This window comes from Rattus norvegicus, chromosome 8 (assembly GCF_036323735.1).
Source record: "Rattus norvegicus strain BN/NHsdMcwi chromosome 8, GRCr8, whole genome shotgun sequence".
NCBI classification, from domain to species: Eukaryota; Metazoa; Chordata; class Mammalia; order Rodentia; family Muridae; genus Rattus; species Rattus norvegicus.
The window spans coordinates 36,622,141-36,910,498 of NC_086026.1; the positions used below are offsets into that span (position 1 = coordinate 36,622,141).

General features: G+C 42.1%; 1 protein-coding gene across 4 annotated transcripts in view; it reads right to left on the reverse strand.

The window, feature by feature from the left end:
- Positions 1 to 2,941, reverse strand: part of Ntm (neurotrimin) — a 990,153-nt gene extending 987,212 nt beyond the window's left edge. The window contains exon 1 of one of the 4 annotated variants that reach the window (XM_039082005.2): positions 2,387 to 2,941. In XM_039082005.2, coding sequence (XP_038937933.1) covers positions 2,387 to 2,468 — 82 coding nt within the window. In that variant the 5' untranslated portion in view covers positions 2,469 to 2,941. The remainder of the gene's footprint in view (positions 1 to 2,386) is intronic. The other 3 variants (XM_039082007.2, XM_017595865.3, XM_039082006.2) reach the window with 3 other exon arrangements.
- Between the last annotated feature and the right edge of the window lie 285,417 nt (positions 2,942 to 288,358).

Below are 288,358 nucleotides of genomic sequence, written 5' to 3' on the forward strand. Positions count from 1 at the left end.
AAGACCTGGGCTGCCTCAGTAATTCTGTAAGTTTGATAAGAGATAGCTGGCAGCCTCTGCTTCCTTCCCCGAAAGGAAAACAGACATCACCTTTGCCGTGTCCCACTGGCATGTGGTATGGGGTCTCTAGGGGTCACACTGTCTTAAAATTGAGCAGCCTTGGAAAGCTATTTAGAAGTCCCTGGATGCAGCCAGCGCAAATAAAGCTATCATTCTCCTTGGGAAATTTGGAATTTGGTAGAAGGGGACCAGATCTGAGATACGCCTCTCCCCACCCTCCTCCTACAAGATGTGAACAAGACTAAAAAAAAAAAAAAAATTCATTCTTCACCTGGGGAAATAGGTTGCTTTCTACTTCTCTATTTGGGGCTATTTGAAGTCTGAGCAAATATTATGCTTCTCTGCATTTATTTCTAATGAAAAGTTATGCTAATTTATATGTAAATTCTGTTTGGCCCTGGGGCTCCTGGCATGTAGCCAATGGGGCCGCTGATGGTGGGATGTGTCAGTTGTCTCCAGGTTGGTGTTATAAGCAGGACAGAGGCTCTCAAGACAGGTGACAGTTACCAAAGGCATGGGTCTTCCTCTCCTATTCTCTGACACCTCACCCAATACCTTGCCTAGCTAGTTGTCATTTCTGCTGTCAGAAGGCAAGGAAGTGTTTCCCTGAGGAGGCCTGGTCTTGAACTCAATTTCCCTATGGCCAGTGTTAGGACTGCAGACTCAGTTTGTGAAATCCTAGGTGCCCGGAATAAGCAGAGTGCACGCATACACACACACACACGCGCACACACACACTCAGACACTGATCCTGCCCCATATTACGTAAGAGGAGTCAAGCGAGGATGCCTCTAGACTCCTTTTACTTCTGCATTCCAGTGCCCAGGGCTCAGGACGGAGGGCTCAAAGGTTAAGTGTGACAGTCTCATGGATATTCCTGCAGGATCTTCCACTCTAGACCTTCATATCACGGGCTAATTCTTCCTTTCTTCCTTCCTTTCCTTCGTAAGCCACAGTTAAGATGCACACCATTTGCATTTGATTCTTTTTTTCCAGCCTGGTCCCTCCGTCCACCTCATGTAGATCTGCAGAGGACAGGGTCTATCACTCAGAAAGGGGTCAGAGGGACTAGAGCTTAGGATTCTTGGCAGGATCATGAGAACTCTGTAAGGCACTGGAAGCAGAGGAGGAGGCAGCCCTGGGACTCCCATCCCTTTTCACTCTGCCAGAGAGAACTTTTCTCTGGGGATGCAACTGCATAGGATGGAGAGCCTTGCCTCCCCCCTCCCTGCGTCAGTCTCCAAGCCTCTTGGAGAGCCTTGCAGGACCGAGCCTGTCAAAGTTTCCTGGCCTGTCTCAGTCTCTGAGTTCCAACATCTTTAAGAGTGATGGGGAAACCTAGAACACTCGTCCCCCTCCCCCAACGATGGAGGGGGAGGCAAGCCTGGTTAGCCGCTAACTTCATGTCTAGGATGGAGTCGCAATGGGAGGACTGACACAAGGGGTAGGGACCACACAGTGCAGCAAATGGACTCGAGGTGGAAGCAGATTTTTCAATGCACCTGAAATGAGCAGAGCAAACACTGAAGAAAACCTGGTCAGAGAGCAAGCCAGCCTCAGCAACTGCAGCCTGGCTTCGCCGCCGCCAATAAGTAGACCGAAAATTAGCATTCGCCTCTTAGTGCCTCTGTCCTTTCAACTTAGAAAGGCTTTCCTGAATTCCAGAGCCCACCGCAGCCGGCTGCCGCTCGCACAGCCCTTTATCTGCTCGAAACGCCCACCCCTACCCAGCCCCGCCACAAACACACCCCCAAACAGATTCAAAACTAACAGTTGTTCAGGCTTCTGCGAAAGGATTTATTCTCCGAAGCCAGACCGCTGGCCAGCACCTTCCAGGAGGTACCCGATTGTTTCCATCCTGCCTTTCCACCCGCTTTGCTCCTTTTGGAAGCTTTGCAAGTTCACTGGCCAATATTTAAAGTTTCCTCCCGTAATTTCTTCCCCAGTCGCATAAGCAGCACATTCGCAACCCCGCTGCCCTCCCCATCTGCGCCGATCCCCTGCGTACATGTGTGCTGGGCTGTGTAAGTGTGAAAGATGTGCATGAAGCTAGGGAGCCACTGCACAGCCACGGACCCAAGGGGAGCAGCAGAGACACGTTTTTACTTATGCACATACAGTCCCCCATTCCGGTAGCAGCCAGAATCAAATCAATATTCTCTCAGCCTGGTCGGGAGAATGAAGTCCCAGCCATGCTGGTTAAAACGGTCGTTCGCGCTTCCACCTGCAAACCGCGCAGCAGAGCAGACCCCGGGAGCCTGCAAACGCTTGCAGCACAGGGTACCATTCCCGAGGCTGCTGTAGGCAAATGAAAAGCCAGTCTTACCTTGGAAGAGGCACAGAGCAGCCAGCCCCGTGAAGATTGCCCACGAGATAGAATTGTGCATTTTTGCCTGGATGGTTTTCATATTTTTCTTCTTTTTCTTCTTTTTTGTCAGGATCGGTTTTTTTTCTCCCTCTTTCTTTCCTTTTTCCTCCTGATAGATTGTGTTGCTCTCAAGCTAGTCCGAGGAGATTTAAATCCACTGTTTTGCTGAAGGACACAACAAGGAAGCCGAGGGCGAGAGAGAGTCTGACTTCTCCGTAATTATCTCCACTCATACTCTGGCACTGAGGCACATTGTACAATCTGGCCCTGGACAGCCCTCCTACAAGCTGCAATCATTGGTTCTAATCCAAGGATTGACAGAGCTACAACACGCGCGCGCGGGCACACACACACACACACACACACACACACACACACACACACACACACTCAGGAATCATTTGCTGGGCAAATCAAGCTGATTAAAGAGACAGGAGCCTGGAGAGATGGAATGATAAATGCCACTTTTGCCCCTTGTATATTACTTTCATTTTTTAAACTGACAGTCAGCAGAGCCCGGAGCATCCAAAAATCCTCTTCCTCTGGTGTTCCCCGGGCCCCCTGAACTTAGACACACTTTGCAGTGGAAAAAAAAATCCCATAGCCAACATGGCTCGCAGGAAATTTTAAAGGGGCGTTTTCATGCTCTGTGAAACTTGCAAGAATGAGTCAAATTCTATTTGTTGGTTCTTATTTTCCCTGAGCGGGAAGTATCATTCAGTGACAGATCTTTCCTCTCCTTCTCTTCAACCTTTCTGGGTAGTCACTTTGAAAATAATAAATAACTTTCTGTTTTCCTCTCCTGTCATTCTTCCTTCAGAGAGCCTGGATCCCTCCCATTTTTCATTCGCCTTATTTCTTTAAAGTCACCTGTGTTAGACGATCCCAAGCCAAGGGATAAAGTATCTAGAATTTGGAAAGACAGCCCACTGTTAGATTATAGAAAACTGTCTGAGCATGAGCAAGATTCCTGCTACACGGGCTCAATCTACCGTCCCTCAAAAGCCTACTGTCAGTTTCTGTATTTTAACCTTCAGCGAGACAGATTTAAGTTAGATACACTGAAGGACTGTCAGACTGCTGCTTTGTGTGTTGTTATTAAACGTCCTCAGACTGTTGGAAACATTTATCTCCTTGTTGATGCTTAAGAAAGGAAATCAAACAGATAGATAGATAGATAGATAGATAGATAGATAGATAGATAGATAGATAGATAGCTTTTTCAGAGTCCTAATTCTAAGGATTAGGAAGCTCAATTTTGGCTACACCATATGGAAACAGGTTCTATATTCTGAACAAAAGAAAACCCGAGCCCCTTGCTGATGCTCACCAATTCATTTCAGCACATATTTTAGATTTTTCCTCCAGACTGTCACTGCCAATTATACTTTCTGGTGATTCCAATAGAATTGTTAACATATATTCTAGATCTGCTGTAGACTAGAGCACTTACTGCCTGTTCATATTTATGGGCACAAAGGTGAAATTAAAATGGTACCAAGACTTTGGGCCCATCCTAGAGGCTCATTCTTCTTGCTTATTAGGTTTCTATGTGAGCTTCCTCTGGCAGTGGGCAGTCTAAGACCCTGAGCTCTGGGTCCCAAAGCATCTTTCTTGCTCCACACAGATCCAGGCCAGAAGAAGATCCCTTTAGCTCTCCAAGCCTTGGCCTTTGGCCTGTAAAATCAGAGAGTTGGAGATCACAGCCAGTGCCTCTTGCTACTATATTTAAAGGTGTTTTGTCTCTCTTCTTCTGCTATTAAATTCTAATTCACATGTCCATCCAAATGCCCTTGTGTTATGAGTTTTTCAGGACAAGAATCTTATCTTGGGTTCTTTTGTACAAGGCTCTGCATGGTGACATGTGTAATTAAATGCACCAGGGCAGCTGGGACAGCAGGTGACAGCAGTGCAGAATGGTCAGCAAGAGGATTCCTTTTTCCTCTTCCTACTTCTTTCCAGGATGATGACAAAGACTCAGAGTCACCGAGAGTGTTCAGTGAGTGGAAAGGAAGAGACATCAACATGTGTGGGTTTCCTCGGTCGAACTGCACAAAGCCACATACTTAAGTGATTTTTACTATTCTCCCACACATTCAACAACAGTAAGAAAGTAACCATCATTATTCACTGAGCCTCTGTGAGGTGCCAGGTAAAACATGCAGCTTTTCTTGCATTTTCTCATTAAAGCTTTGCAGCCTACAGAGCAGTGATCCATCATTATTCCTCCGCCCATTTTATGGATGAGGATGTTGAGGCCCAGAAAACACTTCCCTACAGCCTACACTCTTCTTAAGAAATAGAGCCTGGGTTTGAATTTAGTTCTTTGTGTCTTAAATCAATCACAAAACTGAAATTCTACACTGGGAGTTCTGTGAGGGAGTCAAATGGATAACAGAGATTTCTTATATTTAAAAGCTTTTCCTATTTTAAAGGCAGTGAAGTTCTAATTAACACATGCAAAATAACAGGCATATTAGGATAGAAAATGTACAAAACACCACATATTGCTTTAAGTTTTAATAGACTTGCCTGTGGTTGCCTCTCGCGATTCTGTCACCCAGCACCTGGTGAGTGACTTTTCTATGATTGCTTTCTAAAGTTCTTGGGAGAGCTGGGGAGTCATGATACGCCTTGAGGGGGACATAGAAAGAGTGGATCAATAGCACAGGGAAGAATCCTCTAGGCGGACGATGTCATAAATTAGAACTTAGAGTTAGCGGCACAAAGGACATGTCTGAGATCTTCCCTCGCACTCTGCTGTGACGTAATGAATTTCTTTTTTTAAATTGAAATAAAATCAGACCTAGGCCTGTGCCTGAGCCTAGGCAATACTTTCCTCAGAGCAGACATCAGTGTAACCTTCAGTGGTGAAGGGCGGGCAAGCTGAACACACACTAGTTATCTTCCAAGTAGCTTCGTTATTCTTAATTTATAAAAGAATTTCATATGTGAGTACTGTATTGACATCACTTCTATCCCACCTTCTCCCACTTTTAAATTCTTGAGTGTCCTGTGCCCATCCCACTCCCTCTCATATATATCATGGACACACACACGCATACACACATGCACAGACACACACCTGCTGTGTACCTTTGGTGTCGCTCACCTGTACATATGTTTAGTGCTGGCCACTTGAGACTGGATATCCTATTAGGGAGTTCATCCCTAGGGAAGATCAAATTTTCCTCTCTTAGCCACTCCTCAATATCTGAGGTTGCTCATCTAGGGAGGGGCCCTGTAAGATTGGAGGCAGTATGAAACCTGGTGTTGTCACTACTCTGGTGTCATTTAGGTGGCCATGTTGCTAAGATTTTATAGGTGCAGCCCCATGTCATATACAGAAAACACTGTGTCAGAGCAGACATCCCCAACCTCTGACTCTTATTCCTTCTGTCCCCTTTCGATGATGTTCCCTAAGATGTGGGTGTAAGGATCCTATTGTAGATTCGGGGATGCACACTCCATAGGCTTTGTTCTCTGCATTTTAACCTGTTGTGGATTTCCGGGATGCCTTCCGTCTGCTGCCAAAGGATTCTTTGATGAGGGAGTGAGAGTGACTCTTATCTATGGCTATCCGGACAGATATTTTGAATGCAGGTGGGATTTACTGCTGTTTGGGAAAGTGGCGATTGTCAGAGCACAGAGCCTAGGGTTGTGTCTCTCGAGGTTCACAACCCAGATCAGCCCCACCCCTCCAGGGGCTATGGGACTCCTTTGGTGATATCCCAACTCCACATCTGTCATCTACAACAAGAGTAATTACCCCTCCGTCCAGCCATAGCACATATCACAGCCACCAAGTCATTTTCATTTATTTTGCTATTTTAACCAAATTGAGACTGATGTGGTGGGGCACCTACAGTGGAAGGAGCAATCAGGACCTGGGAATGGCGTCTCTCTGGGATAGTAGCTTCAGAACAGGGCTGCCCTTTCAGTGAGTCGAAACATATTCCTAAGGGATTCTGGATCCAGCTGGGATGGAATCCCTTGCTGTCAAAGCCCAGTATCCAAAATGTGCTCCCTCTCTCTGAACTCAAATTTATCACATCCAGTAAATTTTTTTCCAACAGCTTTCACATTTGGTGAAAGCACACGGTTAACCTCTCTGAGAGAAGGTACTTTCTCCTTTTCTTTGTTGTGAAGGGCGGCCCCAGTCGCCGGCAGACAGACCTATGAGGTAGCTCAGTTTGGTGTTACCATTGGCAGATGGGATCCTGCTTTACTTCAGGGAGGATCGCATCTGACCAGCTTCAGGTTTTACTGAGAGGAGTCACGTGGATGGAATCTGTTTTCTGCGCCCCCAACCCCTCTCCCCACCCTCCGTTTGTGTCTCAGATCTATTGGGATGTATGGCCTCAAATAGCCAGCCACCTGACCCTGTCATCTTGGGGTGGCCTGTGTCTCTGTTAGGGATTTCGGTGAATCGAGACTCTGACTGATGAACCTCTGATTGAGGGATGTTGTGATTGGAAGGGAGTCTTGGAAGTCTCTGCTCCTTACTTCACAATCAGGGAGTCGAGAACATCTATCTCATCAGGACTGCGGGGTGCACAATGATCCTTGGGAGTCACCACATTCTTACCATGTATCATTTGTGCTCCAGGCCATGAGTCAGTGCCTCTACAGAGGAGGGTGTGTAGCCTGAAGCCGAAAATCAGCGCCAGGAAAAGGCACCTTAAATTTTAGGCAGAAAGATGATCAGTTCCACCTGCACTCCTTTGAGGTTTAGAGAACTTGAACATGGGGAAGATTTTTCGCTCTTCGCAGATACAGAAGGAAGGGGCGTCGGAAACCAGGAAGGGGAAACAGATGAGGTCTTTAACTTCCAAGGAGAGGGCAGCCGGCACTGTGCTCCTTAAACCTTTCATCGTCAGGTAGCTTAAGATTCCGCCCAGTGTGGGATGAACTTCTACAAATAGGGATTGATTCTCTGCAAACTGCCCCCACGCACACCTGTCACCTTAGGCCACGGCAGACAATAAGTCCAGGAAGGTCACTGTGAGACCCGGCTGCCCTGCTGTCCAAATTGCAGCTGAACCCTGAGCTCGGTCTCTAGCCCAGGAGAAAGGTGAACAATGGCCCACAAGTGGTGGGCCAGCTCCAAGGACCAGATTGGGAAGCCATACAGAGGAGGAGGAGAGGAAGGTATGCGGTCTGAGCGAGGGAGGCAGGAAGGAGTGTGCAGGCGGTGTTTTTATTTCTCTCAGCCATAATGGAAAGAGCGGCAGGAGCTTAAATCTAAAGAGCCGCGCAGAAATAATGTTGAGGACTTAACAAAAGCTGCTGCTTGGCTCTGCTGTCCACCTGCTGTGGCCTGCCTCTACCGAGGCTCTGTGCAGTGGGTGATCTTACATTCTCAGACGCATGCCTGAGCCCTGCTGCAGGGAGCAGGGGCCATCCTGCCCTCTGCACACCTGGAGGAGCCTGGTGCAGCTCTGACTGGTGACTGCACTTCAGGGAAACCAGGGAAGGCTATGACAGAAAGCAGGAAGTCTCTGGCTTTTTCCAAGGACTATCTGTGGAAAGTGACAGGGCACGGCCATCTTGTCAGGCCGCCACATGCAATCACTAAAGTAAACAGAATGGGTCTAGGGACAGATAGTGCCTGAGAGATATTATTTCCGTTTTGAGAATTGCATAGCAGCAGATCACCTGATACTCTGATAATACTTTTACACTAGTATTAAAATAAAACCATAACTCATAGCCTGGAGATTTCAGTCCTACAAAAGGAGACTCTCTCTCTCTCTCTCTCTCTCTCTCTCTCTCTCTCTCTCTCTCTCTCTGTGTGTGTGTGTGTGTGTGTGTGTGTGTGTGTGTGTGTGTGTGTGTGTGTGCGTGCATGCGCACACACACATGCAGGTACACCTGTGATGGTGGGGATGCCAGGAGACACCATGGTTTGGTTTTTTGTTTGTTTGTTTGTTTGTTTGTTTGTTTGTTTGCCATCCATTTTGTTTTTGAGATAGGTCAATCGTTTGTCAGGAAATTTCCAAGTAGGTACTTAGTTAGTCAGTGACTCTGCTTCCACAGCGCTGGGATGGCTGGTAAGTGACACCATGCCCAGTTTGTCTGTCTGTTTGGCTTCTATGAATCAAACTCAGGTCCCTTTGTTTGAAGGAAATTACTTTACCAACTGGGCTTTCACTCCAGTACCAAAGAGAGAGTTTCCCAATAAATTTTAGGCATGGTTATCTGGTCATGAATCCTGTGTATTGTCATCAACTACTCAAAGGAAGCAATGTGCTTCAATGGTGTAATAGAAAGATATAAGATTTCAAGTCAGAAGAGCCTGGATTGATCCAACCCTGTGTGAATCCAATCCTTGGCTACTCAGGGGTTGATATCCTGCCTCCTTCCAGATCATTCTTCAAGGGAGACCCAACCTCTGCCTTAGTGCCTCCAAGTGGTGGTAGGTTCATTCTTCAAAATGAAAGCTGCGAATGTGCTAGCACTTACATTGGCTCCTTGTCTTTAAAATCAACTTGTATGAAGACACAAATCAGTGTGCGATAAGGAAACGATCAGAAGAACTTCACATCCAGGCGTCCTGTTAGGGTGCTTTTGCCACATGGTCTCTCAGCCCTGCAGAAGGCTAAGAGATGACAGATTTTGGATGCTCAGTACAATGAGCTGAACATAGGAGCTCCTTATGGTCTCACAGGAGCTGCCACACTCTTACCATATAAGTAGGCACCAAAGTCATTTCTTCCTGAGTGTTTTCTAGGATTATGGGGGCAGGTAGAGATTTTAGCCTGAGGATACTTTCCCTGATGTGGAGGATACCTTTCTGGCCCTTGGGGAACCTTTTTCCTGAAAAATAAAACCAGCAAAAGGACAGTTGAAGAGAAGGGTAAAGATGCCATTGAAAGTAGACAAGGGAAACTCAGCATCAGATATCCCCTTGCGTAGGGTTCCTACTTTCCATTGCTCAAGACAGCTCAAGCTGGCTCCTGTTCCTCATAGTTGAAAAGGTTTACACGAAAGGACCCATGCAGAGAGCGAGTATGAATTTCCTGCTCCTTCCCCCACCCCTTCCCAAATGGCTTTCTATGCTATTCCAAGTGTCTAGGATTTATGTGGAACTTGTAAAAGAAAGAAGGCCTTGGGCAGATATGCCGTTGTATGAAATACTTTCTTTAAAGTCAAATCACAAACCAAGTAGCCCATGTTGTTATCAACTTGGAATTGAAATAAGATCACAGGTGGAAGCATGATGAACCATGATGAGCCTTTAGCTTCTCTAAAGGCTAGACAGGTGGGGTGATTTATCTTCTACATCATCGCCAACCATCATTTATTAAAAACGTTATGGAAGGAACACTGGACTCTGCACATTCCAGACAATGCTCCGTCATTGAACTATAACTCCAACCTAGTCACTTTTTAATGAGTGTCTTTTATGTGCAAATTCTGTGCATACCCCTTACCTGTTCTTGGTAGGTGAATACTGTCATTTCAGTTTACTAAGATCCATGATTGCACATGGAATAATTGGTCAGGACTTCATAACACGTAGGAGTTTCATCTTGTTCCCACATTTGGGTATATATCAAATGAAACTAGACTCAGAGAGAGAGGATTAGAGTAGCTCAGTAAGGCAGGACTTTGGTCTAACCAAACATTGCATTATAGAATGTGGTCCCTTATTCTGAAAGAGGACCAGCAATTGGCGATAGCAAGGAAATGGAAATGAATGCTTTGCTGGGTGAGAGTAAGCATCACTCAGCCCTGTGTCTGGGTCTTGGTGGTCAAGCATCTGAATGTGTGAGTAGGCTGGATCTGGAGTAGATAAGTAGATAATCCTGAATGTCAGAAGAGCAGCACTGATTGGAAAAGCATAATTGCTCTTGATTCTGAGAAGGGGAAAAAAGAACTAACAACTTGTATTTTGGAAGGGATGTGTGTGTGTGTGTGTGTGTGTGTGTGTGTGCGCGCGTGCATTGTAAAGAGTCTAGTATTCTATCACTGAACAATAGCTCCAGATTTATCTTAAAATTTTGTGATGAGGTCCCTCACTTTGACTCTATAATCCCCCTGCCTCAGCTTTTTGAGTAGCTAGAATTACATGTGTGCACCCAAACTGGTGCTGCACTTTGAAAACGCACACACACACACACACACACACACACACACACACACACACACACACACTGGCTTGCACAGAGATTAAGCACTGTCCAGAGAACTCTTTCCTGGTCTTCTTGATTTGGACAGTTACAACAATTCATCTCACTTCTTGTCCAATGTTTTTTCTTACATTTCAGAATGTCTGGTCACCCTGGTTGGAAGTATGTCTATTACAAAGAAACTCATTCTGGTTTATTCATCTAAATTTGTATTTTTCCTACTAAAAAATTAAGTTTTAAAAAATGTAACTACAACCTGGAAATGTAGGACACTTTCCACTACTGTCTACAGTGAATGGCCCAGGGTACTATGGTTTCTGCTCCTTTAGAACCACAGCTTTAGTCAGAGGAAGAGACAGTAGTGAGATCAGAGGGGCCCTGAGACTGCCGAATGGGTATAATGCATGGAGTCTAGAAAAGGAAGTTGGGAGACAGGAGCAGAAACATGACAAGGATTGCTAACATGACTAATGACCTTCCTACTACATTCTGATGACTGGCTTTCCAGCAAAGACAGGTGGTCTTGCGGTTGGTGGGAATTGAATGAGGCTCTTCTAATATATGCCTTGCCTAAGTATTGGCCTCCGTGGGACATAAGGATGAAGTCCCTTATGGGGGGTATCAATGGAGTCAGTGCCTCTTCATCATAGACATTTGACTGATACTAACCCACAATAAGATATAGAAGAGACACATAAGGGTTTAAAATCAAATCATTCTGTCATACTGAAGAATAATGGTAATTCCTACTAAGGGAATGTATATATTTTTAATTTTAGAGTGAATTAAGTGCCTATAAAAGGTGTTGAGTTGGCAGCCTAGAGAGCTGGTGCTTTTGATTTATGCCCAGTGGGGAAAGAGAGAGGCAGTTGTCTGGCACATTTCTGAGAGCTTGGAACCATCCACCCATGTCCTCTCCACTCTGTCTCTCAGAGATTTGCTGTCCATCTTCTCCTTCCTGGTTCTTCCCACCAGTCTGCAATGGCTTCAGGTAAAGATGCTAGCAGGGTCAAATATAGGCAGTCCAACAAGAGAACACTCTGATCCAGGGACAGCCCTATATCCTGGGACCATCACTTACAGACCGAGCTGACACAGAAGGCCATGCACATCTTCTGCTGGGAGCTCCATTTTGGAAGCACATTTGCATGCTTTATTTCATAATCTTCTCAAAAAATATTTGTTCAGCAACACTTGCTCTTGTCACTTTTGTTTTAGGCAGGGAGACTTAGGCCCGGAAAATGATAGAATGTTGGATCTGGAGTTATCTTTAAAAAGTGACAGGGCTAAAAATAGTACACAGATTTCTTTACTTTCAGTGAAGATGGCAGTCTTCAGTCTCGAAGGATGAGGCAGCAGTGGGTGTGGACTCGGGTGACCTAACACCCTGGCTTTAATCCCACAGCAGTTTGGCCCTCGCTACCTACCATAGGGTGAGAACAAAATCACACACCCTTAATGCAGTGATAATGATAAAAAACATTAATAAAAATAACATCTTCAGGAGAGAAAACCCTTATCAGGATAGATTAGAAGCCTAGAGGCAAAGTAGCTAGTGTAGCCGTGAAGGTGAAGCAGAGCTGGCCTCCCTGCTCTAGGTCCCCCACTTACACACAGGCTTTATTTACAGGATGCTTAAGCTGTCTGAGCCTTAGATGCCCCATTAGCAGATGAGGGGAGGAGAAACAGCCCCACAGGATTATACACCGTGCCTGGATAAAGCTGTCGGCTCTCAGCTGACTCTGGGTGTACATTAGGTCACATACTAAGGGAACACTGTTTTTTTTCCCCATCCTGTAGAGAAATATGATAATTGGGGAAGAGTTCTTTTCACTTTTTTGAAAGAAAGTGAAACACTGATATTTTTATTACAACTTCGACTTTTACTGGCTCTAAGTTGGATTTCTTTTCTTGTTCACTGTTCTGCTTTGTGTTTGAGAGCTGGCTGTTGATTTCCCAGCCGATGAAGCAGCCTTCACTAGAGCCCTATTGAGGCTAGTCCACAAAAGCTTTCTAGAACTGGTATGTATGGACAAGATTCCAGAATACGTTAAAATGGACTACTCAGTGATGGATTGCACGAGGTGTGTTGTCCTCACGGCCTATCTGTTCAGAAGGTTTGTTGGAGGAACAAGAGGCTCTTCCACGGTCCCCAATGCACAGTTTCAGAATGCTGCTAATGGACCATGCACACTCAGGCAGAGTTCAGGCGGTCCACAGCAATCCAGAAGTTCTGTCATGCAGTCAGTTCCAAAGGATGCCATGGGGCAAGTGTCTTTAAGGAGTATGTCTGTGCTTGCTGTTATTACTAATGAAATGTTTGTAGAAATGTCACTGCACAAGAAAAGCACTTACATGGGGCAAGGAGGTGTGCTTCTCAAAGATCACACACACACACACACACACACTCACACACACACACACACACAGAGAGAGAGAGAGAGAGAGAGAGAGAGAGAGAGAGAGAGAGAGAGAGAGAGAGAGCACTCTCCGGTCTCTTCCAAATGTGCATTTCACATAGCAACTTGATTCAGAGTTACTTGTGGAAGTATTGAAAACACAACCAACACTTTCCCATACATGTTTATTATTGCAGTATGTCTTAGTCACATGCGCTCCATCATGCAAATGGGGCAAGAAGAAGTAGAAAAGTGAAGGAGTCCTGGCATGAGCCAGCAATGAGGGGACTCATGCTGCCATCTCTAATCCCAAGTGATGCCTTTCCTTAGAAGAGTACTTATCATCTACAAAAGAACTGATGCTTTTGTTTCCTTTAAAAAGAGAACTATCTTAAGTCTCTCTGTTATGTAAAAGACTTATGGATGTCTCTTAATACAGGGATGCAAATCCCCATGTATTTACTGAGCTCTAGCTGCGTTCACTGGTTTATGTTTTGGGCTAAGTTCTGTGTCAATGTGGACTTAGCCGTGAAGCATCCCTAAGACCTTGCCTCTCCTCTTCTTGGATTAGTTCTCCAGCACTCATCCAGTTCCTACACTGAGACCGATATATTGAATGCTATTGATACAACTATTAGTAATTCTTTCTCCTCACATTACTCATGCTTCAAGTGGGACACTGACTAACATTTATAATCATGATGGCTGTGTAAAAATCCCTGGGGTTAAGACAAATCTCACTCCCTTCCAACTCCACCAACCCGCTCTCTCCCTCCCTCCTTTCCTTCCTCCCTCCCTCCCTCCCTTCCTTTCTTTCTTTACCCCTTTTATTTTCCTCCTTCTTTTCTTCTTTCCTTTCTTCCACCATATCTCCTTCCTTCTTTCATACTTCTTTTTCTTCCCTTTGTAGTGACTTCTCATGTTACCCCCTATCTCAGGGGTAGAGAAACTGGTCAAGGTGTGTGTGTGCGGAGAATGAAATAAGAGTTTTAGCCAAAAGACTGAAAATTCCCAACTTGAGCAACGGTGGGGAGGAGGCAGATATCTGGGTACCTCAAATCAAAGTGCCATACCATTGTATCGATGGCTTCTGTCAGACACTGAAAAGCAACAGTGCAGTTTTACTGAACATAGTTATGATGGCATCTGCCAAGAAGTTAGGGAAGCATCTTCTACGTGCTAAGCTTTACACGATAAAATTGAGAAGAAAGTCACCAGTACCAGGCAGAGTTAAACATAAATAATATTGATGGATGGAATTGTACAGGCAAATAAATTTGCTTTTAAGCAGATCAGGTGTCTCTGCTATGGGGAGACCAGGCATTTTGATGGGGGGACAATAGTGGAAGGTGAATCCAGAAGTAAAACTCAAGCAAGGATGTTGTGTCCATATGGAAAAGAAACACTTCAGAGTAAAAAGGAAGTGGTTAAGAGTAAGACAACAATGATGTAACTTTAAACATAAAATAACTTTGTCTCCATATTTTCTCCTATGAATATTTTTGTTCCCCTTTCTAAGGATTGAAGCATCTGCACCTTGGTGGTCCTTCTCCTTGAGTTTCATGTGGTCTGTGGATTGTATCTCGGGTAATCTGAGGTTTTGGTCTAATATCCACTTATCAGTGAATACATTTCATGTGCGGTTTTTGTTTTTGTTTTTGTTTTTTTGTGATTGGGTTACCTCACTCAGGATATTTTCTAGTTCTATCCATTTGCCTATGAATATCATGAACTCATGGGTTTTGATAGCTGAGTAGTACTGCGTTGTGTAAATGTGTCCATTCCTCTGTTGAAGGGCATCTGGGTTCTTTCCAGATTCTGGCTATTATAAATAAGGCCGCTATGAACATAGAGGAGCATGTGTCTTTGTTATATGTTGGGGCATCTTTTGGGTATATGCCCAAGAGTGGTATAGCTGTGTCCTCAGGTAGTACAATGTTCAATTTTCTGAGGAACCTCCAGACTGATTTCCAGAGTGGCTGTACCAGGTTGCAATCTTACCAACAATGGAAGAGTGTTCCTTTTTTTCCACATCCACACCAGTATCTGTTATCTTAGGCATTCTGACTGGTGTGAGGTGGAATCTCGGGGTTATTTTGATTTGCATTTCCCTGATGACTAAGGATGTTGAACATTTCTCTAGGTGCTTATCAGCCATTCGATGTTCCTCAGTTGAGAATTCTTTGTTTAGCTTTGTACTCCATTTTTAATAGGATTATTTGATTCTCTGGAGTCTAACTTCTTGACTTCTTTGTAAATTTTGGATATTAGCCCTCTAACAGTTGTAGGATTGGTAAAAATCTTTTCCCAATTTGTTGGTTGCCATTTTGTCCTAATGGCAGTATCCTTTGCCTTACAGAAGCTTGGCAATTTTATGAAGTCTCATTTGTCAATTCTTGATCTTTTCTTCTATTAGTTTGATTGTATCTGGGTTTATGTGGAGGTCCTTGATCCACTTGAACTTGAGCTTTGTACAGGGTGATAAGAATGGATTGCTTTGTGTTGTTCTACATGCTGACCTCCAGTGGAACCAGTATTATTTGTTGAAAATGCTAACTTTTTTCCGCTGGATGTTTTTTGCTCCTTTGTCAAAGACCAAGTGACCATAGGTGTGTGGGTTCATTTCTGGGTCTTCAATTCTGTTCCATTGACCTATTTGCCTGTCTCTGCACCAATATCATACATTTTTAATCACTATTACTCTGTAATACAGCTTGAGGTCAAGGATTACTATTGCCCCTGAAGTTCTTTAATTGTTGAGGATAGTTTTCTCTATCCTGGTATTTTTGTTATTCCAAATGAATTTCTAACTCTATGAAGAATTGAGTTGGGATTCTTATGAGGATTGCATTGAATCTATAGACTATTTTTGGCAAGATGGCCATTTTTACAGTATTAATCCTTCCAATCCATGAGCATGGGAGATCTTTCAATCTTCTGAGATTTCTTTCTTCAGAGACTTGACATTCTTGTCAGGTCTTTCACTTGCTTGGTTAGAGTCACAACAAGGTATTTTATATTATTTGTGACTATTGTGAAGAGTGCCCTTTCCCTAATTTCTTTCTCAGTCCATTTATCTTTTGAGTAGAGGAAGGCTATTGATTTGTCTGAGTTAATTTTATATCCAGCTGCTTACCTGAAGTCGTCAGGTTTAGGAATTCTCTGGTGGAACTTTTGGGGTCAATTAAGTATACTACCATATCATAAGCAAATAGGGATATTTTAACTTCTTCCTTTCCAATTTGTATCCCTTTGACCCCCTTTTGCTGCCTGATTGCTCTGGCTAGGATTTAAAGTACTATATTGAATAGGTCTGGAGAGAGTAGGCAACCTTGTCTAGTCCCTGATTTTAGTGGGATTGCTTCAAATTTCTTTCCATTTAATTTGATGTTGGCTACTTGTTTGATGTATACTGCTTTTACTATGTTTAGGTATGGGCCTTGCATTCCTGATATTTCCAAGACTTTTAACATGAAGCATTGTTGAATTTTGTCAAAGGCTTTCTCATCATCTAATGAGATGATCATGGTTTTTTTCCTTGAGTTATATAATGGATTATATTGATGGATTTCCATATATTGAACCATCCCTGCATACCTGGGATAAAGCCTACTTGATCATGATGGAGGGATAGTTTTGATGTATGCTTGGATTCGGTTTGCACAAATTTTATTGAGTATTTTTGTATGGATATTCATAAGGGAAATTGGTCTGGTGTTCTCTTTCTTTGTTGGGTCTTTGTGTGGTTTAGTAGAAGTGTAATTGTGGATTCATAGAAGAAATTTGATAATTTTCTTCTGTTTCTATTTTGTGGAATAGTTTGGACAGTATTGCTATTAGGTCTTCTATGAAGGTCTGATAGAATTCTATAGTAAATCTATCTGGTTCTAGGATTTGTTTGGTTGGGAGACTTTTAATAACTGCTTCTATTTCATTAGGAGTTATGGGACTGGGACTGTTTAGATTGTTTTTCTGATCCTGAATTAACTTTGGTACCTGTTAGCTGTCTAGAAAATTGTTCATTTCATCCAGATTTTCCAGTTTTGTTGAGTATAGGTTTTTGTAGTAGGCTCTGATGATTTTTTGAATTTCCTCAGTTTCTGTTGTTATGTCTCCCTTTTCATTTCTGATTTTGTTAATTTGGATACTCTCTCTGTGCTCTCCGGTTAGTCTAGCTAAGGGTTTATCTATCTTTTTGATTTTCTCAAAGAACCAGCTCCTGGTTTTGTTGATTCTTTATATAGTCCTTTTTTATCCTACTTGGTTAATTTCAGCCCGGATTTTGATTATTTCCTTATTATGTGCTCTTCTTGGGTAATTTGCTTCTTTTCGTTCTAGAGCTTTCAGGTGTGCTGTCAAGCTGCTAGTGTATGCTCTCTCCAGTTGCGTATTGGAGGCACTCAGAGCTACATGTTTTCCTCTTAGCACTGCTTTCATTGTGTCCCGTAAGTGTCGGTATGTTGTACCTCCATTTTTATTAAATTCTAAGAAGTCTTTACTTTCTTTCTTTATTTCTTCCTTGACCAAGTTATCATTGAGTAGAGCATTGTTCAGCCTCCTTGTGTATGTGGGCTTCCTGTTGTTTTGTTATCAAAGACCAGCCTTACTCCATGGTGATCAGATAAGATACATGGGATTATTTCAATCTTCTTGTAACCATTGAGGCCTGTTTTGTGGCCAATTATATGGTCAATTTTGGAGAAGGTACCATGAGGTGCTGAGAAGAAGGTATATTCTTTTGTTTTAGGATGAAATGTTCTTTAGATACCTGTTAAATCCATTTGGTTCGTGACTTCTGTTAGTTTCTCTGTGTCTCTGTTTAGTTTCTGTTTCCATGATCTGTCCATTGATGAGAGTGGGGTGTTAAAGTCTCCCACTATTATTGTGAGGTGCAATGTGTGCTTTGAGCTTTAGTAAGGTTTCTTTTATCAATGTTCATGCCCTTGCATTTGGAGCATACATGTTCCAAATTGAGAGTTCATATTGGTAGATTTTTCCTTTGATGAATATAAAGTGTCCTTCCTTATTTTTTTGATAACTTTTGGTTGAAAGTTGATTTTCTTCAATATTAGAATGATCCCACCCATATACATACAGCCACCAAACCCAGACAGTGATGCCAAGAAGTGTATGCTGACAGGAGCCTGATATAGCTGTCTCCTGAGAGGCAGACGCTGGCAGCCAACCATTGAACTGAGAATGGGGTTCCCATTGGAGGAGTTAGAGAAAGGATTGAAGGAGCTGGAGAGGTTTGCAACCACATAAGAAGAACAATGCCAACCAACCACTATCCAAAGAGTACAAATGGACAGACCCAGGGCTCCAGCTGCATATGTAGCAGAGCATGGCCTTGTTGGGAACCAATGGGAGAAGTCCTTGGTCCTATCAAGGATCAACGCCCCATTGTAGAGGAATGTCAGGGCAGGGAGTTGGGAAGGGGTGGGTGGATGTGTGGGGAGACCCCCTCGTAGAAGAAGGGGTAGGGGGGATGGGATGGGGGTTTATGGACCAGAAACTGGGAATGGGGATAACATTTGAATGTAAATAAAAAATCCAATAAAAATATAATAACACAACCAAGAAAAATACATAAAGGTTTATTAACAAAAGCACTGCAAAAATTATAAACTAGATACAGTATTTTGATATAGAGATTGACAGAAATACGGGTTGAAAAACAAATATTCAACTTTTCAAAGCAAGGAAATTGTTACAATTAACCATCTTCAGATTAAAGTCTCAATAGTCCTTAACAATAATAAAATGTGGACTCATTCCCAATTAATGTGTAATTCTCTGTTAAATTAATGCAAAAGGCTGGGGCAGGAACTCAAGTGTTGCAAAGGACAATGCTCAGCCTCTCATAAAGTAGAAACAATGATACACTTCTGTAATCTCAACACTCAGGAATGTTAGAAGTTCCAGGTCATCATCAGTTATATAGAAAATGAGGTCAAGGTCAGCCTAGCATAGAGTCCTATCTAAGAGAGAGAGAGAGAGAGAGAGAGAGAGAGAGAGAGAGAGAGAGAGAGAGAGAATGAATAACAAATGATAAGAGAAATTACCACCACCTGGATAGAAGAAAAAACTTCCAACTCAAATGAATTCAAATGAAATGTATAATATATGTAAAAGAGTAAGAATATTATGCAGTTAATCCAATGGAATGTAGCCAAAGACTGTTACAATTACAATGGTATTATTAGACAACAGGAAGTATTAGAAATAAATTCAGTAGGCATAGACAAGTACTACAAACATTTGACAAATAATAACAAAATATATTTTCTTAAACAAAAGAACCAGTGGTTGTTTAGCCCTGAGAAGACAATACAGGATAGGCAGATAGTGGCATCAGTTGGTGGTTGAGCAAAATCAGGACCAGTAACATTCTGTCATTACTTATCTCTCAAGATACTCCACTGGCCACCTGACTAGGTATTGCATTCATATTTCCTGAAGAAAGAAGAATATGAAAGGATGAAGCACCTCCATCTATCCCATTTTACCTGGAATACTTACCAGCGAATGTTTTCACAGAGAAAGCTTGGTCTTTCTCATTAGCCGGGTGCTCAGCAAACAGCCTACACTGACTATAAGGGGAACATGAAAGGGTTAGTAATAAACAACCATAAGGTGGGGGAGGAAAATCTAAAACGAATAGCACCCAAACCAGCAAACTTGACCAATAATAGTAAATCTTATTTGAGTTGACAAATGAACTAAATAAAACCAAGCTAACATGATAAAGGAACTATCATACAATATTTGATGTAAGAAAACATACACTCAATTTTAAATGTTGACAGAATGCTAGCTTTAAGTTTAAACAAGTACTCCTAAAGATCTAGATTAAACAGAAGATTTTTAAAAGAAATATGAACTTGACAATATTGACTCTATAGACAGAAGCAGAACAGAATAACCATTGAATACACTTCACAATGCACCTGTCACTATATTGAAAAGACACAAGGATTCCCAAGATATGTAACATCTTGTGTGACCAAATTATTCTTTAAAATCTCCTGGAAGCCCAGAATAGGCATTTTAAAAAAACCAGATTTGGGTTTATTTCAATTTGGTAGATTAAAAAGGAAATAGCATGTCTGAACTTGGAGATCACGTTATCTGAGAACATGTTATCCATAGAATGGATAAATGGATTTGTCTTAAAAAAACATATACAGGAAGGGAAATCTCTAGAAAGCCAGTACATATGTGTATGGACACCTAAGCACATTCTCTTCCCCTGGTCAGAAGTACTGTGCAATGGGCTTTACGTGTCTATAGGAATTAATTTTATAATGAAAATGGAATTTTAAGCCAGTGGGTAAAGCTAATTGACTAGTAAGTAAATTTTGCCAGAAAAAAGTGGTAACTCTATCCAAATGTGGGAATGAAGGGAGGGAGAGGTAGGGAGAGAGGTAGGGAAGGACAGAGGAAGAAAGGGAGAAAGGGAGGGAGAGAGGAAAAGAGGGAGGGAGAGAGAGAGAGGGAAAGAGAGGGAGGGAGAAAAGAGTGCAGGAGGGAAGTAGGGTGCTTTTCTTGATATTATATAAGAAATTAATTCAAAATAGATTGAACAATTCGTGAGAAAGTGTAAAGTTTTAAAGTGATGACAATATCAGAGACTGTATCTCTAATTTATATATTAGGAGGCTTTCCTGAGTAAGATACAAAACCTAGAATTTATAAAGAAAAAGATTGACAGGTTTGCTGTACAAAAATTATAAATGTCTGCATGACAAAAGACTCCATAAACAAAGTTAAAAGACAAGTGAAAGAAACATCCGCTGGTGCTGTGAGTAATATTTTGATGTAACGGCTGATTTTCCCCTCAGTCTTTTTTTGTACCCACCCCTTGTCCCCACCACCTCTTTGGCAGCGGCAAGGGTATTCTATGTTCATTGCCTCAGAGGATAGATGACACAGCATAATGCAGAGAACAAAGGATTCAGTTCTCAGGTTTGGAATTTCAAAAGCCTAGGATGTAGCACAGAAAGAGAGAGAGAGAGAAAAAAAACCATTGGGAAATTGTGTTTGTAGCAGTCTCAATCTTAAGATTTGATTGTCTTGATTCCCAGTCAAGATTCTATTGACTTGGGGAAAAGCAGAGGAGAGAGAACTAAAAGCTGAGAAGCTGGGGTGAGGGGTGGGATGATGGAGGGTGGGGTGGTTTCTGCACTAGAACAGCTTTCTTACCAAAGGTTGAGCTTGGTTTTACAGGGGAGAGAGGGAGGTAGAGAGAAAAGGTTGGGAAAGGGGGACTGTATATGTATGTACATACGTATAGTATGTGTGTGTGTGGTATGTAATGTGTATGTGTGTGGTATATCTAAGGTGTGTGTAGAGGTATGTGTGTGTGTGTATGTGTGTTTGTGTGTATAAGGGGTATGTGTGTTTGATTGTGTATAGTGGTGTGTGTGCATGTGCATGTGTGTGTGCGTGTGTGTGTATTTGTGTGTGTGTGTGTGTGTGTGTGTGTGTGTTGTGTAAGGATGTAATGTATGTCAGTGAAAGGAGACTGGGAAACAAAGAACCTACTATTATTCTTTCTTAAGCAGATCTGGGAAGGAGCAAGACCCCAAATTCTCATGGTCCACCTACAGCCAGTATGTGGGAGAGTGGATAAATGAAAATGCTCGTGGTTGTCTTCTCCTGACTTAGTGTCCTTTCACTGACTGGGCCTTACAGCTGTCAAACAACCCAGGTATCCTAGAATACCCAGTAAGAATGCCAAGGCAACAAGTACACTCGCCTTGAAAAAACCAAGACAAGATTTGCTTTCAACGTGAGGATCACACCAGAGATATCTGGAAGTGCTCGTGTGAAGAGAAGGTGAGGGAAAAACTAGCCGCACCGTACACAGGGCCCCAGCCCAAGGAAGTAGGTGACGACTGTTGAGTCTGAAACTCACTTTCAACCTAGAGGGAAGATCAGAGAATAATGAGGAACTTTTAGTGTCTGATTTAATAATCATGACACATAGCCTCCTACGATCAGGAAGCTAGAGACAACAGTTTCCTGTGGGCTGATTTTCTGAGAATCCAACCCTGAGATGAAGTGCAGGACCCAGGATACTAATTAGAATGTCAACACTTGAGGCACAGGGGGAGGAGGGTGGGGTGGCCACACAAGTAGAAAAGCTGTACAGCTGGTCGACCATGTCTACATTGATTCCATAGTAAGTTCCAGGGTTCAGAGTTTTCTCCTGAATAGGACTGAAATAGCCACATCAGGAGACTTCTTAGCCACAGAATCTAGTCAGATAGGAGATAGACATCTTTGACTTGGGAGTTCTTGACAATGAAAGTCGTTTCTGACAAAGAATGGGCCATGCACCTCCATGCCAACCAATACCTTAATATAAAAATGGGCAAAACCCAAATGGCATTCATCATAGAAAGAAAAACTAAACCAACAAATATATAAGCACATCAGAAGATTGGCAAGCTTGCAAAAGTATTGAATATTCAATAAAATGGAAATTTTTATTGTTATGGACTGATAATGTCTGTAAAGTACCGATAATGGTAAACATGGTAAAAAGACTGAAAGAAGAACCAACGTGTGAAATGCATATTTCCTTGCAGTCAGCAATTCTATTTTTAGGCCCTCTACTCTGACAGAACATGCAGGGGTACCAGGAACTATCTTCAAGTACATTTGTTACAGCCTTGTGTATACTCATGAGAATGAGGGCTCATATTGAGATGTCACCAAGAAGGGATAACCTGAAGTATACCTTTGTTCTTCAATTCTACCCAACATTACACAGTTGTTGAAAAGAATAAGGTGTGGCTATGTGTGTCAGGGTGAAAGGCATGTTTGCTAACACAGGACTTACGAGTCATATTATTATTTGAACAAGTTTCAAAGGACAGGAAATGCAATCTCCCCAATGCTATAGGCATGCGCGTACATATTCATTGAGGGTGAATTGATGGATGAGTAGTGGTGAACTGGGACCTTCATATTTTGCTGTGTGTATTTATTTATTCTTCTGACAACATGGTCTGAGACATTTGTATAAAACTGAGAAGCTTACAAAAAAAACTTTATTTTAAAAAACCTTTACGTTATTAAAAACAAGTGAGTCTTTTGTGTTGTTTAATGTGCACAATACCTGCTCCCAACCCCTGACTCATCAGGATGTCCATCCCAGAACTGTGAGGAGTATACAAAAGAGGGATTCATCCTGGCAGTCACTGACTTCTGGGGAAGGCAGGGCAGGTAAAAAGCAGGGATGTCTGGTGCCAGCAGGGAAGGCAGAAATCTGAGGAGCTGTTTGATTGCTCCAGAAAGACTTGGACTTGTTGGGCTTGAGAAGAAAAGGCAAACCTAGGAACAATAGCAGGCAAGCAGGACAGCTAGAAATCATATGTATTCTTTCCCCTTCGGGTTCTGTCCTAGGTTAAAAATTCTTTATCAGTTTGTCTGCAACTCTCCCTTCTATCTTAAATGTAAGCCACTGAGGACAACATGCTGTATTCTCAGCACATAATCAACATACTGAATGTGAGAGAAGGGTGTCCCTCCCACCATTGCCTTTGTTGGCCAAACTCTCCAGTGGGCAAGGTGCCTCAGGATGACTTCATAGGATAACAAGGGACCCTCCCCTGGAAATAAGTGCTCTAAGGCCACAGAGCCCAGTCAAAGAAACTGCCATGCTTAATGGTCTTGTGGATCTGCTGCACTGAATTCCTGTTGAGAAGTAGTTTTATGAAAGAGATGTATCTGTAAGGTGAGGATGGTGTCTCTCTGATGTCTGCTCCAGGCAAGCTTCAGAAAGGAGATTAGTTGAAGAGGCAGCAGGTGTTGGGGGATGCTGGCATGTGTTCTGTGTGTAACAGATGCTTATGGGCACTCTTTGAGCCCTGAATTGGGAATGATATGAATAGGAGAGAAAGAGAGGAAATAGACAAAGAGAGATTTTGCTGAGTTCTTACAAAACTAGGCAAGCAAAGGCAACAGAAGAACAAGGGACAGGACACACGGGGAGAGCCAGGCAGAGGAGACCCACAGCATACTTTCTGACAGACATGAGCAAATGTAGACAGGCACAGGTAAAGCGAGAGAGAGAGAGAGAGAGAGAGAGAGAGAGAGAGAGAGAGAGAGAGGAGAGGGGGAGGGAGGGAAAGAGAGAGAGAGGAGAGAGAGAGAGGAGAGAGAGGGAGGTAGGGAGGGAGAGAGGGAGGTATGGATGGAGGGATGGAGGGAGGGAGGGAGGGGAAGAGAGAGAGAGAGAGAGAGAGAGAGAGAGAGAGAGAGAGAGAGAGAGATCTCAGCCTGACAAGTGAACCTAATATGACACACATGACTGAAAGCAAAGAGGGAGCTCCAGAGATGAGTGGGCCGCTGGAGAAATGCCCAGGCTAGCTCTGTACATAAAACAAGTTGGGTGAATCTTATCTAAACCTAGATGCTGGATGGATGGCACCTTGGGCCTTATTTAGAGTTGCTGAGTAAGACCTTTCTCATGCCCGAGGAACTTTCTGACTATCTTCCTGGCTGCTGGGAGAAAACACCTTGTGTTTCCAATCCTGTGCAATTTAGCCAAGTCATCACTGCTCTAATCAGTGAAGCCCTGCGAGCTAGGGCAAACACAGCGATTTACAAGTACACAGTCCAAAATATGGTCAGGGCCTCCCATAGACAGGGTGTCTATGGAAAATGCTTTCTTCAAGCCCCTCCTTAGAAATCAGAGCCCTCTGAAAGAGAGGGGCATTTGGAAGTTGTGCTCCCTCTGCTAAAACATCTCTGGAGAGAGGACTGCTTTAAAATTGATCAGAGCTTGGTGTGTTTGTAGGTTCTGTTCCCTCAAGTACCCTGGCCTCATTGTAAGTCAGCATACCTGAATGGAACACTTCACATCGGCCTCTTCCTCTGTGCTTTCGCTGGAATTCTCACCAGCCCTAGCAGACACATCGGAATAAAGTCACAAGCCTCCCTAGAGTCAAGTAGATCCTTATTATTTCCTATGTAGTCTTGTGCTCCAAATCTACGGAAACCTCGCAGGAGTGCTTTGGTATTTCTGAGCTGGATTCCTCAGCTGGAACATGGAAAGAACTGACTGTATTCCATTTTATTTTAGTAAGATTAGAAAGGAAGAATACACGAGGAAGTTCAGTGTCTGACAAGCTGCAGGGATGGGCTTCACCTTATTCTTTCTGCAAAGGAATGTTGGGCAAGGCCTACTAAGCTGAAGTTGTGAACTATCATGTGGAAAGACTTGTGTCGGAGAGTAATGATCTGTGTTTTAGATCAACCAGCTGTTACAGCCTGAACATCTACTATACATCATCAGTTCCATAGTGACTGCCAGGCACCCGTTTACATAGACAAGTAGCACTATCACAGGATGTAGCTAATTTGAATTAAAGAATTGCAGTAAATTAAATTAAATTTGCAGTAAACAATATAATATATATATATTTATACTGTAAATATAGGAGATGCTGCCAGACAACACACCCTAGATGTCCACTTGTGTGACTACACCTGACAGGATACATTCCTGTCATTACCCATCGTGGAGGTGTTTTCTTTAACCCTTCAATTGTGCATGTTCCACGGATGAGGGATCCAGTTAAATGAAATGGCTCCATCAAGACTTCTCATAAATTCTTCATAAGTACATACAAGGAAATGCCTCCAGTCTTCACTTCTTCACTCCGAGGAGTTCTTCATCATTCCATGAGCATGCATGCTCTCAACTCTGTTGAAGCATGCATGGGTAATTGGAGTGCATTCATCACTGCCAAAACGAGTTGGCTAGCAGAGGACCAGGGGCTGCTCCATAAAGAGCACTGGTTAGAGACAGAGACTTCTAGTTCTTGTAAGAGACCAAACTCTAGAGAGTCTTGGAAACTCTCCATTGTTCATTGACAAGCTGAGAAACCTTTTCAGCAAAGACATTCTGCCTCCACAGCATGTAATTCAGCCTAGTCTCCAAGCAAGTCCTGCTTAAGATGGAGAGCTTGTGAGATCCCCTGCTACTGTAGCTATTAATATTTAACCATAGGGGTCCCTCCCAGTCCTCAGCTCACTAAGGGAAGCCAGCCAAGGATAAGCTTCATTGCAGGCCAGGTAACTTCCTCCTAACAAAGGTATTGCCTGTGGGCTGATAGACATGGAAGAGAAGCCTTCCTCTTCTCCCTCATCTAGTTCAGAGCCTGAGGCATGGCACTTTGCTGGAGAGACTGACCTGAGGGAAAAAAGAGACAGACCCCTTCCAAAGAGCTTCGCTGTGACACAAGCCAAAAACTGAACCACAAGTGGTTTGCTCACGAGTGCCTGCTGATGGTGCTAATAACACAGTCAGGGCAGAGGCACCAGTGAGTCAGCCATGATGGACTGGGCCAGGATCCAATTCCAGGGGGAGCGGTCAGCTCAATTTAAGTTCTGATAAATGTAACAATCAGATAAGATTTTGATTGAACTCAATCATGGCAATGTGCCATTTTATTAACAACTCCATTATCCACAGAACACACACAGGTATTCTATGACTTCATTACTTCCCCCAGGCCCTGGAGCTGCTAGCCCAGAGAAAAAACACAGCACAGGACACTACTGGGCATAACAGGGTGCTTTCAAGAGTTCCGTTTACATTTTGAGGGCTCAGCCTTTCTGGTGTTTACTAACCTGCTTCCTGGCTGGGTATGACTGGGCTGTAGAGCCAGGAGCTCTTCTGGATCAATCTTTGGGTCCCATTAAAATCATCCACTCTCTCTGAAATCCTGAGCATTGCTTAAAGGTGGACTCTCCAAAGTGAGCTAGTGTCTCAGCATCTATTAGGATCCACATATGTCTCACAATGACCAGTTCGCCCTATTCTGGGCACTGATGGTAAAGGAGATGTTTGAAGGGGTTTCATTCAGCCAATGTATTTATTTCTTAAATACCAGCTATGAAGCCTGTCCTTGCCCCGAGTCCTCTCCTAGCCAGACACCTCCTTTGCTTGAAATAAGCATCCATTCCTTCTTCCCAGGTGGCTTCCTGCCACACACATAATGTCTTCTCAACTCATACTCGGCCCAAGTAATTTGTATCTGTCCTTCACACAGGGACTCCAGGCCACTGTGTCCAAGAAAGTTGCCCTACAGGAGGTGCTGGCTGTGTTCCCCCTATGTTTCTGCAGATCCTGGGCTTCTTTCCATGACAGCACTTACTGGTCTTTATTGCAATCGTCCATTTACTAGTCTACCTTCTTAAATTAACTATGCACAGTTGGAAATCTGGGTTCATGTCCTATTTATCCTTGGATACTAAATAGCTAACACAGCATCGGTGTGTGATTAGTGGGTAATAGTACTGAGGGAGTGCAGGAAGTGTGTGTGTGTGTGTGTGTGTGTGTGTACGTGCATTATACAAGTGTATGTGTATGCATTGTTTATGTGTGTTTATATGTGTGAGTGTTTACATGTGTGTATGTGTATGTGCATTATACATGTGTATATATGCATTGTTTATGTTTATGTTTATTGTGTGTGTGTGTACTTGTTTCTGTGTGTGTTTATGTGTGTTTGTGTGTGACTCTGTGTGTCTGGATATGTTGCTGCTGCTGCTGTGGTGGGATAAGGAAGTGAGTTTCCTTGGCAATAACGGAAGCATCCTAAAGAAATAAGTTTTTAAATGAAACCTGAAAATAACTATCGCTCACAGTGCTCTCCTACCAATAAAAACAAGGCAATTCTGGATAAAGTGGAATGATGTTGGACTGGAGACCTCCCACTTTTTCAACTACAACTTCCCTGATGATCTTCTTCCAGGAGGTTGAGCTCTTGGGCCCCCTTTAATTCAATTACATGCACCAGGTTACCTCTACCTCGGCTTTGGTGGGGAGAAGCTAGCTAGCTGTGCCACATTTTCTGTCATCCAGGTGCCTACAATGTGGGTGCCTTTCCTGCTTTCCCACACAGTCTTCATCCATCAGAGCAATCCTGTTTACCTTTCTTTTCTTTTCCTGTCCTTTCTCCCCTTCTAGCAATAGAAACACCCATGGTAGGAGAACGAGAGCTGCTGCTGTCTTGGATTCAGGGCCAGAAGCCGCATGCAATAGATGGTGACCTTGTTCCACTGTCACTGCCCTCCTGACATTCCCAATTAGTTCTCTCTCTCTCTCTCTCTCTCTCTCTCTCTCTCTCTCTCCCTCCCTCCCTCCTCCCTCCCTCCCTCTGCCTCTCCCTCCCCCCTCCTCCTCCCACTCCCCTGCCCTCCCCCTCCCCCTCCCCCTTCCTCTCTGCCTAATACTTATGAATCTAGATGTGAGCTCTCAGCTTTTCCTGACCACCAACACCATGCTTTTTTTCTACCATCACGGTCTCTAGCCCTCTCAAACCATAAGCCTCAAATGAGATGCTTTCTTTTGTAAGTTGCTTTCACAGTCATTGGTCTCAACGGAGCAGGATTTATAGTGTGTGTGTGTGTGTGTGTGTGTGTGTGTGTGTGTGTGTGTGTTTGTGTGTGTGTGTGTATGCATGTACATTTGTATATGGGGTTTATTCGAGTGGCTATGGTCCAGAGAGTACAAAAATGGCGGTCTCCTGATGAAAAGTTGAAGAATCCAATAATTGTTCAGACCAAGAAGCTGGATGTCTCAGTTGGTCTTCACTCTATGTTGTAATCCCAAAGAGGTAGGCACTAAAACTAGTGAAGGAATGACTCAGCATCGGGATATTTGAACTTGACAGTGAGAATGAGGACAAGCAGGCAAAAAAGCAAAAGCTTCCTTTTTCTGTGTCTTTTTCCCAGGCGGCTATAAGAAAGTGTGGCCCAGATATAGGATGTAGATTCCCACCTCAAGTGATCTAATCAAGAAAAAAAAAATCCCTCACAGCTGTGCCCAGCAACATGTTCGTTCACATTGTTAATTCCAGATGTCATCGAGTTGACAACCAGGGATAGCCATCATATTTGCCTAGGCCACAGCAACAGAAAAGTAACGAAGACAGAAACCAATAAGAAAATAATCAAGGACTACTGCAGCCACTAATGGGCACTTAGTTAGCGGAGAGTAGACCTCCGTAGGAGACCCTCAGGATGCATGGTCTCATTTGTTCTCATACTAGCACTGGAAGGCACACACTCTATTTCACCTATCAGATAAATGAAACTGAGAGATGGTGTAATTACTCCAGGCCATAAACCCAACACACAGGCGAATCTGGATTTGAACTGTGGTCACTCTTCCAAACATAAATCATAACATCCTTCTTAATACTTATTTCTTCAGACACAGAGAATTGAATGATGGGGTCAAATAGGCCTGTCTATTCTCCCAATCCCTAGCCATGAGAAGCATCTCCACTCATGACCTCTTCCCAGCATGTCCCCTAACACCTATGTGTTTTTCCAATAACCACTACTTCTGGCTACATAAATCAAGACTTATTACTCAACTAGTTAAAATTTGCAAAGGCACACCATTACCCCCTGCAGTTATTCTTAGCAGAGCTAACAGTCAATTGGAAGGGAATATTGAAATTTCTGTAGTATTGAAGAAATTCCCCCAAAGTCTAATATCTCTTATTTCTCTGTACTGTCTCACACCTACATTCTAGGTGTGAACCTATAGCCCAAAGGGAAAGGGAGCAGACAAATAACAAAACAGAATACCAATATTTATTGAACATTTACTCTGTACAGGCAACATGCAGTGCGGTATGCCATCTAATTTATTTTCTTAAATATAGTAGTTCCATTTGCATATCTTACCTCCTTCAATCCTCATAAATGTTCCATGAGAAAGATGTTATTATTATCCCCATTTTCAAAATGAGAAATTGGAAACCCAGAGAGAATAATTCACCCGCACACTAGTAAGATTAAAAGTCCAAATTCAAACTCAGTCTAGATTTCAAATGCAGACATCCTTCCTGAACAATCCCATAAGACCTGTGCCCATCTGGGAATAACCCACATCTCCTGTCTAGTCGCCTTGTTCAGCTCTTCTCATGGAAAACAGGCCTAGCCTGCTTCTTCTCATTAGGATGAGATATGCCCTGGGTCTAGAATTCTCAGTTTTATTATTTTAAGGTTTGCTTCCTCCTCTTTCTCACTATACAAATTCTTTTTTAAAATATTCATTTCTCTAGCCAGGCAGAATTCCATGGTCTAACTCTTCAACCATATTTCTGCCAAGTTCCCAAAATATTCTTGCTCCATTTATTTTCAGTATCTTTACCTGAAAAGAAACCTTACCCCTAGATACCTCCAGCACTGTCTCTCTGTCACTACAGGAGCTGCTCTCAACCGTAAACAAGATCACAAACTCATAAACAGTTTGATGGTCAACAACTTCCCAACTTTTAACATTCTATGACAATGTGTCTATTACTGATGAATATTTGTTTCCACTTTTATTGGGCAATTTCCCCTCCTGTTTCATTGGAGAAAAAATACAAATCCTCACCTATTCATCATTCACCTACCATTCATCTATCCACCCACCCACCGACCCACCTACCTATCTATCCACCCACCCACCCACCCACCCACCCACCCATCCATCCATCTACCCATCTGTCCACCCACCCACCCATCCACCTATCCACCCATCCACCCATCCATCCATCCATCCACCCATCCACCCATTCACCTATCCACCCCCCACCTACCCATCAATCCATTCATCCACCCACCCACCCATCCACCTATCCAACCACCCACTTACCCATCCATCCACCAATCCATCCATCCATACATCCATACATACATACATACATCCACTGAATAATTATTCATAGCCACCTCAGTGAGCAGCAAACTCAGCAGACAAAATCCCCTGCCCTTGTGAAGCTTATATTCTAGTGAAAGGAGATCAAAAGTAACTAAACAAGCAAACCACTGTAGACACACTATTCTGATCTGGACGATTCTGAAAGGCAAATTAGTATCTGGAATGGAATGGAGATGCTCCAGGGACAGGAAACATATTGCTAGATGTTCCAACAAAGCATCAACATGCAAACTCCAGAAGCTCCTCCTTTGCTTCCTCCAAGCTTCTCCTTTGTCTAAGAACGCGTTTGAGTCACTCATCCAGGGCTAAGTCCACCTTGTCCCATTGAGATTTTTAGTCTCCCTATCCTTTCATTCCCCAAAGCTTTGGGCTGCATTTCCTCCTTGCTCAGAAGAAAAACAACTGTTCTCCATTGTGTCTCATCTTTGTCCTCTCTCCAATTCTTTATTACACCTTTCGTTTTCATTATTTACACCTTTTCTATTGCCATTTAAGTGGATCATTAAAAATAAAACCACAAAACAAAATTCCATTCTCACCCTGTGTGTTAACTCTTCATCCTTCTGTGACTAAGTCCCTGAGACTTACACAGCAGACTTACACTATCACACTGTTCTGGACGCAATCAATGTGTATGTAAGGCTATATTCCTATGGGGACTGGTCTCTCCTTGCTCTCTGTATTGATTTTTTGTTGTTTGTTCGTTTATTTGTTTCTTTGTTTGTTTGTTTTAATGTAGTATAATTATTCCAGGCTTCTCATGATCATCTCTCAGTGTGTCTGTTTCTCCAAACTTCTCTTTTCATTAAAAAAAACAAAACAAAACAAAAAACCTCAAACTTTCTTCAGTTTTAAAATGTTGCTTATTTTAATGTGTTTGGGTCCTCCTGTGTCTGCATGTGCATCTGTGTACCGCATGTGTGCCTGGTGTCTGCAGAGGTTGCGATACGGTTTCAGATACCCTGTGGCTGGAGTTGGATGCTTGTGAGCTGTCTCGAGTGTTCTTAAACTTAATCCCAGGTCCTCTGGAAGAGAACCAGGGCCATCCTGGTTATTTCTCCAGCTCTGGAACCCCATGTTCAAAACTGTTTTCTGCTCTTTCTGTAAACTTCCATACAAATCTGTTCTCAAGGTTGTAATTACAAGTTCTATCCAAAAAAAAAAAAAAAAAAAGCAAAAAAACAACAAAACAAAACAAAAAAAAAGACAACAAAAAACCTCCCAAAGCTCTTATCTCTAGGCAAATTATTTTTTGAGCTTTTAATGTGTCTGAATCTTAGAGATGTCATCATTTAGATGCCTTAGGAGCATCTACTCAAACTCACCTACTCTCCCACTGTCACTCTCAAATCCAATCCTCATATGTGTCCTTAGTTGAGCGAAAGCATTCCAGGTCTTTATTACCTCAACTTCTTCCAACTTCTCTATACTCGGGACTCTATTCAGACCATTTTCCAAATACTTTGTGTCATTTCTTAAAACTTTATTTTTTAACATTTCAAAGATTCTCTAACCATATTCCCCACTTATTTCCGTTATACCTGTTGGTATCAGGAATGGCTTTCGCCTCCAGCAGTGACCTGGTCACGTGCAGGCAACAGGGACCCGCACATCTGTTGCTATAGCAATGACCATACATTCTAGGCATACATTTGGTTCAGCTCCCACCTTAACCTGGGAGCAGTTAAGTCACAGTTTAAATAAAAGGCAGACCCTTTCTGCCCCCTTCCTCCTCTTTTTCTCTCTTCTCTCTCTCTTCCCCCTCTTGTCTCCATCATCCTCAATAAACCACTTTTACTTGGGACCATATTGGCCTGGTATACTCTGTCCAGATAGGAACCATGATTCTATCACAACAATACCAACTTTATTATACTTAACAAAAAAACTCAGTGTCAGTGACTTAGGGCTAGAGAGATGATTCTGAGGTTAAAAGTGAATCTGTTCTTGTAAAGACCTGGGTTTAGGCCTCAACACACACATGGTGGCTCACAACCATCTTTAACTCCAGTTCCAAAGAATCCAATGCTCTCTTCTGGCCTCTGTGGACACAAAGCATACATTCATGGTACACATACATAGGTATAAGCAAAAACTTACACACAAGCAAAATTAAGCAAATCATTTAAGAATTCAATAATGTCAAGTCCAACTGTATATAAGTTTATTAAGTTGTATAGAGCTTGAAACTTTTAAATTTTGGTGTGTGATAGTTTTATTTCTCTCTGAGCTTTTTATGGTAACTAAATAAAAAGTCACCCACGTATCTACGGTGGTTTGAATGAGGATGGACTGGATGGGCTCACAGGTTTTACATACTTCATGCCCAATTGGTGGAATTTGGGGGGAAAGGATTTGGAGGATGTCGCCTTATTATGTCACTGTTTTGGAATTTCAAGTGTGTGTCAATCGCAGTTAGCTCTCTCTGCCTCGTGCTTGTGGATCAAGACATAAGCTCTCAGCTACTGCTCCCAAACCATGCATGCCTACTGCCATGCTCTCTCTCATGACACCCATGAACTCTAACCTTCTGCAACTGTGAATTCCAAATTAAATGCTTTCTTTTATCAGTTGTCTTGGTCATGGTTCTCTGTCCAGCAATTGGAAGGCAATTCAGACATTATAGCAAAACAATTAAAAATAGCATGTTGTTCACATTGTCTGTTTGTATGTAAGTGGTATATATCAATCTCTACTTCAGATGTGGGTCAGATTCAGGTCTGTTCTTATATTCTCTCATACAGTAACCAAGCTTAACCAGAAGCCCTCATCAGGAATAACATTTTTATTGGTAAATGGCTTACAAGCCATCAAACATGAAGTTCCTACAGGACAAGTGGTAAGAACTCTCACATTCAAGTGGCTAGATCAAGTGTTGATGACTCACATCAGTAAGGCAGAGAAGCACACAGGAAGGCAAGGCATCACTGGGCATGTGTGATCCTACAAAGGGAGCTGACGGCTGTGCAGTCTACCTCAGCCTTCCACAGCACTGCACTCTACCATGGGGTCTTAGACTTGAATGCTTTGTTATTTTTGTCTCTTTGACAAAGATGCAAGCTCTTTTAGAACCAAGAAAGGACTGTTTTACACATGATGTGGAATATGATAGATGCTCAATAAACGAGAGAAGCGAATTTATCTGAGAAATGAATATATATAAGAAAATATATAAGAGAAATATATAAAAGAATTTATAAAATAAGAAAAATATATTTATAAGAGAAGTGAATATATATATTCCATATACTTCTATATATAGTCTCTCTATATATTCACTTCTCTTGGTCATAGTCTCAATTATTCACTTTCACTTTCATTCTCCTAAAACAACAGTGTATTTTAGCTTTGGAGGCACTGTACTTTTGGATTGTTTGTTTATTTGTTCTAGTTTGCTTGTTGTTGTCGTCACAAAACACTGACCAAACCAATGTAGGGAAGGAAGAGGGCTTATTTCATTTTACAGGTTACAGTCCATTAGTCTAGAGAAACCAGAGCAGAAATCTCGGGGCAAGAAATAAAGCAGCACCACTTACTGCCTCAAGTCCAGACTCACATTCGGTCACCTTCCTTATGCAACACAGACCCACCTGCTCACTGTGGGTTGGGCCCTCCGATCATTTAGCATTCAAGAATATGCCCACAAAGAGAGGCCCACAGGCCAACCTACGGGGAGGTAATTCTTCCATTGAGGCTCTTCTTTCCAGGTATGTCAAGTTGACAATCAAGATTTGCCATCGAATCAGGTGAATTTTATTCTCTGGACGAGAACCTACATGACAAACAGATTATCATTTCCTTTCTAGTACCTGGTACAATATCTAGAAGAGAAAAATTCGATATTTGGCTGACTAATTGAATCAACTAATTTCCCCCATGGAAATCAGCACACTTTATTAATTACCTACTGGGTCCATTCTACCACTCTCATTCAGAATAGGAAGCCAAAGACCAGTGACACCAAAGAGAGAGGACATGCATGCCTGTGGCTCTGACTTGAAGAGCATCACTTGCTTCCAGCAGCAGGCTCAGGACCACTGCGCTAATCTCTGTGCCTTCCCATCTACTCCACCTGCACCCCTCACCTCAATTTCAGCAGCATGCCTATGATCTAATTTTCCCATCCAGTTTATTGCTTTGAACTGCTCAGCTCACCAAGTACATTTGTGTTTATTGTGCGATTAGTGCTGAGTATTCTGAACAAGGTAATGACAGGCAGCAAAGGCCAAGAGCTGATGCCCTAGCTCTATGCATCACTTCATACCTCAGGAGAACGAGGCCTTCCTCTACTCTGAAGCCTGGCTGCATTACAGATTCAAGCTTTCAAGCTGGAAACAGCAGTCTCTCAAGGAGTCTGGCAGAACGCAGCCTGGAGACCGTTCCAGAGTCAAGCCTGGTAATGAGCAACAGAACCGAAGGAGAATTCAGAGTCATGGGCAATATGATATGATCTTCCAGGCTTTGAGGTGCAGGGAGAGACATGTTCTTTTCTGAGTGTGCTGGTCTTGAGTTCAAGTAAAAATGGGACTTCAGAAAATCCTGAGAAAGGAAGCAAAATGGTAGACAATGCAAGCTTATGAGTTCCCATCATTGGTCCAGTTAAGACAACTTCTACTAAGGTGATAAGATAGAACTGTGTCCAGAGATTTCACAGAATTGAGCCACACTTCTGTCTTGTCTCTTCAATTTAGCTGCTGTGGTAGTTTGAATGGGAACTGTCACCCCATAGTCTTGAGAATTTATATACTTGGCCCCCAAATGCTGGCCATGATGGAGGAGGTTTAAGTAGTTCTGCCGTTCTGGAGGAAGTATGTTATTGGGGGCAGGATTTGAAAGCTTAGAGATTCATTAAAGATGTCAGTTCCATCCTCTTCCTTTCTGCTTCATGCTTAATTGCAAGATGTGAGAAAGCTCCCAGCTTTCTGTTCCAGGTACCATGCCGGCCAGTGGCTGCCACACTTCTCTGTCATCATGGACTCATATCCCTCTGGACCCATATGTCCAAATAAGCTCTTTACTCCATAGATTGTTTTGATCATGGTGTTTCATCACAACAGCAGAACAGTAACTAATGAGCCAGCCTTTGCTTCCCCTCGATAACAAGTGCATCCTTCTCTCCCATGCTCACTAGTCTACTTTCTTCTCTATACCCATGCTCTAAATACAGTTTCCAGCATCCCCCTCCCTAGCTCTTCCAGCCATTGCACCTATTGCTATCCTGTAGAATTTGCTCCTGGTGACAGAATAACTCATAAGCACAGTTTCACGCATCCATTCATTCAGCTGTTAATTGATTTCATTAATAGTTGAGACATATATTGCCACGAGGCACGGGGCATGCATCTTTGAATACAATACACTGTCTGTGCTTTTGTGAAACTCGCAATCTAGTTGTGGAGAGAAGCCTTAAACAATCAGACAAACAAATATATAAAGGCAGGTTGTGGTGCACATTAAGAATGCTTTTTCCCTCTTCTACAATAAGATTCTTTTAATGTGAATGCTTCCAAAGAGTTATAGATGTATTTCAGAGGCTCCACGGGTTTCTTCAAGTTGTATATAAAATATTCTATGTGTATAGAGAGGTATGTGCTCTTTACTCTGAAAAGTATCCACAGCTTTCATCAAATCTCAAAGAGGACTGTGAGCTCCTAAAGTTAAGAAGAGACACCTCAGAGCCACAGACATGATTGGCTTCTTTGTAGCAAGGCCACCTCCCAGAAATGATTAGATATGTTTCTGTTTATGGATAGCATTGAGCCAATGTTGTAACCTAGAGCTAGAGTTACCAACTTTCTCTTGCATCATCTCATGAACAATGAGAGTAACTAGCATGGCTGGCTAGATGTCAATATGGTTGTCACTAGGGGAAAGATAGCTAATGTTTGCATTTTTTTCATTAAAATTATTGACAGTATCACACACACACACATGATCATTCATATATATATATATAAATATATATATACCATTATTTCCATATATACTTTATCTCTATAAATATCCCCTAACATACCACCCTCACAACTTCATATCTGTTCAAAACATTCATTTGATAATGCACTATGTCTGACTAAGGTTGCCCTAATGTCGAACATTAGCATGGATTTGGAACCATCCACTGAAACATGGGAAACCTCCCGGTGGCTGCATTCTCAAAACCAAATAACTGTCCTTCCCCCAGTAGCTATGAATAACCAATAATTTCTCAGTAAGGGGTGAGGCTTGTAGAACACCTAATCTATCTATGCTAAACTTTTGGAAGCCTTGACCTTGCTCAGGCCCTGTGCAGGCCTTGTGCTGATAACTAGGGCTGCTTTGAGTTCATGAGTGTAATGGTCGTGTCAATCACAGAAGATAGCATTTCACAGGACCCCATCCCCCAGCACCTAAGTCTTGCTGCCTTAATCCTTTGATGTTTGAGCCTTGGTGACAGGAGTGGTAGATAACTAGATAACAATGTCTCGTTCATAGCCAGGCACTCTGCTTCTTATTCTCAGCAACTCTGCATTGATGTCTGCTCACCAGTCCCATTCTTTTTTATGCATTTTCCTGATTTCTGAGTTGTTTGCAATAAATGTATTTTTCTCATAATTAAGAAAAGTCACATATGAAAGCTATTTTTATTTGGTAGAAAATTATACATTTATCACTATATAATAATGGCTGGCTAAAACTTGAAGACATTTTACACACACGTGCGTGTAATATACTGGCAGTGCGGTTATATTCTATGCTGCTACTACTAAAGTTGGTCTTCATGAGGAGGTAGACTGAATGGCAAGTTTGAACATTTATGGCTCTATTGCCTTTGACATTGGCTTTCTTCAAGTCATCACCAATTCAACAGTTAGGGAGCCATTCAAGAACAGCAGTATAAGAGAGCTTCTCCTCGCTTATGAGTCACATTACTCAAGGATAGCCCTCCCAAACCCCGTGTTATTCAACTGAGGGTGCATTCTATGATTTATACCACAAGTTGGTTCTGCATATGTATCTAACCCCTGCCTCAGTTCTCATCCCTAAATGGGACATCATTATCAACCTCTTCTCCACTAGGGCTCAGGCAACATTGAGAAAGAAGAGATGGAAAGAATATAAAAGCTGAAAAATGAGGAGTGTTCTGACATGTTGCCTTCTGCATTTGACATCACTATCACACAGTCCAGACTAAGAGTCAGTGGTAAGGCGTAAGTCCAGGTTCTTCAAGTGTCTCCTAAATGATCTGCCCCTTAAATTACTCAACTGCAAAGAAAGCATCTTATACTTTCCATCTCACACAATTAACGAGAGCCACACCCACTGTTTTAGTTAAGTTTACTGTTGGTTTGATGAAACACCATGACCAAAAAAGCAACGTGGGAGAAAAGGATTTATTTGGCTTATACTTCTGTATCACTGTTTATCACCAAAGAAAGGCAGGACAGGAAGTCAAAGAGAGCCAGGAACTATTGCAGAGGCCATGGAAGATTGCTAGTTACTGGTTTGTTTACCCTGGCTTGCTCAGTCTGCTTTCTCATAGAACCCAAGACCAATAGCTAAGGGATGACATTACCCACAATGGGCTGGGCCCCCCTCCATCTATCACTAAATAAGAAAACACCTTATAGTCAAATCTTATGGAGGCATCTTCTCAGTTGAGGTTCTCCTTTGAGATGACTGTAATTTGTACTATGACATAAGACCAACCTGTACAACCACATAAAGTTCAAGTCAAAGAGACACTATTTTGCACACGCTATCATAACATCTTTGATCAAAGTATATCACTGAAATGCATAAACTCCATAGCTATAAATAAGGACATATGTTTAGATATTTCCCATGAGCTGTCTCCCCATGTATTGTTTTATAACTGAAGGTACAATGGGAAAAGGACAGCATATGATTACTAGGTCAGGAGCTGCGTTTCCCACACACATGTGCAACCCCTCACCCAGCCCATCTATCTCATGTGAAGACTTTTATCCCAAGAACAGACCCACCTGTCACATCACATTGTACAGAATGTGAGAAAAATGATGAAGAATGCATGAGCATGTGGCAGGTCACCTAGGGTACAGGGATCAGCAAGGGCAGCAAGGGGGCCTAAGGATCGGCAGCTCGTTTGTCTGCAGCCTTCGGTCTGTGAGCTCCCCTGCATGGCAAAGCCAAGGGTGATTATTGCTGTTATTTATAGAGCAATTTTCCCCCTCATTTAGACGTAGAGTCTAGTAAGACACCAAGGCACTCATAAATAATACCTAACAGGTCTGTCTAGACAATCTTTCTCAATTTTTTTTCCTGCACCTTGAATTCAACCTGGACAGAGATCTTGGAGATAAGAGAGAAACAATTCTCTCTGCAAGAACAAACTAAGAGGACAAAGGGACCTGAGAAATCAGAGTCCCATGCCAGCACACAGAGTGAGAGTCTGGTGATGTTGGGGAATGGAAGAGAGTCCTTTTCTCTTTGAGTGTGTTGTGACTCTGTTCATCAAGAAGGTGGTTAGCCATGGGGAGCCTGGCATGGCTGAAGCCTGTCAGGTTCCAATCCCACTGTGCCTCTGCTTAGCAGTAGGCTGGGTACTTAACCTCTCTGGTCAATGATTTAGTCCCCAATTAAATGTGAGGTTTAGGCTAGATCAGCATTTCCTAACTTGTGTTTCTCAGAACATTAGGTTCTACGGGATAGTAATAAGCATTAGCATGAAGGAAAATTAAAAAAAAACATGATTCTTTGGTCAGTTAAGTTTGGGGAATGCCGGGTTAAATGCAGTTGAGAGGGTTTCTTTATTATAAGAATTCTCAAGGCTTTTAATGTCTTACTATGCGTTCTAAATCCCTCGCAAGTGATCATAACTCAGGGAAACTTCCCAAATTTGTGTGACTGTAGATGTTTAGTATTTTATTTCTGTTTGTTTTGTTTTGTTAAGCTTCAACAGAGAGCTGATACTTTGGGGAAATATACTAAAAAAAATTCTTTTGAGGACCCTGCCTTTATTATGGAATTTTTCCAGAGAACCATGAAGTGGGCATTGTGCAATTTTATGCATAGGAATAAACAAGAGGAATCAGCCTCATATGGAATGACAGCTAGAAATGTCAAACCACCTATTTATTTTCCTGTTTAATCTTCTCAGCAAGCTGGCAAGGTGAGTGCTATCATACTAATCTTACAAGGGAAGATCCTGCCGTTCTGAGATATTAAGGGAACTTCTTAATAGAATGCAGCCGGAAAGCTGTAGGTCCTCTTGCCAGAGGTGGGAATATGTGTATGCAAATTTTAATACAGTGACATTTAAACAAAAACTCTAGGAGGTGAAGGAAAGGGCCATGCATGTATCTGGCAAAGAGTTCTAAGGAGAGTGAGGACAGCCAGTGCACAAGACCTGAAGGCAGAATGTGTCTGCATTGTTGGGCATCAGAAGGCTGACAACTGTGCTGGACTGGAGAGAACAGTAATAAGAAGTTAGACGTACAGCCAGGGAGGTGAAGGCTCATCACATACATTGTAGCAATTCTGGGACCTCTGCCTTTAACCCTAAGGAAAAGGAAGAGTGGCACCATCTGGTGACCTAATCTATTCGTTTGTGATTAGATGCTAGAAAAGTCTGGCAATCAGTTATGCTGCTTACACATCATTTCTAGCTCTCCTGGGACGTGCTTGGGCTGTCTTCTTGAGGTTAGGCAAGGCCATACCATAGAGATTTTAGTTTAAAAGCCCTGGCTCTTGTAACCCCAATGGAAGAAGCTCAGCCATGTCTTCTCCATAAACCATTAGAGACAAGTAATGGTGAAAATCAAAGAACAGATATTTAATCAATATCCACATCAGAAAGAGAAAAAGATCAAAGGATGCAGTGAGTCTGAATTCCTTTCTGGGCTGGGAGAGGAGAATGAGGCTGAGGTTCAGGATGCCATGGAGCAGGAGGGAAAAGGTATGATAAGTAGACAGTCTACCTCAAGACGTAGTCTGGTTGACTATAATATAAATTCTGGCTCATGAGTTAAGATGAGGAAGTTCTCTTTGTCTGAGATTCATGGAAAGGTTGGTCCTGCTGCAGGATGTAGCCTCGGCATTGTGGAAAATTGCCTTTCTCTGCATGGGAGTGGGTTGCTGGTCCCCAAAGGTACTGCTTTTTCAGGAATGTTTTAGGAGAAGGATGGGAGGCCTTTCAGTGCTTTGAGAACATCTGAAACAGGAAACTGCAAAAGCTGGCAGTAAGATGCCTCAGTTGCTCTTATCTTTGGTGCCTTTGGCCTTGAAGAGAAGGAGATGGGTTAGGTAGCATCACTTCCCTCCCTTCTTGAGTGATTGGCATGTCCACATGGAGTAGTAAACTCAGTGTACAGGGGTCAAATACTTAAGGAGGGCAGAGACACCAGGCTTTTGTTCTGCTTTCTGTTATCTCATGGGCCTGACTAAGAAGCCCTACTTCAGAGCAAAAGCAATTTTCAATGTCTGTTATAGTCATGTGACTGCCTTCAACAATGAAACTTGTATGGGCGGGATTCGATCCACCCAACACGCTCTTTGGACAATCATCCCTACCATGTGACAATGGGATAGCTCTGTCAGTCTGCCTCTGGTGGAAACCACAGTGACTCTGCTAACCTGTGTGGAATGTAGTAGTGAGCTAGTAATCCTGGTTGAGACACTGAGAGATTGTGGCTACTTAGTGCTGCAGAATCCTGAAACCGGTTCTTACTGAGACAGAAAGCAGGCAAAGGCAGAATTAGTAAAGCTTGCTTCGGTAATCCAAGTGAAAAATGTTGGCCTGAGGGAGGCTAAGGGAAGTGCAGATGGTGGGATAGTTGGACTGTGAATTTATTTTGAAAGCAGAACCAAAAGAACTCCCTGTTGTCTTAGTGAAGAGAAGTCTTCGAAGAGAGAGGAGAGGAAATAGAGGACAGGGGAGAGGGGGAAGAGGAGAGGGGAGAAAGGAGAGCAGAGAAAGGAGTGGGAAGAAGGGAGACAAGAGAGGAGAGAAGGGAGAGGGGACAGATATCTCAGCACCTGCTTCAGCCTGAACAAGGAGGAAGATGTAGGATTGTAACAGTTGGTGTGGAGAATGTTGGGTAAAGAGATTCAGGGGAAGGAACTTTTGTAGTGATTTCTTTTTTAGTGTTCCGATTTCTATTTTATTCTGTTTGAAAAAATTACAGTTTCTGGTTATCTGCTGAAATATTTGAGTTTAGCTTTTATCTCCTTGAACATAGCATAGGAAGTCACAAGAGGTTCTAAGTGACAGGGTCTAATTTGTGAGCCCTTCACAAAGCTCAGGCCGAGTGATAGTGTTATATGTTGTTTGCTGCTGGGTTTTTTGCCCCCAGGAGTGGCACAGATTAAAGTGCCTTGGGAAGATATCAGCAGCATTTTATGTGCCTCCCCTTGAAAGCTCGGGTCCCAAACAAACCACTTGGAACTCATTGATTTTTAAACTCCTCTTTATTGTTTTCTCCCTTGATTGAGTCTTTTGACTCCAAAGTGCAGATTGATTCCAAGTCCTCTAATTTTTTGCCTGCTTGATGGTTCTCACCCATCATGCTTGAGTCCTTTCTACAGACTATCCGTAGTAGCCTTCTGGGTACACTAAAAGTGTACCGACTGGAGAAGATGTCTGACCTTATATTGAATGCTTTTACCCTTAGGTGATTTATTCTGGGAAATTCCAGGCTTCAGGTCTGTAGCCTTTTATGAGGTACAGGTTTCAACCTGGAAGACAAACTGTATTCCAAGATTCCCAGGTTCTGGGAGATCTACATATTAAGAAAAACAAAACAAAACAGCATTCTAAAGAATGTTTTCAAAGACAAGGTCCCAGGTAGCCTAGGCTGCCCTCCAACTATCTCGGTAGCCAAAAGCAACCTTGAAATTCTGATCTTCCTCCCCTCACTTCTCCGGTGCTTTATTTACAGCCATAAGCAACCACATCTACTTTTATACATTGCTATGGCTAAAATCCAGCACTCCAAAAGAGCTGTATCACTGACCACCAAAATAAGAAAAATCAAAAGTGTTGGTGGCACTAGACATCTCCTTTTTGTGTCTCTGGCAACAAGATATGCACAACCTGTTATTGTCTCTTTAAATAAGGCAAATACTCAGTGGCACTCTTAGGTTCCCCAACCAGGACAGGTGACTTGTTTATATCACCTTTGCCGTTCTCAGAGTTCAACAGTATAGAATCCTCCATATGAATCGTCTCAGTCCTTACAACTATGTAAGGTCAATATTTTATAGATTGGGAGCCCATCGTTCCTAGAGCTGAATTAATTGCTCATTTTATTTGAGTGCATTTAAAGGTACTTAAGTGTTTCTATTTGGATTCTCTGAGGGACAGGATTCTGATTTCTCTCTTTCCAAATAGTGTGCTATCTATCTACACTTTGCTCAGCGATACTCATCCCAGGAGGCATTTGACATTGTCTTGTTGATCTGTGGCTCTTGACATGCCCATATACTTACTATTATAGCTCCTAAACACATTTAATTATGATTTGGTTTTCTCACATGTAAAACAAATATAGAAAAATAATATACAATATTTTATTAGTGCTTCAAAAAATAAGATAGTAGGCATAGGTCAAGGCATGAGAACCTTCATTGCCATGTTTAGACCATTTTGTTCCATAACTCACAGATTTCCAATAGTACATTATAGAACCCTGAGGTTATGCTAGTCTGACCTTCCTCCATGAACTGTCAAGAGGCAAAGAAGCAAGAGTTTTCAGTGAAGACTTCCCAGCCTACTATGATAAAGGATGAGGGGAACCAAGAAGGTTTTACATGGAAACGAAGCTATCAAGGTTCTTTAGTTTTTTTTCTTTCTGTTGTTGAGATAAAACACTCTGACCAAGAACAAATTAAGAAAGGGAGGTGTTTCTTTCTGTTTATGGGCCACACTTTATCATTGAAGGAAGTCAGAGTAGGACTTGAGGCAGAAATCTTGGAGGAAAACTGCTCACTACCTCCCACCTAGCTCAGGACCATTTGCCTAGAGAATGGTGCCGCCCACCATGGACTGGTGTCTCCTGCATCACATAGCAGTTAAGATAATCCCCTGGAGTTGTGCCAGTTTGATCTACATGATTCTACAGTTATGACTTACCTCTGAGCTAATTACATGCTGTGTGGAGTTGAAAAAGATACGAGTTCAGAACTTACATATTGTTCTGTATAGAGGACAGATGTGAGAGGACCAGGCACATGCCAGACAGGAATGCAAGTAGAAGACAAATGTTTTATGAGTACGAGAAGAGATCTGTGAACCAAAACCGAACAGCAATAAAAACAAAATATCTTGTCATTGATTGGTTATGAAGGAGAAGGAAGAATTAGGACTTCAACATTTTTGTTTTGAGTAATGATTACACTGAATAAAGGAATAAATCCAGTTAAAAAGGATAGTAACCTGTAGAGAAATGGTAACGAATAAGAGAAATGTGATCAGCTAGTGGGACATCAAAGTCTTAACATAGATGCAGATCAAAAGTTAAAGGCACTATTAAGCAGTCACAACAAAGAAACATTAGGTTCTCGGAGCTCAGGAACATTAGTCGGGGAGATTATCATCTTATGAATTCTTTTAGAAAGCTGAGTAGGTTACTGGGTATGTGGGACCCTTCTTGTCATTCCAAATGAAATCATTAGAAACTTGGGATATGGCTAACTTGAAGTCAACCATAGAAGGTGATAGGATCTCTCTCTACTGCCTTCCTCAATCAGACCTGTTGCCCATGTCTGCCTTGTCTGTATTGGCATCCCAGCCTCTTGCCATTTGGCAGCAGGTACAAGTAACATCGGGGTGGGGGGGGATTAGTTCTGTAACCTGCACACAGGTCTGGGAAAAATCAAATGCAGAAGGGTCCAGCAGTAGGACAGGGCTGATGGTGAGATCTCTCTCTCTCTCTCTCTCTCTCTCTCTCTCTCTCTCTCTCTCTCTCATTGTTTTCATTTGCAAAAGATACAGTTTCTCCTTCCGCCTCTTCCAGCTGTATTCCCAGACCATTGAAGAAAGCTGTTTAAATTTATACTGTTGAATTTCTGTAGGATACCGAAATATTTTTGAAGTTAATGGAGGAGCTCTGAATAGTCTGTTTCAAATAATTACAGGAAAAAAATACATTTAAATAATTAGTAGTTGCTACTAGAACATTCAGCAAAATGAAATGACATCTTTGCATGCCTATTAAACAGCACTTTATTTTCAGTTTAGGGTGTTTTGGATGAAATTAGATGGCAAACATAGTGCATCATTGAGTGATTAAAAGAACTGGTGTCATTTAGAGCTATACTAGGACCATCAGCTTTTTCTCCCCCCCCCAAAAAAAAGAAAATAAAAAAATAAATAAAAAGAAAAGTACTATGCTTTTCAGTTAGGCAAGATTTTAATAGAAATGGGACCAACTGTGGCCCTTGAGACGTCAGCTTAAGTGGTTTATGGGTAATCCCCCGCATGCAAGGGAAGGCGTTAAACTGAATCTGATTATTCTATATTTTCTAATTCTGGGATTCTCGTTCTACTTTGCTTGGAGAATACATAAAACCTCCCACTCTGACATCTCCTCTCTCAAAGCAGAATTTTTTGGCCCCAAACAGAAAATGAGCCTAACCTAATGAGTAAGACCAAATATATTATTCCTTGCTTTGTTCAATGTCTCTACTTGCTATTGAAACAAAACAAAACAAAACTTCAATTATAAAACTATCGACCAGGAGTCTAATTTTAGCATTTAAATTCAATAAAGATGGTAGTGAGAATACTCACCTAACCAACTCTTCTCCTCCTCCTGCTTCTCCCTTTTCATAATTCTCTCTTTGTCACCATTGTGATCCTTGAGACCCACTCACCCCCTCTAGCCTATCCCTCTCTTACTCCTTTCTCAAAACAAGCAGGGACAACTGAGGAATAACTGTGTCCCCTCAGCACCAAAGTATACTGCACTATAATATTTTGTTCCTTTTATCACATGCTGTTTTGGAGGAATATTTTTAGCAAGAAAGACAGAAAATCCATACATTCTGCTCTTTGTGGATGAATTGTCCTAACACCAAGAAATTTGACAGAATAACTAAGTGATCTCTTACAAACAACAACAACAACAACAAAAGAGCTATTTGAAGTTCCAAGATTCCACCCCATGTATCTAGGAAGCTAGTGTGAAAGAGGAGACCTATGACTACATCCGCTAAGGAAGCCAACAAGGAGACAGGGCGTACCTTACTCCAGCACTTGACTTGGACCCACATGCTTCCTTTTTGGAGTGTCCAATGGGCTCACTCTCATCCTGCTGGGCATCTCTTCCAGTTCTACACAGTGCTTCATCGGGTTACAAAACTCGCTCGTATCCTTAAGCATTCTTCTCCTGGAGTACTAGTTGCTTCCAACTTTGACCCCTGGCTGTGCCTGCTGTTTCTCCAGGAAAATGGAAAAGTTGTTATCAAGTGGGACAGGTTTTAAAGATCTGGATTAACTGCTAAAAAAAGGCCGGCTAGACTCATCATCTATGTTAATAGCTCTTGTTCATGTAGATCACCTCCAGAGAGTAGTGGACTGCATATCTCGGAAGAACAGCACTGAAGTCAGGTGTTTAAGAAGACAGTTAAGGGAAGAAGGGAAAGAAGGAAGGAAGGGAGGGAGGAAGGAGGCAGGGAGGGAGGAAAGGAAGGAAGGAAGGAAGGAAGGAAGGAAGGAAAGAATGAGATACAGACTGCCAGCAGCAGCAGGAAATTGGATTCCTGCAGACATGCTGTCTGTCCTTGCCTGGGCACTGGTGTCAGAGCTGCCAGCTTGCTCCTGACACATGGGGGCAGCAATGAGCAATGCAAAGAGCGGAGGCTGCTGCCTACCCCACTGTGAGGCCTTCTTCACAAAGCTGTCCATCTCCACCAGTTAATGGGGCTCCTTCTTTCCTTTGTGTTCCTTATCCCCCTTTCTTCTCAGGCCACCATGCTCTTCACTCTCCAGTTTTTCTCCTGTATGTACTGTTTCAGTTTACTGTTCTCCCCTCCCCCGCTTCAATAATCCCAACCAATCACATGTCTCTTTTTCAGTATGTCCAGTACTACAGTATCAGAATTTCTATACTGTCTGTTTTCTGTCATCTCTAGGGTGACCTGTCCAGTCAACCCATTCCACTGCTCTTGCTTCTCTGGGTCAATCTGATGGAGAGCCAGGGTCTGCCTTGCTGAGTATGATGGAAATAAGGAAGGCCTTGCATAGCTGACTCTGATGGGGACCAGGGCCTCCCTTGCTGAGTCTGATGGGGGCCACTAGGGTCTGCATTGCTGCTGCGTCTGATAGGGGAGCCAGTACCTATTTTGATGGTTGGCCTGGATCCCTAGAATGAGCCGCTGCTCTGCACTTCTTTGTGCAATGTCCTCCTGGTGTCTGCTTTAGATTGGTGGCTGCAGACCCTGAGGACCCTCTCAGCTAGTGCAGTGCCCTTAGGGAGTTCTAATTTGCCCTTGTTGGGTTCCAGAGGAGATCTGAGACCATGGAACAAACCCCAACCCAAACCTTGTAGTGGTCACTGTTAGGGAACATCCCTGGAATTAGTGTTTCCTGTCAAAACTGAGTGTCATACTTACCTCTTGTCTGCCTCCTGCTTCTGCTCTCAGTCCTGTACTTTATATAGACCTAGAAATGCCAAGAAAGTGTAAACCATCGCCTCCCTTCCCTCCCACTGTCCACCAGGGCTATGCCGAACTGTTTGTTCTTCCCCAACCCATCAGTCAGCCCAGGCTGTGTGAAAAGACTCAGCATGCCTCTGTCTGCAGCAGTCAGTGCAGAAAGCAGAGGCAGGAGTTAGTTTTATAGGCCAGCAAATATACTGAAAGCCCTCAGGGGGAGGCCACAGCCTCAGCTCCTAAACCAGGTCGGTGCTCAAGGCCTGTGCTCTGTATTTACAGTGTCGGTTTGGAACCAATTTAAACAATTTCAATCAACAGAACTTATATGATAAATTGCATGTTACTCATCCTTATAAAAGAGAGACTAGGTTTGGATTGCATTTGAACATTGAGTGGGAGGTGGACTTCCAAAGAGCCCCAGAGTTTTCTCTTATAGATACTGAAACGAAAAAAAAGGCAGGAAAAGGTTGGCCCATAAGCCCACACCACCTGCACCTTTGGAATAGGACTGAAATTGGTATTTCCATTTGGACACATTGTCTTCTGGGGCTTGGAATGATTCTGTGAATTTAAGCCTTATCAGCAGGCTGCACTTGAGAGAGTTAAGAAACTTTGCCAGGTTTAACCAGAACAAATAGTATCTATTATACTATGTGGTTTTGTGATTAAAAGAAAGTGCTCACTAATATTTATTATATAGTTAGTTAACACATGCCTAGTAGTAAACATGTGACCGTCGTGCATGTGCATGAAATGATTCCGATCACATAGTAGGGACTTAGTGATTGTTGGGTATCACTGTTAATAACAGCTATCTTCACAAACATAAAGCACAGAGCACATGTCAAATGCTCATCTAAATACATGTACCACATTTGATTTTCCTCACAGCTCTGTGAAGTTGGTCTGTTATTCTCCCCCTCCCTCCCATATCCCAGAAGAAAAGAAGATGCAGAGAAAGAAAGCTTTGCCTCAGTCTAAGAACAGCTGAGTGATGGAGCAGGAACCTGAGCCTCTGGGTTTCCTGCAAAGGACACTCTCCATTAAATATTTACTAAGCTCCTTTTAAACACCAGGCACTATTCCAGGGAAGGTGTTGCAGTCCCAATGTGTCTTGTGTCCTGGAGAGAGGCACGAACAACACACTGGCCAACTCAATAATATCTCTATCGTTTTAGAAAGCGATCGGTGTGGAGGAGACACACAAAGGGAGCTGAGGAGAGGGATAAGATGGTACAACATGAGGGAAACACTGAGGTTTGGATCAGGAAAGCCTTTCTGAGAAAGGGATGAGTCAAGAACTGAGAAGCAGAGGAAGCTTGCCAGCCCATATGGGGGAAGATCATTCCAGGCAGAGGGAGCACGTGCACAGACCCTAAGGCTTGGATTGTCAGAATCAATTATGCTAATTGGTCCCATACTCTCTCCTCATCCCAAATTTCTAAGCTTAGCAAATATAGCCCAACACCATGAATAACAGCAAAGATCGAGAAGTAGATTTTGTAATGTCTCTAAATTTCAAATCCACGCGCAACAGATGAGGCCACTCCTGTAGTGACACTCCATGAGAGTGTCTGGATGACACATTTAGGGTGCATCATTGCCCCCTTCCTGAAGAACCTCACTCACATCTTTTGTTTTTGGATAGAGAATGCCAGAGCGGGGCTAAAGCCAAAGATAACCTTATTTAAAACCACTTTGATCCAGGATTGTAACTATTTAGTGCTTATCGATTTTTCTTTCCTGTTTTTAGGAAGGTGGGAGCATCTTAATTAAACATTTTTTGAGTGGAGCTAGTTCCCAGGGAGGATGGCCTAAGAGTCCCTGAGAACTGAATCCTGTATTTCTTTTCAATGGAAGATTCTAAAAGTCAAGCAAGTAGGCTGGCTTCTTTCCCAACTCTCAGTCAGCTAGGCTGTGCCACGGAAGTAGAGGATATTTCTGACCTCTTTTTTTGCCTTGGCCTACATATTAGACAGATTCTCTCTCTCTCTCTCTCTCTCTCTCTCTCTCTCTCTCTCTCTCTCTCTCTCTCTCTCTCTGACACACACACATCACACACACACACACACACATACACACACACACACACACACACACACACGAAAAAGGAAGGAAGGAAAGAAGGGGGAGAGGAATGCCTTATTTTGGCTTACATTTCCAGACATTCAGCCCATGACTAGATTGACTCATCATGCCAGTACTTTGAGCCTGGGGCAAGGGAAAACATTGTAGCAGCAAGGCCATGTGGAGGAAGCGACTGTTCACCTTGGTGGCCAGGAAGTCAAAAGACAGAGAAGAGCCAGGATGATGTGTTTTCTCTCAGGACTAGGTGTATCTCCAGCTGTCCTACTTTTTCTAGTGAGGCTCCATCAACACGGGTTTGCTGCTTCTCACAATAACACTTCCCACTGAGGACCAAACCTTCAAAGCATGAGCCTGTTGGGATATTTCATAATTAAACAGTATCAGCCTCCTGCCTGATGGGTTATCATGACGATAAGTGAAGAAACAGTAGTCTTATATAAGAACCCAGAATAGTCTTTCTGACCCTGTGGGTGCATGGCTCCATCACCGTGATCCACTGGGTGACCACTCTGGTTCACGTCCATCTGCTTGACTCACTGTAACTGGTGGGTGATCCAAGTTGGCTCTAATTTCAATTCTTGCAGTGACGTGGGAACCAGTGCGAGGCATGGCTGGCTATGCCATGGCAGATGTCCTTCGCAGCACACCAAAGGAACTGAGGAGGTGGCCTGCTTGAGGACTTTTCTTAGGTCTCTGGATCTGGGTGATGTCTCCCATGTGCATTGACTACATTTCTCTTCAGTATTTTGCTTTCATCTTTAATTTAGTGTTTGTTGTATTCTGTGTGAATTGCCTTGATTCTCACTTGATTTTGTTGTTAAAATTAAAAATAGCATTTAGACTATACTCTTACCTCATCCCATACATTCTTTCCAAGATCTTCCAAATTGTATATTGCATTTTTATATTCCAGATTTCAAGTATGGCAACATTATATGCTTTACCCCAAATAAAGTTGAATACCTGAAAGAATAGCTAAGATTAAGGTTGATATTCTTAAGCTTGATCTTGTCCAACCTTTCTGTTCATCTACCTCATATTTGAAAAAGAATATATGTACATCCGAAAAGGAATACAGTCCTCAACTTTGGATGACACAACTTAAGAAGAGTCTGACACGATAAGCATCATGAAAGCTTGCCTTCCCAATCAGCCCATGTTTCACTTTCAGTACAGCATTCAGTAAGCGGGATGAGACCGTCAACATTTTATGGTAACTGTAGGCTAATGCAAAAGTTCTGAGCACATTTAAGGTAGGCCAGGCTGAACTATTATGCTTGGCAGGTTAAACATAGTAAGCACATTTCCTGCTTAAAGTATTTTTTATTTATGATGAGTTTATCAAGATGTAACCAAATTCACACATACACACACACACACACACAGACACACACATTCACATGCACACACAAACACACAGAAGGGGGGAGGAGAGAGAGAGAGAGAGAGAGAGAGAGAGAGAGAGAGAGAGAGAGAGAGTCCAAAATTTATATATACCATCAGGGAAAGGAAATAAATTTTTCCATATGGGATCCTAAAACAAAAGACAGATTGGTAGGAGAGGAGCATGCAAATGCATTCAGTGTAAGTTTTATGTACATGAGAGTCTTCAAGAACTGAGACCCAAAGAGACAGAGAAACCTGTGTATGTTTATGGGGAAGTGTAGTTAAACACAGAGGGGCGGTGTTCTAATGTCAATGAACTGGGCGGGAACTGAGCCAGACCCACTTGTTCCATGCTGTCTTCTAAAATAAAGATATTCCTTTCCTCAAAGAAAAGGAAGACACTGCCATGAGGGACATAAAACCTGCTCCCTGACAAAAGGCAAAAGGAACAGCAAGGTAAGGAAGGCATCTATCTAACTTCTGCCATCTTTCCAATGCCAAGGTGCTTTATTTTAAACTTTGAGTCCTTCATCCCATCTAGCACATGCACAAATATACACAGACATATGCAGCACATGAACATGCAGAGGTGTGAGCTCACACGCAAGTATGCACATTCATATACGAGCATGCAAATATACACACACAAGCTCAAACGCATGCATGCACTCACGCATGCACATGCACTCTCACAGTGTGTGAGCTGGGGATTTAATAAGGGAAGCACCCTTTCCAAACAAAGCAGAGATACAAATCTGGAAGCTTATAAATGTATCTGGCTAGGATGGAGGGGCCAATGCCACCAGGAGAACTTGGGAGCTTGCTTCCTGTCCAGAGGCCATGATGATTATGTCCTTAGAGTTAAATTCCCACGAAAAGGTTGGGAATTTCTAGCACTCCAGTCCACTCGGATAAAAGAGCTGGACACAAGAGTTTAGAGCAGGAGAGAACTGGCTCCCCATCAGAAGCAATCAAAGCCAGGAAACCCACATTGGAGGTGAAACAAGAATACAGAGAGGAAGCTGAGTAAAGCACAGAGCAGTTGTCAGTGAAGACAGTCAGAGTTCAGAACAAAAGGGAGGGGAGAGCTGACAGAGACTGACAGAAGGCCTTAGAGAAAGTAAATAGTGTTAGGCCTAAGAAGGAGTTCAAATGTGCAAGACCTCGGACTTCAGCGAACAGAATGCTTTCCCGGTGCTTCATGGGAGTTCCACTTTTCCAGGCTGATCTGTGCCTGCACCGAAGGCTTGGTCATAGGCTCCGCTGACTGCAGGTCATCTAGGCAACACGTCTTCCTTCCATTTCCAGACTAAGAGGGTCTTGACTTATGAAGAGAGCATGGGCTGAGACTGATCTTGATGGAATGATGGGGTGGGATGAATCCTTCTCACTCCTCTGTAATGAGAAAAGTCTGGCCCTGCTCTGCTCGTCTGAGGAATCTCTTTAACAGTTTACACACAGGCCTAAGCTCTGCTGAGAATGTTCTCCAGTGTCCCTTGGTGCCAGCTATGGTTTCAGCATTACAGGATGAGTCCCAAGACATCGACCAACATTCCTCTGCAAAGATCAACTTTTAGACGGTTTACCCTGACCCAGGCAAAATCAACATCATTGCATTAATACTGGCCTCCCTCAGTAGGCTACAATGGTTCTGGCCTAACATTCTTCTACCTCTTACTAACCATCAATGGATTATTTCCTCACTGCCTACCCAGCTCCTGCTACCTGTTTCCCCTCAATACCAGTATTAATAATCTCCTCCTGAGGATTTCTGGAGAGTTTATCGCATGGAGATGCTCCTATATGTCTAAGGGGCTGTTGCTACCCTATCTTGACCAGCTCACTCATGAGTAGGAATTGTTACTTTAAATAAATTCTCTCTCTCCCTCTCTCCCTCTCTCCCTCCCTCTCTCCCTTCCTTCCTCCCTCCCTCCTTCCCAGTTTCTAACCCAAAAGAGGGGCAACTTAAGGGCTACTTTTCTAGCAACACATCAGACTAGCTGTTAATTTTCTCCTCCATATCTCTGGGTCCAATGTGTGGTACTTATGAAAGAGACCGTCACTTTAATACCTTCTAAGATGCTTTTGGGGTTTAGTTTTGGGGTGTGCATTCAATACAAAACAAGTCAGTTGGGGATTTAGCTCAGTGGTAGAGCGCTTGCCTAACAAGCACAAGGCCCTGGGTTCGGTCCCCAGCTCTGAAAAAAACAAAACAAAACAAAAACAAACAAACAAACAAAAAAACAAAAAACAAAAAACAAGTCAACACGTATAACACGTATCTTTACTGTGAGATTCCTGATAATGAGGAAAAAAGCCGTGGCCCTGGTAGGGAACACCTTGAGATCTAGACCTGATCTGCCAGATTTCTTTAACTCCTTCATAAGGAAAGAAAGAATTGGTTTAGATTGTTTATCACTGGATCCAGCATGGAAAGTAGAGATAAAAAAGAGGGGAGAGAGAAAGAGACAGAGAGAGAGAGAGAGAGAGAGAGAGAGAGAGAGAGAGAGAGAGAAGAGAAGAGAAGAGAGAGAGAAGAGAAGAGAAGAGAGAGGTGAATAAGAAGAACCAATCCTGATAGTGAACACATCTCTCTTTCTAAGCACTGGAACCTTAGGGTCTGTCCTGGTTTGTTTGTCTCAAATTCAGCATTTTAACTAAGACTGTTTCATACACCTAGGCGTCGAGGCTTCCTGGCTGGGCAGTTCTAAGCAATAAATTATGTGATACATTTTAAACACTTGGCACATTGTCTAGTCTACAGTGAAAACTTGCAAATGATGGTAGCAATTTTATCCTTGTCACTCATCGTCTTAGGAAGCTCTCCAGCACAAGCGCTCAAGTTCGTGCATCTAGGAAACCAGTTTCCCAGCTTCCAAATCTAGTTTGACCACTCGGTCTCTCTCTGACCTTGTGGAAGGTGCTTCTTGTTGGTTCCTGTTAAAAGGTATGTCTAGTTCCAAGAGTTCGGTATTTACCAAAGACTTTACTATAAAATCTATTTGTAACAAGCCCTCCCCCCCCAGCTACTAGAACCAGAACCTCTTTAACTGAAGGCTTTTTGTCTCACATTGAACACGAAGCACATAGTAGGACTGCATTGAGCACCTACTCAATAAAAGAAAGAATGCTGTCTTGCAGAGTGTGCTGAGGCAGCTTGGAGCAAGCTTGCTTTCTCAAATACATCCTTCGTAAGGACAAGTGACAAGCTGAACGCTAGGGACACTGGAGAAACTGTATAAATATCCTTTGCCTGATTTCTGGGTCACATCTGAAGAGTAAAACAGATGTAGCATGGGATTTCTGAGTCATTCTCCCTTTGCCTTCTTAAAGTCTCTCTAGCAGTTCCTTGGGGCAAACAGGGAAAGCCATGTGGCAGTGACAATGTCTTGTTCCCCAGAGCACTGGCCTTCCAGTGCTAAGTGAAACCGTTTCTAGACATGTCTTCAGCAGGTGCTTTGTGGAATTCTCTAGGAGCCTTTGAGGATGACAGCCATGGGGGACCCCTAGGATGATCGAATACTACAGGGCAGTTCTGAAATCATCCTCCTTGTCTGCTGGGGACTGCAATAATGGCGGAGGCTCGGCTCAGAGCAGCTGCAGTACCCAAAGCAGGAGGCAAAACCATTCTATCCACAGTGTCTGGATGCCATCGGTGTAGCAGCCATCTCCAGCTGATTTCATCTAATGTGATAACACTCATGATAATAAATATTGTTAAAAATAAAAGTCACTCTGGGGATTGCAACTCACTGGGACAGGTGTTCTCGATGAGACGAGTGCAGTAATTGGGTGACTTATTCATTATTGGAAATGCCGTTTAAAATCTATTGCATTTAAAAAAAACAATACTTCAGCTGCTCTCTGGCCTTCTGAAGTCATTAGCGGGTGTTCTTTATCTGTTTGTTTTCCTCACAGAAGTGAGCTTTTTAATGTCACATAAGAACTAACTTGACTCTGTGCCAACGTCTCCAAGTGAATGATGAAGCCTTCTGAGGCTCACACATCACTCCGCAAGACAGTTTCTCCTTGTAGAGCTCATTGTCTCCTCAGTCAGGAGACAGGGTGACAGGGAGGGACAGAAGCCCTGACAAGAGCTGCTTGATAACAAAGCCCATGGAGTCATGGGTAATACATGGTTTCCTCCAGTTCATACCATCAGGATACCATCAGGCCATTTAAACATTTTGAGGGAGGCCAATGTGTCCAGCCCTCCCCACAAACCAATAATAACCTATTTCAGACTCCATTGCATGCTTAAATTACCCCATTCATTTTTTTAGAATGTTGGGAAAGGGTAACATGATGATGGTAGTGCCATACTGAAAATGAGAATAAGTGTGTCCCGGGAACTGCCACTGTCATCTAGTGACATGGGGCTTACTTTGTACTCGATCTTCTGTTGTAAATTATTAACTCTTTATTCTTTGAGCCAACTTTAATGGTTATCAATACCTTCCTGGCTGCCTTGACTATAACTTTGTTCTTTCTTAAATATACAAACTTTGTATTGAACAGTGAGTTCTGGGTTGCCACACAAGGATTCATTTGATGCCCACAGATGTAAGTCTTTGTTTATGGTTAAACAAAAATACAAAACCACAGGGAAGTGCTATTTAGGTTGGTTTTGAAACATACATTCTAATTGCTTTTTCTACTACTGGTTCTAGATTATTCATGGATTATCTGTGATTATAAAAAGATTGCATTTATTTATTTATATATTTATTTATATATTTATTTATACCTGAGTATGTGTGCACGCATGCATGCACATGAATGCTCACACTTGCACATGCAGTCATGTATGCTTCATGGTGCACCTGTGGAGGTCAGGGGACAAATTTCAGGAGTCTCTCTTTCCACTGTAGGGGTCCCAGGGAGTGAAAGGAAGACATCAGGCTTTATAGCAAGTTCTCTCACTCAGTCAGTTATCTGGTCACCCCAAGTTACCCAGAATGTGAGTTTCTTCTTCATTTTTTGTTCCATTACTGAAGATTGATCCTGTGGCTGTGAACATGTTAGAGAAATGTTTTTCTATGGACTTACAGCCTTAGCTCATAATTTCTTTTGCATTTTGAGACAAAATCTCTGGAAATTGCCCAGCCTAGGCCTGAATTCACTCTAAAACCCAGCTTGACCTTGAATTTATGATCCTCCCGCCCCAGCCTCCTGATTGCCTGAGATTATACACCTAGGTTACTGGGTTAGATGCCATGATTTGAGTTTATAAGGCTGTGTTTGTTCCTGGTCCTGAAAGGAATCCTGCCTGGGATATAGCATGGGTGAAACAGATGGATTTGAGCCTTTGCAGTGAGCTAGACTTGCCCATCTCCTGCAGGGAGAGCCTACTGTCTTCTAGATGACCTTCTACTGACTTAGTTTCTTCCCAATAGTTCCTGAGCCACAAAGCAAAATCTGCATATGAGAAGAGGCCTTGTAGCTGGTTTGGTTTTCTTTTGACCCTTTATAAAGCTGTCTGAGTAAGCCTTGGGCCAAAGCTCCATTTTTTCAAGTTTTCAGGATAAATCTTTATGATTGATTCTTTTCTGAAAATACTCTTAGTTAAGGGTGTGTTGCGGAGCAACAATAATATCCCTCTATTACCATGGAGAGTCTGTGGAACCATCCACACCATCAATGATAACCAGGAAATGCTAAACATATACCAAAGAGTATCTACATCCCACTGTACCCTTGAGACCAGGCAAGATGGTGGTGACTGATTAAAGTATGAAGAGGGTAGAGTCTGTCTCTTGGACTTAACAGTGGTGGCTTTACATCTCTAAATATGACACAATAGGCCAACCTCAATGACCAGACACGTGTGACTTTCAGTCCAGATCTGGGTAGGGGAGTCTTGAGACCTGGTTTGCTTTCTTCTCACACACTCAAATGTATCTTCCTCTTAGTACTTGTTCAGCTCCAAAACGCTCAAGTTAAATTTTTCAAGGCAGACTCTGTTTCTCCTTTGCTCATTTTCTGAAATTTATGAGGACTGTAATTCAGGAGTGTTTTTTTGGTTTTGCTTTGCTTCATTTTTTTTTTTTTTGGTATGGTTGCTAGAGTATGACAGGCTAGAGCTATTAAGGCACGGACCATGTGTTATCCATACTCCACCCTTAGCCTAGTGTGATGGCTACAGACTTGTTAATGTTTGAAGGCAGTGGGTGTGGAGGTACTGCCCCTGTTTGTTCTCCTTGAGGCTGAAACCAAAATTTAAAACTAAAAAGTCTTAAAATACTTGATCTCTAAGGATAAGTATTTTGCTCCCTGAATGTATTCTGGAGTCTGCGAACATTAAGTGGAAATGACATTGTTTCTGATCTTATGGCGGAAGATAGTATCAGTGCCTGAAAGATGGAGATTTAAGCCCTTTATGCTGTTCTCTGGCGACATCTCTGCCCTTTCTTGTCCCCCCTCACCCACACTGGAAGATGGGGAGGGAGGCTGGAATCACAGGGCCTTCTCTCATGTTTCTTGAGCTTCTTTAAGTTACCTAGAGCAGGTTATGTAGACACGGTAGAGTCTCACCACAGAGAGGCTTCCAGGGCTAGGAGTTCCTGACTGGCTGCTGAATAGTGTCTCAAATACACCAAAGAGGGAAATTAAATGCATTAATCTCGGGGAGAGCCACAATTGAGGCATTCAGGGCTGCACAGAAGTTTCCAACAATCGGCCTCATTTGCTTCAATAACAAATAAAAAAAAAAAGTGGAGGGGAGCTTGGGTGGGGATGGGTGGCTGCTTCCTGCTTCAGATAGTAATCAAAACGAAACTCTGCATTGAGAATGTGCAGTTCATTTCATTCTGCACTTGAAAGCAAACACATTTGGCTCTTTCTCCCGTAATAAGGCAAATCCTTTCTCTCTTTCCATTTAAGAATATAAAGATGATTCCAGTGACACGGAGACCCTGAAAGCTCAATTTCGGCTTCCTCTCAGCATAAAAAAGGCAAATTTATTCTGGTTGAGATAGTTTTGTTCTGGGTACATGTTGTTTGTTCTCTTAGACCTGCAGCAGCCTTATCCAGCTATATGAGTCTGATAATGTTTTTATTTCCATTTTTTTCATTTTTATTTTTATTTTGCAGTTGTTACAGTTTAGTTGCAGGCTCAGAGAATCTCCTACCCTCCCAGGTCATGCTCGAAGACTGAGCAGACATTTTGGAGGAATTGAGAGAAAGTTCAGCCCAAACACTCCTGATTGGGGGGGTCATTTGTTGGAGTTTACCTGGTGTGTTGAAATCCAGGAAAGAACTCCAAATTAGCAGTTAGAAGAGGTGGCCTCAAACCTCAGGCAAATTTGACAGAGTTGGTTAATACAAATAACAGCAGGCGGTGAACACATCCCACAGGCCTTTGTCTTTCTCTACAAGCCTTATCCACAAGAGCTGCAAGACAATCAGATGAGTTGGTACTCTGTCAAATTCTACTGCGCATTTGATGAAAGTCTGGTGGAGGCCCCAGCAGACTGTCTTAGGACATACCACCCATATGCAGAGGAGCCAAGGCTTGGACTCAGGCCAACTGATTTGGAAGCTTACATTCTGCATAGCTATTCTGTGCTAGCTCTGGGCCTGGATTATCCTCATAGGTACTTGGTTTTCTTCTTGATAATATCTAATAAAGACTTTCACCCAGGAGGATGGTAGAATCCTTTTTGGAAAATACAAAGATATTGAAAATTATAAAAATATTCAAAATTCAAGGCATTGTTCTCATTATTATTATAGGAATAACCAACCCAGATATTGGCAAACATTCTATGCAGGCGAATGTTTTAAAACGTCTTTTGAAGTTACATTTAGCTGTTTACCTTGTGGAATGAGGGGCATGTCTGTTCACAAGGCATGGGTGGAGGTCAAAGGATAACTATTGGAGCCTATTCTCTCTTTCTGTCGTGTGATAAAAGGAATCTAACTCAGGTTACCAGGGTTGGCGGTAAGTCCATCTGCAGAGTCATCTCAAACAGCTTTTAAACTGCTGTCTCATGACTATGGACAGAACACAGTCCTGTCCTTATATGAGAATACCTTTCCTAAGAGTGATTTGCATGAGATACAATGAGCATATATGAAAAGACATATACTTAATCCTTTTCATGAAATTAGGACATTGAGATATGAGGAAGGGCACACAATAAGGGATGGGTGGAAAATTTCTCTCCAGAACCAGAGGTCAATTTCTTCTCTACCTCAGTGAACACATGAAGGAAACTAACTAAATTGCGTTTGTACAACTTTCTTTAGGTCTATGTATCAGAAATAAACAAGACAGCTGACCCAGCAAAGACCTTTGAGTTACCACTCAAGGGTATCAACTCCCTCAAATGTGCCCTCAATATTCAATGTTACTATATATGCCCATTGGATTATCTTATAATCACCTGTGGCTCAAACCATCCAAGAGTGCCTAATTACAGGTCCAAGGCTCAGTGTTATGGCGCTTAGCTAGCATGTCTGAGGCTCTGTGTTCGTAAGAGAAGCCCTCAACCCATAACCAATGGTTCCTGGGTCCTGTGGTGAGGTGGGTGATGATGCTGTCTGTATTGTCCTGGAATCTTCAAATAGGCCTAGACCAGTTGCACCACTTATAAACTCTTGATAAGTCTGCCTTGATAAGTCTGGGTCCCTTCTTGGTTGTCTCAGGTTCCTGTTCTTGTCCTCCTGTGGGTCACTTCTGACACTCACTATCTGAGCTTCCATTCTCATTTCAGATCTGCCCTAGGAAGATCAGCTTCAGATAGCCTCCCATGATTGTGACGCAATGCCCAAGAAAATCAACGTAAAAGGAGGAACTATTTGGACTTACATTTTCAGAGGTTTCAGTCCATAGTTCCTTGTCTCTGTCATTTTGGGCTTAAAGTGTTGGTCGTCACATGATGGAAGATGTTTGTCATATACGAGCTATGAAACAGAGTGAGAAAGAGAGGTGGGAGGGGGAGGAAGGGAGGGGGGAGGGGGAGAGAGAGAGAGAGAGAAAGAGAGAGAGAGAGAGAGAGAGAGAGAGAGAGAGAGAGAACAAAATGTTCTTGCCCAGGGCACATCACCTAACTCTTCAATCTAGGGACTACCTCCTATGGTTTTCAACACTTCACCATAGCCCATTAAGCTCTGAATCCATCAGTGGATTAATTCATTCATGAGGTCAAAGACCCCACGATCCAATTACTTTCCAGAGGCTCTACATTTAAACACTGTTGCATCAGAGATGAAATCTTCGGCACACGAGCCTTGAATCACATTTAAGATTTAAACCACAGCAGACATAGTAAGGAAGAAGCCTGTTTCTACAGTTGTGATTAAGTAGAAGAAAGAAACATGATGATTTATTATCTAAACCAATAGTATAAATGCCTGCAGCAGCCTCAAGACCTTCGCTTCCTACTGTGGGTAGCTGGAAATTACAAGTGTCTCTAGCATCCCAGTTTTGGAGAACTCAGCTTGTCTGACCATGGTGTACTTCCTCTATTGAACGCTTCGGTCCCATGCAACCCTGACCACATACTGATGAGACTTATTCTATCAGGTGATATCTGGAGGTAATAAGAGAGATATGGGCTCCTTCCAATTTTGGAAAACAAATTCTCAATACTATGATTTTTCGAAGCACCAAGATGATATTTCAACACTTGTATCCTAATGTTATGCAGCTGGCTAATAAGGATTATTAATATTAGTAGTCATGTAGCTGTTCTTTTTTATCTCATCCTTGTTTTATGGAAATGATCTTTTCCCAAAAGAAAAAGGGGCGGGGGCTACGTGGAGTGGATTGTGGATCAGAAACGTGAAATTCTTCCAAGGCTTTCTTTCTCACTAATCCTAGTGCTCTGAAGAGGAGCTGCAGTACTTGGATTTTAATTCAGTTCATTAATAAATGAATTATGCAATTAGTTGATATACAATTAACTGGATTCACAACGCATGTAGAGCTAACTGGGTCAGCCTGCATTTGTATGACTCTAATGTGCCCAAATGAATATGCCATCAAAGGACATGCAGTGGAATGGTGAATCACATTTGTCAGAGGCAGAGAATTATGCCTGCCAGCTGCTGAAAGTTCTGTAGATGAAGCTTTGGTCGGAGTTGGCAGGAGAAACAAAAGCAACACAATGGAAGACCCCGAGTGGCACTGTCGCCATTATAGCAACATTGTTCTCCCCAGATGAGCTTGGACAGAGATCAATAAATCCACAATCCTCCCGGGTAGAAAGGATGAGCAATTGGATTTGGATTGGGATCTATCAATCAATCACTAAGCAAAAGTGGTTCTGGCGGCACAAAATGAAAATCTCTTAGTGTAACATAGCCCTTCCCTGGACCTGCAGTTTTGACTGACCCAGATACAAAGTCAATCAAGATACTCAATCCTGTGATATCCGATTCCAACTGGAAAATGTAAGCCAATAAAATATTCAGCTGCGGTTTGTGAGTGTGACCAATCAATCCATGTCCAGGAATTTGTCTTATAGTTAAGGCTTTGATGATCAAGTTAAGGCTATTCTCAGAAGCTTACCGATTGTCTATGACCAAGCTGGAGAGAGAGAGAGAGAGAGAGAGAGAGAGAGAGAGAGAGAGAGAGAGAGAGAGAGACAGAGACAGAGACAGAGAGACAGAGAGAGAGACAGAGGGAGAGAGAGAGAGAGAGAGAGAGAGAGAGAGAGAGAGAGAGAGAGGTTTGTTGCCTGAGAGAAATGGAAATTTGTAAATTACTTAATTTTGTTTTAGGATTATTCAAATTATTTTACAGATTCCTGAGACTTTCTGAGTTTATACTACAATAATCGATGCAAATGATTCACAGGTGTGTGTCTGCAAAGTTCTCTGTATTCTGCATTAATAGAAAAAAAAATCATTGTAATGAAGTCAGATGTTGTGGGCTCTTCTTATTTAGGTAGTTCTGTGACATAGCTCATTGTTGATAGATACAAACTGATAACAACGTTCTTAACATTGTCACTAGATATGGGACCAAGTCTTGGATTGGGTTTCATTGACTTGCTGTCTAAATTGTCCTTCTCTGATTTGTTTCCATTTTGATACAGCAAAAAGGTCATTTTGAACTTAGGTTGTAAGTAAAACTATTCTTGGCACATTGTAATCTGTAAGATCAATTGCTTAGAAAGAGTGTATCACTGAATTTAATCTTTCTCAGATTTACTCCCCTTAACTATAAATAAGACATATTTTGGGTGTTCACTGTATGAATTGACAAATATATGCCATATAGCACAAACTCAGTCAAGATAGAGTAATTCCCTTCACTCTGAACGACTTGGTGCAGCGGTGTATCAACCACATAACAATGGTTAAGAATGAGAGTGGCTATGAGTTCCTACTGCTAAAGATAACACGTATATGATTGGACATAGAGAAATCAAGTTGTTGCCTAACTAGACAACGACCTGCCATTGACTAGCATTCATGGTATTGGACAGTATTTAACATGCTATTGGAGGAGAACGGTAACTATTACTATCTCCCAACGACAATTCTTGTGACTTATAAGAGAACCTGCTTAAAAGTGGTACAAACATTACAGGGATTACCGAGCATTTTATGATTAGATTTAAGGTTCATTCCATGAAATGGAACCCATACCTCAGAGTGGTAAAGTGGCTAAGAACCCAAGAATAGATAGGTCATGGGTTTTCCTACAGGAAAAACCTGCACTATTATTTTGCTAAAGGAACATAGCAACAAAGCTACTCCTAATGACATACCACTACATACACAGACTAGTGCCTTGTTCAGCCTTCATCAGAGAAGCCTCCTCCTGGACAATGTGCAGACTTTGGAACACTTAACCATAAACAGGATATCTTCATCAAAGCTGTTCCCTGAAGACTCAGGGATCCATGGACAAGACAAGGCAGAAAGCTTGTAAGAACCAGAGATGGTGGATGACTCCAAGGAAGCAGTATCTTCCAGACTCTAAAGAACCAGTTCACACAGGAATTCATAGGTGCTGTAGCAGTATATCGAAGCCTTCTACAGGTTTAAGCTGGACACGGTCCTAATACTAGAAGGGGGAAATAGACTGAGGCTCCTACCACTAACCAAGAAGCTATTTGTAATGGATATATGCTGGCAGAGGAAAAACCATTTTCCTCTGAGTGGAGTTCCACTGAGTCTATTAACTACACCTCAGGGCAGGCCTCATGCCCATGAGTAATTGACCAAATGAACTAATAAAGAAAATGCACTCAATAGTGGTTTATAGGCTTTTTTGTTGTGTCTTATTTTTGTGTCATTGGGTTTTTTTTTTTTTTTATCTTAGCAATCTTTGGCTTGTTTATTTTGATTCTTACTTTTCTGAATTTTCCTGTGGAGTATTTTTGCTGCTTTGCCATTGCCTTTATTTCAGAGAGAGGAAAGGGGGAGAGAGAGAGAGAGAGAGAGAACATATGATGTATGTGTTGGTATCAGGAACCAGCTTTTGCCTCCAAACCCATCGATGACGTCACCCATGAGAGACAGGTACCTATGCATCTGTTGCCATGGCAATCATCATACACTCCCAGTGTCCATTTGGTTTACTTCCCACCTTTACCTACGGCAGTTACATCACAGTAGACCTTTCCTGACCTTCACCCCTTCTTCTTCTCCTCTCTCTTTTCCACCCTTTGTCTCCTTTGTCCCCTTCCCCCACAATAAACCTCTCTCATGTGGAGTTGCTTTGGCCTGGTCTGGTCTATATGGATGCAAGCCGCGATTCTATCACAACAGTGTGAGTATGGAGGTGAGGAGGAGAGAATCTTGGAGGAATTGGGTAGAGAGGAAAATATGTGCTATGAAATTTTTCAATTAAAAAAAAATAAGGAGGTATTATAACACTACTCACAAAAGTCTAGCTATGAAACTGGAGAATGTGCTTATCAACAGATGAGTGGATAAAGAAAGAGTAGTGTAGACAGAGCCATAAAAAACAAAACCCTGGTGTTTTCAGGGAAATGGATTTAAACAGAGAGGTCATCAGATTAAGCAGAATAAGCTAGACTTGAAAAGACAAGTGTCATACACTGTGTAAGGGAGACTATAGCCTAAGACAAAAACTGGAAGGGAAGATAGAGATTAAGGAAGAAGAATAATAGAAGTATATACAGTGTAAGAGAGTATGAAAGATTAATAAAATCAAAATACATTAGATACAAGTGTGAAAATGGTACCACACTATTTTATACAAATAGTATTCACTAATTGTTCTTTAATGAGAAAGAGGTGGCGGTAAAATCTTCATTGGGGTGGTATTTACCTAGGAATACATTTCTCAAAATGTATAGAACACTTCACTTGAGTTCTAAAAATAGGGACATTTTACTTTATGTAAATCATATTCCAACACAATTGATCTGAAAAGGAACAATAAAGACGTTTGGGGGATAAAGGAAATCTTAAGCTCTCTTCAAAAGAGCATGTCATGAGTACTAGAGGGAAGAAGAAGAAAGAAGTGAGTGAAGTTTTGAACACAGGATGGGGAATGCATGAAGAGGTCATTGGCCTTCTCTTGATGGTTGACAGACAGTGTTGATAAGCCATAATGATAGGAAGAGACCATTTCCTACCATGAGCACTGAAAAGCTGTTCTAGCTCTTTGTGGGGTGGTCCCTCCTGGTCCAACGGCATCAGAAATCTTTAGAGAAGATGAACTCTGATAGACACCAAAGCTTCCTGGTCCAGAGTATTATGCTGCAGCCATCTCAGGGAGATACTGAGATGAGTGGCTATCAGACTCCTCCTGCATTGCAACCTCCAGGACTGCTGAGAATTTGCTTAGAAACAAAAATGCTCATACACAAACACAGCTAGAGATTTAACCCCAAGTGTCAAATGTAAAGAAGTGAGCAAATTGCTAAAATGAGTTGAAATGCAACCCCAGGACTTCTTCCCACAAGCTGTTAGTCTCTGACCTAGCTTGATGATCAGATCCAATTAGCAGGTGCTACCTTAAAATTACAACGCTGAAAGGGCACCTTAGAGATCTCCCAGTCCAGAATATGTTACATTATTTTTAGCTATCACATATTTTCTTCAAGCCAAACCTTATGTAAAGATGTAAACCAATTAAATGGATAAATGCATAGGTGAGCTAGCAAAGGCAGAGGTGAAGATTCTGGGTTCCCACCCACTGGCATGTTGCAGTGGCCTCTGGGAAAACAGTTCAACAAGCATGGGGTATGATCTGATGCCTTCATTTGATTGATTAAGAAGCTAGGGTTCTGAGAAATCGTGTCTTCAAACTTAGACAGTGGCAAAGACTCTAAAGAGTTTCTGATAATCAATAAAAAATGCTTTCCCATTCCATAAGACTGTCTTTGTACCAATAGTACAGAAACTTACTACTCTTGGGTCAAAAAATTTGTTCTATTCTGAATTACTCCATAGAGAATCCTGAGAATTCCACGCTAAAGTCAGGCAACTTCGAATGCTTTAGCAACCATGGGGCAAGATTTAAGCATTCTTTCCCAGAATTCTTTCTGTGAATTGGAGAACCTCCCCACTGTCAAGGTCAGAGATGTGCCTTTTCATCTTATAAAACCAGGGGAGGAAGGACAGAAGGTGTTCTAGATTCTGCTACATGCCAGTCTGCCTCCCACACTCACTCTTCTGATAGTTCTTCTCCAAATAAGTCACTAATACCTGGAGTCCAAGACCTGTGAAGTTGTGGGAAGCCACAATTACATTTCCTTCTTGTGTCAGAGTTTCTTAAACAGATTATCCAAGAGCCAGATTCTGAGACAGAATGACAAGTGGCCTCAAGATGCCTCAAGCTGGTAGTATCCCAAGTCATGCCATCCACATAGGGAATGGTTCTCTCATTTCAAAGTAGGACGTCACATCACTCTGGGACCTCCAATATTCTGTGCTTTGCTCTCTGAGTCAGGATGTCTAGCAAGAACATAGACTGTTTTCCCTTTGTAATTGCTCAAACAGATAGAGGTGGAAGCTATCTAGAGTATCAAAGCTCCAAAACCTGTTCCTGCCATGTTTTGCTCTGTGTTCAACTTTAAGATTCATGCCAGGGGCCTGGAAGAAGAGATAGACTGATCAATCAATCTCAACGACTATCACATACAGCTGGAATATTATTTTATGGAGTAGCTATGAATTACCCTTGAGTCCTAGAAGCATTGAAGTACTACTAGAAATATGCCTCCGCCTTTTGCCATTTGCCATTTGCCCTTTGCCCTTTGCCCTTTGCCCTTTGCCCTTTGCCCTTTGCCCTTTGCCCTTTGCCCTTCTTTGACCATTACTCTTAGTACTGTTGATATAGACCAATAGTCTCTGTCTCTAATTCCTGCTGGCACACAAATTGTGGCTTTCTGTGGCAGTATACCTCAACTCATGGGTCCTTTGGTTGAATGACCTTTTAACAGGAGTCAACTAACAGACACCCTGCCTATCATTATGACTCAGCAGTACCAAAATTACAGTTGTGAAGTAGTAATGAAATAGTTTATATTTGGAGAGTCACTACAATGTGAGGAATTAATTGTATTAAAGGGTTGCCACCTTAGGTTGAGAACCACTTGTCTATGGCCCATGTCACTTCCCATTAAACAAGCAAAACAGACCCACAATGGGCCTAGGAAGAGCTAGAGAAGCCTTCTTGTGTATAGAGTTATCCTCTGAGCCGGACTACTACCATCTTCAGGAATTCTGCTGTGCCTGATGGCTCCCCAGCCCCCACAAAAAAAATCACAGTTGGGTCTGTTGACTCTTACAATCTCTCACAGAAGGAGGAGCAGCGAGTATCCGGAGTGGTTGCACCTGCATATTCAGCCATTTCTACCAACTAGTTGTATGCAATTCTGCCCCAAATGCACATGGTCTTGGGGATGGGCTAGAAGATATGGTAAGGGAAGGAGGCTCCAACTATGCAGGCATGGAGAAATCATCCTCCATACTGGGTTCAGACCTTCGAATGTGGGTGCTTTATGGTTGTTCTTGCTTCTGTTTATAGGCCCTCACCTGTGTTCTCTAAGGAACCTTAATAAACTCTGCTGTTGGAATTTCCAACCCCAATAAGCTCATATAAAAACACAAGTCTAGTTATTGTAATTATAAGAGATGTGTCTAGATTGGGCGGATCTAACACTATACTAACTTATTCCCCAACTATAAGACCCCTTGCTACTTGTAGTTTTTCTCAGCCACCAGGTTCTGGTACATCATGGCTTCCCCTCTTCTTCCTCAGTCTTCTCACCTCCCTCTGTCATTCACTTCTTCCCTCTCCACCCACCCCCACTTCTAACCTCCAGTCTCATCTTTCCCCACCACTGCCCATTCACAGGCTCTAGCCTTTATTGACCAGTTAAAATGGGGAAAGGTTCAAATGACATCACCTGTGTACATGATGGACTGCTCTTCAGGGGTGACCCCGCTTGAAGAAGCAAAATTAACATCAGAATACACCATCAGGTCAACCCACTACAAAATGTCCTCGATGCCATGGATGAACTTCTGTGGAGAGGTACATCTGTTTGTCATTTGAGACCTTAAGAGGAGAGGAGGACAACATTTATGTCTTCCTCAGATAAGGAATTTTAATAATACTTCCTATTGATAAGAAACATTTGGCTCACTGAAAGCCATTTTCTCACACTTGTATTAAAATCCCTAATTTGCTAACTTTCCTATGCCATAACCTGATGAGAGTAGAGAAAGTTCTAAAACCTATTGGAAGGTGAACTTGTCACTTTCTGAGAAGTATGGCTGGGTTCAGCAGGACATAATTCCCCCAAGGTCTTCATAGTTAATGAAATTGCTGATGGTAGCATTGTTGGAAAAAGAACTCGAGGTCTCTGGACACTCATTGTCCAAAACAATAGGGAAAGGTACATGCTGCTTATGACCACGACACTGAACAGCATGGCTAAAGGACATCTCTGACACTGCAGAGTGTTGAGTTGACAACCCTACTCTGGGCCTTTAGCCAGTCATCTTCTCATCTGTCAACTGCCCTGTGGGTACCTAGTATGTAGGTACCTGTGTGTTGTCTGCCCTGTCAAGTGCTCAGATTACAACATATTACTGGGGAGGTAAGCAAGGCTGCAGACAGCTGTGATCATCTGCCTGCTTCTCTATGGTGAGCAGATGTTTAGTGTAGGGAAGGTCTGGAGAGACGGAAGCTGTTAGATAGGAAGGAGAGGGCCTGCCTACAGCTGTCAAGTTGGAGTAAACTTTAACCGTAGTTTTTAATAAAGTCATATGTACTGTTCTCCAGGAACGGATATGAGAAGACTCTTCAGAGATGTTGGGTATCAACAAATGAAGCCTACCTTGAAATGGATTATAAAGCTAATTGGAGAAGGGTCCCTGAAGTAAGAAGAAATCCTCAAATCTTCTGGTTAAGAACTTAGAAGTTGTCAAGGACTGTGTCTTTCAACAAAGGACAGATACAAAAAGGGCTGAAAAACACAACTGGATGACCTTTGAGAAAGGATTATTTTCAGATGACCTGGATGGACAGCACAGGAACCAAACCCCTTAAATAAAAATTTATTGACAATAAATAATTGTAGACATTAAAAAAAAAAGGAGAAACCCAGGAACTTCCTGATTTCTACTTGTGTGAGTTATGCCTCTAGTTGGGTCTCAGTAATTCTGCTGTCTTTCTGTTCCTTTTCTCAACTGTTGTTGAGTCTGTTTCTGTATTTGAGGGATGAGAATAAGATGAACCTCACAGGATTATTTTAAGTACAAATAAAGAACAGTCTAAGAAGATAAGGACATCCTCTATGCTGCATGTGAAATATCCTACCACTTCAGTGGCTACTAATTTGGAGTTGTTTGTTTGTTTGTTTTAACTTAATTAGGTTAGGCTGCAATCCCTCTCAGATTCCCTGCCCAAGCCTGAGCTGCAGAGAGCCAAGGCTGTAGTGGTCCTGTGTTATGCCTGTGTGCTGGTTCAGAATGCCACTGTAATAGCTGCTATTTCCAGCCCACAGTAAAGCCTTCTTTTCTTTTCCTTGCTTTGTTTTGCAGCAGGTGGTTCTCATTATTGTTCAGCAAGGTGGTGGCAGGGGACACACTGGCGTGTGCTATGTGCTTCATGAGTCACATATTTCATGCCTTCAACACACAGGCAACTGCCACAAGAGCCTGGATCTAGGACTGTATCTGGTTAATCTCCACTTTGCTGGATGCAGTCTCATGGCAGGGGAAGAGTAGGACTTTGGATTATGATTAACTTGGGAACAGAGCTCTCTTGTCAGCAGCCTCGCATCCAACAAGTTAGCCATCCTCCTTCCAGTTCTACATTTCCCCAACCTCCTCCCTTAAGTGGGTGGCTCAGTCCATTTTTGTACCACTATAAGAGAAAAACCACAGATTGAATAATTTACTAATGAAAAAGATAATGTTTTGGTTCAGAGTTCTGGAGCCTGGGGGTCTAAAGCAAGGTGCTGCCCTTGGCAACCAGGATAACCTTGCTGTGCAGTCCCATGGAGTGAAGTAGAAAGACAAGGGGAAGAGAAAGAGTGAGAGGACACCTTTAATAAGGAACCTACTCTGGGGATAACATTGCTGGTCTTTCAGATGGGCAGAATTCAGCATCTTCCTTCACCCTTGTTTCTCAACTCAATCTCCCTGGGGACCAAGTCTCCAATACAGGTTTCAAAGGACCCAATTCCATCTGTAGTGAGCTAATATCCCTCCCCTGGTTGCTCCACAGGGCAATACAGTGACATATGACAACTACCAAGGATGCTCCAGTCAACACAGGCTATGTGGATTGTCATTCCTTTGAAAATTAAGCATTTAAAACCTTTACAGTGAAGCTGAGGGTGTGCCTGCTGGTAGAATATTTGTCTAGCTTGTCCTATCCCCACCCAGCACTGGAAAAATGAAACAAAACAAAACTTTTTTTTCTACTTGGAGAGACAGTTCTCTGGAGAGCACCATGTTCGTTCAGTGCCACACTCTCATCTACCACACGCTGGGGCCATCAGCTTCAGGGTCTCCTCGGGCCAGGATCTCACCTGAGCCAGTGAGAGGGATTTGACTCTTTCAACATCCAGGAGAAGACAAAATGCAGTGCACAGAGGTGAGTCACAGTTGAGGCACCAACCCACTCGTCAAAAGGCCACATCATCAGTGTGACGGAGCTGGGGTACTCTTTCTTACCTTCCATTTCTAAGACTGAGCCCTTAGTCCCTTCCCTGCCCAGTCCCAGTGGCTTCTTAAGGAGAGGATGGGATGACATCACCAGTGTGACGGAGCTGGGGTACTATTTTTTACCTTCCATTTCTAAGATTGAGCCCTCAGTCCCTTTCCTGCCCAGCCCCAGTGGCTTCTTAAGGGACAGAATGGGATGTTAGAGCATCTCTGCTGTAGGTGTATTTGTGTGCGCCACACTGATGTCTCACACACACACACACACACACACACACACACAGAGAGAGAGAGAGAGAGAGAGAGAGAGAGATACAAACAGAGGCATCATGGGAGAACATTTAAGCAGAATCATGTAACCCTAGACAAGGCCCTATCACCACTTTAGGATAGCTATGGAGTTCCCTGCCTGAGGAGAAACAGCCAGGGAATAGCCTGGAGTACAAACTTCATGGGAGCGCAAGGGCCATCACAGAGTTTGTAGCTTTGAAGAGAAATGTCTGGGCCTCCTTACTGCTAGGTCCCTGGATCTTTCTGCTTGTCCTAGTTAGAAGCCAATTGTTTCTCCTAGTCACAGCCCCACTCTGTCACCCAGAACAAACTTTCAGACACCTACTGCTGATTCACTGGTCCCTCCTGAATCAGCAGAACTTGAGAAACTGCACTCCCTAGAGATTCCTGCCTCCGGCTCTGCTCCTGGAGGCGCTGGTGACATGCTGCGCATGATATTTCAGGCGCAGGTCCTGAAACTCCACTCTCAGATTCTATATATAGTGCCTTTTGTCCAATTTCCAATGCACTTCTTATACAACACATTCCTTACACATGGAGCAGTGGGCTGGGCTACTGGTTAAGGAGTAGTGGACTCTAAATATAACTTCTCTTTTGATCAGGACATGAGGCTAATCTTCACAAATCAAGAATTTTGTACAAGTAGTAGTTTGTACTATGCACTGGAAAGTAGGCGCTTACCAATCTGTTCTATTTGCTAGTAATTGGTTCTGTGTTCTGTTTATGGCAAGGGACAGTATTTGTAATGCCATTAGTATATATAATGCCATTAGTATATATAATGCCATCTATTGCATTCATATAATGCTTCAGTTTTTACTTTATAGATATGAATATATGGATTTGAACATTTTACAAAGACAGACTTACCTGTTCCTACAATAGCATTAAAGCATTAAAATGGAATTTTTTTAATTCCCTGTGAGGTACCAACTAGAATGCTAGTGCTGGGGATACAATGATGCACACACACACACACACACACACACACACACACACACACACACTGTTTCCTACAATATAGGAAGACATATAGTTGACATGTGAAAGTAAGTGAGGTTTAAGTTAAAGTGTGAAGGGAGATCTTCAGAGACCAGGGTGTATCAGCATGTGTAGTCAACAGGAAAGTTAGTTAAGGGGCTTGGAAAGAAAAGGATACTTTTCTAATCCACGTTCCACCCCAAGCTGCAGCCACGTACAGAACCGCTGTCTAAGAAGATGAATGGATGATACATCAGAAGCTGAGAATTCCTTGCCTTGCCCCAGCCAGCAGTGGAGGTCACCTTGCCCAAGGCTGGCTTCTGAATGGCAGACAAACAGAGGCCTGTGCAGAGCTAAGGAGCCACAGTCCTCAGCAGGCATATGATCCCAGGAAACCGGAGGATGTGCATGTTGTTGGGAGAAAATCGAGGAAAGGCACTCTGGCAGCAGTGAGCATGAGGGATTAATTAATGAAAGGCACAGGAATGGCAGGGTGGACTGCTATAGTATGAGCACAGCTGGATGGATGGGTTGTGGGCTCTCCTCCTCAGCCTAGCCCAGACTACGATAGCAAAAGGAATCTGTCTGTGTGTCTCTCTTATGCCCTCCCATCTCCATGGCTTCTGCTTCAGGCATCCTTTAACAAACAATTACCCAGGTTTCATGACATTTCTTTGGTGCCCTTTGGCCTCTTCAGTCCCCACTGTGGCTAAATCCTCCTCCATTGTTGTCTTCTGCCCAATTCCCTCACAGCGTGCCCCGCCCATTCCCTCCTCCTCTGCTTCCTTTTCCTGTCCTGAGGCCAGGCCCAGAGCCTGTCACCCATTTATCAATGCATTGGAACTGTAGCTCAGGTATTGATCTGTGTTTGTTGGTTTTTTTCCTGTAAACTCAGGCTGTAAAGGTTTCATTAGCCTGCCTCACAGTCATTACATCAAGTAATAGGAAGCATCCATCTTCCTCAGGCTTCACGCCTGCACCCAATGGAGATCAGTCCTGAGAGCGTTAATCAAGCTATGAAAATCATTGGCAGCTCATTCTTTTATGATGAAAAAGCTGGTTTGCAGCCTCACTGGGTAGCAGAAACCTGACACCTTAGATACCTACAGCAATTATGGACTGTGTGGTTCCCTGCTTAGGAAGTCTACTCTTTACCTAACACTTGTATGCAAATCTCATTCTGTGCTCTAATGTGATTCTCTGACTTGTGTGCAGTAAGAAAAAGGCATAGATAGGGCTGGGTTTCTGACAGAATTTTGGGCAAAAGGGAGAGTTGTCAGTTACTTTCGCTGATGCTTTCCAAGACAAGACCTGTATCCAGGTGTCAAAAGTTCCCCCAATGCAGTGTGATATAGAAAAATGCGTATATTGCTAATTTACTCTCCTTCCACTCAAAGTCCTTCCAATCAACTTCCCTTGTACCCAGAACGCAGACAACTGCTTCCTAAGGGTAACAAAATAACTGATGACAGCATTTAACACTTTTGTATATACCAAAGTGTTGGAATTAGAATGGTTCCCGAGGAAAGGGATTTGGAACATGCAGAATAGCGATTGGAAGAGAGAAGATGGAAAGGTACATTCAAGACTCCAGTGCTGCAAAGATGGGTGGGGGCCAGAGAGAGAGTTGCAGATGGTCCTCCACCACTGGTCTCCATGCATGTTCCCTGGGTCAGTATCGTTATCCTAACAGAACAGCCTCCAGTAAAGGAACTTTCAAGAAACCAAGTTCTTGAGCTCTCTTGAAGATTTTCTGAGTCAGGGAGGCTAAGCTGAAGTGTAGCCTCTGGTCCATGTTCTAAGAGGGGCTGTTGGCCCATTGCCCTCAAAGGCAACCGAGTCATGAGGTCACACAGGGTGGGAAAAGGAAGTGGAGAACAAAGGATGTTAAGACGCATGCTCTGAACACTAACATGCAGGTGACCATGGTCTGGGTGTCCCATGGAGGGAATGTACTGGTTCTAATAGCAGTAGGGATGTGTCATGTGATGGGTACAGTCAGACTGTTGTGCAGAAAAGGCTTGGAGACAAGAGCCATGTGCTCGTCCTGCATCACCAACTCCGTACATGTGACTTTTCATCTGTGAAGGCAAAACGCGAATAATGAGGTCTCCTCGAGACTGCTGCTGAGTTACCGTGGCCCTCCGTACCCACTGACCCTGCATCCATGCTTCCATCTACGATAGCTGGAAAATATCTGAAGAAAGGGTGGTGACTATACTGAACACGTGTGGACCTTTAAAAGTCACCATTCCCTAAACAGCACATATCCACAAGGACTCACGGAGCATTTATTTGCAATGTGTTTGGAATCATGAGTCAACCTAGAAAACGTGACCAGGTGCTATGCAGTTATGATGCCATTTTGTATGAGAGTTGAGCAAAACCTGGAAACTATCCCCTGCAGATATTGAAGGACAACGGTGTAAGACAATGCAGGGAGGGAAAGTGGGGGTCTCCAGAACACTCCGGCACAGGGAGAGTGCTCAGTAAATGTCAGCTCAGAGCACCATTTACACAGCATGTGTTCCAGTTGCACACACACATAAAAGACTGGGGGGGTGGGTGGGAATGTAGAGCAGAAACAATGAGCCAACCAGAATCTATCGAGACAAGTACATAGATAATGTTATGTTAATGGAGCAGAAGAGAGTCTCAAATACCCAAAATGAATCCAAACAAACGACACAACAAGAAATAGATTACTATCCAATCAAAGATTCATTTATTTCCTTACTCATTCAACGTATATTGAATGAGCTGCTGGGGGTGCACTGTGTACCTCAGGGAATGCAGAGATGCCAGGATCAGCAGTCTAGTGAGACTCTAAAGTTCAAACAGGATAAGCGATGTCATCGAGTAGGAATGTAGTGACAGTGTAGGCCCAGGATTGATGGGGACACAGGGAAGAATCGGCCCAGAGGTTTGTATTCATGAAATAGGTTCCAGGCTGAGAGGATGAAGCATGTGGAGGAGCTAACCTTGGGCAGAGAGCCTGAGGTGACACTGTGGACAGACGCCTCAAATGAACCAAGGGATATGGCAGGCAGAACTGTTGAAACACAAGTGAAGACACCCAGGGTGGAGTCCCAGTATGCACTGTGGTCAAGCAGTGACAGAGGAGATCGGTCTGCAGATGTATCATGGTAATTTCCTAGGGGCTCTGTGTGTCAATTGAGACTGCTCCTGAGCTCAGAGAGGAGTTGGGGGCTTCAAGCAGACAAGTGAGCCGTTCATGTTTTCATGCTTTCTCCGAGCCATGTGGAGGTTAAATCTCAGGAGATCATAATTTGGAGGAGGGAAGGAGCCTAGAAAGTATAGCTCAGATCGCCTCACTCATCCCCGAGGCTTCACTTCTTTCTGACTTATACAGGAAGTGACACTTCATCAGATACTTGAAGGATGCAGACAGATCAGTCCTGAGACTACCCTAGCAAGGAACAATCATCCCAGCCCAGGGACTGACAGGCATGAATATTTAGGACAGAGACATGTTTAAGAACACAGGAAACAGCATGGCCTGTCAGAGAAGGGGGGAAAAGAAGATGCAGGAAGCACCAGGGCCTGTCTCAAGGGTCAGGGTAGAGTTTAGATTTTCTTCTGAGAATGGAATGAAACTCACAAAGCCTTCGATGAATGGAAGCGTGGGACTCCTGCCAGTCTCAAAGCCCACATTAGCTGCTCTGTGCTTGGTGGAGATGTGAGAGTCCAATCTAGGTTACACAGGTGGAGGAAGCTATGAGCAGAGCCAGGGTAGTTACAGTCTTGAATATGGGAAGGGCCAGCAAATTTAGGCAGTCACTTAAAGCAGATTTAATTCTCCATCTCCCTGAGAAAAACACTTGCAACTCAATTTTCTAGATAAATAAACAAGCGGTGAGGGATGCTGGGATAGAAGGAGCCAAACAAGGAGGAGAGGGGGTGAGGGCGAAAATAGGGCTCAATTAGAAGGAAGATTGTTTAAAAAGCTGTATGCAAAACTTTGATCATGCAAACCAAGTAAACATACTTAAAAGATAGTAGAATACAGTATACAGTTTTGTTTTAAGAACTTGAACAAAAGTACCCTTCATGGTAAACAATGTCATTCCCAAAAGACATTAGCTAATAAATGAAAATTTCAGTATCAAATGTGAGATACCTCTCTACCTCTATGAGATTTTGATTGTGGAGACCCCAAAAGGGCCCCCAAGACAACGTGGGATATTAGGATTGCCCACCATAACAACAAGATAATACTGTATTACCTCAAGGTACCACTCATTTGGAATGTAGGACATAAAGAAATTGACCTCAGCTAACCAAGAACCCCGCCCCCCCTCTCACACAGGGCTAGCTTATAGAGTGCCAATTTCAAAATATATATTGTATAAACTTAAAATTTCAAAGACTAAAAAACATATTATTGAAGAAAGGAAACAGGAACGTAGAGTTCAAGAAAATTACCCCTGCACAGCCGCCTCTCACACTCAAGCTCCCGATAAATTGCAGCCACCCAGTCTTTTTCCCCTTGAAGTGTGCTTTCATTTGCTAAGAGGGGTTGGCTGGGGATGCTGAAGGTAATAGGGGCAGAGGTGTATTGTGAAAGAGAGAAGAATTATTGAAATTTCCCTATTGACCACCCGCAGCTGATGGAATGATCTGCTTTCTACACCTATACTTTCTCTGTCCCTTCTTTCTGACTTAAGCTTCATTGTTTATTATCTGAATCTTTGAAATACCTGCCCAGAAGGGAAAGGAGCTTCTACCCAGAGGCTGTCCATGGGAAACCCTGAAGCCACACACAGCAAGCAGGAAAATTTGGGATGTCGCCTGTCTCATCTTCAGATTTCTATGAGTGTTGCGTCCCGCTTTCACAATGCAGCCATGATTATTTTAATGTCTGAAACAATACTTTTAAATGATAATTAAGCATCCTAACCCTGAGCAGTTTTGCTTTCTTGTTTTATGTATCCAAACATATGGACCTCTCATAAGTTCCCCCACCCCACCCCACCCCAAGTGTTAGGCACTGACCGAGTGGATTATAACATTGTGGACCCTTTTGGCAAAGACAAATTTTAGCTCCGTTGCAAAGGGACAGCTGAGAAAGAAGGGGTTTTCTCCAGGGCATGTGGGATGTGTAGAGTTAAGCTCAGGTGTCTTCTGATACTTGTGTGTTGCTACTGTTGTATAACCCTTGGACTGCAGCCTATCTTAGAAAACTGGGTCGAGCTGTTGTCAATGTAGGAAGACAATTGCTTTGCTGCATCTTATAGGTCGGAGAACAAACTCATCTTCATTATGGGGAAATATGGAGGAAGACGATGGTAGAGAAGATGCTAACATGAATCTATGTCTGGCCTCTGGAGAACAGAAGTGGGCAGCACTCTGTCCTGCCTGAGGGTCTGGTTAAGCTTCAGCTCCATGCACTGTGTTGTCTGTGTGTCTGGGTCTTTCTGACCACAGAAGACCACCACTGTAATAGGACCCAGCTTGGAGCAAAAGAGTGGAGGTACATTTCTGCCTATATTGAAGGAAGTAGACAGGAAAGAGCAAGAGAAAAGGCCAAGATAAACTAACCACAGATCAGAAAGGAGCATAAGCTCCGAAGGAGAAACAAACAAACAGAAAATCCCACCATCCAGACTGAATACTCTGCAGAAATGGCTGGGAAAAGAAAGAAGGGGCTATAGTTGGTTAAGACTGAGATCCTGTAGGTCTATTCAAAACCTATCCCTGTGATGTCTCTACACCAGTGATCCTCAACATATAGGTGGCAGACCCTTTGGGGACCCTTTCACAGAGGTCACATATCAGCTATTTTCATTTCAGTTCATAACAGTAGTGAAAGTACAGTTATGAAGTAGCAATGAAAATATTTTTATGGTTGGGGAGATCACCAGAACATGGGAAACTGTATTAAAGGCCCACAGCCTTAGGAACGATGAGAACAACTGCTCTATGGTCTACTGACCATTGTGCCTGAAACCATTGTTCTACTGTTATCTCCATCCAGGTGGGGATTCAGAATGGTAAGAGACAGAAATTCTTGGGCAGAGAAGCCTGAGTAGCTACAGGGTATAGGTGAGAGATGCCAAGAAAGACAGCAACTGCCATTACCTGCAAACAACTTTTTATACTAGAGATGGGATCAACACAGCCCACAGCCATTATTTTCACTCAAGAGCAGTTAGAGCTCCTCTTCCATGGTCCAGCTCTCCTACAATTCTAACTTTAGATTACAGGGTGAAACTGCTTATATTTCCATGGAAGAAAAACAATCACAAATGGCTTCCAAATAACAGTGCTTAAATAGGAAGCACATTTCTTGCTTGTTTGTTTTTAATGGAAATAATTATTCTGGAGCTGGGGAGATAGTTTATTTAGTCAAGTGTTGCCTCCATAAACATGTGTACCTGAGTTCTGATCTCTAGAATGCATTAAAGGCTAGATATGAGTTGGGGATTTAGCTCACTGGTAGAGCACTTGCCTAGCAAGCACAAGGCCCTGGGTTCGGTCCTCAGCTCCAGGAAAAAAAAGCTAGAGAAGGCAGTATGTATGGAAAACTCTAACACTGGGAGAGGCAGAGACCTAAGTACACTCTGGCCGCTACATGGCTGCATGCATACATACATATGAACATGAATATGCACATAAAATACATACACACAGAGAGTATTATAAAAATAACTTAAGGCAAATGGCCACCTTGTTATTTCCCCCAAATGTAGGAATAATAGTCATGCAGGTGTAGCAGGAACTCTACAGACGATCGAGGGAACTTTTCTCAGCATTCTCCATTTTCCAGTCTACTTCATCATTTTCTGCTTTACCTTATTCCCTACTTCTCTCTGAGTCCGGTGGAAAATCCAACTGGAGCTATTTTCAGTCAGGAATCAAGATTCAGAGCTCATTTGCAACCTCAGGCTTAGGAGCCCAGTGTTATTGAAAACCTGAAACGAGGCAAAAGACAAGGAGCAAAGACTAAGGGCAAATTGTCAATAACCATCTTGGGAAAAGGTTAATCTAGAGCTTGGAGTAACCTGTGTGGGCTAAGATCATTCGGGACAGGTTCAATATGTTAAAAGACAGCCATTGGCTAAGGCCAAGAGATGGAGACCGAGTGAAGTGGGGGAGAGATTACCAGTAAATTATATAATCACAGCTTTTTGTTAATTAATGTTTATTGATAGACACTATACCAGACACAGTATTAAGTATTTTGTATATATTTCCGGTCATTTAACACCTCAAATGCATTGCGTGGGAGAAATTCTCTGTTTTACAGAAAAAAAGAAGGTAAGACTCACAGAAAATCAGTGTCCATGATCACACAGCTAGAAAGCCTGTGTGCAGGTTAGGGGTTCAGCTCAGGTGCAGAGAAAGCAACAGATCTCTCCCTGTTTTAATGAATATGCTTTACCATCTCTTTGTATCCCCTCTTGTAAACTTGCTGTTGTTGTCTTAAGTTGCTAGTTAAACCTTAGATTCCTTCCAATTTTGCATATGAACAGTTGGGTTCCCAGCCAGCTTACAAGCTCTACTAGAAAGAAACTGACTTTATCCTTTTCCAATATCCCCCAAGTGGAAAAAAACACCCTAAATATAATAATTTGCATTTTCACAGTGCTTTATAATCTTCAAAACATTCAGCACATATAAGTTTCCTCACTCCATCCCTGTGAGAGGAACAGGCTGCTATTATCTCTAATTTATAGGTAAGAAAACAGAAGCTTAAGAAGTTTGACAATGCTTCTCTGCTAGCGAATGGAACAACTCCCCCTGACTTCCTTGTTCATTTTACTTCTAGACTAATGTCCTTTTCTGCCAGACACTGGAAACTCCCTTTCCAGAACCCAGTTCTCTTTGCTGAGACTTTGTTAGGAATCAAGCAGGAGTTTGATGCTGGGAAACACAGCTCGGCTTCTGTTCTGTTTCAACTATCTCATGGTCATGAGCAGATCAATAGAAGTGCCAATTTGCAGACCTTGGGCTCTGACAGGACAGCTTTGCCAAATAAACACGAACCACTGCTTAGCAGTGTAGCTAGCACAATAGACATAAAATGTAATCCATGCCTTCGTGCAGTCCAGTAATCTCAGTTCCTCCAGAGGCTAAAGCCGAAAGACCACAAGTTCAAAGGTTTCATGGGCTACAAAGTGAGTTCAAAGTCTGTCTGGGCTGCATATGAAACTGACTCAAAAAGATTCTACCACCCTGGGGTAGGCTGGTAGAGCATCTGACTGTCATGCATTATGCTTAAGCTCAGTCTCCAGTATAGCACACACACACACACACACACACACACACACACACACACACACACGCACTACTTACAATGGCAAGATTCATTGCTGATCTGACTTTCTATAGCACCAATAACATGACACCTTGGTGCTGTGCAGTGGGAAGCTGAGGTCAGCCGTAGAGCCTGTGCACAGCCTGTCCATCACTTGCACAGTATCATCATTATTTCCAGTATTTTGTGTTAAACAGGCTTTCAAATGTCTATGTATTTGCACTTGGAGTTCTAGAACTCATTCTCTCATGAGGCAGGGTGAATTTTCCAGTGAGAGACACAGTCTCTTCCACTCACTGTGGGTGTCAGATTGCTTGAACTGTTTCCATGGGGCACCTCTTCTCTCACTCAGCCTTGATATTGAGACACTAGCAAGAATTTCTACTCCCTCACCTCAGAGTACAATCTAGAGACAAAACAGGGATGGGAGAGGAATTTAAGGAATAATAGGAAGTGAACCCAATGTTTATTAAATGATTATTTAGCTATAATGATGCTTGAGGTTTACTGTTTGACATTGTACCTGTGGGCCTCACTAAATAACAACTTTGTAAGTAAGCACCCTGTTCTCTGAATATAAGGTAGCATCCCAAGGATCTAACAGGGTAAACCTAGCCATGGGTATCAGCCATTCCAGAACCTTGGGTTAGGTTATTTGGATCTGGCACCATTCTTCCTCCAGAGCTTCAGACTATAAAGCAAACAGACATATTCCACTAGACCAGGAGACTAGACACAAGACATAAAGCCAGTGGGATTGACTTCTCAGGTGGGCCAAATTGAGGCCTGGTTATTCTTACTAGAACAGTGTATCAAATTGAAAATGGAAGAGGAATAGTAAGGGTTGAGGGAGTGTCTCAGCTCTGTGCTGTCAAAAGTTGCATAGACACTAAAATTTGTCTTTCTCCTTCTACAGGCAAAGTTTGGCTAGAGGAAGCTATGAAATGGAATATGCCAGACTCCTTAAGAAAAGAAGTATCCAAAGTGTGCAGAAAAAAGAAAGAATGTTGTGGAGATTGGGTGAATTTGGAACACATTCCAGAGGCCTGGGATGGAGCAAGTCACCAATGAAGATGGCCACATTTGGTTACCTACACTTTCTCCGTCTGAGATAGCCTAGGGGTCTTGGAGTGATTCTTGAGACCTTTGAAGAGTACCTGTGTTGCCACAGGGACCAAGGCAGCCATGAGATTTATGGAATCAGCCATAGTCCCTGCCCTCAAGGTTTTCACAGTAATATGGAAGCCTGGAGAGGTGACTCCATCAATATCCCAGGGGACAAACATGGCATTACCTTTTGATTTATAGCAGGAGAAGCTTGCCTTACCTCTGCTAAGAGAAAAAAACAAAAGAAAACAAAACCTCTGAGAACTAGAAATGTAGTGCTCTCCAAATGGGGCACAGAGTAATCACGGAAGCTTAGTTGGCACATAGGGACATCAAATGCACCGTGTCTCACATAGTAAGACAGAGTTTGCTGTAACACCCGAGATTTCACAACCAGAGCATTAGGGTTGAATCTTTCTTTCTGTATTAACTAGTTGTGTGTCCATGGCCAAGGCAGTGGCTTAATCTGACCTTCGGGTATTTGATCTGTAAGGATGGAATAAATCTAATCTATCTATGAGCAATGGAGAGGTCCATGTCAGTAAGCACAGGATTCTGAAACTGTACTTTGCACACACACACACACACACACACACACACACACACACACACACACACACACACACAAAGTTAGAAAATTTGGCCATTGACGGAAATTGACCCTTACTTATGAACAGCCCAATACAAAGAGTAAAGTGTTGCTGGAAGTGTGGGGACATAGAAAACTGCCAAGTGAGTGTTGTGGGTTTGTAGAAACCTGTGAGGCAGGACGCAGATGAAGCAAAATGATGAACCTTAAAAATTCTTTAATTTCTTAATTTTATTCAAATTTGGCCCCAGCAAGAAAATGGACCAAGAAAGTCCAATAGTTATGAGGAGGAGAAAGATAATAATAACAGAAATATTAATAATAGAAAAATAACAATAAAGAATGAGAAAACCATTATGGAGAATGAAGCCTACTGATGCAGCTTTAAGTTAAGGTGAGTTTGGGGTACGGTGGTATAGTCTGAAGTGACTTTTCTGTTTGATACAAAGCCGTAGAAAACACACAGGGACAGTTTGAAGAACAAGCAGGGTGAGCGAGCGGCATTAAAATGGGAATGAAAAATAACCCAGAAAATACTATTTATTGTAAAAATTGCCAGCATCCTTAGGGCTGCTTTGATCATCTCTGCCTCAAAGAAAGCGGAGCCAACAAAGTGAAGTTTCAGAAAAGGGCAGCGAAATGATCAGAGGCAGAATGGGTGAAAAAAAGAGGTCTTTATCCCTAGAAGGGAAGAAACAATTGGGGGGAAAATTCTTTGGCTTAATAGAGATCTATTGGATAATGAATGGTGAGTATCGGCCATTCAGGTTCTGCCCTCTCCCCTGTCCCAAATCACAAGACTGAACAGGAATTTGAAAGGACCGAAAATAGATAAATGGCCATCATATGTTTAAAGCCTCAACTGGGGAAACTGGCAGCCTCAGCCTCGGGGCATTTTTGAAGCAGACAATAGAGTGGCTTTCTAAGCAGATCAAAGGCTTGGCACTTGTCCCAGAGCAGCTCCTCATGCAGGGGTGTTTGCTGAAAAACAGAGGGGCCATAGCCTGCCAGAGGCTCTGGCAGAGAGCAAGCCTCCTGGAGTACTGTCCGCAGGGGCTATCTATTTAAATGAAAGTGAAGAGAGAATACTGAATTAGTTTCCCTTTGGGGACAGAGAAAATGCCATAAGAGAAAGTGAAGGCCAGTGTCAGATTTTGGATAACTGGAAACACACCATCCATGCGCCTCTTCCATGCTCCACATTGTCTCTCCTCAAGGGAGAAAGAGTTCCATCTGGCTTTAGCCTCCCAATGGAGGTCCAGGAAAAGCTGCATCATTCCACTACACAGTTTTCTTTTCTTTTCTTTTTCTTTCTTCCTTTTTAAAAGAAATGTAGAATTTTAGACCCAATACGGAGTCCAGAATGAGAGTCTGTTTTGTAACTAAAGACAAGAGCAATTTGCTGGGACATCCAAGTTTGAAGTTTTCCTATGGTCACCAACAAGAAGACACGCCAGGGAAGAGGCAGGAGTTCTCCTCCCCAACTATCCACTGATGACAGCCAGCACATTACCTCCACGAGCTTCAGTATCTTCCTTCCAAGCACCATAAACTGAACCCTTGTTAGTGTTAGAATAGATAATGCATTTAACACTTGCTACAATTCAAAGGCATTAGTGAGTGTAGGCTACAGTGACTGGTGTTGATATTCACAGTCATCCAGGCAAGACCTGAAGCCAGGCCCATGAATAAACTATAGTTAAGAGAAGGAAAAGAAAGTCAAACAATAAACAACTCTACTGTGAATGAGACTGAAGAAACTCAGGCAGGAAATAATACTCAGGTTCTTACAGCAGTGCTCAAGAGGTCAGTGATAGCGTGACAGAAAGCCTAGCTGTGAACGGGCTTGTGGGAGAGGTAACTACAGTACAAGCTAATTAGGAAAGGCTTTTTGAGACAAGAAAGCCTACAAAAAATAGCATTGCATTTGTTTTGTGTTGGCTCTTTATTGCTGGGCATGGGACCTACCTTTAACTGTGGTTAATAGACCAAGTTAGACTCCATCAGAGAAAACTAATTTTTCCTTTGCAGTCGGTGTCAATTGCAGACAACATCTCGGTTAGGGGTGGGAGGAGCCTGAGGACCTCAGGCTTTCCCCTCTGAGCACCAGGGACACTGTCTAGCTTGAAACTGTCCAGGTCTTGTGCATCTTACTGGTCTTTTGCATATATTGTGGTTTTATGGTCTCTCTGTGTGAGTGTGTTGTTGTTTTTCTTTTTTTTTTTTAATTTTATATTTATTTGCTTCTTTGCTTTCAAAAGAGAGCAAGAAAGGGCATGGAGTGGAAGCAGAAAGGATCTGGGAGGAATTGAGAGAGGGATGCAAAAATTATTTTAGCAAATGAAGAAAAGTGGACTGGGGAGGTAGCCTGGTGAGACAAATATCTGGCTTTCACAAGAACCTGAGTTTGAACCCAAGAAACTACATTTAAAATGGCTGGCATTGTGGGGTGCATTTCTAATACCAATGCTGGGGAATGAGGTAAGGAGGGTAGGAGGGTCTCTGAGGCTCTTTGGCAGTACAGCTTGACCTGTTCATCAAGTTCCAGGCCAATGAGGGGCCTGCTTCAAGGAAAATATCTATGGTATCTGAAAAACAACAGACTTTCTTTAGACCTCCACAGAAGTGTGCAACCTGCTCACCTACTCAAATGTGAACACACCCACTCCCCCCACCTACACATACCCACAAAGAGAGACAGAGAGACAGACAGAAAAGTAAACAGATAGGCTGAGATGGAGACCGAGAAAGAGCATCTTATTAGGAAGACAATACAATAGAGGGTGGTTAAAAAAAAAGAATCCTCCGATATCCACGTTGTGTTAAGGATACATCACAGCAGTATAAAAGTTGTTACTAGAACTTGTTTAAGTAGAAATATGGGAGAAGAGGCAGGTCAGGCTGAAGGGAGAGGTTGAAGGCTCTTGAATCTGGGTGTCCAGTACCTGATATCCATGAGGAAGTCCCCATACAGTCTAAGTCTGGGCTTTCTCGTCTTAGAACTCTTTGGAGTAGACAGACACTCCATTAGTCCTTCTCCTTAGTCTAATTAATAGCAAGGGTAATAAACAGTGTGTGTTATTCAGGCAGGTGTGTACTCTTGTCAAAGGTCTTTTCTAAATCATCTTGATTGTCTCTAATAACAATGTAATGACCCTCTGCATTAGCATCAGGATGTAAAACATCTTTCCTTGATATTTGTTCAATATTTTTATGAGAATTAGAAACATCCATTACAGACTCTAGGATCTACAAGGCTCCTGTACTGTGCTGCCATGATTCATGTTGAAATTCATCAGTAGAAACCATAACAGAGCCCAGCTTTGTCATCCTCCAGACAGGCCTGACTGTAGTCCTGAGCTATCACAGGGACTGTATAGAATATTTTTCTTAACGCATATACACAAATCCACAAAATGAAATCACAGATTCCTAAGTATCAACAGATTTATGTGGTTCACTAACATTCTGCATGGAATTATTCCCAAGACCCATAGCTAAGTCTCACAGACAACTGCTGCCTTTGACTCTGATTTATATGTTTTATCAATATGCAGATATGACCCAAGAACAATGTAAGTGATCAGGAATATAGCTTAATCAAGATGTTCAAAAGAGTCACAGCCTACAGAGGAAGTACTAAAAAGCCAATGAAGATAACTTCTTATGTAAAAAATATATTGTCCTGACCTGAAAGCTTCCTCCCTGAGGATTAGCTTTCAAGGTACTAGAAGGCTCCATGCAAGCTTCCAAAGGAAGGATGCAACAAACATTCTTTTTTTTCCTCCATCTTTATTAACTTGAGTATTTCTTATTTACATTTCAGTTGTCATTCCCTTTCCTGGTTTCCAGGCCAACATCCCCCTGGCCCCTCCCCTTTCCTTCTACATGGGTGTTCCCCTCTCCATCCTTCCCCCATTACCGCCCTTCCCCCAACAATCCCGTTCACTGGGGGTTCAGTCTTGGCAGGACCAAGGGCTTCCCCTTCCACTGGTGCTCTTACTGGGCTATTCATTGCTACCTACGCAGTTGGAGCCCAGGGTCAGTTCATGTATAATCTTTGGGTAGTGGCTTAGTCCCTGGAAGCTCTGGCAACCAATCAACTGCAATGCATGGCACAGTAACCCTAAGGGTACCTTGACAGTAACCAACAGTTCTCTACTTGTACACATGACCCAATCAACAAGAAAGAAATCACACTCCCTGTATTGGAAATATACACAGTTATGAAGGACTAGTAAAGTCATGGTTCTTAGAAGAAAACCTAAAACTACTATGGTCTTAGTTACTTTAATAGCTGTAAAGGAACAACATGACCAAAGCAACATATAGCATAAAGAGTTTATTTGAGGCTCTACAATTTCAGAGGGTAAATCTATGGCCATCCTGGCAGGGAACATGGTGGCAGGCAGGGAGGCAGGCACGACACTGAAATAGTAGCTGAGAGCTTGCATCATGATTCCCAAGCTCAAGGCAAATTCTTCCCAAATAATTCCACCAACTGGGAGCCAAGCACTCAAATATATCAGCCTACAAATAAGGCCATTCTCATTTAAACCACTATACCTACTTTTCTCAAACACTATTAATTCCTAATTTCATTATAACCATTTGTACTTACACCCAGAGGTAAGTGTCTTCACCTCTCAACATGAAAATTTCTTTTTGCAAAATGGTAGAGGTCTCTATAGGAAATCACAACCAGTCAAACTTCAGAGTTTTGGAGGTCAGTCCCAACTGCTACATCTATAACAAACTGGACCTAAAGGTTAGGGATCATTGTGGAAGTGAGGTTGAGTCCCACTTGTAAGGGTCAGAAGAATGGGGAACTTGCTATATTGTACTACCTAGAAATATCACAAGCTACACCCCTAAACTCCCACCAACATGGCTGCCTAAACATGATCTTAACAGGCATGACACCAACAGATATATCCAAGTCAACTCTGGAAAGCCTTTGAAGCCTCAACCCTAGACAAAGAACTATAGGCACCTAAGGAATTCGGAGAGCAAGAGCAATAGTCTCACCCAGAAAAGAACACATCAATCGGTTATCCAATATGAAATGATCAGCCCTGAAAATGTATACATACCAGTAACATTAAATAGACTGAACAGGTTGTGTTTACGTATATAGATATAACAACAATTGAAAAAAAGAGGCTATGAATTTTAAAGAGATCAAGGGAGTACATAAGAGGCTTTGGAGAGACAAAAGGGAGGAAAAATGATAAATTTATATTATAAACTTGAAGAAAATATTTTTTAAAGGAATGTGTTGTCACTGTGCTTTGTGGCCCTGGGATAATGAAGGATCCAAGAAGATGAATGGGAAAGACAACAGATGGAGAGCTTCCTCCCACAAAACATAGAACCGAAAGCAAAATTATTTCTTACAAAAGCTTAATTCTTGTGACTGTTCATTCAACATCCCTTTGAATTTCACAGGAAAGCTAAGTCATATCTGGCTTTCAAAGGGAAGAATTTTTCAAGTCTGTCTTGTTTTGTTTATTTGATCCAAATTTCACTTGCTACACATCAGATGCTACTCTCAGCAGCTGGCTTGCATACTGCACTTCCCTGCCTTTAGGCCGGAAGATAACTTGAAATCTTTTCCTCCACACCTCTCACTCATAGATCAATGCTTTTAAGCTTGTAGTATAAGTTAGCAGTTAGATTACCCAACACTACTTAATTGGAAAAGAACCTATGGTCAGCCTTTACTCAATTTCTATGTATCCTCACCCCATCAACTGCTCCAATGGTCATCTTGGCTACTGGTAATACGTAGTACAAATTCTGTAGCTTACATAATTTCTGCCATTTATGATCCTTTATTCTCTAGTTCATGAATCTAATATATGGCTTGAAATGTTTCTTTGGGGGGGGGCGTCCATTTGAGTTACTTCATCTTCTCCTTTAACATTCACCCACATAGTCATTCATGGAATGAAGATTTTTAGGGCTTCTCTTTTATTCCAGACCTCCGAGTCTTAAAGGCTGTACTCTTGAAGTAAGAACCCAGAAGCTTATTGGTTTTGGAAATCTGCCCTTGTCAGTCCCCTTGTGTGATTGAACTATTTCGATTCTTACAGCTATCAGAGAATATGGTGAATTATTACAGAAAAGAATGACATCATCCACAACTCTTCAATGTCTTTATGTTAGATGTCAGGTATTCTGTTAAATTACCAAATACATTAATAGACAAAACCAAAAGGGTAAAAATGTGCTAAAAATTTAAAACAAAGTAGATCTGCCTGAGGACTTTAGAAACGTATTTAAAAGAATAGTTAATATGTTCACTATGATAGGAAGACATAGTACTTAAGAGCACTGGTTGCTTTTGCAAGGGAGAGGTTCAATTCCCAGAATCCATGAGGTGGCTTACAAAAGATTTTGCAGTCTTTTCTGTTCCAGAGAATTCAAAACCCTCTTCTGGCCTCTGAGAACACTGCACGCACACACGTGCAATACACATACATGCACATGCAAATAAAAACAAACGTGAATCTCTGTACCCAGATACCATGGGTAGAGGGCTGGATTCTCAGCAGTGAGGACAATCCTGACAGCACAGGTGAGATCACCACTCCTGCTCACATTCCTGGCTTGTAAGGAACCTGCCTAGAGCCCTCTGGACACATGAACTGAGGAGCAGTCTGGGAAAGGATCCTTCCAGTTTCTGCCTGCACCTGGTACTGATACACCTCTCTGTACCCAGACCCCATGGGTAGAGAGCTAGATTCTCAGAAGTGCAGAAAATCCTGAGAGCACAGATCCTGTTGGGAGAAAGCTGGTCTCCAGTGTTGCTGACACACAGGCTTGCTTACAGGAGGGTTAAGCCACTGTCACAGACAGCAAGACCAGCTAACACAGGAGATAAGCAGATGGCAAGAGGCAAGGGCAAGAACCTAAGCAACCAAGGCCACTTGGCACCATCAGAATGCAGTTCCCTCACCACAGCAAGCCCTGGATACCCCAAACACACCTGAAAAGCAAGATTTTGATTTAAAATCACAATTCATGAGGATGTTAGAAGGACATAAATAGCTCCCTTAAAGAAATACAGGACAACACAGGTAAACAGGTAGAAGCCCTTAAAGAGGAAACACAAAAGTCCCTTAAATTATTACAGGAAAACAGGCGAACAACCAAACATGTGAAGGAATTCCACAAAACCTTCCCGGATCTAAAAATGGAAATAGAAATCATAAAGAAATCACAAAGAGAGACATTCCTAGAAATAGAAAACCTAGGAAAGAGATCAGGAGACACAGATGCAAGCATTACCAACAGAATACAAGAGATAGAAGAGAGAATCTCAGAGGCAGAACATACCACAGAAAATATTGATACAACAGTAAAAGAAAATGCAAAACACTAAAAGATCCTAACCCAAATCATCCAGGAAATCCAGGACACAATGGGAAGATCAAACCTAAGGATAATAGGTATAGAAGAGAGCAAAGATTCCCAACTTAAAGGGCCAGAAAATATCTTCAACAAAATTATAGAAAAAAAACTTTCCCAACCTAAAGAAAGAGATGTCCATAAATATGCAAGAAGTCAACAGAAGCCAAAGAGATTGGACCAGAAAAGAAATTCCTCCAGTCACATAATAGTCAAAATACTAACTGCACCAAAGAAAGAAAGAATATTAAAAGCAGTAAGAGAAAATGTCAAGTAACATATAAAGGCAGACCTATCAGAATTACACGAGATTTTTCACCAGAGACTTTGAAATCCAGAAGATTCTGGGCAAATGTCATACAGACCCTATGAGAACACAAATGCCAGCCCAGGCTGCTATAGCCAGCAAATCTCTCAATTAACATAGATGTCGAAAACAAGATATTCCATGACAAAACCAAATTTACACAATATCTTTCCACAAATCCAGCCCTACAAAGGATATAGATGGAAAATTCTAACACAAGGAGGGAAACTACACCCTGGAAAAAGCAAGAAAGCAATCTCATTTAAACGAACTCAAAAGAAGATAGCCACACACAATTCCACCTCTAACAACAAAAATGACAGAAAACAACAATCATTGGTCCCTAATATCTGTCACCATCAATGGACTCAATTCCCCAATAAAAGGACATAAACTAACAGACTGTATACATTAAGAGGACCCAGCATTTTGCTGCATACAGGAAACACATCTCAGTGACAAAGACAGATACTACCTCAGAGTAAAAGGCGGGAAAACAGTTTTCCAAGCAAATGGTCCCAAGAAAAATGCTGGAGTAGCCATTCGAATATCAAATAAAATAGACTTTCAACCAAAAGTTATCAAAAAAACCCGATAAGGACGAACACTTCATATTCGTCAAAGGAAACATCCAACAAGATGAACTCTCAATCCTGAATATCTATACTCCAAGTGCAAGAACACCTACATACATAAAAGAAACCTTACTAAAGCTCAAAGCACACATTGCACCTCACAATAATAGTGGGAGACTTCAACACCTTACTCTTATTAATGGACAGATTGTGGAAACAGAAACTAAACAAAGACACAGAGAAACTATCACAAATTATGAACACAAATGGATTTAACAGATATCTATAGAACATTACATCCTAAAACAAAAGAATATACCTTTTTCTCAGCTCCTCATGGTACCTTCTCCAAAACTGACCATATAATCTGCCACAAAACAGGCCTCATCAGACATAAGAAAACTAAAATAATCCCATGCATCCTATCAGATCACCATGAACTAAGGCTCATCTTCAATAACGAAAAAAAAAAAACAAAACAAAACAAACAAACAAACAAACAAAAACCCAGAAAGCCCACATACACATGGACGCAAAACAACGCTCTAATCAATGATAAAATTTGGTCAAGAAGGAATTTAAAGACTTTTTAAAATTTAATGAATATGAAGGTACAATATACTGAAACTTATGGGACACAAGGAAAGCAGTGCTAAGAGGAAAACTCATACATCTGAGTGCCTCTAATAAGGAACTGGAGAGAGCCTACACTAGCAGCTTGACAGTACACCTGAAAGTCTAGAACAAAAAGAAGCAAATTTACCCAAGAGGAGCACATGGCAGGAAATAATCATATTCAGGGATGAAACCAACCAAGTAGAAGCAAAAAGAACTATATAAAGAATCAACAAAACCAGGAACTAATTCTTTGAGAAAATCAACAACACAGATAAATCCTTACTTATCCAGACTAACCAGAGGGCACAGAGAGAGTATCCAAATTAACAAAATAAGAAATGGCAACAGAAACTGAGGAAATTTAAAAAAAATCATCAGATCCTACTACAAAAGCCTATACTCAACAAAACTGGAAAATCTGGAGGAAATGGAAAGTTTACTAGACAACTAACAGGTACTGAAGTCAGATAAACCATCTAAAAGTCCCATAACTCCTAAAAAGTAAAAGCAGTCATTAAAAGTCTCAAAAAAACCACAAAAAACAAAAAAACCTAGGAACAGATGGGTTTATTGCAGAATTCTATCAAACCTTCATATAAGACATAATACCAATACTGTCCAAATTATTCCACAAGCTAGAAACAGAAGGAACACAACCCAATTCCTTCTATGAAGCCACAATTACACTTATAGCAAAAACCACACAAAGACTCAACAAAGAAAGAGCCCTTCAGACCAATTTCCCTCACGAATATCAATTTCAAAATACTCAATAAAATTCTCGCAAACTGAATCCAAGAACACCTCAAAACAATCAGCCATCATGATCTAGGAAGCTTCATCCAAGTGATGCAGGAATGGTTGAATATGTGGAAATCCATCAATGTTTTCTACTATATAAACAATCTCAAAGTAAAAAATAACATGTTCATCTCATTAGATGCTGAGAAAGCATTTGACAAAATTCAATATCCCTTCAAGTCTTGGAAAGATCAGGAATTCAAGGCCCATACCTAAACATAGTAAAAGCAATATATAGCAAACCAGTTGCTAACATTAAACTAAATGGAATCACTTCTCGGCCTTTTGGCTAAGATCAAGTGTAAACTAAATGGAAAGAAACTTGAAGCAATCCCACTAAAATCAGGGACTAGACAAGGCTGCCAACTCTCTCCAGACCTATTTAATATAGTACTTGAAGTCCTAGCCAGAGCAATCAGGCGACAAAACGAGGTCAAAGAGTTATAATTCATTTGGAAAAACAAAATTCCCAGGATAGAGAAAACTATCCTCAACAATAAAAGAACTTCAGGAGCAATCGTTATCCTTGACCTCAAGCTGTAATACAGAGCAATAGTGATAAGAAAAAAACTATATGGTGTTGGTACAGAGACAGGCAGATAGATCAATGGAACAGAACTGAAGACCCAGAAATGAACCCATAGACCTATGATCACCTGGTCTTTGACAAAGGAGCTAAAAAATATCCAGTGGAAAAAGTTAGCATTTTCAACAAATAGTGCTGGTTTCACTGGTGGTCAGCATGCAGAACAACACAAATTGATCCATTCTTACCACCCTGTACAAAGCTCAAGTCCAAGTGGATCAAGGACCTCCACATAAAACCAGATACAATCAAACTAATAGAAGAAAAAGTGGGGAAGAGCCTCGAACACATGGGCTCTGGGGAAAATTTCCTGAACAGAACAGCAATGACTTATGCCCTAAGATCAAGAATCGACAAATGGAACTTCATAAAATCAAAAGGCTTCTGTAAGGCAAAGGACACTGTCATTAGGACAAAATAGCAACAAACAGATTGTGAAAAGACCTTTACCAATCCTACATCTGATAGAGGGCTAATCTCCAATATATTCAAAGAACTCAAGACTCCATAGAATCAAATAACCCTATTAAAAAGGGGTACAGATCTAAACAAAGAACTCTCAACTGAGGAATATGGAATGGCTAAGAACCACGTAAAGAAATGTTCAACATCCTTAGTCATCAGGGAAATACAAATCAAAACAACCCTGAGATTCTACCTCACAACAGTCAGTATGGCTAAGATAAAAACTCAGATAGATAACAATAGATGCTGGGTATGATATGGAGAAAGAGGAGCCCTCCTCCATTGTTAGTGGGATTGCAGACTGGTACAATCACTCTGGAAATCAGTCTGGAGTTTCCTCAGAAAATTGGACACAGTACTACCTGAAGACCCAGCTATACCTCCCTTGAGCATATACCCAAAAGATGCCCCAACATATAACAAAGACACATGCTCCACTATGTTCATAGCAGCCTTATTTATAATAGCCAGAAGCTAGAAAGGACCCAGATGTCCTTCAACAGAGGAATGGATACAGAAATGTGGTACATCTACACAATGGAGTACTACTCAGCTATCAAAAATAATGACTTTATGAAATTCATAGGCAAATGAAAGGAACTAGAAAATATCATCCTGAGTGAAGTAACACAATCACAACAAAAACTACACATGGTATGCATTCACTGACAAGTGGATATTAGCCCAAAAGTTCAAATTACTCAAGATAAAATCCACAGACCACACGAGGCTCAAGAAGAAGAATGACCAAAGTGCGGATGCTTCAGTCCTGAGGAGAGGGAACAAAAATATTCATAGGAAGATACATGGAGACAAAGTTTGGAGCAGAAACTGAGGGAATGGCCATTCAGAGCCTGCCCAACCCTGGGATCCACCCCATATACATATAGCCACCAAACCCAGTCACTGTTGGGGATGCCAAGAGGTACATGCTGTAGAAGCGTGATACAGCTGTCTCCTGAGAGGCTCTGTCAGAGAATGACAAATATAGAGGCGAATGCTAGCAGCCAACCATTGAACTGAGAATAGGGTCCCCATTGGAGCATTTAGATTGAAGGAACTGAAGGGGTTTGTAACCCCACAAGAACAACAACACCAACCAACCAGAGCTCCCAGGTACTAAACCACCATCCAAAGTGTACAAATGTGCAGGCCCATGGTTCCAGCTGTATATGAAGCAGAGGATTGCCTTGTTGGGTACCAATGGGAGGAGAAGCCCTTGGTCCTCTGGAAGCTTGATCCTCCAGTGTAGGGGAATGTCAGGGCAGGAAGGTGGGAAGGGGTGGGTGGATGAGTGGGGGCACACCCTCATAGAAGAAGGGGGAGAGGGATGGGATAGGGGGTTTAATGATGGGAACTGGGAAAGGGGATATCATTTGAAATGTAAATAAAAATTCAATAAAATGCATTTTTGGAGGAGAAATTAATAAAAATATACTATATGAAAAAAGTTAGTAAAAGAAAAAGTTGTTCAAGTAAAGAACTAGAAAGTTGGGAAACACAGGATTCTTTACCTCCCAAGTATACCCAACATAAATCCTTTAACTAGAAAAACAAAACAACAACCAAACACTCCTTATATGCTCAATAAGCAGACTGGATCAAAGCAATTTCTTGAGACCAATAGCACTTCTCAGCTGCGTTAAGATCCCTAAGTTACACAGGATATTTCAACATTCTTTCTTTCTTTCTAAAGATCAACCACTTATCTCTGTGGCAAGGTAAATATGATTTTCCAAACAAGTGCAAAAGAATAGTATTAGCCAAAACACAAAGTTCCATAAAGCCATATATAACTCTTTAAATAAAATGAAAATACAAAAATTTGTCATTACATAGCTAAATTCCTTATGACCAGTTTTGCAGTGCTTGATGAAATACATCTTAAACCCACTCACAAGGAGGAGAGATGGGGCTGGAAAGATGGATTAGGGTTCAAAACTGCATGCAGTTTTCAGAGGTTGTGGTCTGTTTCCAGAACCCACGTGATGACTCACAAACTTTGTAAACTAAGTGGATGATATTTTACCATGTCATTCTCATGCATTTTAAAGATGTGTGTGTGTGTGTGTGTGTGTGTGTGTGTGTGTGTGTGTGTCCATGAGACTGCATACCACATGTATGTAGTGCCCCTGGAGGACAGAGAGGGAGTTGTAATTCTGGGTGGGAGCTGGAGTTATTGGTGGTTATGAGTCAGTTATCATGGCTGCTGGGAACCAAGCTGAGATCCTCTGGACGAGCCACAAGCACTCTTAAACTCTGAGGCATTGCTTCAGTGTCCAGACCTAATGCATTTTATAACATTCAACAATTATTTATGATAGAAAATAAAACAAAGCATGCATGTAAGGGAGCTTTTAATTGTGACAAAAATTGTATGAACTGGCAATACATTTCTTTTAATGGAATTTGAAATTTTTCTTTTAAAATAAGAACATGGCAGGGACATTCATTGCCACCACCTTAACTATAAGCTATATAGAAAGTTAAGAGGGGGAGGCCTTTTATTGGGAAAGAAAAATTAAGCCATGACCATTCATAGCATTCACAGGAAGTATAATGAATGATGCGCTTAGAAGTTTAAGGTAATAGATAAAAAGCAACTATTATCATTATTAGTGGGCACCACAATTTGAATACACTACTAATTACATGAATCCAATTATATTCTATATAGTACAAATAGCACGATTATAAAATGTAGAAAATATCATTTACACCTCTCTGAAACATCAAACATGAAGAGCTATGTTCACACAAAAATAATCAAACATGTGGGAATTAATTTAACCAAATTTATATAATGTATTTGCCTAAGAAACAAAAAAATCATTACTGTGAGAAATTAAGAAAAAACACAAATATAGTGTATTTATTCACAGTGATTATTCATAATGTCTGAATGGCACATCTTCTCTAATTAATGCATAGGTCCTATGCAACTGAATCCAGTGTCTCTGTGATACATTGTGTTAACAACTAGCTAATTGATGTATGGATTACTGGAATGTAAAGGGCTGAAAGCAACCAAAGATATGTAAAAACCAGAACAATAACGATGAACTTAAGTGATGGATTTACTATACGGTACAATGCTTTACTAATCAAGAAGCATAGTGTATAGAAAAGAGCTGGATAAAGAGCCCAAAGGTAAATCTATATGACTAGATTCATTTGGTTTATTAAAGGATGACACTATGGTGGAATGAAAAAAAGTGAGATTTCCAAGAAATAGTGTGTGTTGAACTTAGCATCAGTGGTAAACAAAGTAAATTTCACTTGGTGCCTCACACCACACATAGTAGTCAACTCCAGACTGGTTTTAGTTCCTAATGTGAAAGAAAAATATAAATCTTGCATAAGATAAGATGAATACTATTTTGATTTAGGCAGATATTTTTAAGAGAACATAATCATTAACCCATATAAATATTGATAAAATCAATCATAATTATAATTAATCACCTGTGTTTATAATAAGAAATTAAAAAATAAAGGCACAAAATAGAAAGAAGTATTTGTGACATATAGAAATGGTCAAGAACTCATATTCAGAAAATGTGAACAATACTTTTAAATTGACAAGATAAAAATTTAAAATGAGGAAAAATAGTTGATTCACCTCTTCTCTAAGCTATGGTATTTAGTGCGTATAGAAAGCATTCCATGCCACCAGCTAGCAAGAAGCTCTGAGCCCAAAGACAATCAATGGTCACTGCATGCCTTACACAGAAAACACAAGCATGACAGGCTAGTGACAACTGGAGCCACAGGATCCATCCCACACACGTTGTTGGAATGTAGAACCTTATAATCACTCAGAAAAGTTGTCTTTGTAATATTTACTGGAAGGGATATAGTCCAGAATTTCCACTCCTAAGAAAATGTCTAATAAAAATATCTATAGATAGTGTCAAAATGTAGATGTGAGAATGTCCACAGCAGCACTATTCACTATAGATCCAAAAGGAAAAAATTCAAGTACCTATTAACACTTAAAAATGAATGGATTGGAATACCATGCGATGAGAATAATGAGCTACTTCTACACACAAAACATGGATGATCCTCTCAGACAAACAACTGAGCGTTAAGATCTGGATACAAAAGATCACAGAGTTTGTGCTGGCTAACATTGGCATCTTGGTGGGATTTGTCATCACAGAGGAGGACTGGCCTTTGGGAATGTTTTGGGTATGTCCCTGAGGGAGCCAAGAAAGAATTAACTAAGAGGATAAGACCCTCTCCAAAAGTGGGCAGCGCCATCCAGCTGCTGGCTAGTCGAACCAAGGGTCCCTCGCTACTTGTTCTTCCTGAACAGATGTCTACTCAACAGCTGCCTTCCTTTACTGGAACAAGACTGCAGCTTCTAACATCTTCCAACACAGACTGGACTGGACCAGCCTCCAGAATCAGTTTGGGTATGTCAAGGCATCGAACTTTGTGGACTAGAAGCCACTTTGGATCTCTGCCCCTCCAACATCCTGAGGGTCATTGTTGAAATGCCCAGCTCTAATTGTGTGAGCCAACCTAAAACTCCCCCTCTTGGGATATGTATTCATTCTCTTGGTCCTGTTCCACTACAGAACTCTGACTAATACATGATGCGTGATTCCACATATGTCCAAGCTGACCCATTCAGTAAAACACTTGACAGGGTTAAAGGTCAAGCAGAGACCTAGTTGATGAACAGTAAAGGCACCAAGGCAACTCTGAAGGGTGCTACTGGTCTATTTCTGTGTTGCAGTTTCCTGGGATTCGGTCTTCAAAAAAACCTGAATCCTTGGTTATCCTCTTGATTTCTTTCTCATTCTCCCTCCCTCCCTCCTCCCTCCCTCCATCCCTCCTTTTCTCCCTCCCTCTATCCCCCCTTCCTTCATTCCTCCCTTTATTCCTCCTCTCTCTCTCTCTCTCTCTCTCTCTCTCTCTCTCTCTCTCTCTCTCTCTCACACACACACACACACATACACACACAGACAAACACACATACATACATTAAAATTTTGCTTAAATAATGAGTTTCCAAAAGAAGACAGTGATTGACAGGGTCCAGAATGTTGAAGGACCGAATAAACTAAAAACAGTACGTTACTATATTTTAAATGGAAGTTTTCACAATCTTGACAAGAACAATTTTAGTTTCCTCCCACCAGCCAGGTTGTTCTTCAACTGCTTTAAATTATTTCAGTAATTTTAGAGGTTGCCCTGACTTGAGTAACTTCTCAATTTTAAATGAACATGAATTTGTATGTTAGGCAGCACTCATTAAAGATTTATTTGTATCACGTGATTTCCCCCGGGTGTAATAGTTGTCTATTTTCAGCCTTTCAGTATCTATCTTTGTTTTCTCTTTAAAATATGTAATTTTTTATTTTTTCAAATGAGCATTTAAGAATCATTTTAGTAGTTTAAATATAGAGAGGACAAATATGGAAAAAATAGCCTGCCTTGCTGTAATGTGGGGCACCCTCCAGTATTTCCATTCTTTATTGTTTTAACTAAACCAATACATGTGAAGATTCAATACAAGTGCAGTGAACAATAAGTAGTTAACAGTACTATCTTCTTAAGTGGTTTTTAAACATTGTAATTAATGCATAATAACATGCATGTTTGTAAGGTAGAATGTGGTATTGCATGAATACAATTTGTACTGATCAAATCATGGTAACGTTTTCTCTTCTTATCATTAGTCTGTGCTTAGAGCCTTTGGGCCCCCTTCTTCTTGTCAGTGATAAACAATTACAGGCTGTCTGTCACCAAGCACAATCATCCATGGTTATGCTACATCTAACTGGGCACCCATTACTCAACCTTCCTCCATACCCACATCCCATCCACTCCTCCTAACCTTTAAAATCATTACAGTTCATTCAGAATGGCTTTATAACATCAACATATGAGAAAAGCATTTGATACTGCCCTTGGTATCTAAATTACTTCACTTAGCACAATACTGTCCACTCAATACCATCCATGTTGCTATCTTTGATATGATCTCATCCTTTATTATCTTGAGTAATATTTTACCGTGTATATACCATGTCATCATTGCTCATCCATACACTGGTGAACATCTTGATATTAAAAACCTTCCACTGTCCCACCTCCCTCTTTCTTGAAAATGTACTTTTGATAACCTTTCGTGACCTTTACGTCTCAGGACTTGTACGTTCTTTACTGCATACCATGTTTCCTAGTCACTGACATTTATGTTATTACAATCATTAGCCTGTGATAGGGTGAAATACAGTGAAATGCCAAGATGTCTCATGGTGCTCAGGGAAGGCCCTGATGTTTATTGTCAACCAAAAAAAAAAAAAAAGAATCCCATTGTATGAAGACCTCAGAGCCAGAGGCTTCATGCCAAAGAAGTTAAAAAGATCTCCTGAACTTAGTCAGGCATGACCACAGAAAGAGTTACTCACCCATAGTATGAGCAGATTAAACAGAGGGCAATTTTCAACTCAGAAAGGAGTCAAGTACATGCCAGTTTTCATTTTTCTTAAGTGTAACAGTATCTTGTAGCCTAAACTTCAGCATCGCTTCCGCTCAGAGCTGCACTCGAAACTTGTATGTATTTTTATTATCTGCTTACTTTCCTGCCGTATAGTCTTCAGCGCATACATTCTTTATCTGTGAGATCACCTCCCAAAGACCCACCCTTCCGCCTTACTGCCTCCTGCACCAAACTTTATCACTTCCACACTACTGAAATGGTTGGACTTCTCCTTTGTTTAAACTCTTGAAGTCTATTCATGAGTGGGTCTCTTCTGTCTATCTTTCTGCATTCCACCTTGAAGTATACCTTAAAAACTTAGCTAGGAATAGTGCCCAGGAGAATAATCCATTTATAATTTTTATTATCCCACATTGCCTAAAAATAATACTAGTGTTATAGTCTGCATCCCAGACCTAATCTACCTTCCTAGTTTTACCTCTCATTATGGAGGTTCCTCTAGCAGTGGCCTTCCCTAAACATTCTGTACCTGATCTCCTCCATGTCTTGATCACAATTTCTCTTCCTCTCACACACGTTTCTTACATCTTGACTTGCTTTGGATTTCTATTGCTGTGAAGAGACACCATGACCAGATATCTTTTCCAAAATCTTTACAGCCCACCAAGACACACTCTTATGATACTCTCTCTCTCTCTCTCTCTCTCTCTCTCTCTCTCTCTCTCTCTCTCTCTCTCTCCCCCTCCCTCCCACCCTCCCTCCCCCTCGCTCCCTCTCTCCCTCCCCTTCCCTCTCTGTCTCTCTCCCTCCCTCCCTCCATCCCTCCCTCCCTCCTTTCTCTCTCTCTCTCTCTCTCTCTCTCTCTCTCTCTCTCTCTCTCTCTCTCTCTCCGTTTTCTGTTTCCTCTAATGGTGATGTCATTTAACCATGGTCTGATTCATATCACAGGTAATTGTGTGTATATGTGGGAAGTGAATGGCCACAGAGAGGCAAGGCGTCTCAGTCCTGTGTCACTTCTTCCTATTTGGCTCTCTGGCATGTACTACTTGACGGACCAGCATGGAGACCACCTTCCAAAGCCTATGGGTTTCCCATTAGACCGCATAGCTTGATTTTCAAAGCAATACTTAAGAAGATGGTATTAATATGTAAAAGCGAGCCAGTCTCAGTGTTGGATCACTTGTGTTTGGAGATTTGCCCTGACACCAATTTATGATTCGTGCAAGTAATGTGCTCTTTCTGGTCCTCAGCTGTCGTACTATAAAAGAAAAGGTGTGTACTTTCTCTACATATCCCGAACCAGGTTTTATAGGTTCCAGTCCTGTGGGATCTTCTCTATACCAGGAAGAATTTCATGGCAACTAAATACTCTGCCCTCATCGCCTTGTAGAGATTTGTACACCAGTGTTTTCAAATTACAAGTCAAAAACAATTACTGTCCAGAAAATTGTTGAGCCCTAATGAATGTGTTCAAATAAAATAGAGTAAGAGATACCAGAATCAGTATACTATTGTTTTATGAAACTCTTGAGTTATACATAAATTTGTCTTTTTATATAGATTTTGACCAAATAGTTTTGAAGCCCTATACTCTAGACTAGCGTAGTAGAGCCTTTAAATTATCTTGCAGTAAATAGTCTATTAGATTCTTCCCCCCCAAGTCTGTTAGATTCTCATCTTAAGCCTTTCGATTTAATGTTACCACCCCCCAAATCTGACATGTGCACACGTAGTCTTGATATAACACTTGTTGTCATCTTTCAAGATATGTCCATTCCAAGAAAATGCACTCCAGAAAACAAACACTGGTTGCCATGAGATCAGGAATTACTTTAACCATACACGCACCATTGCTCTGCAACTTGGGAAATCAGCTGGCTTAAAGCTGCAGCACTGCCACCAGTTAGGAACCCCTAGCTAGTCACAGAACAAACCTGGGGAACCCATATCCCCACCCCGCTCACCTCCTATCACCAGACTGCTCTAGTAACCCCACAGAGGGAAGCAGCTGACTCACTAGCCGGGATCGGCCTTTGCTGAGGCAGAAGTGAGGTGTTGGATGTAGCTGTGAAGAGGGCAAGCTGTCATGGTGGCTGAAGCCTGTCTTGGCTCTCAAGTCTATTCGGCCTTCCTGTTCAGATGCTGCCTTCCAGCCCCACATCTGAAAAGTTCCCAGGAGGCATTTCAGCAAAGTTCTTTGTTTCCCCATCTGACACAAGCACAGAAGGCTTGGAACTCAGCTCCTGGCTGCAGGCATCTCTGTGGGGCATCGCTCATGGTGTGGTTTCCCGATGTTCTCACCGTGAGCTCAGACAACAGGCAGCCACTGGCAGACAGGAGATCTGGGTTCCAAATAGCTTTGTTCCCCTAATGACTTTTTTCTCTAAGTCCTGAAAGAGCCATTTCTCTCCTGATTCCTCCCTCTTCTGCCCTGGGGCCATGCTGTGGGGCCTTGGGAAGATGCAGCATGGAGTCGTTCCAAGTTGTATTTGGGGATTCACAGAGACACTATCTAGCCTTCCCAGCAGTCTGTCCACTTCTTGCTGTTAACATGGCTCTTCCCCCCTGAGTTGAACAGTTTCCCCACAGACTGGCCTTTCTGTCACACACAGCCAGTAAATCGAGACATACTTTTCTGTGGTGGTATTACAGAGAATGCTGGAGTAGGTTGATATACAAATAAGGAAATCACCGGGACACAGCTTCCAGTGAATCAAATTACTTTGGCCTCATTCCTTGGGGTTTCTTGTCTGTTCTTCGAAGCCTTGGTCCCAAATAGCCTGACATTAGCTCTCTCATCTCTCTTGCCACCTGAGACACATAGTCTTTCCTGCCTACCACAAGCATAGCCCTTATCTTCAGATTGAATGGCTGCTCTATTTTTAAACCACCTAAGTAAGACCCAACTCAGTGGTACCATCAAGTCTTCCCCCAACAATCACTCTGAATTAAAGTCATTCCCCCTAACACACAGCTCAGTGAAGAGCTAACTCATTCCCGCTCCCCATCCTGAATACATCTAATCTTAATGCACCCTGCACTCCTCTCCTCTTTAATATTTTCCATTTTTTTTCTCTGAAAGTATTGCCTCTTTTCACAGTTCCATCAAACGTCTCAAGTGAGGAGTATCCATTTCCAAGCTAATGTTTTCTCAAGTAAAATTCACTTATCGCTGGTCAAAAGCGTCTGATATTTTTCAGAATGTTGGCTGACAGTTTTTTTTTTCTTCTAGAGCGCTAATAATTGGAATGTATGGCTTAGATGGTGCATAAGAGGCATGGCCACTTTACTTTGTGCTATAACTGTAAGGAAATGGGACATTTGTCAGAGTAAAAGAAAAATGAGAAAGAGGTGTGTTGCTTTCTTCCAGGACAAATATCTTCCAAAGAATGTATAGTCATCAGAAATAGAACCAATAGGAGGAGAGAGAGAGAGAGAGAGAGAGAGAGAGAGAGAGAGAGAGAGAGAGGGAGGGAGGGAGAAAGGAGAAAGGGAGAGAAGAAAGAGGGAGGAAGGGAAAGAGGGAGAGGGGGAGGGAGGGAGAGAATTAGTCGATATGATTAGAGATTAAGAAAGCCCAAGATCTGCCACCAGTGGACTGTAAACTTAGAAAAAAATTGTGTCTTTTCAAAAACACAATTTTTTGCCTACTTACCAAACCCAGGAAAATGGAAACTGAAACAAAGACTAGCCCAACTCCCCGGATCAGGGTGTTTAGGATAGGAATTTTCTCTTGACTTTTTGTTGTATTTGGGCTTCTAAATGATTAGCTGAATCCCACCCACCTTAGGGAGGCAGTCTGACCTACTGTGTTGACAGAGTCAAATGCCAGTCTCATTAAGGACATCTTCTCAGACAATTCCCAACTAATGTGTGATCAAACAACTGGGCACCCTTGTGCTCCATTTAAGCCGCCACGCAAAATTGACCATCACAATAGGGTTAGTGGGACTATTATCGAGCTTCTCATTTGAAACTGAGAGGGCATGAAACTCTGCCAACCCACTGGGCTATGCAAAATAAAAAATTAGTTGACCAGAGAATTAAAAGCGGTAAGATAAAGCCTTGAATCTGAGGGAGAACAAAGACAGCCATGCACGTATAGCCCATGCATTTGTGATGGAGTCAGGTGGAAGGACACGCAGTTGGTGTGGCATGGCTTATGTTGCCAGCACCATCCAAGCAGTAAGCATACTGCCTGGGAAGTGGAGCGTCCTTCAGCCACTGAAGCCTATCCTTGTCCACTCAAATCGTAAGTTCAGTGGGCAGGCTGTGTTTAGAAGGGAGATTGTAGCACCGAGAGGAGGATGTGAGCAAAGTGTTGTTAGCAAATCTCAGAGAAACTGAGGTCAACATGGATCAAATGTTATGCAAGTATTAGGTGCAATGAACAGCTTTCCTTAAGACTAAAGTTAAGAGGTCACACTCTCTGTCCCAAGAAATGTAAGATGTGTAAGTGTGAATCTATAGGATCAGCTGAAAGATAACACTGAGAGGCTTGAAACGGTAAAGACAGAGGAAGCCTGCAGACCACTGGTGGCTGAAAATGTAATTGTCCTATAAGATGATTGACCAGCCCATAGGAGCATGCTGCCAAGGAGAAGTCTGTGCAGAATGTGATCGGTCCTAAGACTTTGCCTGTAGCTATCCATAGCCAGGAAATCTTGCTAATCTCACCGAGACAGCGTTACAAGTGTGTTACTAATATTTTAATTGTGACTGTACAGAAAACCCGCTTGACTGCGCAGCAAGCCCCTGTACAATTCAACCACGTTCCTGTGGAAAGCTTACTCAATTGGACGTTTATGTTCCCACACTTATCTGTATATAATTATCTAATTGGTAGGTATATTTGTTACTTCTCTAATGCTGTGAAAAAGCACCATGATCAAGGTAGCTTATAGGGAAAAAGTTCATGGCTTTAGAAGAATGAGTTCATCACTGTCACAGTGGGAAAAGGCACGACAGCATCGTCAGGTCTGGAGAGAAGACTAATTGAGGGCTCTCATTTTTAACTGCAAGCGGAAAATAGAAAAAATAGACAACTCAAAATAGAGAAATCTTAAGCTCTCAAAACTCACGCCCGGTGACATACTTCCACCAGTAAAGCCACTCCCCATAAACCTCCCCAGACAGCCACTAGCTGGGAACAAGTATTCAAAATCCAAGACTGTGGGGGACATCTTAAAACCATCACCATAGGTTAGAGATTTTGCTGTTTAAGAGGCTACAACAGTGTTTTCACTATTCTTGCCTTATGTATCAGTTATTTTTAGCAGAGTTAAAAATCACCTTGATATTACAGTGTGCACGTAGAGACAGCTTTTGGCAATTCTCCTGAGATGTGTTGGCTGGTCTTAGTGACCAGCTGGCCTACTGAATGCTGTACAATGGCTTTCCTTAGTGGGCATTTGTGACATCTGCTGGGGCAATAGGAGTGACTTTTTCACTTGTCTCTACATACCAAGGTAATCTGACCCTTTTCACAGGGGCGGTCACAGTGATCACAGCAGCATAAGACGACTAGCCTAACTAGGAAATCTCCCAGCTTCTGCTAATGTTACATATGCTGTTGTCTTATTGGCCAGCACGAATTCCACAAGTAAGCCTGAGTTAGTGTGGAAAAGGATTATCTAGGGAAAACACCTTTGACAGTTTTGGAAACAGAATGGGTGCAAGTAGGTTTGATACAACTCCCTGTACATGGCGACTTGATTGGGACATTCTCAACACTCAGCACTTGCAGTTTGCCATGTCTAACGATGTGGCCACCCCTGCATGACGCAGGTGACTACTACAAAGGCATGTGCCTTCTACACCCTTCAAACAAACGCTTCACTTCCGCAGAGGGCTCTTCTTTTTAGTTTAGTACAATTTGATTATGTAAAAGAACATGTATGTCTCGCCTTGCTTTCTGCTTCATAGCTGTGATGCCTCAGTACTAGGTAAGGTAAGAAAACCAAACTTTGGTGTACAAAACTACAGACTGAAAAGAATAGATAAAATAGGGGCTAAGCAGGGAGGAGATTCATGTCATCACAATAGAATCACTTGCTCTGCTGTCAAGGTTCTTGAGATAGCCAGTTCCCTGGAAACTTCCAGAATAAAACTCATCATCAAACTGATGCATGCGCATTCTCACAACTACCCTCATGGCATAGAATAATGTGTGTCTCTATCGAATATTCTCATCCGGCTCCCAACTTGACCTGAGGGTCAGCCCATGGTGTGTCCTACTTGAAGAGCATTACTTATCAAAGAATCAACCCTATGTGCACAGAACATTGATTAAACCCACACCATTATATGATTCCAAATTGTGACTCTCTCTGCACATGTGTTCTTGTGAAAGTACAATCACATCCTGTCCAAAAAGTTTGAGCATCAGCCTTCACTTGGCTAGGGATATGGAGGAGAGGTGATGTCAATCAAACCGATGGGGCAGAAATGGAACGCCCTGCTTCTGTTTCCCAGAGCGCTGTGCTAAGGATCCAGCTCCCACTGAGAGTCTCCTTCCTTCTTTTCTGCTATGTTCCCAACGTTGGCACAGTTAATTTTTCCCATTTGATTGACAGGCATCTCCACTCCTAGCTGTGTGTTCAAGCATGGCAATGCAGAAGGCCCAGAATCCATCATGTGGGGAGAGCCACAGGCCTGTGGCTCACATATCACAGCCCACTTTCAGCATGCTGTCCTCCCCCCCCCCCAACCCCGTTCCATTCCACCAGAGTGGCTGTGAGCCAACAAGTTATATAATGTCCTAAAGCAAGCTCCTCTTTAAAACTCCAGTAGATGACAGCCATATGAGAGACAGACTTCACTCTGTCAAGTGAACATCTCTAAAGCAGCTGCCTTTTCCAGGCCACTGTTTTCTTTCTCATGGCCCACCGAGGCTGCACACAGTTCTTCGGGCTGTTGGGCAGGATGGAAGCCGCTGTGTCTCAGCAGGGGGCTGTCAAATTGTCTCACTTCCCCTGCCTAATTCATATGAGGATATCCATATTTATATTGATCTAGGCACATGAATGGCAATCACATGCTAGGCCTCAACTTGGCAGAGAGGATCCAAAGCACATTTGCACTCACTGCAAATTCCCACACACCCACGAGATACTTCTATTTAGCCTGCTCGCCGATGTTACTTGTTTACTCTCCACAAACAGAAATCATATGATGGATGGGTGTGTGTGTGTGTGTGTGTGTGTGTGTGTGTGTGTGTGTGTGTGCAATTATGTATCATCTTACCTATATTAACTGTTTAGAAATGTTACCTACTGTTCACCTGCCAACTTCCTACTACAAAGCACTTACTGGTTTTGCTACCTCTGTGCACACTCCAGTTTAGAGTCCCCATCTAGCCTACCCTCAGATGAAAACTTACAACTTTACTTACGACCAGGATGAAGAGGGGGCAAAGGCTACTGTGCTGCGTCATGCAACCCTGTTGGTCAAGTTCATCCTTCTGTCTTCACCGTGACCTTTGAGAAGGAATTTGCATGTACTGGTGCCTGTAGCTTTTCATAGACTTGTCTGGTGGTACCCATCATTCCAGAATGGTTTTCGGAAGCCAGGAATAAGCATCCTGCATCTCCTTCGTCCCAAGCTTGGTCCACTCATTTCCTTTTATCCATGAGGGACTCTACCAAGACTGAAGCTCCGCAGTTTTTTCAGCCACACATTGAGCTGCCAAGTCATGAAAAGCTGCCAACGGGCATCAGGTGTTGGGATACTGAACACCCTGGATCACCCCACAGCTGGACAGCCGAAAGGATCGATGTTACCAAATTTTTGCTAGTGGTGTTACAGGCAACATAATACACACTGTTCTCACTGAATCTTCCATTGAGGAAGAAATTACAAGTTTTCTGTGGTCTTCATATGGACGTTGCCTTTCTAGCCTCCACCCAGTTACTGTTACGCCTGGGATAGCAGGAAGCAGGAGGGGATCCTCACTGCTAAAATACACACAGTTCACTTCGCCTTGATTTATATGTCTCCCTGGAAACGATTGCAAAGGGGACCTGTTACTTTTCCCGATTGTGTATAATCTTCCATTTCCTCCATCATGAATCTCGTATGCAACTGCGGTTGTAGTATCCCTTTAGCCCCATCTGTATTTTTTGAGACCCCATCGTTCACAAATCAGATTCTTCCCGTTCAAGGATGCTGACTGTGTTGCACATTGGATGATGTGTTTTGCAATATTTGGGCTTGTTGTTTTCATATTTGCTTACCCTCCCAGGCATCCCGAGCCCATGGGAAACAACACTTAAAACATGGCATGAAACATGGCTCGTGGTTTCATGGCATGGTCCATGACAAGGCAGTCATCTCCAGTAAAGGGAAGAAAGAACCAACATGGAAACATTTTATTTACTGCCTTTTTTTTTAAAAAAAATAGGTCTTTTGCTTTGTTTTGAGGACAAGTTTCACAGTAAAGGCCGGGTGTTTTTGAACTTGATGTCTACCTGTCTCTCAAATTTGCAGACTAAATTCTTATTAGAAATACACTGATTATTTTCAGCACATCGTTGGTATACATTTGAGCACTTAAGTATTTCCCGCCATCACCCACCATAAATGCCCATAATAATTACTTTTTTTTTTTAAAATGAAGGATTTTTGTGTGTGTGTCTAGTTTAATAGTGCAGATTCTACTGGATTTGTGTACAGCCTGTGCTGTATATGGCATCTGTAGCAGATAGTTCCGTATGGCAACAACAGAGTCTGCTCTGCTCATTATGCATGCACACCGCATGTCCAGAATGCTGTGTGCTTACCCAGTTCCCAGAATGCTGCCTTAAAGAGCTGGCATCCTTTGTGGACTGCTGAGGTGCTGTCCAAGCACAGCAGGATTAAAATAGACGGAATCTGGCTTTGACTGTACCAATATTCTCTAAAACAGAGGCATGAATCTCTGACAAATCAGATATTGGACTCTTCATTGGCTATGCTGGCCGGAAACGGAAGGTGGTTTTTCAAATGAGCTCAAGAAGTCCCAGATGCTGCTGTGTTAATTTACCCATCATTCTCAGCCTGGTGGCTTTTCTGAGACTCTGAAAATCATATGTTCCTTCTGCGTGTACAGATCATGCTCTACTTTGGCACCTCTCAGACCCTGTTTCCTAATTTAAGGGAAAAAAAGCACACTCAAAAGATTGCAAATCTATCCTGAGACATAAAATAAACTGAAAGGACATGTAGAAGAAGATAATTCTCCAAATGTATGAAATTCTAGCCCAAGCACACCTACGTGCTCCCACTGCCTTCTTCTTAGGGCATGGTGAGGAACAAGCCACAAACCATTCCTCAAACAATCCGACCTTGCCTGCTGATCAGCTAGAAAATAGACGGGAACTTAAGCATCCTCTCTGAGACGTGCCTTTCGGGAAATGAGACAGTCTTTGCTTTTGGCTCTCCTTAGGTCAGGATTGGTGTGTGTCTGAAGAAAGAAGGAAAGCATGTTAGGAAGAGGTGGGCAGAAGCTCTCCTAGACCTCTAAAACAGCCTGGTCTGTAGGAGGCACCCCAGTACCCACCCACCACCAGGTACTTACATTCCCACAAATCAGCATCTACCCTCTGCAAACAGCTGAGCGTGGGCAACCGGAAAGAGCCAGCTTCCTACATTCCCAGTAGTTGACCTTTCACTTCAGGTTCAAATCAAGGTCCAATCAAGCAGTTTACTCCCACGCGTCCCTCTACCTTCTTCCTTCAATTACACTTCTCACTCTCACATATCTTTCTGGACTATCGATAGATAACATATCTTATAACTTGTTCGATGCACTTTTCAACCAACTCAATTATTATTACTTAGCCATGTATACTTTTGAAAATATTGTTTTATCGGTAATAATGATAAGAAATCCCTAGGAAAAAATTTCTAAGAACTTTGTAAACATAAAGTACTTCCTGAACTATTTAAGGGGAAGCTCATAAATCAGACGGCCGAGGTTTGAATCTTGAGTCTGATATTGCTTAGCTGTTTGACTGGGGTTCTAATACTGTTTTCCCCAAACAGAAGAATGCTTCATTAAATAATTGAGAAGATTAAATGAGACGATACAAAAGATGTTTTTAAAAGGTTAGTTAATATTAGTTTTATCAACCTCTCAAGAATTTCATTTATCAATGTGAATCTATTTTACAATACTATAAGAGAAGACCTTAAGCCTTGGAACATTATAAAAAGAAAAAGGCTGAGTTTTAGTCACAGGTCTGGAAAATTGAAGTCCTAAGGATGGTCCCGCTTATGGAGAGAAGGCTTCTGAGGCAGTACAGGGCGTCATGTATGCAAAGACAAGAACAGGGCTCTCTCTCTCTCCTCACTCTCTCTCTCTTTCTTTCTTTACCTATCTCCCCCCTTCTTCACTCTCTCTTTCTCTCGCTCTGTCTCTTCCTCTTTCCCATTTCCCCTCACACTCTAATTCCCCCTCTCTTAAAGCTGCCAAGATTCATTTTTGGGGATTCTACTCAAGAACATCATCTATTCCTAATCGACTCTAAGATACTCATTTCTAACTAAAACAGAATTAAGTTTCTATTCTCTTAACTACCTCCTCTTGGTTATTAAATACCAGCATGTGACCCATTAGGGGACATTTAAAACACAGTGCTACTGAGAGGGAGGGAGAGAGGGAGGGGGGGAGAGAGAGACACACCCAGAGATAGAGAGAGAGAGAGAGAGAGAGAGAGAGAGAGAGAGAGAGGCAGAGAGACACAGAGACACAGAGACACAGAGAAAAATATAGGCTGACCTTGAAGTTGCTATATGGCCTCAAATCTGCATCTTCCTGCCTCGGTCTCTCTGGTTTTTCTGGGATTGCAGGCATGTACCACTATGTCTAGTTGTATATCTTTTATAACCCAAAGATGTTTCTGGAGAACACTGTGAATTACTATCAACACCACAGAGCAGTACAGTGGGAAGGCAATACCAGCACCGTCTCTTCCTTACGCCTCAGCTTCAGTGCTACTTTCTCAGAAGTCTTTCTTCTCTGACCACCCTAGGGCCACTGTGCCATCTCCTTCCTTTGTTCCTCCTCAGAGCACTGCAGTTCACTCACTTTCCAGTTATGTTTCTAGCACATCTAGAAGGCTTCAGTGACTCCAATGGCTTATTTATGTTTAATATTTAACTATTGCCTTTGTCTAAATAATATCACATACACCACACATCATACATACCACACATTCAGACCACACACACACACACACACACACACACACACACGCACGTACATACTCTTTTATGCATACTCATACACATCGTTCTGATCTCCTCCAGACTGTAGAATGAGTACAGGGATTTTTTTTTAATGCTCCTTCCCAGCTATGCCCCCTATGCCTCACATGCTCACATGCAGGCAATATACACAACAACCAATGAATACTTGCCGAATGAATAAATAGACGAATGAGACAGAAACTAGAACTAACAACAGCTAAAGTGATTTCCCAGGGCCACGGAGGTACTGGAGAGCAGGGGTGAGGAAGGCTTTTACCTTCTTTCCTGCCAGATCCTACCAGGAGACAGACTAGAACAGTCGAGCATATTTGCAGGTTCCCTGGGAGTCCTACACAGCATTCGGGAGGCCATGGGTCACAATTATGATCATAATTACACTCCAAATGCCATTTTATTTTTTTTTACTCTACTGACATTTGTGCTGATGTTCCAAAATGTAATGGTGGGTAAAATTCTTGCCCCCTTGATGCAAATCAAGGCAGTGACTCCCAACTGTGCCAGCAGTCAGAGCACTGTTCTTCCTCACCACACACTCACAGTAAGTGCAAGGAAAGCTGGTTCACATAAGACTTATCTTTTGACAAAACAAAAGTATGTTTTTCAAACCTCAAGCCTTAAAGGCAGACCCCCTTTTAATACTCTATGTGATGGACCGCTACACACATAAACAAGGCATAGCAAAGCCAAATATGGTGGTTATAGCCAAGAACAGCTCCTGTGAGATTGAGTCGTGAGCTCACTAGCCCCTTTTTTTTCTTGGAACACACTTTTCACTTGAAAGAACAAATTCCAAACAAACCATGGTTATTCAGTCTTGGGCATTTGGCAGGGTTTTCTCAAAAATGAGCAAGGAAGCCTGTCACTTAAAAGAAAACAACTGAGAATGTCGATTGCCAACAATAAAGTTGTGTTTCTGAGTAAAAAAAAAATCAGAATAAAAAAATAATCTGAGAGCTTGACAGATTCCCAATATTGACGGTCTGTTCTGATCTTTTCTGATGTGATCAGTAATTACATTAATAGATTGTACTTTTCATATTGTGTAATGAAGTGTGTCAGCTTTTGGAAGATGTGACTAACTCAGAAAGCAGCATTTTTTTCAAATGCCTGATGTTACAGAATCATGCTTGGTGAAAGACTCTGCGAACGCAGGGGAGAGCAGTGCGTTTTTATTTAGAAGAGGAGGAGTTTGCTGACATGCTCAAATGCAGACTCTCGTCTTGCCTTGCAATTAACTTTTGAGTAAGGTCTGCCCCCTGTCTACTTGGGATGTATCGTAGAAAAAATTCCAGTGTACTTGCAAGCCCCCAGGATGACCTCTGGCTTCTCCTGCTTCCAATCTGTGATACCAGCGTTTTACGTCCTCCCATCAAAACAAACCACTGCAACAGGTCGAAGTCAAGATCACGCCTGTGATACCTGGATTCCATTGAGTCAAGGCATTAAGCTTATTTGATAAACACAAAATGGTGGCACTTTGCCTGCTCATTTTAAAAAAATGGTTATTTTCCACAACTATGTATTGTTGACATATGATTATTGCTGTTAGTTTTATATTAGTTACTTCCCCTACGTTTTTAGCTTTTAATCTCTCCTGAGGTGTTTACTGACAGCAATAACAGTATTAGTGGTTATTGAGCATTTTCACTATTCTGAGGTAGAGGAAGAGCTACTGAGATGAAAAGGCTTTAGAATTACTGAATTGGAATATATCAGGTGCTGCTCAAACTCTCCAGGGCCAACAGAACTCTGTTTACCCAGATGGTAGTCTGTTACAAGGTTCGGCAAGGCCTTAGCAGGTCAATTTTAAAGACAGAAGGCTGTGCAGTTTTTAAAACAATAAAGACTACACATATCTTTGTTTACGAAAGTTCTGGCTATTAACACTTCAAGGCTAAAATTAGCAAAGTTTTTTTATCTTTCTACATATTTTCTTCTTCTTTATATTTTGTTCTTGTTTAACATGCATGCCAGGTTGTCTAAGGTTGTTTGAGAGGAGGAATGTTAATCAAGAATTGGATCTTGGGCTGGGAAAAGGCTTACTGGGTAAAATGCTGTCCTAAGCATGAGGACTTGGGTAAGATTCCCTGCACCTGTGTAAAAGCCAGGCATGATGACACACATCTGCAGCTCCAGGATTAAGAAGGCAGAGGTAGACAGATCCTCAGAGTTTGCTGGAAAGTTTCAAGGTAGATGAAAAACCTTGTCTCACAAAATAAAATTGGGAGCAATCAAGATGGACACCAGCGTTTATCTCTGCCCTTTTCATCCACAGGTATGCATACTCATACACACACAGGTAACACACACATAGGTTTACACACACACACACACACACACACACACACACACACCACTATACAATGCACAACATACAACAGACAACACATACACACCCTTAAAAACTATCAAAAATTAAGTGGACAGTTTCATTCTAGAATCTGGGCTAATGGGACTTCCTTTCAGCTTGTGGCACAGTGCCAGTTGCTATGGCAAAAGAGATGGTGGTGGTAAGTTCTCACTTAAACAGACATGGGTCATGAGATACCCACTGAGGAGACCTCTATATCTCTCCCACTTACAAGTCTTTGGATGACCTTCCTGGCTTAGAAAATGTCAGGAATTTGCCATTCTGTCGCAGTCTGCTGATGTAGGAAGTAAGAAGACTGTGGTGGTGTATTTATGGAATACAGTGTGCATACGCTGCTCTGGTATGTGTCGCAATGCAACCCTTTCTCCACAATGTAACTCCCCATTTAAAGCATTTACCACGTTCTGATTCAATTGTTCAGATGTAACTGCTCATGAACATGTAACATGCTTTGTTCATGTGTCTACATAGTTCTCTCACAGTCTGCTTTAGTCATTATTAATTTTACTTTGTTGACAGCATATTCTAACTTTAAACCTTTCTTAATTGTTTGGAAATTAGGTAAGTTGTCACTATACATTGGAATAGAGGGCATCGATATAAGAGATTATTTTTTTCATGTTTGGATAAAGGGTTTCAGTGAATGAAGAATTAGATGGATTTTTGTGATGACAAGCTTTTGTGAACAACAGCTTGCCCTTACTGGTTTCTGAAACCCCAGAGCCTGACACGGTGTCTGAAATTTGCTAGACGCTCAACATTTGCCCATCAAATGAATACCTCTTACCAGAATGCTATCTGGAATTATTGCTCAAAATTTCAGTACCACCAGTACAGAATTAAATTGCTCCAGCAGACTCCTTCACAGTTTCCGTGGTGGCTTTCTTTTCATTTGTGTGATGGTTGGCAAGTGTGTGCATATTGACAAGATTCTCCTTTTACCCTTATGTTTTCTCTCAGACGCTGTACTAATAAAGCAGAAACTTATCTCAGAGATCACATCCATAGATTTATATTTCTGAATGTTTGGGGCTATCCACTACAGATTCTTTGGGAAAACAGAATACTAGAGAAGGCGTTGGAGGTGGAGATGGAGGAAACCAGCTGAAGAAAGGAAACACAAACCATACTGTCCCCATCCTTGTCTCAGTCTGCTTTGGACTGCTGCTATATCAGAGCACCTGAGACTGGGGGATTTTTAATGAAGAGAAATTTGCTTTCTGACAGTTCAAGAGTCTGGGAGTCCATGATCAAGGGGTTGGCATTGGACAGAAACTTTCTTGATGTAGCATCATATGGTAGAAAGCAAACAGAAAAGGAGAGTCTAAGAAGTGGATCAAATTCACTCTTTGATCCTGTGACAGTGGCATTAGTCCATTCAGGAAGGTAGAAACGTGGTAGATGAGTCACCTTTCAATGTTCTCAACTCTGGAAATTGCCACAATGATAGTCGAATGTTAACCTGCTTTGGAAGGGGAAACCTTCAAACCATTCATAGTTGTCTTCTTTAACATCAGCATACATCTTTATTGAACACATTTTATAAGTACTGCCCCAAGTCCTCACATAGTTGACATGTGGATACAGGTTCAACTCTGCTGAGCTAAGACACTGAAGTCTCACAAGTGTCTGGGAGTTCACATGCCAGAAGAAAGAAATAAGGCAGCTTTGAGGTTTTGTTTGTGTGAGCTTGGAGCCTGCATCCTTCTCTGTGCTTCCAGAAGCCTGAGGGGACATCAGCAACAACATTTAAGGAGAAATCTTTCGTTCTGGGGGACCTAATGGGGAAACTCTTGTTGTGTGGGGTAGGGTCTGAAGACAGGTGATGTGATCTTATTGTGCACTAAGAACACATGACCTGTGGCAATGCCTAGGGGAAGCTAACCCTGGTACTGGTCACCAAAATCCCAAGAAGTAACATTTCATAGACTTCAGTGGATGGGAAAAAGACAGATCCAAAGCAGGTTAGCAGCCCAGTTTGGAATTGGCATATAAAGCTCTGAGGAGAGTGTGGCAAGAGTGAGGATGCTGCCAGATGAGCAGGCTGGGCTCACGCCAGGTCTCAGGCTTAGAATACTTTCCAGGCATCCTCTTTCACCGATAAGAAGTGGTTGGGAAGCCAACTGGCAGAGGCTTCCCAATAGGCAGCTAGTCATGTATAGTTATTCACATGTAAATTCATTAAGTAGAATAAAATTAAAACATTGATTCCTCAGTCATGCCAGCCACATCCAATGGCTTAGAGAATGGGATGTCACAGATATAGAAAGCACTTGCCATCACAGAATGTTCTACTGACCTACACAGCCCTTGATTGTCCAGGTGGGGCAGTATGGACCAGTAGCTATAGCACTCATGACAACGGGAACCTGTAGGAAGTGCCCAGTCCCAGACCCCATCCCACATCTTGAAAGTTTCAGGTAAGAAGACCTCAAAGACATGTGTAAGTGCCTTCCAGCACTAATTCTTCTCTCTGGATTTGACTGGGTTCAATACATCTGCTCTGTTTGCTGATGACCTAAGCTGAAGGGTTTCTCAAAAGGAGATGAATGTCTAATTTTTTTAATCTTCCCTACAAACATATCATCCCCCATCTATTGCTCTTCCTTTTATTTTAGTTTTGTTCATTTTTGTGACCATATTTTTGGATCTTATTAATATTTAAAAGATTACGATGGTGGGAGCCTGCCTTGGCTCTTACTTGGGAACAAAGCATAGATCCCTCCACCCCCAGCTCTCCCCACTCTGTTTCTGTAGCCAATATCCCTGAGGCGTCCCTCCACGGAGGTGATGATTTCATCTGCTCAGAGATGTGCCATTTCAGCAGACTCACCGAACAGCTGAGTACAAAGACCCACCTACCTTCTGCGCAGAAGTCTTGGGCGATGCACCCCGCACCCGAACTCAGTGTTTATAGATGCACTGGCAGGCACGGGAACCCATCTTACAAGGCCTCATAAATATTTAACAGCAAGCACTTTGTAAAGAAGAGTGTTATTAAGGGTGGTGCTGCCAACCAGTCTCAAATGTGCCTATATATCAGGAGTTGCTAATGCTGTATGGACAGAAGCCCCTGACAATAGCCCTGGGCAAATGGGCTCCTTATCTTAGGGGAGAGTTGAGAAAGAATTTCGAAGACTTTGAAAATATCTCTACATTTCATAAGATATAGCCTCCTCTCCCCACTGTCTCCTGATATGGAATGGCCTACCAACATATCTACAAGAGAATAGGCAGTAATGGGCAGGGGGAAAATATCACATACCTCCACACGCTCCTCCTGTCCACACAAAGAACTGTCCCGCCCAGCCAATTTTTCACAGGGCTTCTCGTATTCTGCTACAAGCAGATGGATCTCCTGTCACCATGGAAGCCCAGCCCACACCACTTATTTCAACCCTTCAAGCTTTAATGATACTGGCTCAGTTTTCTTTACCCTGTGGATTGGATACACCACATTGCAATTCAAATCACCCCAAACACCACAGTAAGCATGAGGTGATCACATTTCTTCCTAAGTGGAAATGGCTCTCCACAGGGGACTCATTCTAGAAGCGAGGGGCTAGGACAGCATTGCCCTGGCAACTTTTCCTTCCCCAGATGATCATCACTGGTGGTAAATGCTTGGAAGATTAAAGTCTCCAGTCCACGAAGCAAACTCCTGTTATGTTAGAAAAATATCCTGCACTGGCCATCTTCAGTGCAACCGATTAAGTCACAAGGGATTGTTAAATGCTAGGAATGTGCATGTGTCGCTCTTGTTATACTTAAATGCTTCGACATATTTTCACTTCTTTTAGCTTATGATAAGATCTGTGAAGGGTCTGAGAAGTTAATTGAGGAATTCACTGAGACCCCCCCAAGAAGGCAGAGAATTTGGATATTTTCTAGCATAAAACATCCTTCAAATGCCAGCCAGGAAGGAAATCGCCTTCTGAGTCTCTTAACGTGGATTTTATATCCTTCACAGTAAATATTTGCATGGAATTCACTCTTCATTTAGGAGCAGGATTCTCTGGCCAGATACATGGAGAGGAGCCCTCACACAAAGCATGAAGCTCTGTGAGTGGTTCTGCATTTCAGCCATCCATCGGGGCATTTCCTAAAACATGTAGGAAAGAACATTGGAGGGAAACACAGGAGCTATCTGAAGCATGAACTAATGCAGTCATCATGAACCACAATAATGATCAAGCTCTCCCCAGTGTACACATTTTGTTCCAAGTTATAATCAAAAAGTTCATTTGTAAGCGCATTACTGGGGACCTGGAATAAACTTGCCCATAGATACGATGTTATAAATAGAGATGGAGCTTACCCCACAAAAGCTCATCTCAGCCAAATGCAGTTCCAGTATTATAGAGTTGCAAGGAAACTCTAGAAAACAATAACAGCCAGATATCCATAATTAAACCAAACAGAAGGACAATGAGATGAAATGTCTTCTTTTATTACAAGAGCATTCATTCTTGAGGGAAAGATTAATTGGCCAAGGATGCGGAGGTAAATGGAGACGATGCGGTGCTCTCAGAAAAGGCTGAGTTACTTCAAGGGCTGTTGAGGCTGATGGCTCAAGCTCTTCACTGTGTTTCATTTCACTTCAAAACTCACCACGTACCTTGTGCACAGGGCAGGCAGTCAACTAGCATTACTTGCATGTAGCCCCTATAATTAAAGTCAGTTTTTATTGTTCCCTTCACACAATGAGGAAAGGGGAGAAGAAGCAGGGTCAGGCAAGGGGAAAGGGAGGAAGAAGAGAGCAGGAGAAAAGGAGAGAGCAACATTTTTTTGGAGGAGCTGAGGAAAGGTTAGCCAGGAAGAAGAAAACAAAACTCGGTGAAATCCTGGATTTAAGAGTAAAAGGTTGTCTTGGAGGAGTCAACAGAGTCAATGAATCAGTCACAAGAAGAGGAAGGAGGGAGGAAGAGTGGAGGGAGGGAAGGAGAGAGGGCCATCATCATGGAAAAGTGGCTGCGAGGACAGTTTCTGTCCAGGTCATTAGAGGATGCTATCTATCTTTGCTGCTTACTGAAGAAAATCAGACAGGGGATAGCCTTGGGGTGAATGGGGTGAGCTGAAGATAATGAACACACTCCCCTTCTCACGTAAGAGGCTGACGTGTGCCATGCTGCTGTCAGAACCTAAAAGGCATCTGTGTTGCTGGAGAGAGATACCCTATTTCTTGTGGATCAGCATCGCAATTACTCCCTGTTACCTCAATACCCATCCCTCCAAGGTGGCCCAATCTTTCTCTAAGAAGTGCAACAGAGACCCCCGAATGCCTGAACCCCTCATTTTGCTTCCTCCGCTCTGCTTCCCCACTCTGCTCTTCTTCATCCTAACTTCCTCTTCTTCAAGAATTATTTATGCATGCTGTGGGATTTAATACAGCTCTATAAAGATCACTAAGACAAGAGAGGAAAATTTTATTATACAAGAGAAACAGGATCACATACAGCAGACAAGCTATCACCTCTCTGCCAGCACGAGCACTCTCCTGGCTTGAGATACTGTCTAGAAACTATGTGGTCTCATCCTCTAAAACCAAAACACCTCCTCTTTCCTGACTACACAAATTTCCAGGCTGGAGAGACTAATTTCCTTTGCAAGTCATTTTGGGCAGTCTCAGGACAAGAGTTATCACCACACGGGTTTCTTTTTTCTCCTTATCCACATGGGCTAAAATAGGTTCGCTTTATTCTCAAGCTTCTTCCCCTTCCTCTAGGGCCTTGGAGAGAAGACAAGAGCTATGTGGGCATTGCAAAGACACAGACAGGATGTCACACTGTATTCTGGAAGTCCCATTCACTGGTAGGAAATCCTATAGAAAGGGTGGAATGCTGTATAGAGATGAAGAAGGTGGGGCAACAAGGGATGTAGACGGAATGGCTTAGGTAAGAGGATGAGGGGAATCTGTAAACCTACTGGGTCCTGAGTGTCAAGGAACCACAGACTTTTTTCTAAGAAACTGGCAAAGATTCAAAAGAGACAGATTTGAACTCCAGCCTAGACAGCACTACAGTAGTACAACCTGGGGGATGTTTGTACCTTACTGGACAAAGAGATTTCATTATCTTTTGTCTTAATCCTTTACTGAAAACTATCGTAGGAGCCTAACCCAGGCGCCTACTAATTAGCTTTTTTAAACAGAAGAGCTATTTTCTGTGATAAAACCTGGACTCTCCTGCTGTGCAGGAGTGAGTGAAGTCATTTATTCTTTTAAATAGCAATTTCTTCCTCAGCTTACAATTTTCAGTCCATAAAGGCTTTTAATATAATGCCTACCTAAACCCTGGTCCTCAAGCAAAACTCAGAAAGTGGTGTTTAATAATAAATATATTCTAGATGACACGAAAGATGTGGGGATAATATTGGCACTGTGAACTCTGGATGAGCTCCATGTAATGATTTCTTTTCTTCTTAGTGGACCTCCGGCTTGGGAAGGAGGGGCAAGTGGGAAGAGAAGACTAGGAGCCTAAAGGTTGGTCTCACAGGGTTAGTCTCAAACATATGTGAGGTGCACTAGAGATGGGAGGCACACACGTCGGCTGTGTCTACACAGGCAGACTCTGGCCCTTTGACCATCTCTTCAAGGCCTCTTCATCCCCATCCTGTCAAGCCCAAACAGAGCCAAGTTCAGTCTCCTTATTCTCCTGCCTCAATTACTCCATGTACATGGCATAAAAAGTCTAAGTATATGGGCCTCCCTCAAAATTCCTATCTTGAAATCCAAACCTCTCTAACTGAGTGGTATTGGGAAGTAGGCCTTTGGTTGGTAGCTAGGTTGTGAAGGCTAAACCTTTATAAAGAAATGGGTTTAGAGCTCTTCTAAATGAGGATTGAGAAAGCTCTGTCACCACCTTTTGTCATGGGGGGAGCCTATACTGAAAAGATGGCCAGCAAATATGTAAAGCAAAAAAAAATTGCTTGAAGATATCAAATCTGCTTGCAGATCCTTTGATCTCCAAAACATGACAAATAACTGCCAGGTAGAAGTATATATATATATATATATATATATATATATATATATATATATACATATATATATATGTGTGTGTGTGTGTGTGTGTGTGGTGTGTGTGTATTTCAAGCATATATATATATATATATATATATATATGCTTGAAACTTCTTCATTTCCTCTTTCTCCCCCAAGGGTTTGGCATTTTAAGAGCGGGTCGGAAATATGATTTAGAGGTGAGAGTTTTGCCTTGAACTTCCTGGGCCCTCTAAGTCCTGTTGTTTTAACTGAGAAAAAGCTGAGAAAAATATCTGTTTTGGAATATCCACTTGAGGATTTCATCTGTAAAGACGGAAAAGAGTGGACTACAAATTTTGTTTGCTGTTATTTTAGCAGGGAATCCTAAATTTGAAAGTATTATTCTGAAAGATGTCTTATATGAGCTTTGTTATTATGAAACAAGACATAATTTAGTTATGCCAATGTAATTTTAATTTAATTTGAAACTGATTTGGCCGGAGATGATGATGTTGATAATAATAAATTATGTTAATTTTTCTTTAAGGATTTTTTCATAAATTAGGAAAAATAAGATCTGAAATTTTAGCAGACACAGCAGGATGCAGTAGGTAAAACTTTTAAAATTAATGGCCAGACATTGGAGATTACTAAGGAATTAATGAAAACTCTGAACAACTCTTAAACATATTCTCCTTTATGACATATACATAGGGTCAAGGGGGATTCGATGAATTTTTGCTGCCATGATTACAGACCCAGCCCTTGTTAAAGGGTGAGATGAGGGGCTACATACTTTCTCTCCAGAAGAGCTGGTGAATTTAGTTCGATGGTAGTCAGTTGAGGGGAAGCAGGAGAGATCTTGAGGCCCAGGAAAAGGTTAAATTCATGGCTGTCCTGTACAGGGGCACTCTCAGTTTATTGAAGGGAGCATTTCTTCTTCTGACCAGATGTGAGTCACGGTTGAGGGAAAGAGTTGGTCTCATCTTTCATCAGACAGCAGAGAGTTAACACAGAGACTCACACTGGTCAAAGTCCATAGAACAGATGACCGTGCAATGCTAAGCCTTACATGAGACATCTCTACTGCCCCATCCCTGCCACTCCGGTTCAAGGAACATCATAAAAGAGTGGGTAGAAAGATGATAAGAAACATATAAGATTATTGTTATCATTATTATTATTAGTAGTAGTAGTATAACATCTTTATAATATTATATAATATATTATATATTAATATATAGTAATATATTGTGTTAAACCATGTGTTCTGAATATGACAGGGTCAATGCAGTCATGAGCTCATAGCAACTGTGGTTGCCTGCCCAAGACCTTCATAAGACTGAACTAATGCCTTCCAAAATAAAGAGAGAAGGACCCTGAGATACTGTAATCCTCTGTTGAAGTAGTTGGTTGCTGGTCAAAGGGAATCTCTTTTACAACTGTGTGGCCCATGGTAGGTTGCCCATGCTTTAGTGGGTATCCACAGATCCCCATGGATGTGTGGAACACTAATAAGACTCAATATGCTACCAAAAGAAAGGGAGAAGATGTTGGGAGGGGGATATATAAAGAGGAGGGCAGTAGGAATTGGAAAGAAGTATAGGGGCAGATATAATTTTAAAGCATTGTATTCATGTATGAAATTACCAAAGAATAAATGAAAGTTTCTTTATCAAAGAAAGAAAAAGTATTGGGCCAAACTTAATTTGAATCTTACCCAGGAGTGTTCCTACCAGAATGCAAGATGAACACACTGCCAGGATCCATAGGAGTACAGTGTTGGGACCTCCTGGTCCACAGTTTTGATATATGTGGGTGTTTTGTTGTTGTTGGTAACAGTTTATTATCTATAGGGAAAAATGGCATAATTCCATCTTTCCCAGTCTCTCCCCAAGTCTACTGCAAGTCTCCATCAGCGATTGTCTCTGAAGCAGGAAACAGAGGAGGCTGTTGTCACACTGGCATATGGTTAATGCTAAATTCAGGTCTGAATTGTGATGAAACTCCTGGACTGCATATTCTAATTTTCAAGCTCTAATTGCTTTGTGACTTAATGGGAAGATCTCACACTTAACCAGTCTGATATCCGACCAGTCGTCTCAGTCTGGTCCTAAGCATTGCTCCTGTGCCGCAATTGTGCAGATTCATTCAAATTTGACTACTAGCAGCACATGTTTAATGGAAAGCAAAGAAGCCATGGGCCTACCAGGAATTTGGTTCCAATGAGGATATAGATTGTAACAGAATTAAATAATAAAACTTTTAAAGCATTGGATAAAATGTCCGATTTTTTTTTTAAATTTTAAAGCAATTTAATGTAATTGTTTTCACAGAATCATTTCAAACATATTCACATTTTAGTACATTTTAGCAATCTCCTCATTTAGATTTCAAGGGAAAAATCCAATCAAGAATACGCAAGAATGAGGTAGGGATAAAAGATCACTGAGAGACGGGACTAATTCAGGAGTTAATAATTATTTTTTAGAAAGTTTCTCAAACCACCAATTATGTTTCATTAATTAGTTATGAAATAAATCTGGTGGGCTATGACCCAGTGGGTTTTTTTTTAATGAAATTGAATGGATAGGGTGAAATAGAAAAGACAGAATAGAATATAGTATGTCAGACTGCATCCTCCACAGTGAGATTAAACATTATTTAACATTAATGCTTTTGTTTGTTATGTAAGTCTCTGGGTGTCTGGTTGTGGTTGTCTCTGGAGCTGAGGGTGTGACGTGTATTTCATGTGTCTCATAGTCTAAAAATTTTGAAGAGCACAAACACAGCACACATAAAACCCTTGAAGAAAAGCAAATCAAGAATCAAAGGTGACATGCGAAATGACAGGTATGGGAAAGAAGAACTAAGAGAGACCAGATAAATTCAGTGTTTCTTCAGCTGTCAGCTGTTCATTTTTTTCTTCCTAGAATGGAAGATAGTATTTACAACCAGAGCCCCTTAAAGCCATCTTGTCCATTTTCTCCTTGACAAGAAACAGAAGACAAAGAGCAGGAGAAAGGGAAGCAGAAGCAAATTGAGGAAGAGGAAGAGAGGGGAGGAAAAGAGAAAAAGATTAAACCTAACAGCAATCAACTTGGTGAAGGCTGGGGCATCTTGCACCCCACTAGTCTCTGCTCCCAGCCTTATGCGCATGCACTCAGTACCTTCGATACCTCATGCTAGGTGGGAGTGTTTAGTCACAGGTTATTTGAAGAGGAAACAGAAGAAATAAAGAATTGATTTCTCCAAATGTCAAGGTTGGATCCCAAATTTGTTATCTCTTCACACATCTGCAATTTAGATTAGCCTTATTCAGAATTGTAAATAACTCATATATACAGAAAAATGTCATACCTCTGCCAAGGAGTCATTTAAATTCTCCAGAAGGTTTAAGGCCAGTTCTTCTCAGAATCCTGAAAGTCAGTTATCCAGAAGTTCCCAGATGACTATCCCCTAGAGTCCAGGGGCTAGACTCATTCAGATGTAGAGCACCTGCCTAGCATGTGTTACGGTTTGATCCCTTGTACTACACATGCGGAAAGAAAAAAAGAAAAGAAAAAGAAAAAAAGTGTGTGTGGAATATGCATACTATTCTCTATAGGCTAGATACAATGTGTGGCATAGTGTATGAAAGATAGTATGTTCAATAATGCATCTCTCCAAGGCTTTCATGTCTAGAAGGTTCAAGTGAAGTTACAAGAAGAGGCGCACACTGGTCAAGGTCCATGATTTTAACACAGAACACTTTCTATGCCAAGCAGGATTAGACTCTTGATATGCTATACTGCCTGCACCACCCTAATGACAATTTGGTGAAGTTGATCATTATAGCAAGTTTTTATTGATCTTCCAGCCAATGATGGGGACCAAGCAAAAGACAAAACTCTCAGGTCTTGCAACTTGAATCCTCGGAGAGATGCATTATTGGACATACTATCTTTCATACATGACTAATAACTAAGCCAAAGCTCACAGGGGCTAAGAAGCTTATCCAAGTCACAAGGACACTCGATAGCAGAAAGCTCAGGTTTGAATCCACATCTGTCTGTCTCCAGGGAGCCCTACTTCCCAGTGCCTCCAGCTTCCCTCAGGACAATCTGGCAGGAGGGCATTGTAAGATCATCTTACTTGTTGGAGCGTTATACACAGAGTTTTACCGTCAGCTCTGACTCGTGATTATAATCTTACTCTATCAACACTTAATCATATTGTCATTTACTATTTCCTAAAGGTTCCACGGATGTGAGATTTGTTTGCTCACTTAAATTGAAAATTCCTAGAAGGTTGTACAAGATAATATATTTGGCCATAGTCCCCAAAGGGCCTGGTATCCTAGAGGTCTAGGAACATTCACAGTTTCAAAGCACCTGGTAATCTGCGATGCAGCACGCTCAACAGTGCAGTGAGTTTTTTAAAAAAAAATCAGATAAATATTGCCTCTGATACCCGAGATGTGATTTTGTTGACATCATCATTAGAAACCGATGGGATTCTAGCAGGAGAAAGGATCATTTCTGAGAACCCATGAAGAACTGGCCTAAGCTTTCAAAGACTCCAAGTGGACAGCTGCTATACCTGGTTCCTGATAGGGAAGAAAGATCATGACTCGACAAGCTAGAGATTAATAACAACATATAATTTGCCTGTGAGAAGGACTCTGAAGTCAAGAGAAATTCAATTAGGAGAAAGGCTTCAGGGTATTGAGTAAAAAACTAATGTGGCTTTAAAGGGGACCAGTCATATCTCACACATTCCATTCGCTCCCATCATCAAAAGCTGATGGTAAACCTTGTGGCAATGGTGAAGCAATAAACATATTATGGCTCACCCACAGGAAGGCTGTTGGCTCTGCCCCATGTGACATGGCCATAAATAAGCTAAGAAAATATAGCCTAGGAGACCGATCCACAAGATAGGTAGTCTCAAATGATGGTGATAAACAGTCATGCCTCTGACAGTCCAAGGAAGGAAAAATGGGGGAATGGCCTAGGAATCAGTCATGAGTCCTGAGGTGTGTAGAGTCTCCACTGATGGAGCTGATCAGAGGAAGGCCAGGTTTATTAAGCCACAGACAGCCCTGAGAGTGTGATCCACACCTTACCCTGTTGAGCAGGCATGTATTTCTCTACATCTCAATCAAGTATGAAAGAAAAGGTCGACCCTGGACATGGGTTTGGTTTTAATAAGGGGTGGGACACCTGATCGTTCTTTCACCATTGGCAGTACTCCTGGGAACTGGGTGCCAGGGAAGTCTTCCCTCGAGTGAGAGGCTCTGGTGTGGATAGAAAAGAGTTACCTGGCTCTGGGTTGTGAGGCATCCACTGAGACCTCTGTTTTCTCTTCTGTGTAATGGGACAATGGCTCCCCTGCATATGATCATTATTTATGTGAATAAGATCATTAGTGCTCATTTGGGACTTTGAAAATGCAAAGCATGGCATAAGGGCTAAATATTATGATGTTTCTTGAAAAGGGCAAAGATCTCCACTCGGAAAGGAAATGGGAGGAGAAGGTACAGGAGACAGAACAAGAGCACACAAGGGAGCAGCTATTAGCCAGCCTGGGGAGAATGGTTGCCAGGGCTTGAGCATCATAAAACATCTGTGGTAATGTCTACTCACCTCTGCTCCTCTAGCCACTGAGAGGGAGCTGAGGAGGAGAAAGCAGTCTGTTGTTTTAAGTAAAGAAGAGAGAAAAATAGGAAAGTGAGCATTTGCCCTTGACAGTATTGAGGAAATCTTTCAAATGTCACCCGGTTTGGGATGCTCTAAATGAAGAAATTGCTTAATCAATCTGGGGAATTGTCGTTATTTCATAAAGCAAAGTAAATCAGCTTCCAAAATTTAGCTGCTAGAGATGCCTCAGTCATACACACAAACTACACACACACACACACACACACACACACACACACACACACACACACCCCTTCAAGCTGACAAATTTCTTAGGCTGTCCTTGAAACTCCATTTGCACACACTTTATTCCAAATTAATGGAGGTGCAGGCTCAACACCAATGATACCCATTTGGGGCTGCTCTCAAGACTCCTTCCAGCTGTGTAAGGGTAATTTCTGCAAAACTCAGTACTGGGGGGGGGGGAGAAGTCAATGAGTGGAGGGGGAGGGACAAGCTGAATATGTTTCCCTTATTGGACACCCATCAGCAGAGTCTCAAAAGGATCAAACGTGTAGGTGGAAGCTGTTTCAGGGAGCTGGAATCTAAGCAAAAAACAAAAGAAAACAAAAACCTGAATCCCCCAAACTCCTCACACATTTTTTTCCTCTCTTAGTTCCAACCTGGGATCTGAAGCAACTCTCTAATAAATTAAAAGAGCCTTGTCAAGTAGCTGGTTCTATTATTAACTAGACATGTGTCTCTCCTGGGCTTCCCAGCAGATCAAGAAAGCTGTCAGCCTCCTCTACAGGATCCCAGGGCCTCTTAGCTGAGCTCAGCAGCCTCCAGGATAGAAGACAAGGATGATGAGTCCTTTAATTTGGCCAAGTGGCCCAGAAGGGGCTCAGTGACAACTACGGTCACGGTTGGTGTCTTCTCCGTGCTGTCTCTCCAGGCCACTCAAGGGCATCCGCGCTGGCCATGATTGCAGGCAGTGGGCAAGTTAAAAGCAACACAATTCAAATCTTAAATATTGCATGTAGAGATCCATTGGAATTTCTACCTGATTGCATAGCTCTGGGACTTGAAAAGCAGATGGGGTACCTTTCTGTCCTTGGAAACCAATTGCTGCAGCTAACAGTGCAAATTAGCATATGCCTGGGCTTCTGTGCAACTCGGGACAAACAGAAAGGAGACAGTTACGGTTTGGACTACTTGTTCAAAACTTGGTTTTTTTTAAAAGGTGAGTGGCAGTCATTTCTGGGTGCTTTTGTGTAGAAGGGAACATGTTTCTTCCCATAATATGTTTGTAGGAACAGACACCGGAGATCAAGATGTCAGGGGCAGCATGAATGGGTGAAGTTATTCACGTTAAGCCAGTCTCTCTTGGGAAACCCAACCGCCTCTCGTCTGCAACAAGACAGCAAAGCTCAAGAAAGAGCACAATCGCACAATCGTGAGTCTAACTACTGACACCATTGACTTCATCACACTTAACTAAAGAGCCACAGATGCAGTGATGTGTTATGACCTGAGTCTGACAGCTTTGTCATAGGCTTATGTTTAGGTTCCTTGTATGCAGACAGTGATTCTACTTTTGGAGGTTACAGAATCTTTAGGAGCTAGGGAGTTAGCGATGACAAGATGCCTTAGTAGGATATGATCCTACTTCCCAGTTTCATCCTCTGCTTTCTGCCAACTGTGATACAGTTTTTCTCCTGTGCTCAATGCCCTGCCCAAATCCATGGGGCCAAAGGGACATCCATGGAAACCCACAGAGATCAGGAGCCAAGAGGAATCTTCCCTTTTCTATGCTGCCATTGTCAGGTATTTTGATCACAGGGACAGGAAATGATAATCTCTTGAGATGTGTGTAGCTTCTGTGGAACACATAGTAAGTCTTTAAGAGATGCTTGTGAATCAGAAAATCATTTAAGAGTAAATTGTAAAATTTCCAGAAAGTTCTTACAGGTATCTTGACATTTGGCTCAGTCAGAGCCCTTTTCTGTTTCCCACACCTCCCCTGATGAAACTTAATGTTTTTTTTTTTTTTTTTGTTCTTTTTTTCGGAGCTGGGGACCGAACCCAGGGCCTTGCGCTTCCTAGGTAAGCGCTCTACCGAAACTTAATGTTTTAAGTGTGGCTCAAACAAACTCATTGTCAACAACATAATCTGACAGATCCTGGAAGCCTCTTCTCTAGAAGTGCTCACCAGCGTCTCTCGGTCAGTGAGGGGAGCTCAGAGAGGCTGCTTTTTCTTCCTCCCTCCTCATGCCAACTGCTCCAGAAATCAAAGATCTGCGCAACTGCGCAGGCCTTCGTGAGCATAATTTGTGTTGGTTTAGGATTTAAGCTTATGGGATTAAAACCAAAGATCATAAACCTTACCCATTATAAAACCCTGAAATCATTATCAATTTTAAAGTGAGTCTAAAACCTTAGGCAAAACTAATCACAAATGTGTGCGGAGTCAGACCAAGACGAAAGCCAAATCCTGTCTAATTTGGAGAGCTCGGTTTTCAGTGGATTATGGAGTGAGGCTGAGGTTCTTCCCTCCCTGGAGACAGAAGAGAGGAGCAGGGCAGGCTCTTTGCCTTAGCTCAAAGCCAGGGAGTGAAAGGCATCACATAGTAGTTCTCTAGCTCAGACTCGAGAAGAGAAGAATGAAGGTTTGGGGCTGGACTCAATACCCACAGGCTAACGACAGTCCAAGGACGGGAAAAACAAAACAAAATAAAACAAAGAGGTTGGGACTGGGGACAGCATCCAGGGAAGCAGGGGTTCCCTGACCCTCAGTATTGTGGGTCTTGCAGCTGCTGCTTGTCTTGCATAGTGAGAAGCTACGAAAAACAACATCTTAAGGATGGGGCATCATGATGCTGGAGGCTTATGATTAAAAACGGAAATATGCTTCCAACAGGACAGATTATGAATTCGTCGATGCAAACAAACAATCCGTGACTGCTCCCCCACCCCCAGTAAGACACAGAATGACGAGGAGGAGAGGCCAGTCTCAACTCAGGGTGTGTGATTTACAACCCGAGTTCATAGTGATGATAATACCATGTTTTTACTTTTTAAATTGTTTTATCCTATTTTTCCAGCCCATAAGGAATGCACCTTGGTGTCAACAGAACCCCTTTGTCTTTGTAAGCAATTTTGAAGCAAACTATCAGTAAATTACTTCCCAAACCACCACACAACTAGATCATGCTGAGAAAATGGGCTTCGCCAGAACGCAGTAAATTGTTGCTGTCACAGAAGAAAATACAACCAGTAGAAATCGTTATGGATGAATCATCATGAGAAAGGGCCGAAAAGGAATTAACCTTCATTCATTTTCTTTGTCGTCATGCATGCACGCAAGGGAGGGGAGGTGTATATGTCTATGTTTATTTGAATTCACCAGCCACATGTCGGACTGGAGCTGTGGAGGATTTTAATGATAATCAAGGACAGCCTTCTTCCTGGCCCAGGTGCCTTGGGGAGAGCCGATTTTGCATGAGGAGCTGTTGCGAGTAAAGGACTAAAGGAAGGAGAACCCTGTGATTAAGGGAGGAGGGAAAGACACCTATTTCCAAACATTTGTTGAGATTTACCAAGTGGTGTCGGGCTCAGGCATCAATGCTGTATACCTGTTACCCCTTCCAATTTTAATACACCCCACCCCCATCATCTCCAGTAGGTGCTGCTTTACCTCAGGCAAAGAGAGGGAAGTCCAGAGAGACTGAATGATTTGCCCATAGCCCTACAGCACTGAAGTAGCTGAGATTGGTGTCAAGGTGGCTATCAAGTGTGATGCTAACAACATGTATAGAACATGCCATGGGAGGCTCATTGTGAGTGCGAGCCGAACCAAGTCTGGCAATACATTTTCCATAATAAAATATTCAATATACAATAAATGATAAAAAAGTGTCTTTGACTCACAGTTTTTGAGGTGGGAATAAGAGACAGATGATGTCAGCATCTGGTGAGGACCTCCCCCCCTGCATCATGACATGAGAGGACATCATGTACAACTACTTGAGTGTGCTGGCTCAGCACCCTCTTCCTCTTGTCATAAAGCCATTGATGCCACCATGGGAACTCACCTCTCCTAATCTCACCTCATCCCAGAGGACCTGTTTCCAAATACCATTAACACTGAAAGTTAGGGATCTGGCTTTTAATCCCAGAACTTTGAGACGACATGTTCAAACCATAGCAATTCTCAGGGAAAAAAGCCAGCACTGAGAGACGGCTGGAGAATGTAGGTGCAAACCAAGTCACAGGTGTATTTACTCCCTTTTGTTTTTTCAAACTTACATATAACTTTCACAATTACGGGGAAAAATGACCCAAGTTGCTCCAATCATGGGGAGTCTACTGACTCTCCTCTTCACTTGCTAATGATTCTTCCTCCTGCCATTATGTAAAAAGTAATAGAGAAAAATGTCCCACTAAAGTGTTAAACGTCTTCTAGCATGGAGTAATGGGTTTAACTTGTGGGATCAGGGACAAGCTATGATTGCCATGCAATGAATTTGATACAGGCTCTGTCTGATGCGATGCTGTGAGGGGCTGACTCTTCACTAATAACCTGGTGGGCTGGCTGAGGAGCCTTGCAACAGAGCTGCCCTCAAGTTGTAGCCAACAGGAAGACAGGGTCACCTTTGTCCCTATAAGATGCTACTTCATCTCTCATCTAAGGGCAGGTCAGATCAGTTCGCAGGTGACATGAATTTGAGGTCTCCGTCCAGTCACACTGATCTGTGGCAGGGAGCCATCTCTGACATTAGCTAGGCTCAGAAGACACTCTGGGGCAGATACAGGTTAACATGGGTTGCTGGGGAGAGCTGGGAAAGAAAGAGTTTGAAAAGCAGCAACTGAGAAGCAGGGCCACATTTCCCATGCACTCAGAGCACCAGGCTTGATACCCACCCTGTGGATCGAAGAGCCAAGGCCCAAGAACATACGGGGAGTGCTGCTGACGTCTGACATGCAACAGTCTCCTCTGAGACTTCCTTAACTTCACAGGGTTGGTTCTCTTGCCAATATACGACTTCTACATGGGAGTGTGTTTGTATGCATTTCTTTTTTTTAAATATTTATTTATTTAATGAATATGAACACACTGTAGCTGTCTTCAGACACACCAGACCCCATTCAAGATGGTTGTGAGCCACCACGTGGTTGCTGGGAATTGAACTCAGGACCTCTGGAAGGGCAGTTGGGGCTCTTAACCGCTGAGCCATCTCTCCAGCCCCTGTATGCATTTCTTAATCCACACATACATCAATGCTACATGTCATGTGTGTTGACTATAGCAGTAACATGTTTTATAGCACACATTTGTTACACGGTTCACATGGCAACATGGTTAACATGCAAAATGGTAATCTTATACATGTTAAGTGGCACTCTTACTTGTGTACACGAAGTTGGTTTGTTGAATTTCACAGTCCACCAGGGAAGCCAATGGGCTAATTGCAGATCTTCACCTCTCTATTCCTCCAAGTCCAATCTTTCAGGCTTATCCCCAGCTCTAGAAGACCACTTTCTGGGGTCTTCCCTTGCTCTCTGACCCTCATCCTCAACAGATCACATAGACCTTCTCCTCCAACTTCACCACCACTGCCATCCCCACTCCTCTTATTATCTTGGCCTCCAGCACCAGCAGGGATTCCCAGAGAACACACCTGCTACATGGGCCAGGAAAACAGGCAGGCTCCCTGCAGATCTTTACTTCTCCCTCCTCTCTTCCAAATTCAGTCCCTGCAGTCTCATTCCCAGCTCTGTAGCAGAGCACCTGCAGCTCCCCTCTCCTCTCTGCTCCCCATTTGCAGCTAATTATATAGATTTTTTCCTCCAACCTTCCTCCTCATCCATCCTGTCATCACAGCCCCTGGCTACAGCAGGCATCCTCTGGGAACACACCAGCCAAGTCTGCCAGAGTAACAAGTAGGCCAGCAGATCAGGTAGGCTCACTTCAGATCTTCTCTACCTCCAAATCCACTCCTTCAGCCCCATCCCCAGCTCTGTAGCAGACTACCTGTTATTGCCTCTCCTCAGTCTCTACCCAAACTCCCAGGGGACTAAGAAGATCCTGGTGGAACATCCTTCCTTCCTCCCTCCTATGGACCCCTCAGTTCTCCACACCCAGCCCATTTCCATTTCTAAATGTCAGCACCTAATACTTATAACCACATTTCATCTAGAATTCCCAATGGCCATGCCTATCAGGGTACCAGGATTCCCTACCAGGCAACACATAACCACCACACTCTCCTAAAAATCAGAGAAAGCAACAGAAACCAACAAACAAAACATCTACCCAATAAAGACAATACCAGATATCAGCACCTAGAATTACAATCTTCCCAAACCCAGATACCTTGATGTTAGCGTTAAAACAAGCCATAATAGCAAGGACGAGTCTACATGGAGCCCACCAACCATACTACAGTAATCCATGAATATTGCCACATAGTTAATGCACAAGACAAAGAAATTAAAGTAGCCTCTAGGAATAGGATAAAGGGCCTAAAAGCAAATGAATAAATCCATTAAAGAAATCTGTGAAAACACAAAGAGTGGAAGGGAATGAATTAAACAGTTCAGGGTCTGAACATAGAAATAGAATCAATAAAGAAAATCCAACCTGAAGAAAACCAAAAATGAAACATTTAGTAACTCAAACAGGCATCTCAGAGGCGAGCCTCACCAACAGAATATAAGAAGTAGAATACAGAATCACAGGCATTGAAGCATGATGGAAGAAAGGGTTACCTGTTAAACCTAAAAAAAAGTAACCTGGAAATCTAGAACAGTATAAAAAAGATCACATCTAAAAATAATAGATAGTAAGGAAGGAAAAAAAACAGGTAAAAGGCTCAGAAAAATATTTTCAACAAAATGATGGAGAAAATAAATTTCCTGACATAATGTACAAAAAAACATACAGAACACAAAATTGAATGTACCAGAAAAATTTCACCCAGGTATATAATAATCAAAACATTAAAAGCACAGAACAAATAAAGAATATTAAAAGGCACAATGGATCAACTAACATACAAAGTCAGAAGTGTTAGAATAACACATGACTTCTCAACAGAGACTCTAAAATCCAGAAGGGGCTGGAGAGATGTTCTAAACACTCTAAGAGGTCAGCAATGCCAGCCCAGATTACTATATCAAACAAAATTTTCAATCACAATAGATAGAAAAAATAAGGCATTCGACAATATAACCAAATTTAAGAAAAATCTGTTTACAAATCCAGTCCTACAGAAAGTACTAGAAGGAAAACTCCAACCTAAAGAAGTTAACCACACCCAAGAAAACACAAGGAATAAATATTCTCAGACCAGCAAATCAAAAAGGAGAAAACACACACACACACACACACACACACACACACACACACACACACACACAACTACGACCACCACCAGCACAGCACCACAATGTAGCAGGAATCAACAACACTGCTCATTGATATTCCTTAACATCAGTGGCCTCACTTCCCCAATACAAAGACACAGATTAACAGGATGGATAAGTCTGACACTGGGGCACCCAAGAAACATATCACCTCAGAGTATATAAATAGAAAAAGATTTTCTGAGGAGTAAAGGTATAGGAGAGATATTCTGGTTTAAGAAACAAGCTGGTGTGGCCATTTTAATATCTAACAATATAGAGTTTAAACCAAACTAATCACTGAAAGAAAAATCCACTAAGAAGACATTGCAGTTCTTAGCATCTATGCACCAAACACAAAGACACCCAAGTTAATCAAGGAATCAGTATCACAGCTTAAATCACACATTGACCCTCACACACCACACTGATGATGGGAAACCTCAATACCCAAATATTGCCAATAGACAGGTCATCCAGACAGAAAATAAACAGAGAAATACTGGAGTTAACTGACATTATAAACCAAATGGACCTAACAGAATTTTACAAAACATTTCACCAAAGCACAAAAGAATATATATATATATATATATATATATATATATATATATTCTTTTCAGCACCTCATGGGACTTCCTCCAAAATTCATCACATACTTGAATACAAAGCAAGTCTCAACAAATACAAGCAATTGGAAACAACACTCCTCATCCTATTAGACCACCACAGATTAGAACTAGGTAGCAACAACCACAGAAGCAACTGAAAGCTTACAAACTCAGGGAAACTGACCAATTCAGTACTGAATAAAAAAATAGGACAGAACAGAAATTGAGGACGAAATTAAAAATTTTATAAAACTAATGAAAATGCCTATACAGCATGCCCAAATTTAAGGAACACAACAAAGGCAGCTCTATTAGACAAGTTCGCAGTCCTAAGTGTCTATACCTAAAACATTGGAGAGATCTCATACTAGTCACTTAAGGCACACCTGAAAGCTCTGGAACATAAAAGAAGAAATCATACCCCAAAGGAGTGGACAGCAAGAAATAAGCTCAGGCCTGAAATCAATAAAATAGGAAAAGAAAACACAAGGCTCAATGAAACATTGAGTTGGTTTCTTGAGATAATCAATAAGGTTAAGAAACCTATATTCAAATTAACCAAAAGGCAGAGGGAGAGAATATCCAAATTAACAAAATTAGAAATGAAAGGGGTACATAATAGACATCAAGGAAATCTAAGGGATCATAAGGACATACTCTATATACTCCACCAAATTGGAAAAAAAATCTAAAAGAAGTGGGTAATTTTCTCTCTTTATAGCATTCTCCAAAGTCAGTTCAAACCCAGATAAATGATTTAAACAGACCTATAAAACCCAGTGAAATAAAAGTCACAATTACAATCTCCCAAACAAAAAGCCAGAGCCAAATGGTTTTATAGCAGAATTTTACCAGACTTCCAAAGAAGAGCCAACATCAATACTCCTCAAATTTTGCTAATATGCTTCAAATTATTCCACAAAATAAAAAGAGAAGAACATTGAATGCATTCCACAGTAACCCTGACACCCAAACCATATACAGACTAAAAAAGGGAAAAGAATTAAGTACCAATCTCTCTTATGAACATAGATACAAATACTTGCAAACCAAATCCAGGAATCATCAAAAAGGTCATCCTCCATGATCAAGTAGGCTTCATCCCAGAGATGATTCAGATATAAATTGATAAATGTAATCACCTTATAAACATCAAAAGAAAAACAAACAAACAGCTACGATCATCTCATTAGGGGAAGAAAAACCCATGACAAAATCCCCTTCATGATGAAAGTCCTAGAGAGATTAGTGAAATATGGGATATGCCTCAACATAAGAAGAGCTGTTAACAACAAGCCTATCTCCAACATCAACTTTTAGAAGAGGAACGCAAAGAATTCCACTAAAATCAGGATCAAGGTAGGAGATTCCACTCTCTCTGTACCTACTCAATATTTGAAGTTTTAGCTAAAGCAATAAGACAACTAATGGGGAGCAAGGGGTTACAAATTAGAAAGAAAGAAGTCAAAGTTTTTTATTTACAGATGATATACTAGAATATGAACGTGACCCTAAAAATTTCGCTGGGAAATTTCCACAGCTGATAAACATTTTCAGCAAAGCACCAAGGTACACAATTAACCCAGGAAAATCAGTAGGCCTTCTATATACAAAGGACAAATAGTCTGAGAAAGAAATCAAGAAAAGAACACTTTTTACAAAATCCTGAAAAAACATAAAATATCTTGGGATGACTTTAACCGCGCTAGTGAAAGACTGGTATGATAAAAACTTTAAGGCAGTGAAGAAAGAAATTGAAGAGATATCAGACGTTGAAAATAAAAATCCCCATGCTCATGGATCACTGGGATTAATATAGCAAATAATATAGCAAATACACACACACACACACACACACACACACACACACACACACACACACACATTCACGGCCATCCTATCAAAAGCAATCATCAGATTCAATAAAATACCCATCAAAATTCCAACACCCTTCTTTACAAATCATAAAAGGACAATTTTGAGCTTCATATAGAAACACACACCCAAAAAACCCCAAAATAGCTAAAAAGTAATCCTGAAGAATAAAGGAACTGCTGGAAATACCACTCTCCCCAATTTCAAGTTGAATACCAAGCTGTAGTAATAAAAACAGCATGACATTGCTATAAAAATAGATACATTGATCAGTAGAAAAGAATTTAAGACCCAGAAAAAAGTTCCTGCATTTATGGACCTGATTTGTTTTTATAAAGAAGCCAGAAATATCAGTGGAAAAAGAGAGCACCTCCGTCAAATGGTACTTGTCAAGCTAAACTGCTGAATATAGAAAAATCCAAATAAATCCATACCTATCATCCTGCACAAAATTCATCTCTAAATAGACCCAAAGACCTCACCATAAAACTAGATAAACTGAACCTGAAAGAAGAAAAGGTGAGGAATAAACTTGAACTCCATGGCCCAGGAAAAGGCTTTCAGAACAGAACACCAATAACACAGGCACTAAGATACTAAATGTGACCTCACGGAACTCAAAAATTTCTTCCTCTACAGCAAGGAACACCATCATTTGGACAACCCAGCAGCCTACAGAATGGGAAAAAGTTTTCACTAATTCCATGTCCAGGAAAGGGTTAATGTCCAACGTATAGAAAGAACTCAAAAGCCTAGATATATAAAAAGCCCATATAACCCAATTAAAAAACAGAGTGCAAATCTAACAAAATTTTCTCAAGACAGGAAAGTGACTTAGAAACACTTAAAGAAATGTTCAACATCTTAGTCATCAGGAAAATGCAAATCAAAACTACTTTGAAATATCATTTTACACCTGGCAGAACGGCCAAGGTCCAAGAAAAAGAACAAACGGATGCTCATGCTGGCAAGGATGTAGAGTAAGGGAAACACTTGTCCATTGCTGTTTAGAATGTAAATGCCTTACAGCCACTGTGGAAATCAGTGTTGCAGTTCCACGGGAAGATCAGATTCTATCTACCTCAAAATTCACCCATTCCCTTTCTTGGGTATATACCCAAAGGTCACTTCAGTCTCCCACAGAGTCACTTACTCAACTATGTTCACTGTTACTCTATTCATAATGGCCAGGAATTGGAAACAATCTTGGTGCCCCTCAACAGATGAATGAACAAAGAAAATGAATATACACAATGGAATATTCCTCAGCCATCAAAACAAGTGAAATCATGAAATTTGAAGTTAAATATATAACATCATGAGTGAGGTTACAGAAAGACAGACGTGGTGTGTATTCGCTTGCATGTGGGTATTAGCTGTTAAATCAATGATAATGGAGCTACAGTCCACAGAACGACAGGGTAAGGTATAGGTGAAGAACTGGAGGGGGAACAGCAGATGGATCTCACTAGGAAAGGACACTGGAATAATTATTTACGGAGGAATAGGGAGAGGGCCGAAAGAGGAGAATCAAGAGGAGAATGGGAGAGAGGATGGGGACAAGGGAGAGAATATGAGGAGAAAGAGCTAAAATTAATGGCCCTCTGAGAGGTAGTAAGGAAACAAAATACAGTTGAAACTTCCTGAAATATGTGCTTGTATAAACACATACAGTTTAAATAAAAGTTTTAGATAATAGGGGTGACAGAGCCCCGATTGGCCATCTATGTTTACCAAATGAAACTACCAGTACATGACTGGCTTACATCTAACTAAGATGTGGGACAAAGGGGTCTGGCAAGAACTCCAGAGCAATGCGGGCTTTTGCCAAGACTATAGATTGCTCTCCACAAACTGATGGCAAGGCCCCATTGATGAAGACAATACTCACACATCTCATTGAATGTGGAGAGGTCAGGCTGTCTCTTACATAAAGCCTTCACACCTAGATGCCAGTATCTTTCGTACAGGAAGAGACTCTGCATGCTACCAAAGGAGAAACCTAAGCACCATCCACACCAGTGCCCTGACTGCAAGATATGCTAACACATTAGTGATATAAAGCTTGCAGGGATAACCAACCAAGATCTGATTTGACTTAAAGCCCGCTTCAGAAAATGGAACCCGTATTTGGCACTGCTTAGGTGACTAAGAACCGGAGACTAACTAGATAGCCCAGGGATCCAGGGTAAAACCAAATACTACTTTTCTAAAACGAAATATTACTCCTGATGACATTCTGCTATAATCATAGATCAGTGTCTTATTCAGTCATCATCATCTTGCAAAACATGGAAACAAACACAGAGACCCATCACTAGATTTTGTGCAGAGAGACCTGGGAACACTCAACCCAAAACTAGAGGCTTCCATCAAATTCCTCCCCTCAGAGTTCAGAGACCCTCATGGAAAAAGAGGTTGAAAGAGTTTAAGAGTCAGAGAAGGACACCAAGAAAATGCAACCCTATAAATCAACTTGATATAAGATCCTATGAACTCATAGAGACTGAGGCAGCATGCACAGGGCCGGCACACATCTGCACCACATGGTGTCCTAGACCTGAAAAGAGAAGTAGATAGATCCTCATCCCTAACCCAAAGTTATCGCCATAGATACATCCTCGTTCCTAACCCAAAGCTATTTCCAATTGATAAGCACTTGTGAATGCAAATTTAGTCTCCTCTAGGGGAGTTTCACCAGGGAAACAAACCGCTCTCAAAGGTAGGCTGCATGACCAGCTATAGTTGGCCAACAGCAAACTCAATGGCATATTTGAAATTTCCTTGTCTCCTAATGCCAGTTTTTTAAAAAAAATTTTTATCTTATATTATTCATTTTAATTTTATTACATGTATTTTTATCTTCTCTCTATTTTATTGTACAGGTCCTTTGCATACATAGCTATATGCATACATGCATATGGCTTCCAGTTTAATGTTTCTATGGGATTTCTGACTGTGCAAACAGTGGCTCTGTTTCTTCTGCGCCTTCTCTTGGGCTCTTTTCTTTCTGGTTTTTTTTTTCTATTTCAATGTGTTAGGTTTTGCTTTATTTTAGTTTATCTTATTTTACGATTATCCCTTAGAAGCCTGTTTATATTCTACCGAGAGACAGAAAGGTGTCGGATCCTGATGGGAGAGGAGGTGGTGTGGAGCTGGGAGAAGCAGAAGGGGAGGAAACAGAAAATAATTTCAAGAACAGGAAAGTAAAATAAAATTCAGGGATTTACAATTTTAAAAAGGAAGTGTTTTTATGTGAGATATGTAGTAATAATTAGGATAGCAATTTTCAACTTAAGATTGCGAGTTACCTGCAAAACTTAAAGGAAAAATAATAATCTTGTACCAAGTACTTCCCTTACATATCCTACACCTTCTTCCGTGTTTGGGTTAAACTGAGTCTCAAGTGGAAGAATTTTTAAAAACTTCAGAGTGTTTTGTTTGTTTGTTTTTTAACAACCAAGCAGGTCTGGAGGCATTAAAGTGGACAGATGTGTGTAGATGTATTGATTGGTTGAAGAGAAATGTATAAAAAATTGGAGAGGAAAAAAAAAAAAAAACAGAATGAGGGCCAGCAAAATGGCTCAGTGCATAAAGATACTTGTCACACAAGCCTGAGCACCTATGACACCTGAAACCCTAAGTTGGAGAGAGAGAATAGACTCCATAAAGGAGTCCTCTGGGCTCCATATGCAAATATGCATGGTGTGCGCGCCATATGGTGTGTGTCCCCAAACACACGCTTATCGGTCATACAGACAAGTAATAGCAACAATAATAGTAATAATAGCAGAAACAACTACGGGATATTTTTAATTGGAGGTGACAGAAAAAAACTGGAGAAAGGCTGAGATTTTCTAAAGCTCTGCTCAGGGAGAGAGAACACAGCCTATACTCTTAGCAGATCCTGTTCAGGTGAAGGATCAGGACCCTAGTTTAGCTTCTGCTTCTGTACAGCATGCGAAGAGTCTTCCCCTGAGATGGAGGTTAGGCTCAGTCCAAAGCTAAAATGCGAGCATAAAAGAGGCCCGAGGAAAGGATTGTTCTCTGCCCTTGCTTTGTACTTCGCAGATTGACTTAAAACAGCTTTTAGAACTGTCCCCGCGTCCTGGGGGACTCATTTAGCTGTACACCACCTCCTCTAATGAACTAGGAATTGCGTTACAATTCTCATCTCCAGGCAAGGAGGAGACTCTGCGCAGCCTGGATTTCTCAGGAACTTGGGACTGCCCTACAGGGTGCGAGATGTTAGCCATGCGATAGTAACAACAAGATCAACCACATCTGTCATAGAAGCCCCGCAGTTTCGTGTTTTCTTCAGCCTTTTTACTCACTGCAGCAGGTGCGGTCTATGTATTTCTCGTTTCGAAAATCAAAATCGAGTCTCAGAGCAGGCAAGCAGGACGGCTAGTATTATGAGGCAAGGAGGCTCAGAGCCCAGAGTAGGTCAAGGCACAGGAGTTCAGCATAAAGCCCTGATGTTCACAGGCACTGATGTGCACAGGAGTCACACAGGTTTACTGCATGCCGCTTGGAAGAGGAAACAATTATTACTAACAGCTATCCTTGCTGGGGCCCTTCTTCAAACTCAGCACTGTGTTAAACCATTAAACATATTTTCTCATTTAATGGTCAAAAAAAAAAAATCCTGAGAGGCAAGTGTTTTATCCTCAATTTACTCAAGAATCATTCAAAGCTCAAAGCTCAAAGATGATGCTGGCAAACGCCGGGCTTGGCGAAACTGGTGTGTGCCAAGGTTGCAACTTTTCAACTTGCTGCACAGGTCAGTCCAGGGATGTCTCCTTGGTGATCCAAGTTGCCCCAATAGCTCTTCTTCCTGAGGAGTGGATTCTGTCCCTCTGGTTATGGAGTGACAATTTCTTGCTCTGTCCCAAGTCTAAAAATTCTTTAACCACAGAGCAAAGTAGTCCTTTATCTACAGTCCTTCCAGGGTCAGAGCTCTTCCTACATCAGGCATAGTGGAGTAACAGGCTAAAGTGTATGAATTAACGGTGCAGTTTTGACCTTTACTTAGACTGGGGTTCAATGCCTGGTTCTGGGTGGAGATGGAGTGAGTCATATTACCTCAGCCTCAGTTTCCTTGTCTGAAAATAAGTGATTTTATAAAAGCAGTTTTCTAGAGTTGCTGACAGGATTTCAAGAAATAATGTACGCAGCACATAAAGTGCCATGTCTCGTGCCTGGTTGCTTGATGAATGGGAGCTGGGTTCACTCTTAATGGCTAAGGGCACTGGTGCTTAGATGGTTCTCTGGCTGTCTTTAAGAAGAAAAGAACTGGCATGTTCTTCCATGCTATAACTATAATACACACACACACGTGCAATTGGAGAATATGTGTTCATGTGTACACATGTATGTAGATATAATGTATATATGTGTGTGTGCATATATATATATATATATATATATATATATATATATGCATGCAGAAGCCAGAAGCCAGAGATCAATGTTCCATGTCTTCCTCAATTGCTCTCTATTCTATATTTTTGAGGCAAAGGTCTCTCTGTGAACCAACTGAACCTGGAGCTCTTGAAGTAGATTAGGGTGGCCAGCCAACAAGCGCCAGAAATCCTCCTTCCTTTGCCTTCCCAGTGCTGTGTTTATCCGCATGCATAATCGAGTGTTTTATGTGGACACTAAGCACCCAGACTCACGTTATCATACTAGCAAGTACTTTATGATGGAGCCACCTCTCCAGCTCCACCCACCATCACTCGTCATAGATACTGTACTTGATTTTCATGTCTAGGTACAGAAAAGGCTCTGTAATAACTCCCCACTAATCATATTTTCCATCACCCCACTAAGCCCAGGAGCTTTGAGACTTTAAAGGATGCACAGGCAGAATGAAATGTGCCACTCTCCCAGATCAGCAGCCCAGTAGTCATTCTGTGCCAGCATATGTATGAGGCCCAGACAAGTTAGCTGTGGTTGCAAAGAATAGACTAGTTCTCCTTTAGGAGCACATCGCTTGTACAATCAAACATTCCTAAGTATACACATAGGTACCCCACACACAAACAGAGAGAGAAAGAGAAAGAGAGAGAGAGAGAGAGAGAGAGAGAGACAGAGACAGAGACAGAGACACAGAGAGAGAGAGTCATGAATAACCCAGTGACATTTTGTATGCAGGAAACTGTGCACCCCAGGGCAAACTTCCCTGGGGCCAGTGGAGCTCTCCTTGAAAGATCCTCAGCCCCTCCAGTGGCTGGAAATGTTTCCCCTTAGCCTTCCTTCTGCCAGTCACCTTCTGTCAAGCAGTGATTATGCTCTTTTCCGTCAGGAACACTGAGTGATTGTGGCAAGAAAATTGCTTTCAGCGATAGGGATTTAAGAAACGCTTTTCCCTGAAAATAGCGCTCAAATTAATTAACTTGGAGGAAAGGGGTGCTGGTTTTTTTCCCCTCAAGTCTGGGTTTAATTTATTTTTTTTCCCAAAGACTTTTTGTCAGGTGATAAGTGGTGACAGCTGTTACCTTTTGAACACATACTTGGAGTTGGGGAAGCCATGTAGAGCCCCAATCCTTGTATATGCCAGGCAGATTATGGACTGGACAGGAGGTACCAGCTGGCCATAGTCAGAAGTGGGCATGATTGATGGAGGTGGTAGGGGACAGTGAGGACACGCCCACAACAGAAGTTTAAAGTAAGAGTCACATTGGATGCACACAGGGGTAAGAGACCTAGAACTCTGGATGCCAGAGTCACTGATGGTGATAAGCAGCTAGAACCACTTCCTAGCTTTACAATGAGGGGGGTGGGGGTGGAATCTAAGTTGGACCTACCAGTCAGACTGGACAATAGATGATGCACACCTCACCTCGGCTGTGCTTTGTGTTCAGCTCTGAGAAGCTTGAACAACATCTGGTAGAAGCATGAGGCTAACCCTGGCATAGAGGGCAGGCAGCAGTAAGTACAGGCTTCATTGCCAGGGAGATATGGAACCCATGCAATGATACAGTCGTTTGTATGAGCTTCGGTCACTCATCTAACATCTCCAAGGTTTTATTTTATCATTGGGATATTGAGAGAAAAATTAACATATCACTATATCACTGTGACAATCGGTGAATCAATCAAAAGCCTAGTACATAAAAATTCCTTCCTCTACCCTTGTACTAGGAAATGTTCCTAATAGGCACTCTGTGTGTGTGTGTGTGTGTGTGTGTGTGTGTGTGTGTGTGTGTGTGTGTGTGTGTTTTCAAATGCATGGACACTAATGAATGAGTGGATCTGTTACTAATTTCTACCATCTGCCAATCTTACTTGTACCCACTATGACTCCTGTTAGGTCCCGGTGGAATCACTACAATGTCACACAAAACAACTTCCAATTTCCATGGAATTTGCAGTTCAACACACAATAAATTAACCCAGTGGACCATGTGGGTACCTGCATCACCCATCTTTCCGGGATCTACTTTTTCTGGGTCTTGCTCTCAGTTACACTCAAGTAGAGAGCTATTATTTTTATCCATCAGGACCAGCATTTTTCTAACCTGAAATACATGGACAGGATTTTTCAGGTCCACCATCCTTTAACATTAAAAACTATATGCACTAAGTTTCTTTGACTATTCTGGGGTTCAATCTATACTACCCACTGGTTCAGGGATGAGTTGTGACCACACGAACCCCCACACACACTTATACACTCACACACAGAGAGAGTCAAGCTGACTTATACCGAATGCCAATCTAAATTCATAAAATTCTAAAATGGCCTCTAACATGAAGGATCTTGAATACATTGCTCTCCAATTATTTTTAAAAGGTGATCTGAAAAAGACCTGTACAGAAATCACTTTTTAAAAATGAAATGTTTTACCTTGTACATTTCTTTCAAAGCTCCCTACGTGTGTGTATACACTACACTACACTACACTACACACACACACACACACACACACACACACACACACACACACACACACCTCCCAGGCTCTATGCCATTGCCTGGTAGCTGCACAAAGCAGGAAATGCGAGCACAGCAGAGTTGGTGTTATCACAGCCTCGTCTCTCAGGAATGTGCAGGGCTTCAAAGCTTCTCACCAGCCTTGCTCCAGGCTGACTACACATAGTTTGCAGGTGAAACAAAGGGAAGGAAAATATCCTCCTGGAGACCCTCAGCAAGGACATTTCCCTAATCTCCGCAGAGGAGACGATAATTAAGAGAGGAAGACATGAAGCAGATCCCGTGCGATCAGAATGGCTGCCGGGAAGCTGTAAAAGCAGCAGAAGGGAAGGCTCCCAGTGGGAGCTGTGCAGGGACCTAGGGGTTCACTTGCAACTTCAGGGCTGGGCTCTGAGATCCCAGCTGTGCTCAGAAGCAGTATGGCAAGCATACAAACACCATTTCTGATCAAAGGCAAGAGGGAGGCCTGATGCCTTTCCTATTTTCAAAGAACTTTAGAAGAAAGGCCATGCTATGAGATGTGCTGAACAACCTTCCCAGGCAACTGCAGGACATTTCTGGGTTGGACATTACTCCAGAGTCTCGACCTTCATTCAGCTGTTCCTGTACCCACTACTATCCCTATTCCCATACATTCACCTCTTTGTCATTTAGTTTTGTGTTTATTCTGTGGTTCTGTACCCATTATAGGAGACCTAAAAAAGTAGTTGGGAGAGTAGAGTGCCCATTCATACTGTGGCATGGATAAATTATCACAGTTTTGGAAACTGAAAGGAACAAAGTCAGATGGAGAACTACTGAGTTGGGACTGGGTTTCTGTTTCTTGCCTCTCTGTACTCACACCAACATATGCGTACAATGAGTACTCAAGTAGTTGCCAGATATAGATGAGGGCCCCCAATCTTCTTCCTACCTATCTCAAGACCAAAGGAAATGTCCAATCATTAAAACAATATGTCTAGGAATGTGAAGGCCAAGGACCACCTACTTCTTCAACATTGCCTGGGGACATTGTTCCCCAGAACTGGGATCTTTAGAGGTTGTCCTACTTTGCACTCTATTGATATGATGAGCACCTGACCAAAAGCAACCTGGGGGGGAAAGGGGAGGGGGCTATTTGGCTTGTGCATTCAGTCAATCTATTGTAGAGGGAAGTCAAGGCATGAGTTGAAGCAGAAAGAGGCAAGCAGGAACTGAAGCAGACAATGGAGAAATGATGTTAGCTGGTTTTCTCACCATGGCTCACTCAGATTGGTTGTTGCTGCTGCTGCTGCTGCTGCTGCTGCTGCTGCTGCTGCTGCTGTTGTGGCTTTTATCATACCCAGGACTGCCTGCCCACGCCTGGCAACACCCACAGTGGCTGGTCCCTCCCATATTAATTATTAAGAAAGCGCCCCCACCGACTTGCTTACATGTCAATCTGATGGGGTACTTTCTCCACTGAGGTTTCCTTTTCCCAGATGACCCTAGCTTGTGTCAACCTGAATGACAAATAACCACCACAGAGATTGCCGAGAGTCCACAGGCAAGCCTTATGTTCTTTCGAGTTGGAGAATCCTTGAACACCTTGTTCAGTAGGACCTTGAAGTCCTTTCCTAAATCCTTCACTAGATCAACTAAACCATGTATCAAGGCATCTCTAAAAGAGGCCTTGCCCAGTCTTTCTTCCAACAGATGGAGGTTGGAGGAGGGGAGGGTTTGAGGAATTAATCAGTTGGAGTCAGTTTTGCTTGAACTCCTAATTGTTTAAAAAAAAAACTAGTCTGATCTAGAACCTGAGCATGATTATTAAAATCCATGTGAAAAACAATGTGCATGCAGCAGCATGCTTGTCATGCCAGCACTGGGGAGGCAGAGCAGTAGCAGGCGAATCACAGGGCGACCAGCCTAACCTAGATGGAAAGCTCCAGGCCAAAGAGACACTGTCTTCAAACAAGCAAACAGACACCAGAATAGATGGCACCAAAAGGAAAAAAAAATAGTCCTTGAATCCATGGTGTCTTCTGGCCACCACCCACATGCTCATAATCATTTTTATTGGCACATTTATATATACATACACACACACACACACACACACACACACACACCTCACAAATATACTTATTGCACTGGCACACACAGACATGCACACAGACACACAGACACACACACACACACACACACACACACACACAGAGAGAGAGAAAGAGAGAGAGAGAGAGAGAGAGAGAGAAACACACCTGCCTATAGATTAGAGATGACCCCAAAATACTTCTTGTTAGGTACTCCAGTCCAAAGGAAACCTCCTGCTACTTCCCCAGGATTTATGAGACTCAAAGTGAGTCTTAACTACTGGGAGCCACCAACTCCCCCCCCCCCAAAACTGAGACATGATACCATAGTTCAGTGCAAACACAAGAGGTTTATTTTCCAACATACCGGGGTCGACCTTCCATCAGTCCCTTTTGGCAAGTGACCCCAAATGGCTATAACAAGCAGTCTTTATACTTTTCAGGGGTACAGGTGACATCAGCAAGGTTACAGTTCAAACTTTTTGGCTAAGCATATTGACCCTTGAATCTATTGGTTAGCAACCATGGGCAGATTATGACAGGCATTCAAACTCTATCTGGGACCAGAAGATCAGGTTACTATCAGTCAGTACATTCTGCGGTTTTCCAAGAAAGTTCCTTCTCCTCCCTAGAACTGTGGGTGGAGAATGGAACAAGGCCTAGCCTTGCCCCAAGGTGGGTGGGTGTAAGGCTGGTGAAAGCCCCTAGGGTCCTCCAGATTTCCTTGGCTCAGAACATAATAGATAAGATCTGTTGGTCATTTTTGTTTTCATTTCAGAATATGTTTTTGGAAAGATCTGATATAATGGAGAAATGAAAGGAGGGGGTACAAATCAAGAAAATGAAGAAGAGGAAGAGGGAGGAAGAGGAGGGGAGGAGAAGAAAGGAGGAGGGGACTGGAAGGGGAGATGGGAAGGGACAAGGAGGGACAGGAAGGGATGAGGAGAGGATGGGAGGGAGGATGTGGAGGGAATGGGAAGGGAGAAGGAGGCTTGGGAAGGAAGGAGGAAGAGAGGAAAAGGAAGGAGAAGGAGGGGAGGAGGTGGTAGCAAGGGGAAGAGTGAATGGGAAGGAAGGATGAGAAGGGGATGAAAAGGAAGGAAAAAGAGAGGATGGGAAGGGAGAGATGGGAGGGACAGGAAGGGGGAGGAGAAAAAAGCATTGAAGAAGGGAAAGGGTGGAGCTGGTTCTGAGGTTGCTGAAAGGACATTTTACCTCAGCAAATGATTTAATGGATCTGGGAGTAAAAGACTGACCTACAGGAACAAAATAAGAGGACTAAAAAGAGGTGGAAAACAGAAGACAAGAGCATGGAGAAATAGAGCCTGGCAAGTATAAAAAGAATATGAAATACAAAGGCTCCAGAGAAATGAGATTTTTTTTCCCTCCTCTCCCTTAAAAAGAAAAAAAAAACTTGCAAACACTTCATTTTACTACACTTAACTAATCATAACACAGGAGCATAAATGTTTAAAGGGTGAAATAAAATGTACAGAAATATAGTCATACTCCACAAAAATGAGAACACATAAATTTAACATAAGGTTGTCATCCCTGCTCCCTGGGAGCCACAGGAGGACAGAGTCTCCATTTCCCTTCCTCCTCGTCATGAGCAAGTTCATGATAATGAAGCTTCTTTCAGTACTAGCTAAAAATCAATGAGCAAAATAGAGAAGAAAGGGTAAAAATGCTCCAAGGAGCAAGGGAAAGGCATAGAGACAAAAAGCGAATATGACAGAAATAACTTCATTCTCTCACACCGGTGCCCTTCAGGTCAGGAAGTCCTCTGACGTATCTGACTCAAATCTATCTTGCAATTCCAGCCAATTTCACGTTCTTCTGGACCCATCCAATAAAGAGAGAATGACACCTAACTGATTCAGAATGCTAGCACATGAAAGAGGCAACATTTTGAGTCCATCATACCCTGCTCTGGAATTCTTGAATCCAAATAAACACAGGGAGGAGGATGAGCGAGCAGACGGAGAGAGAGAGCACTCCACAGCCTGGTAAGAATCTCCATCAAATGTAAATCAGCCAGAGTTCCATCTTCCCGTCCCCAGCCTTCTGCTTCCGGTGTCGAACATTTTGATTGAGCTATGGGAATGGACAGAGATTGAGGCCTCCATGGAGTTAAGGGTTAATTCAATCTTCTGTCATCTAAGGGAAAAATAAAGAATTGTCATACGATATCCTCAAACTGACTTTGACCTCAGGTTTCTCCTGTTTAGGTGCTCTGTGTTGGACCTGGAAAGGGGGCACTTGGAGAGTAGATTGCAATAAACCTCTTCTTGGGGTCTATAATGCTGATGTTCTTAACTTCATTATTGTCCTGAGGCATGGCCTGTTGGAGTCCCGGCTACGTGTGCAGGCCTGTGGCCCTAGGGAGATTCCTATGAGGCCTTCAGCTGGCAATACAAATGGACCTTCAGATCCTCTACCTGGTCTGGTCCCCTTTATCTGCCTGCTGTGATGAGCTGCTGTTTTCCTTTGGGAATTGCAGGCAGCCTGTGAACCTCCCCAACCTGCCCTTAACAGAAGTTTTCAGGCATCTGAGCCCAAAGCCTCACCTCCTGACCAGCAGGCTTCTTCCTTAGACACCCAGTCCTGCAATTGGAGCTGCCAAGGTCTATGTGGCTAAGCAAAATACATGGGGGACCCTGGCAAGAGTCATCAAACAAAAGTTCAGACCCATGGCAGGCCCGAGATCTAGTGACAGCTGCTCTAGGCTTCCTTGTCACCAAATTCTTCACCCCTGCCTGTGCTCACCTTCCAGCTATTCCCTTTATGAAGCCCTTACCTCCTTGCCTGGCACATGTCACAGTTCACATATACTGGTCCTCTAAAGGACTCCCCATGGGAGCCTCGACAATTGAGTTCACATTTCCCAGCTCTCTGTAGAATGGGGCTATAATCACACTGGAGTGGAGAAAATTCCACCATGGTATGTGGGCCAGAGACACCCCAGAGGGAGAACACAGAGTGGCTTTAGCTCTCTGAAGTCCCCAGGGTTCTATAATTATTCCTTGAAAGCTTTTGTCCCTGTACAGAGGCAAACCTCAGCAAAAGGCTGGGAGTGAGGCTTTTCCCCTTGGCAGGAGCTCTGCAGCCCTTCTCCCCGGCTCTCTGCTGCTGGCCTGCCATGCCCTCTGATCCTGCAGAGCCATTCTTATGCCCAGCAGGTGAGGACATTATGGCCACACTAGAGATGTCTTCATCCTCTTACATAGCTTCTAGTTGCTTGTGCCTTTCCTTCTGGTCTTCAGGATAACAGGAGAGCATCTAAAAGATGACTCGATCGACGTGCTGAATTCAGACCGAGTATACTACCCAGTGCATTCACGTTTCCTCTTTGTCTTTACTGCAGATTTCTATCATTATAAACACATTGATTATCCCCATTAATCTTCACTCTAAGAAATATTCTGTATTTTCCCCAAGAGTTTGGAGGACCCCATATGCAGTCTTTGGTGTCTGGAGGCATGGGTCTTTGCTTAACAAATGCCCTGGTCTTCTCTGCATTTCAGTGGGTTATACAGATGTTCGTGGGCACGTTTTGGGGCCATAGTGACACACAGAAAGTCAAGATCAGTGATCTAGATAGCAGGATCATCTCTCATTAGCCATATGCTATATGTCCACTGCCCTGTAGAGGGACAGTGTGGCTCTTGAGCTTCTAGTCCACTGTCTTTAATAACAGCATTGAGTGATCGATTTCAATTAGTAAATCCAATTCTGAAAGATTCTCAAGTCCCATCCAAGTTCATCAGGAGAGTATAATAATCAGTTAATGGTGTCTGTTTTAGTCCCTTGAAGGAGAGAAGCAGTATTTCATCCATAGCCCTGAAGGCATAATGTCATTTACTAGTGTCTGAAATCTGAGTTCACCCTACATAAAAACTTGAGCACACGGTCGGAGACCAATCAGTTGATGGCAAACCCACTGAGCTATTTTCCTTTCTCTACTTAAGCCCACTTTGTAGAAGACAATTCTCTACCCCTGGAATTGGGTCTAGTTTTGCAGTGAGAATGACAGTATACCAATTCCATCATGACCATGCTCCAAATGGCTTTGTATCCCTTTTTGTGCTGAAAACCTTATGTCTATACAAGAATAAGAGCATGCTAGTCTGATGGGGACAGGGTCCATATATATCAGTACACCAGCTCACCGCAGCTGAGGCTATTCCAGATCAGCTATTCCCCAACTTCATTACCAGACGCCTGCAGGCACGCCAGGATCACAGAGAAGAGAAATGAACAAAAGTGATGTCTACTGTTTTTTGGGGTTTTTTTTTCCCATAGAGCTTTGTGTTTTACATCCTTCCATGGCATTAGAGACAGATAACATAGGACTAAAAAGGGAAACATACTAATGAATCCAAGTATAACCACTAACCATGAACTTAAGGACTTTCTGTCAAAGCTGTTCTTGTATAATTGAGTCAGTTAAAAACTAGTACCCTCTACCAATCACAGTAATGGACCAGATATTGTTTTTTTTAACCTGTTCTTTATTCTCTTCTTACTTTTATTTTAATTATGGACTCAAAGAAATTATATAAAATATAAAGTTTCAAAGTCAGAACTAGAAATTCAGGGTATGTGCTTGTGCTTGTGTGAATTTGGGTATATATACGTGTGTGTGTGTGTGTGTGTGTGTGTGTGTGTGTGTGTGTGTGTGTGTGTCAGTTCTCAGGTACTATTCACCTGGATTTTGAGATAGGGTCTTTCATCGGGTTGGAACATCGGGTTTAGGCTGACTAGCTATCAAGCCCCAAGGGACCTGCTTGAATCTTCCTCCTTGGCACCTGGATCATTCTCATTCAAATCATCAATCGTGTCTTTTGCTAACAATAGGAAAGTTAACTAAGACACCTCCTAAGGTCTTATCTTCCATTTCTTAGCCACAAATTTCCAAATTAGTCCCTTAACATTCATTCTGAACACCTTAGGATGACTGTATCCCCCAAGACCTTAGGAATACATTTGTGTGATTCTGAATTAATATCTGTCACCAGACTGTGAACTCCATGTAAATAAGGACCTAGTATGTCGTGTTCATCTCTGTGTCCTCATGACCCAGCAGAATCATGGGCTCATTCAAATATTCTTGGATTAATGAAAAGCAATTTCAATGCCAGTTCTCCCACAACTAAAAGCCCGATGGCATCACACGCTGAGATAGTCTACATTTCAACAACAAAACCAAGAGCAGAACAAGTGTCTTTTCTTTTAGAATTTGAACTGAGATGAACTCAAAACAGGAGCACATATTTTTTCAGAATGAGGGGAAAAAAGAGTATAAATTTAAAACAAGCTCTCTGAGAAAGCAGAGCTAGATAAAGGCACTCTTGAAGTTGAAAAGATGAACTTCAGCTCTGCACGTTCTTGATGTGCTCCTGTCTGCAGGAATGGTGAAAGCAATCTATCCTAATGATGTGCCTCCAATCCATGCTTGCAATCAGGACTGTCTCCCTGTATCTTGACCTTACCTAAACTAATTCAAAATAACTTTTCAGCTGGTCTCAGCTCGCAGATGTCAATTTGCTCTGCAATAGTAGCTTCCTTTGAGGTACAGAGAGCCCTAATCTGATTGGAAAAGAAAAAACAATCTGTGTATATGCATATGAGCATGCCAGCCCCAAGTGATATCTTAAAATTACATTCTGCTATTCAAATAGAGCCATATTCAACTACCAGATAGACCTGCTTGCCACAACAAGGATCTCTTGATGTCTATATAGTTCAAAGTACAGTGAAAAGACACAGTTATTATTTTTGTCTATGTATTATAAACTACTAATTAGCTATGTGGGTCACCCCAAGGACAATGCGGAAGCCATGTCTTCTAGGTTGTGCAGCTTGTTATATTGGCTTCTGTGCACAAGAACTCTGTTTGGCATCTACATTAAACAATGACAGTATCAGTTGTCAATACAGTACCTACATGCAAGACTTCAAAAATCCTCAGTACACTAAAATATGACTGTGTACCAATGTGTAAAGGCTTATTGAGATGTCCTGCTAACACAGCCCTGTCTGCTGCCTTCTGAAGGGCACAGACGACCCACCATTCCTCTTATCATCAACTTTCTATCCAAACAATGTCTAATTCTATCTATTCTCCATCCATCTGTGAGGAATCAAAGCCTAATGCTGAGCAGACACTTGATCTTTCACCAACTACTTGAATAGCCTCTCAGTACTTTTATTCATTGGCAAGGTCCTGTAGCCACATAGCCAGCTTTGGTGCAATGTCTACACTCACCCATAAAACTCTTACACAAGAAGATGCCTCCTTCGTTCTACAGAAGTTATCCTCCAGAATGCCTGTTATGATTCAGAAATAGAGTGAATGTGAAAATAAATAAGTACAATATAGAACTAAATGGGCATAAATCAGGTTATAAAGATTATTATGTGAGTCCTTGTCAAATATCATTGGACTAAGAGCAGCATCATTTTACCAAATAGGTCAGAGATTGCCAAACTCACTAGCATGTGTTTATTTACTGTGAACTGTTGGTTAGAGGCTGAATAATTAAGTGTTTTATCATAGACCTCCATGTTAACCTAACAAAAGTGTGTGAGTGAAGATGTGACATGGAGTCACTTGGACAGGATCCCTTTGAAGAGTTGGGAAGACTGCGTCTTCCGGCCATGATGGATAACAAAATGGGGATTAACTGACAACGAACAACTAAGTGACTCAGAAAAGTGTTTGAATCAACTCTTTTAAGACACTGTGCAACAGAAAGGAGAATGTGAAGAATCCCAAGACAAGAGAACATTACTGGTGAACATTTCTAAACTGTGTAGTGAGATGGGTACTCTAACAGAACATGGCAGCATTTATGAATAAAAGAGACAAAAATGGAAGTAAAGATTCACAAGACAGCTGGATGCTGTAGAATGAATTTCCAGAAGTTAGAGACCTGGAAAGGGGCTTTAGAAATCTCAGCGAGCATTTATTGAGTACTAAACTATGCAACAGAGACGTGTTTAACCTGAGAAGTCCAAAGTATACTATCTTCAGTCCTAAAAATGAGGAATATATATATATATATATATATATATATATATATATATATATACACACACACACACACACACACACACACACACACACACACACACACAGAGTGAGGGTTTCAAGGAGTAAAACTAATAACAAGTTAGACACTACAGAAGATAAGTAAATATCAAGACATAATAATAGGATCGATCCAAAATAAAGCGCACAGAGTGAAAGTAATATGATTTGGAGGCAACAGCAAGTGTTCTAACATGTGTGAAGGCGGGAGCAGGAGTGGAGGAAAGATGAAATATCAGGCTATTTTTAAAATTGAGTGGCCCTAATTTTCCAGAATTTGACAGAAACCAAAAATTAACAAATGAAATGAGGCCATAAGCTCACTGAAGTCTATCACAATAAACATAAAGAAAACCTCACTAAGATACATCATTATCAATGACCCAAAAGTAGTGATAGAAACAAAACACTAGAAATCACTGGAAGCAAAAAGAAAAACTGTCACATTATATATAGATAGAGTTAAAAACAAGACATAAAACTGCAAGGCTGATATCAAGAAGCATATTTGAGGCATTGAAGGAGAAATCCCATATTCGGCAAAAACAGCACTTAAAGCCAAAACAAATGTCCCCCTTTCCTCCAAAACAACAAAGCAGAAACAATTTACAACTAGTAAATCACTCCTCAACAAATATTCAAAGAAATTACTTTAGCACTAGGAACAAAAGAAAAAATAATAACAGACAGAAACATGGATATATATAGAAAAATTCAGAGCACTTTAAAAGATCAATATTTATTTTTTAAAGTTGTCTTTAAAATATAAATGTGAGATGGAGAAGTTAATCAGGTAAAGTTGCCTGCTGTCAATCTTGAACACCTAAATTCAATTCCTTAAACCCATATGTGAAAAGAGAATCAACTATTGTAACTTGTCATCTGACTTCCATACACGTTCTGTGGCATGAATACACACACAAACACCACACACACACACACACACACACACACACACACACGGGGGGGGTGGGGAGAGAAGAGACTCATGTACATGCACACACAAATAAAATAAACTTAAATTATCAAAGCAAAGAATAATAATATATAATGAGAACTTATGATATATATCATATATATAATTAAAACATTTGATCATAGTAGCACAAATATTTAAGAGAAATTAGAAGCATTCTATTTAGGGATATTTTGTCACAAATAAGATACTAAACTACTATTCCAAGGCCGTTTATGATAAGTACACATTATAAGCCTTAAAATGACCACTTAAAGAAAGTAAAATGCATTGCTTAACTAAGAAATCAATAATGGGCAGAAATGTCAACATGGAAATTCTTTAAGTAATCTAATCAGCACATACCATAACTTCAACTGTCAACATGATGCAATCCAGAGTCCCTTGGGAAGAGGGAACCTCAATTGAAGAATTACTTAGAATTAGATTGGTCTGTGAAAAAACCTAAGGTGCATTTTCTTAATTGATAATTAATGTAGGAGGTTCCAGTGTACTGTGGGTAGTATCATCACTAGTCAAGTTGGCCTGGAGAATATAAGAAAGGTAACACTTTCCCATGGTTTCTGCTTTCCTCAAATTCCTGCCTTGACTTCCCTTGAAGATGGACTGTAACTTATAAAATGAAATAAACTTTTTCTGCTCCAAATTGCTTTTGGTCAGTATTTTATTACAGCAACAAAAAGGCAAACAAGAACAGATAATAATGAAATAAGATTTAAAAGCATATGAGGCAAACAGAAAACAAATAGCAAGATGGTGATCTCAAACTAACATACAATAATTACATTAAATGTAAATGGCCTAAATACAGCAATTGAAAGGAAGAAGTATTCAGATTGAACACAGAAGTAGGAACCAATTATATTGTCTACAAGAAGTCTTCTCTAAGTACAAAAACCCAGATATGTTTTAAAATATGTGTCATACAAACAGTAATTATCAGGAAGCTGGAGACACTAAGTTAATGTTAGCCAAAATAGAACAGGATTTACAAGGAATTACACATTTTTAATGCAACCCAATAAAAATTTTCTTACAGGATTACTCTATTGGCATCCCTACTGGTCATAATTAAGTCCTATTGAGCTTACATAAAATCAAACACTCTTTTTCTATTCCTGGTAGCTATTTGTCTTCATTTAAATTTCTGTTTTAGTATGTCATGGGTCTCCCTGTGTTTTTTTTTTCTTCCTTCTTCAGTTGTTGCTTCAGTCCACAATAGGCTACAAAGTTAGATGTAGTTACATGTCTGTTACTTTTCTTCTGCATGGAACAGATTCTGTCAGTTTTCAACTTTTCGCCTTGAGAGTGTAACTCCTATCCTTTTATCTAATTGTATGCTGACTTCATCAGCCCTGCGTCCCCGTATGGCATGTTATGACTATCCTTTCCAGTTGTACCTTAATAGGAACTGATGTCTGAGCATCGTACTCATATATGTGTGTGTGTGTGTGTGTGTGTGTGTGTGTGTGTGTGTAGTTTGTTTACATTTTTGTTATTGTTTCTGGGCATTGAACCCAGAACGTCATGTACATGAGACAAGAACTCTACTATGTGAGCTTTAACTGTATCTCTGAGCATGTTTAAAAGATAACAGTGTATAAAAATAGATGCCAATGCCAGGTTGCATAACTTGGGATGAACCCCTCACCTCCCCATTCTTCTATTGGTGCCTGAAAGAGAAGATGAAGGTTATAGACGAGCAGGCTCACTCTGCTCTGCTCACCTGAGCACTCAGTCATCCAGTCCCATGCCCAGTTTCCTTGGAAATTCATCCTTTCTGTTCCTACCCTACCCAACTTCATCTGCCTCTGTTTCTAGCATTCTCTTGCTCTTCTCTGGCTTCTTTTCCCAGAAGTCAGTGAAAAGACATTACAGTTCCACAATCCATTTGTGCTAGAATTAGATCAATCAAGATCTTTTGAAGGATCCCAGTTTGAAATCATCAAGAGAGCTGAATAAAATTCTTAGTTATTTGAGTCTTTGTAAACAGCCAGCCTATAGGATCTTCCAGTCACTACACTTTTACTTCTGGAAAATCTTTTCTCAAGATAAATACTATGTCAGACTGGAGCCAGAATTCTCTCCAGAGGCTGGTTTTATCACCATGTTACCTTCCTTGAGTTAGGCTTGACTCTGCTTGGAGAATAAAAACTAAGGATTATATGTGGACCTAACACTTTACTTCCTAACACTGCTTCATAAACTGCCCTATCAAGAACAAGCCCCAGGATGGCATCATTTAATCACAGAAAACATCCACAGAGGGAGCAAGAGAATTCACAATAAACTGATCACTGTGTCTGGTTTCCTATGAACACTTGAAAAACTAGTGAAAATTTCTCCAATGTCATCAAGAAACCAGACAGATTGATTTTGAGTCCATTAGTAGTTGCTGGAGACAAAGAGAGATAATAAATTCATTATTGGGATTACTACCCTCAACTGGGATCAAGGAACACCTTCAAAGCCATCCTTGGAGAGGACTGAGATAACAGAACACTAGTTCAGATATCTAGTCTTGGAAACAGAGTCCTGACAACACCTAAGCTCTAAGGGCAGGCAATCGGCCTCTGAAAAGGAAACCAGGGGCTTATCCATTCATCAACAAAATATCCAGCCTCCAAACAGATAGGGTAAATCTTTTTTGTATACAGATATTTTGTCCAAATCATCTCAAGTAGCTTTCTAGCCCAATCTTTGACACCATTTAAATTTTAGGGATGTGCTAATGAATTCAGTGTTATCAACCAACTTGATCTTAAAGGTCATTAAATTAAAGTCCACTTGATTTGAAATATAGGCATTTTAAATTTAATTTAGAGCAGGTAGAAGACAGGAAAATGAACTATAGATCTATGTAAAATAAACATTTTTCCAGTACCTGTTATGCTAACAGTCTACCAGAGACAAAGACCCACCAAAATGGATAGTCTATGTATAGCATTTTATGAACAAATTGTTTAAATGGATTGAACATAAATTGATTCATAGTATATAATACACGGAAATAGACAGCTTTGTTTAGAGGAATTATTGATATTTTTTTCTAAGCAGGTAACTATTTCCAAACATATCAAGTTTTTAACACCATTAAAAAAAAAAACTCAATGTGATTTTCCACATGCAGACAATGACTTCCTCTAAGTATGGAATTCAATCAGAAACAAATAAGACACTTTTCAGACAAGCTCAGTTAGAATTTTATGGCAATAGTCTACTGAGTGACATGTTCTCAGAGATTCAAGGTAACTCTTTAGTTATCTTCATCACTACCCAAAATCTTCATTATTATCTGTTATTGGTTAGGAAATCAATGGATATCACAATGCTTTTCAAGTTTGTTATCCCAAATAACTTAGGAACTCTGTCTAATGACTGCCTAAAGAACCTAGGTAGGTAGAATTTCTGGGACTGAATGATATACGCTATTATGTTCTTGCATGAATTATTTTTTCTCTTTGCTGTGATTAAGTACTTGACAAAAGCAATTTAAGAAATAAAGGTTTATTTTGGCTTATGCTTTTAAGATCTATCGTGACTGCAGAGTCATGGCAGAAGCAGCATGTTACCACATGCTAGTCATATTGCTTCCAGTCAAGAAGGAAAGAGTAGGACTGGATTATAACCTCAAGTCCCAGTCCCATTGACCCTCTTCTAACGATACTTCACCTCCTAAAGTTAAACTATAACCTACCCAAACAAAACCACTAGCTATAAATCAAAGGTCAAGAATCAGGAGCATGTAAGAGATATTTCACATGTGAAGCACAACAATGGAGAGACAGAGTTACGCTAGAACTCAATGGAGACCATATCTAATGCCAGTAACTATGTTTAAACTGAGGGTAAAGAAAAGGTTTGATCACTGTGAATCAGTACTGGAAAGTGTTTGAAGGAGAAGGCAGAGGTTAGCAGGGTTTTAGACTCAAAATAGTAGAGAGAAAAAGTTTATTAGAGGACTCAGAACTTATGGGAAAGCAAACTGATGCCTCCGTCTCTCTTGGAATAGGCTCAGGAAGTCCAGAAGGCTTCTCTACATACAGTAAAGTCACAGATTCGAGTGCAAGAGAGATTATATGGATGGTAAAGAGAAGAGTCCCCAACACAGTGGAGAATCCAAGACATGAGAAGAGACATATTAGGAATATCTGTGGCCATACCACAAGGGCTACTATAGGGACGAGGATACAGGGCTCAATGTATACGTTCCAAAACCCTGACCAAGCTTCACTGTTTCTGCAGATCAGTAAACTGACAGAGCTTTCCCCAACCATTCCAGTTCATGAGTGAGCCTTCTCAGGAGGCCCTTCCATTCTGCAGGCTGTCTTAGAGCGGCAAAGTGCCGCTCCATCTTTAAAGGTGCCAAGATGGCAACAACAAATAACCATGACCGCAAACCAGGTGCGTTCTAAATCATCTGTGAAGTAGACACAATTTTTCCTTGTAGAGACGAAAGCTTGAGGTAAATAGCAGAGAATCAGTAAATAATACAGCCCATGACCTTGATGCTTATTGATTCTTGCAGCTGTTTATCTTTCTCTGGGCTATTTAGGTGGGGGGAAATCCTGCCCAAAAAACAATTATCACTTAATTATAAAATTACTTGGCTTGGGAGAGACTTCTCCTTGGTTGCTGAACACTCCAAGGGGGGAAGTTAATCTTTTAAACCATCCAGCCTGACTTGCACTACTGCTTAACATTCTTAGCCACAAGCCTCATTATTCTCTGGTTTGGATGAAAAAATAAATAAAAAGAGAGAAAGAAACACCCACATTTTTCTTCTCATTTTCAAACACTTAGGGCGTTTAACCAACCAGATGACTTGAATGGCTGGTTATCGTTCCCCTACAGGATGTGAATACAGATTGATTTTAGCCTTGGGGCACCAGATGTGGTAAGCAGTTGAGAGCACATGTGGATTTCAGTGAGCCTTGGATCATCTCTGGTGGGAGTGGCAATGACAGTCGAAGGACATGTGGCACTAAGAGCTGTGGTTGTTCAGATTGAGCCAAGAGGCAAAGAAAATATTTTTTGTCTATGTCTTTTTAAACATAATTATGACTATAACATCAACTTTTCATAAAAGATGGAGTCCAAAGCCAGTTTTCATCCTCCTCGGTTACTCTATGGGTGACAGAACTGTCAGTGTCACTTTTAAGTATGACTGTGATGGCTGGTCATGTCCATGGTCATGCACACAGCAGGTGAGGACTGACATTGGCCATCTGTAATTTTGAAGTCTGAGTAGATAAACATTTAACCCAGCTGGGCCTAGGACAAAAAATAAATATTATCTTAGTTTGGTGATTGTTGAAAATGCTTGGCTGGCAAACCACCCACCAATTTAAAAAATTAGGCAAAGGACATCAATAGTCATTTTTCTCACAGAAGATATGCAAGTAGTCAATGAGCCCTAAAGATGGTTGCCTCCACTATTCATTGGGAAATGGAAATAAAACACCCATAGGAATCCAACTCACATCCATGGTGATGGCTAATATGGATATTTTCAAAGAAGGGAAGGTAATTGTTGGGGTGAATGTGAAAATAACAACCAAAACATTCAAAACCCTTATGAATGGAAATGTGAAATGGGACAAACAGTATGACAATTCCTCAAAAAAAAAAAAAAAAAGGTCATCCAAAGATGTAACCTAATAGTTCCAGTTCTGAGATCACACCACACTGGTACTTCTCTTACTAGTCAAAACATAGAAATGATCCATGTATCCATGCCTAGTTGAATGAGAAAAAGAAGCCTAGTTCATGAATGGATTGGAATATCATTCAGCTTTGAAAAGAAAGGAAATAGGTGTAATTGCTTCTAATGCATTTTGTGGTCATTGTACTAATAGAACAAAGATAGTCTTAAGAAGACAAATCCCTTTTCAGCACACTTAGATGTCTATAATCCTTGAGCAGTTATATTCCCAGAGACAACAGAATGAACAGCAGGGATGCCAGAGGTTGGACCAGGGAGTGGAAAATAATCAAATGAGTATAGAGCTTTATTTCTATAAGACAAAATGTCTTCTCTGGAGAAAAGACTTCTGAAAACTATTTGCACATCAATATGAATGCACTTTACTGAACTGTATATTTAAAAATGAATAAGATGGTAAATTTCACATCATGTGTATCCCTCTTACCATAATTAAAAATTAAAGAAAAAATGTTTGGCTAGCCTTTGGAAATGAGTTGTATTTAGCAGCAAAAGAAGAATTCTGTATCTTTTATTAATTCTACTTCCTTCAAGAGTTGATCTACTGGAAGGCTTCAGACAGTTAACAGTTCTCAGTCTGTTGCCAAACTATAATACACAGTGGTACCCAAGAGGTATTTCCTGAATGAGGATTGGGAACAGATATTTGAAGGAAGGAACTTCACTGTGAATGGACCACAGCCAACAGCTTCCTGGTTCCATGTAAACTGTGCTGAAGAATAGCCATTAACAGATTCGCCTCCAATAAAAAATGCTCTGTCTCATGTTCCTTAAACATAATTCATTGTGTCTCCTACTCTTAGTAATGAAATCAGCCCTTTGCTTGGCACTTGCAATGCCAGTGTTCATATAATCACACAATTTCACAGGCAGACCATCTCCCCGACTATAACTGGAGACATGGAGTTATGACTGGAGTATTTAAGTCTATATCCTGTGACATCACATCGAGAGTACTAACTCTAGACTTTCCTTCATCACCTTTGGCTACATCTACAAAACTCTGATTTCTTTGGGAATATATACCCTTTACCCATCCTCCAGGCCTGACCCTATCTGTCTTTCCTCTTCTCTCAGCTCTTGAGAATCGCTTCACCTTCTCCCCTGACCATTGTTTTCATCTGCCCCTACCTGACCACAGGCCCATGGCCTCCTCCCACTCATTCCTCCTCAAGGACAGATTATTGATTTTTCTATGCCTGGTTGCTCCTCTTTTTGAAGACCTCATGGTTGGTCTTTCCTGACTAATAATAATAGAGTATTATTCTCTCTGCAACTATCATTGCCCACCATACTCACACCCATCTAATTTAGTGAATATTTACATATGTACTTATATGGTCTGTACCTCACACTATAACAAAAGATTCACTGGATGGGAATGGAGTCTGTATTTCTATACATTGCTTCCTAAGGAGCTGCATCATTGCATAACAGGTGTTCAAAATATTTTTGAACAAAGGACTTCAAGTCTATACATGGAACTTAGCAAAGAAGTGCATATAATGGTACTGTTTGTAGTGTTACCGAGAAGCAGGGCCTCTGTGAAATGTTAATAACTGTGTGCAGGAAGAAGCCATTGCTAAGTAAAGTCAAACAGTTTTCCCTTCAGGATTTCTGGGACCTCGTTACACTTCAGTACAATGTGTCACAGTGGTCTAAGGCCTGGGCATCCTGGGAACATTTTCTCAGGTGTTTACACACAGCCTAAGTTTTGGAGAGACATCACAGTAATGTTCTCAGACATGCCAGGGTGCCCTCATGAATTCTCCCTAGTAGTTAATCCCTTTGTGCTCTGTGGCCTCTGGTTTTATAATATTTTTTATAGCTCAGGACCTAGCTTTGTTCTGATGACAGAATTCCATCCTCAAAGAACCAATCATTGTATATTTATATAAAATGTATCTGTGCTGTCAAAAGTACTCTATGCCATAGGAATACAAGTTCTATCCGCTTTGATACATTTCTTCACTAATTCTGTCCAACAATCAAGAAAATTGATGAACATGAGAGTGGGGCAAAGTTTAATCAAACTGAAAATACCCAAGCCAGCATAAAACAGGAGTTGGTAGGAATCCTGACCAATGGGCATGGAAGATGTGGCTAGAATTTCTGTCCTGTCCTTCGGAGGGGAAGCCACAGATAGTTAGGACAGACCATATGTGGGGCTGGAGCCATGGAATCATGCAGAGAGAGAGGAATCCTCATCAACAGAGCAAACACCCACCTTCTCAGCTTCAGGAGCAGGTCAGGACTCGTCCCTCACCTGGGTAGCCATCAGGTTCAGTTCCTCCAAGATGCCACTAGATGACAACACTTGTCAAACTGTAATAAAAGAGGTAAACATGGCTGGGAATCAGTTGTACTGAGCACCTACTATGCATCCTGCCCTCTTCATTCCCTATCTGCTTTATCTACATGGTAACCAAAATTATAACCTTATTTTACTAATTTAAAAGGAGAGAGGGAAGGGAGAGAGAGAGCGAGCTGCAATGCAATCGTCCACAGACAGGCTCAACATCATAAAGCTGGTAAGTGACCAGTGTAGCTCTTCTGGATGAATAGCAATAAGCTACACAGCACAGGAGGGTCTAACAGTGTGAAAAGACAGGAACAAATTCAGAGCCAAAGGAGGTCTAGGACTGAAGGATGCAGAAGAGTAGACCCCTCAGCCTCTCTAAAGATCTACGCTCTTTCCCTAGACCTAAGGAAGTCAGTTGGAAGCTGTAGGGCTGTCACTGGAGAATGGAAGAAAATGGAAACTCTTTGACGGTTTACACCAACCCCTACAGAGACAGAACCCCCAATCCTGGGAAAGGAAACAGAGGAAAGATGGAGATAATGAGTGTAAAACTGTGTGGGAATCACCTCCTCCTCTTCCTGCTCCTTCTGCTCCTCCTCTGCCTCATGTTTGTCCTTCCTTCCTTCCTTCCTTCCTTCCTTCCTTCTCTTCTTCTTCTTCTTCTTCTTCTTCTTCTTCTTCTTCTTCTTCTTCTTCTTCTTCTTCTTCTTCTTCTTTCTTCTTCTTCTTCTTCCTCTTCCTCTTCCTCTTCTTCTTCTTCTTCTTCTTCTTCTTCTTCTTTCTTCTTCTTTTTCCTCTTCCTCTTCCTCTTCCTCTTCTTCCTCTTCCTCTTCCTCTTCTTCTTCCTCTTCTTCTTCTTCTTCTTCTTCTTCTTCTTCTTCTTCCTCTTCTTCTTCTTCTTCTTCTTCTTCTTCTTCTCCTCCTCCTCCTCCTCCTCCTCCTCCTCCTCCTCCTCCTCCTCCTCCTCCTCCTTCTTCTTCTCCTCCTCCTCCTCCTCCTCCTCCTCCTCCTCCTCCTCCTCCTCCTCCTCCTCCTCCTCCTTCTTCTTCTTCTTCTTCTTCTTCTTGTAAAAAAATGGTGCTTTTGGTGTCTTGGCAAAAAAAAAACATGTTCTTAAGAGTGAAGAAGAAACTTAGAAAAAAAAGGCATAGGCACCATTAATTATGCTTCACTGCTTCCCACTATGTGCTAAGGCCTTTGTTTGTGATGCCAAGGAATATCTAAAGTATTCTACGCACAGAAAACTTGCACTAAAGTGTCAGGGATGGAGGGAAGTGACTCCAATGTGTAAATACAGGGAATGCCAGGGCATCAGAAATTACTAAAGGCTTTCACAAAAGTCTGTCTTCACATGGCAAAAAAAAAATCATCTCAAACAGGAGATAAAATAGACAATGCTTTGGAAGATGAAGGCAACACAGTCCAAAAAGCATGGAAGGTGTGATTAGTCAGTTTTGGACCTGGAGGGCAGATACAAAACTTACAGAGAGCAGGTGGGAAAGATAAGGTCAATCAAGTTTGTGGTGAGCTTTGGCTGCTAGTCCATGAACCTTGAACACTAACTCTAAATATTTACAGCTCTAAATATTTACAGACAGAAGGGCAACAGATCGCAGGTGTATTTTTCTGAGCTCAAAGTGATTGTAAGACACAGAAATGGTGGCTCCAAGGTCACAAACAAGCCTGAAAATGGCTACAAGAGTCCTATGAATACAGGGCTTTTGCCTTCTCGGGGCATCTATGTCTGGAGTTTTCCTTGGGGATCATCTCTCAATAGTCACAGGCCCTGTGTTTTGAGAAAGGGTGATTCCACCCCATTTCTTTCCAGAGAGACACATCAGTGGTCTGCCTATGCAAAGTGATCTTTCTTTTCACCACAGAGTGGTGTAAAATAAGCTATTTCTGGGTGGGTTCTGCTGAGATCCACTGCTTGCGTCTTTCACAGAATCATTGTAAATGATGTGTATTCTTAGCAGTGGGGCCAATTGGAGGGTAAGCTTAGAGTACTGGAGGCCATCTTAATAACATCATGAAAAAATTAAAACCAACTGAAAAACGAGAAAAAGCCAATGGATTGCAACTGAGATGTCTAAACTGTTGGAACGTGAGGACTCAGCTATGCCTGTTATGTGTGTCTGGAAAACTTTTTAAAGAGCCAAACCTGGTAAAAAGATAGGAAAGAGCCAGAAAGCAGGGGAATGATGGTCAGAAGTGGCCACTCTGATAAAGTCACAGTGCACAACTCCTCCCATCTATCTCCTTGCAAGCTCTGTGTCTAACCTGATTGATATACACTGAAGGACAAAGGACATGAGCGAGTCAGGCATAGGAACAGGGAAAGCAAAGCCCTGGTCTGAGTTCACACAACATGTCTGGGGCCCCTGTAGAAGGCCATTTTGGCAGCAGTCAGCTGAGCAAGAGGGAAAGCAATATGTCAGAGGTCAGGCTTTGGAAAGCCTTGTCTGTCTGTGAAAGGCTGCTACTCTCTGAATGAAGGGGAGCCATTAGAGTTTTGAGTAGAGAATGACATGATGCAACTTATGTTTAAAAGGGTCACTCGGTCACAGTGCCGATAATAGACAGAGTAGGACAAGGGTACAAAGCCAAGAAGTAAACTGGGAGACAATAAAAAGTCATGTTGGGCTCAGCCAGTATGACTAGAGTTCTGTCCCTTGTCTGGGTGCCAAGTCATTAGAAGTAAGAACCTGGGGTAGGGTGGTGGCTGGCATAAGGTCAGACAGGTATGGGTTAGGGAGGAACTGTCACTGAGGAGAGGTCACAGGAAGGAAGATATCAAGGACGGAGTCAAAAAGCTCTTATAAAGCCCAGGGAAGAAAGGAGCATCTGAAGTCAATTACCATCTCATTTAGGACCAAGACAAGCTGGAGCTCCATCACTTGCACCAAGATGTGGCAATGCGTGCCAAGAGGTGCTGGGCCAATGTAGAAGATTATTCAAGGAGCCCCAGGGTTCATGAGTCAAAGATATTTGGGGATTTTACCATCCAGAATCCAGGCCCTTATGATGTTAGTGCAAGAAAGGGAGGCATATGTGTACGTGTTTACACAGATTCTATAGAAGTGCAGGCAACTGTGGTGCTTGCAGGAAACTGTGGTGTTCCAGTTACCTTGGACTTGAGAACAAACATGGGACCTACTAGATATTCTCACTAGTCTTGACTGAAGAATCCCCTTCCGGCTCCATAATCTAGAGCTGGTCACTTTTCCACCATAATCATGCAAATGTTTTTATTTTCTTTCTTTTCTTTCATAGGGACTAAAAAATCAGGCCATGTGCTCAAATGAGTACTGAGAGGGAACCCCAGCTGTCTGAGAGAGTTGGGAGGTCATAGCTGTGTGCAAATTTCAGCTGCAAATATGGAATGATAGTTGGTTATATATCAAGGGGGCCTTCCCCTGGGTTCAGGGGGCTTCTCCTGCACATAGTCAGAAATTGATCTTGTGCTTAGCATTTGCGAGATGTTCTCAGAGGAAGCTTTTTCCTCTTCAGAAAGCTCCTTGGCTCAATACAACACATTTCTATGGCTCTTCTCTCCCCAACGGTCTGACAACTTCTCCCAAACTTGCCCTCCACTTCCTGGTTTTAACTTCAGATGTGTACATCTTATTCCAGGTTTTCTTACTCACCTCTGCACCCCTGCTGCCCATCTCAGCACATTAAACATAGTTTGTGCTCGATAAATTTCTGTTGAATGTTGCTGAATGAATAAGTTATTAATATTGATTGCCAACAGCCTTGTTCTTTTAGCAACAATTCTTATCTGCCCTCTGTCTTTCTCAGCACAGCCAAATTGTGGTCTAGGAAGGTACCTAGAAGCCTGGATTGTCCTGTGAACCTCTCACAGTTCCACGGGAAAGTAGACAGTGCCCTCAACTCACCCTTTCACATGTGTAGATATATACTTTGCTTGTTATTAAATGGAACACAGACACACACACACACACACACAGACACCACACACACATACACACACATACACATACACACACACATACCCCAAATACCTTATAATTTAAAGGATGTATGCTAATAGCTGAGGACTCCAAAACAATGATGCTCCCTTCACCCAGCAGTTAGGTGGTAGGGACTGTCCTTCACCTGTATGAACTCAGAAACCACATTTTGACATGTCATCTGGGATAGAAGTTCTGCAGGTCCTTTTCAACTCATATAATTAATGATTAGAAGCAAAGTACAACCAAAGACAACAATACAAAAGCTTTTACAAAGTAAATGAAAGGCAGAAAATTAAGTCAAACAATAGCTGATTCCTGGAGTCAGGATGGAATTAGGAATAAAACCATATTTATATTAAATGGAATGATACACAGTTTAGGGAATAACTATATAATAATAAATGGACTACCCTGCCATATATCATATCAAGTCTAGCACAAAATTCTCTAATAAGAGTCTTCTAAGATAACTTGGATAATTCAATATCCCAAATGTTTAAGACAGCAATCAGTGTCTTCACAGACTCCTGGGCAGTTTTATTGTGGCTAGTATGCTTAAGCAACCTAATTTTTAGTTTAGCATAATTATTTCATGCATAAATAGCCACTCATACCTACCAGCTGCTTCTTGCAGAGCAAATGTGGACACTAATAATTACCAGAATTTTGAACAGAGCCATGAGGTGTGCTATATCCAGACAATAGAATATTGTTTAGCACTAAAAGGAATTGCGCTCCCACAGCCTGAAAAAGACTTGGAAGATCTTTAAGTGGACCAACTGAATAAACAAGCCTACATCAATATCCTGCATAGTGTGGCTGTATAACATTAAGAGAGGCAAAACTAGGGATAATGAGAAGACCCATAGCTATCAGCAATCAGGACAGTGAGGGATAGCAGAGCCCAGGATTTCTAGAGCAGCAAAATCTCTCCACTTGGTCCAATGATGCTGGGCACAAGCATAAGATGGGCCAACAACAGAATGCATAGCACTAAGAAAGAATTATCAAGTAAGGCAGATTATGATCTTTGGGAAATAAAGACATCGCTATATGCTTATGATGTAAGAGAACTGTCAACATTGGAGAAAGGTTACACAGGTGGGGGAATATATTAGTTATTTTTTGTTGCTATAACGAAATACTATGACCAAAAGCACCTTATGGGAGAAAGAGTCTATTCTGGTTTATCATTCCAAGGAGAAAATCCATAATGGGGGGGGGGGAGGCAGCAGATAGTCAGAGCAGGAAGCTAAGTGATTGGATCTTCAGCCAAAAATGTAAAGCAGAGAAAGTGAACTGGAACTAGGGAGGGTCCACAAACTCTCAAAGCTCTCCCCTCAATGGCAATCATTCTCCAGTACACCTCTGGCTCTAGCAGGCTTCCCCCTCCCAAACAGTACCACCAACCAGGGACCAAGTTTCCAAACCTATAAGGGATATTTCTCATTGAACCACGACAGGGTATGTGGGATATCATTTCAATTTCACCTCAGTTTTGATGTGCCGAAATTTGCCCTGAGGACAAAGCCTACTTCAAAACAAACAAACAAACAAATAAGAGAATGAGGATAGAGAATAGGATGGACGAAAGAAGTGGAATTTTAGATTAAGTCAAGAGTCAATTGCATGTGAATATCAGAGACTGTGTTTTTAAGGAGCCAAAAGTTCAAGAGCTGTCCTTCTGTCTATGGTGTCTGAATAGATGATTTTTATTTTTTTAATAGGAGCAAAGATAAGGTCAAGTTAGTAAGTCTCTGGGTTCAAGTTGGGGAAGACCTTGAGTATCAGGCTCAAGTACCTAAATGTATTCATCTTATCAAACTGAGTCCCTGGAGGTTTTCCACTAGACTGATGAAATATCCAAAAAGTGTTTTAGAAGTATTAATGTTCTAAACAAGCATGCTATTTGGGACTTGAAGTTCTTCGAAGGTCAGATTTATGTCTTCAAGTTAAATTATGTGAGGTTCTTGATATCACACCAGGAAATCAAAAGTGCTTAAAACCATTTAAATCAAATAAATAGATAGCATTGCTTGGGATCATGCTGCTTTACAAGAATCTTCCATTACCGTTGTGGTATGTCCCATATTGCCTGGAAAATTATAGGCTTTTAGGGACTCCTGCTTGATGGATTTGTCTAAATGTGCGCAAAGGACATGCACAATGTAGACCACATCAGCCCCAGAAACTCAGCATTCAGAATGCCTAAGTATGGAGAAAACATTTCCATTTGTGCTCTCCTACAGTGCACTATCTTCAAAGGTCCCCAGATTTATTATTTCATCAACAGATCGGAGAGGGGAGTTTGTATGAGATCAAACAAACATGAGTACTATGGGAAAGCTGGCAGGTGACAGTGTATAAATTGCCCGATGGAAAATGTCAAAAGTTGACATCAGAGCAGTACGAGGGTAGGGAGCATACAGAATTGAGAACAAATGACCATGCCTTTCTGGGAGCCAATTCCTTATACAGTCTGGCTAATGCATTGCAAGAAACTCGGGACTCAAACACCCACTGGGAATCCACTGAAAACCATTAACTCAGAATATGTCCTTTATTTAACAAAAGAAAGCAATTTTAAAGCATGTCTTTATGTCTATGCCGTATCTCATTTCCCTTGTTATCTTCCCTTTCTTCTCCAGTCTGTGCCTCCCTTTCACAGACACACGTGCATGCATATGGGCACACTCCCAGACACATATATTCCTGCATGCTCTCTTCTTCTCCACCCGGTGTGTACCCTCTTGTTTCTTTCACAACTCATACTTTATATCTGCCTGCCCAGTCTTTCAAGAGTAGTGTCTTGATAGCTAAATCATCTTCCAGGTAGAAAATTACATCTCTGTGTTCATTCAGAAGCAGAAACAGATCCAAGGAAGATTGTTAAAATCTATGTAACCATGCTCAATGTTCAGAATGGGACATGCTTGGATCAGATGCTTTGAATTTAGGACTCTATGGCACAGTTAGTGCCGTAAGTATTTGACACCACAGTACTTTGATTTCTTTGTTTATAGAAATACGGATTTTTTTTCTTCTCTAACAAAATGCATGAGAAACATTTCCTTTCTCCTCCATGAAAATACAAATTCCATACATTTGAGTCCTTTAACCTCACACAGCAGATGTTACAGAAGCTGCAATGCTTAAGGAGGGAGACATATGTGTTGGGAGCTTTACTGAGGTCTGAATTGCAAATCACAGAGCTGGCAGAAGCTCACGCCCATCTTTGAGACCCAAATTGGTATTCTACCACAGCGCCTGCTCTTCTTCATGGTGACACGGTGACCAAACCAAGATTAGGCATCATATATGAATGGGGATTCAAAATAAAAGGTAGGATGGTCTGAAAATCTCTTTATACCCCAGAGAGAGTAGCTGTGATTTCTAGACCGAAAACCTGGAGCATTAGAATCTCTTAGAATGCCACTCCCAATATTTTGCTCAGTCATGTTGATTTAATCAATGATGTTTATATACTTTTGTTCTCTATCAGGTCCCTAGCCTCCCAAAGAATGCATAGTTGATATGCTACTAGAATCTAATAAATGTCACTTTATTTCTCAAAAGCTGCCAGCTACCAATCTCAGTAATTTAGAGTTTGTTCTCTAAATTACTCTCTGGTTCCCTCTACTCTTCCCCATTCTCTCTTTCTCCCTCTTAGATGGTTCTTGCCTTTATTTTTCCTATGACTACAGGTAGTTGTTTACTTCTCTGCCCAGCATCAGCCCTTGTTCTCTGTCATCTGCACCTCTCTTTTGGGTATTTATTTAGAAGTATGCATATATACTGCCTTGTAAATTTTTACCTTTCTACCTGAAGCATACTCATTCATCAGCCCTCCCCCCAACTTAACTGTGGAGAAGCTTCAACATAGCACGTAGTTACCCTTCCTCTTTGGGAATAACCAGCATCATCATCCTCAATAAAACCTGCTCACATTACTCTATCCTTCCCTGCTAGGGATAGGTTGGAAACAAAATCTACTAAGTTTGATTATTTTAAATAATAAACTTAACTCATTACTGTTGCCAGAATTGGATTCATTTGTACTACTGTAAAAATTTCATTAATCCCACTTGCAGCCTCAGCATTTGAACAACCCCACCCCCAATTTGGTTAACAAATCTTTTACAGGCAAGACAGAGAATGCTTACTTCCTTATTCAGACAATTTCTCCTGGGATCCTAGCATACTTCCTCTCAGTGTCTGGCAGTGTCCTTGATAACCCTCCTTGCAAACAGGGCCAAGAGACTGGGGGTCCAAAAGCAGTGTTTCTCATGCCTTCTCCGCTGACAGTGGCTTCTGTTGTGTTGCTGACAGTACTCACAAGTTATTAACAGCTGAACAGAATGCCAAGCCTTCTGTTCCTAACACATTTCTAACACCTTTCGTAATCCACAGTTGTTATCAAAAGGCATTTGCAGCTGTGAAGAAAGGTGGGTGGGGAGATGAAATAAATTAATAAATAAATACTTTCCACTGTAGCTCAGCTCAGCTTGAAATTCTACCATGATCCAGCTCCAGGTAAGGCGACTGAATCAGGTTTCTTTGGCTTCCCTGCCCTTGTGTAGGATGACGTACTTGCTCGTGTCAGTCTAGTAACAGATCCATAGCTATAGAGTATGATCTGCCTGTAAAAGAGACAGTAGCTAGCTGGGAAGAGGTTCAACTGAGATGTGATGTCAATACGATTTCAACATTTAGAATTTGCGAAGTACATCGTGAATGGTGAAGACTCGGGCAGGCCTTCAGTTCCAGGAAAGGGTAGAAAAGATCCTTCCTCTTTAATCCTAGAACTACTGTGCCTTCGCACTTTACTCCTTCATGTGAACAGGGGGAGACTGACGATAAAGGACTCAATCGAATCAATCAACCTTCCAAAGGAGTAATCCAAACCTAAGTGACAGCAGAAAAATGGTTGACTCATTTCTGAAGATCTGGTTGAAGAGACTTTTGGTCTAGAATATAAAATGGAAAACTGGGTGGCTGATCGAAACTGCCAGTGACTTCCAGCAGCTAGTGAGACAGTCACTGTGTACTCAGTTACTGGTTCTTTCCTCTACACGGCATCGTAGTGAGGGCCAACTGACGACTTTTCTTTGAGAGGTCAAAGGTTAGTGAAGAAGTCATTTTCATATGTTAAGACATGGGATATTCCTGTAGGCTATGTGAGAAGCTCTGAAAGGCAATTGAAGTAGACAATAGAAGAGGGAACTGGGAAAGTTTTCTAGAAAGAAGAGATTCTTATATGATTAGAGTCTCAGTATGATATGGAAGTGATAAAAAATAGGACCGGTCCTAATAAGAAAATATTTACAAGTTACGCCAAGAAACTTCAAATTTCTCTTAAGGCTCAGAGGAGCATTAAATGTTCAGATGAATTTCCAAGGTGGAAGGATCAGCCTCACATAAGTAAATGTCGAAGGTGTAAACTGGGTGAATGGATAGAGAGGAATAGAAGCGGGGGGACCTACTTAGAGACCACTTTACATTTTCAAGTAATAATAGATAAGGTACTAACCTGGAAAAATAATAATGCATATACCATTATTGACCATTCAGAGATATTTAGATTCTTATGCCTGGCTTCCTTTATTTAGAGAAAGCCTCATAGGATGCTGCTGGTGGTGAAAATTTTATCATACTAATATTACTCCATATATTCAATATTTCAATAATATTTTAATGGTGAATGAAACTGGAAATCTAACTAATACGAGGTGTATTTCAGTTATCAACAAGATGGGGTATCCAGAATACCTTTGCATGCAAAGTCTACTCCATTACTGTTAGCCAGAGATGAAAGCTGGTAAGGACAGGCAGTATCGCTGTGGGTCTGGTGAATAGTCCTGGTGAGATTTAAATCAGCTTAAATCAGGCTTCCCAGAGTCTTCTCCCTTCCAGTCTCCACACTGACTCCCACCTCTGCCCTCAGCCAACTGTGACTTAAGGCTAAAAACACTGATCACCAATTATCTGACATGCTGGAAGTTAAAACGATGAAAGGCAGGACTTACAGAAGTTGCTGAATTCACACCAACAGTCAAAATGACCCTTGGGAGGGCTCTACTCTCAGACATGAACAGTGACTCATTCAGGGACTAGACCACTGAGAGAGCATGGGGGACACTGTAGTTCCAGCCAGCACAAACAGACTCCAGGGGAAGTGGGCCAATCCAAAACCTAGTCCTGACCCTATTCTTGTTTGCAAAGAAAATTCTTGTCCTAACCCTATTCTTGTTTGCAAGAAATGCCTACAGTGGGAATTAAGCCAGTAGTAGTATTGTGAGGTTTCCTTAAGCATCTGGCCCTTAACCATCCTTGATTATGTCCCCAAGGGGATCCTGTGTGACTTCAGACATCTTTGCTTGTTACAGCAAGGACAATGGTGCAGAATAGTGTTGCTGCTGGCCCTCTAAAATGTCCCAGATGACCTCATAATAAAGATTACTCAAACCAAATTTTTAAAATTTTAAGCGCAAGAAATTCCCGCCTAGCCCAATAAATGGTTCTTTTAGTGCCTCGTGCTCACCAACTTTTAGCTACTCCCCCAAGAATACAAATTAAAAGGAATATTCCCAACAGAGACGTGTGCCTCATAGGACGGCTTCCGGCTGCTGACTTGGGAGATTTGCCTCTGATGATTCTCCCAGCTGCTTTGCCCATCATCAGTGGAGTAACTAGTCTATGAGAATCTGGCTCATTCAGATTTTAAACAGTCTGTTTTCATTCTTAATTTATTTCTGAGTGAATTTTACTCAATGTATAGACTTAGGAACTCCCCCATCCCCTCATCAACACTGCACTTATCTTGCTCACTTCTAGCCATTCATTTTTTCCTCTTTGTCTCCATCTCGTCCTCTTCTGGCCAAAAGATGATTGCTTACTGAGCACGGAGTAGAGGTATGTTCTCTGCAAATATTGCCAGGAACTGTTAAGGATGCCCCTCCATATTTATAAGCCATCATAGGTAATGATGTGATCTGATTAAGAACTGGCTTGGCAGACCCTGTGTGAGCCCCTCTCTAATCCCCTCTACATGCTCAAGCCTGTGCTGGAAAGTGATATCTGGTTCTGAGTCATTCTCAAACTGAAGCTTCCTCCTAGTCAAAGCAAAGCAAACATTTCCAAGTAAAGATGGGAAACAATCACTATCTCTTTATCTTTCACACACACACACATACACACACACACGCACACACACACATGAATACACACACATACATACATGTACACACTTGTATATATAAATATAAACATATATGTATTTGTATGTGTATATATATTTGTATAAACACATGCATGTACATATGCACTGAAGGTTACAAGCACAATACACATTATCTACATAGACTTTCCTATGGATCCATTGATGTACAAAATGAAGAGGTTAAGGGACAGGTCCATGTACTGTCCACTCATGGAGGATTGTTTCTAGGACCCCTACAGATACGAAAATCTGTGATGCTCAAATCTCCTATATGAAATGGCACAGTATTTGAATACCGTGTGGGCGAATATACACACTTCCCATTTACTTTAAATCATCTCGAGACTCCTTTATGATACCTAACGCAATGTAAATTATATGTAAATAGTTGTTATGCTGCATTGTTTAGGGAATGATGAAACGGGGGAAAAATCCTGTGCAATTCTTTTCAAATATTTCCAATCTTCGGTTGATGAAATCCACAGGTGTGAAAGCTGCCGATTCAGAAATCGGTCTCTAACTATCTAACTATCTACAGAAGGAAGCCAAGCTCCCCCCCCCCCGGGGGGGGTTGTACATTGGTTACTTTCCTGTTGCTATGGTAGATGCCCCAACAAAAAGCAAGTTGGGGGAAAGAGGGTTTATTTTGGCTTGCACTTGCAGAAAAGAGAGTTCTTCATGGCAAGGAGGGCAAAACAAAGGGACTGTGAGGCCAGTCCAGCATTCACAATACAAAGAATAAAACAGGACATGGGGCTGAGTTATAAAGACCTCAAAGTCCACTCCCTAGTGACATACTACCAACCGGTGAGCAAGTGTTCAAATACAGGAGCCTATGGGAGGAATTTCCTTCTAAAAACACAACAGGATGTGGCATCCCTGTGTCCCCTGTGAAACAGAGGGAACAGTCAGATGTCTCCTGGTGACCTATCCCCATCTCCGCAATCCTTCCCAAGGAAATGATGGCAACAGAACATAACCCAACATATTGGATGTCAAGCCCATGAAGATGCCAAAGAGACAGAGCAGCTGGGGTCAACCTGGGAACTCAGGCAGAGGGTTTTTTTTTTTTTTTTTTAGAAGACTTTGTGTTCAAAGAGCAGAGGTTTAAGGTTGAGTTTAAATTATATGGGTGACAACGGACTTAGACACAGAACTGTCATTAAGTGAGAGTGACTCTAGCCCAGATCACTTTGAACTCTATAAATGTATGTGACTTTGAACCTGCATACATAAGAAGACCCCAAGTATGTTCAATTCACAGAGGACCACAAACACATTCCCAGAAACAACTCAACTGGCCCTATGAGTAGAGCAAGCTGTAGGGATGTATATGAGTCACCCATCTACTTCTTTGTGAAATTTAAATGTTTCAAAGATTGATTGGCAACTCATCAAGCTAGTGTCTAGGAATTGAAGTCCACCAATTTAGGTGTGTATTATATATACATTTTTACAACTCCCATTGATTCCTTGTTCAGACTTCCTGTCTAACCAAGATGCTACACATGCTAATCACTTTGAGGTAATTCCACACCCCAGACTTTGCATCATTTAGAGAGTACTAAGCAATTGAGGGCAAGAGGGGAGCTATATTTCGTGAGTTTACTTATCTGTGCCCATAGTTCTGGCTAGTACTTGAGACATAATCTGTTCACAAAGGAAAAGAAGTGGAGAAATGAAAATAAAAACTACAATTCATATTTCAAATAGGTAATTACAGAAGAATGCTTATGTAAGAAAAGAAGAAATCTACAATCTAGGGAAGGAACACCGATACAGAACAGTGCAGGAGACGGATGAGGGAAGTAGGAGAAGGGTCTTGAATCAAGACTCAAGAAAAACGTATGATCCTCAAATAATTAAAAATAGAACTACCACATGATTCAGTAATCCCACTTCTGGGTATATATCCAACGAAATTTAAATCAAAGTCTCTAAGAGTTATCTACACTACCGTGCTCATCCCATCAGTATTCATAACATCTAAGATAGAAGTAGTCTGCATGTCCACAGACAGACAAATGGACACAGAAAATAGGGTAGATATATACCTAATGGGACATTATTTGGCTTCCCCAAAGCAGGAAATTCTATAGTGTTTGACAATATGAATAAGCCTAGAGGACATGCTAGTTAGAATAAGCCACATAGAGAAGGACAAATCCTGTGTGCTCTCACTCATCCAAAGTGAGGTACCAAAAAGAAACCAAATTCACAGAGTCAGAGTGGAGTGGTGGTTGCCATGGTTACCAAAAGCCTAAGAGGGCTGCTGCTCAACGTGCGTACAGCTGCAGTTATGCACTGTGGAAAAACTTCTAGAGACTGGTAGTACAACACTACGCTTAACAAAGTTACCATCTAATCTAACAAAGTTAACAATAATACACTGCACACACCTAAACACTTAAGGGAGGTGCATTCATCATACAGTACAAATTTCAAAACAAAAGAAATACCGCCTGTGACTGTTGAGGGAGGTAACCGCGGGACTAATCACTCCTAATGAAGTTGTCAGAAAGCGGGTAACAGCAGCTGCCAGACAATGACGGAAGGGAAGGGCTTCTGGGCTTCTGGACCTGGCAAATAGAAATGGCTGCATAACAGCTAGAAATTTCAGCAAGAGCAGGAATTGGAAGCTGGTGTAGGGATGACAAGATCACCTGGGGATGGAAGAGTGCGAGGTGCTCAGGGGTTATCTGCAAATGTGGTTCCCGAGAACCCGAGTTGCTTCCTAAGTCTTTGCCTTGTGACCCCAGCTCAGGGCTGGTGGTTCCATTACAGGCATTCCATGGATGGTCCAGTTGCTGAACTCAGAAGGAGCTTTGCATCTCTACCCCAGTGTCCCCTTGGCGTGGTTACATAGTCTTCCCTCTGACTCAGTTGTACCGCCAATGTTTCTTGGACATGCTTAGACATGTCCCCTATACAGAAAGTGCTATTCTCTTTTATCCCTTAGGATGGATCTCAACAGAGCTGCTCTGTCCTCTAGATCCAAAATAAAAACCGCATACTAGAATAGACTAGGGGTAAGAGGCACAGAGCAAAGTGTCAGATTGACGCCATTCATACCAACTTTTCCTAAGCAAGTTATGGGTTTTCTTAGCATGTGGTTCTTTATTTGTGGGTTGAAAAGAGGATATATGTGCTGACTGGTTTCAGATTTCATATTCCAGTGGAGTGATACCTGGAATAGTCTATTTCCTAGGGAATGCTCTTCTATTTAGACTTTGTATGGTATCTTCACATTATAGCTCTGGGTCTATGGGAGTCCTAAGCCTCTCCATTCCCTACCCAACAAATCTGTGCTTCACAAACACCTCTAGGAAGGGCATTGAGTGTGGGAGATGCTTGGGGCTATGGAAATGGTGATCCAGCAGGTAGGACCAGACTGCAGTCTGCAGGAATGAGTGATAGTTCATCACTGGCCATATCTAGAATTCTGACTTAGCAGTCACAGACAGAAGCCTCAGGCTCTAGGCTGAGACCAGAAAAGAAAGCACTCCCTTTTTTTTTTCTTCCTTCCTTTCCTTCCTCCCTTTTTCCTTTCTCCGTTTTCTTCCTCCCTCCCTCCTCCCCTCCCTCCCTTCTTTCTTTCCTTGTTGTTTTCATTTCTCTTAGCAATCTACTCTTAGCAATCTGGTAGAAATGGCACCTGCTTATCCCCACTAGAAGACCAACAAAATACAGCTTTCATCACTTGATAGTGTACATGTGCAGCCCATGCAGAGGTCCAAAAATCAATGTGCATTGATTCCTAAGCTAGGAATTCATAAACTTCTTTAAGGTCATGGATTGATTTTTTTTTTTTTACTTTCAGGTTTTTTTTTTAAAGTGAGACTTTAGACCTTTTCCCTCATTTCTGTGGCCCTGCTCATCTTCTCATCTGCAGGGACACATGCTCTGCCTCACCTGTGTGCCCTGCCTGTTTCTTCTCAGCACTGCCAGCAGGGGAGGAGGAGGGAGTGAGGGAAGGAGGGAGAGAGAGAAAGGGAGGGAGAGATACCCATATGTATGAGGATTTCAGATACCCCGATTATGTGGAGATGTAACCATTCAGTTATCAAACCCATCTCTCAGCATTTCTTCTAAACGAGTTGAAGTAAGGACCTGGGTACAAGCAGTGTTATCCTAAAGCATCCACACATTGCCTTAAACACCTGGACTAATTCAATAGGGAAACAAATAGATTTGAAGAATGACCCCCCAGAAACAGGCACAGAGATTGGAGCAGATTCATCAGTTCCTGCCAAGTCCAACTTGGGGAGCAAGGAGTTTAATTTGAAAGCAAAGGCTGAGACCAAGTGTGGGTCTCATCCCAGCTCTAATTGCAATGGTACCTCAGAGGCACTTTGATGACTTCTGACTTGGGACACAGGCTGCCTCTCCAGGGGAGCCTCCTAACTGACTGGATCTGACCTGCTTTGACCCAGTCATCCAGGGATCCTCCTGACCATTAGAATGTGGCTTATGTTCCTCTGAAGCTTGGCGAAGCACATCCCTCATGAAAACAGTTGTGATCACCAGAGGGAATGAATGTACAAAGTATGTTTTTAGACTGCAAATCATCGGATGAGCACAAGGTAATTACTACTTCAGGGCTCTAAATCTTCCCTCCTTATATTTAGAATCAAAAAGCTTAAGGAAATCTACGAATGGCATGACTGATGGGCCATCCCGTACTCCTTCCTTCCATCTTTCCTTTTTTAAAAGTGTTGTTTGTTGTGGTGGGGACAATCCACCCACACTCAATTCACCCTCTTAGTAGACTGTCGAGTGAGGAACATGCTATCACGGTCTGAAGGCACTGCCAGCCAAGGCAGACCTCTGGTGCTTATTCATCATAGACACCTGAGGTCTCCCACCTCCTCCTCTGCCTTGGCAACTACCATTCTGCTCTCTGCCCCCATGAATATGAGGTGTTCAGATACCCCATTTATGTGGAGACATAACCCTGCAGTGATTAAACCCATTTCTGGGCATTTCTCCTAAAAGAGTTGAGGTACGGACTTCCTGAGTACAAGTAGCATTATCCTAAATATTCAAGACACTGAAGCCATGTAAGTATCAATGGTTGGGTGAGTGGCTGGAGAAACTGAAGCACCTGCTCACAATGGAATATTTCAGTCTTTAAAAAAAGGAGATGGGACTGGCTGTTCGTGACAACAGAGATGAAGCTTAAGCTAAGCGCAGGAGGACATGGGCATGAGGTGGGGAGGTGGTCTTTTAGTCAATACTATATCAGAAGCTGTCAAGCTGACTCCATAGTCAAATGTCACCGAAGTCACATACCCTGCTTTACTACTTATTCATGGTTACCTGGCAACCTTTCCTGCCAGAGGTCTAGTCTTCCCCATTCATAAAATGAGGAGGCCACGCCCACCCGTGAAGTTGCACAGACACTATGCCAGATAGATACCTCTGAGCAAATCTAGGCTTAGCGGCACCACGGTGATACTCTGATCACCACTGTGTCTCAGAAGATCAGACCAGCCAGCTGGAGAGCTCTGGTGGAGCTGAAGAGGGAGCCAAACCTTGATCAGGCCAGCTGCCAAGGCCTCGGATTTCCACTCTCCGGAGGCCCTGCCCAGGCAGCTCTCCTTGGCATCACCAGCTTGCAGTTGGTCCTCCTGGCTTTCCAGTGAGCCAGGGGAGCAGTCTCTGGTCTCGGCTGTCTATGGATCACATGACGCTGCTGGTGTCAGGCTGCTCAATTAGCAGCAAATCAAGATGTTCAGATAGAGTCGGGAAGCATCAGCAAGCCAGGCCCCCACCTCGCTATCGAGGGCGGCAGACTGCTCTTGTGCTGGCTACAAACTTCCTGTCAGCCTCGCAGAGCGCCAGCCTCCTCTCTGGATCACAGTCCTTCCCCTTTGGCTCTGGTCCTGCGCGCTGTCAGCACCTGGCCCTGGGAGCAGAGGGGCTCAGCTGTGGCTGCCAACAGGAACCCTCTCATTAGTTGAAGCCCCCTGCTGGCTGGTGGAGGCAGCGCAGGCAGGGAGCCTGGGTTCTCTGGCTTGGGCTGAGTTGCCCCACCCCTCCACTAACCTGCTAGCATCTGGCACCTAAATGTGGGTGGACAAAGCTACTTTGACAGCTCCGCAGCAACAGCATCAATAGGTAATAGTCAATCTTAGACATGATCTGAGGCCAGAGTCTTCCTCTGGTTAGGAATGTGGCAGAGAATGCACCAGAGGTGACCCTACGGAGGAGCAAGCGTATCTCCATGTCTACTCAACAGATAACCCTGAAACGTTATAATAGGATAAGCATCTCACTTCCAGAGCACAGAACAGCACAATCTTGACTGGTCCTTGCACAGCCTGTGAACGCCCAGTCTCCATACAATTGCTAAGAGTCTTGTGGAAAGGGAATGTTGGGAAGGAGAGCAGTACCGAAGAATTACTTGACTTAGCTCAGTCTGTGACAGCCTCAAGGGTCCTGAGTCAAGTACATAGGAGGAAGGAGCCCACCCAGCCTCTAGAAGCAGGGGGTGGAGCAGAGAGGGAGGTTCACACATGACAAGGAACAGATGCTAGGGTAGAAGTGTACAGAGCTCAATAATAAAGCACATCATTGGGAGTTCCTGGGTTCGATGTCCAATAACTCCCCAAAGAAACACGCATCGGGGGCAGGATGCATGTTGAAATGGCTGATTGTTTCCTGACTTGCAGAGTAAAGGCTCTCAGGGGGATGAGAACTCCCCAGGCAGATGTCTCATCTCCATCAGAGTTTGAAGAAAATAGGTTTAAAATATATGGGTATTGACTTCCGCGAGCTATGTACTTCAAGAATTCTGACATCATAATGGTTCCTCAAGAAGCACAAATGAGAAAGTGAAAAAATACACACCTACCTGTGACTGGGCAGGTGGATCCACCCAAATGCTTCTTAAAGAACCAAACCACGCTGATACACAAGGCCTTTCTCCCTTCCTCAGATCTCTGTCCTTATCTTTCAGGGAGACCTCGCAGCACTCAGAAACACCAAGCATCCAGCACCCAGCATCCAGGACCCAGCACCCAGCACTCAACATCCAGCACTCAGCATCCAGCATCCAGCACCCACCTTGGAGATGAAAATCTCCCTGCTCCTATGTATCTGACACCCTCGCAAGGGGAACTCTGTCAGTTCTTTAGTCTCTGAGGAGCCCTACAGGTATCATCTCCCTAAACTTCTCTGTGAAATTCTGTTGTCTCTTCTCTCACTTCCTTTCAGCATCCATTACAGAGCTTGCTGGCGCTGCTTACTGGTGCACGTACCCCCACGAAGTTCTAACAAAGGGCCATGGAGAACGCTCAAAGGGAAGTTCAAATTCACATTCAGGCTAGGAAGTGCTGACCTCAATGGCTCTACCACAACACACATGGAAAATGGTGCAGGGAAATGAATCTTCTCTTTACTTTGAGCAAGAACATATTGAGAAGCCAGCCTCGTTCGGAGGCTGCGTCTGAGCAACATCTCAATCTCTCCACCATGGGAGGTGCCTGGCAGTCTCAAGGTTCTTACTGTATCATTTTAAAAAAATGAGATGGACTCCATTTTGACAGCACTAATAGGAATGGGGGTAGTAAAGACTTTTACCCTTTCGTTGTCTAAGAATGGGACAAACCAGTATTTTTTTTAAATAGGGATGGGTGTGGTTAGACCCTCAAAATTCTGATAACTATTTGAAAATTCTCACCAGAAAATAAACTATGCACATATACAAGACAATTTTATAATAGCTGGTGATTCCTTGTCCCTCAAAGGCAGATGCCCTAAAATGTCCCCAACACAGGACTAAACACTGAAGAAAGAGTTATCTGTTTGGCTTAGCCTGGACCTCATGCTTGTGGCCAGCTCCAGGGTCTTCAATAGCTGTGTGGCTCCATGTCATCCTGGTGGCATCTTGAAGCATTAGCCCAGGACTTCGAAGCCCAGGCCAACATTGTATTAGCCAGATGTTTCAGGTGAGGAAAGGTACCAAGAAGAGCATCTCTCTGCAGCCAACAGGACTTCCTGCTTTCCTCATTCTCCCTCTGGCTACTGGATTTTCTCCAAAGGCAGCAGCAGGCACCAATGGCTAATTGCTCCAAAATAGCTAGTCTCCATTTCAGGGTGCTGCTTGCATTTGCTTTAGTAGTTGGCAAATGAATCCTCCTGGGGATTATAATAACCCCATCCTGGCTGTGTTCCCTGGAATCTTGGCCTCTTTCCCTGGCACTTGTCCCAAAAGGGTTGGAAATCTCTGAGTATTTATCCCCTTGAAGATTCCCCGTGCTGGCCTGGCTCCTGGCCATTCTGCACACAGAAGGCCAGCTTCCTCCCTTCCTCCATGAATAAGACCCTGCACTGGTTCTCCCCATCACCTGCCCATCACCCTAGCATTCTGCTCAGGGGCCCAGCCCTGTTTCCAAGAGGCTGCTCTCTTCCCACCAGGGCTGGCAATCTGCCCATCCAAGACTACTGTTCTGTCTTCCCTCCTCGCTGTCCTCTCTGTCAGTGAGGCTTTCTTCCTTTGTGGCATATCTGCTTTTCCCCCCTGCACACTATCATTTTCATCAAAGCCTGCAGCATTGAAGGGAAAGGGAAGGCTTCTCTGACTGAAGAGAGACATGAGCAAGCAGTGGAAGAGGAAAAACCATGAACAAATGGAGAGATCCCACCCTCAAAGAGCTGATTGTCAGGCCTTCCTTCCTGATAACAAACACATGATTCCCCCAGCAAGGGATGCACTGACATTTTGTTTCTGTGCTTTAGAATATCATCATAGACCATTTGCTAATGATGGCCCGTTATTGGAGCACAGAGGAGGGTGCCGTCAAATTTTGAACAATTGTCAGGGGATGTTTCTGATTTTCTATGCAACTGTTTCTCCCCACTTGACTCTGAGTTCTACAAAGATAGAAACTAGATCTTTTTTTTTTTCTTCTTTTTTTTGGAGCTGAGAACTGAACCAAGGGCCTTGAGCTTACTAGTCAAGGGCTCTACCACTGAGCTAAATCCCCAAATCCTAGAAGCTAGATCTTAAAATCCCATGCAGCTACCATTGTCTCCTCTCAAGTCCCACTCACCAAAGAAGATGCTAAGTTAGGTATACTCAGCATAAGACTGAAGTCTTTAAAGCTCTTTGTTGTTGTCTGAATCATGATGGTCAAGCTCACCAAATTTCAATCAAAATTCTTTGCTGAGCATCGAATTCCACAATCCTATGATCTATGTGTCAGTGCTGCTTAGAATATGGGGCCGAGGGGAGAACAGAGATGGCCTTATGGGATGTCTCATTTCGCCAGGTCCTTGGCCATGATCACAGTGGGGATTGGTTGAGTGGGTGTATAACTGCATCGTAGCATAGCCAGCATCATTTCTGGAAAGCACACGGGAGTGGGCTTGGTGCTATTCTTGTGTAGGAAGTACAGCATGTTTTCTTTAAGCCAATCCTACCCAGTGCTATGAAACACTTGAGAAAGTTCTTAGCAGCTTCTGTCCAAGAGCACTTGCTCATAGAGAGAAACGGCTGAGCCAATCAAACCACTCTAGTCTAGAAGATGCACCTTTGCCTTCAACTGCTCCACAGCTTCCACTTTACAATCCAGGCCTGTTGCCTTGTCGATAAAACTATTGTGACGTTGCCTTTTCATGCCCTTTGCCAAGTCACCATTGGCTCTCAGTGGCAATTCAAAGGCAATCATGATAATTAAACAACAGTAATTGAGGCATCCCGTCATACATCCTATAAAACCTTTATATGGCTGAAACGCCAAGGAAGTATCATTTTAACAAGAGAGAAGAGGGTGGACCAGCTCAGAGGGAGTGTTTGGGAAAGGAACCTGTTTCCAAGCAGCCATTGTGAGTTCTCCCAATTGAAATGAATGCACAGTGTCATCCAAGCCAGGAGGACTCGTCCTATGTATCAGGCTGCAAGCTCTGCGAGAAAATAGAAGATGCCACACAATAGCGAGGCTGAAACTCAGTCAGAAACTGTTTGGTTAAATCACACACCTAAAAGAGAGAACGCACAAAGAAAATGGATATACTTTGATTCGCCAGGATCAGGCAGCCTCTGAACAGGATAGGGAAAAATTCCCATGAGATTAGAAAGCAGCACAGAAGGGTACTTCTGGCAAACTGAACTCCCCTACCCAGACCTTGGCACCAAAACAAAACAAACAAATAAACAAAATCAAACCCTAACTTATGTATGGCAGCTCCCTGAGAGCTGCCACGAAACCTGGGAAGTGCAAGTGATTTATCACCAGACAAATGGAGGTCTGGAAGGGAAATCTGAAACTTGTCCTCTAAGCTATCTTAATTTGTCTAACTAAACTTTTCCTCATCTCCTAGAAAGCATAAAAACACTTCCCTTGAAGTTATAGATATAACCTAGTGGCAGAATATAGATCAAGCACACATCTACGGTACCACAAAGGAAAAGTGAAGCAACAGGCCGTAGCGTGTGGCACACAGTGACTGCTAACAGATCTGAGTCCTTTCCCATGTGATGCTTGAATTACTTAGGAATGGTACAGCAACATGATCAATTGGAAGAATTTGCCTTGTTCACGGAGGTCGGCACATTCTAGTTTCCTTTGTCTTGCTATCAACCTAAGCACCAACCGAAACAGGCTCCAGATCTCCAAAGAAGTTTGAAAACTCATGGGCGAATCACTCTGCTACTGTTTCATCCATGACTAAGGACAGCAGGGAATCAAAGAAGGCAGAAATTGAGTCAACTAAGGGCATGGGAGAAAGTGTTCAAAGCAGATTAACAGCAGACTTGATTCATGAATGAGGACCAAGATTGCAGAGAGGGAGAGAGGGAGGGAGGGAGGGAGGGAGGGAGGGAGGGAGGGAGGGAGGGAGGGAGGGAGGGAGAGATTCCAAGCAAGGAAAGCAGTGTATAAGGCACAAGGAATGAATGAATCCACACATCATACTTGTAAGTACTTTGGAAATGTTTGAAGCTCAGCGAGTGCCACGAAAGTATATAGGAGCACCCTCCTTCTGCCTCCAGCTTGTTCACAGCCACGCCCTTTGCAGGGTTCCTTGACTCATACACCAAAGGTCGCATCTACAGGATCAAGGAGCTAAGGAGGCCCGGCACACCCTGAGTGCTCCCTACAGGTCAGCAAATTGCAGATAACTGGGAAAGCCAGGACCAAAAGCTGAGCAATAAGGGCAAGGCAAGGAGCAGGGCGCTGTGCCCTCTGCGTTCAGAACTTGAACTTGGGACAAGGTTGAGAATGGGTAGGTGTTGCTCCGAGCAAGCCTACCTCACAGTTCCTTAATTGAGCTGAGATCCACCCACCCACCCCCTCCTCCCCATTTTTTTTAACACCTTGTAAAATAAAGAGCAGAGTCTTAAAAAGAAAGCCAAAGATGACAGTTGTAGGGTAGAAAAGCTGTGGGAAATCAGTGAGGAACAGAAGGCTCGGGATGCTGCGCTGCTGTCAGTAACTCGTGAGGTGTCCGCACGGAAGTACAATAGCTGGGCGAGCGACGTGAGGACACGGAGCTACTGGAGGTAAGAGAAATGGGGGTCAGAGTCTCCAGCAAGTTTTGACATGGTCCTTTTATGTCTGATCCCTGGGAGGCCACAGATGCCCCTACCTGTCATGACATGTCCTGTGGCTACAGGCCTGTCTGCTTGTTTGCTCTTGTTTTGTCTTTTTCATTTCTCTCTGGCACCAGCTTCACAACCTGTGAGTGTGACGCTGACAGCCAAGAGCTTAGCACTTTGAAGAGGAGAAAGCCTTCTATAAGACTTCAGAGAGATCACTGAGCCAAGTGAAGTAGAAGGAAAGGCTGTGCTGGTTGTCCACTGATTCCTTAAAGAAGGAGAAGTAGGAACTAAAGGAGCCTGTTGGCACACGTTGAGCCCATTTCCAATAGTGAAGCAGAATGGTTTAAGCGGTCCAATTCACAGGTCAACAATCACCAAAATAGGGCTGGAGAGATGGCTCAGTGATTAAGAGCATTGACTGCTAGGGGTTGGGATTTAGCTCAGTGGTAGAGCCCTTGCCTAGCAAGCACAAGGCCCTGGGTTCGGTCCCCAGCTCCGAAAAAAAAAAAAAAAAAAAGCATTGACTGCTCTTCCAGAAGTCCTGAGTTCAAATCCCAGCAACCACATGGTGGCTCACAACCATCTGTAATGGGATCTGATGCCCTATTCAGTGTGTCTGAAGACAGCTATCTCTCTCTCTCTCTCTATATATATATATATATATAGATAGATAGATAGATAGATAGATAGATAGATAGATAGATAGATATAGATATAGATATAGATAGATATAGATACCAAATTAAAATCCTTAACCTTTTCTATCAATAACTAAAAGCCCATATGTCCTCCTGTCTACACAGAGCTCAGCCTTCTAACCTGTAGATGGGGATGGTTAGACAAGAGAACAATCCCTGTCCAACCTTCCCTGTCTTTTGGGATACCCATCATGCTGCCTTCCTGGTTGCTCTTTGTTAAACCCCTGACATTTTTCTTTTTAGCCTATGGGCATCTTAAGCTGTGTGAGATGAGCAGTCATTCCTAGAGATGAAGATGTATATTAAAAGCAAAGGGAACATCAGTCAGTGGAGGGCTGTCTTACCATTGGCTTTGCAGGTTCTTATGATCATGCAAGTAAGGGAATTCTTGGGAACTAAAGAGGGACTTGTGATCTGCAGGAAAAAGCAGGGACAGGTTATGTGGAGCTATCCTAACCCCTCCTCTTGGAGTCTGCTATCAGGGACAGTCCCACCCTTATAAGTGTCACCCCTCTGGTGTTTGCTTGACATCAGAATCAACTTTTAATTAGCTGAACAAATGTGTTTAGTGTTGTTACAAACACTGTTCAAGACATTCATATCTAGCTTCATAACACATTATGGCAGGAAGGTGGGATGGGGGCGGAGGTGGTGGTGGAGAGGCCTAGTAGGAGAGAGTTGCAAAGATTTATCTTTCTAATTATTCTTTGCTTAGGGCTAATATTAAAATTAGTTTTAATTCCCTGAGCACAGAGCAGCTCAGGAACATGCTGGGAGTTGGGAAGGCTGGTCGAGGATTTTAAATTTGCTCTGGATAGACACAGTCAGGAAAAGGCAGGTTGGCAGAGTCAAAAGCAAGCTCTACCCTCAGTGGGTCTGCCTGAGACCTCTGAGAATCTCTCCTGGTGTGGCTATCACCATACTTCACACCAAGAGCAAGAGGGAGCAGCTACACTGACATGTGCCTGGTGGTACTCTTGGTTGACAGTTGCAAGTGGTCTTCTGAAGGTACTCCATAGCACTTCTTTATTGTTCTGAAGTGAAATAACCCCAAATATGGGGAATGAGGGATGATTTACAATTACTAAATAATACAGAACTACTGCAAATCAAGACAGAATCATGTACCTTTTTTTTTTTTAACCCCCAGTACCAGGGATGTGTTGTGCTAATGACTTTTGCACCTGCTGAGCATAATTAGTGAGTAATCTGCATGGGTGTGTAATTACTGGGTAAACACATGGTATTTGCCAATAACTTCCTGCTAGGTAAGCACCAATGGAACTAACAGGTATCTATTAGCACTAACTTTAGATGGTACGCGGACTGGCTCTGACACTGGCTTAAATTTGAGCTTTGGTGGAAACTTTCTTCAATAAAAACTATGATTCCATTTGTGAGAAAAGTCCATCAGACCTGGAAACATAAACACCACACATCCCAAGATTCTTACTCATGGATGAGAAATAATCAGGCTCCTAAGATGTAATGTTGAGGTGGATAGTTGAGGCTGGATCCAGTTTCTTCATGTATGATATGGAAATAAACCCATGCCATTGGTTTGTTTTGTCTACTGCATGGAACAATTAACATGGGACTTATGTCAAAAATATAGAAAGCTCCATAAGTGTGTGTTATTAAAACTATTACTCCAACCTCGATGACACCATGGCGGCCTGGGAATCTAATGTAGGAAACTATAGAAGACACATATACGGTTAGGCAGAAATTAAAACACTGCTCGTTCCACTCCCAACTTTAGTAATAGCTAAGCACTTAAGAAGGAAGGTAGTATCTTGGTATTCTGTATCCCTCACACACAAATGCTGCTGCTGCATGCTCTCCTTCCAACACCCTGCATTGGCTGCCACTCTTAGAATTTTTCTTCTGCTTAAAATAGCACAAGCTCTTGTCCCATGAAGACAGAAGAGTAAAATGCCTGAAGACACAGATGGATTTGGGAATCTCGTTGGAACCCTGTAGGCACTTTAGACATGCCTCTAACCTATCCAATTACTTTGATGTTTGCATCAAGTCTATTCACAAAATCTAAGGTTGAAAGAATCTGAATGGGAGAACGCTGTGGGCCGAAAACAGAATGAGAGAATGATTACTCCTCTACCAGCCACCCATCCCCCTCACACCCTCCCACTAAGACCACTTCTGCCATAGAGGAATGTTGCCTTGCAAATGCCCCGAGTATTCCTTGAATTCTTCACATCTTTGGCTTTGCTGCTGATACCCTCTCTTAATAAGCCATCACACAGTTACCTTGGGAGCTCTCTGACCTCCTCTTCATCTTTCTACTCAGAGACAACTGATATGGATCTAACCCAGGTTTTATCCAGGGTACCCTCAGAAAGATGTTAACTTGTCAACTGTAGAGCACGATTTAGACCTTAGCCTCCCTAGAGTTGATCCCTAGACAAGTGAGCTACTACCCAGAGAAACACACCAAATCCACACAGGTCATACCCCACCTTTTGGAAGTCAAAAGGTTGGTATGACTATGTAGTAGTTAATATAATAAGATGATTTTCTTTGGGTCTTAACTAGAATCGACATTACATGTTCTGAACTACTTTCACTAGGCTATTGTTTCACAAATATTTAAATAACTTCTCAGAAATGAGCAGAAACTATATTGATTTTCATTAGATAAAAATCTCTATTTTAGAGTTTAATTTTATTTATTTTTACTTTGACTAGTTAGTCAATGTGTTTATACAGTTCAAGATTCAAACAAAACGGCATCTAGTAAAAATGCTTCCTCTGAGTCATGGTCTACATCACTACATTTCTTCTCCTAAAGTCACCAGTTCCCTTGAGTCATCTCACAGTCTATCATATAGGCAATTATACCAGGTGACCCCATTTCTCCCTCTATTTAGTGTTTGATAAGACATGATTATGCTCTTCTAGCTTGAGTATCATTATGAGGAATTTCCAATTATTTTTAAAGACATAAAATCATTTTCATATTTATATAATCTTTACATCCTGAAAACTGGCTCTCAGATTTTACAACTTGTAGGCTTTTTCAAACATTTGACTTTTTTTTTGTTTGAATGCTGATGATTCTCATCAAAGGAATTACTATTCATCCATGTCCCAGGTGCCTAGTGGGACAGATGTATTATCTTTGCTTCCTCAGCATGTGTACTATCTCAGATTGCAATTCAGACATGATGGGGCTAAAAACAACCATCTCCCCTTGAAAAAATACATAGAGAATCCGCTTATGTTTCCAGTTTCTTTCACTCCACACTTTAACAGAAGCAGTGACTTTGTCGATCACAGCAGAGAGCCCCCTGATTACTCAGTGTCTGGGGTGGGCTAAGCCAAGGACCTTCCCATATTTGACCTTCTCATGATACTGAAATGTGAGGATTCTTATCCCACCTTTATGTAAAGCAACGGCATTCGGAGACAGAAATTTTGTTTCTAGTCACACTGTTGGTGTAAAAATCAGAGTTCTGAGTTAAAACTGTTTTCCAGGTCTAGCTAAACTCTTCTCTCCATACCAGCCTGTTTTGACAACACTTCAAAAAAAAAAAAGATTGTTAAAGATGCAGAGTAAAGGACACTCTTATTGATGAGAATATAAATTACTACATGGGAAAGGCCATACAGAGATTCATCAAAATCTCAAGTCTGGAACTTGTGTATGCTACTACTAGGCAGACGAAGAAGGGTACAAAATTGGGATGTTGATAGCATGCCTCTCATCATCCTGCTCAGTGTCAAGGCATTGAATCACCCTATACAAAGTGTTCACTGATTGATATAGAGGGGAAGAAAAGATAAAAAACAAACAAACAAACACCATGTGTATATGAAAGGGAACATGCCGTTCTGGCTGAGCGCCTACCTCTGGAGAAGATCACCAACTTGTCTCAAGGCCTCCAAGAGGTCCACTGCACACAGAGCAACTGTTCTGCTACACACAGAGCAACAGGCCCAACAGTCTAATGGCCTCCCAGGAGACCTGCTACAGCCAGGGACACAGGCCTTCCAGAACGGCAGCAACCCAGGGGCACAAGAGGCAGGCACCAGACAGAGATACTCAGACCAACTAACACCAGGGATAATCAGAAGCCAATATACTTTGGTATCCTCAGAACCAGGTTTTCCCACCACAGCAAGCCCTGGATATACCAACACACCTGAAAATCAGGAAGCTGACCTAAAATGTTATCTCCCAGTAAGAATCCTTTAAAAAGGATATAAATAACTCGCTGAAGGAAATACATGAAAACACAGGTAAATAGGAAGAAACCCTTAAAAAAGGAAACAAATCGGGCTGGAGAGATGGCTCAGCGGTTAAGAGCACTGACTGCTCTTCCAGAGGTCCTGAGTTCAATTCCCAGCAACCACATGGTGGCTCACAACCATCTGTAATGAGATCTGGTGCCCTCTTCTGGCCTGCAGTCACATATGCAGGCAGGATGCTGTACATAAAAATAAATGAATAAATCTTTAAAAAAAAAAAACAACAACAACAACAAAAAAAAAAGGAAACAAATCCCTGAAAGAAATATAGGAAAACACAATCAAACAGGTGAAGAAATTGAACAAAGTGGTCCAAAACCTAAAATGGAAGTAGAAACAATAAAGAAAGCCCAAATGGAGGAAGCCCTTAAAATGGAGAACCTAGGAAAGAGGTCAGGAATTAAGACATAAGCCTCACCAACAGAATACAAGAGGTAGAAGAGAGAATCTCAAGTGTAAAAGATATCTTAGAAGATATTGACACAACTGCCAAAGAAAATTCAAAACATAAAAAACTCCTAAACCAAAAACATCCAGTAAATTCAGGACACAATGAAAAGACAAGAATGAAAATCTAAGAATAATTGGAATAGAGGAGAACGAAGATTCCCAGCTCAATGGACATCTTCAACAAAATCACAGAGGAAAACTTCCCCAACCTAAAGAAAGAGGTGGCCATAAAGAGACAAGAAGGTTATAGAATACTAAATAGATTGGACCAGAAAAGAAAATCCTCTTGTCACATAATAATCAAAACACTAAATGCACAAAACAAAGAAAGAATATTAAAAGCTGCAAGGAAAAAAGGCCAAGTCACATATAAAGGCAAACCTATTAGAATTACACCGGACTTCTCCACAGCCAGAAGAGCCTGGACAGAGGTCATGTAGACCATAAGAAGACAGGAATGCCATCCCAGGCTATTATACCCAGAAAACCTCTCGATCAACATAGATGGAGAAATCAAAATAGTCCAAGACAAAACGAAAATTCAGACAACATCTACCTACCAATCTAGCCCTACAGAGGATTCTAGAAGGAAAACTACAACACAGGGAAGGTACCTACAGCAAAGAAAAAACAAGATATTAATCACTTCATATCGAAGTCAAAAGGAGAGAATCACATGTGCATAGTGCCAACTACAACAACAAATATAACAGGAACTAACAATCATTTGTCTTTAATATCTCTCAGTATCAATGGACTCAGTTCCCCTATAGAAAGACATAAGCTATCACACTAGATACACAAAAAGGGTCCAGCATTTTGCTGCATACAGGAAACACACCTCAGTAACAAAGACGTACACTACCTCAGAGCAAAAAGCTGAAAAAAAAAAAGTCTTCCAAGCAAATGGTCCCAAAAAACAAGCTGGAGTTGAATCCTAATATCCAATAAAATAAAATAGACTTTCAATCAAAAGTTATCAAGCGAGATGAGGAAGGACACTTCATATTCATCAAAGGAAAAGTCCACCAAGAAAAAGTCTCAATTCTGAACATCTAGACCACAATGCAAGAACACCCACATTAATAAAAGAAACTTTACTAAAGCTGAAAACACACATTGAACCCTACATAATAATAGTGGGAGACTTCAACAACCCACTCTCATTAATGGACAAGTCATTGAAACAGAAATTAAACAGAGACACAATGAAACTAATAGAGGTTATAAATCAAATGTATAGAACATTTCACCCTAAAACAAAAGAATATACCTTCTTCTCAGCATCTCATGGTAACTTTTTCAAAATTGACCATAAAATCGGTCACAAAACGAGCCTCTACCAATACAAGAAGATTGAAATAACCCCATGCATCCTATCTTATAACCACGGACTAAGGTTAGCCCTCAGTAACAACAATAACAACAGAAAACCCACATACACATGGAAACTGAACAACTCTTTACTCAACGATAACTTGGTAAGGGAAGAAATAAAAAAAAAGAAATTTAAGACTTCCTGGAATTTAATGAAAATATTGATACAGCATACCCAAACTTATGTGACACAATGAAAGCGGTGCTAAGAGGAAAAGACATAGCACTAAGTGCCTGGGTAAAGAAATTGGAGAGATCCTACACTCGCAACTTAAAGTACACCTGAGAGCTCTGGAACAAAAAGAAGCAAACACACCCAAAAGAAGTAGACAGCAAGAAATAGTCAAACTCAGAGCTGAAATCAACCAAGTAGAAAGAAAGAAAAATGATACAAAGAATCAAGAAAACCAAAAGCTGTTTTTTGAGGAAATCAACAACATAGATAAACCCTAGCCAAACTAACAAACGGACACAGAGACAGTATCCAAATCATCAACAAAATCAGAAATTAAAAGGGAGACACAACAGAAACTGAAGAAATTAAAAAATAATCTACTACAAATGTCTATACTCAACAAAACTGGAAAATCTAGATGAAAAGGATGATTTTCTAGAAAGATACCATGTATCAAAATTAAATCAAGAGTAGGTAAACTATTAAACAGACCCATATACCTTAAGGAAATAGAAGAAATCATTAAAACCTTCCCAACCAAAAATATTCCCAGGGCCAGATGGTTTTTGTGCAGAATTCTACCAGACCTTGAAAGAAGAACTAATACCATTATTCCTCAAACGATTCCATAGAATAGAAACAAAAGGAACACTATCTAATTCATTCTGTGAAGCCACAATTACTTTGGTCCTTAAACTATACAAGGACTACACAATAAAAAGAGAACTTCAGATCAATTTCACTTATGAATATCAATGCTCAATAAAATTAATAAATAGAATACTCAATAAAAACACTCAACAAAATTCTCGCCAACCAAATCCAAGAACACATTAAAACCATCATCCACCATGACCAAGTAGGCTTCATCCCAGGGATGCAAGGCTGGTTCAATATATGAAAATCCATTAATGTAATCCACTATATACACAACTCAAAGAAAAAACTCACATGATAATCTCACTAGATGCTGGAAAAGCATTTTACAAAATACAAGATCGCTTCATGTTAAAAGTCTTGGAAAAATCAGGAACTCAAAGCACATACCTAAACATAATAAAAGCAATATACAACAAACCAACAGCAAATATCAAATTAAATGGAGAAATATTTAAAACAATCCCACTAAAATCAGGGACAAGACAAGGATGCCCACTCTCCTCATATCTATTCTATAATATAGTACTCGAAGTTCTAGCTAGAGCAATAAGAAAACAAAAGGAGATCAAGGCGATGTAAATTGGTAAAGAAGAAGTCAAGGTATCACTATCTGCAGATGATATGATAGTATACATAAGCGACCCCAAAAATTCCACCAGAGAACTTTGACAACTGATAAACAACTTCAGCAAAGTGGCTGAATATAAAATTAACTCAAATCGGTAGCCTTCCTTTATACAAATGATAAATGGGCTGAGAAAGAAATTAGAGGAGCAATACCCTTCACAATAGTCACAAATAATATAAAATATTTTGGAGTAACTTTAACCAAACAAGTGAAAGAGCTGTATGACAAGAATTTCAAATTTCTCAAGAAGGAAATCAAGGTAAAGCTCAGAAAATGGAGAGATCGTCCATGTTCATGGATTGATAGAATTAACCTAGTAAAAATGGCCATCCGCAATCTACAGATTCGATGCAATCCCAATCAAAATCCCAACACAATTCTTCAAAGATATGGAAAGTGCAATTCTCAAATTCATCTGGAAACAACAACAACAACAATGACAACAACAACAAAACAGAACAGTGAAAACAATTCTTAACAATAAAAGAACTTCTGAGGGAATCACCATCCCTGACCTCAAGCTATACAGAGCAATAGTGATAAAAATAGCATGGTATTGGTCCAGAGACAGATAGGTTGATCAATGGAATAGAATTAAAGATCCAGAAATAAAACCACACACATTTGACCATTGACAAAGAAGCCAAAAATATACAATGGGGGAAAAAGCATCTTCTATAAATGGTGCTTGTCTAACTGGAAGTCTGTATGTAAAAAAAAATAATAAAATAGAGACATATTTGTCACCTTGCACAAAGCGCAAGTCCAAGTGGGTCAAGGACCTCAACATAAAACCAGTCACTCTGAATCTAATAGAAGAGAAAGTGGAAAAGAGCCTTGAACTCATTGGCACAGGGGGAAATTTCCTTAACAGAACTCCAATGGCTCAGGCTCTAAGATAAAGAATTGACAAATGGGACTTTGAAACTGGAAAGCTTAAGTAAGGCAAAGGACATAATCATTAGGGCAAACTGGCAACCTACAGATTGGGGAAAAAATCTTCAATAACCCTTCAAAGCCAAAATATATAAAGGAAATGTGGTTCATTTACTCAACGGAATACTACTCAGCTATTAAGAATGAGGGCATCATGTGTTTTACAGGCAAATGGATAGAACTAGAAAGTATTACCCTGAGTGAGGCAACTCAGACCCAAAAGGACAAGCATGGTATGTATTAAAAAATGTACAGATTACCCAGGACACAATCCACAGGACTCAAGGAGGACCTGAGTGAGGATGACTCCATTCTACTTGGGAGGGAGAAGAAAGCAATCACAGGAGGGGAGAGGGAGGGAGGGACATGGGTGAGAAAGAGGACAGGGAGTAGAAGAGAGGGACATGATCAGGTATTGGGGGAAATAGGACTGAAGCCCTGAGGCCCAGCAGAAAGAATGGAAACAGGCAACCTCAGGAGATAAGAGGTGGGAGGGGGAGCAGTTAGGGGGCAGACAGGTAGGGGGATGAACTCTGGACTGTGAAAAAGGATTAAAGAATAAAAAAACAAATTATAAAAAAGAAAGGGAACACACAAAGGGATGGTACAGATATTATTTAGCCTAAAATGTAAGAAAATCTTGTCATTTGTGGAAAATGTCAATGAAACTATACGATGTACTATCCAGTGAAATAGATCAGACACAAAAAGACAAATGTGGCAAAAATAAGATCTCTCACAGGCAAAAGCCAAGAAAGGTTGACCACAAAGACAGAGACAGAATGGTAGTTACCAGAGGTCAGGGAAAGTTGGAAGATGCCAGTCAAAGTTACCCTGAAATGGGAGGAAGAGGTGCAGTGTGCAGTCTAGAATGGCAACTTGTAGTCATTGGAAATGTCTCCTTTGCTTTGGAACCACTGGAACAATAGAAGTTAGAGGTACTCACCATAAACATAGCTACAGGAAATTATTCATACGTTTATTAACCAGATTTAACCATTTTACAGTGTGCTTGTGCTTCGAGACATTATACGTACACATGAATCTATCAATTAAAAGCAAGTATATACGAAGACTGACAAAAATTTTCAAACTTTAAAGGCAATGTATGAAAATGCTAAGAAGAACATAGGCAAACAAAGTCATTTCAAGACATTGATGAGGTGCAAAGACTTTGATGGGTTACAAGAATCCATCCATCCTACCCTGATTTGGGAGCAGTTGCACGAGACTTCCCTGCAAAAAACCTCACCTGAGGAAGGTTCTATTTTTAAAACTCTTAAAAATGACATTCACGGGAGGATCCTATTGTCAACAGCATCCCTAAGTTATGATACAGAGGAAAAGATGCCTGTTTCTCATGGCCACTTCTATCAGCTCCACATCAAAACATGGAGACCGAAACCGGAAACTTTTACTTAGGTAAACTGTCAGATTAAGACAGCTCTCTGAAACTGTAATCCTGGTTCCCATCCTCTTTGGTACTCAGCAAATGTATGAGTCTGTGGAAGGAAGTCAAGTTTCAACAATTCATAGGTAGAAATTTTGACCCTCATGATGATGATCTAAGTAGATGGAGCCCTTGCCCAATGGTTGGGACTGAAGATGGCGAACTCATAAGTAGTATCAGTATCCTTATAAATGTCTTGCGTTTCCATCAAAAGGCAGTGAAGCTGACTGATGACTTGGGAATTGGCTCTTCTGTAGATGCTGCACCTGCCAGAGCCTTGCAACCTCTAGACCTGTGAGGGATGAATTCCATTGTTTAATAAGCTACCTAGTCTGAGGGGTTTTCTTACAGCAACTCAAACTTACTAAGACAAGAAGCTCAAATCGTTCTTCCCATTCTCCAAATAGGAAAACCAAGATTAAAAAAGGCTGAGGGGAGTTTCCAATAACAGCCACTGCTACCATGCAAAACGCTGAATAAAATCCTAAAATCACTTTGGCCCATGTGCAGGGACCCTGCTGTTTGGTCATGAGTCCTGAACCATGAAGACAGCAGGCCCAGAGGAAATGAAGGTGAAGCACTCCCCAGTGGTGCTCAGCCCAGGGTCCCTAAAGACACTACGTAATTTTTCTGAGTAGCTAAAAAACCATCTCCCTCAGCAAATACTGGTGGTTCCAGCAAAAGTGCATCAGCCCTGGGAGTTCCCTCCCCTGTGGGAGAATCGCACCTAACCAGCTGCTTCTAACACAGGATGCAGTCACTGGCAGCAACATCCCTCCCACCTCCTGAAATAGTAAACATCTGCCAAAAGATGGCCGATTAGTAACACCCCCATGCTGGCAGGTGGTGTGTTGGATTTCTTCTAAGCTTTCTGCATCTTTCCACACCCCTGCAGCCTGTTGGAACATGCCCTGACACAGCCTGTGGGCCGCCCTAAGCTTCCTCTCCTCTGCTCTTCTCAGCCCAAGGCACTTTCCCCTCCAGGAGCACAAACTCTGAGCTGTCACAGTCTTCTCAAACAGATGGGAGACAGCCTCAAACCTGCTGAGGCCTTTTCACAGGGACATAGCTTTGTCACTAGGAGGGTTTGTGGGAGTAGAGCAAGGGTGAGCGAGCTTCTTGGTCATGGAGGTCACTTAGGGATCAGAAATTGTTTTGTGTGCTTCCTGTCCACCCTATAGCTCCCCTTACTCTTGAGGCTTCATTCCAGCCAGCATGACAAGAATCATGCTGACAGCAAAGAGGTTCCAACTAGCTGCCACTCCAGATGTCGTGAGCAGACTCACGTAGAAACCCTGTAGGATAGTTTCAGCTTTAATGCCTCAGTAGAGGGTTTTGCTCTATCTTGCAGCGACATATGAATTGCTACCCATTTGCTCTGGTGTTTCTATGTCAGAGGCAATTATGGAAGGGCTGCTGGGTTCTTGAAAGACCTCAGAATCCCTATACACTGCACAGTGAGCGACGCTGTGGAGTATTGCAGACCCTGATGAGACAGGGCTGGGAGAGGCGGGGAGCTATGAAGAGGACCAGACATGTAAGCCAGAAGGAAACTATAATCATGTGAGAACAGAGAAGGAAGGCATCAGTGTTTTCAGAAAGGTCCCGCAGCCTGGATTTCCTTGATCACATGTGAGAGGAGTTTGAGGGTCTTATGAGAACAGAGATCTCAACCAAGCCTACAAGACATTATGCTCTACTCAGCCAGTAGCTAGCACCTCTGTCTGTCTGTGCCCTTGGAAAAGTCATTTCCCATACCGGCCTCCTATTTTCCTTAGTTTTAAAATGAGGACAAGCCTCTTAGGAGACACAAAGATGTCACTGATGAAATATTCTATCCAAAGACCCAGAGCCACGCTACTCTCCATGGAGGGAGGGTATATCCTTGCTCAAGTGTACACATTTTTATATTTATAAAAGACTTGTCAAAACCCAGTCTGCCACCAACTGGGGAGGATAAATGCCCCTATCTCTCTTTTTATTTATTTATTTTTCTTGTAATTGACAACAAATTCATAAAACAAAGAGGCTTTTTTTATTTCATTTTTTGTCAATAAACTTGGCAATGGAAATAACAATTTGAACAGCAATTTCCCCCTGGTCTGAGCTGAAATTGGCTCTGGATGAATTGTTTTTCAGTTTTCACATGCAAATTGTCTCCATACCCTTGCTCCTACAGAGAGCTGGGGGCCATTCCCAGTTTCAGGATGACTTGTCTGTCCAAACCTTTGCTTCCTGGTGAGAGTGGCCATTTATACAGCAATGCCTCTGATGCCCTCTGCTCTGACACCCAGGTAGAACAGACTACTCTGTAAGAACTGTGGCTACCACATGACTCTAGGCAGACGATGCTGGCAGCCTGTCTATGCAAGATAGAACTATGCCTAGAAAGATGTCTTGAGGACAATTCAACCTTCTTCCAGCATTCTACACTGACCTCCCTCCTTCCTGCTCCTAGATTTTCTGCTTAGACTCTAGCTAAACCCTGAGAAGGCAGCCCAGGGTAGCCAGCCTAGACTCTAGATCATTGTTAGTTCAAGGTCCTTTTTTTTATTGTTGTGGCCATACGTTGTATGTATACATATGTGCTAAGTGCTGCATGGAATATGTATATGCTGATGATTATTCTTTATTTATTTAAAATATAAACATAATAGAGCTCCTGTGTAAAGCATTTCCCAAGAATATGTGACATTTGACCACAAAAGCCTCTGGCCACCAGTAATTCTGTTGCTTACTCAGAATACTATACATCCAAACAAATGTGAATGTGCATTCTGGTCAATTGTCTGCCATGGTGGTAGCATTGAAAGTTCAAGATGACCCCAGCCTTAGGGAGACAGACAATATAGAAACTCTAATCTTTATTCCACCATATGAAAGTTTAGGTTATCTTGGGTTAAACTGTTTATTTATTTAAGCCCTGGTGTATTCATAAAGTATGAATGAAAATATTTTCTACATGAAAAAGATAACCCAAAATACTAGATAATGTTTGTAAAATCTTGAGTAAAGAACCTGGGATGTGGAAATTATTGTTATTATTGTCGAAAGTTTCTATGTCTGTTTCTTCAAATATAAAATCAGTCAAACCAAAGATACAAACATCTTCTAAGACATCATTGTACTTAACAATTGAACAACCGTTAGATGTATTATTATTCTATTTTAAAGGAGAAGGTTAAGTACATTTACAGAATATGCTGCAATGAAGTAGCAAAGCATGGAGCTTGAAGAAGAATGTCTTCAGCCTTATATTGGTGTACTTCTAACTATATTTCAGTTATCCCGACCCTAGCCACTCGTGGATTATTATCTTACTGCAAGTTTGAAGGAAATACAAAGTTATTTCCAAACCACAGTGCAGGATGCTATCTTTTCTCCTTAAAGTGGACTTTGAAAGTTCAAGGTCTGCCCTTACTTATCCTTGGTCATAGGATAGCCTTTAACTAGCTAAAGGTTGTGCAAAAATCTAATCAAAAGTTTATCAACCTTAAAATCATGGGCACATGATGGAGATGCTGACTCCATTTGATCCAGTTAGAAAGACCAAAAGCCCCTTAGTGCCACGGGGCTTCACTATCTCCCCTCCTCATGTTCTCTCCCAGTGTCTATTTTTAAATTTAGTATCTATTTCTTAAGTTCTTAGTAATTTTCATAAACAACGTTTGTATTGGGACAAAGGTCTAAAGTTCAGGCATCACTTTTCCCAGGCTTCACATCTCCCTGCTGCTCTCCCCTTCTCTGTCTGAGACTGTCTGTCTGTCTGTCAGTAACTTACAGAAGGCGTGAGAAACGTAAGAACCAGCTCCCTTCTGAGGGCTGCGTCCTACAGTGACCACCCACTTCTTTCACCTGGGAAGGGGCAATGCTTTTGGAGTTGCTTCAAATGACAGTCATCCTTCGAAAGCAATGCCCGTTTTTTTCTGATTTCTGCGTGTTGATAAGATCACACTTTGATCACATAATTCTTCCACACTTTAAAATTCCTCCTGCAGCAGTGAAGGGTGAATAATAAATTTATATGCAAACGGCGTGGCACAGAAAAGCCCAACTTCCTATGTGTGGGAGAGGGTGTGGGGGGGACTAGTGTGTTCTTCCCATACCTTAGAGAAAGCCACAACGAAAACCCCCAAACCCATTTCTTTCCTAGCTTTTTTTTTTTTTGAGTGAATCATTCTCGAGAATTGTAACTTCCTCCTTGAGTAATCTAAAACACTCCAGGTTCATCTTTTTACTTTCCTAGCCCTACTTCTAATCAATTTCCTTTCACACATTCCTGTCCCCCAGATAAATCAAAGGCCAGTTTATCTTCTTCTCCCCTATTCTCTGCCTCCTTTCATTCCATCTCCGGCTCATCGCTAATCAGCCGGTAGCAAGCATCTGCATGTACACCCAGTGCATATTTCATATTTCTTGTTTGCAGTAAAGAGCGGTACCTCGAATTCTTCAACTACTCCGGCAATGAGCAAAGCTGCTATTAACAGCAAGGAAACAAAGCAAAATACTTAAGGCAATTAGAGAACAATTGGAGCTGGCGATCTTGATGGTAACCAATAACATTCGTACACAGCTTTTCAGAGCCCAGAGCACAGGACAGCCTGAATTTCATTTGATCTTTACAATAGTGTGCAACCCAGTCCCACAATATGGTGCAGGCCCAGAGGGGAAACATGAAGGTAAAATGGCATTTATTACCAAATGAAGGTGGGTTCGAATCACAACTCTGCCAGGGATGACCCTGTGTCAGTTATTGAGTGTGCGGCCTGGTTGGTGCTGCCTAGGTGTTCTCATCTTGAAATTATTTATCACAATAAAAATGAATTTCATGGGGTTGGGGATTTAGCTCAGTGGTCGAGCGCTTGCCTAGCAAGCGCAAGGCCCTGGGTTCGGTCCCTAGCTCCGAAAAAAAGAAAAAAATGAATTTCATATAATTATCAATAATCTATACATCCTATTTGTGACTAGCGAGCTTTCATTTTCGTGTGTGTGTGTGTGTGTGTGTGTGTGTGTGTGTGTATGTGTGTGTGTGTGCATGTGATGAAGGCTATAGGCATTTTACAAATTTCTTCAAGGTCACACAGTCTGCAAGTGGTAGAACGGGGTGTGAATCCAGGCATTCATACAGGAATGCCTCTGCTTCAACCATGACGTCACGAGCAACATCTCTATCCAATTCTTAGACTTTAATGTGCACACCAATCACTGAGACCTTGTTAACAAGCAGATCTTGACAGTCTAGTGGTCTGAAATGCCACATTTCTCACAGACTTTGAGACTGTCCTGGCTCAACCTTTAGATAACAGAGGTAAAAGCTATGAGTATTAAACAAGACAAGTGTGTTTAGGGTGTGAGTGTTGACTGTGTGCATGCTATAAGCCAGGTATTCTGGCTCTGAGGTGGAAGGCAATAAAGAAAACTCAGATGTATTTGTAAATGCTGATAAAAGAGAGGATGGAGAACCTTGAAAGATTTACTGAGAAAGATAACTTTGATCCAAGATAATAGGGGATCCTCTGTACTTTTAAAAATGAAAAATTAGTGTATCATTCTGAGCAGAAGTAAGAGACAGAAATCAACCATGTGGTTGGTATAGAAGACAGGGATCACAGTGAGAGCCAGAACTTTGGTAGATAGCATGGGAATGAACAAAAAAAGGCAGATACCCAATACACTGGCTATCCTGTGCATTGGCTTGGCATTGCAAGATCGTGTTGTTGTAGCACGATGCCTTTCGTACATGTCTCAAGCCTCTGTGTCTATTTGACCTTTATCTTATCTCCTCTAGAGTGTGTGAACTTCTCCTCAGATACCCAGAGGTCTGACCTTACATTCTGGATTTCCGGGACCATTTGATAAGTTATTTCTTTATTAATTACTTATTCCTGGGTATTCTGTTATCACAACAGAAAATGAACCAAGATAATGAAGTTTTAATGCAACGATTTGATTCCAAGTCTTCTTCCGGCTAACTGAATCTCAGGGCTCCCGTCTCTTCGTCTGTGAAGTGCAGATTGTCAATTTCAGAAGCCATGTCAAGGGTCAGCTAAGATAATGCACATGAATGCCCTTTGAGAACTCTAAAGCACAATATAAATTAAGAAACAATTATTGCTAAGTTTCTCATGCACTATCTGACACATTAGCCCCGAATTAATAAAGTAATAAAAGAACAGAATTTGATGAATTCATGAGTGTGAAAAGTAAGGAATAAATAACTGAAGGTTACCAGAGATCTAGAAAGATCTAAGAAAATAGCTATGCTGCTTAATGGGGAATGAGGACTAAGGATCCATAGAAGGACCTCCATGTTTCAGAGATGATAAATATCCTTTCAACATTGCACATGTGGGGGTCAGAGGACAACTTTTAACATTTGGTTCTCTCCCTGGCATCTGGGGCTCAGGGATAAAACCCAGGCAATCATTCACTCTTAGCAGCAGGTACCTGTGCCCTCTGAGTCACCGTACTGGTCCACACCTAGTAAATCTTATGAGGCTTGATCCTCTGAGTCCCTGGCAAAGTATTTCAATAATTCTCTAAAAATCAACAGGATTCATTTAAATTTTATCATTTCATACTCCAGGTATGGCTCTGGCAATGTTCTACTGAGTCCTGCCCCATGATCTACATGATAGACAATAGACAGGAACCACTACAAAGAGATACCATGAGTGCCACAAAATGTAATGCTTACACAACTCCTAGGCTCTCCTGCCCACTTGTTTTACCTTTGAAGCCATGGTAACCATTATAAAAAAATATTTAGCACCGAGCATAGAGAAGTCTTGTGAGAATGTGTCTGGGACGAAATACAATGAATAGTAAAGCTCAAATGAGCCCAAGAGGCCTTGGTTCCAAGTCTTTCTCTAGCACACCCTTCCACCATTATGCAAATGAGAAAAGCAAGGCCCATGGTGGGGGTTAATGATGGGCATCTTTCCTTTTATGGACAGCTGTAATCCTCTTACCATCATGGTTCTCCCAGAGACTCTGTAGGAAACTCTCCAGGAAACTAAGGGGAAAATACACCTGCTGAATACAAATATGCTGACCTATGGAGGGTTGTTCTCTGGCTGAGGCCATTCTTTCCATCAAAGGGAAAAGTATATTCATTCTGAGCTGGACTATTAATTAAAATTCAACGATGCTAATTTTACTGCCAACTTAGGAGATTCTTATTACATTTATTTTCCAGGTAATTGCTGCTTGTACAGGAGTTCAAATAGATGTCTTTTTAGATGGTGCAATAGATGAGAATTATAATCGTTACATTCCTCACCCTTCATTTTGTTCCTCTCTAATTCTAAAGCAGGCTTCCTTAAATTATACTGAGACCTCTCTCTTCCCACTTCCTTTCCATCTCCTTCCCCCTCCCTCCTTCTCTCTCTTTTTACCTCCTTCTCACCCACTCTAGCTCTCTCCTTTGCTTTTTCTTTCCTTAATGGTAGAATGCACTGAGGCATGAAATATCAAAATAGTTTCTGTTCTGTTCACAATTTTACAATGCTACTTCCCTTCAGAGGAAGAACCCAGAATAAACCTTTCCCTATGTATGGAAATGTATACCAAAGCTCATTTTCCTAGATTGTCTGTGTTTCTATCCTGTTACAGTCCCAAATTACAGATGAACACGCAGATACTTAGAGTCACAACCCCCCCAAACTCCCAATATCCTGCAGCCAGTCAGTGGCAGGCTGGTGGCCTCAGGTTCTCCTTCCCAGTGGCTCAATAAGGGAATTCAGCAGTGAGAGGTTGTGTGTTCAATATTCTTGGCTGGAATAAATAAAACTTTGAAGAACAATCACAATGGCTTGTATTCCTAAAGCATAGGCGATAGTGAAGGGGAGGTCAGCTTCAGCAGCTCGAATCCAAGTGTCTAAGTGAGAAGAGTGGAGAGCAACATTAGGAACACTCTACCATTGGGGCACTGCTCCTCTCCTTCCTCCGATCTTATGACTTTCTTCTCTCCTCCTTACAGCTTTGAGTCCCACAATGGTGGGTCAGTTCACACCTGAAGGCAAGCAAGCAGTCTTCCGGGGCCCTAGTATGACCAAGTCCTAAAGGTATTCTTCAGGGTCAGGGTAGCCTTCGGGTAATAGTGAGATCTGAGCTCCTACAGAGTCAGCTTTGAGGCTGTTGGCTCTCATGCTCAGTAAGAGGCTTGGATCTTTGAACTTGAGCAACAATTAATCCTGCACACACAGGAAAGGTGACGGTTGACAGGGAAGGCATACGTTAATTTTAAAATTTCAGTGGTAGCTGCCATCTTTTGTATCCTTATTATGCGCCAGGCATAATACTAAGCAATTTACATGCTTCATCTACATTGTCTCAACAATCTTGTAAGATGGGAACTGTGATTATAATTAGCTCTTCCTTACAGGTGAAAGGAAGAAAGAACGAAACCCAAGGCTCAATAAGGGAAGTAACCAGTGAGAAGTCACAAGACCAAACTTCATGGAACTAGGATTTAACCCCAATCTCTCTGGATCTCCCAAAATAGCTCAATAAAGTCCCCATCTAGAAGTCTGGTTTAGTTTAGGTCTTTACAAGGCTGTAGAGTGGAATTATTAACCTAGAAGAACGAAAGACTTTGTATCTACAACAATGTCATCCAAACCAAAGTTTACTCAAGAGGAGCCTAGTGTATGCATCAAGGATCTAGAAAAAATGGTAGCATGTCTACTTATGTATAATGCCATTTTTAAGAGTTTATACATGTGAGGTTCATAACATAAATATTAGTAAGTTCATATGTACCTCATTTATAGATGTACAGATGGCAGGTGTTCTCAAATTTACCTTACAGACAGGGATCAGAGAGATTCTATATCTTGAGTTGCAGGCTTGTCTGGTGTTAGAATTGAGAAAGACGTTTGAGGCATGACTAATCCCAAGTCCTGCTTCTCACAATTTTGGCTACGTGTTCTCTGTTTAATCCCAAGAATTCTTGTAAGCTTTGTGAATTTATAGCTTTACAAGTTTTCTTTGTTGCTCTTTAACAGCAGTGGAGTCTTTCTTAAGCTTCTGGTATACACAAACCAGTTTTCAACCAAGTGAACCCTATGTTTGTTCCATTGAGTCCATGAATTCAAAACATGTACAATGTAGTGGGTAGCAACACTGCTCCAGATTGCTTCTAGTGGCCAGACACACAAACCTGTTAAACCCAGCAAAGCTCCACTCAAGGACCTCAGAGCCTCATGAGAATCCTGAGCACACAACCTCAGTGGTAGCTAACATGTATACTCTTGAGTCTGCAGCCTAGTGATGACCTCTTCAATTTCCATCTCTTCTGACCTCAGTATCTTCTCCTAACTTTTCTGTTTGTGTTTATTCATTGAAAGTACCCCCAATCAACAGAACAGAGCTGAAGAAGGAGATTGCCAGGCACTGGCAGGCAGTTGGTGAGATGACAAATGATATGAGTTTTTCCCGTTGGCTTGAGGGTAGGATAATCACGAGGATCCACAAAAATTGGAGCTATGACTGACAGAATAAGGGGTATTCTTTGAGGTTGAGTGTAGTCCATCAAAAGCACTCCAGCTCCTCCATGAGTGATCCTGTAGTCACGATGACTGTCCTCTTGACTGTCATTATTTAGTAGAATATACACAGCTTCTAATCCTATTTCCAAATTTCTCTAACATGGTGTTGTTTTTATTAACAGTTGAGCACCAGTCTTAGCTGTAATAGTTACCAAGAGCAACTCATCCACTTGGTTTCCCTTCACAACTATATTCTAGGGAACCACTTGAGTTAGCAGTACAAGCAGGTATATCAGAAGTGAGATTCTGCTTTGCCACTCGCTAAAGAGCTGCCACTTGGAAGGGGCCATTGTCCCAGTCTATGAACGGGGCTGGTGCCAGTCCCTTAGAGGGATGTTGTACAGATCAGATAAAACGTGAGTAGCATGGCCAGCTCTGCTCTACACCACTATCCTGTCTCTGTGACATGTCTACCATTGGTAACAGCCAGAGATAGTTCTGCCAGAACTTTGAGAATTAAAGACCTCCCCAATCCTACAGAACTGTCTCTCAAGCAACATTTGATTTGTTTGGCATAAATTCTACCACTCCTCAGCTCCCGAGTATGATGAAATTGAAGCACAAGTCTAGCACAAAGAGAGGGACAGAGTTCCAGATACCAACAGTTCGTTTGATGTGTCTCTCTTGGTCACAGCTCCCACTCTCCTACTGATATACCTGGAATCACCTCCCAGAGATGCTACTGAGGTCTTTGTTTAAAGTTGTTCCTGAGGAAGCCCAGTTTTAATTGCCATTACCCTAGCTACAATTTTGAAACAGAGAAGCTCATGAAGAAAGGATGCCAACAGCCAGATCATAGAATTCTTGAGCTATTGAAAGCCACACTTCTAAGCCCTCTGCCATTTTTCCTATACCCTTCTCTTCACAACAGCAGCCTCAGGGAAATCATGTTGCCTGTTTCTTTTGTGGATGAGTACATTCTGTTAAGAATATGAAATAGGTCAAGTCAGTAAGCCAGAGAGAATTCCCAATTGTTTATTGTACTGTTAGCAGTACTGTGTTAACCTCTGCAAAGCAGAGCCACAGTTAGAGCACCATTCTTGCTCTCAAGTTAGAAAGACAAGACATGAGAAATATGGGGCGATGGGGTTCTAACCCATGCCATTTTAACAGAAGTAAGTCTTCTCACCTCTTGGCCATATGTCATAAAACCTGTTGAGATGGTGACCTGGTCCCTCTGTCTAAATGGAGCCTCCGAGCCTCTGAAGCATTAGTGGGCAACTTACAGAAGTCTATGAACAGCTGTCCTTGGTCAAACCTTTACCTTAATGGTTGTCTTATATCCTACCATCTGCTGCCACAAACCTCAAGAATGCCTCACTGGTCTGAGCATTCAGGAAAGCAGTCTGTTGATATATTAATTTGTTAACCACTTTATGACACTTGGCAAAATATATGAATTTTAAAGGTAAAGAATTACATTTTGGCTCAGGTTTCAAAGATTACAGCCCATGATCCACTGGGCCTGTGATGAGGCAGGACATCATGCTAATAGAAGTGTTTGACAGAGGAAGCTGCATTCTTCATGGAAGCAAGAAAGTACAGGTTGGGGAAAAGACCAGGAATGAAGTATATCCTTCAGGGTAAACCCTCAGCTATCTATTGCATCCAAGTCGGGCCTCTTTTCTAGTTTCTACCACCTTCCAATTGGGTCATCAAGCCATGAATACATAAAAAACTATCAACAGAACTTGCCAGAAATCATACATAACAATGCCAATAGTCTTAGCTCTGAACATTGACTGCATTGTCCAAGTCTTCAACCCATGCCTGGGAATGGAGAGACACAGTGTCTAAACTGCAACACTTGACAGAATCAGAACTGAACCTGAACAATGACTGTATTTCAAAACAATTCCCTGGGATTGACCTGAAGCAAGTCTCTGGCTATGGCCATGATCAATATGGCCATATGATCCCTTAGCTCCTTTTGTCTCCACCATGCATTTCTTACTCTTCTCCTGACAGCTATTTCCTAGTAAGCACGTCTCAGGCTGACACAAGGAAACTCAGTTCAAAACACAACACATCAGAAGCATCAGTGGAGGCTCACAGAAGGATCTACAATGAAATCTTTAAACACCCAGACTTACTGAACCAGAATCTATAGATCTGGAGTTTGGGGAGCACAGAACCATACATTTATAAGCCTAATGGGTATTTCAAATACACCAGAGTTTTGTTCAACTTTTCATTTGGCAAATGTCAAACTTACAGAAATAATAATGTAATGATGAGCACACCCACATACTCCTCATCTAGACCAATTATGAACATTTTGCTGCATTTTCTTATCTTGGTCTCTCTCCTCCTATATCAAAAATAATTTGGGGTGCTGGAGAGATGGCTCAGCAGTTAAGATCATTGACTGCTCTTCCCGAAGTCCTGAGTTCAATTCCCAGCAACCACATGGTGGCTCACAACCATCTTTTATGGGATCTGATGCTTCTTCTAGTGTGTCTGAAGACAGTTGCAGTGTACTCATATACATAAAAATAAATAAATCTTAAAAAAAAATAATTTGGAAGTAAGTTGTAGACATCGTGACACTTCCTTCTTCAATACTGCAGCACTTGTTACCTAAGAATAAAGATGCTTTCCTACGGAGTCTCATTACCATGATCACCCCTGAGAAAATGAATATCAGTTTCATAATATTATCAGAGTGTGCTGTCTATATCTAAGGTACAGGTTCGTGTTGTTAGACCAAGTGTTGAATTTTCTCAGCTACAGATATGGAATGGGTTCAGAGATAGAAAGAATCTATAATACTTAGTAAAAATAAACAGGGGACTCCTCAATCAAGAGCTTGGATCTTAATGAGTTTGGAAAAGTTAAATAAAGAGGAGAAAGAGTAGGGCGTACTCAACAGAAATATACAGAACTTACACAGGAACATATAGAATAGGAGTCACTGTGACCTTTAGTGACCTGGTGTCTGAGTAGAGATGGCAGGCTGGAATTCTCTGCAGTATTTTAAAGCATAAAAAAGCTGGACACGCCTTATGGTACCATAGCATGTATAACAATTTAATATATATAGAAATAAGATATAAGAAGATAGAGCAATTTAAACTACCAAAAGACATGGTGCCCATACTCTAAGAAAAATTGGGCCACTGGATTTGTAAGAGTTCTGTGGAAATTTTAAAACACATTCTGGTGAACTTTCAAGAACAATGTTTGAAGATTTGGGGTCAGAGTTAGTTTGGAAAATTCATCCCTGATTGAAATAAATTCAAATACTGATTCTATAAACATTCTCTATGCACATATTATGTGCCAGGTTGCCAATCTAAACATAGGAAACAGAAGGTCTGAAAGAAAAATTAGACAAGGTTCCTGATGGAACTTTGATTCTTATGAGTATGTGTGTTGGGTGGGAGGGGGCCAAGAATGACTTGATAGTCAAGTAAATAAGTAAACGAGGAAACATTCGATTGCTGTTGATATGGTTCCCGTGAATATAAAAGGAACAGGTTTCATATTGATTGACAGTTACTTTAAGTTGGTTATTCAGAGAAATTAACATTTAAAGCAATGTTAAACCAGAGCCAGCTACCAACTTCAAAGAACAGATTGTCAAAATTTACTCAAGTTTGTGAGCTACATGATATTGCTGTGGTGACTTTAAATAGTCCACAGCATTGTATTTAGACAAGTAGGCAAATGCTAAAAGCCATGGCTTCCTTTTCCCAGAGAGGTGGATGTTAAATATGTACCAGCGCACTACTGCATTACAATCAGACCTCAAGGACAGAAAGACATGGATGTGAACCACCAGGAGAAAATAGCCAAGAAAGCAGGTCCATTGTTCTAAGAAGGACAGTAATCTTGCAGGTTTGGAGAGCACAAAAAGCTAGTGTGTGGTGATGCAGAAGAGAGAGGCACAGGTCAGGACAGAACTGAGCCGAAGCATGGTCGTTTGGAGCCATACTGGCCTGGTATGAGTCATTGGGGTTTTCATTTAATTATGATAGAATGCACTGCATGTCCCTAGGTATGTGAACAGCATAGTTTGAATCATGTCTTCAGAGACTGCTCTGATTGTTGCAGAATAGTTTGGAGGAAGAGTGACAGAGAAGAATAGAGCTAAGAGTTTAGTGCGTATAAAGCAATGTATGTAAAAATTATTCATTGCTGCGCTGCAATGTCAAAATATTGGAAACAGCCTGAATGCCCATCAATAACAGAGAAAGTAAATTCATAATGGCGTCGTCATAGAATGGCACTGCTCAGTGGTTATTTAAAGAAAATGAAGACAGTCCTTACTTACCGTTAATAAAACATCCCCAACGTATTAGTAAAGATAAAACTGAATCTAAATAATGCTGTTATTTTTGTGCAAATCAGTAAAGATATAAATTATATTTTTTCAAAGAGTCGAGTATATGTACATTATACATTATCTGATAGAGATTTTAAGAAATGAAGGATCAAATCCTATTCCACCGTGATTTTTGAAGGTTAAAATGGTTGTCAAAATTGCCAATCTCATGAGATTTGTCTTCCCTATTGTCATCTTTCATTTGATATGCACTTTCAGAAATAGAGGAGGTGTAGTATTGTGTGAGATAGCTTTCACCTTATGACCACTATGTTTTATTAAAACCTGAAAAAAGTTTAAAACATGTATTTGGTTAAGTGTAGAGGAATTTTAATCCAGCAACATGGCTGCTGTGCCAAGGGATCCCAAATCTGGCTGGAATGCAGACAGGCCACACACCTTTAATCCCTCTGTCTCGAATACAGACATGCTCTTAGTCCATACGTTTAATCCCTAATAATGATGTCTAGTTGAGGGGCAGACAAAGTGAAAATCAGAGGGAGATTTTGAGAGAATGACCCAGAGATAGGATATGCCCAACTCTTAAGAGAACAACACAAGAAAGAAAGGGGACTTAAGAAAACAGCAGGGGACAGAGAGAGAGCAGAGGTGGGGAGAGGGACAGAGGGAAAGGTGGCTGTTTTGCAGGGACAGTTGTACTGAGATAAGTTGCAGGTAAAGATAGAACAAGCCAAAGAATGAGAAGGATCCAGATGATCAGGCCATATTGTTTAAGTTAGTATGAAGCCAAGCAAAGCAATTCAGTGAGAAGTCAATAGAATACAATTTGAATTAGTCAGTTTGGAGAGGAATTTTGAGCCAGAATGGCTAAGTTGAACCAGTCATCCTGAATTCATAAAGAGCTAGAAAGGGTGAGTTAATCTAGCGGTAAGTCTCAGAGACTGAAACATTCTAGGCTTAGATTGGACTGTACAGAGGCTAGGCACTTCCAGGCCTAGACCTAGGGATAGATAGAATAAGAAAGAAATGTTCTGCGCTCAGCCCAAGCCATGTATTAAAATAGTTTGGGTACAGTTCTCATCTCATCTTTTCATCTGAGAAAATAAGAGTTATTTTTACAGTTAAGTATTTTAATTGAATAGCCAGGTAGGTAATTGATAGATAATAGATGGAAGATAGATAGATTATAGATAGATAAATAGGTGCTCATACATACATACATACATACATACATACATACATACATACATACACACATACATACATAGAAAAAATAGATGATAGATGGATAAATATATGATAATGATAGAGGGGTGGATAGATAGATAGATAGATAGATAGATAGATAGATAGATAGATAGATAGATAGATAGATAGACAGAGTGACTGACTGACTGACTGACTGACTGACTGACTGAAAAGAGATAAGCTCTTACCAAGGCCATACTGAGGTTTGCAGCAGCTAGAATTAAAACAGTAGTAAAGATTAGAAGAAGGGCTTGAGATGGATTTCTGAGGCACGGTTGATAGGACTTGCCGTTAGATTTTATGTTCATGAGGATCCAATTACTAAATAAATAAATAAATAAATAAATAAATAAATAAAGCAAGGCAGGCATCCTCCATCCTCATTTAAGCAGTTAAGTGCAGTTGCTTGAGCAGTCCTGCCTGCCACAGATAGCGCCCAGAAGAAGTGGCACCTTAGGAGGGAAAATTAAGATTCTGGAATCCATCACCTATAAGAGGTTCTTTGGATGCTCAAGTGAATGCATCACCCAGAAACTTGGAGATCAGATCTGGAACTGAGAGTGGGCCTGATGGCTTTGTGCCAGGAGGCTACATACCATCTGAGGTTTAAGAAGGACAAGGAAGGCCTTTCTTGTTTGCTTGTTTGCTTGTTCATTTTGAGACAGGGCTGTGTAGCCCTGGCTGTCCTGAACTCTCTGTAGATCAGGCTGGCCTGGAATTCAGAGATCTGACTTCCTCTGCCCCATCAGTGCTGGAATTAAAGGCATGTGCCACCACCACCAAGTGAGGAAGACACTTTAAGGGATTTAAAAAAAGTGTGAGATGATTCTGGAGCACTTCGATTTCCTTTTTTGTCCCCTTATCTCCTAAAATTCCAGAGGCATTGCACAATGAATAAACCAACCAGGATGTCAGAGAGAAGCAAGGAACCCAAGAACATCAGAACCAGTTTTGTGTTTAGCATCCTGGCACCTCCTTATCATGTATTTATTCAAAGTCTTCCAAGGGTGACACTGTCATGGTGCCACCAAGAGCAGCTTTCCACCTGTACAAGGTCATTCAGAATGTCATCAGCTACACATCCCCCTGCTTTCAGTGGGAGGTGCGTAGGCACAAAGTAAGTTCAAATAGGGGCAAAACTGAAATGATTCTATTTTCCTCCCCAAACTGGCAAATCAAACCTTAAAAAAAAATAACTCAAAGAGAAATAGAGCTAAGCTATTGAAGATGGCAAGACAGTGACCTGGTCATCTATGGGATGGAGAATAAAAGTGTAGGTGACAAAAACAAGATAAATGGAAGTGTGATCAAAATAAAAAGCTTTGTGAGATCTAATGGTTGGGATTCACTGCCTGGGATTCAGGCTTAGCACCCAGCAGGGTTTGAAGTGAGCTCAGCTGTGGGGAGAGGAGCACTGTCTCTGTGTGTTTGCAGAAGAAGCCTGAAAACCCAAGCTCTGCACACACCAAGCACACTGCTCTTCAGAGAAGGCATTCCCCAAGCACTGCAGGTGAATGTCGGCCTGTTAGCCTCGCATCCTCCCTCTGTTCTAAAAATGGATAATTAAATTCTATCACTCTAATGAAATCCCTCCTGTATTTATACTGCAGAGGTTGTTCATGGTGAACTCATGAGACTGGGAGGAAGATCACCCTAGGCCGGGGTCATCTGTGTAGCACAGGACAGAACCGAGTTGAGCCACCAGTGAACAAGTGTGAGCCCCAATGCAGCTCAGGTGAGATATGTAGGACCGAGCTGGAATAAAACTAGATAAAACCAGCTCAGGTTCCTGGGATCTTAGGCTGGCCCCCACTGAACAAAAACTGCCAGATAATTGACAAATGTGTACTTCATTTGGTGTTAGGAACATCTGGTCTCCCTTCACCCTGGAGAGATACACACATAAATTGCTAGGTTAATAGCTCTCTTGTCTCTTCAGAAATCTTCCAGACAAGAGGATAGAGCTGTGTATGAATGTATACGTCATCCTGCTCTTCTTCGCTGCTATTATTGGACCTATGACTGACAAGAAAGGAAGACGGTATGAAACATTTGCAAAACGTGAAATGTATTTATTAATGTACATTTGTGGGGTTGTGTCAGGATCTGAAAGCTGGGTGTATAGAATGTTATGAAAACTCTTACTGCAAAAAGGAAAAAAATTAACTGATGTTCCCTCTTTGGGTATGAAGAGATTATCAATACCATTGGGATCTTCTTAACACATATAGAAGTTTCCAGGGGTCCTCAGGAAAGCAGAAGCCCAGGAAAGGTTGATTTCAGAATCTGTCTCATTCTGACCACTCTTCCAAATAGACTCTTGACTGACTCTTGCAGGGAGGTCATAAGAAGGGGAGATCCAAGCAGACACTGAAGTGTGTACATTCAGATCATAAACCTACGACAGGAGCGAGGGGTAGGTGGGGGAGGAATGAATTAAGGGAGGGAGCGTGACAGCCAGATGCGCTGATTCCCTAGTTACCCGTGCCCTCCTGGCTTCTCACCTGATGAACTTTTCACACCAGAAGAGGGGAAGCTCGTCAACTTTTCCCCTCTCTGCACCTTCTATCTTCTCCTACTTCTCACCTAATGGATGTGAACTCAACCTGGACTGGTGTTGTTCCCATTGCAACTTTCTCTACAAAGCTCAGGTGTCCTGAAGTGACTCAGGAACCCACGTTCACATAGGGAGAACGACCTGTTTCTGCGGCAGCCGTGCCTTCAGAGCATGGGTATGGGGAAGTTTCATGACTCCTTCGTGATTTGAGCAGCTTGGATCTTCTCCCACTTTGTCTCTCTAGGACAACTTTTCAGTGCCCTCTCTGTGATCCACTGCACCACAGCCCCCACCACCTAGAAGAGAAAGGAAGCATAGGAGTTGCGAACAGCTCTGAGCAGGCCTTAGCACCATTCTGTAGACTCAACCTCACCACAGAAAGCAAAGACATTTTTTGCAAATATTTCTCATTCCATCTGCATACGTAGGGAAATACAGAAAAGGGGCTATGTTGAGAGTGTCCAACTTCTCAGGATTTCATGATTAACAGACGAGATAACCAAATGCTGCAATTACCTGGCAGGGTTTTTGCATTGCGCAGTAAGCCCCTCTCTTCTTGAAACAATGCATTTGAGTGTCGCCTGAGCTCACACAGGAATTTAAGACCTTTAGATCAGTAAGCCAGCTAAAGCCTGGACATCAACTCCGGTTTAACCACCATTTATTTTGCAAGCTGTGTTGTTGTCAGTCCTGTGTGACAAATTTACAAAAGAAGAGACACAGCCAAGCACATGAAATACAAGATGATTCCGTCTTAACTACTTAAAGCCTATTACCAAAATAGGTGTGCAGTGTTGCTGTTATAAATATCATCCTTAACACCTTTTGATTCTTTTTACTCTGAAGTGTCCAACCCATTATGGAACAAAGAAAGGCCGCCTTTGAAATCTCACTCACCTCAGCTTCCTCGGAGATGGATGAGCCCCCTGAGCTCAGCTTTATATAAAAGCACGGCAGTGCACGGCTGTAAATCTGTTTCACATCAGCTTTTATGTGAATCAGGCCTGGGCTGGGCTTCATTATCTTTTTTTTTTCTTCTTAGCTAAAAATAATAAGAAGGAGTCTCCAGCTAACTCCAGCTGCTTGGCTTTGTAAATAGCACACGATCACTTTTGCACGAAGAAAGCTCTTGGGAAGCCTAGGACCCTCAGACTTGGATCTGTTACTACAGTATGTGCCATTGACCTGGTGGGGTAACTTTTCTTGGGCCATCTTCCTGCTCTGTGGTCTGTGCCATGCCTCAAAGTCTCTGATCCACACTGCTTTGCTCTGCAGGGCTCCCAAAGGCCCTGACTTTGAAGTGGTAGGTACCTAAAATGCTCATGTTTATACGATAGGAGAAAGTTTAATCGTCTGTTTCTCAAGCCCAGTTTGAATCTCCACAGAATTATACTGACCAGGTTCCAATTTTAATTAGTAAGAGTTTTGGTTCTCAGCTGGAGGGTGGTGGCACACACCTTTAATCCCAGTATTTGAAAGGCAGAGGTAGGCGGATCTTTGAGCTTGAGGCCAACTTGGTCTACAAAGAAAGTTCTAGGACAGCCAGGGCTACACAGAGGAACCCTGTCTTGGGGATGGAGGAGATAAAAAGAGTTTTAGTTCTCAAATAGATCACATTTACAAGTACATTGTACCTGCCCAAGTTCAGTCCTTTTTACTACCAGTTAAGGGACTGAAGGGATGGGAGCATGTGTGTGTGTGTGTGTGTGTGTGTGTGTGTGTGTGTGTGTGTGTGTGTGTGCAAATATATGTATTTTTTTTCTTTTCTTTTTTTTTTCAGAGCTGGGGACCGAACCCAGGACCTTGCGCTTGCTAGGCAAGCACTCTACCACTGAGCTAAATCCCCAACCCCAAATATACGTATTTTTAATCTTGTGTGTGTTCATATATACAAGTGAAACAGGCGCATCTCCAGCATACATGTGGAAACCATGACACAACCTTGGGTGTCTGTCCTTATCTTCCTCCTTGCCCGAGACAAGGTCCCTAGTGATTCACTACTGCTTGTGATAGGATAGTTGACCCAGAGTTTCAGAGGGATTCTCTTGTCCCCACCTCTCATCTTGCCATAGAAATGTTAGATTTACAGACATATTCTAATAAGTCAGTTTTCCATGGGTTCTGGGAATCTTTGCTAGGTATTCATGCTTGCATGGCAAGTATTCTACTGAGCCATCATGCCAACTCTGGGATTCCATTTTAATCAAATAATGGTAATTTAATTTGATGAACGATGCAGAAGAGGAAATGGCTAGGGAGCAGGCAATCAAGTCATTGGTGATAGGGTCGAGACATGAGGGTTTGAGTGTTTTGTTTTGTTTTTCTCTACACTATGGTTTCCTTGTTTCTAAAATGACAAACTTTTATCAAGATCCATCTGACTCTGGAAGTCAATGTACTTATTGTCAGTTAAACCATAACATCAGCAGAAGAGACTCTTCAATTATCAACTGTGTTTCAATGGGCTTGGATCTCTGACAACTGAACCTATATTTTTTTTCCTGTGTTGATAGATGATTTCTCTAGAAGAGATATTCAGGAAAATGAAACCTAAATCAGAGCTGAGCAGTGTCTATGTAGCAACATCTTAGCAGGGTGGAGTGTTGCTAGGTAGACACTCTGAAACAACCCATTCACCTCTGGTCCCACCTAGGTAGCAGCTGAAACCAAAGTTCAGATGTTCCAAAGGGAATAAGCCACCAAGTACCCAATGGCCAAGTAGAGAGGAGTTTCAATGGATGGGTGCTACTAACGAATTAGAAATCTTACTGTATTTCTTAGAACAGCCAGCAAGACTGACTAACGAAGCAAGTAAACAAAGTCATTAGTTACAGTGGTTAGCAGGTAAGGGGATGCCCAGGTTGCCTCTGTGGAACTCTGGAAGCTCTAAGCTAACAGGGAGTAGGAATGGCAGAGAGGGAATGGGTCCCAAACGAAAATAAGCAAAAAAGTTGAAAATAGAAGTTTTTATTTAGGCATAGGGGGAGGGGCTCTTCCTTCAATTGGCTCCTCACCATCTCCCCCATGGCTCAGGGTTACCATTCCCAAGGCTTCAGTCTAATGAAGCCCATTTGGCTCATGTGGAGAACAAAGGACGGGAAAGAGAAAAGTATTAAATTAACAACCAGAAAAAGGCCAAAGGGATTCTGAAAGGAAAACGTGTGCCTTCTAGAGTACAAACAAAGGTTTTGTGGTAACCATTATTTTGGTCTTGGCGGGGGAATGTAAGCAGATACTCAAGATAATGCAAACAGGAGAGCAGCCAGTACATAAACACTAAACACAAAGGGAGATGTTGAACCACTGTGAAAAGAAGTTCCCAGACGGTAAAGCAAGAAGAGCCAACAAGGAGTGAACCATGATGAGAACTGAGAGCTAGAGATCAGTCCAAGGAACCTATGTCCCAAAGCATGCAAATCCTGAAGCAAATGTGGGTAAACAGGACAGAATTAACAAGGCATATTAGAATGTCCAGTGCTAAGGGCACACGTCTTTATATTTACAAAGTTCTCAAAGTACCAAGCACAATCCAGAAAGATGTAAGTCTTCAAAACAACATCACAAACCAGGTGCTGGAGTGGCTCGTTTATAATCCTAGTACTTGGGAAGTCAAGGCAAAACAATTGCTGTGAAACTATGGCAGGCTTGCGCTACATAGTGACTTCCAGGCTAGCCAGCCTATATTATATACACAAAACATTGTCCCCAAGACACAAAAATAAAAGTAGAATAAGCAGACAAATAAATAAACCACAAAAGGGTCTGGTGGGACAGAAACAAGTGACCTCCAGAGGACGGGAATGAATCCTATAACTTACCTGTCTCCTGTTTGCCATGGGATGCAGGAGAATGAGAAAGTAGTGATGCTAAGGTACAGGTGAACGTCATATTTATATTCCAAGTTCTGTGCTCACCTGGATATTTGGCCAATCCTACCACTAGATTAAAAACATCCCCTGGGTGAAAGCATTTTATTTAAAGAGCCTTCTTCCTTGAAAACCTGTTTGGGGATAGATTTCTGTATCTAGTCAGTCCCAGAATGGGAAACCATGTGATTCAAGAGAAGCATTAGATTACTAAGTGATACACAGATGCTGTCCCACTAACACTAGTGCTTGGGAAGTCTAATGAGTTCAAGCTATGGAGTTTGGAAGAAAAGGACAGAGCTCCAAGGTGAGGTGGGCAGGAAGGTCGGTGGTCTGGGGAGAACAGATGGTACATGTAGGAGTGTAAGGGAATAACTCCAGGCCAAAGAAAGGCAAGGTGTTACAGAAGACACTGTTTTTCCAGATGGAAAAAAATGCATATGAAATTAACATTCTAAAAGGAAGTGATGTGTAATGCGACAGGGCGAGCAAACAGCAGGCAAGGGAACAGAGAGAAGCTAAACACCTCTGTCTCCAAGGCTGTCCCAGAGGGACTCCCAGAAAGCAGGAGATACCTTAGTCCTGGAGCTAAACACCTCTATCTCCAGGAATATCCCAGAGGGACTCCCAGATAGCAGGAGATTTCTTAGTCTTGGCCTCCCGCAACCAAAGGCTAAATATTTTCTATCCCCGCCAGATGAGAACACTGTTGATCTGCATTTGGCTTTTAAAGATCTGTGAACACAGAACAGAGTCTTGCTTGTAGCTGCAGACTGTAATGTATGTGGTTTATCAACCTTGACACCATGAGTGGAAAGAACACTGTGTGTGAAGAGGGGAAGAGGATGAGGGAAGAGTGAGGGCTTTCATGCTTTCCTGATACCTGGAGAAAACCCAATAAATGAAGAAACACCATTGAAGGTTGATGCTTCCAAGTAAGGATTTAAATATATCAGAGGGGAGGACTTTAAGGAGTAAATACACAGGACAATAACCCAATTTTCAAGTATTGAAAATATTTGTGCATATAAAATAAGATCACTGATAATCTACACTCTGACCCTTTATATTAAGATTGACTAAAATTGATAAATAACTACATAAATACTGAGTGTAAGCTGTTTTGTCAGACACTAGACTAGAATAAGGTGTCAGTCTTGGCTTCACAGTTAAGGGCTCTAAAAACACAGGTGCCTGAAACCCATCCAAAGTTTCTAATTACTTACTATGGGTGAGCTTATAGCACAATGATCTTTTAAATTTTACTTGTTATTATTGTGCATGTGCACGTATGATGTGAGGGTAGCAAGTCATGCCACCACAGCACACATGTGAAAGTCAGAAGACAATGTTGTGAAGACTTTGTGACCTTGCTTGTTTTCCTTCTGCCTTTATGTGAATTCCAGGGATTAAACTCTAGACACCAGGATTGAATGGCAAGTGCCTTTATCCCCACAGTCATTGCTCTGGACCAGTAGTACGGTTTCTTAAAGTTCTCTGGATGACTGGAATACTATTCAAATAGAATTACTTCCCTGTAGAGATAAAGCCATGTGGGACCACAGCAGAAGGGTTCTCAATCTGTGGGCTGTGACCCCTTTGGGGTTGAACGACCTTTTCATAGGGGTCACATATCGGATATGATGCATGTGAGATATTTACATTATGATTTCTAACAATAGCAAAATTACAGTTATGAAATAGCAATAAAATAATTTTATGGTTGTGTGGTCAGCATAACATGACAAACTGTATTAAAGGGGTTGCAGCATCAGGGAGGTTGAGAACAACTGAACTAGAGGATCATATGACTGAGCCAAGAGCCTCAAATGCTTACATCAGTTGCTCTGTCTTACATGGTTAGTATCCAATTCAAAACTTGGATTAGAATGGATCTTAAAACTTTAGAAAGAATTTGATAATGGGATATATCACTGATATGTAGGGTGAAGGAGAGGTCTGTGGTCTGTGAGCATTATAAATTCCAAGGCTCCAGAGTTCAGTTATCAGTTCTTAACTCATTTTATTGTTGTTTTAGAAAAATAGGATCCTGAAGCCCAGAGAAATTGGGTAATATGTGCACATGTGCACAGTGGAACCATCATCAAACCTGTCATTTGCAACAGCATAGAAGAGCGTGCAAAAGGTGAAGTAAGCCAGATACAGCAAGATGTTTCCTCCTGACCTCACTCTTAAGCAGAGAGCAACACGGTGATGTACAGAGGCCTGGGATGAACAAACAACAACGTTACTCAGAGGGTAAAATTCCATGAGACAAGGTGGGTAAGAACTGGTGGTCCTACCGCACTGTGTTGTGATGACAGTTAATAATATGCGCTAACAGAGAGGAAGGTAAACGTGTTCATCACAAAGGTGTAAGTCAGTGACATGAAGGGTATGTTAATTAACTTGATTTAAGCTCTGCAGAATGAACACACATCTCAAAGTCTTAGACTACATGACATAAATATATGCACTTATTACTTGATGATTAAAGTTAGACTAGAGACCAGTAAAATGGAGGAACGGGGAAAGGCCCCGCCCACGTGGTAAAAGGGAAGAAGCAAGAACAGCAAGATGTCTTTGGACCTCCATGTGAGTGCCATGACGTGTGCTAACTCAAACACACATACACTAACGAATTGATTCATTATTTAAAATAAAGGCAACACACATCAGCAAGTGCTGGATGTGTTTTCTGAGCACCTTTTATATCATTCCCTATGTGAGCATCTTCTCTCTGAGCCTTCTTTGCCAGCCTTGCTCCTGTGCAGCGCACACCTAAGCACCCCGCTTCCTCTCCTTCCCTTCACCTCAGCGACATCAGAAAGCAAGACAAGACCCACACACTCTAGACCCCACCTCAGTCCCTACTGAATGTGGGGCTTCTCCTCCTTAGCATGTTTACACTCCATGTGTTTAGGGTCATTTTTCTCACATTGTCTTGTGTTTCTCTCCTGCTTGGTCTCTGTTTCCTTTGTCTTTGAGCCTGGGAGGTTTCATAAAGAGACAGGTCTCGGGAGGAGCTACAAAGATGCTTGTATTTCTCAGAGGAAAGCAGGCCACGGGGCTCGCTGTGATAACGCATCTAGACTGGCCGACTTTACTTTTTGTCTTTCTGGCAGTTTCTGCTCTTCGTTTCTTCGTTTCATTTATATCAGTGTGAAGGATGCATATATCTCCATCCTTGTTTCCACAGCCACGAAGAAATATGACAGGGTCCAAAACAAAGGTAAGAGATTTATGGACCCTGCGAGATTCCCAATTAATAGAAACCATTGGGACCATGGCAGCCTTCTGCTTCTGGGGCCTCTAAATGCAGCACTCCCGTCCCATAAAGCAGAGTGGTTGACACTGGAAATAAAACATCTACCCTGGTGCTCAGGCAACGCTTTATATGCATTCCAGAGCCATGCTCTGTGTTTAAACCCCAGCTTTTTAGTATAATTTTAGCGTTGGAACTTAACGTTTTTACTGCCTCTTCTCCAAATAATCAATATTGATTTTACTCGATCTGTTATCATCCTGACATCAAGATTTATTTCCCAGCTTCACTCTGCATGAGACTGTACTTCACAGAAGGCACATTTATTCCCTTCCTTTGGGAAGGCTCCTGGGGTAATTATCTTGCTCCATTGGCAAATCATTCAGCTTATGTTGTATTGAAAAATAATAATTGGCTTTGTCCCTCATCAGGTTTGAACAGCTTTATTATCATTATATTTGCTGGTATGTTGTGATAACATCTTTGCAGAGTTTGGAACTGTTCAGAGCCAAGAAGCCAAGGCTCACGGCAGCAGGTCTTCATTCCCGATGTCCTCAGAACTTCATTGACTGGACAGTACAAAGCTCATAGGGGGCCTGCAAAGCATTTTCTACCATGGCTTTTGCCTGTGTTGCAGATACAGGAGCCTGCGATAGATCTAGATTTAAGGTTGGCCAGGGCAGTCTGTGTGATATGAGCAAGGGAGTGGTTATGAAGGGACGGCCCCAGTGGAACTCACCTTTCATATACTGTTGTCCTTTATCTGTGTTTTGTTTTCTGCAGATTCTATCACCCACAGTCTAGTGCAATCTAAACATGTACAATAGAAAATTCTGAAAGGATATTGTTCTTACATGAGATAGTGACTAGCATGATTAACAGAAAATTCTAAAAAGAAATAATCCTTACCTTTGAAACCTAATAACAAGATGAAACTACCTGCCATCTTTCTCCTCCCACTCAGGAGGTAAGTTACCCTCTGTGCAGTGTAACCACACTGTGTGCACTAACCAGGATTAGTCAGTAGTTGCCTTGACAGTCTGACCAACTGTTGCGCCAGTGTTTGTGTTCAAGTGACACCTGTACTTGACAATGATTCCAAAGCACAAATGATGGTGGTGATTTTATTACAGTGCATTGTTATAATAATCAGATTTCATCATTTGTTACCCTTTTTATTCTCCTGTGTGACTATTTAATAAATTAAACTCTTAGCAAGGTCTGTATGTACAAGCAGTATACAAGGAGCTCAGGAGCATCTGCAGTTTCAGCTGCCCATTGAGGACCTTGGAATTACAGCAGCTAGACACTAAGGGACAGCTGAATTTTTATGTACATGATAGCTTTTCGGTAAAGCATTTTACAAGTAGTTCAAGCATAGGAAGCTGCAAGACATACCTGCAAAGTGTATAAATGCAGAAGCCAATGGAGTTGGGATTTAACCATTGGCTAGCTACAAATACTAAGTAAATTACCTAAGCTTTCTGAATGCCCAAGGGACATATTAGTAGCAATAATTACACGGGGTGGGTATAGTTTTTGGATTTATGTATGAGTTAAGTGGTACCATGTATAGTAATTATATATGCAAAGTCATGTTTAAATATGCATTTATACAGAAAAGACTATAAGCATAATAACCAAGAAACCCATTCATTCACTTACTCGCTCAACAAATACTAAGCATCTGCGATACGCCACCCTTTGTGTTTAGTCCAAGAATTGTAAAAGGAGATAAAATTCATGACACTTTTTCTCATGGACTTGACATGTGGCTGAAATAACACACACTAGTTTAGAGTGTCAGATGGCAGCTGGAATAAAATCTTGAAGTGAAAGTCCATAGTGTGCCATTTATCCTAGTGAATGGCACCTGGCCTAAACTCTCGGGGGAAACAAGAGGGATAGCCAGTTGCTAAAGTTGAGGAATAATCCAGGCAAAGGGAACAGCATAGGCAACAGCAGGACCTGGCAGAAGCATCCAAAGCAGGAGCAGCTGACAAACGATGATGTCCTCACTAAGGGATAACACAGAGTGCAGAGGCCAGTGCAAAGACAGGTGGCAGGTTGGGAAGTTGACCATAGTGAGATGGCAAGTGACCGTGATTGTACTCAGTGATGTGTGATGCATTGTTTGTGTTTCCATTTTCATGCCATCTTTGTATTAAAGGAAAACTGAATAAATCCAAGCCAGGGGTTAAGATGCAAATGAGGTAACATGTGGCCAGGACAACAGCTGGTGACTTTGGGAGGAGTTCAGGCTGCTGGGGTAATCTGAGCCATGCCTGGGCAGGCAGGTTGAAAGTAGGTCTTTTGTGAGCCCCCATGGGCAGACACAGGCTCGCAGGTGCCTTGGCATGTGGCAGTTGTGAGCGGACAAATTGCATTTATCAGAAAGAGAGTGTAAAACAAATGAAAACAGAAATCAGTGAGATCTAGAGACTAAGACACTAGGCTGAGTAAATATGGACTGAGTCTGGTGTTTTCTAGAATCATGTCATTCTGTTATTTGACATTCTCATCTCCAAAGAAATTGTACCAGAGCCTTCCATCTGTGACGTGGGGATTTCCCTGCTGTCCTTCACTGAGTATGAGGCTCTGAGAACCTGTGTTTCTGGAGCTCTGGGCTCCCATGTGTGCTGGTTCCAATTCTGGAACAACGTTCCGTGAACATTTAGAGGAATTCTCCCAGCCCACAGACATAAGGCTTCAGCTGACGTGTCAGGAGATTGGGCATCTGACCCTGACACTCAATTAGCAGAACAGACCGCATGTAACGTACGCTTGACACTGATATGATTTAACGTTAATAACTGCTTTTCAAATATTTATTACAATGGCTGTTTTAATAAATATTTCATGAACACTATTTTTTTTCCAAAAAGCTCTCTGTTGCCAGCTTTGCTGCCTTAATTTGCCTTAATGAGGACTTTTTTAAATGCATTGATTAAATTGTTCTCCTGGCCATGTACAGGAGGCAAAGAGGGATACTCTGGAATATATGTCTTCTGGGTCAGTCAGCCGGGAAGAGAATGGAGAATCAGAATAAAAGAACTCCAAAGAAGGACAAACAGGGGCTCTGCCACTGACACTCACAGTTAACATTGGCTTGTTCTAGAAATGAGGACATCTGTCCTTAGCAAAGAAAGGCTGGGACAAACTCTTTGAGGGAAACCCCATGAGTCATCCTTTAAAAGCAAAGCCGGACTTGCTTGGGAGAAAGGAAGAGCAGAGTTATCTTAGGATCTTACAGCCCACAAATAAAGAAGTGAGGCTGAGAGGAGATGGCAAAAGTTCTGTGTCTAGCCTCCCGCTGCCCACCATGGACTCCTAAAATCCTCTGCAGCCTTGGCATTGCCAAAGCTTTGAAGGCTGATGTCTCTACCTCCCATTCAAAACTACTGATTTGGGTATTTCGGAAAGCATGGTCCCTCTTAAAATCTTTTGCACGTTCCATGGGGAGGTGTACCCTGTTTTCCCTGGAAGACTACTCTGGAAACAGGGCTGCATTCTGTCACTGAAGGTATCTAGGTATGACACAGTGTCCACTGAGGTTTGGATTGATGCACACCTTTGGCCAGGACTCTAGCGTACATCACTGAGGTCCCATAACTCTATCAGGCCTCATAGCTTCTCCTTGCCTTTCTCTGATGGCCATAATCATTGTCCCTGTGTCACAATGTTATCTTCCCACACTTCTGCCCAGGCTTTTTCAGACAACTGAGAATACTCTAAGCTCTCCTTGATTCTGCTTGATTGCCTTGATTGACAGAACTTGAATCCTTGACCCTTTATACTCTACCTAGCAAACAGAGGATACTCTACCTTTATACTCTACCTGTGTCTCATGTCATATTTCTCCTTGGACTAGGAAACCTGTCTGTTAGTCTGCCAAGGAGAAGATGTGTTCCTCTGGAAGGAAACTCAATTGAACCCTTCCCAAAAAATTAGGGACCATTTATATTATAGAACTACCTCTTATAAACGTGTTTCTGGGGCACATGACCACAGATGTTTGTCTCCCCCATAGTCTCTCTCATTCCAGTGTTTCAGTATTCCCAATCTGATTTTAGCATTTCAGTACTTGGCCCTCATAGCCTAACCAACCTTTTGAACTGGGTTCAAAGCACTTGTATCACAATGCAGTTATTTTCACCGCAGGGGTCTACACAGCATTCTGTCCCTGGACTTGTGCAGTCCTCAACCTCCATGGATAAGCATGACAACCTTGCTGACAACTTGCTTTCTGACTTTTCAAGTTCAGCCAAGTTACAGAACAATAGCTCCTATAAATCCTAATCCTGGATAGAAGAGACAACTTACTAAAATATTTTATATTGTTGTTAGGTTTATGCTAGTATAGTAAATCACTGCTTATAGATTCTCCTCCAATAAGCATTGCTTCATTAGCATTCGGCAGTTAGGTAGATTTCCAATACCAGGCATGGTCTCCTAATTGATGAATTACTCTTAAGTCCAACTAGAGATGTGTTAGTTACCACCAAGTTATTGTGCCACTACAACATCCTGTTGGTTATCATACCATGGTCATTGATGTGCTTCATGGTCATCATAGTTGTATAGAACCATTGGTTGTCTTCCTCCTTAGAAAGCTTGACCACTGCCTTCTGGAACCATTAAAGCTAGTCCTCATGGAGGAGGTTTTCAAATCAGTTTCAGCTCAAGTGTCTCTGGAACATGTTTCAGAAATTCATGGTGTCTTCAGCAGTAAAAATCAGTATTATCCCTAACAACAATGTATAAATAGTTGTCCTTATACCCAAAGATAAGTGTAGTTTTCATCCCACATCAAGGAAATTTCTCTTTGGAACAGATGGAGACCAATACAGAAAACTACAGCAGAGCTCCAGAACCCAGTCTCAACAAATACATCTACAAAGCACTTGAGAACCTAAGGTAACATTGCAGAGGAGACCGTAGAAAGGTTGTAAGGGCCAGAAGATGAAGGAGTTTGCTGTGTGATTGTGTCTCCTAGCACTATCAGATGCTATACCCACAGTCTTACAGTACGACTGCCCAGTTGTGAGCTGAACAAGACAACACCGATGAACACACAAAATTAGAAAGTAAGAAGCCCAGAAAAGTTCAACCCTACACAAAGAACTAAAAGCAATTGAGGAAGACTGGAAAAGGGAGAGGTGGTCCTCCTACTGGCTCTCCAGTGACAAATAGTCAGCTCTGACTATATACATACAGTTACATCAGTTAGCATTATATGGACTGAACAGTACATATATATATATATATATATATATGCATATGACAATTAATAAAAGTTCCACAAATTTGAAAGAAAACAGGGAGAGGTAAAATGTTGTAATTCGGTTATAATTTAAAAAAAATAATGATTGGGATGTTGTATGCAGGTATAAAGAGTAAAAAAAAAGAAAGGTGAGAAATAAACACACAATCAATAGGATGAATTCTTTGCCAGTGAGTCCAGGGTACCTAGCCAAGGTGGTAGATGTTATAAGACAGGAATAGAAGAACTGCACCTGAGCCAAGCCTTAAACTGACTACAATTAGCTTCGAGACTGAAGACTTACATTGATGGTGAAGGTGTCATTATAGAAAAAGTTCATGAACTCAGACACCTCCACACGCTCGCCTCCAGTGATGAATGTGTTTAGTACATGTGAGATATAAAATATGGATCACAAAATATGAGGCAAAGCTGGAATATTATTACCTATATCACATATCATACACCTCATTAAGAAATTGTCTTGTCTGCTACACCTCAGTGGTAGAACACTTGCTTAGTTCATGCAAAGCCTGGGCTCTGGTCCCAGCACCACACAAACAAAACCTCTCAGCCTTATCCTGCAGGAAATGAGGAGCCATTGAAGAGACTTGAGAATACGTTTAACGTTTTTATTATTCATCCCTCATTTTCAGACTCTAGCGAAACCAGATTTGAGCAGCCCTGTTGTCAGCAAGGCAGTAATGTTGTATAGGGAGGATGCTAAACCTACAGGAAATAGTAACAATAGTAACAGGGACAATATTTTCATGGTGCACGTTATGCATTGATAGTCCATGAATCCCTTAGAAGTTGTATTTAATATCCATGGTTCTTCTGTAGAAGGCACTGTGAAGATTTCAATGTCATACATGAGAAGGTGAGAATGGAAAGATGAAGCTGCCCCACACTACATGCCAGGTCATCTGCAACACTGATGCAGAGGGGGAAGGATTCTAGAGAGACTTGGGAAGCCCATGGAGATGCTTGCCAGGAAGTAGAATAGTGGATGGGAAGGCAGTTGGAGAAAGACAGTCATTCTTTCCCTCTGTAGTCTATAGAATTGGTAAAGGCCTCTTAGCTAATGCTAAGGGAGAGGATATTCTCAGAGTTGAAGATCTGGGAATCTTCCACATATTCCTAGAAGCTGCCCCAGTCGGCAATGCCAGTTGGAATGCTGACATACCAATATTCTGCCCTTTGCCTAGGTAAGTACAGTCTGGGAAGGGATTCTGATTTCTACCTTGTTAGGAGGTAACTAAAAATATAAGTTTTCCAGGCTCCAGTTATATGGCCATTTCTTCCTCACCTCAGCCATAGAAGCAGAGCATGGGTAGCCTGCTTAGATGAGCCAGGAGCAGTGTCTGAGTACACATCAATGAGAACGTCCCACATTTTTAGAACCAATGAGAGAATTTTTTAAATCGTGGTGGAATAGCTAGGATGGAGGCTGGTGAGAGCTGGTGTGATCCCTGCACCAAGTGGCTGAATACCCATCTTGGTTCCCCGTTGTGCCTGTGCTGGCAGAGTGCAAAACAAAGGCTATATGAAAAGACAAGACAGCTGAAGATGGGAGTCTTGATTAAAGGCTGTGTGGGGGAGTACCACTGGGCCAACAACCTCTACTGATAAATTTAATGCTTGTTGGTTAGTGACAAGGAGTGAGTGTAACATTTGACTCTAATAAAAGCAAAGAAAAGTCAGCCTGGGTCCTGGAAGTCAGGAGCAGAAGAGTTAGGGATTGCAGCTTGTCAGGGACTCTAGTAAGCTCATCCAGGTGACTATGGAGCTCCTGACAGACCCTAGGAGCAGTGGGTATACACTCTTGGGATCGTAGAGAAGGAGGCAACCCAGCAGAGAGACAATGTTCAGAGAAGAGCAGAAGAGACATTTAACAATTAAGTTAATGTCTAGGAGGAAAGAAGCAGCCCTGCATGTGGGGGAGACAGTAAGAGGATACCACGGTCAGATCAAAGGAGTACAAATCAGACCAGATTCCAAGGAGGCGGCGGCAATAGGACACAGACCTTCGGAGGCAAAGATTACAATGAAATATTCCTAGACTCAGGTCTAGACACACACAGAAACAAAACTCAGTAGGAAAGGGAAATGTGTTTATTTGCAATTACACAAGTTAGAAAATGGGGCTATCATGCCTGCTTGTTTGCTACAATTTATTTATCTAATACCAAGGCTAAAAGTGTATGTAAATTTAACTTTAAGAGAGACACATCAGTCCTAAGTGGGGATAAAACAGCGGAAACAGGCTCCAGCTTGCCTCCTCTCTCTTTATAGAGACAGTTTTTAAAACAAGTTGAGGCCGAGGAAAATGGAGGCTTAAAGGTCTCCCATACAGAGAGAGGGAGTCATAGTTTCTACAATGGGGTAGACATTGATAAGTTCTCATGTCCCACTAAATAACAGTTTGCCCATGCTCAGGTAAGCAACCCGAATTAAGTGCAATTGATCCCAAGGAAAGAAAACAAGGAAGGGAGGATTTAAACAGTAGAAATTGGATAAGTTAGTTGGGAATTATAAGGGGTCAGCAGGAGGAGGAGGGGTCAAAAGAAGATAAAGGAAGAGAATTTGATTAGAATAATTCTGGACATGGATGACCTTTTCATGATAATCAGTTATAAAACTGAATCTTTGTAAAGTTTGGCCCCTCACTTTTTGAAGGAGAACAGAAACTCAGGATGTGTGAAATATAAGATCCACACCCATTCTAGGCCTGGCAGAGTTTCTTGTCTTTTAAGTTCATTTCTTTGACATAAGTCCATTTGAGTGAAACAAAGGGGTAGTTTCACAGCAGAAGGACACAATGTCTCTCTAGAATACCTAGTGTTTTAGCATGGCCTTGGGGACTGCTCCTGGTTAATATAGAATATCTCCTTCCCCTCCATAGCTTTAGAGTAGGACCCTGGGTAATAAAGAATATATCCTGCTTCAGGGTAGGTTAATATAGAACATCTCTACTCACTCCGTGACTTTAGAGTAGGACTCTGGCTAATATAGACTATCTCCTCCCCTTTATAGCTTCTCAGTAGTATCCCGATTAATATAGACTAGCTCTTCCCCTCTATGGCTTCAGGGTAGGACCAGGGCTAGCATTTCAGTGCTGCTTAGCAGAGACTATCTAAGTAGGATGTTTGTTCTCTAAAGTTTTGTTAATATCCTAAGGGCTGCTACCACAAATTCGCATTAGCACAGTGTCTCTAAGCAACAGAAATAGACTCCTCATGGCTCTGGATCTCAGAAGTCTAATATCAATGTTCCAGCAAGGCCAATCTCCTCCGTAGGTTCCAGAGGTTGAGGGCTGTACCTTCCCTTCTCCTTCTGGTCACTGGGGCTGCACTACTCAGTGTCTGTCTTCTTTCTTTTCTTCCTGTATCAATCTCAAAATGTCTTCTACTTACTAGAAGGTCACCTATGATTGGATTAGGACCTGCTCTAATAATCCAGGACGTGTTCTTTCTTTCAAAAATTTAACCTAATCACATATTTTGCTGTAGATGGTGACATTCACTCTTTTGCCATATAAAGTGATATTGATGGTTCCTGTGGATTATGAAGTGAATATATCTTTGGGAAACTATTCTTTAAGTCTACCGCAGGGACAGCAGCATACTACTAGGCCGAGGAGAAGACATGAAACGAAAAATGTTAATAAAAGAGAGTTGTGGTGAACAGCAGAGTGAAATTTTGGAGCTGAGAAATATCAGAAGGTGCCAAGCAGCTCCCAAAGGAGTAGCAAGAGGCATGGGACAAGAAAGGGTGAGTCTTTACAGCTGCTTCTTCCAGTGTGATTCCCATCTGATATTGCCCTGGGGTAGGAACAACTGCAGGGTATTAGTAACTGTCAAGACTCAGGCTTTGCTCACCAATGTTTACAGCACTGAATTTGTAACTTTCCCCTTGCCAAGAAAGAGACTTGCACAGGCCTGTCTGTCACTAGATTAGACTATTCTCAGGAGTGAAGCAGTTGTCACCTTTATGATTTCTGTCGTCACAGAGGCAATGAAAGTGGCCCAAGTTGACTGGGGCATGAAGGAGAAGGCATTCTGGAGAAGGGGTGAGATAAGGTGGGCAGTTGAGAGGATCTTGAAGGCAGACTGCAGAAATCTCCAGAGGATACCCAGGGAGGTTGGTCAGCATCGTGAGAGAGGACCAAGTCAAAGAATAGGAGGCCCGCTAGTGCCTTTTCTGAGCTGACTTTGGGCTCCGCACAAGTTACATCACAGCATGCCAGGTCCTGCACAGTCACAGATTACACCCTCTGCCATGTTGCACATCAATTCACTTCTCCAGACTTCAATTTTTGAGCAATAAAATAGACTGAAAAATCCCCACCCCTCCCAAAGGTGGTTCTGAAGATCAATAGAGTTATCTATATAAGCATCCATATAATGACAGAGGCGCAGACTTTGTGCCCAGAGGCCTCTGATACACGACTTCTTGCAGGGAACTTTGGTGTGATTCATGCCAAGTTTTGGGCCACATATAAGTCACTGGGTCTACAAGATTAGAGACTAGCCTCAGTGTTAGTAGAGTATACCCTCTAGGTTAGTGTAAGAATGCTCCGTGGCGTTTATACAATAATGAAATCACCTAGAACACATTTCTTGGAATGTGTCCCTACATTAAGTGATGTATGATTGTACCAGCGACTCCAGAGTAAGCCTCTCAATTCATCCTGTCCTCTCAGCTGTGCCAGGGGAATGTCACTCCTCAGTGTTGAAAAGGAAGGCAGCAAACATCCCAGAGCCCCGTGGCTGCCCCTCCCACACCCTCTCTTCATTTTCCCATTGGCAGCCTTTGCTTGCTCCGCTTTGGTTCAGGTATCCAGACGGTGATTTGTTCCAGATGCTGGGCAATTTGCATTGTCCTGCTCGGCATGAAAAGTATTTCTCCAAAGCTTGCCGACCTCTCAAAAACTGGTGTTTTCAAGCCCACCAGCCAATCTCCAAGACAGGGCTGGAAATAGGCAGGTCTTTCATCGTCATTGTTTGAACATGGGATACACTGCAGCCAGCAGAGAGAATTCCTGCCAGTAAATCTAGGAAAGCCACACAGTCTCTCACCTGCTGAGGAAGGATGGATGCTTCCAAGGGCCACTGTTCATCATCTTAGGAGATATGTCTCCAGGAGGCTGGGGAGAATTCACCAGATAAATCTGAGAGAGACTCAGATGAAGCAAGACAAGTGGGGTGTAAAAGGCCGTCTAAGAAGTTGAACGTTCCCGCAGGCAGGGGTGCCATGTGCCCTAGGTATGGGGATGGAGATTGCTATTAAAACATGCCAAGACTGGCTGCATATAAGTCAGTGATTTAACAATACTTCTGAGTGTTCCTTATACACAGTCACTTCCTAAGCTCTGACTGGCAGGGCATATTAAAGGCTATATACCCTTTTCCTCCCTAGAGCATCTCCTTCCATAAGCTCCATTGCAGATGCTTAAAACATATACACTTAACTCTCTTCAGCTAAGACTGGATGTTTTGAAAAGGCATTTGTGGCAGCAAATCCCTGTCAGGACAGAGTCTTGCTTCTGTAGGCCTCAAGCTTCATCTGTGAACCTTCTAGGATCTATAAAGGTAGAACTTCCCTAAAACCTTTCGTTTCTCACCCAAAAGACGTTTCAAATGTTCTAAGGCAGCAGCAACTCACAGTGTTTATTGTGAGCCCGAGTGTTCCTTTTCTTAATCACCAGTGATGTGAAACAGCCCAGAGGCGCACCGAAGCAGTGATGGTAGGAAAATATCATTAACATGTCAAAATGCCGGCTGCCTCTGCTGCTGCCTGGTAATTTACAGGGATGACTGGTAGCCTACCAAAGAAGACGACGTGGCCTGCCACTTGTATATGCAAGCGGTTACAAATAATCTTCCGTTTGCAACCAGCTCTATATAATAATGTTTATTTCTCACTTTTTCCTAACCCTTTACCCCACTTAGCATATTGGTCCCATAATCACAGGGTGACAGAATAATATTAGGACCTTGTATTCAATCCTGAATATCTCTTCTCTCTCTCCCTCCCTCCCTCCCTCCCTCCCTTCTTCTTCTTCCTCTCTCTCCCTCTCTCTCTCCCTCTCCCTTTCCCTTTCCCTCTCCCTCTCCCTCCCTCCCTCTGTGTGTCTCCCTCTGTGTGTCTCTCTCTCCCTCTATCTCTCAACCTATGTCTACCTAACACCTACAGGTGTGTAATCGCCACATCTACCTCACTCAGTATGATGGGTAATTCCCCTCCCCCAGCCCTCTTCCAAGGCCATACAACAAGCTGAGCAGGCCCTTTGGCTCCGAAGCTCCCATATTTCACCAGAGCCCTTTGCCTCCAGTTAAAGTGGATGGCGAGTGGACATTTGGGCTCCTTAAGGATGCTGTCTCCAGAAGGCATCATTCCAAAATATATCTGCAGGCACAGACTTCTTTTTATTGGCTTAGAGGAAATCACACTAGTAGCCAAGGTAACCTGTGCCAAGCTTCAGGGTCATTCTGGGCCAGAGTTTCTGTTTCGTGTCATGTAAGGTGAGGCACACTGAGCATAGGCAGTAACCAGGGGATTAGGATTCAGCGCAAAATGCCCAATTCCTTTTGGAGGAATCAAGCTGTGGAAATTAAAAACAAAAGCAAAGATGAAACATCATTTTCGCTAAGTGTCAAGGTGGCAACCGAGCTCTGTACAGATCCCCTCCATCAGCTCTTCTCCCCCACGCTTGAGAAATCCGGAGTGCCCCGTAGTGCATGATTAAAAGTTCCTCTTCTGTGCTCCCCCTCCTCTTGCCTTCATCCTTTTTGGTCTGGGCTGACACTAGAGACAATTAGGGACCGTATAATCGTTGCTGCTGGGCTGAGCTTCCACATTCATCCTCCTCAGAAGGGACTGATTACCATATTAAGCATCTTGCTTTTGACAAAAATCAGTGAGAATGTTTCCCTCTGTTTCCCCCAGAACACAGACTGCAGTGTCAAAGGGAAAGGCAATGGGAGCGACCAATGAGAACAGAGAAGCAGAAATGGCTCTCTCTCCTAGCACTTATCTCCTTTGATGTTGAAATGTCCTCTCTCTTCTTGTATTTTATTTATTTGGGTTTTGATTTCTTCTCTTCTCTCTTTTCTTCCCGAAAGCTGCCACTCAGAACTGCAGTCTCTGAACCCACCGATGTCGATTGGAAAGGTCGGTCCAGCTCTGGCAGTCGGAATCTTCAAGAAGCTGAACTCCAAGTGCCAGGTTTGCCCATGGACCTAAGTCTAGCCAATGGAACCCAAAAATCTAGGTCATGACTGGCAGCTGGTTTCAGAACAGGTGTCCTTCACCGTTTTCAATAAGCAACCAGGAAAAGAAAAACAACCACCAATGAGAACTTTGCAACAATCTCTGAGGTGCTGCCTGGCTTAAAGGGAATATGCGGAAATTTGGATCAATTTTCTAAATAATTTAAGCCCCAATCTCTGTTTCCCTTAGAAACACTCAAGTAATGGAAGCCAAGAGGTGTTGAGGGTGATCTACATCAGTAGCTTCCTCTAGCTGCTACATTGCTTTCTCCACCTACCTAGCCCATGATGGTGGCCATGATAGGTGTGCATTTACAAAGGCAGTGATTTATCAAGTGCTTCCTCTGCGCCGGGCACTGCCCAAGGGGCTCTGCATACAGAACAACTAAATAGAGTTATGCTTCTCTTAGGGACAAGGATGCATTTTGACAAATGCATCATCATGGGCCCAAATCGGAATGTGCTTTCACAGAACCAGACAGTTGGAGTCAGTCATTCAACATGGCCCATTGATGTGATCAGATGTAGTGGACACTGGACGTCTTAATTACTTTCCTATTGCCGTGATTAAATAACATGACCAAGGCAACTTATAAAAGACAGACATTAGTTTGGGCTAATGATTCCAAAGGGATAAAAGAGTTCATCATTTTCAAATGGGAAGGCATGGCAGCAAGCAACTGAGGCAGCCAAGAGCTCACACCTCAAACCTGATGGCTTTTGAAATCTCAAAACCAGTGACATACTTCCTCTAGGAAGGCCATGCCTCCTAAACCTATTCAAACAGCACCACACAGCTGAAGACTAAGTGTTGAAATATCTGAGCCTACGAGGAGCATTCTCATTAAAATGCTCCTAAACCATCCTACTAACATTCAAGGCCAATGCAGGCTGTGCAGGATATGTTTTACATTAAGTATTACATATAAAGTATGCATGTTCATGGGTGCCTGTGTGTGTGTGCACATGTGAGTGTGTGTATGTGTGTAACATATGCACATATATGTGTGTAAATGAGTGTAATATATACATATATTTATGTGTAAATGTAGTATTCTCTAAAATAAAGATAAACCATAAACCAGGAGTGTAGGCATTTACTATTACCATCAAGTAAGCTATGCTGTGCCTAATCATGTGTGCTCCATGATTACACAACTGGCAGGACAGCAAGTTTGTTTATTCTACCATCAGCAAAACACATAGGTACATTGAGCTATGACTTACATTATGATGATGATGTCCTTGAGCTATGACTTATGTTATGATGACTATGATGTCACTATGTAACAGAGACCGGCTCCACCGCCATCATAAATGTAGCCCATCATTGACTGGTGTCATTTTGATACATGTGACTCATCCACTAAGAAATAGGCCCTCGCCTGCCCAAAGGATCTGAACGACATCTAAAAGACACAACTGCATATGAAGAGAACTGGAATTTTAAATCTTAAAATCCACAAAAGAGAATCTAATCCATAAGACAAAACAACATATCCTAAAATCAGACAAAAGCAACCAGTCTTGATGCTAACTCCAGCTCGCTCTTGCCCTGCATCTTCTCCACACCCCCTCCTTTAACTGCCTTCCCCCCAGACTCCTCCTGGAACCTCTGCCACCAGGCTCTTGTCTTTTGTTCCTTTCTCTGTTGCCTCCCACCTCTCTAGTCATGTCTCTCTTCAAGCATTCCCTTGATTCTACATCACAAAGACCGCAGCACTAGCTGTCAGAGGCTGAATTCTCATTAGGAGACAGGAGGAAGGAAAGCTGTGTATGCTTCAGACAAAGACAAAATTTTCCTCAGTGAGTTGGGACCAGGTGTGATAGGGAATGGAAGGGCTGGGGCACTGACGTGATATGCTGGACAAGCTGGGAAGAAAACGTCTTTGTTTCTTCCCTACAATGAGAAACCTGAAATCTAGGTAAGTTGTCTGAGGCCGCAGACCTAACAAGCAATAGCGTTTAAAGATAAAATTTGTATGAAAACAAAGGGCACCATTTCCCCACCTAACCACACTTTTCCTTGGAAAAAATAAAGATCTGAAACCCTAACAATAAAATCAATAGGATTATTGAGGCCTGTCTCACCATCCTTCACTGGCACCAGTGGAAGATATAACCAGAGAACACTGTAGCTCATTCCCAGATGGCAGGGACCTACAGATATCTTTTCAGGCCCTATCTTTAGTAAATGGCTCAGCTCTTTGGATTTGAAGAAATATGGCTTGGATTTCCTTTATAAGCATAGACTCATTCATTTGAAGACAAAATATTAGTCCAGTCCCCACCATGTTAGAAACCACAAGGAGGTTGGAAGGCAACTAGAAACAGGATACATTATTTGCCCTGACAGGTAAACTTCAAAACTGAAAATGGAATTTTAAGCAAGTAGGACTCTGTAAGGCTGTAGAAGAATTAATTCAGGAGTCACTCAACAGGGTGTGAGATGACCAAGAAAGACTTTGCCAATGTCATAGCATTTATTTCATGCTGTTCTAGATGTGTGTTTACTGTCCTTTGAACAATTTTATCTTAATCTTTGAGGTTATCTTGAACTGTCCTCAATTTTTATACTTTACAATTGAATTCTACATAAGCCCTAAAGTTACTGTTAAATTGAATAGGTCCCAAAATCACACCCTCCCATGAAAAGTAACATGCAAAAATCACATTTCTATGGCTCCTAGACAATCAGATTTCATCATTAGATAATAACTTTTGAAAAACCTATTGGAATAGATTCATTAGAAAGTAAGTAACTGCCTCACAAAGGCTGAATAGAAGAAAACATTTGTGAAATGTATAGAGAATCATCTGACCCAGGGTGGAGGGGAAAGACTTCCTAGAGAATCAGCACTTGAGCCAGTATCTGAGGGTGTAGGAAGAAAGAAGATCATGGCATGCAGAAGGGACAAGATGGAGAGATAGGGGGAGCAAAGGAGAAAAAAGACACTTGAGAGACATGTGGAGGGGCTTATGAACTGGTGCGATAGCCAGGTCTTTATCTGATGAGCATTGTGAAACATTTTGCATCATTATATATAAAACAGCTCTGTGTTGCTCAAAGACTACTGGGATTCTACTTGGAAATGAGATTGAAGGCAATGACAGGAAGTGGCCCTGGAAGCGCTTATTGCATGAGACAGAGGAGTTAGATGTGATGGAAAAAGAAGTGGGCTTGGAAATTTTTAAGACTTGTTTTTGTTTTACGTGAATGAGTGTTATCCTGCATGTAGGTGTATATGTACCTAGTACCCAAAAAGACCAGAGGAGACTCCATATGTCAGGCCCCATGGAACTATACTTATAGATGGTTGTGATCCTCCATGCTGGTGCTGAGATCCAAGCTAGGGTCTTCTGGAAGAGCAGCAAGTGATCTTACCTGAGCCATCTCTCTGGATTCTGGCCCAAAGATGTAGGTGGCAGCTATAAAATGAAAGAAGACATAACAAGGGTTTACCCTGGTTTTAGGTACATTGGGCATCCAAGCAAGGAGTCAGTGCTTTCAAAAAAGTCAGTTTCTGAGTGTTTGTTGCAGAGAAAGAAAGAGGTGGGATACTGGAACTAATTTCACAAAACAGAGAGTAGGAAGAATAAGGATTAGTGTATATACATGGAAACAATAGACAACAGCCATTCCTGTCATCTCTATGCTTCTTCTGTCTCCAACTCGGGACAGGTGGGTGCCTTTTGTCAAAATAAGCTAGAAACCAGTTGTTTATTTTGCCCCTCTTCTGCAATTATATCATAACTTGCTGGCTTTTCAAATGATGAATAAATCAATATTCTTAATATTTTTATCTTAATAAAAGTAATTCTACTGAACCTTGTTAAAGTTTCTTGACTCATGGAGTGACCAGAGTTCACAAAGTACTTGGAATGTGGAGCAAAACTCACCAAAATTGAGAAGGATTGCCAATCACTGCGTGTCTTCCGCATGCTTCCTTTTTGGTAGCTAGCCACCTGCTCACTCTAGCTTTTTCTCCTGTTGGCTCCATCCCACTAATGGCTTTGTTCCTAGAACCTTCGCTCTACAGCATGTCAAATGCTTCTGAGAGCTTGGAGCAGTGGGCTTCTGTCTCCTAGTGCCAAACCCAAACATGCCAACTATACAGGAATCCAGGGTAGTGGGGTGAACCCCATCTGCCCTCAGATCTCTCTTCCTTCCAGCCTCTGCTGGCCGCCCCCATGCTGTGACAATCTTTCTCTCTCTGAGAATGACCGAGTCACCTTGAAGCAGAAATACACCCCTCAGTGGGGTTTGCCACAATATAACTGAAAAGACCCTGCCAGCCTAGAAGATAATTATCTTAATAAGAAAATGTCTTTGAAAACATAGATTCTACAAACCACTTCTTGATCTTCAGACTTGAACCAAGAATACAGCTCCATCTCAAAATATGATCTTGGAATGAAATTAATATTGATTAGAAGGTTTTTTAAAGGGGACTGTGTGGAAGATAATAAAAATTATTTCAGATTAGGAGGTGTGGAAATAAGATGAGAATAAAAATGAAGTATTAACAAAGCACTATAAAATGACAATAAAATCCAGTGTTGTTAAATCACCAAGTTAATTACGCAAAGAGTCTAGAAGAGTATATTAAGTTATTACCAAATTGTGTGACCTGTTTTTTTAATGGATATGGCTTTGAGGGAGGCACATGATGGCAGAAGACTGGGTTCTAAAACTACAGATTGAACTTCATTAAAGATTCCCATGTTCTCATTTATCAGTCTACCATGAATAAGTATATAATGCAGGCCTAGGCATCACTGTCCTCAAGGAGCCTACAGCTAGCTGATCAGAGGACACTGGAGCAGGTACCATGGTTAAACCAAACATATTTTGAAGGGCACCAAAACAATGAGAACTTTGAGTTCTACTAGAGGAATCAAAAGATCACCAGCCACCAAGCCACCATGGCCACCCACACTATGGTAGACGTGGGCAATTCTTGTATGTATTTCGGGCTTGCTCAGCTAAGAGAAATGCAGAGCTGAGACCTGCTTCTTCTTGGAGGTAGGCTCAAAACAGCAAAAGATGTAACTCCTATTGACAGTCTCCCAGACAGAACAGATGCACAGGCAGGGCTCCAGATCAGAAAATAGCAGGGAGTGGATGCTAAACTGATATTTAGAGCAAGGGACAAGTTCAAGAGCAAAAAGGGAGATATTAGTCCCCATGAGGCACGGACTGTGCATAGAGAGGACTCCATGAGACCATGAGATTCCTTAGCTGTATGTTACCTTTATGCATTATGTATGTCAGAGCAGTCAAGAACAAGGATTAGCATGGGAAGCTGCTAACTTTCTATCCTGACTCCATTACTAATTAGCTGAACAATCTTGGAAAAGTTATTTACTTTTTCTCTGCCTCCCTTCATTACCTTTTAAATGGCGATAGTCACGAGACTTACCTCATGGGGCTATTGCAAACATTGAATAAGATATTGTATGTAATGGACTCGAGATAATTCCTGACATGAAGTAAACACTCAATAATTATTGACTGTAAAGTATTCATCGTTAATATAACTGAATTTTAATAAAGCCTGTAGCTACTGAGTGATTATACAATTTTGAAACTGTGAATGAAGACATTGGACCTTGTCTCAGGAGCATATTGAATGAATATAAAAGGACATGTCATAAAGAAAAAAATGAGGTGTCCAAGAAAGAAACAGACTCAAAAACTTAAAAAGAAGGCTAGAAGGAAGGCTCAGCATGCTGAGGTCCAGGAGGCGTGCCATTCAGCTTTCTAGCACTATGTTAAATGCCAGCAATAGTCAAGTTAGAAAGAGAAGTGGTTGATTTGGACTAACCACATTTGGAGACTCCAGCCCACAGTCAGCTGCCCACATTGAGTCTGTGAAAAGAATCCCACAGCATTAGTGTGAGGCATTTGAGACATAGCAGAAAAGTTCATCTTATAGCCAGAAACAAGAGGGGGAAGAAAAGGAAGGGGAAGGATGAAGAGGAGAATCATGAGAAGGAAGGGGAGGAGGAAGATGTAGGGTCTCACAATCCCTTTCAAGGGGATACCTTTAACTCTGAATGCTCTGCCTCTCAAAGAATCACGAGCTCCTCCTTGATGGCCAAGCCTTTTAACACATGAGCCTTTAGCCATTCATATCCGCACTAGTAGAGGGTCCTTCTCTACCATGACACTGACCTTTATAAGGCAATGTTGAAGGAGCTGGCTTTTATTTTCCTCATGGAATTTCTTGCTAATGCTCAAAATAAAATTGAAAGCCATGTCATCCCCTTGCATAAAATCTTGCAGTAAACTTGATGAGGATAGATTGCACACCCCTAATCTTTCAAGCTGATTCCCAGGGTAGCTCCCAGATATTTCACCCAAAATCATGGCTTCCAAGACAGACAGGGGTGTGCATGAACACAGACATGGAGAGATCCCTCACAGTGTCACACACTGAGTCTGTGAAAGAGTTATGCTGAAGAAATCCTAAGAGAAAGACACATACAGGTCTTTGATGTTTATCCACAAAGATGTCTAGGCCAACATGGCCAGTCTCACCATCTTAAGTGAAGATTCTATCATTTGGACTGGTCTATAATTTTGTAGATGAGTTTGAAAGTGGAACAGAGAAAATCTAATTAGGAATTTAAAGTGGAAAGAACTTTTCAAAGGAGTAATGCTGCTGTAAAATGAGGAGGGTGGGGTTTGGCTGATGCTAACAGTCTGGTACCGTCTATAAGAGGGTAAGTGTTGAGCTAACTGAGGACTGCTGAGTTGATACCTTATCATGGCTTCATTTGGTAAGTGGGTGTATCCTCAGAGCCCTGACCATTTGGACATTATGTACATGTAAGAAATGGCAGGCTTTCACATGGCTGCATTCATTTTAGATTTTTTTGTTGGCTGCATACAAGTGAGTTGACAGCTCTTAAATCCAACTTTCCAACCCTGACTTCTTTCCAGAATATTACAGATGTCCTCTCTTGCTTCCCTGACAGTATTCTTCTTAGCACACCTAAAACCAGGAGTCTTGCTTTCTCCCTGATCTCCTTCCCTACTTGAATTTCCAAACATGCTTGGTTTCTCCCTCTTCCTTGATGTCCCCATCACTATAACCTGCAACCTGACCAGTCATTTTTCGTCACCTCACTTCCACCAATGCTTCAAGGATTCAAAACATCTAGCCATGCCAACCATGTTCCTTTTAAGGAATTCTTATTTTCTGCATGCCTGCAGTCAGCTCTTAATACAGATATTCATCATGTCCTGTCCACATCATTTCTTGGCCAATCGTGAGGTCTCTCATTCTCAACCAGTCCACTATTACTGGCTGCCTGTATTCCAAAGCAGAGTGTGCCCTCTGTTCTCGAGTTTAAAGCTCATTAAAGGTCTTCCTTGTCAAAGTTCTTTAAGCTGTCCAACAAGAATTTTCATGAGCGTATTTCTTATGATCCCTCTTCTGTTACCATTCACACTAAACTACCTTCAAAGTGCTTAAAGCAATGAGCTCCTTTTTACTCTTGTGCTTTTGAACTGACATTCTCTGTCCAGGATATTTTAGGTTAAGTTACCATTGCCATCTATTCCTTACTCACTAGTTCTAACTCCCTCTTTATAGTTCAATGGCAGAAATGTGATGAGCCTGTTAATTCCAAACTTGAGTTGACCATCCTTCTTTCTGTTATTGTGTTTGGATTTGCTTTTATTCCTATCTTGAGCCTCCTGAGTGCTAGGATTACTGGCATGTGTCATCATTCCAGGGTTCTTAGTTGTGTATTATTATTTACAGCAACCATAACAGGTGCTATGATTCAGCTCTGTTCCCAAAAATATCCTATGATATCCCTGAAGACATACGTTGATGGTCTTTGAAATTAGGGCCTGTTAGAGATGATCTAAATCTAATTCAGTCTTGAGAGTTGTTTTCTAAAATGAGGGTAAGTCTCAAGTTAGAACCCTTGTTGTCTCTGTGTAGCCATGTGATGCCCTAGAGCAAAAGAGGGGCTTTATGTCAAAGCTAGCTCCTTGGTCCTCTAGCCCCCATACCTAAAAGAAATACATTTCACTATGAGTTGACTTGGTTTGGGTATTGAATTCTAACAACACAAAATAGAATGTGACAGACTTTTGCACCATGGTTTTTAGGTCTTGCTATACTCATGAAACAACCAACTTCTTCTAACCCATCCCATCTCCTTACCCTGCAGACCAGATCTTTTTCTGAAGAATCCCATATGCTTTCTAGTTTTGATTGAAAGTTGTCTTCTTCACTCCACTCCTTTGATCAAACCTGTCCTAGCCCCATCATCATAGGCTAGTCCAAATATAAAGTTCATCACCTCAAAAACTCCAAAACCACAAACAAACAAACAAACAAACAAACAAACAAGAAAAGGTTGCTTGGGTCCACAGTGAGAACTAGTTTTTGTACTGGAATCACCTTCTCCATCTCTCCATCACATGGACAAACTTTCTAGAAATACGAAGCCTCCCAGGTTCCAAAGGCCAAAAGCGCTATACTTGGTTCAAGTCAGAAATTACTAATTGCTAGGAAAATAAAGAGAGAAATCTGTTTCTGCACATAATGGCTCTTTTAGGTGTCTTTTAATCCAATTATAGCTGGTTCTATTCCCAATGTAGAAAATACTTTAAAATTCCCTGTCTATTTCCTGATCTCTACTGTGAACTTCTTAATTCACATATTAGGGACTCTTCTCTTTACCCCAGTGTACACGGGCCACAACTGGCATTCCACTGCTGGCTTTCCAGTCTGCCTGGGAGATGATCTGCCCACTAGAGGATGAAATGGACCCGGCCTCAGGAGAGATGAATCAGATGACACACCCACAGGTTCCAGGGATTTTGTTTCTCTGTCATCCATTTTCAATGCCTTACTTGCAGAATTATTTACTGTTGCTTATTTTCTCCAATGCCCTTAGACTTCTAGTCTGATAGGAAAGCTATGCTGTGACCTCATGGTCCTGTATGATCTAATTCCTGCCTATCTACTTGACCTCGTCGATCTTAAGGAGGAGGCAAAGCATGCCTCAAACACACGACAGTCCTACCAGCTTTTCTAGAAATATATTAAACTTCAGCTCCTATAGCACTCAACCAATAATGACCCATGCCTTAAAAGGTTCCCTTTGTGAAATGCGCATTGGCAGAAAAGTTCCTTTACCGGGGATATTTAAACTCACGCAGGCAGACATTTTTTATTTACAGACAGCACAAGTAGCATGTGAAAAGGATCCAGACTGCATCAGAGATGCAGGGAGGACAGCCATCAGTTTCTCAAAAAAAAAAGGAAGCTGGGTACCCAACCTCAGGAATCGCTGCATTTCCTCTGCTCTGTGCTACACTTGAAAGTGAACTGTGGCTAGTTCTAGTGTAAGTGTGTTGTAAATGCTGTCAGTCTTAAACCCTTTTGTCACCTCGGTGTTCCAGTGAGGAAATCTTTTGGTGTCCTAAATGCTGGAGACCTGTGCTCAGAGCTTTGCTAAAATAAGAATGAAGACTGTCCCACAGGAAGGACGACACTGGCTGTGCCCTCTTCTGCTCATGGGGTTTAATGTTCAGGAGGATCCCATGATGAAGTGATATTTGATTGCCAGCCTCTTCCAGGGAAATGCCTCTGGATGGAGGTAAATCCTGTGACTCGTACCCTGAGCTGACTGAAGCCCCAACTCCAGCCCTGAAGATTCCTAACTTCAACCTGTTCATCCTGTCTCTTCCATTTTGTGTGTGCCAAGCATGGCATTAGCTTGAGTTCTCTCAGTGAACATCTCTACCCTTCTTACCTAGCTAGAGATGTATCTTGTCACAGGTCCAAACTAGCTATCTAACCACATCCAGACCAGCCTTGATTTTTAACGTCATCCTATTTGTTCAGTCAAAATCACATTCAAATCAAAAGGGTATTTTGCCCCCTTCCCTGGCAGAGTTCCAGGGTTTCAAGCTCCCTATTGCCGTCCTAGGCGAGCCGAGTAGATGGTTTGGATGAAGCTTATGTGTTTGGGATAGGACAGTTATGGGAACTGGTGCTATAAAAGCAGATTGGGGTCAGTCTGGGTGGCCTCAGAGTGGGGAAGCAAGTGGCATCCCTCCTCTGCTCCCACAGCCACACGCCAACATCTCAGCGCAGCACTGGGTGTCATTTACTGCATAGGGAGCAACTCCATTAAACTTCAAAGCATCACTTGAGAGAGGATTATTTTCTTACCAAGGTGACTGGAGGTATTTCAGTTCTAAGACTTTATGATCACATTGTCTCACAGGCAGCTTGACAACGTCTTATGTCTCTGACACAGGAGGGATTTATTCACTTGAAGCATGGCACTAAATCCTTGGCAGGCACTGTATGTAAAAATCTGGCTTTATAAATAAACACTACTTTGCCCTTCTGTCTCCTTTTCTTCTGAGAACCTGAAAGTCCCCGCCACTTCATAATGACATAAGCCTTGTATTCCTACCCTGATGGAAGGTAGATGTGATCCTAGCTGTGTTTTAGAATCATCCTCCTCTATAGATTGCAATGATAACATCTGCCTTTCTCTCTCAGGGCCTGAGGAAGTTAGAGTGGATAATAGAATAGAATTATTCTGCTTGGAGATCTCACGAATGGAATGAGAATCTTTTGTCCTAAACACCACTGCTATGTGTCATGGGAGGCTCTCCTACAAAGCATCTTTCTCATTTCTAATCCAGGATCAATGTCTGGACACAATGAAGAGCTCACTGGGCCTGAGGAAAAAAATCAAGCTTCTTCCCATGGTTTGTCCCAGTTAGCATTAATTATGACCTTGACACAGTCTAGAATCACCTGGAGGAGGAGGAGGAGGAGGAGGAGGAGGAGGAGGAGGAGGAGGAGGAGGAGGAAGAGGAGGAGGAGGAGAAGGAGGAGGAGGAGGAGGACAGAAAGAGACAGAGACAGAGACAGAGACAGAGAGACTGCTGAATTATTGTCATTATCAGGTTGGTCTGTTGGCATGACTGTGGAAGAGTGTCTTGATTATTATTAACTGACTTAGGAGGATCGAGCCCACTGTGGGCAGTACTCTCCCTAGGCTGGTGGTCTGGGTTATATAAGACAGTTAGCTAAGCATAAGTCTGAGAGTGAACTAGCTAGCAGGCTTTCTGTGATCCCCGCTATCCTTCCATGGCTATGAGTTCCCCGATTAGAGATGATGTTATGTAGACTAGCACATAGGACTCCTATCAAGGCCCTACCTTGAGTTCCTGCCCTAACTTTCCTCAATGGTAAACTGTGACCTGGCAGATAAAACAAACTCTTTCTTCCACAAGTTGCTTTTGGACAGTGTGTTTTATCGGAACCCCAGGAAGGAAACTAGAAAGGTCATCTGGCTCAGTTTGAATCTACCTGCTGACAGGGAACTCACTGCTCCCTGGGGAAGCCATTCCCAAAGAGACAGTTCTTTTTCATACAAAGCTAGAGACACTGCTTCCTGTAAATGTTGCCTTAGGGACCCAGCCAGCGACCTCTAGAAGACTTCTAAGCAACTGTAATTCATTCCCCACATGACAGCACCTCAAATATTTGAAGGCAGCTATCACGGCTACTTTTCATGATTTTTTTTTCTCTCACATGAACTGGAGCCAGACCTTACTAACAGAAAATCACTGTTCATGACAGCTTGTAATGTTTTTCTTTCTTAGAGAAGAAACAAACATGGAATAATTTGTCACCCACTTATCACCATTTTTTTAATTAAAATAAGTGTTTCTTTAAGATCTGAGTCAATCTCGTTTAATAACTCTTTGTTGCTCGGAAAGTAGGTAAATCTGGTTGTATTTTGCAACCTATGTCCTCAGAATGTCACTCGTTCTCTCTTCTTAGTCCCCATGGTACTCCATTTGAAGTGTTCTTGCTCGGGTCATTTATACCCAGACCTGCCCTAAGTCTCAAAACCCTAAGTCTCAAATGCAGCCTGCATTTTAGTCATGTGGTATCCTCCAATGCCTAGGCATAGCAACAACAGCAACAAAAATCAATGCTTGCTGCTGAATGGATGCTGTCTATACATCATAATAAAAAGGGTTGTCAAGATTTCTTCAATGCCTTAAACTATTGGGAATCTGTTACTTTACAAAGTTGGTTTATTATTTCGTCTGTCAGTTGCAGGTTCCAAATATATGGAGCACGTGTCCAAATGCAGAAGTAACTTTGTATATATATTCCCCATAAAGAAGATGTATGCCAGCACTCTGCAGTATTTATCTGGCGACTAGCATCAGTGGTGACACATAAAACTATACAGTTAAAGGACATTAAAGTGGAACTTAGATGAAAACAGATGAAAAAGATAGAAACCATTCAAAGGACTGCTGAAAAGAAAAATGTCTCTAGGCCTGTTCTTGGAAGTATTTACATAAATAATCTCAAGTGAATAAGTTATATTTTTTCTTCTTAAGAACTTGGTGAATGTGTGTGTGTGTGTGTGTGTGTGTGTGTGTGTGTGTGTGTGTGTGTGTGTGTGTTAGGAATGATGATTTTAATTTAAAACTAGCTTTAGCATTAGCCCTGATTTCTACATTTCTTTTACACTTCTTCAGAGCATCCGGAGATGGGCAAGCTCATTTCTTGTACCCTTTCTCTTTTTCTTGCTTAGAATTTTGCATTAAGGGGACCCCAATGGCAAGGACACAGGGACACACAAAGCACATATGTATAAGTCTTGGAAAATGGGAAGGAAGGGGTGATGGAATTTAGTTGCATTGGTTTAGGAAAAAATGAGCAAGCCTAACCCTTTAATACAATTCCCCAAAACCTCTGATGGAAGAATATAAAATGTGACCCTTAGTATTTTATGTATTATGCAGTAATATTAATTCACTCCAACCATCGAGAGAAGAGATTTCGTAGCAAGGCAAGGAGACAAATTGTAACACTCTATCTGTGGCCCAGCTGGAAGGAGATACTTCAGAACCTTCTCCACACATACCTTTCTGGTTAATTTGGACTGGAAAAAGGATCTTCAGGCAGCCAAGGGAAAAATGAGATGCTCAGAGAAATGGCATGGAGAAAGAAAGCTCTTTGGGGCAAGGGAGACACCAAGATACAAGAGAAAACCTACAGGTAGAAATGTGCCAGTCCAAGGAAGACACAATCAGCCAGAGAGGGAAGCTTTGGTTTTCTGAACTGCCTTTGTCTCCAAAATAGCAAGAACAGAATTTTCTGCCAAAAACCCAAAGTCTGTGGGTTATAGAATTAGATGTTCCTAGGACACATGATAATCAGGTCACTGGTCAGCTCTGTGATGACGGGAAAGCACAGGAATGTCTCTGACCAAAGTTTCTCTCACCAAAAGGAGGACAATAATGTTATGAGCTCATAAATTAATAGTGTAGTTTGAAGCAATCCCATGGAGCACTAGACACAGTTCCTAAGATGCACTAAATATTGAAGACATGCTTTAAAAATCATGCCCAAGACGCAAAGCAAGCATGACAAATGAGCTTCGAAAAATAGATTGTGATAGTTAATCGTGAATGCCGGCTTGGTTGACTTGAGACTCAGGTAGGAGCTAGTGACAAGTATTGCTAAGTCTGCCTGTGAGGATCTTTTCAGAGGTAATTATATAAGGCTTAATTCACTTAATGGCGTCACATTTTTTAATCAATTTTTAAGAGATACTGGACAGAGGGTCTGGTCAGAGGAAGTAGATCCTTGGAGGTATGAACTTGGAGGTTATATCTACTGAATCTCCATGCAGTATAGTTTGGATGAAATTGCCCTTATAGGCCCACAGGGACTTTTAGGTACGAATAGAAGGTGTAGTCTTGCTGGAGGAACTGTGTCACTGGGAGTGAATTTGAGATTTCAGATCTTAAACTAGGCCCAATAGCGCTCTCTCTCTCTCTCTCTCTCTCTCTCTCTCTCTCTCTCTCTCTCTCTCTCTCTCGTGCGCGCGCGCGCGTGCGCTCTCTCTCTGGCTCTCTCTCTGGCTCTCTCTCTCTGTCTCTCTCTCTGTTTCTCTCTCTCTCTCTCTCTCTCTCTCTCTCTCTCTCTCTCTCTCTCTCTCTCTCTCTCTAGATTTCCCTAGGAGAAAAGAAAAGGGGATGGAATGGCATTAGTTTCTTGTGGCCATCAGGACAAACTAGCAGAAAGGAAGTCGCTTTGTTGGCAGAGTTATTCTGTTATAACCTTAGAGGTCACAAGTACTGTCAGGATGTCGGCAGATCTAAGACCCCTCTGATGGCTTCACGAGAAGGCTGTTTGCCTCGTGCAGCTGTTGGCTGCTCCAGCTGCTTCTCTGCTAAGGCTAACCATTGGTCTCTCCCTCCATCTCCTTCTCCTATATCTGTTTGTCTTTCCTCTGTCTCTGACTCTGATAAAGACATTTGCCACTGGGTTTAAGGCTGGTCTAGCAATCAGAATGAACCCAACTCAGGGTCCTTGGACTATATTCACAAAAGCATAAAAACAATTTCTATCCATTACAGCACTTTTTCCAAATAAGTCCACATTGACAGTTCTAGGGACTAGGACACGCGTGTGCGCTTTTAGGACCCACTACCAGTAACAAGCTACCCGTGATGATTAAGCAATAACTGGTAAATTTAAATTAAATGATAAAATCTAGTTAGGAAGATGATATTTAAAATCAGCTTCTTGATGCTATTAATTAAAATGTTTCCATCAATCACTGTGGGAAAATGTTATCATAATAAACACATATTTTGCAGAGATAATAATGATTTAATGCAGAGTTATCTACAGTTTTTCTCTTCTATAGTTGGGGGTGTGGGTGTTTTTGAGTGTGTTATACAGAATTGGTAAATTAAACTTTCATGCTGAAGGGAACTACTTTTTAAAGTGCCTAATGAAAGTGTATGTTCTTAGTTTCCCCTGATTCAATCCAACATGACCTGAGATCCTATCCTTGGCTGAAGAGAACTCAAGATGAATGTGTTGTGATGAATTGAAAATCACTGGTAATTGCAGTAAAAGTATATGGCTTAGGATCTTTCACTGATGGTCTGACCTCCAGCCAGATGCTCTACTACAGACCAAAAGTTCCCTCACTATAAAATGTCCAAAACCCTTTTCGCCCTGTTAAGCTTTGCCATAAAGACTCTGACCCTCAATTTCTCCGTCTGTTTCAGCCCTAGGGCTGCAGTTGTACTTACAGTAAAACTAAGGTGTTCTGGTTTAGTTTCAGTTGCAATGATAAAGCAGTCTGACCAAAGGCAACTTGAGGATAAAGGGGTTCATTTCATCTTACAGGTTAGAGTGCATCGCTAAGAGAAGTCAGGGCAGGAACTGAAGTGACAAACTGGAAGCAGAAACTATGGAGGAATGTTGCTTACTGGCTTACTCTCTGGCTCGTATCAGTTAGCTTTCTTACATGGCTTAGGCTTATTTGCTTAGGGATAGCACCACCCACAGTGGACTGCCCTCCCACACCAATCATCACTCTAGGTCACCTCTCACAGTCACGACCACCAGCCAATCTAATCTGAGAAATCTTTTGATCAAATTCCTTCCCAGGTAAATCCAGGTTGTAGTAAGGTAGCGCTGACAACTTAACCATGTCAGATGATAAACTAGTGCCAGATATTGCCTTCTCTCTTAGGGGTGACACCTCTCACACCTCCTCCACATCCATCCTCAAGTTCATGAAAGCCACTGGCTCTTGTCTGTAGGGTGTGATGTTTCTTGAGAATGTACCATATATATATATATATATATATATATATATATATGGCCTCTGCTTCCTCATAACTCTGAGCCTCCCAGGTTTTGACTACTATTATACCCAACCTGATTCAGGTCATCTCCCACAGTACCCTTCCAGCTTCTGTTCCACTGCCAACTCTTTCAGCCTGAGTTCAGCAACTCCAAATTTTGGAGAAAGTAACCAGATGTGACCCAAGCTTTCCTTGTGAAATAGTCCATAAGATATGAGGGATGTCTGTAGGCAGAAGGTATGTTCATGTGGTGCAGGCACAACTGGCTGTCAGAAAGATTGCATATACATCAGTTCTCCCATAGTTTTCCAGGTATGGCTGTTTTCTCACAAGATCCTACCCTCTGGTGGCAATGGATTGGTTTACATATGACACCCATAAGCAGCTAAAACAACTTCCCTTTCTCCTCAGGTCTAAAGGACAACACCAGGAAGTCACTTGAGCCTGTCTTTTCACTTAAGCATGAATTGTAAGAGCTGTTCACGGTCATTGTGTTTGCCAGTAAGAGAAAGGTGCCAGCTTGCAGCCAAGGAATAGTAGGACGCGGGGACAAGGAAAGCTGGCAGTCTTTCAAGTCTTCGGATGCTCTTCCCAAGATCTGGCTGAATTTCCAGTTCTGAACACTGCCCTGGTCCTCAGATCTGTGGATTCCATTGGAAATGCCGGAGAACTCCCTGCAAGGGCCATTCTTCTCTACCCAATTCACAGGCTCCTTTTCATCTAACAAAAGTAGTTTTAACCATTTTAACAAGGAGCAGAAGATGGTTTGAGTTGGACTCTATGGCCTCCAGCTAGCGCTACAGGTCCTAAGACATGGCCAGGTTTCTCTTCAGCAGTATCAAGTCTCACATCTGAATTCTGCAGGAGCTGCATAAGGAATCCCCATGGAATTCATTATTTTACTAATATTTATTGAGTGCCTATTATGTGACAGGCACTAGGTTTTGTGCTGGGAATTTAATGAAGAGTAAAACAAACTACTTGCCAAGCCATGATATTTTAAATTCATTTTCATTCTAGAATTCTCAGTAGGAAGGGTTCACTCCAAGGGAACATTCCACTCATTCCTATACCCCTGCCAGAGAAGAGCATTTGCAAAGCCTAGATTCTCTCCCTCTGTGTAAGTTTTAACATGGCTGGCATACTTAAGCCACACAGAGAACAGGGGGCTGCCAGTGGCATTGATAGAAGGATACCTCCAGAGCCTCTTTTCTATCACTACATCTGGGACCTGACTTTCCCTGGATTCCCACAGGCAGTTATAGGAAATAAATACAAGTCAAGTTAAACCATTTCTAATGAGTTGCCTAGGAGCATAAGAAGAATGGCCTCACTACCTGTTCTTCCCCCCACCTACCCAGCTCCGGGAACACAGAGGATTTCCTCATCGTTTAATAAACACTTCCCGGGGACTTCTGTGTCTTCTCTTCCTGAAGCAAAGACTCCCCTAAGTCTCATCTCTTCCAAGTCTCTTTTACTGAAGCTGGAGATTCGGTGGTAAATGATCCAGACAAAAAGTCCTTTGTCATGGCAAGATAAAAACAGAAGCAAACTATGAGTCTCATAAGGTCAGGTTATGAATAGAACTGAGAAGAGCAAGTGCACTGCAGTAAAAGGATAGAGGTGGACCAAGATAGGTAAGCAAAGGTCTCACTGAGCAGTAGCCTGCGAATGCATGACTAATGAAGAACATGAGACCTTTTGTGAGTGACCCTAGAATAATTCAGTCCATACATATAACTTACACTGGAAAAAAATTTTAAATAGCAAGGTGGGATTAGAAAGATAGCTCAATGGGTAAGAGCATTTTCCAAGCCAAAAACAAACAAACAAACAAAAACAAAACAAAACAAAACAAAAAAAACATGAGTTCTAATCTCCAGTGACCATATAAAAAGTTGGGTATGGCCACATGTACACGTGACCCCAGTGCTATGAAGGGTGAAACAGGAGTATTGCTGCTTGCAAGCATAACTTCATGCTCAGGGAAAGATTCTGTTTCAAGAAAACATGGCAGAGATAAGCAAGACATCCAATGTCCTTTTCTGGCTTCCTCCTGGTCACACAGCAGTGCATACATGAGTACATGTATGTGTTCACATATGCACACACACACACACACACACACACACACACACACACACACACACACACACTGAAATAGCAAGGAAATTTAGAAAACTACTCTACCTCACTTTCCTTGCTTCATATGCTTCTAACCTAGGAAGCAAAGAACTACTACAGCTCTTGCCAGAAGCCAACTACTGCCCTGAATTTTAGATTTAAATTGAGAAAGAAAAATTGCACTGTTTGTGTCTGTTGTTTTTGACAACTTGATACCAACTATAGTCATTTGGGAAAAAAGAATCTCAGCAGCGAAAATGCCTCCATCAGACTAGCCTGTAGGCAAGTCTGAGGTTATTTTCCTGACTGATGATTGATATGGAAAGGAGAGAGACCATCGTGGGCAGTGACATGCCTAGGCAAGTGGTCCTGGGTTGTATCAAAAGCAAACTGAGCCATAAGAGGCCAGGTAGCTGCAGTCCTCGAGGACTTGTGCTTTTGGGCCCAGGTTTCTACCTCCAGGCTCCTACCTTGACTTCTCTTCATAACCAACTGTAAGCCATAAGATGAATTAAATCTTTTTCCTTTCCAAGTTGATTTTGGTCATGGTGTTGATCACAGCAATAGAAAGCAAGCTAGGTTAGAGTTGAATTATGGAATCCCTAAAAGTTAGGCCCACATCCTGAAAGCCAGAATGCACCCATGGCAGAAACCTTACATTGCACAAAATAACTTTTACAAAGATATAATGAAAGATACTGTAAAGGGATTCATCCTGAAATATTCATGGAAGTTTTAAATCTATTGGCATAATTCTCTATGGAAGGCATGCAGGGAAGAAACATGAATGAGAGATTATGAGAGAATGGAGGTAATCATTAGCCACAATCCAGGGATGACTGGAGACACTAGAAGGTAGAAATATGCACACACACACACACACACACACACACACACACACACACACACACACACACACAGAATATAATAACCAAAAAATGGATCCAAGCTAGCCTTCCTTTAACAAAGCCAATTTTCCTGTTTCCCTCTCCGCCCCCAGAAGGGAATTCTTTGCCCCAATTCAGAGAGAAACAATTCAGGGAAAAACAAACAAAAGAAGATCAACATCACAGTTCATTAGGTTGGGGTGAATGGGTTGGGTTATTTTGTGAATTATAAATATGTTGTCATTCAAGGAATAATTTGCAAATGTAATAGCCTTGGACAGGGAGGAAACTAAAGACCTTAGACTCAGGGACTATGACTTACTTTTGTTTCCTCTTCTCTTTCCTTCTTTCTTAGATGAAGTATAGAGTGGTAAAGAAAGGGGGAGATATAGTACTATTATAGAAATTTACAAAATAGACAAATAGGATAGGATATTAAATTTACTCTTGAGCAAAATATTGTATAGCCATAATCTTACATTGATAAAAATCTTTATATTTGGTGCAAAAATTCAAGTTATAACTTCTCACATTGGTACAGAAATTACATATTGATAAAGGTTTAAGGTTTTCATTGATATAATATTTTGTATATTAATATACATTGTCAAACATTGATTATCATCACTCTTAGATTGGCATTGTGCCTGTGTAAATCATTTAAGAATTCAAAAGCTTAAACCCAGTCCTCATAATAGCTACTATTACAAGCTATTTAAGACGATTAAGTAATACAAGTTAATAGTCAGATATTGAAACTCATGGTCATTAGATTCTAGGTTAGTTAATTACAAGTGTCTTCAAGATTATTCAAGTAGTAAATAATGAATAATCAATATTTGACTATTCAATATATATATATATATTTCAAAAGTGTCAGAGATCCACAGAATATAGAATTTAATATTATGTTATTACTAAGATCAATTTACTACAAGACATTTGTGCTTCTAACAGTATCCGCATTCTACTCCAAGGAAGATATTGAGCATCATTACATCTAGGAGGAGTTGCTTCAGTCATGGCAAGGTAGCCACTGGGCAAGAATTGCCCTAATTCATCTGCAGACAAAAATACTGTTCAAAAAAGGACAAACAGATATGAGATAGTCAACTGCTAAGCTCTGACAAGACATAGTAAGCTAGTCCTTCACAAATTTTGCTTCTCATAAGGTCTGTCAGAGGGTTCTGGGCCAGAAGGCTGGAGACAGATGCTAGAACATCATAAGAAAGCAGGGAACTGTCCAGGCAGTCAACTGTCTCTACAAATTGTATAGTTTTGGAAGCTATGTTTTTGTTCTTCCTACATATTCAGGTAATATTTAATTCCTTCTCAGATCTCTGGTGTGGTTGAAGACTACTTATAGTCTCATGACTTAAGTTGTTTAGCATTAAAGAAGATGTTCATATTGAAATGATGGATTTCAAGTGGCAATAAAATTTGAAATCAACCTAATTCAAACACAGAATTGTGACTTCTTTAAGTTAGGGTAGATGATAGAGTATTTTATCTAACTTGACAAATATGATAGACTAGATGTTAAATGTATATCATTTTATAATTTACATAATTCTTATGGTTGTGGTCAATTTATCTGAGAGAAAGAGCCTTTTTTAACTGGACAAAAAGGGGGAAATATTGTAGGTTGTCCTGATGATGTTTGAATTCTGATATTAATTCTGCTTTCCTAAGAGAGGTGGCCCTTGGATGAGCAGTCAATCCAGTACTCGGGTGTTTTCATGTGAATCTTTTCCCTATTTATTGGTCAATAGAGGCTACAGCCTTTGTGACTGGCAGTGGAGGGGAGAGATGAGATGGGAGGTCTTGGAGTGGGGATAGGTAGAGAGAGGAGATTAGAAGAGGAGGGGAGAGAAGAAACAAAGATGGACCAGAACCATGTGGCCAGGAGAAACTACAAGTAACAAGGGTCTCATACCTGGGGTATAAGTTAGTATAGTGCTAGTTCTGCCCACTCTAAGTTTATCACTCATAAATATAGTAAATGTATTATATGTTTTTTGTACAGGATTATTGGCGTTAGAAATTACTACAACAGAAACAAAAACAAATATGAAACTGTAGAATTATGAAAAAATACATTTATTTTGGGTCAGCTCACATTCAATCTTTGTTTTGTTCTGTGCTTGTTTTCAGTGCTGGGAGTAAAACCTAACCTTTGTTCTTGCTAGACAAGCACTCTGTCACTGGAACCATGTTTGAGGCCTCACACACACCAGCCCTAGCTGAATGCCACTGAGTACCTCCTATTGATGCTGTGTAGAATTGTTTCGCTCAGCCTTTCCTAGATGGCTTCCATAAAATCCTGAGACAGAATAAAAGTTACTTGCTGCTTAAAGTCACTAATGTTAGAGACAGCTTTAAAGTCGGGCGCTAAGTGCAATGGCACTGTCAGAGGTTTGCTGGCAGAGGAATGCCTTAATGCTGTCTGAAGAACAAAGCATGAGAGGTCACAAAGGATGGCAGCAAAATGAGTCAGTGGCTACCAGAGAAATGCTGTGGAATGGTACTGTGGTTTAGGGTAGAAGAGGTGAAAGTAATCAACCCCAAAAAAGGTATGGCAAAGGCTGCCCCTGAATCACTTACTGAGTGTTTGACTATGGGTTGTGGGAAGGGCGTTGTGGATGAGTGCAAAACTTTTTGCTAAGGTATTGCAGAGGTGTCTCAGTGGGTTACTCATTGCAAAAGAATGAGGACCAGTACTTGACTCCTGCAACCATATAAAAATGTCAGGTATCATCAGACACATTCATAAGACCTGTGCTGTGAAGGCAGACAGGTGGGACTCACCTGTCCTGGGATTCACAGGGCAACCAGATTAACCCACTTGGTGAATGCAGGCCAGTGAGAGACTGTTTCAAAAAGCAGGATGGATAATACCTGAGACACAGTTCCCAAGATTTACTTCTGGCCTCCATGTGTGTGCACGCACACAGACAGACAGACAGACACACACACACACACACTCACACACACACACACACACAGAGAGAGAGAGAGAGAGATGCATGCCTGCATGTACACACGAACACATGAGCATGAACATTCATACACACAAAAAACAAAATGCACACATTCATACACATGCATACCAAAGAGTTGTGGTCTAAGTAGCCTGAATGAATGAGAGAGAAAGGTAATGAATGAGAGAGAGAGGTTTAAAGGAAGATCTGGATTGAAGAACCCTAATTTCTTTTAATATGTATCATTACATAACTAAGTGGGGACAGTTGGACACTCCAGTCTGCAATTAAAGGACATTTTTGTGACAGAAAATGTAAGTAAATGAAGGATATTTAAAGACATGCAAAAAGAGGAGATCACTTAAGGAGTAAAGTTAGATAAGATTAGGATAGAAACACGAATCCTGAAAGTGTTCTTACTCTAAAACATTGCAGAGTCTAGGAAAAATAAAAAATATATGGATGTACTTGTTGTGATCTGGATACTTGTTCCCACCCTGATGGATTGTGGGGAGATTATTATATAAGGAAGGCTCTGCTCTTATCATTGGAGTTAGTATTCTTGTGAAAGAGACCCTAAAGATCTGTCTCATCTCTTGGACCATGTGAGAACACCACTGAGAGCTACTACCTATGAAGCAGAGAGTAGACTCTCAGCAGACACTAACATCAGAAGTCTCACACGCTTAACTTTCAGAACTGTGAGAAATACATTTCTGTTGTTTATTAATCATCCTGCTTGCTAGATGCCCAGACTTTTTTCCACACATCTGAACAGACTAAGGTAGAGATAAAGAAGGGGGCATGGAGGAGGCAGAACACCAAGAACACAGAGTCTTGAGCCAGGTAAAATTGAACAATTTTACCAACGCAGTAGAGGCAACATTTTATTGGAAAGAGAATGAGAAAAACTGGACATGAAAAATGTTAAGATGGTGTGCAGCTCTCTGGTCCATGTATATGAGTGTAAGAGCTCAGAGAAATGGGATGATAACTTTGATGACCACTAGATATCTCTGCTTGGGTGATGAAGAGGGCAAAGGGGGTTCTTTAAAGACCATGAGGGAGGATTCAGTCCACATGGAGGAGATTTCTACAGATGAAATTACAGTTTATCATTATTGGGACTGACAAACTGGGGGCGGGAAGGGCAGCAGATTGGAATGGTGGGTTATTTCTGTTTCGTCATCATAGTGAAATAAAGGATAGAGTCACCAGAAAGCGGAATAAAGAAGAGTGCTATATCAGTCACCTCAGAGGAAGGAAAGTGAAACCAAGGGCCCATGGTAGGATTAGCCAGAAATGCTGATGGCCCATTCAACACTCACAAGACACTGTCATGGAGATAACACAAATCAGATTCCTCTTCAAGGGAGAAACAGGTCAATTGGAGGAAGCCAGCTGCTAAGCTCCTGGTAGGTTGCCTTCAGAAGCTACTGAAATATACAGGCCAAGGCTACACTCTTAGCAGCAACTTATAGCTCATAAATGGGCATGACAAAACTGTCCTTTGGAAAGTTTGCATTAGATTTCTTTATTAGACTGGTCCTACCTTCCTCGGGGGCATCAAAGGCTTTCCCTACTCTCTCACATGTGTTAGGAAAGCTTCCTTTCCTAGTCTTGCCCCTTCTTAGCTTTATGCTTCTAAGTAGATGCATCGAACCCTGTTTCCTGCCAAGTCCAATTTGATTTCTGCTTCCTAAATAGTTTACCCAATACAAGCTCGTGAGCCTTATTCCTCCTGGTGCCTTCAATGATACAGGTCATGGTGAACCTACAAGCTGAGCAAAGAGTTAGCCTTTGTTCAATATGCATGGAGGAGTATGGCAGAGATGAGAGTTATAATATGTGCAGGGTTAACTTTGAGCATGGAATTCAAACTGAGTGGAGTCACAGACACCCACCCTTCTTTAGATATATGAACTAGGGAGAGGTTTCTACTGAAGCTTGTCTCTCTCTTCCTTGTGTCAAGCATGGTCCTAGGCATACTCTGTCTACTATAAACTGCCTGAAGATAAAACAAGCCTTTGATGTATATACTGTTCTACAAAATTATATGTGTGAAAAACTGGAAAGTGAAGACACATAACCCACCCATAAGGAGTGGGTTATTCAAACCCAACCCTACGGCAGAGACCCCAAAGCCTGCACCTTTTCCACAACACCACAGTGTGGGTTCTTGTTGTATGCAACTTATGTATCAGAGCTGCTAATTAATTTAATCTTATGTACACAGTTTGTGTGGTATGCAAATGTGTATGTAAATGATTATTTTAATTTATACAAACAAAGATGCAAATGAATCCTTGGGTTTACAGGAAACTGGTAAGATAACTTTCCCTCAGTTGATCCGTCCTTAGGGGCTCTGGCAAATCTGAATCATTGTAACATAAATAAATTCTCAGCATTCCATGAGAGTTACTCTTTCAGACTTTAAAGTACTGATTTTCTGGCCCCCTATCAAGGATATTTTAGATTCTTCATGATGTTCCCCAGGGCTGGGAGAAATGTAAAAAGCAAACCTCTCTCTGAAGTTCTCTCCTCTCTCCTCTCTCTCTCTCTCTCTCTCTCTCTCTCTCTCTCTCTCTCTCTCTCTCTCTCTCTCTCTCTCAATATAGAAAAAAGTCTGGATGTTAGTTCCATCTTGGAGAATTCAGGCTGAGCCACGACTCTAGCCTTCAGCATCCGACTTCTGTAATCACATGTTTACCTGAATTCAGACCCGCGAGAATTTTTCTTTCTCTATTCTCACCTCCCACAAGCAGATGGGTCTTCTGAGCAGATAACTTAATTTGAGAGGTTCTAAGAAAACGGAGTGCCTTCGCTCTTCCCTCCCGGTTCTCTGGGGTGGTGGGCCTGATGGCCATCTCATCTCTGGGGCGTTCCACTAAAGCGCATCACCTGGGATCATCACGACATCCACTCAGATAAAGACACCTATGAACATGTACACTAAGATAAAGTGGGAGGAGGGAAAGTACAAATAAGAAAGGAAAGTGAAGCAGATAGACAGGCTATGAGGCAAAGGCTGGCTGGAGCCACGGTTTCCCCAAGGCTACAGGCGTCCCCAGATGGCGCCCTTGCAAAGTAAGTCCTGGTGCTTTTCCAGGCCTCTCCCCGTCCACAGCCTTAGCTCTGGTACATCACACCTTGCTGTAGCCGTCTTTCAGCCAATGGTTCTCTATCTTTTTCTGAACTTTCTCCCATGATAGTCTAATTTCTGAGCACCTTGTCCCACATATGTGTTGCTTGTATACAGAACTTCAACCACGACCGACCGGGCTGCCAGCCCCTCCCAGCTCCATTTTGCTCCATCCTGCTTAGCCCAGGATGGATCGCAATCATCCCCCAACCGGGTTTCTCTCTCTACTCGCCTTTGCTCCTGGAGGAGCTGCATTACCAACCTATTCCCAAGATCCTAGAATCCACGGATAAAGGACACGGAGACAGCTTTATTATTTTAGAACTTGCTGGCTAGGCGCAATTGCTGGGTGCAGAATCTTCTGCCTATAAAGATAGACTCTCATCAAATATTATTTCCGTTTCTTCTCCTGCCCTAAAGTTAGTGGCTTGTATCAGCTACCCCCCACCCCCCCAACCACCTTGGCCATCCGCCCATAGTGGAGTCTGCCGGCCCTAGCTGCCCTGAGATCTAACATGATTTCTGCTTTCTTCTCATTCCAAAGCATGGCAGAAAAAAACCCTTTCTTTCCCTGTGTCTCCTTTTCCTTCTGGGATCTGGATGTCCCACCGGTACCTTCTGCCCAGAATATGGCTCCCCCGGCCTTCTTTATTGTAAAAATCAAGAGCCCATCAGGGAACTAGACCTAGTACCATCAGCTCCCCTTATACATCTGTCTGACTACCAGACACCTTCCTTCCCCTCTAGTATTTTTCTTATTTCCCTTCAGATGGATTTCTGCTTTCTTCTTCTAATAGTCTCCTTGAAGTCTCAAGGGGACAACAACTCTATTCTCTTTATCCTCATGTTTCCAGCAATATGCTCAGTGGTTTAAACCAAAAGTCTTAATACATATTCCAATGACTAAACACAACTCCATTAATGAACTTAGCGTCCTTTCCAGCATTGCTTAGACTATCTGTTCTCCCCACTACTTCATTCTGAAGTCTCACAACTATTTGTTTCTACAACTCTCTGAGTTTAGAACAGTGCCTGGTCCATAGGGGTTGCTCAATACATAATCCAGGCATGAATGAACTGACTTAGACACCAAGCATCCTAGCCTCTAAGCCAGTATCTCCAAGTGATACAAATGGATCTTTTCCCAGACTGTCTGACGGCACATGGCTGGTGATAACCCTGACACCCCCACAAATGATGGCCACAGCAAAGCCTTCTGCTCCTAGTGGGAAGCCATGCCCACCTCTTGCTTCATTATCCCAAGGCTGACACACATACCTCAGTCGCCTCCTCTTCCCTCCTTTTCCTGCTGTTCCTGGAATGAAGGCACCGTGGGTCTGGCCTCACTCTGACACTCATTACTCTGGTATTGATGGCCTTCCACCTCCCCGTTATTCTGTGCAGATTAGAAAGCAGAGACCTTTCTTGGGTGTGGGAATGGGTTTTGTCAGTATTCAGTACGTAACAGCAGAGAGTATAATAAATTCTGGCAGTCAATCGAATATGACATGATAATGAATGTTAACATCATGTGCCCCCCTTTGCCAGCAGAGGGGAAAGTCATGTTAGATTACAGGCAAACATGGGCACCTTGTGATTTCTATTTGCCTACTCTCCTTCCTCTTCCTTTCCTGGGTTTAACCTCCCGGCTGGCTCGGCTCCACTCTGACAGCCCCAGTTTCATTTGTCTGCATGGCTCAGAAACGCAGCAGCACACTATTCCCCAGGCTGCACCAGCTGTCTGTAGGAAACCTGACCTCCAAAGCGACTTCCTTCCCCCGACTTCAAGAGATGCTGGGCCTCAGGAGGCCCCCTGCAGCCCTGGGGCAGCTGCTGAGTGTGGATCTGGTGGGGAAGGATAAGAAAGCAGAAGATGCTGCCAGCAGAAGCCTGTACTCTAGGCCAGCCTCCTGCCAGTCAAGAGGCCAGTCTGCAGCTCTCCCCCAACTAAAAGGTGTTCAGAACAAAGCCAGAAACAAAACGTCTTTTTGGACTTAGTTTTCTCTCAGTGTCATTGATTTCCGGTGCCTTTTCTGCTATTTGGGGGAAAAAAAATAAAATAAAACAGAGTCCCATTCTCTGATCCTCTGGGCTGACATTTGCTCAGGTGTATCACTGATAAAGGTAGCGAGTCAAAGCTTTTCCCATTAAAAGCCAAATGAGCCATCATGGAGCCAGGAAGCAACTATAGAGACATATTATCTAGTAACTTCAGATCCCTCTGCTGCATGAACTAGACCTGTTTCCTTAGGACACCCAGCACTCCAGTGTGTTACTTGTCCCCATTTTTGCCATGGGGTGAGGGACCATCAACTAATATCATTGGTACCAAGCCACAATGATAAGTCAAACACAATGCCAGTTATTGCTACATACCAAAGCCCACAAACACAAATATATATATACATATATACATACAAACATACATACATACATACATACATACATACATACAAATATTCAGACAGGCAGTCACATATAGACAAATAGAAAGACGCAAGCACAAAAGAAACTCCAAAACATTTCATCACACACACACACACACACACACACACACACACACACACACACACACACACACGAGAGATAGAGAAAGAGAGAGGGGGGGGAGGGAGAGAGAGCGATGTGGTTTACAGGTGATATATGACCCAGAACATTTCAGGCACTTTTTTTGCTGTCATCACCAAGGATGTTAGGATGAAGCGGTCACCTGGCTCTCTCTTTACCAACCAAGTATCACTTTAAGTCATCACTGTTGACCCACCTAGCAGGACTACTCTTCTTTTTCTCAGAACACCCAAAATATTCCTCAGTGCACGCCAAGGTATTGACTCTTGTTTGAAAACCAGATAATGAAGAAGTAGGAAGCAAGACTAACTTTATAAAACTATCACTATTAGTATTATTTAATTTTTATAGTTACAAAGTACTCTTGCCTGCAGTGTTTAATTTGGCCTTCATAAAAACTAATAAGGAAAGTGGTATTTATTTTTACTACTACTACTACTACTACTACTACTACTACTACTACTACTACTATCATTATTCTCATCTAGCAGATGAAGACATTGCTCCGGTCTGAGAACTCACAGTGATTACATATTTTGGATACATACTTAAAGAAGATCCTAAGCAACCAAGCTAAACTTAACAGCAATGATGGCCTTCTTGCTATTTGGATATTATTCTGCAGTTTCAAAGCATTTCCCCATTCGTATAAATTGCCAAGTTAAATTGCACAAATGTGCAGAAACTTAAAATATGCATCTTTAGCCCAGTCATCTTACATCCTGGAATCTTTCCTCAGGGAAGAAACACAATCAAAGTGTCTGTACACACCAGTCTACTTCATTATCTTGTCCCCCTGAAGACAGGTAAGCACAACCATGATAGGAAACCCAGGCCTGATTCCCTCATGGGAAAGCCTCATGGGATAGGAATGGGGCTCCTCTGTCTCTGTGCTCTCCCTACTTGGCCTCAGGAAGGAAAGTCTGCTCACCTGACTGTTTAGGCTGAGATCAGAGGGAGCTCTTTTCCACAGTATATATATATATATATATATATACTTGTTGCTTTGAAAGCTGATAGGGAGGAGGGCTGTGGAAATACTCTGTCTTCCCAGCTTCATGTGGTCTATACGCTCCGTCTAGTCAGAAGAACGCAGGCTGGTGCTGCGATGCTAAGTGGAGCCAAACAAACCAATCAACCAAGGCTCAAAACTACACATGCACACAGTAGACCCTCAGTTGTCTATTAAAGTCTGTTTTAAGGGTGAGGAGTCTAAGTATAGTCATGCTAGTAAGGATCAATACCTCCATAGTCAGTAAATGTTACTTCACTACTAGGAAAAGGAGGGTGCTTCGTGGAGCAGATTGAGTAGGAGACTGGACTGACGAGGTGTACTGAAAAACAAAACTAAAAACCCAGGACTTGTGGGACCTAACTTTAGCACCTTGGCATAACCTTATGAAGTGTCCTCAGTGACCTGAAAAACAGGGCAAAGCTATTGGATTTAAATAAGGTGCTAGAACAACCCTCCTGGTGACCTGGGCAACCTCTAGGGCTGACATGCATCAACCACTAGCCCTCTGTCTGGACCATGGAAGCTTTGGGGAGACCGGAACTTATGAAACACTCAAGACCTTGTGCTGGGAGACCCTTTCGAGTTTTGCCCCCAAGCTGTCGAAAGAAGAAATGGCATTTCCCCCAGTCCCTACATCCCAATCTCTACATCCTTTTTGCTTTGCTGAAAGTGCCCAGAAGCACACTTAGTGGCTAGCAGTTAAGAAGCCCAGGAACTGGGGCGGGCAACGAGTCTAGCATGTAGATATTTGTCACCGTGCCTGACTACCTGGGACCCAAATGTGAAAGAAAAAAGCTGTAACTTGTCTCCTAGCCTCCACTCCTGCTGTGACATGTGCACATGTGGATACATGCATTGGTACAAATAAAGGCATGCAGTTGGTTGATCCCAGGATCTTGAAAATGCATCTTAAAAGTTTACTCTTTCAACCACACTGGAAAAGGACAGAACTAACTATGCTGTGGGTTGTAAAATGTATTATCTTCCAGGGATTCTTTCTTCTCTTTCTCCAAAGCATCTCTTATCTCCAGAAGAGTGTTTTCCTAGATGCTGATCTCCCAGCCAGACTAGCTTCGTCATTGCAGCTAGAGCTGGAGCTCCCTGGACAGCATCTACTCTAGTCCTTTGTTTTACAGACAAAAGTGTGAAGGTCCAAGAATGGAGGGACTCAGAAGACAGGACACAGATAGCAGAGCTAGGACAATGATGGTAAAGCCAGGACACAGATGGGGGAGCCAGGCCCAAGGCACAGATGAGGCTCATTCACTGCACCCTGATATCAAATAACTTAAACTTGCCTACAAAGGCATGGCCATAGGTGTGTGAAAGGCTCCCTGGATATATCAGCTGTAGAATGCTGTCCCTCTTGGCATCAGGCAACCTCCAGGCTGTGGGCACATTCGAGGTGTTCTCTGTTTTTGCTGCTATAGAAACAAGCCTCGGCATTGCTGTAGGAGGCGGATGAGTCAATGGATGTGATAAGATCCACTTTGGGGACTGTGAAGAAGACGATATAAGTTTTAGGCACTGGATTTGGCTGCTAGTTAACATCTCTCTAAGAACTATTAACATTTTAAAACAGACACTTCCCCTTATAAAATGGCAATCTCAAACACCACTGTTGAGAAGGTATGTAGCCCCAGGGCTCTGGTAAGAGGCATCAAATCCTAGATATGTACGTAGGCTTTCTCCGCATACTCACGATGTTGAGAACCTAACCCAGAAGTTAGCAGAGAACTAAGCCAGGCAGAGATGCAGGTATTTAATGCAGCAGTTTGCAATGACTCCAGTGGAGAGGAACTGGAAGGTCCCAACAAGGGAATGGTTGAATATCCTGAAAAGAACGCCATCAAATATTCATTCGATAAACTGTTGTATTCACGTTGGATCTCTAACTGTTGCCCTGTGAAGATCTTGATGGTATATTGTAAAGAAAAGATTTACTTGATTTCTGTCTGCTAAAGACTCTGAATAAACTGGTCCCTGTGTCGCATGGGGAGAAGGAACCAAGATGGGGAGAAAGAAGAGGAGGAAGTACATAAGCCATTAGCCCAGAGTAGTGAACATCCAGTGAGAAAATTCTGGGATGTTTAATGGGAAAATGGATTCAAAATGAAGTCTCTGCCTTAGCGTATAGTGCATGGCTGCTTCTCTTCAGGAATCCATCTCTCTGCTGGGCAGCTTTCCAGGTTTCACACTCCTCCTTTGCATGTAGAGGTTTCTGCTGCCAGCCACATTAGCCACCCCATTGACCATATCTACAAGGATGTGACTCGTTCTTGATTTCTCCAGTGATATTTAAGCTAGAGCCTGGGGTTCAAGCCAAGACTGTACACAAGCAAGCACATATTTACCACAACAATATTGTGTTATTCGGAGCTCCAAGCAATGGACTTCGGCATGGAATTACTAGTAGAGGTCGGTGTGTTTAGGAATTATATTTTTCAATCACCATGACACACTCCTATGCTGCAGAGAGACCTGCACTTACGTAAACCTTATTGCTTCCCTATTCCCAGGCCACCAGGTGAGGCTGAATAGAATTCTGACAGTTAGAACCAAACTGGAGTTGAAGGAGTAAATATCAGTTTTTCTATCAGGAAGCCCCTATGGCAAGAAGTGTCCCTTCTTGCCCCATGAAGGTAACAAACAATGACAATACTAAAGTTGTTGAGAGATCATTATTACATCAAATCAACAGTGATCTGAGCTAGCAGATTCCAGCAGAGATTGCTCTCATCCTACCTAAACACTTCCCATCATCCTCAAAGGACATCCTCAATGTTCTGACTCTATTGAACGTTTACTGGGGTATTCCTCAGTTGTATTCCTCAGTTGCTTATCTGAGCATGATGTCTTTGTTATCCTACAGCAACTCCTCACTCACTGTTACTTGGGATGGTGTGGATCATGGCTCAGTCAACCCTGTTGAATGAACCTTCTTCCTTATTTAAAGAGCTACAGAGGCACCGTAAAGGTTGAAGGGTCCCTACGCAGAAATGAAATGGACATATCAAAGATGCATATGCATTTTCAGGTTTACTCTAGCACTATTCACATTAGCCCAGCCTGGAATCAGCCTAAGAAGCTCTCTAATGGTGAGTGACTAAAGAAAACAATCTGAGGAATGTCATTTGACCATATAAGGCAATGTGCTTGCTTGCCTTTTACAGTAACAGGAATAGGCCTAGAGACATTGTGCAAAGTGAAATAAGCCAGACACAAAAAGACAAACACTGAATGACTTTGTTTATGTGTAGAAACTGAAGCAGCTAGTAGAAGGTCGCTTCCAGATGCCACCTTCCCACACATTGGGAAAGTTGAGAGTTTTTGGTCTGAATCTATAAACTTTGTTGTAAGGTGAGTACTTGTTAGAAATCCAAGAAACAGCATGCTGATTACAGCTAGTTGTACATGTTATTTTGTCTTGACTTGGTCAAGAAGGTGACTCTTAAGCCTCTCCATACAAGCATGCGCACACAAGAATAACTGTAAGAGTGGTGGTAGATTGTCAATTGATTTGATTGTGGTGATCATTACAGTGTGTGCCTGTGTCTAATCATAGTGCATACCTTGAATGGGTCATTTGTGCTTGTCAATTATAGCTCAGTAAGGCATGAAAAAAATGACTTGATGCCATATAAGTGTTTCTCCACAAATAACTTTTGGAGAAAAATAGACATTCAAAAATGAATTTTTAAAGGCCCAAGGATGGGAATTGAAACATGCAAATTTCAGTTCCATCTCTGTCCCCAGTCTCTCTAGGATTTCAGATGACTCACTTGGCTTCCCTTCATCCTCGAAGAAAATAAACATAATACAAAACAGGAGGATGGGGACCAAGTAAGGAATTGATTGTGCCATTCAGATCAAGTAGCAATAAGACATACCCCACCCTACCTAAATGCCTTCATTGCCTATGCATCAGCAACCTCCTGCCCCTACACTATGGTGGGCTCACCCATCACCTGCTCATTAAAACCCTGATCAGTCACAGTGACTTGCTGCATGTGGCAATGATCACTCTGTGGTTCTGTATTCAAAATTCTCTATGTTAGTGTAAGAACAGACAGGCAGAAAAAGACAAATATTGCCATATTGTTTATAATATCTGTATTTACTCACTATAATATATACAATCATATATACATATATATATATTAATATATAACATAATGATAAGACCTATTAGTTCTTGGTCAACAGGCAGCACTTAATACAAATCCAACAGATGGGTGAAAAGCTGAATGTAGATAAATGGGGTGGGGGAAAGGGGAAAGCCTTGTTTTGAGTTTTGAGTTATTTAAATGCCTCTAGGCTGGTCTATGAAGAACATTATCTCTATACCTCTCTGATTTCTGATGACATTTGAATATTGAAATAGAGCAAATGTGCTCTAAGATAGTCTCTTGAATAGTCTTTAAACCTACACCATTCATCTATAATGGATTTAATCACAGTATATGTATGGTATGGTTCCAAATGCACATAGGAAGGAAAGGGAATATGTGTGTGTGTGTGTGTGTGTGTGTGTGTGTGTGTGTGTGTGTGTGTGTGTGTGTTTGGAGAGAGAGAGAGAAAGAGAGAGAGAGAGAGAGAGAGAGAGAGAGAGAGAGAGAAGACTCAGGTAGTCCTCAACAGTCCTCCCATGTCAGTGTTGCAAATCTTAGGTCTAGGTGGTGAAAGATTTGTCCAAGCTTACCCATAATTAGCAGAGCTAAGATTCTCCTATGGTTCACGAAACTTCCATAAGGAACTTGTTTTCTATCTCTCTGTAGCTGAAATCAGGGAGTGGAAGACCTTAGCGAGAGGGTATGGAGCGAGAGAGTGGCAAGGAGTTTATCATAAACCCAGTCTGTTTTACTGCTTGTCATCAGCCCCATCTCTGCCCACCTCAAAGGCCTACCTGACTCTGCTGAGCATGAGTGGGCAGCTGCACACAGCGCTTCAACTGAGACTGCTCACATCTCTCTAGAGTGAGGCACTCAGAACGTGGCCACCCACCTGCGCCGGCCTGCTCAGGAGGCGTGAAGGGCTGTGCTGCATAGAAATGGACTCTTTCACTTAGCAGGAGGCAGGTAATTTCTTTCATCCCTGCTGATGTATTATTGATTGGGATGAATGTCAGAGTGGGAGCCATTAAACAATAATTTCATCTCTGGTGGGTAATTGATTGTCAGGGGCCCACAGTGGCCAGTTGTGAAGTGGTGGTAACATAGATGTTTTTTGTTTGGGGCAGGGTGTGGAGGGAAGATTGCAGGATTTATTTATCAAATAGCAATCCCTGGTTTCAGGAAGAGGAAGCTGAAACATGAAGTTGACCTTCTCCGTGCTGAGACAGCCTGTATCCTGAGATCAGACCCCAGCTGATCTGCTACAGCCCTGTTGTGGATTTCTCACCTTTCTCTGCTCTCTCATCAGTAGGACTGATGATCAACCTCTGCTGGGCCAGGAGACTTAGACACACTGACTTCTAGGGACCCTCTATACCCAGCATTCAAATCCTCATGGCCCATATACTCATCATCCAAATACTGGAAGTGTATAGCACAGAACAGACTAGATGTTCTGGGCTCTGAGTCCTAAACTTGGATTGCCTTCTCCCTGGTCTTTTATTTGATTAGATTCCATACTTAATCACATATCTCCAGATGCTACTGGTTGCTAATAGAACCTTGGACCTTTCTATCTCTAATGAAAGAGTTTCAATATTTGGTTTTTATCATCAAAACTGTTATTGTTGTCATCTAGTGGCTATCACAGTGCTGATAAAACAGTCACATGCTAGGCAGGTACTCTACCCCTTATCTATGCTCCTGGCCCTCTCTCTCTCTCTCTCTCTCTCTCTCTCTCTCTCTCTCTCTCTCTCTCTCTCTCTCTGTGTGTGTGTGTGTGTGTGTGTGTGTGTGTGTGTGTGTGTGTGTGTGTGTGTATCCGTGTGTGTGACTCTGTCTTTAATGTATGTATAGGAGTGTTTGGCTTGCATGTGTACATCACAAGAGTGCAATGCCCCTGGAGGCATTAGATCTCTTTGATTCCCTGGAACTGGAGTTACAAAGGTGACACACCATGGGGCTTTGAACCCAGGTCCCTGGGAAGAGCAGCCAGTGTTCCTAACTGCTGAACCATCTCTCCAGCCCCATCATCATAGTCTTAATGATGATTTATTTATGTCTTCACTACAAAACTTCTGTCTGGTACAATGACTATTTGCTTAGATTCTGACTTGCCTACATTGTCAGTGTTCCTCAATCTTTTCTAAATGACAGAATTCTTAATAGAGCTGGATTTGGAAAAAAATTAAAATGACGTTTCTCCCTGGGGAAAAATGTGTGCACCTTGACAGAAGTACAAAACATCTCTAGTTCTAGGGTTCATGCAGATCCACTGAAGCTCATTCAGAACCTCAAGTTAGGAAACTAGGCCCTGACTGAGCTGTCTGAGGGCAGTGTTTTGTTCACTTTCTGTGCCTCCAGCTGGAAAACTACATGGCATACAGCGTGTGCTTTAATAATGTATGTCAGCTGTCTCTCCAAGTCTGCCAAGAGTTAGAGTCTAGGCTATACTGGGAGCCCCAGCTTCAAGTATGTTTAGCTTAAGAATGGGATTCCTAGGGTTTCTCCTGCAGTGATGAAACACCTTGAGTCAAATCAACTTGAATAGGAGAGGGTTTATTTGACTTGCAGGTTACAGTCTACAGCCAGGACTTAATAAATGGAGCCAACGCAGGAACTCGGGGCACCATCCCGAAGGAAGAAACACAGAAACAGTGGAGGAACCCGCTCACTGGCTTGCTATTCCTCTGGCTCAAGCTGTTTTTTTATGCACCCCAGGACCACCTGCTAGAGACAGCACTGCCCACAGTGGGCTGGGCCCTTGCACATCCATCGATAATTAAGAAAACAAGCCACCGGCTTTCCTGTAGTCCAACCTTATAGTGGTAGTTTCTCCATTGTGGCTCTCCTCCGATAACTGAAGCAGCCAGGGCAAGTAATGATCTGGTCTCTAGACTATGTAAGCACGAGGTGACATTGTTTACCTAAGTTGGTCTTGGAGAGCTTGAAGAACGTGGATCGTGGAGAGCTTGATCTTTAGGAGACACAGCTGTGTAAGGACTGCATTGGGAAGTCAGAATGAACCAGGATACAGAAACCAAGGCCAGGGAACAGCCAAAGATGTCCCCTATGTCTCTGGACCCCACTCTCTTCTCATCTTATCTTCTAGAGTCAAGACAGTGGAATAAAAAGCCTGAATACAGTAACATTCCCCTCAATAAACAAATACACAGCAAAGTAGTTCTGATGACACTGGCTTTACTCTGCCCTGGTGCCCCTGGAACTGCATTTCTGAAGGCATGAGCAATTCTCTGCAGCTTTAAAAGGATGGGCTCCAGAAAACAAGAACCACCCCCAGGGAAAGCTGTGTATTCTGCTGTCTGGGACAGAGTTCTCAGATTCAGACATTAACTCTAATGTGGTTCAAATACGTGATCCTTAGCAACTAACTGAACTTCACTCTGATTCATTTTCCCTGAGAGCATGGATGTCCAAGCCCATGGGCTGTGGGAAGCATAAATTCGTAATGCACTTAGATGGTATAGGACACTGAAGTGTCCATTAAATGTTAGTGGACACTACTGTTACTGCAGGAGGTATTTGTAGACAGATGACTGCTATTGCTATTAAGAATTTTCTGTATACATTTGTGCAGATGGGAATTTTTATTTTATGTCAAATGTCAGATGGACAAGTGGGTCGCAGTTGAGAATTGCATCTTCAAAGACAAGAAGCCAGTCTCTTCCACAAGTCCTCCATCAAAGAAGCCATCCATCCCCATGCGTAAATTAAGCTAGCCCTCGGGGCTGGACTCAGTCCTCATGTCTAGAAGTTTACATGACTTCTCCAGCCCACAAGGAAAAGTTTCTCCTGGTGCATTTGTTACATGGGTCTTGTCATGGTTAGTTTTAACTGCCAACTTGCCACAGCCTCTAATCACCTGAAAGACCACCTCCTAATTAAGGGGTTGCCTAGATCAGGTTGGCTTGTGGGCATACCTGTGGGGATAACCTTGCTAATTGATATAGGAAATCCCAGTCCACTGTGAGGGACACCATTCCCTAAGCAGGAGGTCCTGACTATGGAACAAAGTTAGCTGAGCATACACCTGCCTGCCAACCATCAAACAGCATCCTCTGGTTCCTGCCATACTTCCTTACACATGAAATGAATTCCCTGGTCATAGGCAATACCATACTGGATAACAAGTTGTCCTCTCTTTAAGTTCCCACCCTAAGTACCTGCCCTAACTTTCCTTAATGATGGATGTGACCTGGAATGTTTATTCAAATAAACCTTTTCCTCCCCTATGTTTTGACAGGATACTTTATCACAGCAACAGAAACAAAACAAGAATTGTAGGGTTTGCCCACTTGGCAGGTTTGAAAACTTACAAAATCCATCAATTCCTGAGCACAAAATCCCACCAATCCCTAAGCACAAAATCCCACCAACCCCTGAACGTGAAATCTCACCAATCCCTGGACTTGGCTTAAAATCTTATCAATCCCCACCATGGAAATTTCCACCCTGGAAAACTCCTCCCCCAAGAAACCCTATAAAAGTCTGCTGCTCAGTTCCCTGCTGCTTCCCACCCAAGCAAAGGCAGCTGCCCTCTTGTATCTCTCCTGATAAATCTCTTGTGTGAGTTTTTTTGTGCAGTGTGACTTTGTAGTATTCCTTCCTTCCCAGTTGCCAGGATACTGTTCTCTTCAGAGCTTTAACACTTACGTACAAGAAACCTGTCCCCTCAGAGCAATAACACTTCCACTGGGGAAGCTTTTCCCCTCAGTGCTGTAATGCATGCATTAGGGATTTCCCTTCAGAGCTGCAACACTTGTATTGGGGAAAACTTTCCCCTCAGAGCTCCAAAACAAGAACGGGTCCTATTTCCAGATACTCACAAGAAACAGTTTACAATATACTATACAATTTTTTGTACTGTACTGTACTATACTATACTATATAGTGTACAATTCACTATACTATACTGTAACAGACTATACTATCCTGTGTAGTATACAGTATACTATAAAATTTACTGTGCAACCTTGGATTTCTCAAAGGTTGGACAATCTCTCTGAGCAGGAAGCACACCTAATGTCTTAGTTATGGTTCTTCCTGTTTCAGCTCTGCCTCTACCTTTGGGAAACCCCCATGTATATGACAGAGTGCTGATCCTAAATCGAAGACCTAAGTTTAAATTCTGCCCTGTGACCTTAGAAAGAAGCATGTGATCCAATATGTATCACACCCTTCTCCCTAACAATAAAATCGTCAGTGAGAATGATAATACTTCTCGGCCCCCTTTGAAGTTTGTAGGCACAGGATCAAGTTCCAGGCAAAGGGGTCAGATACGGAATTTTGACCTCTCTGCTGCTGCTACTAGCTTATATAATAGCAGAACCCATTTGGGTGAGGGCTTCACTAGGAATGGTAGAACCTGAATCCCTAACAGTTTCATGTTGGGACCACACAGCTTCTAGACTACTTGCCTCCAAGCCTTATTTAAAATGAGAAGGAAATGTTTCTTTTAAGGAAAATTATAGTTGTTATTTGGGATTTTATGTTACGGGGACTGTACACCTGACTAAACACTCTGTGTTTTAGGTTTCTCATCAGCTTAGTGTAGATCATAATGCGCATGCCCATGATATCAGGAACGGATATTGTACACATAAACTCACTGCTACCAGGAGACGCTGAATTGTAAGAAATGAAGAAAAGTACAACTGACATATAAGAGACCAAGTGGAACATTTGTGTAAAGAGTGAAATGCTATTGTGTACCACTTTCCTCTGACGTTAAGAAACCCCAGGATGGTCCAGAGCTCTGGTTTTCAACTTGTGGGTCATGACCCCTTTGGAGGTCAAATGACCCTTCACAGGGGTTATCTAAGACCATCAAAAAACCCAGATAATTACATTATCATTCATAACAGTTTCAGAATAACAGTCATGAAATAGCAACAGAAATAATTTTATGGCTGGGGGTGTCACCACAACATGAGAAACTGTATTAAAACGTTCCATTAGGAAAGTTGAGAACCACTGTTCTAGGGGCAGTGAAAGAATATGCCCCGCAGAGAAGCTCATTTAGACAGTAAGTAAACATCTCAAAATAGGTTCAGGAAGTCCCTGAAACTGATCAGATTCACCAAGACCCTCCCTCCCAAGGGTATATAAGCAATAAAGACCACTTATAGTTTCCTTCAGAAAAGCCAAACTGCATAGAAGACTCTCAGACTAGGCCAGCACCCTTGAAATGGCAGAGACCAACTAACTGAGCCACCTGGAAAGGAGTCCCTCCAACTTGTTGAGCTACCTGTAAGCTTTGCACTGAGCTCTCATGAGCTGTCACCCACATTCTGGAGGGCTTTGATGATGGAACTATCTAAGTCATTTCTGCTATTATAAGTAAAACTCTCACCCATGCTACTGTAGATAAAATTCATTGGTTCACCTAATTGGACTTTGGTACTATTCATAGTTTGATCTGCAGCCAGTTCACTATCTGAGGTGAGTGGAAGTCTATCCATGCCTCAACAGGAAAAATGTCACACAACAGATGATTTCTGAAATAAGCATGTCAACAACAGGGACTGAGCTGACTTAGAGAGGCACTCCTTCTTCAGTGTTGAAGCCTAACATAAGCTGTCCCCACCCCTGGACAGGAATGTGAATGGTAGCCTTATAGGACATATATACAAGACTAAAGAGGGGTGGGCGGGAAGGAAAATGACACCTGACTGTCAATCTCAATGAATTTGTAAAGCTCAAGGGTGACAGGTCATCTGACCACTGAGGTAGTCTCTCCTACCTGTGAAAGGTGAAGTTAGATAGTTTTCCTTCTCCTTCTCTACCTTTGCATTCATTTCTCCATTATCCTGTCAGAGCCCTCCATTCCATCACTCCTGTTCATCCCTAGGTAGTGCCAGAGGTACCCATCTCTCATAGTTGGAGAGCCATGCCCAAGTCTTCTGGCTCGGTCTGCTCTCATTCTCACTGATAGGAAGACAAAATTGAAAAATATATGATTTCTCCGAGACCAAGCTCCAGGCCTCTATACCAGTGAAACCGGGCCCTTTCCAGTTGGCTCCCCTACCCTTACAACTCCCTCACAACTCAAGCATCATGGAGAATGCTATGCAGCCAGGAAGTCTCTTCCAGGATTGCTTCTGTCCAACTCCTTATCCCTACTGGCACCGACTGTCTGATTATCACCCCAGTGTAGCACTTCCTGTCTAATGTCTACTCATTAGGAAAGAATGCTTCTGGAAGGGAGACTGTCTACCCAGTAATGACTTTCTTGACAAGAGTTTTCAGGTTTATTTTTAAATTATTTCAATTAAAACTTGTGGAGCCTGTGTGAGCTTCTTGCTCGCATGCAGCAATATACCCAATGGAATAGTGGAGAAAGCTTAGAGATAGCTTTAAAATACCTGCATCCTCCTGGTCATCCAACTGCAGAAGGAGAATCTGAATCCAAACTTCTAGAACCTTCTAGAACCTTCTGCTTCTCACTAAATTTCTCTGTCTTTTTATTAGTCTTAGAAGACAGCTGGACTCTGCTATGGTTGGTATGTTCATGCCCGTCTCATCCAAAATGCAAGTTAAAATTTTAACCCCTGAGGTTCCAGCATTAGGAGATATGCATTTTGAGGTAACTGAGACTTGAATGTAGAGCTCAAGAAGGGCATTACTGCTTTTGAGAGAGACCAAGGAGAGATTTCCTTTTCACTCCTATTATTATCTGTGAATCAGAAAGCCAACCCTCAGTTGAGGATCAGCAAAGTCCTAATTTGCTTTCTGTTGTTATGATAGATGCCATAACCAAAAGCAACATGTAGAAAATATAATTTATTTCCGTTTGAAGGTTATAGCACACTATCCAAAGAAGCCAGGGCAGGAACTCAGGACAAGATCCTGAAGGCAGAAACTGAAGCAAAGACAGTGAGGGGATGCTGCTTACTGGCTTACTCCCACTGGTTTGCCCAGCTACCTTTCTTGTACCATGTGGTTTCACTCATGGTTGGCTGGGCTTTCCTACATCAGTTAGCAATTAAGAAAATGCCCCTATGGGGAAGCCCATAGAGACAATTCCTCTAGTGAGTTTCCCCCTTCCCCGAGGGAAAGTTGACAAATACTAGCCAGCACAACTGCAAAATAATTTTCTATTGTTTACTAGTCACCCAGTCAGTGGTAGTTTGTTCAGCCACCTAGAATGGAGTAAGAGACCTTATCCCTGATCACCCCTTTGTATCTCAAATAACCGTCCCAGGCTCTGGTGCCTCTTGGGGCCCCTTTATTTTAGAACAACTATCTCAACAAGAACAATGACTCTCTTTCTTATTGAAGCCTAAGATAGTCTCTGATCTTTTTTTCTTTTGCCAGAAGAAATAGCTTCAGTAACCCAAATAGGACTGCTGCCTGCACACTAGCAAAGCAAGTGTTTCATTTCAGGAATCAGTGTAGCAGCCCATTCCCAGTCCTGCCTCCCTGCTCTGAGCTGTTCAAGATGACTGTGTCCTTCCTAACAGCTGCTGTAAGTGAGCAGAAGGAGGAGGCCAACAAAATTGCCTAAACCACACTCTAAAGTCCAGGCACAACCTGTCGTGATAGAGATGAAAGCAAGGGGCTCGTGTGTCCTATGTAGGTGTGTCAGTGTGTGTGAGTTTGTGCATGTTAGTATGTGTGTATGTGTGCGAACGTGTGTATGATAATCTGTGTGTGTGTGTGTGTGTGTGTGTGTGTGTGTGTGTGTGTGTGTGTGCTCACAGGGAACAAAGCAGAGCTATTGCAGTGGTTATTCAGAATAGAACCTCACTCCAGCTGCTCCGTGAACATTTTATTTCAGCATTGTCCCTAAAGCTATAGAACCCAGAAATCAAAAACAATCCCTAAGAATTCTGAAACTCCACTGAAAAACACTGAAGATGTACAAAATTGAAAAATTACAAATTCAATTTTGTTTGTTATTTCCTCTTGGTGAACTGGGTTCTCTCCGTTGGGTGGGGCTCTTCACCAGGCAGCTCTCCTTTCTAAAGCTTCTGAAAGCACATGATGCTTTCATCACACATCCTAGGGCCAGGGCAGGCTGAACCCCTGCAGCCATTAGCCTTCACCATGTAAGGGCAAGATGGGCGCTATGGTCACTGGGTAATGCATCTCCTTTGTCTGATTGCAGAAGCAGCACCGGGTGGTTCCTGACATCTGGCAACACCCAAGAAACATGTGTTAAATGGGTTTCAAATTATTCCTCTATCTCCTTTGCCTCCTAGTCTTCGAGTTCAAAGAATAAGCAGGCTAGAATTCACTCACACCTCCTGGTCTATTTGAATCCCCACTTGGTGTCCTTCATGGGACCAGATGCCCTGGCCTCAGATTTCTCATATCCTTTACAGGTTATAGAGTCAGTTCTAGCTATGTTTTTAATTTCAGTATGTAGTTAATGATCACCTTCCAAGCCACAGATGACTTCTAAGACAAGTGAAGCAGAAACAATCGAAACACCATTCCTTCTCGTTAGGACCTCAGAGAAGAAAGTGTGAGGAAACAGCCACAGCAGGCAACACAGAGCCTGCAGTCCGAAGACTGCTGGTTTGCATGTGCTCTTGAGGTAGTCCTGCATACGCAAGTCATGATCCCACACATGGCTTGGATCTTCCTTTGTCTTAGTCATTTATTTATTTGTGCTGTTGTGATCAAACTCAAGACTTGTTCACGTTAGGCAACTGCCCTTTATCATTGAACTATTATGCATTCCAGGGCTATGGCTTAGATGTGAAAATCCTCCAAAGAGCCATGTGTTAAAGGAATGGCCCCAGCCTACAGGATTATTGAAAGGTGATAGAGGGGTTGGGGATTTAGCTCAGCGGTAGAGCGCTTGCCTAGCGAGCGCAAGGCCCTGGGTTCGGTCCCCAGCTCCGAAAAAAAAAAAAAAAAAGAAAGGTGATAGAACCATGGGAAATAAAGCCTTTAGAAAGCTGGTCACTAGAGACATGTGCTTGAAGGCAGTCCTGGGTCTCTGGCATCTTCCTTCGTTTACTTTACTTCCTGGCCACCATGAGATGAGAAATTCCCCTTGCAATATACTTCCTGCTTGATATTCTGCCTCATCATAGGCTATACATAACAAACCCAAGTGGCCGTGGGCCAAATTCCTGGAAATACTGTCCAAAATAATCCCCTTTCTCCTTGTAAGTTTGTGTTCTTGGGTATTTTCTAAGAACCACAGAAAGCTGACCATGTACCTGTGAATTTTTAAGAGGTCAGCAGCCACTGAGATTCCATAAAATTACAGTCACAAGTCTGAATTTACTGCCTTGTTGTGACTTCCATTTCTGCTCCTACTGCTCATGAGTCCTCGAGAGTCCCTCAAACAGCTCGGACATCAGTTCCCTTCTTGTGAAACATGCTGATGTTAAAGGAATTGAATCAAATAATGCTGTGGAGTGCCGGGAGTGGTTTCTGGCACATACTGAATATCCAATAACTCTGTACCAGTTCATTTGTTCTGAGGTCTTCCAGGACAGCCGTGACTTTTTAATGGGTGAACTCGTGAGCTTTCCGTTGCCCTGGTGCGCCACAGAGCATTGGATTTTCTTGCCTCCTCAGCCCACTGAACTCTTGGTCCTGTCATCCTGTCATGTTAAATCCAAAGAGAGTGTTTCCTAAGACCTCAGCCTTCCTAGGTCTCACCAAGGGGGGTTTAACCATTTGCCTCCATCTCAGTTATAAGCAGAGCAGATAGAAGTAGGATTTCCAGGACTCCCAGTCATTTTTCTAATGTTTATTAAGATCCTGTGAAGGGAAAAAGGACACACATACATTCAAGTACAGCCTATGACAGCAATGTTTAAGGAAATACATCTCAACATCCCGTCCTCAAATCTTTCTCTTCAAATGACTCCCAAGTACACTCTCTGTGACATTAGAGACACACTACTTCCTGAAATTCACTATTCATAAAGGTTTGTTAGCACTGGAAGACTTTTGGCAGAACAATAATGTCTAACAACATTGCGGATTTAAATCTGGCTTCTTCAAGTTTGACTGCTTCTCGAATGTGACTCACAGGTGACTTGCTATTCCCTCAGACACTCAGGAATCTAAGCTCTTTCAGTATCTTTCTGATTACACCAGAAAACTGTCAAAGAGAAAGACAGAAACCGTCTTATGGCAGAGCAGTTGTGTCACAATTATCATCACACTGAGCAGACTCCTCTTGTAAGTGTGGGAGAGTCTCTAGTCTTTGGCCACTTTTCATTCTTGGATGTAAAGCAGAGGAGATGAAGCCAACTACTACTTTTTGACAGTTCTACATGCAGCCTATGTTGTGCTTGAAGACCCAGCATCCCAACAGAGTATAGGATGCCATGAGACAGAGGATGAGTGCTGCTGTGCCTGGAAATGAGCAGAAATGCCCATATCTCCCCATCTTTCCCCAAGCCCCTTTCTTTGCCCAATAACACTAGAACTTAGGATGGTAATTTTGGTTCTGAGTGGAAGTTTTAGGAGCCAAAACAGAATCATCTCTGTCTCTTTTCCTCTCTGGTGCATGGAGCAGCCAACTTTGCAATGGGGGCTCTTCCTTCAGCTCCGTCACATTGACAAACAACTATGCAATGTAAGCAAGAAATAAAACTGTGATTTGGAGCCTTGTGACTTTGAGTCTCTTGCCACATATCAATCTAACTTATCCGGGTGAATGAACTCTGAAATGTTGACGATCCTGGGATTTCTTGGGGTTTCCTCTGCACCTCTGTTAGCTGGCTTTTTGTTACCGTAACAAGTGCCTGAGACAATCATTTTATAAAGATAAAAGGTTCATTGAGGCATGCAGTTTGGGAGGTTTCTGACTGTAATTGATTGGTCCTATGTCTTTGGGTCTACAGAGAGCCAGGACATAATGTGGGAATATGTGGAAGAAGAAGAAAAAAATCTTGCTCATCTCATACAGGACAGGAGAGAAGCCAAAGAGACCAGGTTCCCATAATTCCCCTCAAAAGCACATCCAGGGAGCAAAGACTTCTCACTTACCTCTGCTTCTGAAAGGTTGCGTCACAAAAAGTTGCGTCACTTCCCAACAGTACCAAGCTGGGGACAAGGATGTCTACACATGGGCACATCACAGCTGTATCTTCTACAGTCTCAAACCCAACTGTTTTCACACAGCCCTCTATCCCATGACTTCCTTCTACTTCTAATGTTAATACATTTGCCATCCTGGAAGCTCTCATCCCCTTCCCAGCACCTGACCCTTTTAGACTAACAAGTGACCCTTGAGTAAAGGTACAAAAGTGTGCCAAAACCTCCTCCCTGCTCCTCCTGCTCCCTGCCTCCCGGCCTCTGCCTAAACTAGCAATTGTGTTTTAATAAAGAACATTGATTTACCTTTTCAACATTTTAACAAATAACAGAGCACACAGATCTCTAAAGACTTATGCCCACAATTTGCAAAATTATTTCTCTATCGATCGGCTTGGGTTTGTTTTTGTAAGTCCAGTCAATTAAACAGCAGTGTTGAGGTGGGTGAACCAGTCAAGCCTAGAAAGTCTCCAGTGAAGTAGACACTTCTATTCTGAAACCGAGGCATGTCAGTGTAGAAGCAACCTGGCCCAGGACCTTACAAAGCAAAGAAGGTCCCAGAAAGTCTGAGAGAAAACAAAATATGGATAGAGAGAAGGAGAGGTTAGTTCAGAGCCCAGGTAGATCTGACCTATATTATAAGATCCTGTCTCTAATAATAAAAAAATTCAAAACAACTAGTATCCAAGTAACATCTGTCAGAGTAGTAACATGTATGCCCATGACAAGCCAGAAAAAAAAAAGTGTCTATCCAGGATTTTGCCACTCAACATTGGTGACTGAACTTGTCCCCTTGTTTTCCTTCCCCAGGAGGACTTTCAAAGCAGTTTTTCAGGTCTGGTACCTCTCTTTATAACTGCTACTTTTGGGGGGTGTCAAATATAAATGTCTAAAAGTGTGTATGGATGTCTTATACCCTGAAAAATAATTTTAATATTCATCTATGTCATTTCCCAGCACAAGTCTGTTAAGAGAGAAGTGAAATACTCGTTTTACTAATCAACGAACTAAGGCCTGCATTTTGAGTGTCCAATCAAGCTCTGTCCTAGCACTGTATTAATCATTCCCTTCTGGTAGTTTCTAAGACTGGTGTTGTGCTTGGTTCCTTACAAACAAAAGCAAGAAAAGAAGGAGAAAAGAGAGAAGATGAAAGAGAAAGACACACCTACAATACAGATATAACACTCAGTGCAGAAAACGGGAACATCATTTCAGAATCAAGAAACATGGGGTCTAGAAGGGAGGCCGAAATGATGAACCTAGACCCAACCCAGAACAGTGGTCAATGGTCGTGCTTAGATGTGAGAGAAGGGAACCTTCAGTCCCTAAAAAGTGGGAATCACTGGTAGGAATTTTAGATGGGTCTTTTAGAGAGTTGACATTTGGTACAAAACTAGTAATCTACCCTCTGACATTGGTTGAGATGAGACTTAAAGGTGGAAAACCCTCTCAAGGCTCAAGATGAGGCAACTGTAATGTGAAATCCCAGCCTATGAGGCAGAAAGCCCATCAGACTTTAATGTGGGGGCATCTACACATATTTAACTCTAGCTCCATGAAGAACATCTCTGTCTTCAAGCAAATAGCTGCATCCAGGGAGATGGTGATATTCCTGACCAAGAGTTGTCACACGAGCAAGCTTCTCTCCAATTCCCACTGCTACAGGGACACTGGGCTACTTACCTGTCTTATGCCCTATGACTTCAAACTTGTTCATCCTTAGCTTCCACTGGGAAGAAGCTGGTAGTTAATCATTCTTTCAGTGAGAAACCTTCCTTCTCCTCTGAACAAATATAGACAGTTATCTCCCAGGATCTTTGTGTACTTATACTTGTGATTCAGAAATATTTGTTCTTTCAATCACCCACAAGTCTTCCATGTATTCATTCAACAAATATTTATCTGACTACATGTTTAATAAATACTATGTTGCTGTGTCGTGTGTACTACTCAAAACCCTTCAAATGGCTTCCTGGGCTTATCAAAGTGAAAACCGAAATTCCTATCAGTCTATAAGCCTCTGTGGCCCTTTGCCTCTCAGAAACCGCCTCCCATCTTCTCTTCACCCATCCCTTCTAGGCACACCAATGACCTTGCCCCTCCTCCCTTCTTCCTACAAATGCATCCCTACTGCTTACTGTTCTGCTTTTAACATTTGAAGTCTCTCAGCCTCCAATCCACAAAGACAGGAGAGATACTCTCCACAGAACTGCCCTCAGGTAGCCATGTTTTGCTTCTAAAATTCCTCTATATCTTTGCTAAAACATCATCTTATCCAAGAGAGTTCCTTGGCTGTGTTGAAAAGAGGTGCTGCCCCTATCCATCCTTCTTGTTGAGATTCTTTTTGCTTTTTACAGTATTTGTAGCAATCATCACGATATACGTTTAATTACCTGTGCTCTCCCTATTCAATGAAAGCCCCTGAGATCCAAGAAACCACCCAGGCTTGGGCTATAGTTTCCTAGATTGCTTAGGACACAGTACCTGCTCAATGCATACGTGTTCTATGAAGTAATTGATGTGTTCAGGGATTGGGTAGAAGCTGGGTGGGAGCTGAGGTAACACAGTGAATCTTTTAACTACTTGCTGTTCCCCATGACCAGTTCTATTCCTTCATTTAAAGGGAAGCATGGCAGCGTGTCTGCAGACTGCCAATAAGAAGCACCTGAGTGAGACACTCAGCCCTGACTATTGTCAGAGACAAGACACAGAGCTAAATGATCCATTGTTGGGTTCCGGTCCGGCAGTTCTCATCTAACCTGCAAGTGCCCAGTAATTGGATTGGTAATGGGATATGGAGACTTTCACCTTGAGGTCACTGCCTCCCTCCCAGCCCAAGACACAGCTGCAGCTCAAAGGCACTATTCTTGGGGGGGTAGTTCCAAGATCTTTGGGAAACAGGTAAATCTGAGTTTCAATGTAAGGCCATACAGACATAGCAATCATATATATATATATATATATATATATATATATATATATATGATCTTATACTCATGGTCCTCTAAAAGGCAACTCAAAGCGTGACTTAATGGCTCCCTGGATTACAGAGGACCATAAAAGCATCACCTGGCCCCAGAATGAGTCCGCCCTCTGAAATGGATTCTACACAACACTGTGGGAGCAGCCAGTTAGCCTGTGACTTTACTATTCTTGGTGACTTTTCTTGGGTGATAGCCCCTGGGTATAAACTGTCCTCGTGATAAGACTCTTCCATCTGGTCATAAGCAGTGCGGGAGAGGACATGGGTTCTAACGTCTGTAAGTATGGTTTTCAATCCTGGATTGACGTTTTCTGGCTACAACCTCAGACAAATCCTTAATCTCTCACTTCTCTTCCCTTCTCTGTAAACTAGGAAGGAACTCCCTCTGCATATCATTACTGTGCAAGTTGAACACAGGGCTCCGTAGGCACTGAACACAGAATTCAAGAAACTGCATCAAATGAGCAGCAGGGATCCTCTTTTTTGGGAACAAGAAATGGATAATGTATGACTCTATCTAAGAAGTCCCTATATTTTTCTTGAGGATCAACTATGCCATAGGCACAGAGATAGATTCAAGTTGACCACCTCTTAGGCAAAATTCTTTGGACCAAAGGTATTTTGGAAGTTGAATTTTTCAGATTTTGGAATGTTTGCAAAGACATAATGACATTATGGAACAGAAATCTAAAGACAAATTTCATATTTCATATATTCCTTACTAACACAGCTGACAGACAACTGCATATGAAATATTACCCCTGCCTCTTCTTTGACTTACATGAGAGGTTAAGTGTGGAACTTTTCATTGTGATGTCACATCAGGTTTCAAAACACTTTCTGATCATGGGGCCATTTTAGGTGCTATAGTTTCCAATTAGGCATGCTCAAACTGTATTAATTAAATACTATGTCAAGAGTTCAGGATGCAGGAAACAGGCAAAACCCACTGATCAAGCAAACACAGACGAAAAGCCTTCTGTTGGATACCAAGAAGCTCACTGAAGTCAGGATCACCCTGGTGTCTATTAAGGTATATACTGGGCACTGAAATTGTATTTGACATGTTTAGATAAGTGGAGAAGAGTGCCAAGAGGCAAGTCTGGGGTACCTCCTCCTTCTTTCTGTATATCCAGAGCTAGCTCCTAGAAGCTGCACTTGCAGTTGCTCTGACCCCAATGATTACAACCCAGTCTGTGGAACTCCACAGCAGAGCTGAGCTGACTCACTGTAGCATGTGACTGCACAGTCGAGAGGGTGACCTGATTTCAGGCATGGGACTGCACTGCAGACCAAAGAGTTAGAGGCTTAAGGGAGAAAGACTCCCTATTGTATAAGCCAGGCCATCCGGGGACATGACTGTGACAAGGGGTTAGCATTTCCTAGGGCTAACCTCTGCCGTACATCTGCTGCCCTGGCACCTGGATGCCAAGAACATCTCAAAGCGCAGCCTTTGGTAGAGCCAGGATGGAAATGTGTGCTGTCCCTGTGGATACACGCATGGCCACAGAGAAGGCTTACTTGCTGAGCCAGCTAGGCAGCTAACAAAGCACCTGAGCCCAAGGCAGCAAGAGCAGCAATACAGAAAGGAGGAATGGGCTCTGCCAACAGAGCCCACCGGGCCCTCTCTTAACCCACCAATCAAACCCCTCCTTCCTTCTCCTCTCAGAAGACCCTGACCTGCAGAACTCTGGCTCTGTTACTGGGAAGCTATAGTCAAATCAGGGCAACCTGACCCTCTTATTTTTCTTCCCCATACAAGAAAAGGACTATGTTCCTTGTTGTCCCCCAGAGGAAAGCTAAGAAAATGAAAGTGGCTGGCATCCATGGAAGACTGAGGGAGAAAACACATTGGTGCTGAAGCACAGCTGGTGCCCAGGTCCACTCAGGTGCCAGGTCCCCTGTGTAACCTGGAGAAAGCACTTACGGTCGCTTCCAGCTGTACAGCGGAGCCAGGACCAGTGGCCAGCAGCCACAACAGAACGTCTATGACTCATGTAGGAAAGTCAGTTCTACCAGATACAGCCAGCAGCAAAACTGGGCCACAGGAGAAGGTATTCTTTGCCAGGCCTTTGTCCCTAGGCCTACAACCCTCTCATCCTAGGGCCTTTCCCAGTGGCTGACTGGGCTACCTGGCCAGGAAAGTCCTCCCTACTTTGGGGATTGCCCCCTAGAGAGGACCTGATAATTAACTACAAGCAAGTTACCCTCGGAACAAGAGAATCAGCAGAGTTCTATTCTGTTGAAGTGCCAATCATGAGGAAAAGTTTGTCCTGTAACCTTGAAGAGTAATTGTTCCTAGGGCAGTCTCCAGTCAACAGTGACAGGGAGGTTGATGTTTCCCCCTGAGTCCCTGTACATCTGTGAGTCCTGTCCCTTCCTCATAACACAGATGTGCGCATGCCTCTAGGTGCTGTAGGAAGTCAGCTAGCACAGAAGGCATAAGTGAGCCTAAGAAGGAGAGCGAGGAGGGCCAGAGGGGAAGAGGACAGCTGCTTCCTAATGATGCATTTGGTAACAGCAAGGAGACAATTTACTGCTACTGTTTTTATGCATATTAAACCACTAATCTATGTCCTGTTTTGGCAACACAGGCTACCTCACATCTGTATGCCTTACCTACAATCTGTAAAGCTAATTTGTTAAACAGCTTTCTTCTCCCATGGGAATGAGGTCATTGGTCGCAGAAGATTGATTAAGCTCTCGGAGAATCAACATTAATGAAAATCAACACTGCCTAATGAGTGTTTTTATGGTAGCCTCATAAAGCAGAATTTTAAAAGGAGAAACAAATAAACAAGAACAGCAAGAGAGGCTGCAGCCTGCCCTCCCGGCTGTGTCTCTCCATCCTCGTGTAAACTTGTCACTGCAGCTTACTTGGCTGTGCCAGCCTCCTCCCCTCTGCCTACCTCTGTCTCACTGGCATAAGACCTGAAAAGTTTGCAGGTGTGCCTGGGCTCATGTTAGCTTCCAAGCCATTTCCTTTTGTTCAGGCCAACTGTCATGTCTCCAGGAAAGCTGTTGCTTAGAGTCACACAGGCTAAGGTAAGTGAGAGAAAAAATCCTAACCCACAAAGTCCCATGTAAATAAATGTATCCACGTTATGGAGCCAAGGGACAATAGCCAGGAGGTCAGAAAACAGACTCAGACAAACTGGATTGAATCCTGGCTCTCAGATAAGCTCACTAGCTACCCAGTTGCAGAACCTCCAACTAGATACTTGCCCTTCTTTGAACCATTGCACTGTCCATAAAATAGGATAATTCTAGCATTATTCTTTTAGAGTTTGGTAAACACTAAGTTGAAATAAACATAACTTGCCCAGGACAGTGTCTGGCATTTGATAAGCAGTTCAGAGACACAAGTTGCTATGATAACATTCGTTATCATTATTTGGGAGGCCCAAACAGCACACTCTTCTCACCAGGGGATGATGAGGACAATGAAAGCATTGTCCCATTCACCAACAGCCACAGCCAAGTCACACAGCACAATAGCACCATGGATCTACTCTGGAGCTCTGACCCCCTTGTCTAGGGAGTTCCTGTGCTGGAGAAAGGAGCCATTATGACATTGAACAGACTGATGTAACCAAGGGAAAATATGGGTGTGCAAAGGAACCACTGGAGAAGGCTCACGTAATTGTGATTAAAGATGGTGGTGTGAGGGAGGTGATAACGCACCATTCTCATTGCATAGTCTGTAACAGGAAACCAGGCTTAAAGTGAACAGAGGATGATGTGGGTAAAGGGGTGAAGACCCAAGATGAGAAAGAAATGAAGGTAATAAATAAGAGAAGGAACCAAAAGGGAGGGAAGGAGGGAGGAGAGGGAGGGAGGGAGAGAGTAGAAGGGATAGAGAGAGGAGCGAGAGAGGGACAAAGAGAGGGAGGGGGAGGGGAGAGGGGGGCGAAGGAAGGGAGAAAGAAAAAGAAGAGGGAGGACAGGAGAGAGAGAGGGAGAGAGAGAGTGTTCATACATTTCCATGGCAGAGTTTAGAACTGGGAGTATCTGAAATAACATCAGGACCTGGTCTCCATTTCCTGGGTGTGTAAATTCTCCCCAGACCTCTGAGGAAGACCCAGAGAGACAGAGAGAGAGAGAGAGAGAGAGAGAGAGAGAGAGAGAGAGAGAGAGAGAGAGAGTCGCAGAAGAAACTTCCCCTAGGATGTTTTTGTTAAATAAATATATGAAGAAATGAATCAGTTAAAAAGTCTGTTCTTTCCTATTTTTTCCATTTTGTTCTTCACGTCTCTAATTTTACCTAAATGATAATTTTATGAGCAAATCAAGTTATACATAATACATTTTATGTTTCTTAGCAAAATGATTTTAGATATGTAAATCGCACTACAAAAATAAATATTGCATGCTATTCTAATTTTTCACCAAATTTACATCCTCATTCTCCCCCCCCCAACCCCGATTCCTCAACTCTCTTTCTCTAATGGTTTTAACATTTCCAAGGCCTTGACATTTATAAATTTAGCTTATTTCTGAGTGAGAAGTGACTTCATATGGGCCTAGGTGGTTTGTTCTGCTAACTGACAAGGATCTGAAATCATAGCAAGTATCATTCTCTTAACTCTGAAACAATGGAAAGATGTATATAGCTGTCTGGAACAGAGCAAGATGAAGTCTCACGGGGAGTCTACATTTCTGTGGGAAGAACTTAGAAACCTCTCCATTACACGAACTGTCTTTTTCAGAGTTTGGGCATACTGAAATAGCATCAGGACCTGATCTCAATTTCCTGGGTGTGTGAGTTCTCCCCAGGCTTAGAGGAAGACACCGATGATTGGTAACTCTCATATGGTACTAGTTCTAGACTTTCTCCATGAGATCCATTTTTACATGGAAATCTGGAACCCAATGTACTGGCCACTGACTTTCTAGAATGAGATTGATGTCCAGCCTTATCTTTTGGAGACCCCAAGCATTCAAATCCATTGATAAAATTACACAGAATTCTGATGTTCAATGTGGTCGCTACTAGCTTCAATTGCTTATTTAAATTGCTAGAACTAAACAAGATGGCCACTTCAGTTCCTTGGTCACCCCACCAGTATTCCATATGCTACTTTAGCTAATAAGCCAGTCAGCACAGACACAATAAGTGTCTATCACTGCAGAGGATTCTGTTGGCCAGCACTGATCTTTAGGAAAATAGGGAGACATAAGTTAACTCACAACAATTAAGTGCTTGCTGCATATAAGGCTTTCTGTACTTCAGGGGTTCATTAAATTCTCCAATAATCAGTACGGTGAGTGATATCACCCTTGCTTTCCAAATGAGGCACTGGAGGCTCGGGGAAGTTAACCTAAACAGAGCTCTGCAGCCAGTTGCAAAGCTGGGACATTAGGACTGTCCAGTCTGGGAGTTCTACTGTGAGTAATGACATAAAACCAATGGAAGCGTGCAGCAGGCACAAGTGGAGGGTAAGTGAGGGGTGTTGAAGAATGGGACAGCAATACAAATAATTAATTTTACCAGAGGAAACTGACTCCAACCCCTTCTCTACATACTTTCAGTGAAAGAAACAGTGCCCAGCAAATTCATGGATATGGGAGTCTTGCCCCACACAATGGCAAACACCAAGTAGCCTTCAACTCCACAGGACCAAGAAATGGGAACAAGTACGCTATTGAAGCCATAACATTTCATTGGATGACAGCACACGTGACAGGAGACCATGATGCTCCCTGGATACTCTCCTGTAATGGCTCTAGAGGGCCTCTTCACCTCTTAAAAATGAGAGTAGCTCCTAACATAGCCCAGGTTTCTAGTGGAAGCTCAAAAACATAGGTTCGAATCACTCTGCAAGATTGCTAGGAAAAAGAGTTAGCCAGTCAGAATCTACAGTGCATTGGAACAGGCTCTGGTTCCACTCTGAAAAGCAGAATCTTATCATCCCTTTTCCAAATTATTGTGCAATGGGCCAATCCGAATAATAGCCATAACTTCTGAGGTCAGTGAGTGGCAATGGCTTGCAAGGGGAAGATGGCTCAGAGACCAGACATACTCATAGCCCAATTTACATACGTGTTATTGAAAGTGGCTAGGATTTAAGTATCTTGCACTAGGCTTGGAGACCATGATCCAAGCGGGCTTACTAAATAGTGGGTGGAGAGCAAAAGCTCCTTGACCACATCTGGGGTCTACTTAAAGGAACTCAACCTATATTTAGGATCAAAGGGACGGGGCATGATTGTGAATGGCTGATGACAAGCCATGTGATAGTTCACAATTTGAGTCTCTTCATCACTCACTTGGAAAGTACCCTGCTTCAAACGTCTCGAATCAGGATTCCCTGTTTACTGGTCAGGTTTCTCCAGCTGAAAAACCACTAGGACATACAGATATAGAAAGAGATGATGTAACAGAGGAATTGGCTCACAAGATGATAGAACTGAGAAGCCTCATGAAATGCCTCTGCTACATGGAGAACCACTAAAGCTGGAGTCCAAAGTTTGCAGTGGAGTTGACGGAGTAACAAAATCTATAAAAATGGGTAATATGGTGTAAATTCCAGACTCTGAAAGCCTGAGAAACAGGGTTCAATAATCAAAAGCTGAAGACGGACATTTCTCATTAAGAAGAGATACAATATTCACTTTTTTCCACTGACTTGTTCCATTCAGGCCTGCAATGGATTGAGTGCTATCAGCCTAGGGTGGTGAGAACAGACCTTCTATAGCAAATCTATAGATGAAGTTGCCAATCTCTGTAATAATACTCTCATAGATAATGCCCTGAAACCATGTTTTAGCATGTATCTTGGCATCCTTCAGTCTAGTCAAGCTGATACCCGAAATTAGCTATCACAGTTAACTTCATGGAAAACCTACTCTGAAAAACACTGGTGGGTTTTGAAAAAGAAGCAACAAATACAAAGGGAAGGAAGTTCTTCCACGATCAACTTAATTTGGAAAGCATTAGATTAACAAGTTTCACCTGGGCAATTTGGGTTTCCTCGGTGTGTTTTAAATGATAATGAGGGGAATATGGACAGCAGCCTTTCCCAAGCTAAACTGACCACAGAACTTTCTTTTTCCACAGAGCTTCTGGTAGGACTGATGTTGTGTGGAAACACTGAGCAGGACCTGCAGCTTTAGCTCTCTGTTGCGGTCTTTAGATAAAGCAAATGTACTATGCTGAGGGTTATTGGTCAATCAATGAATTATACCACTATATGAAAGAGCCGTAGAGGCACGCATCCCTTTATCTAAGCAGGTCCACAGCCTAGAAATGCCTCATATCTACTAATGTTGGTCCCAAGAACATAGATCCCTTCTTTTCGATTTCAGTGCTCACAGCACAATGACCAGCTAGCAATCAACCTTAATTCTTTACCACAAGAACATTGGATTTATTTATCTATTAATACTCTTGAACACCTATTATAGGCAAAGTATTATATTACCGAGAAACGGAATTCTCTAAGAAGACAAAAGGATTATTCCAGTGTTCTGGGAATTTGAAACCTAACTGGGAAAATTAGAAATGTACAGTTTCCTCCCTGGGGAGTCACCTGTTCCCTGCTGTTCCTCACACCCCCATGCTACGTTGCCTTGTCTCTGATCCCTCTACTCAATTATCTTCCTCAAAATGCCTTCATTTTCACAATCGCGACCAGAGATAGCTCTGTGGTTTTGGGCCTGTGGACTGTATGTATTATTCATAGGCTCTGTTGTTTCTGAACAACTTATGAAAACCAACTAGAGATTAATTCATAAAAAATAAGCTTCTCTCCCCTCTTCCTTTGCAAGGCCAGATCTGTTTCTGTGCCACAATTGTATTGGCTGATTGGGTTTCTGCTCTCTCTCTGCCCCCAGTCTGCAGGAAAATCATGTCTCTTTAGTATTGTCGCCACACACGCTTTCATGTGCCTGAAATATATACCATTGTGTTCTGACTTTTGTTTAGTGCAGAATCCCTTTCATGCTCTGTCTTCTGCAAGGTCCCTCTGTCTTGGCAGCCAAAGACACTTCTGTTTGCAGCTGGGAGATTTCCATTGTGCTCTATACATTGCAAGTGCTTTGTTCTGTAAGGTGGCCTTTTGTAGTCGAGTTGGCTAATGTTTTCTCAATGAAAGCAGACAGCCATACTTCATCAGTCCCATTCTGTTCTAAGGCACAGTCGTCAAGCCCACGAGGGGAACCAAGAACCTCCCTGTCCACGGGAGAGGAGGTGGGCAAAAAGAAGCAGCAGAAAAGATGATCATGTTACTCTTTGAAGCTACATGAAATGGATGTTTGATCACTAGAAATTTGAATCTGAATTTCGGGCATCTTAATTCTTTCTTTGCAAAAAGAATATGCCTGCTTGTCTTACCAAGGAGCACTCTTCGGCTTCCACCTTTGCGTTTTTGGCCTAGACTAGCCATCATCATCATGAGCTCGAGTCCTCTCTGGCTTCCAAGTCACACCAGGGATTTTAAGATCACAGATCACAACTGCTTAAATTTTATTCTTAAATATATATATATATATATATGTGTGTGTGTGTGTATGTATATATATACATATATATATATATATATATATATATATATGGTTTGCTGTGATCACTAACCATCCTTCAACATCGCCAACCTATAGTAGGGCTTTTTTATTAAAATAAAACAAAAACATTCAATGAATGAATATCCATCTAGATCCAGCAGCCTAGACTTTGAGAAAAGTATCAGACATAACATTCTCCCCCTCCATACCGTATCCCAGTATCATCTTCTAATGCCTCTCAGTGGTGTAATTCTTCAGGGAGTTAGAAGGCCAGGGGGTGTGGTGTAGAAGTGTGGTCTTTGAGGAATAAAGCAGGGCATGAAAAGCATTGGCCCACCAGGATACAGTGCTCCTATCACACACATAATGATAATGCATCAGTTCAATCATAGAATAATATCTTTGAAAATTTCATCAAACACCACATGGGTCAATTTGAATTTTCATGTTGATCCTAAATTTCTCTCCATAGTGTGTGGTTGGGGGTGGGAGAATGCTTTAGTCCTCTAGTCAGCCATCTCGAATCAACTCATTTTTGGAACTTAATGTTTTAAAATATATCCCTACACAAATTTTTGATTCGTTTCATCCCCATTCACATATTTTAACTCACTAGCGTATCTCTATATCTAAGTTAACAGGAACACATTTTGACATCCACAGCAACGTGCATGGACAACACCTTCTTTTCCTTGTGAATTTTCTTTCTTTCTCCCTCTATTCGATTCTTTCTTTTCCTTGTTTGTGTTTGCTGCATACTCTTCACTCTATTCCCCCATCTTGACTAATTACAATTTATTAGTTGTTATGGCAACTCTGTATTGCTCTCAGTACCTTTCGTGATGTGGCTACAAATGAAGAGGTGAGAAAATGAAGACAGGTTTTATTTTCCCCCACAGCCTTCTCCCTAAGCTTTTCTTACATCCTCATTGCCACCCCCACTGACTCTCTCCGGGAGGGGGGAACCCGGTACCCTTAAAACCAGATAACAAAGAACCCATAAATAAATAAATA